Here is a 288358-nt window from a genome sequence, read left to right as displayed (position 1 = left end):
TCTATGAAGTTGGCTTGAGGCTTGAGAGCTACCCTGGATCTGGCAGGCAAAATCATTTTCAGTTCTAAATGGAAATGTAATCAAAAGATAATGAAAGCATCAGAAGACTATGAATGAATCAATCTGCATTTCAATCCTATGCTCATGCTGTATTGGTTTAACTATGCCATACAAATAAAAAGGGTGGTATTTTTGCAAGTTTTTCCACTTCTTCTCCATAAACTGCCACAATTGAAGCACTGGGTGTTAAATAACTGTGTTACAATTTGAAGTGCAGATCCCAGAGTGGAAATTAATGCCTCATATCAGTGCTTAAATACATCTTTACCCAGATAGCCCTTGGATTGTCCTTGCAAATGCCAAGGACCAAATCTGCCACAATAGCCCTTATCAAGTGTGTGAAGCAAGGGCTGCATGCAGAAGTTGACTGCCACGATAAATGAAAGGAAGGGACAAGAGCAGTCAAATCCTCTCCTGTGATCCCTCTGATGTTTAAGCTTAACACTAATTGAGGAGGTGCTCACTCTGCAGCTCATGAGTCCCTCCCATATTACCCACTTAAACAGCTCTCCTTGAGCTGGAAAAGATGTCCTTTACTCCCTAGTGTCCTGCAGTCAACTTTTAAAAGATCAATTGTAATTTAGCCTGAATAACCTCAACGACTTCTGATGGATTGCTCACATGGGCTCACGGGGATCAAGGGATCGATACATTTTAGAAAATGAAATAGGTGAATTATTGTTCCATGTTTACTACTTTCCAAGTGAAACCCATACTGTATTTAGAGAGATCCCAATTGAGCCTGGCACCGAGTCACACACGAATACGCTCGCTAATAAAATATTGGCATGAAGGCACGTCTTTGTCATGTGAGACTGAGTGAGTTTGCGCTGCAGTTTGATGAGCTGATTCAGCCTGCTGACACTGATGATGATTTGGTTACAGGGGGAGAGGATGCGGTGCTTGAAGGAGTTTTGATGCAGTTTGACTTTCATGATTGTGAGTTAAAATTTATGATTGATTGATGTTAAGTCAAATAGAGAAAGAGGCTGTTGTTTTTTATGCTAATGCTCCTGGTGGGGAAGCAGAATGAGTCTTGTTCACTTGATAAGATGGCTGTAGCAAACAATTAACCCAGTGTTTTTCAACCTTGGGGTCGGGACCCTACATGGGGTTGCCTGGAATTCAAATGGGGGGGAATTTCTAGTGACTGATAAAAAAAATTATTTAAAAAAAATTACTAAAAAAATATATGGTAAATTGACAGAGACAGTCTTAATCCATAAAAGACATGACAAACTATGAAGCTGAAACTGAAGCACTGTGGTTCTGTTTATCTTTCAAATGTTCATTGTGGTCAGTTTCAGATGCTGCAGCTCTTTCATAATTCATAGTTTGAGTTCTTGTTTGTTCAGTATTAATTGTCAGCCTTGTAAATCCAAGCTGGACTGACTGTACATATCCTGACCAAGGAAAATAAAATTCTCACTTTGTGAGAATTACATTATGTAATTAATTATGTAATAATTATTATATATGTATGTATGTATGTATATAATTATTATTATGTAATTATTATCTACACCTGGCTTTTCTGCCTCTGTCCATAATAATATACATTATATGGACTAAATGTTGTCTAAAATTAACATTTATTAGCAACATAGTATAGCAAACTATTGCATGATCAAAACAAATTAATTTTAGCAAAAAAACAGTCTCAGTGTTGAATGTCTGGGGTCGCCAGAAATTTGTGATGTTAAAATGGGGTCACGAGCCAAAAAAGTTTGGGAACCACTGGATTAACCCATAAAGACCCAAACATTGACTCTCAACCAAAACTGTGTACTGATCTAAACTGTTTAATAACTATTGATCCACTAATCCTATCAAAAACATGTCAGTAATTGGTGTAAAATACAGTTTGTCATCTTTTCATGGTCATCAGATATGACCCATTTGGATGTTCAGTGTAGTTACCGTGGAAACACTGTCAGCTTCTATAACATTGATTCACCAGTAAAACCCATGGAGTTGGAGACACTTGTTTTTATATTCAGTTAATGATAGATTTTGTTGAAAAAGTTCCTTTTTCTTCAGTTTACTGTTTCTGATATAATAACTCTCACCTTTAACGTGAGTTGTGAGCTGTCAGTAAATTAAATAGAGGAAAATACCTGATTTTCACAGAAAAAAGCCCAAAATACAGAAGTTAATATTATCATAAGTAGTGATAAATCACTTAAGAAAGGTTAGAAATGGAGGAAAATTTAATTGATTTGTGAACTGCCATAAAAGTAGCACTGGGTCCTTATGGGTTAAACATTGTGTGAAAAGGATCTTTTTAAAAATGATTTCACAATCGTTTACCTCTTAATTTATCCAGTGAACAACAAGCTAAGTATTTGGAGACCTTTCAGAAATCCAGAAATGAGGAGAAAATGCAATTGTTTTAAGCCTGCAGCAGTTGTTTGAGACAGCCCGATTAATACGCTAAAAAATGTGATCATGTTATGCAGGTTCAGATGTCTTTCACACATACTCAAAATGAAACATCCAAATTAAAATGCTCCTTTGTTTTTTCAACCAAGCATGTATATGCAACATCTAATTCTCACAGTAAAGACATGACTTCTTCACACATACTGTATATAAATGACACTTCATTTTCATGTCTCATCACCTGCAACTGATGTTCATTGTAGCCCCCCAGTTGGAAAAACACTCATTTACACAGTGTACAAAAACACAGAGTTAATCAGAGAGAGTAGATTAGTGGAATATGGAGTGAGTGTGTGCTGCTAGCACAGCCAACACCAGAGAGGAGGATAAAGGATGTTGTATTCCTCTCTTAGAGCCTGTGGGCAACTGATCCTTCAAAGGGAAAAGCACAGATGCAATCATGAGCTTTCCTATTTTGAGATAAAGTTGCAGTAATAGGGTACACATCCGCTGAAACATAAAATGACACGTGGCACAAACCAAGAGCTAGTCCGGTAAACCAAAGTTGAACTCATTCCCGGATTAAGAGCTTATGGGATCAAAGGTTGTGTGCACATCAAAGATATGCTCTCTATATGTGTTCCTGCATTATGTGTGTGTCGGTTTCACAGTAGAGAGGCTAACATCCTCTTAATATGTACCCACCACACCACAGGATGAAAGTTGCAGTAAGTACGGGCTCCTCCAGAGGCTGCAGAACAACGATAACCCCACTTTATTCCTCTGCAGCCGGTAAAGTATCTGAGATCCTTTCCATCTACGGCCACTGACGCTAGACTTGTGGTCCAACACATCTATTATTCAGAACAAAACATGTGTGAGCAGCTGTTTCTGGGCTCATTAAACAAAGAGCATATGAGGCTGATGTTTCAGCTGTGAGCAAACATGTGCTCTTCAGGGAGACAGGATCGATTCCTCATCACCACCGTAAAACCGAGACTTAAACAGATGTAACTGTTTGCAGAGGAAACAACAGTCGTCTGGTGTGCACTGTTACTGTAGATCTGAAGAGTGATCTTTGGAACAGTAGGGTGATGTCTTCTCAGCAGACACGCATTTTGATTTAAAGCAGTGGTTTTCAACCGTGGGGTCACCTGGAATTCAAATGGGGTTGCCTGAAATTTCTTGATTGATAAAAATTAAAAAAAAAACAAAAAAAAAACTTACTGATATAAAAATATATGGTGAGTTTAGCGAGACAATTCCAATCCATAAAAGGCATGACAAACTGTGAAGCTGAAACTGAAGCACTGTGGTTCTGTTTATCTTTCAAATGTCCATTGTGGTCAGTTTCAGATGCTGCAGCTCTTTCATAATTCATAGTTTGAGTTATTGTTTGTTCAGTATTAATTGTCAGCCTTGTAAATCCAGGCTGGACTGACTGTACATATTCTGACCAAGGAAAAGAAAATTCTTACTTTGTGCAGTAATCTACACCTGGCTTTTCTGTCTCCGTCAATAATAATATACATTATATAGACTGAATGTCTAAAATTAATGTTTATTTTCAACATAGTACAGCAGACTATTACATGATCAAAAACAAATTAATTTTAGCAACAAAAAAAAAGTGTCTCCGTTTTGAATGTCTGGGGTCGCCAGAAATTTGTGATGTTAAAATGGGGTCGCAAGACAAAAAAGTTTGGGAACCACTGATTTAAAGTGAAGATTTAAACCAGTGGTTCCTAAATTTTTCCACTTGAGAACCTAAAAAATTCAGAATCATTTTTTGCTGAGAGTGTTATGTTTAACAGTAGACTTTGGAAATTGACAGCATGCCATTTAGTGTGAAAACCCCTCAGTAGGAGTCTGTCATTTGTGTGTATTGTTCCATCCTGTGTTTTTTTTCTTTACGTGTATGTGTGTTTTCTTTCTCTTGTATCCGTCATTGTAGCTTTCCTCCCAAATCAAACCTTTCTTCCTATACATAATCAAGTTGGTTTTATGCCAGAACCCAACAGACACACCATAACATTGATATTGTGTAAATGTCTGTCAAACTAGTCTCACACTGGAAAATTACACTTACCCCACGCACCGGAAAATTCTCTGTAGGATACATCGAAATGTGACACTGACCAAGGGTGAAAATGAATATGTTGTATGTGAGGGGGCAGTGACTTCTTTCTTTCTTTCTTTCTTCTTTCTTTCTTTCTTTCTTTCTTTCTTTCTTTCTTTCTTTCTTTCTTTCTTTCTTTCTTTCTTTCTTTCTTTCTTCTTTCTTTCTTTCTTCCTTCCTTCCTTCCTTCCTTCCTTCCTTCCTTCCTTCCTTCCTTCATCTCACAAACAAACACACACATGCTGTTACAACAGGAAATGAGTAGCCAAAGAAAATGTGCTACAATCTCATATCATGAGAAAATACTGTCCATGTTTTTAGGTTATATTTCAGCAAGCCGCTACCACAGCCCAGAAGACATGTACCTCTGGACCTTAAGTGGCTGCCAACTGCAGAGTGTGATATTAATGAAGCCAGCCTTCACGCCTCCAGAAGACAGCAGCTCTGCACGCCAGTCTGCCTCAGAGCTGAATTCAGATGTGAATTTCATGTAGAATACATCTGCAGTTTTGGATCTGAATCAGACTTTTGACTTGCTGCTATTTGTTGTTTTTCATACCAGTGCTAGTGCCACCCCAAATATCATTATAAGTGAAAGTGCATGGAGTAAATGGGAAAACACTGTAGTATCGATCTGGGTTGCTTGCCATCATGGGACATAAAAATTATGGAAATTAGCATAGACAAAGTACTGCTGGTAGAGGGTTCAGCGCAGAGTCAAACATTAACTTGACCTTAATTTTCACAGGGAACAGCGTAAAATAAAAGTTTCAAAAGTTTATATTATGTGCCTACTGTGACTGTGAAGAAGAGCTGATAAGGAGATTTAAGAGACCTTACTGTCAAGTAAAGCTGTGGTGAGATCGGTGTTGCATAAGAAATATTGAATCTCTTCTTTTTTTCTTAACTTTTTTTTTGGTATATATTAAAATCCTGTATTTTTTCTGATTTATGTCAAAGTGAAAATGATGGTTTGAGGGATTTGTTTGTAAGAGAAAAGAAAAATAACTACAACAGCACTCAGAGAGCACAGACCTCCACCAAGGCAGATCAACCCCCCCCCACACACACACATATCGATCACCACCAGAATTAATCATTTGTTCCTTGTGCCAATATCAACATTTCCTGAAAATATCATCCAAACCCATCCATAACTTTTTGAGTTATTTTGCTAACAGACAAACCCCGATGAAAACAAAACCTCCGCCATTCCTTAGCATCAGTTCCTGCTTCTGAATAGTCATTGCAAATGTATTGTGGCTTATAGGAAAAACAGGAAAAAGCTAATCGAAAGGCTAAAACGGACCAAAACTGGTTCTGTGATATGTTTACTGGGCTACCAGTTGGCTTGCATGTCTGTTTAGAAATCCAAAACAGGTAGGAAATCTGGCAAAAAAAAATATGTGTAATGGTGTGGTATAAACATGTTTATATGAAAAATACACCCAAGAATGGAAAAAGGCTGTAAAATTACCAGTTTCTTGAAAAATTGCACATTGGAATAAGCGTGAAATGATATGTCTGACCATCTACCAACAGTATGAGATCAAATCTAGTTTAAAAAATCCATTCCATTAAGTTTTGAAGCCAAACTGTGAAGAAAAAAAAAGAGAAAGAAAAAAAAAGGGCACTGTCTAGATTTGTCTTTTCCTCTGTTTGATTGAATTGCAGAATTGTGGATCCTAGGTGGGTGTATTGATGGTATGCAGGTATTCATGTGAGGTGCCAGATCTTCAGCAGCATGGTAGATGGAGAAAAGATAAAGATGAGGTTTTAGCTTTCTGCTTGCTGTTGGAGCTGTGTGTGAGCGTGTGGACTTTTATTATACATGCTGTTTGATGCCCCCTCTGTCTCCTCAGACACAGAAGTTAGGATGGTAATTAAGAGAAAAGCCCCATCCCCCCTCTAGTCGTTTCTGCTGTGCCCCGCCCTGCCACTTACTCCTATCCAGCTGCTAATTAATGAAGTGCTATGGAAGGGTTACCCAATCAAATCACAGAATACATAAATCAAAGCCTGTTTCTATTTCCATCGGGATGCTAGCAGTATCATCAGAGCAACTGTTCAGCAAAGAGATAAATAATGCTGAATGCTGAGTGTGCTTGGACAGTTTGTGTAGTCTGCAAAGCTGTTTCGAATACAATCTGTGCACATGCATGCGAGTGGGAGAATGCAGGTTTGTGCTGTTCGTATACATTTTCGTGGGACCTGTTCTGCTCGGTTGCACAAAGGCTGAGCCCATTAACCAGATTAATTTGGGAGATGGGATGAACATGGAGCGATGGAGGATGGGAGAGAGATGACAACGGCAAAGAGGCAGAGGGCAGATGAGACAAGCTCAGAGAATGATAGACAGCGCAGTGAGACGGTTAAGAGACCCAAGAAGAAGAGGACTACGAAAGACAAAAGGAGAGGAGAAAAATAAAGAGAGATAAGGGGAAATGGTGAAAGAGGATAGGCTGGAGGAAGAGAGAGGGACAGAGCCAGAGAGAGAGGGAAAACAGGTAGGCGGCAGAGGAAGATTAAAAAGTGAGACAGACGGAGGGAAAGGGATATGGATGTGGAATCTTCTGGTGGAGGATAATGGCTCCCCTCTCCTCTCTCCTCTATTGCTCACTGAAGGACACATAAGTGTCTGTGGGCAAATGTGTATCAGAGTCTGGGCAGCTTAGGCAATTTCATGGAGCTAAAGGAGATGATGATAATCCAGTTAAATTGAAAAATGGGAATGTCTATGGATCCTCATTCATCCTGTAATTAATCCTTTCTTACATTCATGCACCCAGATAGTTTATATGATTAGGATTGACTGAGGATAATACTCCCCTTGGTGCTGCCCTAGTGAAATACTCCTCACTGCCATGTGATGTACAAATGAATGATTTTTATCAGTTGTACATTCATTGAAATTGGCCTGTATTTATACAGCGGTGCTTGAAATGTGCTCCTCTAAATAAGTCAGTTGTATTATTCACAGCCCTTCTAGTGTTTAATGGAACAGTTAAATGGAGTGTCACCAGGACAGATAGAAGAGCTACTGAGGTTTTGTACTGTGTCTATGTAGCTCTGTTATGTGTCTCGTTTAGGGACCAATTTTGGACTTGTAACCAGTAAATTGTAGTAGTGGAACTAGGGACCAAACTAGAGCTGCCTGTGTCTGTGCACTTCACTTGAATCCAGCAAAAAAACCAGGTAAAATAGTTGGTATTTTACTGGATTTAGAATAGGGCTGGGCGATAGAACAATAATGATATATATTGCGATATAACTTTTTCTCGAAATATGAGACATAAGCGATACAATTTCAATAGAATTCATTGGTCCATGTTTTGACAGACATAAGAACAGCCAATCATAATTAAGTAGCACCGCAGCGAGTGCAGTGAAAGTGAAACTTAAGACACTTTACTAATTCCTGCTGCATGTCCACTACGTGGAACCAGTTCGACTCAGCTCAGCTCGTCTCCCATTGTTGTGCACCTCATTTCCTTTCCCCTACCTTCGAAAACTTGTGTTTGAGGGGGTACGACGTTTGATCCCCGCACCGGAACTGGAACTGGGCCCAGCGTTCACTCTGCTGCTACATTCACTAGCGTCGCTAAGTAGAGTATCAAATATGTGACATTCCTGTAAATGATTCACATGCTGTGGACAAATGTTTGAGCATATTGGAGGGATTCCACCCTTTTGAAGACATGGAAGCTTTGACAGTCTTACAAGTGGACCTGGTGTCATTTTTTAAAAACCATTTCTGCTTCAACACCATGTTGGCTACATTATAACCAAAACAATGCAGCGTATGCATGATGTCATCATGCATGTGTACCGTAGGCAGAACTGATGAGCAGAATTGTTAAGCAGGCAGGTAAATGATTCCAAGGAATCGAGCTACTGGGATCCGGTTCTCTAAAAGAACCGGTTCTCGATTCCCATCCCTTTCCCGTCTCTCTCTCTCTCTCTCGCTCTCTCTCTCTCTCTCTCTCTCTCTCTCTCTCTCTCTCTCTCTCTCTTTCTCTTTCCCCTGATGTCGTCACAATTAATTCATGAGTAACGGAAAATTTAAGCTGGAAAAAAAAATGGTGATTTGGTTTATATTGTGATACATATCGATATTGTCTGATATCAAAAAAATTATTGTGATATGATTTTTTTCTATATTGCCCAGCCCTAATTTAGAATATTAGGTTTGAAATAAACAAAATATCTCCAAAAATACTAAAGGTTATTGTTCAGTTTGTGCTAAAACTTGCACAATGTTAAAATATAAGTGTCTGTAAACAACACGTTATTTATCTATTTACTTACTTACTTATTTGCTGTCTTACTAACTTATCTATCCTTTATTTATCCAGGAAGGCCCTGTTGAGATATAAGATCTCCTCCTCCAGAGAGTCTCAGTGAAAATGCAACAAAGAGTTTCACCTTGAAAACACGTTCACACATAAAACACACTGAGAACATAAAAGCAACATAGAAAGATAGTAAAAAAACAAAACAAAACAGAGGAACAAAGAAAGCAAGAAAGAGGCAAATAGACCATGCCAGTCATACCCATAACTCACACTCCTCTACAGAGGTTTATGTAAACCAGCAACACATCTCTTTCATAGCGCTGTGTGAAATGTCTTTAAAGGTATTTAAAGAAGGCAGTGTTTCAAAAGGGAGGGTGTTTTGCAGTTCATGCCATGCCCATGGTGCATAAATAGAAAGCAGTTTTAGTGACTTTACCTCAGAAACGTACAGAAGAATTCAAGCAGTCAATCTAGTGTTGTAGTCGCTAGAATGATGGGACAAGAAGCTTGAGATAGATGTAAGTAGTTTACCTAACAATAGCATTGCAGTAAAAAGAAACACATGCATTATTCTATTTGTTTTTGAGACAATTCTACAGATTTGGATAAAATAAAATGATGGGGAGGACTCTCGCTTCCAGTCAAATGGAGTGAGCGGCAAGCAGAGGCAGAGTAAAAAGAGCAGGAACTGAACACAGAACATCCTTGTATGCAGATGACCTGTTAATATATTTCAAACATGCCCTATTCTGTATACAAGTGGAATTAGCTACAGTTTTTCTTTTACCTATTAGTCTTTTATGAAAATAGAGAGCAGACTAGATCCTAAAACATATCCTTTCAGAACACCTTAGTTAAATGAGACCCTGTCATTTTCCACATGTCGATATGAGCACTATATGTTATTGTCTCATAAGCATCTTTGTGTTCTCTTAGTGATAGCAGCATCTACATCAGAACTGCTAGTTAAAGACATGAATTTGTTGCTGTTGTTTGAGGACTTTTACATCAGTAGATTTTACTTTCTCAGTGACTAAATAATCCTTGACGTGTGTATTTCACACAGCGCCACAGTTTAGTCATTTAATCCTTGTGTCGTGAACCTCAGTGAAGGGTTGTAAATGTAACCCAGGTAGTCTCCTCCCTTAGCTCCTCCTGCTGCCCCAGGTGCAGTATAAAAGGATGTATGTGGCTCTGGTCATCCTCTTAACTTTTCTTTATTAAACCATATGTTGGGGTGGCAGTTGTAGAAAAGATGAGACAATACTCACAAGAGTCACATTAGGACAAACTGGATTAAACAAGACACTATTCATAATAGGTAAACAGGTAAACATGAGACTGGAAAATATGACTGCTGTAATATTTTTGAGATGGTAGAACACGTACTTATGAATTGCACAAAGTATAAAAGGGAAAGAATCTATCATCCCGCAGGCCAATAGAAAATTATATTAATATTCATCTACTATAAAACTATAATAAATCAGGACAGTGGATGTTTTTTTTCAACTTTTGCTCAAAGTTTAGACCCTAATGTTAATAAAAGTACATCAAAAGTGTATTTTAGTGCAAACTTTAATGTTCAAACATGATTTTTAATCTTTGTGGGGTGAAATATACGCTATTAAAAATCTCCGACACGAACAATTAATTTATGCATATCATTGTCAATCCAGCCAAAAAAAAACAGGCGAGGATAAAAATTAATCTAATTAAAAAACTAATTTCTCTTTTTAGTTTGTTACAGTTTACTCAGGCATAGTAATAGATACAATATTTTAGACAATGGGAATAGATTCTGTGAGGTCTCTAAATGTCTATAGACACCAAGAACATTCATATGAACCTTATTATTGTGAAATAATTCTTCATTTACTTTGGGTATGTCTTTTTAGGCGTTTTCCCCTGAAAGTAGGGTCAGGGTCAAACAGGTTAAAAGATATTCTAAGTAAATCATCAGAACAGAGTTATTAAGTATGTTTTTGAGTATTCAAAAGCTACTAATATTAATAATAGAACATAAGTGGGGTTTTTTCTTACAGTACAGTGTCATTTGTAGTGTTAAAGCCTGTGAGTCATAGAGATCAATGACATCCGGAGGGTGGAGGTAATGCACTAATAAAGTTCGCAACCGCTGTTAAAAAAAAAAAAAGTTCAGCTTCTTGCTGGTCCCTGGTGGTGGTTGCCTCTGAAGGTGGTGAGTAGGGTCCCCATGTTGTTCCTGGTTAATTTAAAGTTGTTTTTACCCTCCTTAACATGTGCTTTCTTTGTGTGTTTTAGGCTCACCTGCTGCTGTTCTCTTCTTGTTTTTTGTTACTTTTATCATTTTTCCTTTGTCTATTTCCTTTCTTTTTGGACCAGCTTTTCCTTTGTTTTGGCCTTATTGGCGCTCTTTGGTTCATTTGGACTGCTTCTGCTTTACTTTTGCTTATTTGCTTATTTCTTGTTTTGATTTGTTCCTTTGCCCCAGGTTTATTAAATTTGTTTAGTTTAAGTATTACTCTGTTTGATTCCTTGTTGTTAAGTCATATGTTCATTGGAGATATTGTTTAATTATCAGTTGAGTTGTTGTTAACTTTTTCTTTTTTTTTTTTTTTTTTTGGAAGTTCTTTTTTTTCATTGAGTTTCTTTTTTTGTTCCTTTCTTTGATTTTCTGTGTTGCCTGGGTGTCGTCAAATGGGAGTCTAGGCACTGTGGTGAGGACCTCACTCCCGTTGCATGCAAGTAAGCACTGGGGCACTTTTTAGTGCATGTTTTGTTGTGACTTTTGTTGTGTTGCACCCCAGACTAGTGGGAAGGGGCACATATCCAGTAGTCTGCCTCCCATTGAGGCCCCAGTCCACTGACCTTAGTTTTCTGTTATAGTTATTGGAGTTTTAGGTGTGTGATAGCCAGCCTTTTAAAATATTTCTGTTAATAAAATAATTTTTCTCATACCGAACTTCTTTTCTCTTTTCTTTCCTTTAGCAGTTCCAGTTTTCTCTTTGGTTCATCCTTGACTCATTTACATGATTTCAATCAAAATGTTTGCTTTACCTATTGCCTCTGCCTCCTCAGTCACGACCCTGTGCCCTTATATATATTTTTTTTCATCAAACTGGTTTATTTTTGTGCTTTGTCGGTCCCTCCTTAGTTAACTCAACTCCCCCCGTATTTAACGCTGAAAACACCACTCCTTGCCACACTTGTTTTGTGCATTGACTGTCAGCAGTACAGATAGAAGGTTGCTAGTTCCATCCCTGACTCTTGTCTACATGTCACAATATCCTTAAGCATATCACACCTATGGTAGCTGAAGTGCCTCTGTGAGTGGGAATAGGTGAATGTGACTTACTGTAAAGTACTGTGGGTGTCATGAAGTTCGAACATTATGACATAAATGCAGACCATCTTAGCACATTGAACATATCAGTGTCATCAGAATGGCATGTCCTTGTGTTACTGTCACAAACAGGAGAGTCTATGTTCTCAGTATAACAGTGTGCTCTAATATTCTCTAAGGCTAAGCTTTGGATGATTGAAAATGCTGAATTCTACACCTTTTTGTTGAACTTCTCAGGATCATTGTTTTGATTTCAATGGTACACAGTTACATGTTACTGTACTATACGAAGGAGACTAATAAAAAAAAAACTAATATTGTGACATAGGCGACAGTAATGTCACAGTACAAAAATCTTGTGTAATACCGGTAATGAAAGATTCAATATGTAGGATTGAGATCTGCTTCTGTGCATTTATGAAGTTTGTGTTGGAACTGGTTAGTCATAACTGAGTGTTACACACTGTTACAGCAGAGAAGAAAAGAATTAGTACTGAAGGACTTGGAAGGAGACATAACAAAACCAACCAGTGTGCATAGAAATGAAGTTATCCAGCATTAATGAACAACTGGCTCTGAGCACACGCTTTACATAAACAGACGAGCATGAACAAACCATCCATATTTAACCTTTAAAGTGATGTGAAATGGAGAGCAAGGAAAATATAGTGACTGAAATAGAAAATTAAAAAAAAAAAAAGGACAGAGCATCCGCTCAAGAATTATACCTCCCCCATCCCCACTGGGAGGAACACAATGGCTCTGGGGACACAGGGTCTCTAAGTCTTTCCATTGAGCAGCTCTGTGACAGCAGTCTGCCACTGAACCAGCCCCTCACTTCATTATGGGGGCTATTTTTCATGATAGACAGCAGTTCGAGTTCCTGAGTCGACCACAGATCTAGTTTATTTAGCCAACTTGTCCAGCTGCAGAGCGCCACTATCTTCTTAGTTGTACATTCCAAACACACCACAGCATAAAAACAGAACACTGGCAGCCACACACAGGTGAAACATCTGCAGGAGTTACAGATGTTGAAGGATCTCAGACTCCTTAAAAACAGCCTGCTTTGCCTTTTCCTGTATTGAATGTCCATGTTCTCTGTTCTGATCCATTTGTTATCCAGCTGCAGCCCAAGATACCTATCTACTTCCACGTCAATCCCCTCAATGGAGAGTGGTTACAGGACTGGCCCAGACTTTAAAATACCCACCACTGTCTTCTTATCCTTAGATGCATCACCAGTAGTCTTATAAAGTTTCTGCACTTTTCCTTCTGACCCACATCACAAAAGCCAGGCATCTGGTGCCTGGTGGCAAATCTCAGAAAGATTTATTTCCCATTTGGGATATTTTTTCTATGATGTCTTAATTTTCAACAAGTTAAATGTCATTATTTTTAACAGGATATGTGTATATTTGAAGGCATTTGTGTTTACAGACTGTACTTGTGACATGGCAACTTCCATGTCCTCAAGTATAGCAGGAGTAAGTTAAGTGTGCGATCTCCAGAGTATCCACACTAATGTTTAGGAAACTGCTATGAAGTATATGTGTCTATAAAACGTATATATTTGACATTTCATGTGTGTTTAGGGCCGGATCCACTAAGATCCCAATCCGTGTGCACTAATTTAGGTGCGCAATCTAGAATTTCATGTGTGAGGTTGAACCGCGGTCTGCGCAAATGACAACAGGTGCAAAGTCTTGGAGACCATCTTATTTAAATAAGGATTTTGCGTGTGCTACTGGTTGTCGTCATGGAGACAATACGCTGGAAAAACTGCTGTAGGATATGCCAGCACTAATGGTAATAGTGCACTGGAATGTATTGAATTTAATTGTACAGCTGCTTTATGTCTTTAATCTATTCTTGTATTTTATTTTATTTTTTATTTATTTTTTTAAATTTTGGTTTTCCCCTGTAAGTCGCTTTGGAAAAAAGCATCTGCCAAATGCAGAAATGGAAATGGAATGATCCAGATGCAAGGAAATGGTTGCAAGGAGTTTTGTCACCGAAGGTATTGCATCACTCCTCCTTGTGACTGTTCCCAAATCATGCACTACTTCATCTAGAAGTTTTAAAATGTCATTGCTGGGCAGGGGCACCAGATTCATTTTAGAGGTGGGAGGTCCGTGGGGGTAGTTGGATTGAATGACTGTCAGGTGTACATAATTTTGTCACACTGTAGCCTAATGTCAGTGCGTATTTTTAATCACAATCATCAGATCAAATGGAAAAGTAACCTTTGGCACAAGAGTCCCATAAAGTGTGTGTGTGTGGGTGTGTCTGTGTGTGTGTTCTCTGCACCTTTTTTCATTGTTTCGATGTCTCCTTGCAACAATGACCACTTCCATGTGTGCACAATTACACATCCAAACCGTTTGCACCTCCTTTTGAGACATGTTAAATATAGACTCAGTTACTATGAGCAAAATTTCTTTTGGATTTGATAAATCACTTTGTGTGTGCTAAATTAATATATTTACATTTTCTCCTCCCAGCACACGCACAATTGCGTATAAATGCCCCACATTGCATATTTATTGTGTCAAACGTACTATTTGAATACAGACTCTACATTTTGCACCTTTTGAAAGACGCAACCCTTAGTGTGCACTGTTAGTAAATCAGTTTGTACATTTTTTTTGCATGTGCAATGAGTTTGTACATATTTTTATACATGTAAATCTGATGTAGATCCGGCCCACTGTGAGCTATTGGTGAAGTTTGGCTGTTTCTTTGTTTTGCTCCTGTGTGTATCCAGAGCTCACTGCCATATTTTCTGTATTACTTCTTTCAGAGTATTTCTGGGAGAACTGTTGATTTACACTTTATTTCTTTGTAATTCATTTTGTTTCATGTATTTTTTTTTTATGTTAACAGTTGCCAAGACAGGTGGAACCATGTAAAATAAGTGATGACATCCACTGTTCAGAAGTGTCATTAGTGACAATGAAATTTTACTACAAGAACCACAATAATTGTGTCCTTTCTTAGCTGCATGTCTATAAATCTATTTTACTATTACATGGAAGAATTTGAATAAGCTTCCTCAAAAACCTGAGTTGATGTTAATAGTGGAAAATGTGTTGTACCTTAGTTAAAAGCAATATTTCACTGACATGACTGATCACAGACGTCTTCCATGATATTCAGATAAATCACTAAAACATAGCTGATGTATGCGGGAGGTAGTGTGGACTGATGCTTATTCTCTTATCCATAAAAAAAGACTTGACATCCATTTTAGATGGAAGTTTGTGACTGTGTGCTCCACTTCTTCTACTCTGTTTAATATAGTCATTTGTATTGTAGCCCATACTGTCACTATTCACAACACTAAGCAGCCAAGTGCTACAATGGAAATGCACATTATTAGCATTTTCTTTTTTTTTTTTTTTTCTTTTCTTTAAATTTAATACACAGGGGTGATATGGATGGGCATAGTTCCATATGGTGCTCCTGAGCTGCTAACTACTAAATATCAGTGTTTCTGTTTTATTGTGGCTTTCTGTGCGTTACATTGGTGATATGATGTGAGTTTCAAATGGATCTCCTGCATAAATAATTCTAAAATAAATAAAAAAAGGAAACATTTCAGTATATTTCACTAGTTATTCAGAGGCTGTTGTTACAAAGTGCCAGACTATTTTTCTCTGGAACCACAGTACCCTTGAGAAGTTTCAGGCCTCCATCTTGCAGTTTTTGTTTCCTCAGTGTCTTCATGTGGCTCCTGCATTACAGTTGAGTTGGTGGACTCAAAACCGTGATGAAATGTCACACAATACAAAAAAAAAAAAAAAGCATAATTTCTGTTTGTTGAGAGTGCATTTGGCTTATAAGGGCTGGCAGAAGGTATTTTATCTGCCTAAACTGTACTGGTGATATATACACTAAGTTGATAAACACTCACAGATGGATAAAAAAAAGATGCAAAATCTTTCTTGAAAGTGAGAGAGGAGGAAAAATTCATGAATCCTTATGTGGTAAATAACTTGAGATTACCATCTTATGCTTTCAGAAATGAAGAATTTGAAAATGACATTTGCATTTGATGTGAATATACATTATAGAGTGAATTGATTTAAAAAATCCAACAGAAAAAAAAGTTGCAGGTGCTTTCTTATAAAATCATTATGCATTCTCCTCATGAATAGACTGAATCATCTAAAAGAGGAAAAAGTCTTAAAGCTTTTTTAAAAGCCTAACTGATTTGGGCAACATTTCTTTTGCTCCTTAAAAGAGGGCATGAAAGCTAGAGGTGATGAGCTGTATCGCAACTAAAACTCCTTTACAGATTCACTCTTGCTCCTCTCATTTTCCCCTCAAAGAAAGCACAGAGGGCATTTTCTAGATTTATGGGGAACAACAACTTCGTAGATTACCTGCTTAAAGATTGCCAGTGGGTTATACTTTACTAAATCTGAGAACTGACATTTGAAGGTCTGACCCCTCTGAAGGGTACATTTATCTTCCCAAAAGCTTCACATGCTATTCGCAGGGGCCATTGTACATTATATCTCAAGTCAGGTTATAATGGGAACTCATGAAAAGTCAGCATCTCTACATGATGGATATGAGGCATTTTCCAAGATGAATTTGCCATTTAATTTGAGGAACATGTAATTCATACTTACCATACCATCATACGCTTTCAAATCCTGAAATTTTCCTGCAGTTTGGTATGCTTTAGCTATAATCAAAATGCTTTTCTGCACAGAATACATATGCCAGCAACCTTTTATATCCCCCTGAGACCCAGCAATGCATTTTTGTCCTCTGTAGGGGACAAAAGTTTCACAGTTTTACTTAAAAAATGCTGTCCAATGCGAAGGACATTCCATTAAATAAATAAATAAATAAATAAATAAATAAAAATAATTTTGAAAATGTATCTGAAAGAAACTGTTTCATTATGCAGTTTCCAATCAAGACAATTGTTTAAAGGTGAGGGAGACTTTCATGACCAATTTTTCATCAAATCTGTAAAACTTCAGTCATATCCTCAGTATCACGAATCTGTAAGTCTTTCTGCGATTACTCACCTGAATCTCTTGCATTACGGTGAACAATTTCAAAGTGCCAGCCACCATAAACAAACCCATGTGTTTACAAACAGAGTCGGGAGGTAACTCAGGCATCTTCGGAATTTTGTCCTGACATGCGTTGTGGGAAGCGAAGGCTCGTGCCGCTGCCTGACAGCAGTAGCGGCAGCATGAATATATGATATTATATGGATGAAACACGACGCAGAAACGGCTGGAGGAATATGCATAGAAGGAAGGAAGCTCCTGCCGTTTCCGTGTCGTCTGTAGCAGCTGCCACTGCCAGACAACAGTGCCCACAATCCACGTCGTGACAAAATTCCGAAGATGCCCAAGTGACCTACTGGCTCTGAATGTAAACACACGGTTTGTTTATGGTGGATGGCACGTCGAATTTGTTCACCGTAACGCAAGAGATTCAGGTGAGTAATCACAGAAAGACTTACAGATTCGTGATACTTAGGCTATGACTGAGGTTTTACAGATTTGATGAAAAATTGGTCACGAAAGTCTCCAGCACCTTTAATGTAGAAAAGCTAAAACTTTCACTTTTTACTATGAAGTACTATGAAGTAGTAGTTTATTCAGTTGTTAATTACTTTAAGGGTCAAAACACAATAATGTCCCTTCAGACAGCGAACTTTAATTGATTGCCATTCCAATATTTATTTCAATATAAAGTAGCTCCTTGTTTTGGATAATCCCTTATGGTCCAACAAAAGCAAAAATGAATTTTAAAGTCAAAATGTGCATCATTTAGCAACACTAATCTGTCAAATTGTCTCTAAAATGTCCTGTCAGAGAGATTTTGAATACCGTGTTTTGACCCTTAAACAACAAACAAAAACAACATATCTATTGTTCCATATACAATGCGACCTAAAGGGTTTGGGCTGAAGTTAAGACTTATTTTGCCTAACCCTATTTACAATTAACACAATGTTTCCATATGAAAACAAACAAACAAATAAAAAAATATACAAACAGAAGAGAATACATATTTAATTTAATTCAGGTAAATCATGTCCTTATTCCAACTACCAGTACTGATTCTAGTCTTTTAAACGAGTATTTTCTTTGGTCAATCTTGTGCTCTATATTTTTGAATAATAGTTAATTTGTACATCTTTTTAGAAGTTTTAATTGTTTTAGACTGTTTGAATCGATCTTCCAGGCCATTCCAAATATATAATAATACTTTCCCGGGTCTCAGGAGGATATGCATTTTTGACATATTTTTCATATAATCTAATTCAGATAATATGCACTGTAGGGTATTAAATTCACTGGATATGATTGAAAAAAGCTTCAATCCTACTGCAAAGTATTAGTTCTCAGTCCAGTCACCTACAAGTGTTAATCATGCTTCGGACTCTTTTTGTCTAAGCAGAGATCGTAACAAAGGAAAAGATAAGAAGCCCTTGGCAGTGCATTGGTCTTCTTTATAGTGAGAGTGTGAGAAAGAATGAGAAATGGCTGCCTGCCCCAGAACCTCCACATATATCCCAATGGTCCGCTTCAAAAGGCAGCACAGATCCTCAGCTGGAGTTAGTGAACACACCAGTATCTCTATTACACTCTCTCAATCGAGCATTTGTGGTAGAGTGGCATGATGGAAAACATTGCGGAGTAAATGGCACATGACAGCCACCTGGGAGTTGTACAGTACTCAGACAGCATGAGGAAAATCATTTCTTGCCTGAAAGCTCTACATTGAGATAAAATCAGGGACTGTGCATCACTGAACTGTATAGTCCCTATGGTGGGTGGAAATACAGTACTTGGGATGATGTAATGGAAACAGGTCTGTTGGTTTTCACTTTAACCACACTGCCACTACTACTGACTTAAAATGAGTCGAAATCCTGCAGCAGAGATGTCGCAACTACTGTATAAGAAAGAAAAAAAAAAACAAAAAAAAAACAAAAAACAGTGGAGCAGCTTAGGGACGAGTCTGTGAACATACTTAAGTAGAACTCTTAAAGCTTGGACTTGTCTTTACAGACTCTGTGACACAAGCAAAGACAAAAGAAGAATGGAGGACTTCCAAAATCCGGATAAACAAATCTGTCAGCCTGTGCATTCTGCAGTATTTTGGCTGCCATGAAACTCTACATAATGTGCATTAAATGGAGTTATGTTACACTCTGGAGATACACAACATACACATCACAAGCAGTTATTTATTTTTTACTGTAGATGAGAGAGTTTAACTTAAATGAAATATGAAAAAAGACAAAACACAAGCAAATTATAAAGACATCCTCATCAATTAGACCCCACACATACTGTAAATACAAACACCTATCCCTGTGACAGTCCAGTATACAGTACAAGCTGATGCTTGATCCACATGGTCTGAGTGTCATATATTCATGTACTTATGATCTGTTCACACAAGACTAGTATTACCCGTGGGCCATCTATGGTCATAATCCAGTGCGAATTTCCCATTATGTAGAATTAATTACTTTTTTTTTCTATCTGATTCCTGTTTGATTATTATGGTCAGTGACAGATCTAGAAAACTGGGTGGTATGTGATAATATGGCGTAACAAGCCATTGATAAGAGATCTTCACAGGGTGGGATAGGAGGATATGTGAATCCTACATAACCTCCTAAGACCCAGGAAATGTCAGCAAAGTACAAGCTTTTTTTTTTGGTTTTTATTAACCCTTTCATGCATAGTGGTCACTACAGTGGACAGCTGTTCAAAGCTGTTCTCTTGTATATTCATGGATTTTGTTGTTTTAGTTCCATATCAGCCAACACAGTGGACGCTTATGCATCATCTCATACACTGCAATTCATACCATTACTATAATTTTGCTGTTCTTGATAAACCTGATCTACAGTAACATGTTTGAATGTAAATCAATTGCTGGTTGTTATTAGACTGTATTTAACAATTTTCTTTCTTTTTTTCTTTTTGCATACTATCTCCATGAAGTGAGTAATAACTAGTGTTAGAGTATGTTAAAATGTGAGAAAACATCAGATTAGCCGCATTAAAAATATTTTTATTTCATAGTTTTCACACAGTGAATCACTTTCTGATATTGTGTTTTAAATGCATGTTTCTTTGCTTCAGAAATTATATCAGCTGAGCTAACATTTTTGTGACTCCATGAAAAATAGGTTCATTAAAAAAATTTTCAATTACATTGGGTTTTTTTTGTTTTGTTTTGTTTTTTCATGTCAAAAGAGGGATAAAAACATTCAGGAAAAAAATATTGACTAAGGTTCTCATAATTCATGCATCAAAGGGTTAAATAAGTGCCTTTATTGGAAACATCATGATGCAACAGTTTTTTCAAATGCAGTTTTTAAATTTTTATGGAATGTCCTTTGTGGTGGACAGTTTTCTTTTCTTTTTTTTGTATAAAGTTGTGAAACTCGTGTCCACAAATGTGGACAGAAAACCCATAGCTGGGTCTTAGGAGGTTAAAAGTAAACGGATTCAAGTGAACATATTAATCAAAAATGCTTAATTGTTGTTATCATGTCTCATGTCAACACACTAAGTGGGTTGCCAGAAATTTGTGATGCTAAAATGGGGTCACGAACCAAAAATGTTTGGGAACCACTGGTCTAAAGGCCGATGATCCCCACTACCTGTTCAGTGCCTTTTAAAGTCATTGAAGCTGACTACTCATCAACGGTTTGAGGAACAGAACCAAATGTAAACATTAGGTTTAAACATTTCCATTACCATCTGTGCTACTTGCAGAACATTTGTGTATTTACTTGTGAGGTTTTATCTGTGTATTTAAGTGTTTGCTTGTGTTGTGAAACTTTGTACTGCATGTGTTATCAGAGTAATTCATATATTTTCTTAATTTTTTTTTTTTTTTTTGTCTTAAGTTGTAGTGTAAGGAGCTCCCCTGAGCTCTGTAGTTTTTATATTTTGGAAACAAATAATTCATATCAAACAGTTTATCCTTGGTGTGATCTCACATAAATAACTTTGAACTCTGAAACTTTGAACTAGATAAACTGTAAAGGAAAAAAAGTACTATTTGAAGTTGCCGCAGATGTGGTTGATGTTAAAATCTATAAATATTCTCTTTAGAATTCAGGACATATTCTTTCTTGCTGCAGCTGTTTGAATGTGGAAATGATTCAGAGCTGCTGAGTAGCATAAAACAAACATTTAAAACACACATAAACGCATAAATAACCACAATTCAAAGGCAAAACCTGCAGAGAAATGAGGAATGGGTAGAGAATAGCATTATTTATTTATCACGCCAAATGGAATTTTAAACTGAGGAGCAGAGTGGACAGCTGGTCAGCACTGCCTCTGTCCAAAAAAAACCCAACATCTAGACATTCTCATCAAGCGAAGTCAGTTGTTTAAAGCATTAAAAATACCCCGGATAGTAAAAGATGTTGGATAAACAGCAGACAGAGCAGGACAGAGCTGTGTTCACTCAGGCAGCACAGAATCGCTGGGCTCTGTTTACTTGCACTCTGATGATTCCATTAATGTTAATTTAAGAGAGGAATCAAAAGAGGAAATGGAATATTTTAAAAAGCCCAGAGCAGGGCACATTTATCTGAACTGTGTTCATATGAATAAGTAATAAGAGAAAAGGTTACATTAGGTTAATATTCAGCTCATGGGATGAATCTCAAACATCAAACTGACAGACTTTAAAACTGACAACATGTCAATGATAAAAAACATTGTTAGGAGATGTGTCTTCTAGTACCTGTTGATTTTGTTAAAATATTTTTTCTTATTATTAATTAATTAAGAACAAGGTTGAAATAAGATTCTCATTAATTCATTAGGTTGATTTTTGCCAACTTTATCAGCTATCAGATAAATATCTTAGATAAATCTGCAATAATTGTTAAAGTCCCAAAGAATATGAGATTTCATGCAAAAATTGAGATTCGTAAATATTTTTTTTAAATGCAAAAAAAAAAAAAAAAAGCATTTGGATTTAAGTGAAGCCATTTGCAAATATTGTGTAATGGAACAAACAGTGACGTCTCATTTTCAGACACTGACTTAACATTGGAAAACAAAACTGTCAGTGATCTGTAATCAGGTTTCAAAAATGGTCAAAGATGTATAAAATACTGTGATTCATTGCTGACATTTTTACTTTTACATCTATGTTTATTCAAGCATTGGACAGTAGGGGAAGTACTGTAGTTGATCATCCCTGAAAGGTAAACATGGAGGGTTCAAGGGGTACATTTTCCAACTGCCATGTAGTATTTTTCACAGACTTTTTCTAGGTGTGGATAACTGCTAACACCGTTTTTTTTCTTTTATCTGTTTTATGTGAATGTTGTGGATATTGGTGGAAATGTTGTCCATCACACCTGTAATTTTGTGAGACGTGAGCAGGAAAGAGCATATATGGGATGGTAATTTTGCACATGACTAATTGTACAGGATAATGTTGTGTTATTATGTGACCTACCACAGTTTTTTTTTTGTGTTGTTTTGATTTTGTTGTTTAGTTGTTGATTTGCCGCTGTCATTTTTCTTTGTTAAATATATATAAGCATTTACTTTTGTTATTTTATGGACTGAAATGTCTCTAAGTGCGGAAACTTATTTTATTTTTTTCCGTAATTTCTTGTGCCAATCTCCCTGGCTTCACCTTTATTTCAGATATGAGGTAAATATAACTAGATCATGAGGCTTCAGCATCTCACAAATACCTGCATTTTTATATTTCTTTATTGCATCATCTGGACAAATTTGTATTTTTTCACAAAAAGCTGAGAATATAACCACCAACACTAACAGATGTGAGCACAGTGGTATTTCTTGTAAACCTATGGACCCTGTGGTGGATACGCTGCAGCTGTAAAATTAGCTCTGTCCTGGCAGCAGTAAAAACCGGCTCTGGAAAACTGTACATATTGTAGGTTCATAATGTGGCTCAAACCACATGAATACATTGTGCCGTGTGATGGTTCAGGATGCTTTCCTGGCACACACTGAACTCCATAGCAGCTGGTGAGCATCATTTAAATCCCACAGAGTACCTCTGCATTGTTGAGAAGACTTATCCTTTCACAGCCAAAATAAAGCTTGTTGGATGCTTTTAAAGGAATGATGCACTGTGTCACAAAATATCCACCATTTCAGGATGCTGCGGTGGCCCACACAGCCTTCAGGTCTGAAACATCACAGCACCTTCAGATTTAAGAGGAAGAAAAGCTTTGTGGCATGAACACAAAACTAGAAGAGTAAACCTTAGTCAAGGCCACTCTTCTTGTAGCACATATTAAACCACAAATTATAACATGTACATGTTTTTCTCCTCTTTGTCAGCTGCATCTTCTGGTTAGTGAAACTGACTGTTACCATGATAACACAGGTGTTAGTTATGAAAGTGCTTTATTCTAGTCATAGATTTTATATGACAATGAAATGCATAAAACAAATGGACATCACAGTAACTGAACATGGTGAATATTTGTAGTCAATTTTTTATGAAAAATGATGCCAAAATGGTAAAGAAAATGAAGTGAAGTGTGACGGTCTGAGTACAAAGCCTGAACCCAAATGCAAGACCAGTACGCAGAATAAGAATTGAGAGTGTTTATTAAACACAATCACAGGAGGAAAAACACAGCACAAAATTATTAACACGTCTGTGAAGGCATGTGATTCAGGACTCAACGTCCGGGCTGTGAGCGGGGACAGCGGGCGGTCAGCACAGCTGAGCCGGAGAAATCCCGACAGCAACCCGACTAGGGCAAAACAGAGGATAGTCAAAAAACAGGCCAGGTCATACACAGGAGAGCAAATCAGGTGGCAACGGGACATGAGGGAAAGGCTTACTCACGGTCAAAGTCCAGGCAAGGGTCAAAACACACAGGTAAAACGTCGGAGGCTGAGGTAATCAGGGGAAAGGCAGAATCGGAAGTCGGATGAATGAACCAGGTCAGAACCAGAGGAGCAGGCAGATGAGGAACAGGCAGAATTGGTGGTCGGAAGACAAAACGGGTCACAACGGGCAGACAGACTGACAGGATCCAAGAAACGCTGGTGAGTACGCACAACGAGTATAGCAAACAAACTGGCAGAGAAACAGGGGAAGACACAGGGTTTAAATACACAAGAGGGCGGGAAGACAATTGGACACAGGTGGAGACAATCAGGGAGGAGTCAGGTAATCAGGAGCAGGTGAAACAATCAAGGAGGGGAAGTAAAGACACCAGACACGACACATGAGGGAAACTTAACAAAATATAACAGGAAATGACAAACAACATAAAAGACAGACAAAAATCCAGACACTGTCTGGGAGCCGACATGACAGTGAAGGACAACATGTGGAGCAGCCTCGACAGGCAGACTGGAACACACACTCTGCACCAGGGGTGCCCAGCCCTGGTCCTCGAGGGCTACTATCCTGCATGTTTTAGATGTATCCCTCTTCCAACCCACCTGATTCAAATGATAGGCCTATCATCAGGCTCTGCAGAAGCCTGATAATGACCGTCAGGTGTGCTGGGAGAGGGATACATCTAAAACATGCAGGATAGTAGCCCTCGAGGACCAGGGTTGGGTACCCCTGCTCTACACTCTGCATTTTAGAAAGAGCTCAAAATCCTGTTTAATCCAAAGAGCGAGCTGGTGCAAATACATGGAGCATTTGTAAAACAGGTGTCGCACAAATTTGTATCACCTCTGATATAAATGTTTTTGATGTGGAATATTCACAGATGAATGTTTGCCCCTTTTGTGTTATTTATTTGTCATGCCTCCAGTGTGTAAAGACCACAGGGGTTATGTGAAGTATTGATCTTACAAACTCTCAACAGCCGAAGGAAGTCGTGTACCAGAACACACTTAGGACTACCAAAACCACCATCATATCAACACTATGTATCCACAGAACCCATTCATTGAGTAAAGTATAAAGCTCACTGTTTACACTCATTACATTACACAATATTGTATCAAGTTTTCTTCTTCAAACAAAAACTCAAAGCTGTGTCTTCTAATCTTCATGTGCTGCATCAGCTGATAGTTTACATTATAATTCTGTTAGCTTAGCTCTGTTTTTACACGGAAAACAACCACAGTAAAACCCCAAATCTGTGTTCTATGTAGTTTGTGTCTAAGATTTGTCTGGAACAGTCCAAACAAAGTCAGAACTATCTGTGAGTTTAGCTAATATCATAATAATAATAATTACATAAAAACATCACAATAATAACTTTACACACTCATAAGCCTCATCGTCAAACTCCCCCATGTAGAGGAAACACTGTGATTTCAACATCAAACTCCATTGTTTCCAGTGCTTTGGTCAAAGGCTCTGTGGCATTACACCACACTAAGGATGTCATGAGAACCAATACTCATGATACCATTTAATACTATGATGAAAAAAAAAAAAATTCTTTATGAAACTGAAAAAACGATGCTTGCGTAAGAATCGGTACCATCGCTAGGCTATTACTCTTCCAGAATTGATAGAGTCAGTACGTGCCGACAGTACACATGCAACAGGTACAGCAACTGGTGAAAAAATGGACATAGCTGCAGGTAATGCCCTGCCTCATCTAATGGACAAAAAGGGTCCAAAAGTTGTGTGTGGAAGTATTTCAGGTAGACGACCACGATGTGATTATTGACACACATAAGCCACTGTGTAAACGCCGCCACCGCGGAATTCAAACAAAAGGGGGATACCACAAACCTAGCAAAGCACCTTCAAGACAGGCACCCAGATTGCTTTAAAGAATTCAAGGTGAGTTCCATTATTCAGCATTAAACATTTGACGTGCGATACCATAAGGGCTCGACATTGGCGCTGGTCCGATGGCCCAACGCAGTTTTTACAGCCTGGTCCATTCGGGCCACTGCCAATACGAAATGTTGACAACAAGAAATCATACCAACGGTCACTAACAGGTGGGCTGCGAAGCCGTCCCATATGGACCCGGACCTACAGCGGGTGGTGCAGCACTTCTGTTTTAACCAGCGCAGCTTAAAGTAGAGTAGACGAGGAAACACAGGCCAAGTGCATGCATGTAGAGCCATCCCATGTCATACCACTCAGCCAATCACATCTGTGCATCCAAAGCAGTAAACAGTGACTGACAGTGCAACAGATGTTAGAGGCAACAGCAATATTCATTTATATGCAAATACTTAAGGTATTTTTTGTTCAAGTTTATGGGTTCTTAAGATTCTTTTTTTTTTTTTTTACCGTAGTATCAACTTTGGTATCGAGAATCTTGTAATTTTAGTGGTATCGGTATTGATTCCTGCATTTTTGATATCGCGACATCCCTACACCACACCATAAGGCCCGACATTCTGAAGAACAAACTGGAGTTTTCAGGGGTGGACCATCACCTCACATACTGGGCTGTGGACTACTTCACCAACCGCCCACAGTTTGTGAGGACCCAGGACTGTGTGTCACAGACTGTTCGCTGCAGTGTAGGGCCCCCCCAGGGAACGGTGCTGGCTCCGTTCCTCTTCACCCTCTACACTGCTGACTTTTCCCACCTGTCACCCACCTGCCACCTGCAGAAGTTCTATGACGACTCTGCCATTGTTGGCCTCATCACAAATGGGGACGACTGGTTGTACTGGACTTATCCAGGACTTATGGACTGGTGCCAGTGAAACTACCTCCAGACTAATGCCAGTAAGACCAAGGAACTGGTTGTGGACTGTTGTTCTGTCCTCTCCTGGGATGCCCTCTGGAACCTGTGGAGGAGGTGGGGGAGAGGAGGGTGACAGCCAAGCTGTCCTCCATAATGGACAAAGACTCCCACCCCGTCCAACACACACTCACTGCACTAAGGAGCTCCATTAGTGACAGGATGATACACCCCAAGTGTGTGAAGGAGAGGTATCGCAGGTCTGTCCTTCCTGCAGCTGTCAGGCTCCACAACAGAAACTAGTCCAAACAATTCTGTGGAAATTCTGTACCCATATGTATAATCTGTATATATGCCCATGTTTTTAATTATGTGTGTAGATATGTGTGTATAGGTGTACGTATGAGTATCTCCCCTAGCTCCCCTATCCAACCTGTGGCATGATCAGCATGTGCACAGCTGTAAACAGTATTTAAAGCTTTTTTGATTTGTCTTTATTTTTGATTTTGTTCTTTTTTGCTCTTGTGTGCCTTGTTTGTGCTCCACTATTGCTGCTGTAAATCTGGAATATCCTCTTGTGGGACTAATAAAGGAACATTTTATCTCATTTCTTAGTTTTCCTCACCATTGGAGATCTGCAGAGTGACTCACTACTCCCTCTAGTGGTCACATTAATCTGCTTGACCATCGGTATGATTAAATTCCATTCATATCATTTTAATCCAATACATCGCTACATCTTTTCCAGAATTTCATCGCTCTTTATTCTCAACACTCTCATGATCACTGAAGCTCATTTTATAATATTTGAAGGTAGAAATAAAACATATAGCCCTTTAAAGTCATCAGTTGGTGTAAGGTGGCAGGTTTTTATTATCTTGTTATTCAACCCCTGTCCATGTCCTATCCAAAAAACGCCATTAAATTCAATCCAGTAGTCGCTGCATAATCCTGCTGACTGATGAACAGATGGACAGACAGACAAACCTGAGTCCTCACATAACCTCATTTGCAGAGGTATATGGAAAAAAGTATAGACCAAACTCACCAACTAAATTTTGTATTTCACAACATCAGTTACTCTGAGCATGTGCACCTCATGTAGAGAAAGATGCCGTCTGTGCAGGTTTGACTTAATCAACTCCTGGACCTTTCTCTACTGCTTAGTTTTCAAAGCCAAGAACCAACAGATTGCAAACTAACATGTGATTACTACATTATTAGTCACTGGCTGTCTCTCAATTACTTAGTAATTATCTGATAATTCAGGAGGGAGCAGGTTACAACAGGTCTAATCTTCACTGATCACTAATATGAGAGTTTCCAATTACACTCAACATTATGATTGTTCTAAATCATACAAGTTGCTTGAGCTTGTTTCGTTGGTTGCTAGGGTCTATGCCTGGATGCCTATTTTCACTAATGTTTGTTTGGCTATAAAGTAAAAAAGAAAACAAGTGGAAGAAAACAAGAGTACAACATTTCATTTCATTGATTTACTTTAGTTTTGTAGCATCTGATATTGGCCTCCACACAAAAACAGCCTTTTCAACAGTTTCCTGAACAATTTTATCATATACGTAAAGTACTGATTTAGCAAGAGTGTCAGTCTTCCAGCGCTCACTATAACCAGATATAGACAAGCATTGGCAGTGGCTCCACTTTGTTTTCTGTTGTCAGCATCTGCTAAAGAGCTGGAGGACGAGTTAAGCCTTTAACACAGCCTGCAAAACTGTCAAAGCCAAAACATTTGGCATAGTAAAGTTCACTAAGTAATGGGCAATGGCTTACGGGCACTCTTAAAACAATCTTTACTCTATCCTGTTTTCTCTCTCTCTCTCTCTTTTTTTTTTCTTGTTGTATCTCATGTTATCCAAATAAAGAGAACCATTTGGAGAGTTACTATAATGAAACTCGACCACATCTGCTTTTACCTCCTCATACCAACATGAAACACACTTTGCAGGATCACGAGCCTTTGAGCATGAAGCTGTGCAAAGCAGGGCACAGTAGGACTGGCACGAAGCTGCAGGCTGGTAATTAAGCCGGATAACTAAATAGCTATTAACCCCACTGTTTTTACTGTTAGTTGCTAATATTAGAGCCTTTAATTGGACTCCTAGGGGTGTTTCCACGGCCTAATTCTGTCTCTTCCATAGAAACTGAGGAAGCACTTTGGCATAGAGAGCCATGATAAATCAGAAGAAAGCATTTTAGTAGAACCATGTAATAGAAAACAGGAGATTTTATTTAACTTTACATGCATATTTTCCCTCTAGCTTAAAGCTCTTCTCTTAAGTCACCTGGACAAAAGAATTATTCCGCATCTCCACACTTGTACTTTTCAGGGCAGCAGAACTCTTCGAATGTAGACGATGATGTAACCTTGTAGCACTTAGACGCAGCTTAGCAAACACAGATATGCAAATGAAGTTGGATTGATCTTTTCTTAGAACTGCTCTACTTGCTAAACACAGTTGCTGATGTTTCTTATTATCTTGCAGGCGAGACATAGCGGGCCTTCAAAAGCAAGCAGCTCATTCTGACAAATACAAATTATGGGGATGACATAGGATGTGTGAAGAGCAGATGAAAGGGGAATCTAGAGAGGAAAACGACTGCTGAATGAATAGAACATTGCTGCCATGAGGAATAGCTTTGCTGATACGCACATGGAGCTGCTCTTTGTTATCTGTCAGGGTCACAGCACCGTTGAACCGGGATAGAACGTGCACTACTAAGTAACCCACCTTCTGCTGGCATTTAAGGAACATTAATTAAATATATACACGAAGCGGCAACCAGTCTGCAGTGGTATACGTTGTGCACAACATCAGTTTAACACACCTTTCAGTATCTAAACAAAAAAGGGATGTATTGCAGCTGGACAAATATGATGTAATATGATGTAATATAGCAGGAAACTGACCTGTTTTGGTTTCCACACACACAGTCTGAAACTACAACCCAGGTAAAACTCAAACATGCACACCTTTGATCTGATAATGACTCCAGTGATTAATATGTTTCAGCTGCAATGAGTTCTTTAACCGATGGTAACGCATTCTTCAAACACCCACAGTTTGATAGAGAGTATAAAGATACAACTGTGAAGCAATGGAAGAAGGTCATGTGGTTTTGATGAGTCCAGATCCAGAGTGATGGTTGCATCAGGGTGAAAAGAGAGGCAGATTAAAGGCCAGATCTATTGAAGGTTTACGTGTATAAAAACGTGTGCAAACTCATTGCACACAAAAAATGTATAAACTGATTTACTGACAGTGCACACTAAGGGTCATGTCTTTCAAAGGTGCAAAATAGCACGTCTGCATCCAGCTAGTACATTTGGCACAATAAATATGGAATACGGGGCGTTTACATGCAGTTGTGTGTGTGCTGGGAGGAGAAAATGTAAATATATTAATTTAGCACACGCAAAGTGATTTATCAAACCCAAAAGAACTTTTGCTCATAGAAACTGCGTCTATATTTAACACATCTCAAAGAGAGGCGCAAATGGTTTGTATGTGTAATTGTGCACACATGGCAGCAGTTATTGTCACAAGAAGGAGACATCAAAACAATGAAATAAGATGCAGAGGACACATTTTTCACCCTCATGTGAACATTTTTGGAATGATGGGGGGAAAAAAATTGAGACATATGCCCCCCACACACACACACTTTATGGGACTCTTTTCCACTTGATCTGATGATTGTGATTAAAAATACGCACCGACATTAGGCTACAGTGTGACAAAATTATGTGCGCTTGACAGTCATTCAATTCAACAATCCCCACGGCCCCCCCACCTCTAAAATGAATCTGGTGCCCCTCCCCAGCAATGTCATTTTAGAACTGCTAGATGAACTAGTGGGTGATTTGGGGCCAGTCACAAGGAGGAGTCATACAATACCTTCTATGACACAACTCCGTGTTACATTTCCATGCTCTGGATCATTCCAGCGCACTGTTGCCATTAGTGCTGGCGTATCCCAGAGCGTACCATCTCCATGACAACAACCAGCAGTGCACGCAGCATCCTCATTTAAATAGGGCGGTCTCAAAGACTTTGCACCTGTTGTCATTTGCACAGTTAATCTTAGTAACTCATCCACAAACCTAAGTTCAACCCCACACACAAAATTCTAGATTGTGCACGCAAATTAGTATACTGGGATAGTAAACTGGGATCTTAGTAGATCCAGCCCTAAGTGAATACCCATCATGCCTACCTTATAAGCCTGTGAGGCCAGTGTTGTGGTTGCTTCAGTTGGTCAGGTCTTGAGTGAGGTCAGCTGACTACCTGAATAGACAAGGGTTCATTTTTCCATCAGTGGATTTTTTTTTTTTTTTTTTTTTTTTTGCTTCTCTGATAATACAGGTATATTTCAAGATGATGACGTCAGCATTCATCAGGCTCAAATTGTGGAAGATGTGAGCATGTGACATAATTTTCACACATGGATTGGTCACCATAGAGTCCAGATCTGAAACAGATCAGAACATTTGGAATGTGCTGAGGAAAACATTACACAGCGGTCCATCTCTTCCACTGTCAATGCAAAATCTTGATAAGAAATTAATGCAATTGTGAACGTAAATTAATGTTTTGGTATTTACTGTGACACTAAATAACTATAGCATAGCCAATATGTCCTGTAATCAAAGCTAAAAGGGGTCCAGCAAAACATTGTGTGTGACTTTTTGTCCAGGCAAGTGTCTAATCTCAACATAATTTGACAGTGAAGGATCTGCTGCTTTTTGCTTTTCCGCAGCAGGGCAGAAGTTGCCAAGATGGATGATAAATGTACAAAATGCCAGACTTCACATCAGAGTTCACATCAGGACTCCCTTAAGGTTAGAAAAGATTGTGGTTTTGGCTATTGTCAGGACATTCTTATCACTTCTTTACAGACTTTTTCTGTATTAAAGCAATTCCTGGTATTTTTCCCAAACCAAGCACTCCATAAAAAAAGTTTAGTAATACTGTCATCACAACCACTTTTGTATATTACTTATGTGTATTGTGTATAAAGTTAGTGGTTCTACACATGTCTTTAAATAATTACCTCCGCCAAGGAGGTTATGTTTTTGCCAGGGTTTGTTTGTTTGTCTGTTTGTCTGTCCGTTAGTGTGCAACATAACTCAAAAAGTTATGGACAGATTTTGATGAAATTTTCAGGGTTTGTTGGAAATGGGATAAGGAAGAAATGATGAACTTTTGGGGGTGATCCGGAAGAAATCCTGGATTCTGGATCACTTTGAAATTTTCGTTAACATTGTGGTAAATGGGGCCAAAATTTTCGTTTCCCTATATCTCACTTAATTATTGACCAAAACTCATGAAATTTAACTCAGGAATTGACAATGGGGTCCTCTATCACATTTCAAAGGCTGATCCGGATCTGATCCAGAAGGCGGATTTTATCTCAATTTATATAAAAAATGGGGGTGCCCTTACTTTTTGGCCTACTGTGCCTTTAATATTAAAGGTAGAAATTTCTGACAAGCGCCATCGTGTAGCTCAGTCAGTTCCGCATCGGGAGTATGCCACCGGATTTCATGTAGCTTTAATACTTGAGGAGCTAGATCCAGAAGAAAACCGCCATTACGAGAAATGTGATTTTCATGAATAACTACTGAACTAATAAGGATATAATTATGAATCCAGTTGCTAATGGTATGTTTTCATGGTCAAGGAATCTTAAAATATAGGTAAAATAAATATGGGACTAATATTTATGGTGGAAATCACAATATGGGGGAATTGTGCAAATCTCATGCAATTTGACTCAGGGATTTACAATGGGGTGTTCTATCAAATGGCAAAGACTGATCCGGATCTTTCAAAAAGTTATGGACAGATTTGGATGAAAATTTCAGGAAATATTGATACTGGCACAAGGAACAAATGATTAAATTTTGGTGGTGATCGGGGGGGGGGGGGGGGGGCACTGATCTGCCTTGGCGGAGGTCTGCGCTCTCAGAGTGCTTTCTAGTTTACATTACATTTACATTGTGCCAAAAACTACATGAGCAAAAAAAAAAAAGATTAATATACATATTAATCTGAAAATGTTACAAAATACCAAAATCTACTTTACAGATAATCTTAGGCTGTGCTAGACATATAACTGCAAAGAGAATATTAAGATGAGTAATGATAAAGACACCTTGTGAAAGCTAATTTGTTAATTATATTAGAAACAACACTGAAGTAAAAACTATGGTTACAATAGTCTGAATAATATGGAAAGGCAGACAGTATCTACAGCTTGTTGATCTAAAATCACTTAACCTCTGTCACTGAAGTGTCACATTTCTGCCACCATTCCTTTAGAAACAGTAGGGGAGGAGATGTTACCCGCTGAACTATGGACATTCATCTTTTTTACAGCAGCAGCAGTGTCTGTGTGCTTCCCCCGAACAGCCAGGATGTCAGATTTCATTACACAGTACTGCAACTGGGCACCAGCCACAGATTTAATCAAGCACGTAATCATGCTATTGCCACTAACCGCAAATGGAAATGCACCCTGTGATCAATATGCATGTGGTATTACAAAATCAAATAGGTGCACATCGTAAAATTAGTTCTGTAATCACAACTCAGCTCCAAATATCAGGGCAAGCTACATGCCAACCATCTTTCCAAAATGTACCAATTTGTCAAATATATACCAAATGAAAATGATGAATGATGGTTTTGAACTATACCTTCTAAAAAACTACTCACAGGCCATATCGATACCTTATTAACAAAAATGTTAGTTTTGTGTGTTGCACAGATGCTTAAAGGCAAAAAAAAATTAAAGATAAAAATTGATGCCTAAAGGCAAAAAACATCATACAAATGGAAAGTCCTGCCTACATTGCTAAAAGCTCAGATATACTTAATTCAACATTTTCATTCAGAGTTAATAGTGACTTGTGTGTAAATGTGTTTTATTTTCAGTTTATGCACTTTATTTCAAAGATAGCGTGAAGAACATGAAATTCTGATAATCTGTTCTGAGGTTATATCCGCACTAATATATCAAAAATAATATCTGAACTTAACACAAGTACAGACTACTTGAACATCCATTTACATGGTGTGAATGTGATTAGTAACATCACGTAAAACAACTGAATTTAACAGCACAACAGCTGCAAACACAGAGAACAACAGAATCACCCGGGATTCAGTATCAGTGTAAGTTAACAGCTGGTAGTCAAGGGTGAAGTCTTGTTTTCTTCCACAAAGGGTCCAAAGGGATGCACACAGTGACTGACTGAGCCCAATCAGGTAGAGATCCCAGGTGTGCATGTCCTTGTTTTTGTCCATCCACAGTACAACACAACCCTAGAGTTTCTAAGATAAGGTGAGCAGCATTCCCAGAAGTCTCAGTTTTCAGAGCATGAAGTGGAACACTAATTGACTTTGTTTTACAGAGACATTAGTATCATGTTTATGAGACTTATCAGGGATTTGGTCAGATCCTGGACGGAAATCTGGATACATCTTGTTATGATGGTTACTCACTCCTGCTGTTTGGCTGTGATGTTTACAACGCACCGTGGTCATTTTATCTGACGTTTCAGTATCTTCTGCCCAACTTCAAACTTACTGTGTTTATAGAAAATGAGGCTGCTTTGCTTTACAGCACACTTAACACTGTTAAATGCAAACATTGTGGACAAATGTGGCTTTGTCTAACTGGTATCCATCCACTGTCAACAATGGGAGAAAAGATCAACAGATTAACATGTCCTCCAGCTGTTATTCTGTCATTGTCGGCAGAGGACAAGGATGAGGATGAAGATATGCAGATATGACTGATGGCAGAGGGTCACCAGGATGGAGTTCAAGGACTGGTTTGAATGTTTGGGGAGTGTTTTCCACTGTGACCTGATTTGTAGGACTGTTTGTTTTGGGTAAACTCTTGGTTATTTTACTTACGGTCATGTTTCCAAAGCTGTGATCTTGTAAGTTTGTCTCCTTGTCTCTGTACCACCAGAAGTATCTGCGTAGTAATCCACATCTATGAGTAACTGGAATACACGTAATATGTAATCAGTGTTGTGGCAGTGTTGTGGCTAAGTGCTCAACATCACTGGGAAGTTCCCAGTGATGTTGACCACTGGTTGGCCATCTGTGGTCCATCTCATGTCATTTAAATGACAAGGTGGGTCCAAACTTTTGACTGGTAGTGTACATCCATGTGGCCAATGTACTGTCTTCTGCCATCTTCACCCATTGGCTGAACACCAACAGGAAGTAGAACTTTCCTGCAGCATTTTTTATTCCTTAAAGCAGTGGTTCCCAAACTTTTTTGGCTTGTGACCCCATTTTAACATTACAAATTTCTGGCAACCCCAGACATTCAAAACAGAGACTTTATTTATTTATTTATTTATTGGCTCAAATTAATTTGTTTTTGATCATATAATAGTTTGCTATACGATGTTGCAAATAAACATTAATTTTAGATGACATTTAGTCTATATAATGTATATTATTATGGACGGAGGCAGAAAAGCCAGGTGTAGATTACTGCACAAAGTGAGAATTTTATTTTCCTTGGTCAGGATATGTACAGTCAGTCCAGCTTGGATTTACAAGGCTGACAATTAATACTGAACAAACAACACCTCAAACTATGAATTATAAAAGAGCTGCAGCATCTGAAACCGACCACAATGAACATTTGAAAGATAAACAGAACCACAGTGCTTCAGTTTCAGCTTCACAGTTTGTCATGTCTTTTATGGATTGGGATTGTCTGTCTAAACTCACCATATATTTTTTTATTAGTAAGGGTTTTTTTTTTGGGTTTTTTACATTTTTATCAATTACTACAAATTTCAGATGACCCCATTTGAATTTCAGGCGACCCCATGTGGGGTCCTGACCCCAATGTTGAAAAACACGGCCTTAAGGTCTCATGGTCTTGCTGTTTGTTTGATGTTGTTGTTTTTTCATTTGAGCAATTAAATTATGGGCAAAAAGTGTGTTGTAATGCAAGCACTATCGAACATGTAACAAGTACAATATTACTGAAAATTGATTTGTAATGCCTTACACTACTGTGTTAAAGCAAAAAGTAATCTGTTACTGTAATGCATTACTTTTGTAACACGTTACTCCCAACACTGCATGTAATGGTATCTAAAATACTGTTGGAGTACTTCTGCTTGAATATCTAGGTTTCTCAACAGGATGAGGTCATTTCAGAACATGAAAGACTACATTCAGACTGCAGGCAAATGTGGTCCTAAATCCAATACCAATCTGATATTTTGCAATGCGACTTCAGTGTGAAGGGCCAGGTCACATTTATCCGACCTTTTAGTCATTGAAATGCGACAAATGTCCCAATTCTGCGTCCTCGGAGGAGGAGTGGTGGGAAAAACATATTTACTTTCGTAAACACGGTGTGTGCGTGCATAGTCACGTATTATGTCAGAACCTCTTTTTTGAATGCGGGTCACTTCAGGGTCACAGTTCATATGCAAAACTGATAGAAGTCGCATTTAGGGCCAGATCTAAGATTCCAATTTGTGTGTACTAGTTTACTTGCAAAATGTAGAATTTTGCGTGTGGGGTTGAAACGCAGTTTGTGGGTGATTTATTAAGACTGGTTGCACTACTGGCGACAAAACGCTGTAAAAACTGCTCTGGAATACGCCAGTACTAATGGTAACAGTGCACTGAAATGATCCAGATGCACGGAAATGTAACGTGAAATGTAATGAGGAGTTTAGTCATAGAAGGTATTGCATGACTCATTCATTCCTATATTTTTCATTTTAGAGGTGGGAGGGTTGTGGGGGTTGTTGGATTGACTGTCAGGAGCACATAGTTTTGTCACACTGTAGCCTAATGTTGGTGTGTATTTTTAATCACAATCATCAGATCAAGTGGTAAAGAGTCCCGTAAAGTGTGTGTGTGTGTGTGTGTGTGTGGGGGGGGGGGGGGGGGGGGGTCAGTTATTTTTTCTTCTTTTATCTTATTCTTATTCTCATTCTCATTTATACATACAAACCTTTAGTAGATCCAGCCCTGAATGTGTGCTATGAACAAGCACAGAAAAAAAAAAATCACATTTCACCAAAAAATCTGGATTGTGCATTAAGACCTGCTGTCTGAATGCAGCCTAAAAGCAGATATTAGATTAGAGCCTTTAGACACAAGGACTGTGTTTTTGTGGAATGCTACCAGTCTGATAAATATGGAAAGATGAGAAACCACAATTGAAAACACACTGTGTAATCAATATGCATGTGATATTACAAAATAATAATACAGGATCACATTGTAACATTAGTTCTATGATTATATCTCAGCTCCAAATATTAAATAGTTGACATGTTGAGAACCAGATGAGGTACTGAGATGAGATACACTTTATTTATCCCCTAAGGGAAATCATAGTTATTATCAGAAAATTCCTGGGTGCAGCCAAAAAAGTGTTCCAAACTCTCATTATTTCTTCCAATTTAGCACCAAAACAATTTTCACACTGAAATTGCTTGTGTCATGAATCATTAACTTTTATTGATGATACCAGCAGGTGAAATCTGTACAAAACCCATTGAGTATGTGAGGTACCATGAGGCTGATTCCTCTTCTGGGCTTCATTCGGACCTGCCAGCCAGGTGGAAGTCCTGATTTGGAAGATGCACAACAGGGCCCATTGGTAATTGCACCCCTGTTAGTTCTGCAAGAGTACTGATAACCTTCCCCCACAAATCACTAACTTCTGGATGTTTGCATTCAGCATGTATTGAAGAGGCAGCCATTCAGAGGGAGCACAGTGAACAATATGGATCAGGAACCAGCCTCGTTTGATGTCTAATTCTCTGTGATAGATATGCTCCGTGACAGAATTTCAAGTAGGATCGTCTGTCAAAATAGGAGTGTTCCATGAAGAGGAAAAAAAATATATAATTAGTTCTATTATTAATTACTTATCTCAAAGCACAGTTTTGCAGATAGTGACTATGATTGATAAAAAGACATTACACATTGTTAGCACAGCAGAGAAAGAGTGAAAGACTGCCGCCTGTAGTGCCACTGTAGGAAACTGGAGGAGAATTGATAATGTTTCAGTGATGAACGATGTTGCCAGCACACCTGCGGATCCTGTTAAGAGGCACGGAGAGTGCTGTTGATCTAAATCATTGAAGACTCTCACTGATGGCTCACACTGAGGTCCTACCGATGGGATGAACAAGTTCTTAACACAGAGCACGTTTTCTATTAGAGCCGTCACTGTAACAAGGCAGCAGCAGGTGTGGGGTTGTTGTTGCTGCTTGGACCACTGTAACCCTGACTGGGATAGGCACCATGTTTAGAGGATGAGGGGGGGAAAGGTTCTGCACACACAGTTGGTTTTAAAAGCATGGATACTCTATGGCAGTGTTTTTCAACCTTGGGGTTGCCTGAAATTTCTAGTAATTGATAAAAATTAACCCTTTCATGGATAGTGGGCACTACATTCATTCATTCATTCATTTTCTGAACCCGTTTTATCCTCACTAGGGTCACAGGAGTTGCTTGGAGTCTATCCCAGCTACATAGGGGCGAAGGCGGGGTACACCCTGGACAAGTCGCCAGTTCATCGCAGGGCTGAACATATAGAGACAAACAATCACTCTCACATTCACACCTATGGGCAATTTAGATTAACCAATTAACCTATCAGTGCATGTCTTTGGATGGTGGGAGGAAGCCAGAGTACCCGGAGAGAACCCACGCAGACATGCGGAGAACGTGCAAACTCCACACAGAAAGGTCCCACCCCCTGCTGACTGGTGTTGGAATCGAACCCAGGACCTTCTTGCTGTGAGGCACAAGTGCTAACCACTGCACCACCAGTGGTCACTACAGTGGACAGGTATTCAAAGCCTCTCGTACAGTGATGGGACTTTTGGCTCTTTGAAGGGAGCCGTTCAATCAGGCTCGTTCACTGAAAAGAGCCGTTCAAAAGACTGGCTCTTTTATGTTTTTTGCATTATTTTGAAACACCAATGTTTTAATGACTAAATAGGCTATATGTGATAATTGACATTACATTTTAAAGGGGTTTAATTGGCGCGGCAGTAAATATTATCTTACTGTAAAAAAGAATAGTTAGTTCAAATGTGTGGGCTAAATACATGACATGAGAGGTGACATTAGGCAAATGCTGGAATTTGACCAAAAACATCATGGTACATTATGTGGACTAGTCTGTAGCCTAAAAATGAAGAGAAAATAAAACATTTTCTTATGAAATAACATTTTATTCTCCTCAAAACAGGTACAATAGATGTGTGTAAACAAATGGAAAAAATTGCACAAAACACAACAGTGATTAATCACTGCAATTACTTAAATACCTGAACTGTAGTGCAATTCTCAGAACAAGAACAGTATGTTGGTAAATTGACAGGCAATCGCACACTCCCTCCTCAAAAAAAAAAAAAAAAAAAAGAACATTTCTTTACAAAGACTCAGTTCCCATCGTTCATTTCAAAGAGCCGTTTAAAAGATTCGATTCGTTCATGAACGTCACATCACTACTCTCGTATATTCATGGATTTTGTTGTTTTAGTTCCGTATCAGCAAACACAGTGGACACTTACACATCATCCCATACACTGCAGTTCATACCATTTCTGTAACTTTGCTGTTATTGAGAAACCTCATCTGCAGTAACATGTTTAGTGTAAATCAACTGGTAATTTTTAGACTGTAATTAATAGTTTGGGTTTTTTTGGTTATTTGTGTTTTTTTAAACAAAAAGTTTTTTTTTTAATATATTATCTCTGTGAAGTCAGTAATAACTAGTATTAAAATACGTTAAAATGTGAGAAAACATCTGATTAGCAGCTTTAAAAATGTTTTTATTTCATTGTATTAATATCCCTTTCTGATAATGAGTTTTAAATGCATGTGTTTTTTTGCTTCAAAAGTTAAATGCACGGTGTAGCTGAGTGGACATTTTTGTAACTCCATGAAAAAAAAAAAAAAAAAATCCTCAATCACATTGTTTTTTCAGGAGGAATAGAAACACTCAAGAAAAAATTTTGAATAAGGTTCACATAATTCATGCATGAAAGGGTTAAATAAAAACTTACTAATAAAAAGTATATGGTGAGTTGACAGAGACAATCCCAATCCATAAAAGACATGACAAACTGTGAAACTGAAACTGAAGCACTGTGGTACTGTTTATCTGTCAAATGTTCACTGTGGTCAGTTTCAGATGCTGCAGCTCTTTCATAATTCATAGTTTGAGTAGTTGTTTGTTCAGTATTAATTGTCAGCCTTGTAAATCCAAGCTGGACTGACTGTACATATCCTGACCAAGGAAAATAAAATTCTCACTTTGTGCAGTAATATACACCTGGCTTTTCTGCCTCCATCCACAATAATATACATTATATACACTAAATGTCGTCTAAAATTAATGTTTACTTGCAACATCGTATAGCAAACTATTACATGATCAAAAACAAATTAATTTTAGCAAAAAACAAAAGGTCACTGTTTTGAATGTCTGGGGTCGCCAGAAATTTGTGATGTTAAAATGGGGTCATGAGCCAAAAAAGGTTGGAAACCACTGGTCTATAGCCTCCTCCGTAGCTCCTCCAACTCAATCACATCCTGTCTAACATTAAATCTATACACAATCTGTTTTACACTGGAACTTGTCTATAAAGGGACAAGTGTTGCAAATTAGCATTCATGAAAAACATGATATTTACATGGGATTGCTCTTCTCACTTTATCTATGCACATATATCTGTCCTTATATGTATAAAATAAATTAAGAAATAAACTTATTATTGTGTGTTAGCTTTGTATATTTATTAAGTACATCTGTTTGGTTTGAAAAATGGCAAGATTTCTAAAAATGTAAATATATGTAGATGTAAAAACACTAACACAAAATATATAATATTATATAATATTCCTGCATTTATGCATTTAATACATTCCTGTTGCACCTAATATAACTGAATTCCAAAGGTTGCTGTAGATCTGTGGTATTGATTTTTCTCTTATACTTTAGAGTAATAATTTCAATGCACCAGTACTGTGAAAACAAATTTAAAAAGATAAAAACATAAGTGTCTTCTTTTTGTGTTAGCTGAATCTATATCTCTGAAACAGAGAAGGCATTAATGAAATGTGCATACTCTATTCCCTATCCCCTCTGGCTCTACATGCTGAATGGTTCTCATCTTATTCTTTTTGTCACACATTAGCTCTACACAAAACATATTTTATGGATTAGCTCCTCTATTGTTATGGGTCAGTGTACCTTTGGTAATTGGATTTTCTTTTTAGGTACAAAAGATAAACTAGTGGCTAATTGATTTTAATTTTAAAACAGAAGAACTAAAATTGAATTTCATGGCGTTTTTCTTTTTCAGTGTCAAAACAGATAAACCAAATTTTAAAAATGGATTGATTTTAGTCTCTAATAATAAAAATAAAGGCACTACCTGACAAAAATGGACCAAAAATGCCCTTTTTTTGAGTGAAACCAGATGTAATCATTTTCAAGGAAGAGTGCTAATGCCTTGGTCACAAAGATTCTTACGAATGATGGGTTACGAACCGGGAGATTTGTACAAAATCTGGAGCTCGTAGACATGTTTGGAGGGAGCATTAGTTTGCTACGGCCGTCGTATGACACACTTGAGAGTGCTGTGAGTAGCACATAGGGGTGCCGTACAGCCATAAGAAACTAATGCTCCCTCCAAACATGTCTACGAACTCCAGATTTTGTATGAACTGGGGGATTCATAGGAACCCATTGTTCGTAAGAATTTTTGTGACCTAGGCATTAGTGTTCTTTCCTTGAAGATGAGAACATCTGGTCTCAGAAAATGGAAAAAAAAAAAAAAAGGTGTTTGGTCCGTTTTTCCATTTCTGTCAGGTGGTAATTTTATTTTTTCTTATTAGGCAGAGAAAACGAAAATCAGTCAGTTTTTTTTATTTTTTTTTAATTTCGTTTATCAGTTTTGACAATGAAAAAGAAAAATGCCTTAAAATTCAATTTTAATTCTTCTATTTTAAAACTAAAATCAATTAACCACTAGTTTTTCTTTTGTTTCGGAAAAGAAAATCAAATTACCAAAAGATACACTAACTGTTATATGTCAGTTTTGTACAATTTTTAAAAAAATAAATTCATGTTTTTAAAAAAAAAAAATGTAAATGAACACTTTTTATATCTATGCGTTTCATGCATTAAATGCACTCCTCTTGTACCTAATATTTATAAATCCACATAACAGTGTCTGTCCATCCTGGAGGAGGACTCTTCCTGATGTTTCTGTGATGTTTCTACTGGTGACCAAAAACATCTACTGATCTAAAATGTTAAATAACTTCTGAACCACTAATCTTGTCAATGCATGTAAATAATTCAGGTAAAGTGCAGTTTCTCTGCTTTTCAGTAGCATCATATATGACCCATGTGGATGTTCAAAGGCTCTGTAGTGAGCATGGAAACACTGTTAAACACACTGATTCATTAATAAAACTCATGCAGTTTGACAAGTGACAGCAGTTGTAGAAACTTGTTTTTACTTTCAGTTCATGACATGTTTTCCTGAAAACTATCACTATTTCTTTCATTTTCGTTGTTTTGATGTAACAGCCTTTGAAATAGCTTCAGCTTTTATGAACATGTACATAATCAGTAAATTATATATTGGAAAACATGTGGAAAATATGTGGACGCAAATAAATTCGTATGTCACAACAAAAATAGTTCCTGGTCTGTAAGGGTTCACTTTTTTCACTTGAACTGATCTGAACTGAATTGATATGTGAATTGAGATAATACAAATCATTTCTGATTGTGTGAAAACATGTTAAAAACCCACCTCCTCATTTTCTCTGCCTTGCAGCAGTGCAGATTGTTACGTGATATCCCTTCAACACACTTTTTTTCTAAAGGTTTTCTCTAAGCCTATGGTATTGATTTCTCTTTTATACCTTAGGGTATGAATTTGATATTCAATGAAGCACATTGTGAAAGCAAACACAAAACCGCCTAAAAACCAAATCAGTGTTTTCTTTTGGAATTAGGGGTCCAGAAGGAAACACGGTTCTGTCTGAAGTCTGTTCTGTCTCTTTGAAACAGAAGAAGCTGTTAATGAAATGTTCTTTGTGTCATAGTGATGAGGAAACCTGCCCCCAATAAAAACTTGCATGAACCTTATCGATCGGACAAGGGGGTATTTACAAAATGACCCTCACATGGGGTTTGAGTGTTTTTCCTAGGGCAGGGATGTAGATGGATCAGAGGAATACATGCCAAACTAACAGTTTTCAGTAGTGGATGTAGGACAAATATAGAACATGCAACCTTATCCCTTAAACATGTTAAACAATCAAGAGGAGCAAAGAGGCTCTAAAGGGGTTTGTAATGGAGGCTCTCACTGCAGGAGGAATAACATACTCTGCATGCTCAAGTGGCACTTCACTACACTTCTGTTACCTCTTTGTGTTCCCATGTTGTGCTTTGAAGTGGAGCTTTATTCATATGTCTGTTCAGTGTGTTTTTCTGATTTTCTAGTAGAACAGTGCAATTGTTTTGCATGTACTTACCAGTTCTGACAAAGCATATACACAGGAGATTATTAATACAGCCGTACAGTAAAAGTCATCAACTGATATAAATAATTCTTTCACCTTTCGTTGTGAAACACTGAGTCTGTTTACATGACCATAAAAATACAACGAACTGGGAGTAGTCTGATAATTGCCATAATCAGATGCAATGCTTTTACATGCACTTCAGAAATGCAATAATGGAAAAACTCTGGTTTCCATGTTTCAGTCCATATGTACGCTTCCTTTTATTTTCAAAACATCTGATCTTTGGAATGTGTTGCCATTCCTGTATTTACTCCTATCAACCAAATGGAGGAGGTTGAGAGTTTTCATTCAATGTAGCATGAAATTTGTTTCTTCTTCACTCCAGAAGTGAGTCTTTACCGACTTTTCGCACTATGTGCCACCTTTAACTTAGGCTCACATTGTTGCTGCGTAACATCCATTTATATAGACTTTTTTTTACATAGATGTAAAAGAACGAAAGAAATTAGATTGAAGGTGGGGTACGACATCTTAGAAAAATGGTTCGAGCAAGCTACATTTTGAAAATACTCAATTCAAAAGTCCAAACTCCTTTCTTCAGACATCCTCCCGAAGCCACGCCTCCAGAGTACTGGCACGCTCAATGCTTGTTCCCGAGGGTTCACAAGCGCGCAGCAACAATTTGCCAGCCCCGGCCCCGGCTCAAGTTCCAACCCTGGTTCCGTCTCCGGCTCTGGCTCTGGACCCAGCTCCTGCTGCGGTTCATGCATACCTCATTCAGTCTCCTCCAACACCCCCACTCTTACAGAACAGCCCCAGTTGGTACCTATCTAACTAGCGTTACATTCCCTAATGATTTATGTTAGTGACAAAACAGTTTACCGGTAAACTTTCCATCTTAATATAGCTAATATAGCCAGGCACTGGTTCTGGCTTCGCTTCCAGTACAAGTGCTCCAAGCCTCTGAGAACCCACGATTCATGCATGAAGAGGGGTATGTGCAGAGGGAGGAAGGACAAATGGCAGTTGAGTTTGATAGTCATGTAACCATTCAGTCATTTCGAGTGGGCGCTCAAAATGGTTGGATGGCGTTTTTTCAGTCCTGTGCATTCCACAGGTGACTAATTTTTTTTTTTTTTTTTTTTTTTTATGTTAGAGCATTAAATTAATTAGTTGTAATTGGGGTGTAAAGGAGATTTTAAGCAATATAGTAAAAAATGCTCCAGGAAAACATCTTGCACCCCACCTTTAACCTGTATACATCTATAAAGACATCAGAGTATTGGGGAGAAATCTAGGTGTGTTAATCTGAATTCTCCTAATCAGATAACTGCCCTTATTGGATAAAGCCTATCAGATTATCCTGTTTACAGAAATCGGATAATGATCAGAGTATTGGTGTGCATGGCTCACTGATGAATAAGAAGTAAAATCCCCAAAGTTGATGATGTAGGACTAAGATTGTCAGGTTCTTCTGCCTTCTTCAGTGCATGCTGCTGTGACTAGAGTGTTTTGTTTTGTTTCCACTGCTACTGCTGTAAAGGGCAGTAAAGACATGAAATAAGTTTTAAACAGCCTCTAAAGTCTGCAACTGCGCTGTTTTTCTTCTTTTTTTTGTTTGTTTGTTGCAAAACAGTCTGTGTGAACAGAGCAGTACAAAGGTGACAGATAGTACAGTGTTTAGAAAAACCAACTTAAGACAATATGATATGGTCTCTACACATCTGAGACGAAGCCTTTTCCAATCCTCATGAATACAAAAAAAAACAACAACCAAGAGGATTATTTTTGGAGTTGCCGAACTGACATGACTGACACAGTGTTTTATGTCAGGAGATTGAAGGTAAGTTTCCGGTGGATTGTTCAGTTTAGAAAACTCTGTGAATGGCATGTCTTGAAGGAAGAGATGCTCTGAAAACTGGACCAGCGTGCCAGCATGCGTTTATGTAATATTCTGTTTTGAGACAAGAAAACTGGAGACCAAAGACCCTTTTCTAACTCTCAGTCATGTTACACAGTTCTATTTTTACCTCCACCATGGAGGTTATGTTTTCATTACTTGGTTTGTTTGTATGTCTGTCTGGCAGTAGCATTATACAAACACCACCAGATTTTCACAAAGTTTGGTGGAGGGATAAAGAATCAGCAAAGGAAGGATCCATTTAATTTAGAGGCAGATCTTGGACTTTTGTTATTCTTTTTTTTAATAATATTATGCATACCCTGAGTTCATTCTTTGATAGACATTTCACACGTTTCCGTAGACCACATCACGTCCTGCTACAACAGGCTTACATTCTTTGACTACTTGGATTGTTTTGATGTAATAACTAGAAAAGTACTCAGACAGTGCAGACCTCCACCAAGACAGCTCTGTGTCTCTCCCCCGATCACCACCAAAATTGAATCATTTGTTTGTTCCTTGTGTCAGTATCAACATTTCCTGTAAATTTAATGAAAATCCGTCCATAACTTTTTGAGTTATCTTGCTAACTAACCAACCAACCAACAAACCAACCAACCAACAAACAAACCCTGGCAAAAACTTAACCTCCTTGGCGGAGGTAACCAGATAGAAACATACATAAACCAGCCAACCAGCAGTAAACCACATAGAAACATATATAAACCAGATAGAAACATATGTAAATGAAAAACGTGTCTTAAATGGGATTTTCAATGTTAAATTGAAATGTCCACAGAGTCCACATTCCACAGTGGATGTGAACAATTTTGTACCAGATACAAGATATTGTTATAAGCTACGGCTGCATCAAATTGGAGGCTAATCGGAGTTGTTTTTGAATTTTTTATGAATTTTCAAAAATTGCTCAATGATGAGAGATAGGAAAATTGGAGATTTTGTGACCTTGCTGTGACCTTGAACTTTGGCCTACTCGGCCCAAAATGTAATGGGTTCGTCCCAGGGCCTAGGCCTATCTGTGGGTCAAATTTGGCAAAGATGGTTTTAATAGTTTTCCCGTAAAGTTGCTTACAAACAAACACACAAACAAACAAACAAACAAACACACTAAGCAAAGTGATCACAATACCTCCTGACGGAGGTAATAGCTAATTTTAAAATGAGGCGCCATAACCATTACATCGCAAATACAACACACAATATTATACAACTATTGTTTTTTAATTGCTGTGACCTCAACTAATTTTTGCACTATAAAAACTGTCTAACTCTTCTGTTATTACTATTTTATTGTTTGTTTTAATTTATTGTTATTACCTGTCTGTAAAACCTAGATTCTTTCATGGTGTGTGCTACTGACATCTTGGCCAGGCCATCCTTGTAAAAGAGATCCGGATCTCAATGGGACCTTATCTGGTTAAATAAAGTTTACGACGGTCAAAATTAACGCAGATTAATCCATCATAATAATTAATCTGATTAAAAATTTTGACACAATTAACCCATCTGCCGCACAGAATGACTCTGAAGATCTCTGCCAAGACATTTGGGTCAGTTTGTCCAAGTTAGCATCAACACATGAACAAATGGTCAGTTGATCCGGTAGTGACAGGAAGCAGAAACAACCCATAAAGATGGAAGACACTGAACAGCACATTGGCCCTCTGGATGGAAATATGAGGACAAAAAAACCAAGACGGAACAGTCGACCAACATTAAGTATTATACACACTCTTCAGGAAGGAGTTTTTTTTTTCTTTCTACTGAAGCACTTCCAACTTAAAATACCACATTAATGCAAAGCATACGTTCGTCAGGTGTTCTGTTAGCACTTCGGCTAACACGTCACCCATCTTACGACAAACACATTAATTGGTCATGCAAAATGAAACGCTATTAATATAGATTAAAAATGAATGATATTTAATTGTGATTTATCAAAATTAATCCACAGCAACCCTGTGATTAATCTGATTAAGAATTTTAATCGTTTGACTGCTCTGATAAAGTTCTTATAAAAAATAAATAAATAATCCTCTTTTAAGTTTTAATGCTTTTAAGTTTGAATACATATACATCTATGTGTATCTACAGTAAAGCCAGTATCATCCTGACAGATTTGTCTGTGATAACGTCTTGTAGTTCCCAAAACACAGAGCCCATTTACAGTTTGAGCCTCTAATCTCTGTGTGACACAAAGCCAAATCGCAGATCTTATAAGACAAATCACTTTTCTGTTAAATCCTGTGTAAACTCCCTCATTTGTGTTCACATCTGGTAAACAGTTGGTTTGATTGTGTATGGTTTGTCAGGTCCTTCCAGGTCAGTTTCCTCCTTGCACTAGTTGGTCATGGTTGCAAATAACTCATATTTATGAATGTCTGAATGTGATCGGATTGAAGCCCTTTTTGCTTTGGGCTAGTATAACCTACTTACCTGAATGGATTGGGAAATTAACCCTCCACAGTTGTGTTTCAATGCATTTGCACAAGGAGTGAATTCTGTTTTTTACTTGATTTTTTTTTTTTTTTTTTTACAATATTCTCTGATTCTGATGTCAAGGGCAGGTTCACTTACACATACCTGCTGAGAGATTAAAAGGCTGTCATGCACGTCATCCATCTCATCACCTTCTGAGACGTGGCTTCTCAGGAAGATTTAACTTTGCTCTTTCAATGAATATCCATGTTGTGTCAAGACATAAACCTCCTGAATTTCAACCCGAAACACTTTTAAAACTTTAATTTATCATCACCCACACAGCCTCCATAGCCTTCAACCAGGATTTAGGCAGAATAAATGCATGGCGGAAACAAAAAAATGTTGCAGATCCCACCAAAACACAGGGATGCTGATACTCATGGGACTAATGTTATCATAAGGCTATGTTCGCTGAAACAGTAGGCAACATGCAGTAGAAATTTTATTTTAAAAATTACAGACAGCAAATTTGCGCCAGATAAAGTTCACAGACAACAAACCCTGTGTGAATAGGGCTCTAACTGCAGTCACAGCCCAAATCACACTTTGTTTTCTGTTTCCTTTTCATGCTTTTTTATTTTGCGTATCTTGTTTTATGTCATTTTACTACAGCGTTATATGTAAACAATTCCTGTTTTTATGATAATACCACAATTGTTCTGTTGTTATTCTCAGAAATCACTTTATCAAGCAAGTTTCTTTTAACCCATAAAGACCCAAACATCCACCATGTACCAAAATCATCTACTGATATCAACTGTTTAATCCCGGTTGATCCACTAATCCATGTAAATAATTGTTGTAAAATACAGTTTGTCATCTTTTCATAATCATCAGATATGACCCATTTGGATGTTCAGAGGCTCTGTAGTTACCATGGAAACACTGTCATCTTCTACAACATTGATTCACCAGTAAAAACCATGGAGTTGGATCAATGACAGTGGATGGAGATGGTTTATGTTCAGTTAATGATATATTTTGCCGAAACAGTCCCTTTTTCTTCAGTTTTCTCGATTTTTGATATTATAATCCTCAACTTTACTCTGAGCTTTTATGAAAATGTCCATGATTGGTAAGTTAAATGCTGGAAAATACTTGTTTTTCACTGGAAAAAACACAAAATATAGAAGATAATATTACAATAAATGGTGATAAACCACTTAAGGATGGTTAAATATAGAGGAAAAATTCATTTGGGAACTGCCACAAATGTCACACTGGGTCCTTATGGGTTAAGATGTTTCCATTCATTTGTGAACAAGATCAGATTGGATGTGATCATAACCAGAGAAGAAATTTACCCATAAAGACCCAGTGTTACTTTTGTGTCAGTTCAAGTGAATTTTTTTTTCTATATTTAACCTTTCTTAAGTGATTTATCACCATTTATTGTAACATGATCATCTGTATTTTATGGGTTTTTTTGTGAATGAAAATCATTTATTTTCCTATATTTAATTTACTGATCGTATTGATGTTCCAAAAGAGTAAGTTCAATGGTTATTATATGAAAACAAGGAAAACTGGAGTAAAAAGTGTAATTTTCAGCAATATATATCATTAACTGAACATAAACCCTGTGTCTGTCTGTAATATTATCTTCTGTATTTTGTGTTTTTTTCAGTGCAAGACAAGTATTTTCCAACATTTAATTTACTAATCATGTATATTTTCATAAAAGCTCAGGGTAAAGTTGAGGAATATTCCATCAAAAATTGAGAAAACTGGAGAAAAAGTCACTTTTCCAGCAAAGATATAAATAACTGAACATAAACCAAGTGTCATCTCCATGGGTTTTACTGGAGAATCAATGTTGTAGAAGATGACAGTGTTTCCACGGTAACTACAGAGCCTCTGAATGTCCAAATGGGTCATATCTGATGACCATGAAAAGATGACAAACTGTATTTTACACCAATTATTTACATGCATGGATAGGATTAATGGATCAAAAGGTATTGAATATTTTAGATCAGTAGATGCTTTTGGTTGACGGCGGATGTTTGGGTCTTTATGGGTTCAATGAAATACACTCAACACTATGTTAAATGACACTTTCCATCTGCAGCTCAATCCTTCCAGTGCAAAATATCATTTATAAAGATATGACCTGATACTGTTTCATGCAGTTTATGGAAAAGTGAAGTTGCTTTAACCCCTTACCAGTGATAAACCAAAATCTGCATCATGAGGTAGATTTTCTAAAGCTTAAAAAACAGAACCAAGGAGTGGACGCAGAAATCTAAGGACCTCTCACTAACAAGTATGTAAGTGAGGTACAATGTGCTGAATTACAATATACTAAAGGTAATTATGGAATTTTTGCACAATGACGCTAACAAGTCGTCAAGCGCTGTAGTTTTAGTAGCTCTCACTCAAATGCTCCACTTATTTTCAATTTGGTAAGAAAACATCCTGCATGTGAACATCCAATTGCATTTTATTAAAAAATACTTCCATGTAATATGAGCCAGTGTAAACGTGGATGTTTTGATCTTCCTGTAATAAAAACTTCAAGTCACTTTGATATGTGGTAAGTGTTAACGCAAGCATGAATTACAGCTAAATCACAACTAAAAGTTCAACACAAATCAGCAATAAACACAGATGTACCAAAAGAGATTAATGAATGCTATGTTAGTTCGTAACACCACAATGGTAACTTGACTAATGGAAAGGCCATTAAGTAGAGCTGACAGTGTGAATGCTAAATACATTATGAATTATGTTATTAACAATTACAACCCAACACTGTCGCTACAATTAAACAACATCCTGCAAAGACACACAAAAAACAGCATTTATCCACTGTGACACTACAAGTGATTTGATAGTGGAGACGATTATCTGCCAATATGTAATTTATCCTCTGGGAAGACAAAATATTCAAAGATTATTAGTTTTAGGAGTCAATAGACTCATGCTCTTCCGCGTTCACACTGTGCAAAGGGTTTTGCCGTAATTAGGTAATTTGACTAAAAATGTGCTCTCTTTTTGATTATGGTGATACATTTAAGGAAAATGTTAATAGCTGAGTAGCATGAGCGATCAGATCCTTTATCCCTCTGTTTATTTATTTATTTATTTATTTATTTAGTTATTTATCTCATTGACATTAAGAACCTGTTTTACAAGGGAGTCTTGGCCAAGATAGACACCAGCAAATACAACATACAGTTACAAGATTACAGTTAAAACAATAACAACACAAGGCAAGGCAGGTTTATTTATATAGCACATTTCATGTACAAGACAATTCAAAGTGCTTTACATAAAACATTAAAAGCATTACAGCAGGCTGCACAAGAAGCAATAAAAGCTATAGGCATGAAAAGAAAAGAAAAAAAAAACAGATAAAGACTAAAGAAATAGTGCAGATCTGAACTTCTCAGACAGACACATTTAACAATAAATAGTTAGTAAAAAAAAAAAAAAAAAAAAATTACAAGTAGATTAAGAAAAACAAGTGCACGTTTTGGAATGTGCCTCAAGAACTCTCAGTTTGGACTTAAAAGCACTCAAAGAAATTAACTCTGTTTCCAGTCTTTCTGCAGCTGATTCCATGCATGAGGTGTAGAGTAAACAAAGGCCCTTTGACCCAGTTCTGTTAGAGTGAACGGAACAGAAAGCAATATATGATCATTTGTATGGAGAGAGAATCAGAATTTATCTTCACAATTTATGTACAAGTGTTTACAAAAAACATCAGAAAAATCAGATGACTGGAGTCTCTTTTTTTGCAGCAAATCAAAATCAAATCAAATTTTATTTAAATCGCCCCAAATCAAAACAAAAGTTAACTCATGACACTTTACATAAAGAGTCGGTTGAAACCAGACTCTAAGCCAATTTACAGAAACCCAACAGAATCCTCCAGGAGCAAACACTTGTGAGTGGTGACAGTGGAGAGGAAAAACTTCCTTTTAATAGGCAGAAACCTGGAGCAGACCCTGACTTCTGGAGGATAAACGTCTGCCTTAAGCAGGTGGGCTAAAAGAGAGAGGGTGAAGGAGGAGAGAGAAAGAGAGAGAGAGAGACTGGGGGAGAAGGGGGGGGGGGGGGGGAGACGCTTGGATGCAATTGATGCACAGATAAGTGAACTAGAACTGTCAAAAGTAGATCAGCTGGTGTTAGTACAATTACTAAAAACCAGAATAAAAGTCCATGACTGTTAATACTACTGCTGCATAACAAATATCACCAGTGGATGTATGTACTCCTACAACAACAGTTAGTACAAATAATAGATGTGTTTTAAATGCAGATGTGTTTTGAATATAATATGCTGCTATTTTTGTCGTGGGTAAGGTAAGTCTGACTGGTGTTGTAAAGCAGAATTAATGAATGAAAAACACAGAACGTTACACATTTTCCATGTCTTTCCCCTTAAGACCAGTTAAGTAAGGCATGCTCTAATGAATCTGGATAAAAAATGAGCGAAGCAGGGAGGATGTGTGTGACTTTTTCTGAACCTGAATCTTTTGTCTGATCATTAAAATGTTTCTGGATGTTAATGATTGTTGCACAAAACTGCAGTGATGTACATTTATGTCAAATAAAGCATAGTTTGGGCTAATGGGGCTGGATTACATGGCCTGATAATGAATTCCTTATTATAATGTTTGTGAGCAGATTACGTCTGCATTTCAGCAATTTTTGCCCTTACCATAAACTTAACATACTGTAGAAGTGCAATGAGAGGTTATATATTTTTTTTTTTACATTTCAGAGACATATGCACTTCACTTTAGGAAATTGTCCTGTATCTGCATTTGTATTTAATTGCGTGTCAATTCACCCCCAGTGCGTCTCAGCTCATACTGGGGATTTTGGGCTTAAACAGCATAAACAGCCAAATCATGTAGCTGTCTAGTCCTGCCGGTGGGAAATAATGATATATTTATTATATGGTACACTGAAGACTATTTGAAATGGAAATGTAATAGTTTCAGCAGAAGATCAACTGGATAAGTGTAATTTGTGTCTGTGGGTGCTCGTGCCTCTGCACACATTGTATGTTTATTTGCAATTGAGTCATAAGGCTGTGGTAGGATGGGGCCGGGCTGTGAATCATTAGTGACAGTGCACCAAGGTTAAAGAGACTGTCTGTCAGAGTTGACAAAGAATAATTAAGATGCTTCTGCATTTGTGGCTGCACGTGGGCAGGCACTGAGGTGTGTCCATGCATCTGTGCTGTGATTCAAGCTTTTTTAACAGATGATTCACTGTGATGTTGTGAAGGCAGTTACCATAAGTGCCAACAACCATTTAAATTTCCTGCTGGTAAATGTTGTTTCCGTTCACAACCTCTGAGTGCAGTGGGCTGGGGTCATCCTCAGGTCAGCACCGCTACATCTAATAAGGATTCAGACACTTGCTCGAGGACATTTTAGAGGGATGGATAATTGCCTTATTGGGGTCTTGAACTTGGTTCCTATGCTAAAGAGTATTTGCTCGTTTCAAGTTTCAGACTGATAAGATAAAATCTAATTACTTATTGCTGATGTAGGTACTTGTATTTAACATTTGCATCTAATTTACACATTTGGCTTCATATGGTTTAAATAAGGATTTTTGCACATGAATATCCAGTGAACAACCAGGACATAAAGTACTATAATTTTCTGGCTTTTAATAGTGCACAGCAGGCCCATTTAACCAATCAGTTAGATAATTATAAATGCAACTTGACTTCTTCTTCAGCGAAATGCATCACAATATAAATGTATAAACAGAGTTTAATTAGATACTTTAGAAGATTAAGAACTTCACTTAGATGAATAATGACGACATTCAATATATTCAATAAAAGGTGCCTCAAAGCCTCATGTAAATTCTCTCACAGCTGTTGAAATAAAGTCAGAAGAAATCCTAACAATATTCTCCTGGAAGTAAGTGAACTGAACTTCAAAATAAAAGCACTGACAATGTTGTTACAAAAGTAAGAACCTGAATAAATGAGTGGAGACATATGATGTATGCAGATGCCTCAATACAGGTGCAAGCAATTAACATCCCATCATGCTTTGTGGCATGTAAAAAAAACAAAAAAAAACAATTCCAGCTGATTCTGATTTTGGATCAAGATGGTAAGACGAAAACAACTGAGCGACTTTGAAAGAGAGTTTATTGTCGAGGAATGGATGGCAGGAGCTCAACTGGCTGGTGTTTCTGGCAGCCAGAAACCATCTCAAGAATAACAGTTTTGAAAGCAAATTAGCAAAATATGTAAAAAGAAACAGTTTTTCAGGTGATTGATCAGATTGTCAGCAGAACCATCCATCAATATCTATAGACGGGGGGATTTTACAGTAGAGTTGCAGTGTATAAACCCATCATTACACAGATGAATGCACAATTAAGAGTTTAATGGTGTCTAAACCGGTCTACAGAGATGTGGGGAAAAAGTCACCTGGTCAAATAAGTTATTCATATGGACAAGTGGGTGAATGCAGATGAGTTTACAGACAGGAATACATGACCCAGGCAGCCAGGGGATCCAGTGACTCTGTTCAGCCTGATGCTATGTTGTTGTTTTTATTTGCCTGCCATCTGAACCGCATGTGCAAAATTCTGGAACTTTTCTAAATATGAGAAGACATTGTTTGCAAATAGATTTATGGATAAACCACTGCAGAACTCAGGCTAATTATGAGTTACACAGGATTATGTCTGCAGAGTGACGCTTTCTGGCAAAACCTCACCAAACTCTGAAGTAAACAAATGTCTGAAGAATTTAAAACTTCAGAAACACTGGGGTATGAAGAAAAATTTTATGGTCAAACAACATTATATTTCAACATATTCACAGGGTTTTTTGTACGTATAGAATGTATTTTAAATGTACAGAAGAAGATTAGGGCCAGGAGCAAAAAATTGAGGTCCATATTTTTTCTTACTCTTATTCTTATAATAATAATAATAATAATAATAATAATAATAATAATAATAATAATAAAAACAGTGGAGCGTATTTTTATTTATTTATTTATTTTTATTTTTCCAGTGGCTCTAATCCTCTTCCGTACAATTGTGGTATTATGTTATTCAGAAAAAAATCATGACAGGCTCTAAAACTACATAACTTTTTCCAACTAAACTCATATAAAAAATAATAATAACCAAACACAAAATGAGATCTTTTTATCATTAAAAAATGTGTTTCATTTATTGTGACAGAATTACTTTTTTCCTCATCACAGTATGATGTCTGCTAATCGTAAAGAACAAATTGGAAAAATTCACCCAGAGGGCCTGAACCGTCTTCGGTGTCTATAACAAGTAAAGAAAACTCAAGAAAAACTCCAAATAAAAAGGCAGCAGTATCTTTTCTCCCAGTTGCCATTCAGTGGCAGTATGTGTGATATGCTGAGAAGGTATCACAGTGTTCAAGGAATACAACATCAAGAGAAATTTTCCAATTTACGGTTCTAACTGCTCTACAAAGTTGCTGTCACTGAAAAGAGAAGGAGAGGCTCTGAAAATTTTTTTCAACTTAATTTCCAGGCAAAATATTCAGTCAAACATCCAAGAATCAGTTTGGTAAAGTTAGCAATATGCTGCCTCACAAACTCATCAAAAAGAGGTTTTGTGACTTTTCTGTTACTTTAACTTCAGAGAACAGCAGACTGACACACAGAGCTGTAAAACATCAACATCTTCCAACAGCAGAGTCCAGACCCAGGCCTTAGGAGCTGACGTATCCTGCTGTGAACCAATCTGCTGTGTGGTTTTACATAAATCACAACATGTCTCAGTTCACTTATCCAATGTGTGGACCTTCACTTCTTCTATCGAAGTCAGCTAGGAAAAATGAGACTGCACTGACTATGTTCACATGTGCAAAATATACAGGTTTTTGCCCTTATTCACGTTTGTAGACATGCATCAAAATGTGTTTTTCAGAGTTTTTCTTTTGTTCCCTCAAACACCTTGTGGAAAAAGCTGTTACCCTCTTTGATTGTGTTTCACAGTAGGTGTCAAACCATCAAACCAGATATGTGGACGTGTCTTTGGAGTGTCCTCTGCCACAGAGGGTCTGTGTCTTTACTCCAGTGGACCGTGGTCTGCAGAAAACCACCAAAATTAGGTTAAAGCTGAAGAAGGGACAAAAAATTCCAGAAAATACATACTGTCTGAGGTCTCAGGTCATAAATCCATTTTCACTTCAGTGTCATTTTGCACATTCCTGGCTTGGATATTTCAACTGGTTTTGCACTTTACAGTTCCATTTCAACACACTATAGTTACTTTTCAGCACATTACAGTTATTATCCAGATTCTACCCAGATCTTTTTATATTTCTAATTTATAGTGTATAGTGTTTGCTCTTATATTTCTCTTTACTCATGTTTGCTGTGGTATGATATTGTTATTGAATGTGTGTCATGATGCTGCTACACTGTAATTTCCCTGATTGGAATGAATAAAGTACATCTATCTATCTATCTATCTATCTATCTATCTATCTATCTATCTATCTATCTATCTATCTATCTATCTATCTATCTATCTATCTATCTATCTATCTATCTATCTGTCTGTCTGTCTGTCTGTCTGTCTGTCTGTCTGTCTGTCTGTCTGTCTGTCTGTCTATCTATCTATCTATCTATCTATCTATCTATCTCTCCGTCCGTCCGTCCGTCCATCCGTCCATCCGTCCGTCCGTCCATCTGTCTATCAGCCTGTCTGTCCTTTAACAGCTTTCTTCTCTCATTCCAAACCAAATGATTAATTATAAATACAAATGTGTTTCATACTGTTATGTAAAAGTGAGCCTTCTATTCCAGACTTTATAAATATGCCACAGAGCTCTATCATGGGGTTATGGTTAGGATAAACAAAGGTCGCACACATGATGTTGATGCGGTTGTTGTTGCATGCTGTGATGGTCAGGATCCTAAAACTCAGTTTCCATAAGCATGAAGCATGAGTTTCACAAAATCTCCACTTTGGCCAGAGTTTTCAGAAATAACTGTTGTCAGTGAGCTTACCTGGGGTTTTAATGTGGATGAAAGGCAAAAACACATGAGAAAATATCAGTTTTTACAGACTCTGGGCTAAGTGTATATATGGCATCAGCCCACTTGAATTAAAAAAAAGGTAATCCTGGATTTTTTTCCCTCAATGAGCTACTGAGAATGTAATATTATGGCAATTTTAATTTTCTAAACATCCTGTGCACAAAGAATCCAGAATAATATCAACATATCCCACGTGTTTTATTCAGAAATTGCTCTGTTTGGAAAAATTCCAAATATCTAAGTAGAATATGTAGTTAACATGAAATATTACACTCAATGAAATAATAGTATGTATGTAACAATATGAAACAGCAAAAATCCATAAATTGTATTAACTTTAATAATCAAGATCAATTGTAAATAATGTTGAATCCACGCAGAGGAAACAACATGTCATTTATTTTGGGATTGCACCTACTCCCATGTATTTTCGATTGATTTAAATAATTTCATAAACACCAAAATTGACCCTTCATGTAAATTGAACTTTCAACAGGTTTTATTTGGCCTTTCAAAAACTGATAAAATAAATCCAGAAAAAAAAGATATATCATCAACCTTTTAATAATATATTCCAAATTTCACATTCATTACACTAAATTTGCACACCAGCATCCAAACATTATTGTTTTTAAAACACTTTTTTCCAGCTATTTAGATAATTTGAAGAACATTATAAACTCTAAAGCAAATAAAATAAAATAAAACTATGTCAAGTATATAACACTGGGTTACAAAAAATGTTTTTTGCAAGTTGTCTAGGTTTGTTCAACTGAATTAGGACCATTTTGCACCGCTAAATCCAAAAACGACATCTGTTTTTCTCAATCAGGTCAGGTTTTTTTGCTAATTTGATTTTGAAAAATTTGATCTTCTCACAAAATTGATAAAAATTTTTTGTGACTTTATCAGTTGATTTTTCATATAGTTCTCACCTAAAATAGGTTTTAAGAGAAAAAAAAAAAAAAAATCATTTTCTAACAGGATTCCTGTTAAGTACAATGGTGTATTCACCGCAGATGTAGCAGAATATGTCAGGCTTATTTTTGCAAGATCTTCTAGTTGAAGCCATTTCATTCACCTGTAATATTAAAAAAAACATCAATCATAAATTGGCAAAAGTAAAATCTTCAGAACTTGTTTATTGCAAGAGATATGAAAGAATTTTTTGTCATATGATGTGAAAATGCCCATAAATGTAAGCAAAAATGTTAAAAAGCCAATATGTAGCATAGTTCAGAAAGTTGACCTGATTGAGCAAAATTAATGTGATTTTTGGATTCAGCACACCAAAATTATCCTAAATCAGCTCAAAAAACTTAAACAATAAATTTGTTGTTGACCAGTGTAATCTTATTTAATTTAGATAAATTCTATTTTATACCTTGAGCTTATTAATTTACTTTTTTTAATTACATTTTTTTTTTTACTCACATTTGTTTTTATATATTGGGCATGTAAAATATATTGTGAAATGTGACATTTTTTTTTTTTTTTTATCCTACTTTGATGTATACTATTATAGATATACTGTTCAATTGTTCATTGATCAATAAAAATAAATAAATAAATAAATAAATAAATAAATACATAAATAAATACATCTTAAAAACGTACAAAAATATTAGCAGTAATAAATAATGCGCGGTAATGTATTGGGATTAATAATCAGCAAAAACAAACAAACAAACAAAAACTTAGATGAGTCTTGTAAGGTTTTATTTTGATTGTTTTATTTTATGTACGTCTACCGGAAGTGTGGTGCGTGACTGTGTGCGTCTTGACGCAGTGGCTGCTGCTCGTGCACAGGCGGACACAGCTGCTTTCATTTCAGAGGGTGAGGAGCTGAGGGGAGTCTGCGCTTCTCACTCCAGGGATCAGCTATTATCTCTGATGGACTTGATCCAGCACAAGAAAACCCAGTTGGTCTGTGATTATGACCACTTAGACAGAGTTCCAAGTGCAGTTTGCGGACGTTAAACTGCTCTAACAGGCTCAGCTGTTTTACCAGCACCGGCTTTCATGTGTTTTATGTGGCTGCGCTCAACAGTGAGGTAGACTTTTGTTTTTAGTATTATTATTATTCTGGCAAATTTTTACCGGAGTGTCGTGGGTGATTTACCCCGTGGATGCGGCTTCCGGGGTCGGCATCTGAGCCCTGCAGGACCAGCCTGTCTTAGGGCATGATGATGATGATGATGATGATGATGATGAAGATGATGATGAATTCTCTGGGTCTTTTTAAGTGCATGAGGGATATTTGTCCGGAGATGTTGCTCCTGTTGCCACTGTTGTGGTTTTTTCCTGTGACTGGAGCGGCTCCGTCTCAGCCAACAGAGCAGCTGGACATGGGGGTGGTAAGTTTCCTACCTTTGCTTCATACTTAACAGATGCAGGAAGTTTATTTTTACTTGATAACAGCAGCAGAGCAGGGGCTGTTCTCTTTGAACTGGTGTTTTTTTTTTTGTTTTTTTTTGGATGCCTCCCTTTTGCTCCTTGTACTTAGATCACTCCTGAACGCTCAGTTGCAAGTGCTGTCCTCTCCAAATACTTGCACTGAATTTTAACACCTCTCTGCAGTCCATCCAGAGCATGGGGTAGAGTGAAAGTAGCCCACAGGCTGCATGATGCAAAAAATAAAAATAAAAAAAAAAACAAGCAGGAGTTCAGAAGAGTATTCCTCAGAGCAGGAATATCTTCACTAATAAAAAATTCAATTCATTCCCTATAGCCTGTCATAGTGATAAATAAATACAAGTGAATAGATTCCCCTTGCCATAATATCGACTCTCTCTACAGAATGCTGACATTGAACAGATCCTGTGTAAATAGGACGACAGGAGCTCACTTCCAGGCAGTGACAGACTAAACCCAAAAGGCATTTAAAATTTCTCTGAGGTTTTCTCAGCCGTGCCTCTACAAAGACCAGATGCCAAGTTCAGAGAATGCTGTATTTACGATAAAAGATCCAGTAGTGTGTGCAGGGCTGATAGAAATAACCTGATTATTTGAAGAATACCAAGGGATTTGTTTGTGGATTCACTGAAAGCATATGATCCTGATATGAATGCTAAATTAGTCAAATCAAAAATTGAATTAATGTGCAGAAAATTCGCAGGATATTTCATTCCCTTTTAAATATTAACGTCTGAGACAACAAGTAAATTTCCATGCATCTGCTGTCGATGCATGAGCAGTAAAGAAAAGCTGTGGGAAACATGCAGACTGTAAAGCACACGACAGCCACACATCATGCATCATCATCAGCACCACAGACTCACAATAAGTGGAACATACAGTCTGGAGTGAGCAGAAGTGAACAAAACACCTGCAACAATAAAAGCTGAGACTGAGCTGATGTGTGTTTTTACACTCACTCTACATTGTACTGTTGTGATTCACCTCCTCACCAAAAAAACATTACAGTAAGCAACTCATTTTCTGATTCTGAAAGTTTACCATTTTTGCTTGCGAATGCTGATTGTAGTCTTCTGTTCTGATCTTCCCTGTTAAGACTGCAGTTTTGCAGCCTTTCTCCTCAGGCACCATCAGATTATGCTCCTTTTCATCCCAACTTTGCTCTCTCATCTTCTTTCAGCCCTCAAATTCTTCTTTGTGAAACTTACTCATGGGGATGAAGTTTCTCTCAACAAAGAACAGTACACGCGCACTAGAATATATCACTTTTTGCTTCTGCACTAAGGTTTATTCCACTGGGATGTGTCGTACGTTTTTTTTTTTTTTTTTTTCAGTTTGCTATTCGGTGACACATCTGACATGTAGCACACACTGTCACTGTGACACCAGAAAGGATGTTTTTAATCCTGTCGATGGTCAAAAAAGACACGAAACCTACTAAACCTTAGGCTAAGGAAAGCACCAAGCTACCTAAACCTATACAGAAACTGCTGAATAATATAAGAAAAAAAGAATTAGACATAACCAGTGCTCCTATTAGACTGGCATTTTCGTGTTTTTTTCTTCGTGTGAAATCCTTTGACTTGGTACTGAGGTGGATGCCAGAACCCTGACATCCAGACATGGTCTGTTGCACCTCAGAGGTCAGTTTAGACATGTCTGACAGTTCATCAGGACTTCATAGGTAGAGAGGTCTTGCTGTGAAGCTTTGACCACAAATAACCACAAGCCTTTGTCTTTTATTTTCATGATTTATATCTATATCTGTATTTTATGAAAAAAGTTTTAAAGTACTTGACCATTGTATGTCATAACAGTTGTGTACTGATGGCGGTATGTGGGCACAGTCAGGGGACTTTTAACATGTTGGGTGACAAAAAATTTTAAGATAGACTTATTTTGTCATTTGTAGCTGATGCATAACTGTTTGGGAGTCTTAAAACCAGCTTTACTGTATCTAAATGATGTCTACAAAAAAAAAAAAAAAAAAGAGAGAGAGAGAGCAGATTGATTTTCTTTGTTTTAAAAAACTATATTTGACGTCCACATTTAAATTTTTGGTCTCATACTTTACTTGCCCAAGAGAATACTGGTTTACATCTCAGCCTTAATGATTATAAGTTTTAATAAACATTATTACCTCTGCCAAGGAGGTTATGTTTTTGCCAGGGTTTGTTTGTCTGTCTGTTTGTTTGTCTGTCCGTTAGTGTGCAACATAACTCAAAAAGTTATGGACAGATTTTGATGAAATTTTCAGGGTTTGTTGGAAATGGGATAAGGAAGAAATTATTAACTTTTGGGGGTGATCCGGAAGAAATCCTGGATTCTGGATCACTTTGAAATTTTCGTTAACATTGTGGTAAATGGGGCCAAAATTTTCGTTTCCCAATATCTCGCTTAATTATTGACCAAAACTCATGAAATTTAACTCAGGAATTGACAATGGGGTCCTCTATCACATTTCAAAGGCTGATCCGGATCTGATCCAGAAGGCGGATTTTATTTTAAAAAATAAATGTAGGATTTGTATCACCGATTATGTGGGGAATTTTTGCGCTTGGCGGAGGTCTGCGCTCTCCGAGTGCTTTTCTAGTTTATACTTATTCACTCCAAGCAGGATATTAGGATAATATTAAATCACTTGTGCTTGACAGATCATTTTAATTACCAGCCTCGAGGACTTGAAAATTTACCCTATGTAACCACAATCACTTTACCCTACATAACCAGACTTTCCTTCTTATTGATATCCCCCAGTCCTAGACCCATTAAGTTTTTTTCACCAAAACTGCAGGAGTTGTAGTCAACAATATCCCTGACACTATGGTAATGTTAATTTTGACAACTTCAAGTGAAAACAGTAGCTTTTGATATGGTGAAAAATTTGCCAATTTTTGAGGTAGTTGGTTTTACCCTACGTAACCGAGAAGTTTTTCAATGAGATTTCAGTGAAAATGGCTGAAATTGACAAATGTCTTTGTATGGCCTCAAAGTACTAGAAATGCCCTTTCCATCCATGTGTTACACTTAAATGCCAGGTAGTAAATGTAGGCCGCTCATTATCATTTTAACAATTTTTTTACCCTACATAATAGGACTGCACAATATTGGAAAAAACTGACATTGCAATTTTTTTTAAACCCTGTCATATATATTGCGATATGAAAAAATACTCAGGAGGATATAATAGCTGCATGGTGCTGACGTAAATGGTCAAACAAATTAGTTGTGTTTTTTCTCGTTATGGCACCGGGTGCAAGACACTATCGACACAGAACACGTGTTTCAGTTTCATCCTTTTTGGAGCTGAAATAATTCCAGATAAGTAACGTTGCTTTTCTTTTTGGCACCAAATCTTCGTTTTCGGTGATTTTTTCTTCTTCGTTGCTCATTTTTCAATGTTGTTACCGGTGACTCACTGCATGTGCAGGGGCGTGGTCTGCTTCGGTACACTGATTAAGAATGATTGTGATTGGTGGATCGCTGTGTGCAGTGTGTGTCAGGTACCCAGGCTGAAATTAGATGAGAACACATTGAGTCCACATTTGCATCCTACATTGCAGGGCCTGCGATGTGACTATTGTACGTACATTGTGATGACGATGCTCAAATGATATATTTTGCAGCTCTACTATGTAACCACTTGACCATGCCCATATATGGTATTTCTGTCCAAATCCTACATCAGTTGAGGTTTACGGTCGTCCAGGCTGGTGTTGCAGCCTTCACACCAGGCCATCACTCTGGCTGGGACAACTGAGATGCCTATTGCATCGCTTCATGTACCAGTAAATGCAAAGCAACAGCCGGCACAGTGATGGATGGAGACTTGAAAGTCCACAGTACTTCTTTGCAGTTGCACCCCATATGCTCCTTGGTAGTGTAACTTTCTGCAGCCTTGCAGTGAAGATTTTATTGCCTCGACATTAAGTCAGACTCTTTCAAACTTATTTCCAAACTGTATTTAAGTGTCAAAACAGGTATAAAACTGACTTGCTTATTTTCATAAAAACCACAAATCAGCGGAATATCTTTTCTTCTGGAGTGCAAGGAGGATATTGAATGTTTAGTATATTTAGTACAAACAATATATTTTTAAACACATTTAGCGCAAAGCAACTTGTGTAAGAATTCTAAGAAAGACAGTGTGACCTACACTATGATTTCTGTTGTGATAATGACCACCTCAGTGTCCAAAGGCTTCGAAAGAGAAAGTTTCTGCAAAGTAACTTCCTGCTATGCTCTTATAAGATCAACTCTCTTGGAAGCACAAAGACATTAAAGTCCATTTCATGTTTATTGTTGTGATCCAGTCCTCCAGCCTCACCATATCCTTAGGAGTAACCAAACAGCTTTGTACTTTACTCACAGGTCCAGGACTGGTCTCATATTTCCAGGTTTTATTTGAGTATTCTGCAAAAAGGCTGGAAAACAGACTCTCTCAGACTCTCCCCTCTGTGCTTAAGCAGAAATAAGATCAAACCTCCTTGTTTTTCACAGGCTAAATGTGGCTTTTTCGCTCTAAAAACAGGGGCGTAGAAAAAGTTCAAAAGTTCGTCACCTTAATTACTTCACCAGAGTAGTATCATCACACCGCTGCGAGACTCCTGTCCTACACGATGGCAGTCACTGCTGCGATCTGTTTCCCGGCAGGAACAAGAACAGTTCAAACATACCTTTATCAGTCAGCAAAGAAAGATGACAGTGATATAATGAAGCAGACGAGCAGCCTCACTATTGTTGGCATCTTTTGAAAAAAAAAAATAAAATAAGGAGACAGACAGTCTTACAGTTCCTAAAGTTACATCTTGATTGGGTGAAGATGTAAAAGAAAACGACAGTGCACTGTTATACAAAGACACCTGTAAAGCATTGTGAAAGGTGAAAGTGACTGAAGTAGCACATAGCAGCAGCGTTTTGAAACAGAATCAAGTAAAAAAACAACTCTAATACAGACATACACTTCCCTCAGTTAGTTCAGAGATAAAAGAGTTACTCGGCTTCATCACAGGAGCAGAAATTCTTTTGTTTGATCACTGATACTGAGGACGATTCATTTAGACAATATAATCCAAGTACAGCTCCTAGTTCATAATGAAAGATAGTGAAAGAGTATGAGAGTAGACAACTCCTGTAATGATTTGTTGGCTGCTGATTGATGCCCTGCCACAAAGGTGCAGTGGGAGCAGGGACACACAGAGAGTGTCATTTTGCTCCACTGGTAAGGGTGTAAAGTAGAGATATGAACAGATGATTGTACCCATAATTCTTTCTCCTGAGGCGATGTGTATGTGCATGTGTGGCTGTCATTGCATCTGATCCTAACTGCTATTCACCCAGGACTTGAAAACAACAATCAAACCAGAAAACAATCCTCTGATCTCGATCGTCGCTCCTTTCCAGTTCCATTACGGCACATAGACTGGATGCTCCATCACTTTAGTGCAGATTGTGAACCTTATGTACGGTGTGGCTTTGTAACAACCACACACTGAGTTCTTAAGCAACTAAGCCTCATGCTCAGCCACAGATCACAGGTATTCATTTTATGGCTCTGCTGCTATCCAGCTTGATATATCGCCGTGCAGTGCCGATTTATAATTTCTGCACTTGAGGGAACTCGGTCGAATAAAGTGGAATATGCTCTATGTTTTCTGCTCATCATATTACATTCCTCATGAGGAGTATTTTCTCTACTGAAACAGAACCACTAAGCTCCCCAAAGGTGCTATTCACTTGAACACACAGAGCTCTCTTTTTGATAAGCGAGTGTGAGATGACCGGTTTAAGAGCTGATAAATTAGTGAAATTACAGTATATTCAGCCACCTGTAGAGTTTCACCCACTGAAGAAACGCAGCCGCATTACACGTCTGAGTAATGATCCCCCAAACCCTAAGACTCCTTTGTGCATGCCTGGGAGGAAAACCACACCCTGCCGGCCCATTTCTATTCTCATTTTGCAGTTTAATTTTTTCAATGAGAACACCATCTGGCTTCAATTACTCTAGAACAGGAGGCAAACCCCCCTCTTCTGCTTCTGCGCCCACATCCCTCACTCTCTCTCCTTCTGTTTTAAAGGTGCTATGTGGAACAATATGAACAAGTTCACATGCATTAATCGCTTTTTATTTCTAAACGTGTGAAAACATCATAACGTAGCTTAAAAAAAATGACACCTTTCCAGTCGTACTCAGTTGGCTACATCAGCCTACAGTGTGATTTCTATTGAGAACTGGCCCTACATTCCTTTAAACAGCACAAAAACCAGGTACTATTTACTTAGAAATGGAGTCTGCTAATGTCTGAAAATGACCTGCTCCCAGCAAGACACAAACTCCACAAAAGCACAAAATATCGCAGTTTTCTGAAGGTTTTAATTCAGAATCTTTAAGGAAAAAATGTTTTTCTTTTTCAGGGGGAATTTAAATAAGGCATTCTGTGAAACATTCATTGCAGTTTGTCCCCACAGTCTTATTGTATATGATATGGGGGGCTATTATGCTTTTTATTGTTTTTGTTGTTGTTGAATTAAAATAGGAGGCTCGCAGGCTCTTGGTTGTTTGTATGATATTTATTACATAATTTTGCACAGGAAAAGAGATATTCAGTGCAAGAGTTTCTGCAGTGTATACTGTATTTAATTGGAATCTATATGAACACTGACCAGTTTCTGTCAGTGTAATAAATACATGGACTCATGCACAACACCTGTTGGCTTCATAACTTGTGTTCTTGTGTTACATAACTTTTACATCGTTCAAAAGACAAGCTTTATACTCAGGGGCACTGCTACCGATTGTAGGCCCCATGAAAGGTAAATGTTGTGGACCCTTTCATAAAATTCAGTATCTTGTCAATCTGCCAGAACAGGGGGGGTGGTAATGTATGTGGGGGTGTGGTCCATACATAACATCACTTACGCTAGCATGAAAACAAAACTGAAACTTAACATGCTTTCATCGTCTGACTCCAGACTTCTATGCCTCTGTTATACAGCGGATCTTACATGTTCTTAACTTCTAGCCTGTATCCACTGGACCCCCTACACTGCTCTATGGGCCCCCAACAAATTTGTCATGTTTACCCCCCCTTATCGGCGCCCCAGATTATACTTCACATTTACAGCCTGTAATGGGGTTGTGCTCGGTTCAATATAGAAATAAATGTGACATAATGACAAACAGTAATAGATGAATAAATAACATGAACATTTATCCTCATCTCATTGAGTTGGGTTCATTTCTCTGTTGCAGCTGTGGTTATGGTTTCATAGGGTGCTGGTTCAGGTTCTGGTTCAGCTGTGTGATTTGTGCACAGGTGTACACACAAATGTATTCAGATTTATTTTATTATGACTTGTCATTTTAATGTGTAATGTTTGCTGCGCATTGCAACATAAATATGGCACTCAAGATTCAGCCCAAAATGATGTTGTCAACAACATGTTAAATAAGACTCCACTCATTACAATATCTTTGGTTAAGTTTTAGAAAATGGTGTAAAATGACACCTTGAGTGATAATGGCCCAAATTGCACTGACTCTTCTGAAATCAAAACAATGCACCTAAAAATCTATTATTTTTTTTTTTACATCTTTTATACCTTGTTGCATGTTTGTTTTTGTCTTGTTTTTTCTTTTGTCATTTTCATATTAATATATCACTGCACATGTAAACATGTCAACATTTATAAACTCTTTCAAATGTTCTATTCTTTTATAATATTTAAACTCAGAAAATAATCCACATGCAATGTAACTGTTATGACAGCCTCACTTTTAGTAGTGTTTCTTATGATGACCGATCCGGCGCTGTGAAGCTGAGTCTGTTCCAGCCTGGTTCAGGCTGTGTTTACAGTGATACAGAGTGTGAAGTGTAAATATTGTAGTCTTAACTATTAAGAACCAGTCATTGACAATTATTCTCACCAACATTTTTTAAAAACATGCTCAATATTTGTGATTGATAACATCCCTGTTTCCTTGGACTTGGTAAAGAAACAAAAAGGTTTATGGTGTGAGTTCAATAGTAAATTATGACAGAAATATAGCAGAAGATGAATGTCTACAACATTATACTGATGATGCACTGCACTTACTCATTTATTTCAGATGTTTTGTGCATTTTTAATACTTATTTATTTTTTATTTTCAGCTCATATTGTGTTGCTGATGAATGTCCATGCTTGGTTTGGTACAAGAACTCACAGTGTTTGACAAGTAATTTGTTAAAGTAAGGGTAGCCACAGCTCAGCAGGTAAAGCAGGTTGTTGGTCGCTGTCCTTGGGCAAGGCACTGAACCCAGAGTTACTCCCAGGGGTTGATCCTCTGGTGTGTGAAATGACACACTGTAAAGTACCTTGGGTCCCAGAAAAGAGCTGAAGTCCTTGTCCTTCCAGCGTGCCCATGGGACACCTTAGAAAAAATATGTATGATGGACAAATACTTTTTTTTATTCTGTTTGAATTGTGCCTCCATTCACACATATGATTTTTGTCACTTTAAAAATTATTTTATGAGCCAAGATAGTCCTGAACTGTAGAAAAATAGTAAAGAAACATCTAGGCCCAATCCCAATTCACCCCTTAACCCTACCCCTTGGCCCTTGCACTGGGTACTACCCTTGGCAAGGGTTAGGGGTTGAAACATTCTCCTATGAAATGGGACAACCCTTCGAGACCTGTTACATCATCAGCAGTCATTAATGCCACTATAAACAGATGCAACAACTTTGTGAAAGAATTCACCATGATGTCAGCAGCTGTAACCGACTTTTTTTGCTTGGGCTTTGGGCATGGTTTTGCAGCCATCAACCGCAAACTGCAGAAATGCGATCTATAACACATTGAAACCGCATTAAATGGTCGATGAAAATATTAAGTTATTTATGAAGAAAATATGTACATTTGTGTGTTTCTTTCATCACACTGCTGCAATTTTTTGGTGTGTTTACCTCCATCTTGCCAACGATTTGAACAGAATTATGGGAAATTTCTCATACCCCTCTATTTATAGTGGGGTTCAGACAAATCTTCCCCTCCGACTCATCGAGAACCGGGACAACCCTACCCTTTTATGTGAACGTGCAGAATGGAGGGGTAGGGGTAGGGGTCAAAGGGTGAATTGGAACTGGGCCCTAGTTTTATATTTAACAGCTCCATAGACTACATCTCTGGCACATGTGAAATGTCACCAACACCAAAATGGCTGCTGCCTCAGCACATTTTACATCAGTCTTGGAAAGTGAGGTGAAAAAGTATTAAAGGAAGTGAAAATCACTACAAATCTTGTCATGTTGAAGGTACAGACACATCTTCAGGGACTATGAGCAGGTTGTGGAGTTACAGTGACATCTCCTCTATGACTCCGTGGTCCGGTCTTTCTATTTAGTATCTTCACAGTCTGATAGTTCAGCAGTTTTTTCCATTAAAGGGCATTGGTACACATAGTGGGGTATTTATAGAAACAGATATTTCCCCACCTCTGTTTTCAATGGTAATATCATACACACCAGATGATTTTCAGAAAAATTTTAATCCATACTAACAGCATAAATACACTTCTAGAGTGCTGTCATGGGGTTATGGTTAGGATAAACAAAAGTCGCACAAATGATGTTGATGCATTTTGTTGTTTTATACTGAGACGTCCCCTCTGTACTCAGGCAAGGATGCAAAAATGGAGTTTTCCAAGAAACAATTATTGACATTGACCTAAATGAGGGTTTCTCCACTATTGATTGTAATACCATTTTTTTTCCCAAACTGAGGCCCTATAGGGCACAACCACAAGGAGCGCGACTTTGGCTCTGTATGCAATGCAAGCTGTATCCCAAAACTATCACAAGACCTGATTGGCCTCTTGGTATCACTGACCAGTCATTGTGTTGTAGGTAGGTTTGGTTTGAGCTCCCAGCAGTTGAAACAGTCTCTTATGTGTGTCATCCCATTATGTATCTGTACAGATTTACTTCTGTAGGTGCTCACAGTCTGAGTTGGGTTATTGGAATCAGGTCAGAAGCAACCATACAGTATAATGAAACCTAAACAGAAAAAGTTTTCTGAGCTTCTTATTAGAATATCGCTGTTTGAACTAATTTACCTCAAGTACCATTAATCCACAATACTCTATTCTACAGTGATTCAACAAGCTCAGGGAGCCTTAGCATAATGCCAAAACACAAGACACAAAAATGTTCTTATTATTAAATCACTTCTTATTCAGAAGGGAATATTAGCAAACATTTCATTCTCCACTTGTGCTGCTACTCTCATTAGCAATATGAAATTTGTGTGCATTCAGCAGTAGTACATCTCTCATTTTCTCACTGCTTGCGCTCACTATCTCCTACCATTTTCTCCTGCACTTCATGTAGAAGGCTTTCCTCATTTTCCTGCACATCGCGGTTCTACTGATTACACCCAGAGGCCCAGAGAAACCTTGTTCTCATAGTGAAAACTGAATGTGGTGACAGTTAAGAGAAGACACAATGAACATTTGGTTTGCTGCACTGAAAGTAATCTGCCACACAACATCAAGAAAGAAGGAATGCATTTAAGACGTAAAGGAGTATCAAGTATGGAGGTTTCTTTATTTTGAATGATATACATTTCAGCTTGTTGCCTCTATGTAGAGATAATGTTATACCACATCATAAATCACTTTGGATGCTACTTTCCATGTACATCTGTTATCACACTCACAGCCTGGATCATTAGGACACTTTTAGTACCGCTGTCCCACTTCCATCAAACACTGTGACCTCCCGTCTGTAGAAATGCAGTGTGGGACTCATATTCAGGGCGAGGAGATTATTTCAGGAACAATGTCATGGGGGAAACAAGTTGAATACTGGAGAGAGTAACACTGTAAAAAGATTGACAGAGCACATGTAAAATACAGCACATTCACAGTTTCTCAGGAGGAGAAAAATACCAGGAAACCCACCAGTCCTTCAACCCTTTTCTTTCCAATCTGTCACCTCAGTCTTGTTAAATGTAAAAGTTCTCCGGAGACTTGCAAGTTTCCCGAGAGATTGTCAGCATTGCCGAAGAATTTATTTATGATGTCCGCTGAAACTGATTCAACAAAGGTCTCATGAGCCCTGACACCTCATTGGCTGCTGCTGTAGCATGGCAGTAGGAGAGTGATTTGTGGCAGCTGCATGTTGTTCTCCGTCAATGATAACACACGCATTTACAGATAAAGTTTGACAGCTTGAATGCAGAATCTGATTTAGTGTTGCAGATTTTTATGTTACCTCTAAAATGGATAAGACTTGCCAAGATATTTGGCTGCAGTAATAGTAGTGTATGTTGAAAAAGTAAAAAAAAAACACACAAAAGAAAACCATGAGAAGTCTGTCAGCTATAGTGCGTGGGTTATGTATTTATTTTATATTGAATAAGAGGGACTATGGCATTCCATGCATATAGGAATTTCCTTGTTCCCATTATAGCTGCTGCTCCATAGTTTCTGGCGTTACTGAGCAAAAATTCTATAATGACCTGTGAGGATATTGTAATTCAAGAGGCTTGAGTAGACACTGCTGTGGTTGTAGAAAATCTGCTTCATGAAGCAGAGTTTGACAAATCACAGGTGTTTTCAGACCAGTAAGGAGATTAAATCTGTGATTGACAGCTGTAATTACTGATCACTCTTCAGATTCAGTGAGACCTGACTCTCTGAGGTTCAACATAGAAGCTTAGGACAGAGCTGTATATCCTCTGTTTTCAAGAGCAACGTGACACAACGTCAGGCCATATTTAATTGATTTTATTTTTGTAGTCAGTGTTTTTGATTTTGGACTTTTGGGTGGAGGAAGATGTACATGGAAGGTGTGTGTTTCCAAATTCTGGATGTTTTCCTCCCTAATTGGCTCCTACCGCTTGAAATATAAAGATGTTTCAGGCCACACACAACAGATAAGTACATTTTTAAGACCAAATCCAAATCTGATATGCATAGTTATACTTTTGGGCTTTCATTTTCATTTTTGAGAATTTGAATTTCAGAGGTTCATTATAAAGTCAGTTGAATGACCTGTATTCATTACCCTTTATTCATTTTATTTTAATGATTACTGCTCTTTTTAAGTTCATATCATAGACGAGTTTATAATCAATGGATGTAGGAACCATGAAGTCACCCACTGGTGTCTGATTGGCCATTTTGAAAGCAGTAGTTTGCTTTTTGTTGCCATGCTAGCTTTTTAAAATGACCATATTTGGACAAAAAGGGACAGAGCTATAGGAGACTTGGGGGTCTGAGGTGAGATAAGGCTTAGTGAATAAGTCAAATGGTAAATTTTATCAAGCGCTGTATTACACATTGTGCATTGGAGCCTATTATCCACAACTACAGTAGAGCTAGATCCGATTTCAGGAGAAAAACTTGGAGATGGACCACTGGAATACTCATTACAAAGTTCTAGTAAAATGGATGAGACCAGAATGACTCCTGGAAAAAAAACCCAAAAACACTCACTATTTTAAGAGAGAGATCCAGTGTGTTTTGATGGGAGTCGGAGCTTTTTGGAGCCAGCCCCAGCAGGAGTCAGTTGTATTATAACTTAAAGACATGTCTGCACTGACGTTGGTACCGTCGCCTCGCAGCAAATAGGACCTGAATTGATTCGCCTTTCTGTGTGGAGTTTGCATGTTCTCCTTGTATCTGCGTGGGTTCTCCCCAGCATCCTCCCACCATCCAAAGACAAGCATGTTAATGGTTTAACTCAGGGGTGTCAAACTCATTTTAGTTCAGGGGCCACACTCTGCTAACTTTGATCTGCAGTGGGCCGAAGCAGTAAAATAATAACATAATAATATATAAATAATGTCAACTCCAAACTTTCCTCTATGTTTTAGAGCGAAAAAAGTAAAAATTACATGATGAAAATGTTTACATCTACAAACAATCCTTTCAAACATTGTGAATAACATGAACAAACTGAAAAAAATAAGTGTAATTTTAACAATATCATCCTTCAGTTGTTTACACACATACATTATATATAACTTACAGATCACAGTGGATCTACAAACACACAAAATATTTAGTAACAGGTGGAATATTGTTAAAATTGTACTTACTTCTCTGAAGACATTTCAGGTTGTTCATATTTTTTTGCAAAATTATACTTTGTTTTAGTGTAAATACATGAAAATATTTAAGAAAAATTTGGAGTTATGAGTATTTATAGGTTATTGAGTAGTATTTTACTGATCTGACCCATTTGAGATTGAATTGGTTCGAATGTGGAACCTGAACTAAAAGGATTGTTAATATCTTAGTGGAATTTTTGCATTTCACAGATTCATCCTAAAGGCTGGATTGGACCCTTTGGTGGGCTGGATTTGGCCCCCGGGCCGCATGTTTGCCACCTGTGGGTTAACTGGTCAGTCTAAATTGCCTGGAGTTGTGAATGTGAAAATGAATAGTCAACATGTCCATGGTGCATTTGTACACTATAAAAATTCTTCCTATTCCAGCATCTGTCGAGACACTGTAGAGTAACCACCAATCATTCACAAGTTGATTTGTGATGATGAATGAATGAATGACACATGAGCTAAAATTATCCACAGCTTTCTATAGGAGTCAAAGCTGCAATAATATGAAGAGGCATTACTGTAATGTGTCTTTTCTACCTAGTTAGAGGAAATGGAGTCCTTTCTGCATCAACAGTTGATGTAAAACTCTGCCCACATTCATTTAGGTCACAGTTGTAGATGAAATAAGACTCATTGTGTGCACCCAATTTCCCAATGAGATTTATTATGCAGAACCAGAACAGACATCACTTCTGAATAGAGCTAAGGACGACTGCACATGTTCCACTTCTAGCTTCATGCACAAAAATGTTCTTGTGACATCAGCCAATATTAATAGTTATTACAATACAAAGTTAAGTTAAAGTCTGATTGTAGAAAACTTTAGAAAACTACAAGAACATATGCAGAACTAGAAAAATTGAAGCGAACACTGGTTTTAATATTTACGTGTTTGAGTAAACTGAATATTTACTACTGACAGTTTTCTCCTGAATGTTTATTTGTACACTGAACAAAAATATAAACGCACCACTTTTGTTTTTGCTCCCATTTTTCATGAGCTGAACTCAAAGATCTAAAACTTTTTCTGTGTACACACAAGGTTTATTTCTCTCAAATATTGTTCACAAATCTGTCTAAATTTGTGTGAGTGAACTCTTCTTCTTTGCTGAGATAATCCATCCACCTCACAGGTGTGGCATATCAAGATGCTGATTAGACAGCAGGATTTTTGCACAGGTGTGCCTTAGGCTGGCCACATTAAAAGGCCACTCTAAAATGTGCAGTTTTATCACACAGCACAATACCACAGATGTCACAAATTTTGAGGGAATATGCAATTAGCATGCTGACTTCAGGAATCTCCACCAGAGCTTTTGCCTGTGAATTGAATGTTCATTTCTCTACCATAAGCCATCTCCAAAGCTGTTTCAGAGAATTCATGAAGAAGACTGTGCGAGGAAAATGGTGGTCACACCAAATACTGACTGGTTTTCTGACCCCCCTGGACCACCCAATACAATAAAAGTGCACATTTTAGAGTGGCCTTTTATTGTGGCCAGCCTAAGTCACACCTGTGCAATAATCCTGCTGTCTAATCAGCATCTTGATATGCCACACCTGTGAGGTGGATGGAGTATCTCAGCAAAGGACAAAGGAGAAGTATTCACTAACACAGATTTAGACAAATTTATGAACAATATTTGAGAGAAATAGGCCTTTTGTGTACATAGAAAAAGTTTTAGATCTGTGAATTCAGCTCATGAAAAATGGGAGCAAAAACAAAAGTGGTGCATTTATATTTTTGTTCAGTGTATAAAATGGTAGCTGAATAGAATAACAGTATATGCAGAGTAGTCAAACCTAACACAAGACAAAAAAGTCACTTTTAAAAGACACATTGCTAAAGTTTTGACATAGAAAGAGTTTATAGATCAATATTTGGCAGAATATTCCCGATTTTCCATCTTCGTTTTCATGTTTCTTGTCATGCTCTCCATCTATTTTTCAGTTTGCTGTTGGGTGTTTTATGCCACTGCTGCTAAAAAATGCAAGGAGCTTGGATTTGGTTGATGGCTTGTGACAATCCTTCTTCTTCTTGATCACATTTCAGAAGTTTTCTAAGAGGTTCAGGTCTGGAAATGTGGAGTGGTCAGCTTAATTTTTTCCAGCGGTATATATTTCTGCTATTCTGCGTTGAAGTTTAATGTTACGCATCTGGCTCTGGGTTTTCTGTCATAACCACTTATCAGAGTTGTTGAGTTTACAGTAGTGCTGGACTTATGTTTGAAAGCTGTTGAGTAGGAAAATACCCCTCTCCTCATCTCCGTATGGTCTCCGCCTTCCATTTCATTGGCTCTTACTTTGTTTCATGAGTGAACACTGAGTTAGAAGCAAACTGGCTCCATCTCAGGCTCCCCATGTAGAAAACCCCAAATCAACTCCATGTGGCCAGTCTTATTTTAACCAAGGAATCCCGCCTCCTTCCTTCCACTCACCAGATCAAGGTTTTGGATGCCAATGCTATTCAAAGGACTGACCAGATCTTGTAATTACAGTGGTTTCTGAAGTTGTGCTGCCTGCATGTTAAAGTTAAAATAATCCTGGGCCCCATCATCCAAACTGGAGGAAACCCCACAGCAACAACAGCGCTTCTCTGAAGTTTGGCCTTTTAAAATGGATAGAATTGTAATAAATGCAGCATGCAGGATGCGTGTTTGTATGCATGCGATGATTTTCATCTCTGGCATTGGCACAGGAGTGATGAGCGCTGCTGGGTTTTAATTCACTTCCTAGCAAAATTGAAGGACAGTTTGTGCAAAAAAAAGGGAATGGAAGGAAAAGAAAAAAAAAAAACATTTGAGGGAGTGTTTGATGTGTGCTTTGGCATTAGCTTTCAGTGTGCTCCTAAAATGAGGGCAAAGTGGTTTATGTATAACTGAAATGAAGACAGAGCGAGACACAGAGACAGACGGTACAACTGGGAGACATTGGGTGTTTAGCCAATGTTTGCAAGCAATGTGTTTATTAGACATGTTACAAAAGCCTGGATGCTGTTGAGCTTTGAGGCTACCGAACGCAGAACGACTGCGTCCCAAAGCACAATACAAAGCTATATTAATTTGGAGTTTGACTGTCATATTCAAGATTGTATCTTGAGGTGCCTATTAGCTCCTCAATTATTTATTGGCTAATTAGGTATTACATCTTTTTTTCTCCAAGCCCACAGGAGACAAACTGAAAGAGTTATTTTTCAGTTTGCCTCTTCCAAAGTGACAGTTAAACAAATGACTGGTTTTGTTTAATGCTCAGAATATGTCTTTCATGCTGTAAACTGTGCTTGATTGAGCAAGAGTTACAAAGTTTGATGTCATGGCTGAGAAAAATAATTTTGTGTTTTGTGTTTTGTGTGGCATGTATCAGCATGTACCGCCTCCAGATGTACTGAAGGTAAGACTCAACCTTTGTCTTTAATTTGATTATAACATTGAAATATGACAGCATCAGTGGAGGTCATCTGAGATTATGGTACATTGCTCACAGAATATGAATTTAGCTGTGCTGTCGGTTCTTTGTAAAAATTGTTTTAAAAGAATCCTTTAGAAAATGGCTTGATATTTTGTGAATGTGATTTATTTCAAATAGGCTTGTGACAGGATGTTCAATGGTAACATAACTGAAAGGTGAGAAACCTTGATTCAGACCAGTACAAACATTACATCTGAACAGAGGAATATTGCACATGTTCCACTTACAACCTCAAAAAATGCTGTGACAAAAAAGTTTATCATCCACTATCAATAGTTATTATAATACATTGTAAATTTTTATTTGTGCTGCTGTTTAGAGCTGCAACCGATTAATCAGCTAGGTGCTTGAAATCAATGCAAAAAGTCCCAATTCAATTAATTGACTCGAATTGATTGAAGGGAGATATTCTATTGCAGTTTTCCTGAATTGAAGCTTCTTTGTGCGTCACAATAAGCGTCCGTGTGAAACACAACAGTGGAACCAATGTTTAACAGCAGAGAAATGAAGGAAACAAAGCTTTGATTCAGGAGAATTGTGGTTGAATGATTTTTTTGTTTCACTTTGAGTCGATTAATCGGTTGCAGCTCTACTGCTGTTGAGTGAAAGTTGAAGGATATGACAATCATAATTAAAAGGAGAAACAGTCTGCTCAGTCCTGTGCTTCTTGTCACTATCTGATCCATAATGGAAACCAATTTGTTCCACATGTGCATGAGAATTCTGCTTCTTGTCATTCATATCTCTGAAAAGTTTAAGAATTTATGGCAATTTTGAGGATGTAAGATGATTAACATGAATATGCTAACTTTGTTTTTGTAGTTACGAAGTATGTTGAATCTTTTTAATCACATACATTCAGGCTTTTCACAAAATAATCAAAAATCTATCAGTAGTGAATGAGCTAACAGCAGCTAATGGCTGTTTTCTAGTTAACCCTTAAACCCTTAGAACGATTATTGTGTTCACTACCAAATACATTTTTCTCCACATTTAACCTTACCTAAGTAATTTATTCTAATATTATCCTTTGGATGTTGCATTTTTTTCTGTGGAAATTGGGTATTTTCCTACATGTTCATAAAAGCTCGAAGTAAATTCAAAGTTTATTATATCAGAACAGAAAAAAATGGAAGAAAAAAAAAGTTTTTCCCCAACATAATATATCATTAACTGAACATAAAAACAAGTGTCTACAACCACTGTCATTTTTTGAAATACATGGGTTTTACTGGTGAATGAGTGTAGCAGAAGATGACAGTGTTTTCATATTCACTATGGAGCCTTTGAACATACATATGGCTCATATCTGATGACCATGAAAAGCAGAGGTAGACCAGCTGATATATCTTGCTGATATATTGATTTTTCTTTTTCAATATTGGGCATCTGTCTTAATTTTTTTTTTAAAGCTGATATTTGATCAGTAGTAAAAATGTTATAAGATATTTGATCAGGCACTTGTGTGGGCACTTGAAGTTCAGTAAATGTTAAAAGAGTAGCTGCTATGTGTACGTGTATTAATAGTTTCATTTATGTTGCTGCATAAAAATCTTAATTGTCTTTCAGTTGTATTTTACGGTCAATGTGCTGTAAAAAAAAATCGGCCTTAAATATCAGCCTCAAAAATCAGCTGTAGATATTGAGCATCAGCTGACCAAATTTGTTAAAAATCGGTATCGGCCTTAGAAAAACCTCTAACAAAAAGTTGAGAAACTTCATTTCACCTGAATTATTTACTGTATTGATAGGTTTAGTGGTTCCGAAGGTATTAAACATTTTAAAACAGGTGATGCTCTCAGTTCGGGTGGATGTTTAGCTCTTTGAAGGTTAAGTCAGACTGAAAGGAAATTATGAAATAAATTTATGTGATTAGAAAAATTTAGAAGATTCAGACATTTGAAAAAGTCATCGGTGTGCACAGCCCCATATCATTGTGTGTATTATTAATATTATTCTAATTATCAATATTAATTTTATATGGGTCTGTTTTTATTAGTATATTTCACTGAAGGAGCCACATAACACTCATACTATGTTGTGAATGTTGTATGCGCTATGTGACAAAGTTGGATTGAATTAATAAAGAAAATGTAGCAAAACTTCTCTTTCATAAGCATCATGTATTAGATATATTGTACAAAAAAACCCCTAAATGTCCAATCACCACCAAAATTTTATCGTTAGTTCCTTGTGCCAGTATCAACATTTCCTGAAAAGTTCTTCAAAATCCTTCCTTAACTTCTTGAGTTATCTTGCTAACAGACAGACAGACAGACAGACAAACCCCACGATGAAAGCATAACCTCCTTGGCGGAGGTAAATATAAGTGATAAGACCAAGTATTCTGGCACATGTATAGAACAAACTGAGGTATCTGCCAATGGATTAGGCAGTGACAGACTTTGACCCAATTTATAACAAAAACATCAAAAAAACAAGAAAAGCACTCAGAGAGCGCAGACCTCTGCCAGGTCAGATCAGTCCCCCCCGATCACTACCAAAATTTAATCACTTGTTCCTTGTGCCAGTATCAACAATTCCTGAAAATTTCATCAAAATCTGTCAGTAACTCTTTGAGTTATCTTGCTAACAGACAAACAAACAAACAGACAAACCCCGATGAAAACATAACTTCCTTGGCGGAGGTAAAAACTCACCCATTCTCCATCTATCTGCTGACTACTTACTTTAGTTTGTCAAACTTTTTTCTAATGCTGCGATGAAAGTACATTTTTAACGAAGGAGGAATAAAAATTTTAAAAATCTATTAATTGATCATAATAAACATAATCAGGGAGAGCGATTCTGCCACTTCATGTTGCCTAGTTTGACCAAATTTAATTAACAGATCCAGATAGATATGCCACATGCTCTTCAAAAGTCTATTATTCTTGGTGACAGTAAGGGAAATTAGCATAATGAATATACATAGATAAATTGTCTTGATAAATGAACACTTTAACAATTGTTAATTGTCTTGTTGTCATTCTTGGTCAGACTAAGCCCTCCAGAGTCACCCCATCTCACAGCTAAAATGAAGTTTTCTCCAACTCAGGCTTAGTACTTATTCCACAGTTGATTATTTCACTCTCAAACCCGGCTGTCTTCTTGAATTTTCCACCTATCCAAATTGACACCCTTGGATTTTAGGCGTAAGAATGAAAAAAGGGACTTGGATCAAAGCCATACAGTGTGCAAACTGGGTCATAGAAAGATCAAATATTTCAGCAATACAACTTACATCCACATTACAAGTTTCCAGTCAGAGTTGGAGGGGGTGTTGATGCCAAGCAGAAACCCCTCAAGCTAGTGTCAAAGCGGCACACATTTCTTTGTCTTGTTGAATATTCACAGTTACAGAGAATGTGCTGACTTCTTGACACGGCTTTTCTCAGCCTGAACTTCCCTGTTGGTCGAGTGAATTTATATGATGTTTTAACATTTGATTCGGTCTGTAATTGTGTTCAGACTTCATTTTAAGTGCTGACATCTATTTAACCTAAAGTGGATGCTTTTCACCACTTGACCACTGGTTTGTCTTTGTTAAACCTGAACCTACTTCACATCTTTAGATCTAGATGTCTGTTACCTTCACATTCACCAATATGAATGCATAGAGAAGTATTATTATGCTCAGATGTATGTGCACAGCTGTATTTGCATGAGCTGAAAGGCAGTAGAGATGCAATGTATGGATTTTTAGCATCTGTGAGTTTTGGTTTCTGAATGGAAAATAAAAAACCCAGCAAGTATCATCTGCAATATATTTTTTTACATCGCAATAAATATCATTTTCATGCTGCACATTTTGATTTTGTCTTTAGGGTGTATTTTGTGGATAAAAAAAAAAAAGAACTTGGCAAACATTTTAACATCGCAAAAAAAACTTATGTCTTCATAAACCTCATCAAACTCACCCATGTAGAAGAAACACTGTGATGTCTTTTCATTTAGAGCTGTGTCCAATGTTGAAAACAACAACAGTGCTTCTAGCTTGTATCACTTTGTCACTTTCTTTAGCCCCTTTTACACAGGACTTCTGTAACGGGAATATTTCGCCTTTATTCCAGAACGATGTCTATGTAAATGAAATAGTGGGATCATTTGGTCCCACCTTTATCTGTAACTCCTCTGGAGGTAGTAACAGAGCTGTGGTAAAGGTGGAATCATGATTCTGGAACGCTGTGTAAAAGGAACACCTCTCGTTACGCAACCAAGGTGTGACGTTTTGATGACGGCGACCCCTAACATGGGAGAGACAGCCGGTGCATATGGCAGCACTGACTGGCATGACTCTCTGGCCATGTGCCATTTTCAGCCGGGGCATGAAACCAGCCACACCAGGCTGCTGAATCCATGCTAGTGCCTCCATATGTGCCCGCTGTCTCTCCCACACCGGGGGGATTTAAAAATGAGTGCTGCGTCACCGCCCCTTTGATTCCGGAACGCAGGTCTGCTGTGTAAAAGTGCAGCCTGTCTCACCTCTGTTACGCCTTTGGCTTAGCTGTGGAAATCATTCATTCATTCATTTTCTGAACCCGCTTTATCCTCACTAGAGTCACGGGGGTCGCTTGGAGCCTATCCCAGCTACTTATGGGCAAAGGCGGGGTACACCCTGGACATGTCTCCAATTCATCGCAGGGCTGACATACAGAGACAAACAATCACTCTCACATTCACACCTATGGGCAATTTAGATTAACAAATTAACCTATCAGTGCATGTGTTTGGATGATGGGAGGAAGAGAACCCACGCAGACATGGGGAGAACATGCAAACTCCACACAGAAAGGTCCCACCCCCATGGACTGATGTTGGAATTGAACCCAGGACCTTCTTGTTGTGAGGCACGAGTGCTATCCACTGCACCACTGTGTCAAAAGGTGGAAAAAGGCGAGATGGTGATTAGGGCTGAACGATATGGACAAAATTTCATATCTCGATATTCATGCCAGATATCTCGATATTGATACAAAACGATATGACTACAGGTTCGGTGAAAACCAAGCATTTTTCAGAATTATACAAACATCATAATACAAAAGAATGTGGAAAGTGCAGTTTTATTTATAAGAACTCACTGCCAGTCATCAACATTAACATAAAGTACGAATAAATGAAATTTGTTGTGACTTCCAGAGCTGTACATGCAGGGCGAGCATGGGGGAAATCTTATATCATTTTATATTGTTGCTTTTTCGATATTAATATCTTGAATGTTCATTTCTAGATGTCGATATGATAATGATATATCTTTCAGCCCTAATGGTGATCCCACCTTTTTTCCGGGATCTCAGTGGAAAAGTGGCTTTTGACTCTATAAGTTGTTTCTTAATGGTGCTCATCCCATCTCGTCACTTTCTGATGCTTTGGTCAAAGGTAGTGTTAGTTTTTGTCACTTGCAGAGTGACTCACTACTCCCTCTAGTGGTCACATAAATCCAAAGGTCAGTTGGTGTTTATTTTTTTCTGTTCATATCTCTACAGTCCAAGACACTGATGCCTTCAGAGCTGTTTATTCAAACATTCTAATGATAATTTTACATCACGTTAAATATTTTAAAGCAGTGGTTCTTAACCTTGTTGGAGGTACTGAACCCCACCAGTTTCATATGCACATTCACTGAACCCTTCTTTATTAAAAAATAAAATATGATTTTTTTCAAATTCAAGACACAGGTATATGTTTTACTGGTGCACAAAATGAACCATGCATTAACATCACTGTGTTTTAAAGAACAAAACCAATACAGTGCATGAACTCACAACAAATTACATACCTTTTCACAAAGACATGACCTTTTTTAATACTACCACACTGAAATGGTTTAAATTTTTAACCCTATGTATTCCAATAAAGAACTTATTGTATTTATGCTATTTATCATTTTTAACATTTTAACACACACCCATCACCTAATTTCCATCAGGCTACAATAATAATGAATATTTACTGCAAATCAGTGTGACTGACGGCTTTAGCGTAATACGATTTTTCCATCTGCAACAGTGCGTCGGTCATCACATGATTGTAACTGACCAGTGTGGTGACCGAAAAATGTAAACAAACGCTACACATGGCTGCCTCCGTGGTTAACAGGAAGTAGCAAAAGTCATAACAACGATGTGGAAAATACTCAAATAATTCATCGTCAGATGAGTGGAAGAGATTATAAACACTTCCGACTTGTGTTGTAGTGCTTTAAGCAACAACAATGCACCGCGTATATTGGATGTCAATCAGAGAAAGAGTCTCCGAAGCCGTTTGTTTACATACACGGACCTAGCCCGACACACACATCCGACTAATGAGTCGAGTGTGTGTCTTGACCTCCGCCGAACCCCTGAGACTGACTCACCGAACCCCTAGGGTTCGATCGAACCCAGGTTAAGAACCACTGTTTTAAAGTGTATATTTTACATGTATTCCCTGTAAGAAAGCCTAAAGATGGATTTTCGCTTCACTGTGCAGAGCCAACAAGTCCTTCTCATAACTGTTTGCAGATTGTCTGAAGTTCTGCTGAGGTAAAATCCTGTGGCTCCGCAAACTTTGTAGGCTTCTGTGTTTCTGTAGACTTGTAACATCTTATCAGATTAAATCAGCATGGCACAAAACAGATTTATTATATTCCAGGACTATAGGACTTTCTCTATTCTTTATCTGAATCTCATTTCCATGAACGTGTGCTGAGTTTGAACCCTTTTTTTTAACTTTCTTTTCTTATCTTATCAACTGTCATTACAAAGCAGATCTGAATAGATGTGACATTTCTGTATGAGCACCAGTTTTGTAATTATACAGTAGTTTGTATGCATTCAGTGCATGTTCATGTACTTGTTTATGCATGTACTCAAGTGTGAAATGCTCTGTTCTATTTGTTCATTGACTACTTTGTTGATTTATTATACAGTTGCATGCATTTGTTTTATACAACTTATTGTTCAGTTGCTTCCACACAAGCAGCATGAATGTCCCAACCAGAAACAATGACTTTTTGAGTTTTAATACTGGATTAGCTTTAATTTGACCCCTGAAACCAATAAGAAGGCCAAAACTAATTTACAGTAATGGGGTCAGATCAAGTCACATTTATGCTGGTGTATCTTATTCTCTATTTTACTGTTACTTTAGCTTGTGTTATTTCAGTTGTGCATTTTAGTGCTGTTTGGCAGTCTGCAGACACTGCAAAAAAAACAAAAAAAAACAATTATGGATATAGTGTTCCCCTGTTTGCTGTTACAACCACACGACTGTCATGAGTGTAACCAGAGCTTTATTTGGTTTCCAGTTCTATTCTGACTGGGATTGTCCTGGTGTACAGTTTTGCACTTAACTAGACAAACATCTTCCATATTAAACTGTAGATTTATCCACTGGACTGCAGCTCATAGAAGAAAAAATATATAAAACTCCTCTGTTAATGCCTCGACTAGCAGGAGAAAGAGACATAGAAGATCAACAGATACTATAGGCCTCTAAATTGGTTCATCCACATGCCAGAGAATTCACTCACATATGGACAGGCTGCATGTGTCAGTTTAAAGGAGTGGCTGTGTGCATTCCCAGTCCAGAAGCACTGCCAGTGTTTGAACTTTGACCCCATTTCCCAGTCTATAGCCGTGTCAAATAGCAAAGCGAGCTAACTCCCTCTGGTCTTCATTTTGTCCAATTTAACTCTCCATTCTTCAGTTTTGAGGTTTGACTTTCTTGTGATACTGCAGGATTTCATGGCTGAGTGTGGACGAGGCAGATGATCCACAGTGGGGCTGTCATTTTTCTTTGCAGGTTTTTTTTTTTTTGTTGTTTTTGCTGTTGTTTGGTTGTTGGTTTTTTTTCATGCTTTAAGACCAGTACTGCTCCCCTCAGCTTTTCTTCCTAATGAAACAGCAGATATCCAGACAGCTCTTGTCTTTCAGCAGGTGCAGCATGCAGACGTAAACACACACACCACCAGCTCACCTTCTTTTCCCTTCTGATACTACTCTTTTTTTTTTGTTTTGTTTTCACATAACCCTTCACTTGTGTCACAATGACTCCTCATCACCAGGTGCTACGTGTCGTACTGTTCACAGCTGGTAGCTGTGGGGGGCTCTAAATAAAATCATGACTTCAGCTGGTTTGATGACCTTTCTTTTAGGGGGAAAGCTGTACTTTATCAGGTGATGAAGTTTCCAAATGCTGGAGGGTGAAACATCTTATATGTGAAAATGAACCAGCAAGTTTGGCGCCTTGTAGGGGTAAAAGTTTGACACATAGGAAGTTGTGTTGTTTTTGGTGTCACAGATAGTTTGCACACTGCATTTCAAGCAAACATACTTTTGAAACCAAACTGAATCCATGGAGTTAAGGAAGCACAGCTCTGTGGCTCATCTGCTGCTGCTTTTTCCACAACCAGGCTCCAACAAATTTTACCGACCAATCTACTTTATAGTAGCAAAATTGGGGCTTTTAGTCTGTTTACAACACAAGCATTATGAGTAGGAAGACAATTACTTGTGACGTATTTCCTGAGTTGTAAAATTATGTTTTTGTGTGATAGCAAAGTCTTTCCGATAACTATGCACATTGTATACTTTTAAGAGGGAAACCTGGCATTAGAAGATGTCTGGATACCAGTTGCCATCAGTTCTCAGTGTGAGTTGGCATTCACTGGCCCCATAGCTAAACCCCTGAGCATATAAATTACATGCATGTTCCATAAATACACTCATATATATTCCTACGGCTTGTTTGAACTTGGGAGTGACAAAGGTGCTATGTTTCATACCTTCTCACGTACGGTACGAGCCAATGCAGGTTGGAAATAAAACACAAATGGAAATCACATAAATTTGTCTTAATTTATAGGCTTTCATTGGACTATCAAACAGAATATTGTGTGCATAGTGATACCTCATTAAATTCACTCAGGTGGAGTTTGGTAACTGGCAGTATGTTCATCACCTGTGTGTGTTTGTGGGTTTGTCTGTCAACAGGATTACACAAAATGACACCCACAGTCCTGTATCCGTGCACCCCTGTCAAATGCAAATCTATCTAAAGTGATAAAAACAAATCCAGCCTGCACCCCTATTTATGGACGTGCTCCAAAACCTAATGAGTTCGTCCTTGGCTCATGCCCTACTCTTCACCAAGTTTCATTAATATCGATGCAGTAGTTTTGTATAATCTTGCCAGCGGGCAGATAGACCAACAAAGCATGAGATGACTGTGAGTCCATGTCGGTGTGCGCTCTCTGAACAGTTCTACTCACACATGTGACAGCTGAGCAGAGGTGTCGGCAAGCACACATTTGCGTGTGCGTCCGTATGCGTCTTCTGCATATCTTAATGTGTGTGACTTTGCATATTTCGTCTTTATAGTGGTGTATGGATGAATGCCACAGCAGGGACACTGGGCAGGCGTTATTCAATCCCTGTGTTTGTGGGCTTTGGCTGGGTGCCATGCCACATTACCGCCCACAGAGAGGGGAACTTCAAAGAAGGTTTGGGGGCTTTTTCCCTGAGCGGAGCCACCGAATCGTCGGCCTGTTAAAATAAACTCCAGTTACACGAGCACGTTCTAATTGACTCCAAAAGCCATCAGTTTGTTTAGCTTTAAACGTAGCCTGACTTATTTTTACTGCATGCACTCTGTGTGAATTCCCTCTGGAACTAAGATAAAATATGCCATTTGGAGGATAATTTTGTCCAATGATCCTCAGAAGTTCACAACAGGCTGACAGCTACGGAAAGACAGACACCTTTGTAGTGTTAAAGCTATTCCCTACACGGTGATGGAACGATTCAGAAATCCACAAATAGGATCCTTGTTCTAATTTGGTCCTTTAATTACTGCTCAATACTCCTCGCAATGCAATATACGGAGAGTTTTATTTTGTACCAAGCATACAAATCTATTATTTCACACAATTAATTTCACTTGTACTCTTAAATAACCTCACAGAAATGAATCACCGCAGTCAGATGGCACTTGTTACCTTCTTCAACCTCAATACAAGCACAGATGTCAAGCAGGATTTCAAAGAGCAAACAGGGACATGTGACATGTGAAATGTGGATTTGGTTAGAAATAAAAGCCAAATGTAGTACTTTTTTAGTAAAATGTTTGTGAGACTGAATGTACACTGCACAAGAGAAACAACACCAGACCTCAGATTTCTAATAAAACATGCTTGGTGTTAACCGCAGCCTCATGGAAACATATCATTAGTCTTTGGCATTAGTGAAAGTACTTTATAGCGGGTTAAAAAACAGTTTTTTTTCTTTTTACAGGACACATTTGATAGCCACATTCACCTGGCATCAACACACCATTTTGTTTTGTGTTGTTTCATTGAAGCTAATGTGTTTTCCATCTCATACATTTATGTTCATTTTTTGTGGCTTTTAGTGCTGTTTAGAAAGGTTCTGCCAACCCACACCTCTGTGTCTCAGTCAACATGAGTCAAAGCAGCAGTTGTGGAGCTGAAAAGAAATGACTGTCTGCTGTTGATCATAGACTGAGGTTTCTGCTGTTGAATAGGTCTGTCAGCATCAATGTGTCTAAATGCACAGGTTAATAAATGGCCTTGTGAAGTACTTTGTTCTGCTCAACTTTCAATCTTTTTGGCTTTTAAATTTGTCAAATAAAGAATAAACAGCAGTGTGTAGTCAGAGTAACACTTCACATGTTTGAGTTATTAACAGCTCCGCCGAATAGTGATTTTTCTCTCGAAACTTCTCACATGGTCTCATTTCAATACACATTCAAATATCTCATCAAAAGATAAAGATTATTTTGTTCTTTTGTTCTGTCCTCTTCCATTACTCATGAGATGAGCCCTCAGATTTTTCTGGTGTCCCTGTTAAGAAAACTAGATATTGTGTAGTTCAAAGTGGCTTCTCCTCCAGTAGAAATGGCAGTACCTGCAACAAAACAGATGACAGATTACACGTCTCTGTTGAATACTTAGTCAATACCATTCTGTGTTGTATTTTTCTCTTTTCTGTACAGCAGGCTGTTGTTATGGATACAGTTGTGATTATAAACGTCAATCAATGAAATCAGTTTTTTCAGTGTCGACTTTTGTAGTAAGCAGCCTTGTAATGCATGGAATAATGTCCTAACCTACATCGTGACTGGCTTAGTGTATGTATCTTTCAGAAGGACCAAATCAATGCTTATATTTCAGTACTTTTGAAATTACATTCTGCTACATTTTTTATTAATATGTACTTGTACATGATTGTTTTGTTCCACATTTTCATTAACAAGGCACAGTTTTACATTGTGGTATTAGTACTTTTACTAAAGTGTAATGTTTTGAGTCCAACTCCATCCACTGCATGACTCTGAAAACCGTTACAAGGTCAGAAACAGGCTGAGAGTGAGCTGATCAGAGTCTGAATGTGCAGGTGTGAATGTGAGACAGGAGTGTTTCAGCGACATTCATATGATGGAGAATCATAAGACACTTAGGCAGAACCATGTAAGGGTTACTTTGACTTTTTGTACTAGCTTTGCCATCTCATAAAGGCCTCCCTCCCTTCCTGTTCATTATCCTCCTGAGACCCAGCAATGTATTTGATCCTCTGTAGGGGACAAGAATCCAGCTTTAAAATGTTGTAAATGTAGGCGAAAATACCAGTGTATCATATTGTTTCCAATCAAAGCAATTGTTTAATGTGAAAAAGCCAGAACTGTCACTTTCCTGGGTCTCAGGAGGTTGTAGTCTATTTCTCATATTTCTGTTGCGTTGTCTCACCATCATACCATCCGTTGCCACAGGAAACCAAAGCCCTGAGGTGCTCTTAAACCTACTAAGATGCCACAAAAAGAGCAGTTCCACAGCCTGTATTATTGTATCACTGTGATGTTTTAATGTTATTTCGGAATCAAACCAACAAACCTAGGGCTGCAAGATTTTGGCCAAAAATAAAATCCCGATTTTTTTTTTTTTTTTTTTCCCCTCTAAAAACTTGATTTTCGATTTCAGTTTTTGGGTAAAACTACAAAAGACAATAGAAGTCAGCATGTCGTTTTCATGATCAGCCTGCAATGCAAGGCACTGCTCCCTACCTCAAACACTGCACAAATCAAAATCTTACCAAGTGTATTTTTCTCATCTCTAGTCAGAATATCTCATCACACTTAAAATAAGACATAATCACCTAAAGAGTAACTTTTCAGTGAGATTTAAGAACTTATTTGCAGACACTAGATCTAAGCAAATTTAAGCCAAAAAATATTGGATAAAGCAAAAAAAACCAAAACTCTGCCAATGGAACAAGTGAAAATTATCTTGGTAAGATTTCTTGAAATAAGATTTTCAATATCTATTGTCTGAAAATAAGTTCTTAAATCTCATATTGTTCAAATTGTACTTGTTTTTCTTAGGAAATTTTAGGTTGCTCATGTTATTCACATTTTTTCAAAGACAGTTTGTAGATTTAACCCTTTCATGCATAGTGGTCACTACAGTAGACAGTTATTCTAAAGCTGTTCTCTTGTATATTCATGGGTTTGGTTGTTTTAGTTCCATATCAGCCAACACAGTGGATGCTTATGCACCATCCCAAACACTGCAATTCATACCATTACTGTAACTTTGCTGTTCTAGATAAACCAGATCTGCACTAACATGTTTTGGCATAAATCAATTGCTAATTGTTGTTAGACTGTAATTAACAGTTTTCTTGAACAAAAAGGGTTTTTTTTTGCATGTTGTCTTCATGAATTGAGAGCAACTAGTATTAGAGTATGTTAAAATGTGAGAAAACAGCATTAAAAATGTTTGTTTTTTTCATAGTTTTCACACAGTATATCACTTTCTGATGATGGGTTTTAAATACATGTTTCTTTACTTAAAAAATTAACCCGTAAAGACCCAAACATCCACCGTGGACCAAAAGCATCTACTGATCTAAACTGCTGATCCACTAATCCTATCAAAGCATGTAAATAATTGGTGTAAAATACAGTTTGTCATCTTTTCATGATCATCAGATATGACCCATTTGGACGTTCAGAGGCTCTGTAGTGAACATGGAAACATCGGAATCTTCTACAACATTGATTCACCAGTAAAACCCATGCAGTTGGATTGAAGAAAGTGGATGGAGGTGCTTGGTTTATGTCCAGTTAATGCTACAGGGTGGGGAAGCAAAATTTACAATATTTTGAGGCAGGGATTGAAAGACAGTGTATGACCAATTAGTTTATTGAAAGTCATGAGAATTTATTTGCCACAAGAAAATTGACATAATAGAAAATGTTTTTATTCTATGTGTCCTCCTTCTTTCTCAATAACTGCCTTCACACGCTTCCTGAAACTTGCGCAAGTGTTCCTCAAATATTCGGGCGAGAACTTCTCCCATTCTTCTTTAATAGTATCTTCCAGACTTTCTTGTAATAGTTTTGCTCATAGTCATTCTCTTCTTTCCATTATAAACAGTCTTTATGGACACTCCAACTATTTTTGAAATCTCCTTTGGTGTGACGAGTGCATTCAGCAAATCACACACTCTTTGACGTTTGCTTTCCTGATTACTCATATGGGCAAAAGTTTCTGAAAAGGTATGGATAATAGTGTTAGGTATGATTGTGACATCAGTATATGTTTGGTTTCAAAACAACTGACGTAGTGCCTGCTGAGAAAAAACAACTAAATGTTCATTGTAAATTTTGCTTCCCCACCCTGTATATTTTACTGAAAAAGTCACCTTTTCTTCATTTTTTTTTCTGTTTTGATACAATAACCTTTGACTTTACTCTGAGATGTTACGAACATCTACATCATCAATCAATTAAACATAAAAAAAATCATGATTTTCACTGGGAAAAAATGCAAAATTCAGAGGATAATGATAACAAAGCGTTATAAATCACATAGAAAAGGTTAAATAGAGGGGAAAATTCATTTGGGAACTGCCACAAAAGTCACACTGGGTCCTTATGGGTTAAACGCGTGGTGTCCAGCTGAGTGGACCTTTTTGTAACTCCATGAAAAATAGGGTCATACAATTTTTTTTAAATTGCATTGTTTTTTTCATGCCTTAAGAGGAATAAAATCCCTCAAGAAAAAAATATTGACTAAGGTTCTCATAATTCATGAATGAAAGGGTTAAACATTTTTATGGTAAATTTTTACTGGTCTGGCCCGTTGGAGAACATATTGGACTGTATGTGGCCCCAGAACACTCTTGATCTAAATATTTCTGACACCCCTGACTATTTTAACAGTTACATTTTATGACTTTGTGGAATCAATTTGACAATTTTACAGTGATGCCTCTATGAGAATTTACAAGTGATGCTTAACAGAACACATCCCGTCGGTGCAGGACAGTTTCTGCTGCCACTAGGTCACTCTGCCCTATGAGCACAGCTAGGGAGTCATTACATTCCCCGCATTACGTTGGTGTCTCTCCCATTTACCCCTAGCAGTGCTTCCCTTCAGATCAATTCCCTCTATTACCAACTGGCCTTCCATCTCTCCATCCTTCTCCCTCTCGCTGCCCCATATTTAACAGGATTGAACAAATGGCAGCTTCCATTAACAAGGCATGTCCAGGTCATTTAGCGTTGAAGACCTGGGAGAGAGAGGACCTTGTTTGTTAACCTCCCTCTCTCTCTTTTCCCCCTACTCACTATTTGTCTCTTCCTCTCTCCTCCACTCCACGATCCACAGAAAGGAGTTGTGTCTCAGCTCTGTGTAGAAGCAGCTGTCTCTAAGCCTGGGATTAAATGATTCACTTACCAGCCACATTTTAATCCTCGCCGTCACACTCTCACTCTCAGACACACACTCACTCTGTTGCTTCACGTGGGTTGCCTAAATTGAATTATATTTGAATAATATCGGGGAGCTAGATATATGTAATTAAACAATGACATTCTGCTCTTAGTGGAAACGGGCTGTTAAAGCAAGCACATCCAGCAGAACATATCCTTACAACAACTCAGCCATGTGTTCCATTATAAGCACATTAGATAGAGTACTTGTCTAATGAGGTGATTGAGTGCTTCAGAAGGATGGGGTGTGTGCCATCTGCTAGTAGCATAGTGGGTTTGAATCCAGCAGATGACAGCTTTTCAGTCTTTCCTGCCTCAGCCCAGTGTATTTTTATTTAAGTAAATTATTACACAAAACTTTGAGGATTTTCATAGAGTCACAAATTGTATAGATGTGGGTTCGACTGATGGTAAGAAAAAGCAAGTCATTTGCAGACCCACTGTTTTGGGACTTGTACTCATTCATCATTTAGAATATTTCTGTGTATTTTAAGTCTGTACCGTAGGCTTTTTACTCATTTAATATTAGAGGCTTTTCAATGTGTCAGCTTGCATGAATGGTTGCGTGATATGACTGTATACAAGGAGAGTTGGTGGGTAGAGTTAAGAATTAGTGTGTTATGTCTTAAAGGGGTCATATTTTGCTAAACCCACTTTTATTAGTCTTTGGTACATTTATTTGCAGATGTGGGGACCCTAACAGTTCAAAAAGTTTAAATTTGAACCCTCCAGGTGCTGCAAAGCTATCTTTATATTCATTCCGGCAAAAATCTTGTGGATTTCTACAACTCATTTCAATTCCTTCTTCATTAGTTACTTTTTATAACTAGTTACGTCACAACATTTGCATATATAAGGTAGGGGTATGCCATCTAAGGTACCTTACTATTTGATTTACCATTCAGAGTGCTACAATTTGATTAATCAGCAATTATCACAATTATTATGATTATAACGATTTTCGATGGAATTTTTTTCCCTATTCAGGATTTTTTTCTCCATCTGTGGCTACTTCATACTTTTAAACAAGACATATTTGTCAGTATCTATAAATTCAAGAAATCAAACAAATTTGCCTTCATTATCTTTTATTTGTGTCAAACCACAGTCTGATCCAACATAGGGCTGCACAATTTTGGCAAAAAAAAAAAATCCCAATTTTTTTCCTTTTTTTTTTTTTTTTTCCTCTAAAAACTCAATTTTCGATTTTGATTTTTGGGTAAAACTACAAAAGACAACAGAAGTCAGCATGTCGTTTTCGTGAGCAGCCCACAATGCAAGGCACTGCTCCGACCTCAAATCTATGATGGTATCATGTGATGAACCCACAGAAGTTTTTTTTTTTAATTCTTCATTAAATCTTTATTGAATGAAGTAGAGTATACAAACAATGTATACAACAAGAAAATAACATAAGTTTGCCAGGGGGAATACACTATAATACAATGTCCAAATCAGAGCAAATACTGATGGTTTTTATAGCCTTTTTGTTTCCAGATTTATTGAACAGCTTTGAATAAAGTTCAACATCTTTCAAAAAATAAATAATATTTGGTTTTGTGTTACAGAACTTATATTTGTGAATGAAAAATTTAGCAAGTAAGAGGACTGAATTAATTACAAAAAAATAATAATTTTTTTTTTTCCCCTTTTTGGGGTGTCTGGGCCCACAGAAGTGATACCACTGTAAGACAGGCATCAGTCGTGCATGTGTGGACCACGTAATATGAGTGATCCTCATGCAGTTCTATTTAAACTGGGGGATCTGTACGTGGAACAGACCGACCCAGGACACACTGGAGGGATTCTATCTGTGGAGCTGGTGGATGTGTCTGGGCAGAGGCTGTCTGAGCTCCTCTGCTGAGGCTGCTGACCCCGCGACCCAGACCCAGATCAGTAGAAGACAGTACGGTACGGATCCAGGACAACGTAATATGAGTGATCCGCATGCAGTTCTATTTCAGTTGCAGGATCCGTGCGTGAAGCCACGGCTTACATTGCTATAAGTACTGCGGGCTCATTAACACATTTAAAGTCCGGTCATTACACGGACTTCTTTGACAGACCGCTGTCACAGATAGGAGGAGGAGCCTACCGTAGCCCGTAGGCGCACGGCCTGGAGGTACGAGAAAGATGAAATTAATTTTACGATTTCCCTTTTTTAAAAATAATCCTAATTAAAAAATCCGATTTTGATTTAAAATTGATTAATCGTCCAGCCCTAATCCAACATATTTTCCACCAGGGAACCAACAGGAAAAAGGTAGCAGTGGCATATACAGCAAAAGCTGCTCTTGTTCACAAATACAGATTTACAGTTACCTGCAAAACATTTGCTGTATCAAAAGCAATACTTTTCAGAATACTGTATTGTTGTACTGTTATATACCTACTGTATTAACAGTATAAAAAAAAACTTTGGTGGAATGAAGTCCACATGTTTTTAGGAAAACAAATAAAGTGTCTTTAGAAATAAATAAGACTTATTTCAATCAAAAGTAGTTGCTTATTTAGTTTTTCTGGCCCCTCAAAAGCTCCCCAGGAACCCACTCAAACTCTCAGATCCTCCCCACACACATGCTTCTGTAGAAAACTGTAGAAAACAGCTCATTCAATCTGAACCAACACAAGCACTAGTTTATTCAGTCATAATAAATGACATCCAGACAAAATCCTCAATGAGCAGCATAAATCCCACAACAAGCTAAACATTTCACTATCCACAATCAAAGCATGCATCACATGTCGGAGTTTTCCGACATGTTTACCTGATTCCACTACTTTGGTTTTGGTCTCATTGTACAGTTCAGGAACTGCTTTCTGGGCAAAATACTTCAGAAGTTTGTATCTGTGCTCCGGCGTCCACATCAGAGCACGACAGCCCGGCTTCCAAACGCTAGCTTTTAAACCCGTTGGGTGAATCTGACACTCTGTATCTGTATTCAAACAGTTAGAGTTGGTTTTACTGTGTTCCCACTGGTCCGTTCTTTAAGGCGTCTGGGTGGCTTTTATTTTCCTGCCACGCGCTGTGGTTGTGTTCCTGTCATTTAGTAATTATGAAAAATAATTGTTTTTGAACATTTATGAATTGTTATCGAATCATCACGTGTCGCATCATGATGATTCTAATAATCAAACATAAGGTTAAGACTTCCGATGAACATTCCTCCGGTTACACCATAATTGTTTATCAGCAGCAGTGGTTGTAGTCCATATTGAAAATAAGTCCAAACTTCGAGCCGATTACCTAAAATGTTCAGTTGTTGGTTGTATTAACAAACTCAAATGGCTAAATGGAACAGAGCAGCACAGTCAACAACCTGGAGGGGGTGGATTCATTTGCATTTAAAGGGCCAGCGCTCAAAATGACCTTCCTGGTGTCATTACTCAGAAATAGGGTTGAAGATGGACCTGTGGAGTTGAATTAATGAAGAACTCAGACCCAAGCATAGCATTTACAATTTATAGACCACAGGGGAAAAAGACAAAATATCACTCCTTTACGCATCATCACTGGGACTCGTAGAAGGTTCTGGGTTTGATTCTCAGTTGGATTAGAACCTTTCTGCATTGAGTTTGTACAGGTTTTGTCCATATAGGTCAGGGGTCAGCAACACTGGTCCTTGAGAGCCACTATCCTGGACGTTTTAGATGTATCCCTCTTCCAAAGTGTCTTTTCAGAACCAGGGTTGCGGACCCCTGATAGGTGAATTCTCCTCCTGATGCAGATCTGGAGTTGGTCCCTGGGCACCTTCGATGTCAGCCCACAGCTCCTAATATGTGCTATTTGCTAATGCTAAATGTGATACTGAGAGTGTGTGTGTGTGTTAGGAAGGTGAAATGCAGAGACTGTATTTCCCTACAGGGATAATAAAGCAAGTTAACCTTTTTATCATGCCGTGATTGTCTTGTAATTTTAATGAATCCAGCTGCATCAGTTAGGTGATAAGAGTTGTGAAGAAGCACTGTTTTTTGTGACTCAGACAATTTGTTTTTTAGCATTTTAGCCAGTTTGACATTGAAAAGCGTAATACTAAAACATGAAGGAAATTGTGTCTGTGACAAGCAAGAGACAGCAAAATGAGCACATTGTTTTCAGCTTTGTTAAAATGCACCTTTTGTGTTTATGATGGTTTCATGTCTTTCAGAATGACAATTGTACCATTCCATGATTGAATGCTTCTGAAAATGTCGTTGAACGGTGAAGCGGCAAATTAATATTTAATATTACATCACCTCCAAACTGACTTCATTTAGTTTCATTCACTATTAAACAGTTCTAATGGAGGATTGTGAATGGTGTTTTAGATTGAGAATCTCACCTCTGTTTAAGTGACAATGTTGAACATTTCTGTTTTGTCTCCTTTTATGATTGATGATAAGTCATAATATAACAAACCTGCAGTTTTCCCGTCGGTAACTGGGATGGTCTCTGGTAACTAAGCAGTTTAGAAAATGAATGAATGAATAAATGTGGGGGGTTGGGAGACTTAATGGGGAGTTAATGTTGAACCATCGTCATGATAAATGCTTCAATTTAAGCAAACAGAGTAAACTTCCCAGCCTCTGTACCACTACCTCCCTCTCCTCCAGTAGCATTATTACACAGAGGATGAATTAACATTGCAGTCAGGACTCCTTTGTTTTTAAAACCACGCTATAAGTACGTTCTATATTAATAGCATGGCAGCAGCCGCCTACTGGTGTATGAATGTGTGTGTGAATGGGTGAATATGAGGCACTGTAAAGTGCTTTGAGCACCATGAAGGTGTAGAAAATGCACTATATAAGTTCAGTCCATTTACCATTAATAGAATAAAAATGTCTTCGGTTGGTACAGTTTGATAGAGACTGTGTTAATGTAAAAACTTGAGTGTTAACTGAGCAAACACAGTGGCTAAAGCAGTGTTTTTTCCTCCATTTCTGTTTGACTTTAGGTGAGTATGGACTGTAAGGCTGGCCTTGGCTTGTTCTTTTGGTAGTTGAAGCAGATAGGACAGAATTATGGGAATTATTTGCAGATAATGCTAGTTATGCCATTGACGTTTTGACAGAGTTTTGTTTACAAGGCAAGCCTGCAAGAAACTTCTGAGGTTTTTTATAGCACTTTTTTAATTGAAAGGATGGTTCTCATGTGAAAACTTGAGACTTACATTTTGGAATGAAACGTTGTTTTATACCTTTTGTTGGCAGTTTTTTATTCCAGGAAATAGAAGAAATTAGATGTGGTGAAGTATGGCATGATTGTTCTAAAACACTTCTTAATATGTTTCCTAGAATAGAATAGACTTTGTTCACCATTTGCGCAGATACATCACAGTATAGGTGCATTGGAATTCTTGTGCGTTTCCCTGAGTCACAGAATCCAAAAAAAGACATGAACTAAAGCAGAAACAAAACATAAACAGCTAAAACAAATTAAAAAAACAGTTATTGCACAGACAGACACAAATACTCACTTGTGAAATAGAGTACTGTATCAGGAAAAAAAAAAGTAATAATAAAAGTACTGCGAGGTAAAACAAGTTATTGCACCACTATTTCTGCACTGTGTTATGGACCATCACCATGATATAAAATTCTACATCATGATAAAAGATTTTGGACATATTGTATACACATGTATTAACATAACTTTATCCTGAGGATATGAATAGAGAAGAAATCCTTTGCATTACCACATCACAAACTCTAGATATTATGTATCTCTGCTACATATTTTTATGAACCCAGATCAGTGCAGGTAGTTCTTATTTTCTTTTTTACTGGGTAAACTTCTTAGATTATGCTAGCAGCACTAGCAGTAACAGAAAATCCTCTTAATGTTGAGGTTAGGTGAGCTTTTTAAAAACACGTTAGTGCCCCTTGTTCCTAATAACTCCAGCTGAGGAGTGGCTTTTACACAAAAATCACACCTCATCTTATTGTCTAAAAAACTCAGGGAGACCCGACCACCATCATTGAACAAGTCTTTTCTGGCTTTCCCACTGATGTGAATGTCCTCATGTGCAATATCACAGGGCGGTTTCTCATTACCAGCACAAATTACTACATTGTACATGGCAATCTGTCCACAAACTGCCCTTAACTGAGATTCTACATGCGGGTAGAGCCAAGAAAGAGCAGTGCTGACCCTTCTTAACCAAGAAACCATCTGTTTGTCAAATCCCCAAAAGGAAAATGATACTGTTTTGTCTCAGCCAACAATATCTTCCACATCAACAGCTCCTTATCTGATGTAGTCTTTATCTAAGAGTAAATGTCATTTTAATCAAAATGCTATGTTGCTAGAGTAAGTGTATACATGTGTAAAGCTGACAAAAAGCCAGCATTTGATGTGAAGATTAGACAGTATTAATTCCAGCTCTAATAATAGAATGGAGCAGATGATATTTGAAGATGCGTCGTAATTGCTTCTTGGAAAATATCGTTCTCAAATGAGTCCCAAAATGCTTTGACGCTTTTTGATTGCACAGCATAAATGTGCTGCTGTTGCACTGATCTTAAACCAGTTGGCACAAATATATGTTAGGCCAATATTACAATTGTTCATATTTTCCAAAATCTAGGTTTAATTAAAGTTACTTCCGATGTGCCCATAGCTGGTGTGCATGGCCAGACTCACAAACACATAATTGCATCCCTCGTCTGTTTTTCCATTTCAGTCACCGGAAAGCGTTGAGGGAAATGCACTGTGCATTCCTCCTGAGTGATTGTGAATATTTGCTCTTTTGTGTCTGCTTGTTAAGGGACATAAGGGCCTCTACGTGCCATTGCTACATTTTATTAGATAATGACTGCGATATATCAGATTGAGACAGTGTGAGTGCTGTGGGTTTTGGAGGGATAAAGATGTGGGTGCATGTGTGCATTCACCCTGTGTAATGTGTTCTTCATGTGGCCAAGCACAGTCAGTGAACATATTTTTTTCAACCTACGTTCTTTTTTTGTGTTCCAGCAAACACATCACTGGGGTATTTTTTTTAAATGTAGAAGGTTATAGGTTGGTGTTTTTTTGCATTCCACCTACATGAGGGGGGAAATCTGAAGTTGTTTTTATGGTCTGTGTGCATTTAAAGGAGTGATATTTTGCTTTTTTAAATGGAATTATGCATTTTAGAACATTTCCCTGTGGTCTACTTATGCCGCATTTCCACTCCGTGGTACCGGCTGGACTCGACTCGGCCTTTTTGCATTTCCATTAAGAAAAAGGACCTGGAATCTGGTACCTGGTACTAGTTTTTTGGGATCATCTCCGCTGAGGTTCCAAGACTGGGGAACGGATACTAAAACGCAACGTGTAAACACTGCAGACCACTGATTGGTCATAGAGTTATCTCTGTGACCCGCTGTTTTACAAAATACAGATGCGGAAATTGACAGTAAATATAGCGGTAGGTTAATCCACATGATGACAGCCCGCAAAACTTCACCATGGTTGGTTAGGTGGCCGACGTAAAAATTCAGCATGAGCTTGACGAGACAACACGCAACAAGGGAGTTTATCAGCAACTCTGAGCAGATGATATGGAAGTAACACACCACATCGCTCTAACGTGCAGGTACTCTAAAGTCGGTAGTAGCCTGTAATGGAATCAGTCTCCAGGAATAGAACCTGGTACCCGAGTCAAGTCGAGCTGGTTCCATGTAGTGGAAACACAGCAATAAACTGTAAATGCTATGCTTGGGTCTGAATTCTTCATTAATTCAACTCCACAGGTCCATCTTCAACCCTATTTCTGAATTATGACACCAGAAAGGTTGTTTTGAGCACTGGCCCTTTAAATGCAAATGAGCCACTTCATGCCCCCCCCCCCACCCCCCCACCCCCCCTCCAGGTTGTTGATTGTGCTGCTGTCCCATTCAACTAACAACTGAACATTTTAGGTAATCGGCTTGAAGTCTGGACATATTTTCAGTATGGACTACAGCCGCTGCTGCTGACAAACAATTATGGCATACTTGGAGAAATGTTCGTTGGAAGTCTTGACCTTATATGTGCAAATTTTGTGACATAACTAGTTATAGACATAGCAAATTAAGAAGGAATTGAAACGCGTTGTAGAAATCCACTCGATTTTTGCCAATAATTTTTTAATATAAAATAGCTTTGCAGCACCTGGAGGGTTCAAATTCAAACTTTTGGAACTATTAGGGTCCAAATATACAAATAAATGTACCAAAGACTAATAAATGTGGGTTTAGCAAAATATGACCCCTTTAAGGGACAATGAATGCATGCGTTGTACTCATATATCATATTCTCTCTATAAACAGTATATTGATAAGCAGATTCAGTGTCCCTGCAAAAGGATATCTCCTCTGGGCAAGTAAAAGCAAACAAATTAATTAAAAGTGCACTTGTAATGGTAAGATCATCTAAAGTTTGGGTCAGAAAAAAAGTTTGGAGTATCCATGTGAAAATCCCAAATTTATTGTTTAGCTTTAAAATAAATAGCTGTGCAGTTGTACTAAAGATGTCTATTTATTGGATTGTAGTTTATCCACACTAACAGTATCTGACCACTAGAGGTTTAATTACCTGTTTTTTTAAACCTGTATTTATGAATGGAATAGGCTGCTGATGTCTTGGCCAGGTCGCCCTCGTAAAAGACATCTGGATCTCAATGGGACCCTATTTGGATAAATAAAGGTTTAAAAAAAAAAAAAGAAAAGAAGAGAGAGTAGTGAGTCAAATTTTAGTCAAAGAAAGTGACAAATTGATAAAAGCTAGAAGCCTTGATGTTGCTTTCACCACTGGACACAGCTCTAAATGTTGCCATTTGTTGATCCAAGGTTCAGACTAAACTGTGACCCTGTTTGGATGATTCCAAACAGATCTTTAGTGCAACTGTTTACAACATAAACTGTACAGAAAACAGGTGATTAGTGGTTTTACTGTGGCTGTTTTCTGAGGTATAATATAAACTATCAGCTGACAGATTAGTAGACCAACAAAATAACTAGCTACGAGTTTTTGTTTGAAGAATAAAACTTGATGATGTCATAATAAAGACATGATACACATCTAACGAATGAGCTTTATACTTTATTCAGTGAGTAGTCTAATACATAGTGTTGTTTTGTTGGTGGTTTTGGTAGTTCTAAGTGTGTTCTGGTACACGATGTTCCCCTGCTGGTGAGAGTATAGAGTATCAATACGACATGTATGCCCGTTAAATAAAAGCAAAACCTTGAAACTTATATAAAATATCATTCAATACTGCAGTCTTTAAGAATGAATATTAATGGTGCCATAGCCCAGGTATACTTTTGAATAAAAAAGACTTCATAAAAAAGACTATGTCAAGTAGAGTTTGCACTTAAATTTCCATTGCTGTTATTTGAATGTAGAAGCGATCACCTTATCAAGAAAATAGATAAGTATGAAATAAAGAATGATGGTTAAATCGGGTCATATTTCAGATCCTTCACTGAATGAATGCCTCACATTGCAGACTTTCCAATAATACCCTCATTGTATTATCCTTTTCAGAACTATAAGTGCTTTGCCCCCAATATATGGCCTTCAAACTTTGTCACATCTTTGCATTTCTTTTCTTTCCTCCTATTTTATATCCAGCTGTTTGTATTCCATTTTATCTTCGGTGGGGGGGCTTTGCTGATACTACTTTCCCTTCATATCAAAAATCCCTGCTAGGCCTTATTTTTCTTTAAACACTTGAAAAATGTGTTTCTTTTTGAATTAACTTCTGCATTAAAATGTCAGTTGTACTGAAGACGTGGAAGTTTGGGTGCTTTTTTTCAGGATTGCCTGGAGGTTAACATGATTCAGTTACATTAAAAGGAATGTTTTTGGTGCAGTTTTTACTAATTAAACTTCTCATACTGCACTTAAAATCTGGCTTTTAATTTTAATAAGTAACATCAGGCTCTTGCTGACACACATAGATAAAAAAAAACACCTCAAAAGGATACAATACATTTTACAAGAGGGTTACAAAATTCATGATAAAGTGTGAAAAGTGTTTGCAATTGGTGGAGCAAGCACTATTTTTTTGTCTGCTGTAACCCTTGTGACCTTAAAACTGGAAACGTGAGAATGAGGGTGGGTGGGTAGATGGATGGATCTATCATTGAGTAGATTTGGATGGGTGATTGAACTTTCCATCACTGACTGAAGTGTTTCTTAAACTATTTTTAATCTAGTACATCAGCCACGTACAGTTGTGAGACATCAAGAGACACAGACCCGCTATTTTTGAGCAAAGGAAGATGGAAAGGTGTAAACAGACAGATAATGTCTCAACAGACATTAACACGTTTTGTTGCCTGCTCCAGTTTTATGAGTTTGAATTTAATGTGCCTCCCAGGCAGCACTCACATTACCATTTCAGATGTCAGATGATGACACTTTTTCCCATTTTATTTTAAGCAGATGTTTGTGTTGATGTGTGACATGGAATGACAGAGCATAGAACACAAAAATGCAGTATGAAAAAAGTTCAGACAAATTTGAGCTTTTGACAGAGCGCTGGCCAAACTTATCCATTTCTATAATTCATTGTGAGTCAGTGAAATTTAGAGAGACAGGTTGAAAAAATGATGTTTTGTCTGTAATTGCACAGCTGGTGGTGTTTCTATAAATGTGACCGATAGAGGACAAACAACCACATTGACCATAAGTGAAATGTGCAAAATTAGTTATCAGAGGTCAGTCAACATGTGACGGCAATGCAGATAAAATGACACATATGAATCTGTTCATATAGTTATTTATTTTATTTATTTATTTTACAAAAGTATGAGAAATGTGGTGCAGTACATCCATTTTACAGTACTATGCAAAATTCTCAGGTCACCTGTAAGTTTGTTCTTTTTGCAGAGTTGAAAATAACAAGATATATATAACAAGAAAATACAGGAAGTCTGTGCAAAGCCTTAAAAGACAAACAAAAAACAGAATTTAATGGGTTATAAAGTTTAATGGTTATAAATTTAATGGGCTATTTAGCGTGACCCCTGACCTCATAACAAGAAGCAGCACAAATAGAAACATCTGACGTGTTGAGTGAAACCTGGTGTAAAACATCAGAAAATTAATGTAATTCATCTCCAATGGTCTGAATATACAGATTGTGTCTTTATACAGAGGCTGAGAAATGCATGTGATCAGTACAACTTTATTAAATCAGCAAACCTAATGTTGTCCTAGGAGTTTTGTACAGTATTGCACATGGTTTTAGATAAGTACAGTAATTATTACCTCTGTAAGAGCACTTGTATTTTGGTGTTAAAAGTTAGTGTTAGGGTCTGTGAATCTTTAACTTTCAAGGTGTTTTCACACAGTGCACCCTAGTCCATGTCCGAGTACGTTGGACCCCAAGTCCACTTAATTTTATCAGTGTGAATGCAAACATTTCGTGGTCGAGTACCGTACCCGAGTCCAGCTGAGAAGCTAGTCCTGGGTATGGGCTGTGTGGACTCCAGTACGGTACGCTGCTGTATAAAAGCAATCCATACCCGAGACCAGAAGTGACCTAATCACCACACCGACAACGGAAGTGACTTAATCACCTTGAGACCATAGATGGCGCTCCTGTTGTCTCCTGAAAAAGCCTCAAATCCGCGCAGCACGGACTCGCCTTATCGATCGAACCACTCAGTGATATATCAGAGACAGTGAGGGTCGCTCTTCTTCACTTTGCCTCAAACAGGCTAACAGAAAAGTATTACCTGTTTAGACAAATGAACAGAACAGTCACTCAGCTGATGACATAAGGGTTTGTCTTCTTCTGACTTCTGCGTTTGTTGGATTGCAACAGAATTCCTTCCACACTGCCACCTACTGTTTTGACCCTGTAACACCCACTCGTACCGTGCCCATGAACGTAACATCTGTGGGAAAGGTGTGAACATATCCAAGTACGGTACGGACTCAGGTACGCTGTGTGAAAGCGCCCTCAGAATACATCTGATGGACACTTACTGTTGGTGATGAACAAAGTCACTTTGCATTACTGTATTTATTTATTACTGGTTGCTTTGAGTTACTTTTTGTAGTTTTAAGATTTTTCAGTAGAGAATGCTGTTGTTTAAACCTTAAATCTGTGGTTGATTCATCATGATAATGTTTAATAAAATGATTTTGGAGATTTACTTCCAGCTAGACAAAGAACATGCAAGTTGATTGTTCATAGAAGTATTCATCTAGTTCCCTGTAGCAGCGAAGAGCTTAGTTCATGTGATTGAATCGGATTGTGTTAAATCCAATTCTACATCAGTGAAGTGGATAAATGTCCTGTTCACGCAGTAAAGTTTCCAAAACACGATGGATGTTGAGGAGTTTCCTAAGTTAATGCTATAGTGTTAGCTCATATTTAACTAGGTTGTCAGTGAGTTTCTCCTCCGTCATTGATGAGAGTATTGATTGAAGTCCTGCCTCTTCTTGATTTTGATTGGTTGGTGACAGAAGCGAAACTGACAAGTGTATCACTGTTGTTAAAGTAGAACTGCACCACAGAGGCTGTAAACACATAGGAACACATAGGATTTAGAAATAAAACAGTCACTGTCAGCACATAAAACAGCCTGTGGATTAAAGCTCTATCTGTTTTTAATTTGTGGAATATGATCAAAAAGGTGTTTGTTTTTTTTGTGTTGGTTTTGTGTATTCTTAGGGAAAACTTTGATTAAAATGATGATTTCTGGAAGTCGGAAACAAGAAACTTAATGCATCCTGGGAATATAAAATTTGTATTGTTGAATTGATTTAAAGACACAACAAAACACAGAGCCATGCATGAAATAACACATCAGTGAATGATATTTAGTTTTCAAACAACTTCTGTATTAGTAGGATTATGGATAAAGACTTTTATTGTTGTTTTAGATCTTAGCTTTAACCTCATCACCTCATAGTAACAGACTGAAGATTGGGGTCTCTTTTATTGAATAATCTTTGGAAGTAAATTTGTCAGAAGTCTGATTTCAAAGTGTGAGAATGGCAGAAGAGATTAGAGTCAGTGAAAAACAACATCAAACAGCTTAAATGATATTATTTGAACTCAGATAATAAGTTCAAATAATATCTACCTGATGAAACTAAAATGTCTGAAATCCCACACAGGATATTAATCTGTTGGGTGTGTACTGTTTTCCTATTGAATAATATGGAAGAGATGGGATTTCTGACCTGTGCTGCAGGCAGCCACCAGGGGGAGGTGTTTTGGCTTAACTTTTGGAGTGCTATCACGGTGTGCATCTTTTATATCTTTATCCAAAACTAAAATATGCACTATCTCAGTTATCTGCTGTATCCTGACATTCACTACTTCATCCATATAATCCTTCTGAAATATCACAATTAATCAGGCTAAAATGGCATAAAAAAGGTTTGTGACATTTTTGTTCAAATCATATAATGTTTTGATTTATTATACACTGTATACAGAGTCTAAATAATGTCAGTATTTAGCCTTTTAACTCCTTATAAGGCACTCAAAGAAATACTCTGAATTCAAAATGTCAACTTTAGTGTTGGAGGACATAGCAACATATTAGTTTTGTGAAATTTTTCAGTATTTTCTATTGTTATGTAGAAAATCAAGGTTATTAAACCCAACTCCACCAACAATAGAAGACTGGTACGAGATCATCTTGCAAATATTCAAAATGGAAAAAAAAAATTACTTAATCTATCAGAATCCAGAGGGATCTGTTTTATCATATTTAGGACAAATGGATCAAGTTTGTATCCTCTAGCCATGCAGAATTTGTATCAATCCTCTAAAAATGTCCTCTTTTTATAATCTCCCTGTATTTATTCTTCGTTTTATGTTTTTCTGCATAAACATGTGTAATGTTTAAACAATCCAGAGGTATTGTAACGCTATGATTGTTTTTAAATGAGAAATACCAAAACTGTAAGCACCCAGTTCATATGTTACTTTTTTTTTTTTTTAAACACTATTGTACGCATAAAATAAGAAATACAAAAAGGGCTCTAATAGATAATATCTGTATGAATGGTAATGTTGGAGATATTTTATCACCTTTTTCAATAAAAACAAAATGAGAAAAAAAAAAAAAGAAAATCAAGGTTAATAAAGTTAGATTTGGTTCCTTACTCGCAAGTGCCAAAAAAAAAAAAAAATCCAAGAAGTAAATCTAAAAAATACAAGAAACATGTAAGGTGAAAGGAACATGTATTTTAGAACTGTTGCTGTCACTATCTTGTAATGTATGTGGAAATTACCAAAAAATAGTCACTTGCCCGATAAAGGGTTAAAACACACATGCCATTAAATGAAGCTACATATCCACCAGCTTCCACTCCTCTAGTCCGTCTCACTTTCTCTGACATCGCGTTTGTAAGTGTGGATGTCACACACACTCTTGCACATTCTGTAGGAACATCTCGGATTAAGTGTGACCTCCGGGGTCAACATATGCTGTGGGTGTACTGCGCACACAGCACTACTGTTTCAGTTTCTCACTCAACACACTCTATCACCCATTCTAAGCAGCTACACACCAGGCATTCAGGAACCTCCTTGGCTCAGCAGGCTTCAGATTAATTATACTCTTAATTGAACTTTACATTAATAATATTGTGTCAAAAATCGAGGGTGTTTTTGCTATTGTGAGACGGAGGAAATAACTGTAAAGATCATTATAGTGGGCTACATTTTTAAAATAATAACACTGTAATCTGTGCAGCCCTCCTGTATACTTTGACTTATGGACCTTCGTTAGCCATTGACCTTTCCTTTTTTAGACTTGGCCGTGAAGTAAAGGGTCCACAGTCCAGAGCAGGCAAGTAAGTGTGAGAGAAATGGAGAATAGAGGTTTTAAGTTCAAGTTTAGGTGATTTATCATCGCCTGATTTAGCAGTTCATTTTAACTGAGATAAAATGTGCTTTGGCTATCCTCAAGGACAGACATGCAAGTCATATCTGAATGTGAAATGTACAGAATGTTATGTATGATATAGTATGTGTGTTTGCATGTATTTATATTTGTTTTTAGTAAGGGCACTAAGCACTTTCTGTAGACTTTTTATAGGAATGATATTTTGTGCTTGTTTGCACTGATGGGACCTCATACATTTTTGTGGTACATGTGTAAATCCAATAAAGACATTCTAATTATAACTGTAACTCTAGGTCTTACATTTTCTGGTAACCATAAACATACAGCCTATGTAATACTGCAGATGCAGAAACCACAGGGTCCACCCATAGCTGTGTGAGATTTTTGATCAAAGCTGTAATAACATAAACATTAGGGAAATAAAAAAAGGCTCAACTTGTATTGTTTTGCTTTAGAACAGGGGTCTCAAACATGTGGCCCGAGGGCCAAATGCGGCCCGCCAATGGTTCCAATACGGCCCATGGGATGAATTTGCATAGTGCAAAAATTCCACAGTCAAGGCTGTTGAACTCATTTTAGTTCTGGTTCCACATACAGACCAATATGATCTACTGTCAAATAACAGCAAAATAACCTACAAAAAAAGTGACTCCATATTTTCTTCTCGGTTTGATGTGAAAAAAATATTACATTATGTCTAAATAATGACAACTTCAAATGTGTTTCTTTGTTTTAGTGCAAAAAATATTATTAAATTATGAAAATATATTACATTTACAAACTATCCTGTAGCAATAAAATGTGAATAACCTGAACAAATATGAACAACCTGAAATGTCTAAGGAAAATTAAGCACAATTTTAACAATTTTCTGCCTGTTACTTAGTGTTTAACGTCTTTGTAGTTCGGTTCCATATTGCACATGTAAAAATGATAAGTTGAGGAATAATATGTTAGAATTGCACTTATTTTTCGTAAGAAATTTCAGTTTTTTCAAGTTATTTACATCTTTTTATGTTTGAATAGTTTATAAAAGTAAGTATTTTCATAAATTAATGGGGTGTTTTGCATTTAAAAAAGACAAAAATTTGGAGTTGTCATTATTTACAGGTTATTATGCTTTTATTTTACTGGTCTGGCCCACTTTAGATCAAATCGGGCTGAATGTGGCCCCTGAAAGAAAATGAGTTTGAGACCCCTGGTTTATAAGATTTAAGATGTAAGAGTCTTTATTTGTCAGTATATAATTTACATGTGGATATGAAGCACACCCCCAAACTGACCCTCTGCACTGAACCCATCACCAGCTGAACATACAGGAACACACCACACACTGCAGACTGGGAGCAGTGGCAGGCACCCAGGGAGGAACTGGACTGGGGAATCTTTCTGTCAGCCTTTTGGTCACAAGCTGATTCTTCAACCTTCTAGGCCGCAGATGCCCAAAATATGTAGAAATGTGTGTGTTGGAGCAAAAACATAGTCAAGTGTGACAGATGCATGATAGTAAACTTGTTTTGTACTTCTGTTTATTACCTTGTGGTTATCCCAGCACTGCCTTTAAAAAGCATACATATGTTTATATCATGCATCCTTCTCAGACCAGATCCCAATAACAAGTCAAGACAAAAAAAAAAAAAAAAATCTGCCCACACAACCTTCACAGGAAATGCAGTACTTCAGTGATTTATATTATTTGTTACAGCCCTTGGAAGTAATTCAGGTAGATGTTTTGTACAATGTAGTAACTTCCCTAAAGTGGCTGTACCTTTTTTTGGTTTCACACAGACATCCAGTCTATCCACTGGTTTAACACTACACTATACATCAAACTGGAATTATACCATTAGTTAAAAATGAAAGGTCATCTCCTGCTTCAAAGCACTTCTCAACAGTTGAATGTGGAGCTAATAAACAACTAATTGATGAGTTTTTATACCAACCTTATATATTTTGTGCTTCTTCAAATCATGCCATGTAAATTTAATCAAGTTTTTGAAGAGGCACCAAGTTTTTTACTTCACTAAATTATTTGTTGAGCCATTTCTTCAGTGTAGTTGGCATATGCAGACTTTGTTAAGTACATTTTTAGGCTTTAATTAGAGGAATCTAGTAGACGTTTTATTTACAGTCTGATGTAATCTATAGGGGGTTGCCAACGCATAGAAAAATAACATCTTGGCAACACAGAAACAGCTCTTTTATATCATCAGGTAAGTGTCTTCGTTGCTGTAGACCAGATATTATGTCACCTGTGATGTGTCAAGTGTTCCCATTCATTCCGTTCAGGTAGAAGTACTAGGGATACTAGGGTTTAAACAGACTTCTGCAGAGGTTGAAGTATCAACTCAAGCTTTTTACTCAAGTAAAAGTATAAAAGTACTGGTTTCTAAACTACTTAAAGTATAAAAGTAAATGTAAGGGGAAAAAATTGCCATTAGGACAAAAGCTTAGGTGGTGTCACAGGGGCCTATAGTGCACTAGCCCACTTCCACAAAAATAATGAATATAATATTATATTAAAATGTTAATGTTGAAAGCTTTGGGATGCACTAGTCTACCTGTTTCAGCTGCATATATGCCCATTGAAAAGGAATACATTTTAGTCCAATGGAAATGTATTAAAGAACCATATATATGTCCTACTGAGCGTTAACATGTGTTTCATGGAGTGAAAGATATGAGGACTAGTTGAATATAAGTATTATAATGGTGCAAAAAGTCAGGTGTGGTGGATCCCGTACAAACCAATAGGGTGTCTGAATGGTATTTGTTTATACTTCTCATCCAATCACAATCAAATTCACTCTATCAGGATGGCTCAATTTATCTGGATAGTTTTGTTTTTTTTTTTAATTTAAAGGATGACAAGCCAAAATGAAAGCAAGTCGAAATGAAATAGGAGTAACGAGGCTATTTTTAGAATGTAAGGAGTAGAAGTACAAAGTTGGCTAAAAAAATAATTCCTCCAGTAAAGTACAGATAACCAAAATTTCTACATAAGTAAAGTAACCAAGTATTAGTACTTCGTTACTTGACACCTCTGCCTGTGACCGCTAAAATCTGGTTGGTAAAGTCTGATTTTAACTAAAGAAGTCATTTTTCTAGTCAAAATGAAGCGAGAGGCCAGGTACAGATAATGCATCATAGAAGATTACTCATATCTCAGATTATTTTAATTCAGTCCAGCTCCACTTATGTCTGTGAACATGTATGTTTAATGAAAGTTGTTTTTAAGGCTGTACACCCATTCCTGTGTTCCATCTGCAATTTCTCTTCCCTGCAATTTCTTATATCCTGCTTCTTTTCACCTCATCTATTTGTACAGGTGAGACTAAATCCCTCATTTCGTCAGGAAATGGTGTTTGCCTTAAAAGTCTGCCATTGGCTCAGTTTGTATGAGCTGCTTAGTCAGACACACAAGCAGTCATTACTGGCCTGTTATATCATTCCACTGTAATTCTTTAAACGATTTCTCAGAATAAGCCGATGATATAAAATGGAAAGCTTCTCAAACTGCTTTGCAGAATGATAGCATCACTGCAGTGGTTCCATACATTCTCTGCATGATATGGATAGAAGCGGTTTAGCAAAGTCTTCCTGCCGAGAGCTGAGATTTGGTGGTGGTTGATGTACGAGTGGATTTTTTTTTCCATAGACTATATTTTTTTTGGCGGACTGCGTTATGTATTTTAAAGACAAGAGTCTTTTACGTGTAAATATCTGAAGGTAGTTGTTTGGTTATGCTTTTATCTGTCGTAGGCCAGTTTAGAGTAAAACATTGCTTTTATGATTTTCATCTGTACTTGCAAAAAGGCCATTTTTTGGATGGATATTTCTTTATAAAAGCTTTCATGCATTATGATGATTACAGCCATTGTCTGCAACAGTCTCTGTGGTTTATAGAGGCAGGGTTTTAGTTTTGAAGGTAAATGGACTGTACTCGCTGTACTTAGCGCTCCTTTCTACCTTAATGATCCTTGAATGCTCCCCAATCACTCATTTGTGCACACAAACACTTACACACCAGTGAGAGGCACTGGGGGATACTGAGGCTGAACGTCTTGCTCGGGGACACTTCAGCATGGACATGGGGTCAGGGATCGAACCACCAGCCTTTCAGTTTGTTGTCAGCCTGCTTTACCGACTGAGCCACAGCTGCTGCACAGGCTGTAGCTGCTGCTTTATGGGAGCCTTACACACACAAACACAGCATTCTTTTTTTTTTTTTTTTTTTTTTTTTTTTTTTTTGTTACCAGTTTTACCTTCTCAAACAAGTACTACTTTAACCCAGAAAGACCCAGTGATACTTTTGTGGCAGTCCCCAAAAGAATTTTCTCTAAATTGAACCTTTCTTATGGGATTTATCACCATTTATTGTAATATTATCCTATTTATTTTGTGTTTTTTGCAGTGAAAATCAGGTATTTTCTGATATACACTACCAGTCAAAAGTTTGGATTCACCTGGTTTTTCTTTATTTCCATGACTATTTACATTGTAGATTCTCACTGAAGGCATCAAAATTATGAATGAACACACATGGAATTATGTAGTTAAAAAAAAGTGTGACATAACTCAAAGCATATTTTATATTTTAGATTCTTTAAAATAGACACATTTTGCTTTTATTACTGCTTTGCACATTCTTGTTCATTCTCTTGAGGAGCTTCATGAGGTAGTCACCTGAAATGTTTTCCAACAGTCTTGAAGGAGTTCCCAGTGATGCAGAGTACTTGTTGTCTATCTGTGGTCCATCTCATGCCATTTAAATGAGAAGGTGTGTCCAAACTTTTGACTGGTAGTGTATAATTCACTGATCATGTAGGTGTTTATAAAATGTCAGATTAAAGTTGAGGGTTATTATATTAGAAATACAGAAAACTGGAGAAAAAGTCACTTTTCCAGCAAAGATATAAATAACTGAACATAAACCAAGTGTCATCTTCATGGGTTTTACTGGTGAATCAATGTTGTAGAAGATGATGGTGTTTCCTCGATAACTACAGAGCATCTGCACGTCCAAATGGGTCATATCTGATAACCATGAAAAGATGACAAACTGTATTTTACACCAATTGTTTACATATATTGATAGGATTAGTGGATCAACAGTTATTAAATAGTTTATATCAGTAGATGGTTTTAGTCGACAGTGGGCATTTGGGTCTGTGGGTTAAGAAAAAGACAACAATCTAGAGATATTTAGTAGCAGAAATAGGATCAATAGACACAGTAATAAATTGATACGCAGCACTTATATCATGCTAAACTACATACGGACTGAACTGTCCAGTAAAGTGCATTAGTGAGGATGTACAAACTCCACCAGTGGGAGTAGTATCCACAGGCTAACAGTTACCTAGTGATCCACAAAACTGGATGTTTTCAGGGACAGTGAGTGTACGAGGCTGATATCTGCAGCAGACAAGTCATGTCAGGACTAACACCACTTATAAACTATCAGCTAGTGATTAAAAAAATAAATTATTAGAGGCTGTTATAACTGTTTTATAGAATGGCCGCATTACTGCTATTCCATAAAGTCTGAGCATGTTATGGATAGAAGTGTTAGTGTTGATTTAGTGTTGCTTTAGGGTCTGCAGGATTTTTTTTTCATAGACTACAACTTCTCGATGGTTTGAGTTTTGTCTTTTATACATAAATGCCTGGAGGTAGCTGTTTGGATATACTTTTAGCTGTTTAAGAATCGAAACTTTACTTTTCACTAATATGAACACATTGCACTTGTTTTAGCTTCTTTACACTGGCTTCCAGATTTATTTTAAAATTTTATTGATTACTTTTAAAGCTCTGTATGGCCAGACTCCAGATGATATTATAATCCTTTTAACTCCTCGGGCAGTGGTTTATTATCTGTACCAGTATCCAAGATGAAAACTAAAGGGGGCTGAGTCTTTGCAGTTTTGGGCCCAAAGCTGTGGAATGGCCTGCCTGAGGAAATAAGGTCGTCTGAATCAGTGAGCCCATTTACATTCACACTAAAACAATCATTATCCAATTTCTGTAGTTATCTTATTATTCAAGTGTTCATGTAAACAGCATAATCGGATATACTTTATCAGATAACAGCAGTAATCTGATTATGAGAAATTGGATTAACATACCTGGATTTCTCCCCAGTACTCCGATGTGCTCATGCATATATACCCGTTAATCAGATTTATTTTGTTCTTTTACATCTGCACACATGTAAAGAAAAAAAAGAAAAAAGTAATCTTGAAAATGGAAGTGAAGTAGTCAAACTTGAGCAGAAGACAGTAATAGTAACTTTTAGTCTACATGAGTATGTATATACATACTCCGAAATCCAATAATGGGCCAAAACATCTAAACAACAGTTTTTTGATTATTGCATTTCTGAAGTGCATGGAAATGTATCATATACACTACCAGTCAAAAGTTTCTCATTTAAATGGCATGAGATGGACCACAGATGGCCAACAAGTGCTCAGCATCACTGGGAACTCCTTCAAGACTGTTGGAAAACATTTCAGGTGACTACCTGATGAAGCTCCTAAAGAGAATGCCAAGAATGTACAAAGCAGTAATAAAAGCAAAATGTGTCTATTTTAAAGAATCTAAAATATAAAACATGCTTTGAGTTATGTCCCACTTTTTTTAACTACATAATTCCATGTGTGCTCATTCATAGTTTTGATGCCTTCAGTGAGAATCTACAATGTAAATAGTCATGGAAATAAAGAAAAACCAGGTGAGTCCAAACTTTTGACTGGTAGAGTACTATTATTACAATTATCTGATTACTCCCAGTTATCAGTTTTTTATGGTCATAAATGGGCTTAGTGTCTACTTTTAAGTCTCTTCTTAAAATGTATTTTAACTGTAGGGCATATCCAGTTTTGTGTGAGCTGCTACCTTGTTATTTACTTGATTTTTAGAACCTTTTTTTTCACATCCTTTGTTTTATCATTCATTCATACATTCATTCATAGAATAGAATAGAATAGAATGCCTTTGTTGTCATTATACGTATGTACAACGAAATTGTAAGAGACAATTCTCTAGTGGTGCGTAGTGCAAACAGTTTAAAGAAGAAGAAAGAAAAGAGTAAATATATATACAGAATAAAAACAGGCATGTCACCAACCAAGAAACAGTAGAGACTACTTAGTCCTCAAGACAATAGCAGTTGTGCCGGTGTCTATCCCAGCTACCTGGTACCCAGGTACATCTGGGACATGTTGTCAGTACATCACAGGGCTGACCTACGTATAGAGATTCATTCTCACATTCACACCTATGGGTGATTTAGGCTATGTTCAGACTGCAGGCAAATATGGCCCAAATCTGATTTTTTTGCCCATATATGACTTGTATCTGATCTGTTAAAGACAGTTTGAACAGCACAAATCTGATTTTTTCAAATCCAACTCAGGCCACTTTCATATGTGGTCCTAAATGCGATATGTATCTGATATTTTGCAATGTGACATCAGTCTGAACAGCCAGGTCACATGTATCCAACCTTTACGTCATTGAAATGTGACAAACATCACAATTCTGCATCCAATTACGTTTACTTGCATAAACACGCTGTGTGCCTGCGTAGTCACGTATTCCATCAGGACCTCTTTTTGTGCATGCAGGTCACTTCAGGGTCACATTCAGTTCACACTCAAAACTGATAGAAGTCACATTTAATGTGTAATATGAACAAGCACACAACAAAATCGGATATCACCAAAAAATCTGCATAGTGCATCATGACCTGCTGTCTGAACATAGCCTTCGATTCACCAGTGAACATATTAAAATGCATGTCTTTGGACAGTGGGAGGAAGCAAGAGAGCCCACACAGACATGGGGAGATTATTATTATTATTAAGATCTGGAACTGTACTTATCAAACTGCCAATTTGAAAAAATACAATAAATCTATTTTGTCATTAAATAAGCTATAATATACCATTTGTCCAAATGACCAAACCCAGTGTCTCCAACTGTCTGTATGTTTTATTTTTCAACAGGTAGTGACTGCTGTGTCAGAGGCTGTTACCCTCAAACAAATGAAAAAGGTGTTCTAATACTGTATCCAAAGGAGTGCTAATTTAAGAAATAAATTTAAAAAAGCATTAAGCAGCAGAAATAAGATCAATAGACACAATTAAAGCCCTTGAATTAATAGGCAGCACATTTAGTAATACTAATTTGGACTGTCAGTAATCAAACTGTCCAGTGAGTTAATACAAACTCCACCAGTGGGAGTAGTGTCCACAGGCTAACAGTCAGCCACAGATGCCCAGAGTGGGATGTTTTTGAAGACATGCATGAGGCTGGAATCCACAGCAGCCAAGTTAAGCCAAGAAAGGCCAGTGGTGTAAAGTCCAATAATGGAACTAGTAATGGAAACACAAAACATGTACAATGGGTGGAAAAGATATTAATTTACTGTTACCAGTTCTTCAAATCATGACATATTATAAGAGCTAAAATGCTGCACATGTATTGGAGGTTTTGAAATCATGCCAAGTTGTTAAATTCCCCAGATTCTTTGAACATCAGTGTAGCTTGAATATTTAGACATCAAGCATATGCATTTTTTAGGTTTTAATTTTAAAGCTTCAAGAAGAAAGTTGATATCCTATCCTAATTTCCCTAATGAACTTTTGACTATCAAGTTAATCGACAGCTACACTATAATACTAAAAACTCAATAATCTAGTCTTTTTCTTTTCTTTTTCTTTTAAGAAATAAAGGTCTTGAATCTTCTTAAATACGAATATTTTCTACATTCTTTCCTCTGTAACATTCAACTGAATATCTTTGAAAGTGAACATAACAGGACATTTAAGGACAACATCTTAGGCTGAAGTGGGCTTTGAGAAAAGCTTTCACCATTCTCTGACATTTCTTAGACCAAACAATTAATTGAGAAAATAATCAACAATGGAAAACACCATTAGCCCTAATCTTTGCACCACAGAAACGGCTCCTTCCCATCTGCTCTGTTGTGGCTGTAGATCAGATATGGTTTACTGAAATCTGATTCATGTTCCTTAACTGGAGAGTTTGTTTCTGTGTTTGTGAAGAAGCAGCTCGACCAGTGGGAGTCATATCCACATACTAACAAGCACTGACACTGATACACCGATGAATCTGGTGATCCTCAAAGTGGGATGTTTGTTGGCTGGTATCAGCAGCAGCCAAGTATAGCACTAACATTTCTCATTTTGTGTTTGTAAACAGATCTGTTGAAACTTCGCCCTTCCTCTCCCAGCAGGGAGCGGTAAGCCGGTGAAGTCCCACCCCTTATGGTTATGCCCCATGGGACCTCATTTCAGAAAAAAAACCAAAAACAAATTACAAGTTATAGTGAGAGATGAGTAATTTGTGTTGTAAAACTGTTTCACACTGTGAAAATACATAAATGCTCAGACTTCACATTAGGAAGTTGTGGAGGTGACACCATCATAACTGTCTCCACGATCTGTTCAGAGTGGCTGAACATGTCTCTGCATCGTCAACATGACCAGACTGTAGGGCTTTTCGCATCTTTCTCAAATGCATCAGGGTAATGACTGTGTTGGTGTTGGTGACATGTATCACATGCAACGAGAGATGCAGTCCTTTAAGCTGTTTAAGGCTAAACTACAGTAGTTGTATTTTTACAACAAACTGTGACTTCCCTGAACATTTACATTTCACATCAACAAATATCATGTGGTGGCACAATTTAAATGGGATTAAAAAAATAATTTGTCTCTCACCGTTGACTGCCATTCTTTTTTTTTTCCATTGTTAGATCCCAACAATGGGCAACAATGAATGGGGATAGCGAGCTGCTCGAGCAAGAAAAAAGCTGTGAAATATTTGAAAGAAGTCACACATAAACATACTCACACCATCACAACTGCATAATCTATATCCAGTAAAATGGAAAATGTTGTGTGTTTTGCCTTTAAGTTTTTACCATCCATATACCACCATCTTTCAAGATCTTTCAACCTGGACTTTTGAAGCACAACTTCATTAAGTTTTTTTTTTTTTTTCAGTCAAGTGTTTCCAAATCCTTGCTGCTACTATGTATTACCACTTTCTTATAACCTTTTGAAAGGAAGGAAAGTAAAGGTTGCCCTGGTCCTTGAGGTATTAAAGAACAATGTAAACACCAAAGTGGCTGCTGCTTCTTTCTTTGCTGAACTTTTAGAGACAGTGAGGTCGGTGGGTTAAACGTCTCCTTGTAGCTGCTCTCTTGTCAATAAGTCTGAGGTTGAAGGGACTCAGCAGCTGTTCATCACAGAAAAACAGAGGGAGGTTTTGTGAGACAGAGGAGCCTACAAGCACAGAAGACAAAATAGGGTTTTATCTAGTGGCTTGAAGGGTTGACCGGGTGAACTGTGACCCTTTGGAGGATTGGGAACCAAATTTGTCCCATCTGACAGGATGTGCTCTATGAAATTGGGATGACTTCAGTCTCTAATGGGAGGATTTATTGAGTTGCTTGTAGCTTTTCTTTTCTTTTTCCGGAAAGCATTATAGCAAATGAAGCTTGGCCCAGGAAACAGCTTCTGTAGGTGTAGAAAAACAGTGAATGAAGAGGTAAAGCTGAAATGATGTGCAGCGTTTACCTGCTGTAGTCCTTACTGTTTAATAGGATTACAGTGACCAGGACTCAGGATTTGGGAGAAACCAAATTTTATTTCACAGATAATGTAGCATGAAATAGAACAAACAAAACCTTGGATGATTTAATAACCATTGACAATTGGTGTATCTGACAGAGGCTAAGAAGCATGGAGAACACTGTATATGCATGTCTATGTGTGAACCATTCAATAATAGCACGAAAGAGTTGAGAATATTCTATGAATTGATTTTCAACTCCTGTTATCCAAAGTGGATTTGCTGTTTACTGGAGTGTAGAGCTCTGGAGCAAAACTGGTGAGTGAGAGGTAATACTCATCTGATTACTGAGGTGGAAATATTCTCATTGGTGCTTTTCCTAAACTTGTCTGGTCTCTACAGAGTCAAATTAACAGTCAGAGTTGATCTCAACACTTGAAGACTAAGCATTCATTTTTACTTAGTGTCATTTTAACACTCCTCAATACTAACCAGTGTTAGTTGTTCTTAACAATAATCTACAGTGTTACATATGAACTCTCCCATATAGTTCATAGTAAATCCAGAGGTATTCATCTATTAAATCTGTACAGCATCACCATGGCTGTACGTATGTAGTGTTAAAATACCGAAAAAGAAATATGAGGTGAATTTGCCTTAATTTCAGATATATAGATTTATAAGAGTAAAGGTTTTAGCAACATTTTATATTAAGTTATAATCTACTACATGTATATAAGCTTTACATGATTATAATCTAACTTTACATGTGTAAAAACATCACAATGTAATAAGTGGTGCCAGGCACAGCAAACCCCGCCCGTCGCACGTATTGTAGCTTATTTTGTAATCGATCCAGCTGATGTCATCATGTCTATGCATGTGCTGATGTCAACATACCATGTGCCTCTATATGTGCCAAGTTTGAAGTAACTTGAAAGAAAATTGCTCTTTTTATAAACATTTGGAAAATTTGCCCATTATTAGTAAATGGGAGAAAAAAAACAATTTTAAAAATTCATAAAAAATTTAAACTTTGACCTACCTTTCCTAAAATGTAACCATTTGTAGTCTGGGTCACTGGCAATTTATAATCCTAATTTGGTATGAATTCAACCAATAGTTTTGCTGCTACAGACATGTGAAATTTTGCCTATTATAAGTAAATGGGGGGGGTGTTTAAAAATTCATAAGAAATGTAAACTTTGACCTAGTTTTCCCAAAATGTAATGACATCTATTCTGGGTCACTGGCAATCTATAACCCCAGTTTGGTATGAATTCAACCAATAGTTTTGCTGCTACAGACATTTAAAATTTAACCCATTATAGGAAAATTGGGAAAAAAGATTTTGAAAATTCATTAAAAAAAATTTAACTTTGACCTACTTTTCCCAAACTGTAATCAGATCTATTCTGGGTCACTGACAGTCTATAAACCCAATTTTGGTATGAATTCAACCAACAGTTTTCCTGCTAGAGTGTTAACAAACAAACAAACCAAACCAAAAACAATACCCCTTGTTGCCCCTTCGGGGGGCGAGGTAAAAATACAAGGTACTAGGTAAATGCGGTAAACTTTAAGAATTATTAGAATTAAAATTAATGCCATCTTAAAATATTGTCAAAATACAGAAGACATAATGAATTAAAAAGCATAATATGTGCTTCAGAAACACTGTAAAGTAGGAACATAAGGTTGCTCAGTGTGGTAAAAGTGATACTTCAGTAAATGTTGCTTTCAACTGTTGAGCCTGTGTCGTCTCTAGTGAATCCAAAACACTGAATAACTGCGAAATGTGTGCAGCATATATCCCATCAGACATAACTTACCGCAGATTTAGCAACTGAAAAGCAACACAGTTTCCATTGTACAAATTAACCTGAAAAAGCAGATACACACACATGCACACACACACAGATGGATGCTACATTACCTCTATTTTTCTTTTAACAAAACTTTCCAAGCGTGACTGGGTTTTTCATGCAATTTCTTTTAAGTCTGGTGCTGCAGAAGTGTGTCTGTGGCTGAATATCACTCAGCTCTGAGGTCTCAGACGGGTCAGGAGTTCAGAAATGAAATGAAAGGAGTACAAATATTAACACTGACAAGGTTAGCACGATCAGAGTAAATTCTCAGGAAACATTTAACTCTTTCGTATCACACCAAGTCTTTGGTGACAGAAATAGAAACCCATCTCACTATGACCTGACTTACATTCACCAAATTTAACTATGAATTTACTGTGGAGGATGGATTATTTTCAGTTAATTTCATAATACATATTTAGGAATAGATGTCAGGATTATGAGGTACATTAGTTAATATGCCCTCATTACTGATCACAGACACACTGGTCACATCAGATTGATCCACTTATCCTTTCTAGTAGTGAATAACTCTGCTTGAACCTTAACACTGCAGATCTCCATGTGAAGATGTGAAGTGTCATAAATGGATTTATTGGACTAATTTTTAGAGGCGAAAATAGATGAAGCTGTATAACATTTCACAGTAAAAACATTACCATTACAGGTTTTTTCTCCCTCTTATATAACCTTCTTGATAATCATCTAATAACCATAAAAACTTGAATAAAATGTAAGAGTTTAATTGAAATGAGTCTTTAATATTGCATGAGTGACACCTCCACATTGTGACTTGAAGTCTTCATTTGGGTTCTGAAGTAAAATAAGCTCAGGCACAAAAGGTACAAAAGAGATGAGAAGCACAGCAGGAACATTAAGATAAAACCAGTTTCACGCACCACAGAAGAAGATTATGAATTATGTATCTCAGTTACTTCTACATAGTAATAATATATTTGATTGATAATGGGGTTTTTTTGTTTTGTTTTTTTTACTGGACAGTAATGCTGAAGATTCCCAAAAGCATTTAACAATATTTTACTTTCCTTAGGACCAAAATTCACAAAACCACACCTTGAATTGCCTTTTATATTGTTTTTATCGTCACCTCTTTTAAACCATTTCCCTCTTGTTGGATCTTTAAAGGGGTCATGTTTAGCTAAACCCACTTTTATTAGTCTTTGGTACATTTATTTATGTATTTGGATCCTAATAGTTCGAAAAGTTTGAATTTGAAACCTCCAGGTGCTGCAAAGCTATCTTTATATTAATTCCCGCAAAAATCGAGTGGATTTCTACAACTCTTTTTAATTCCTGCTTAATTTTTTACATTTTATAACTAGTTACATCACGACATTTGCACATATAAGGTCAAGACTTCTGACGAACATTTCTCCGAGTACGCCATAATTGTTTGTCAGCAGCAGCGGTTGTAGTCCATACTGAAAATATGTCTAAACTTCGAGCCGATTACCTAAAATGTTCAGTTGTTGGTTGTATTAACAAAGACAAGTGGCTGAACAGGATAGAAAGCTCAGTCAACAACCTGAGGGGGTGGGGCGTGAAGTGGCTCATTTGCATTTAAAGGGCCAGCGCTTAAAATGACCTTTCTGGTGTCATTACTCAGAAATAGGGTTGAAGATGGACCTGTGGAGTTGAATTAATGAAGAATTCAGGCCCAAGTATAGCATTTACAGTTTATGTAGACCACAGGGAAATGTTTTAAAATGCCTAATTCCAATTAAAAAAAGCAAAATATCACTCCATTAATGTTGACATTTTCTTTTTGTTACATCTTACTTCCTCTTTTCCATCTTTTATGTCATGTTCATCTTGTCACGTCTTTTGTCTCATCAATGCATTTCACATCGGTCAACATTTGTACACTTTTCCAGACAGTCTTCACATATATCAGTGCAGAAAATAATTTGTATTATATCATTGGGTTATTGTGTATTTTACTCAATACAGGTGGAGACCCAATAAAACTAGCTCCGTGGTCCATTTTGAGTCTCAACTGTAACTTTACAAAAGGCAGCAATACAATAATATCAGCACTGTTCTGATTTCAGAAGCAAAATCCTGATGCCCAACCATATGCCCACCTGCCTTTGTGTGGTTGGCTGTTATTTTCTACATAAACACATCAAGCTTTTTGCTGGAAGGAATATCTTCAGATTAGATTAGGACACTGTATGTCTTATATGCATTAGTATTGACATACGTACGTTAGTGCCAAAAGTGGTCAATTCTTATTATGTGTCTAACCGTTTTTGTGTGTCTGTGTTTGGAACAGTCTGGATATCCAATACAAGCAACACCAAAACATCCACAGATTTAAACTGTTATATAAACATATGGTTTGGGCACGGTCTAAAGATAGAGGGTCTTAATACTTATGTTACATCAGTATTCTGTCTTACAATGTTGATATGTGCTTGTTGTTCCACACCGAGTTAGTATGTGTTATATATTACCTTCTGGTATTGTAGTTTTCTTACCATTGTTGGTATGTAATTATTATGATGTAAGTTAACGGTTAACTGTTACCCGTGGAAACACCACCATGAATATACTTTGTGTCTATTTTTCACACACATTTTGGTTATATAATGTAAATACTGTTGAATGAGTTTATTATCATATGGTATAGGTCTATTTGTTCATTGTTCTGGCTTGAAGTCTAAAGACAGGAGTGAGTATTTAAAATTTGACTATATTAAGTTATTGATGATAAGAAATCAGGGTGGAATTCAATAAGTTTTCTTCTTCCCACTCCTTTTTGAGTGTAAATGAAAAAATTGGAAATTTTAAACTTGCATGTATTCTGTTGAATGCTTGAAATAAGTGAATGAATGAGCTGGAAATACTGCCCTTGAAGGAAAATAATAAGTCTAAAGATAATAAATAAAATGCACCTACATTTTAAATGTTATTTTGATGTTAGTATCAATTTGAGCTTTTTTTAATTTTGGTATTTAACACTTGAACTTGGATGTGTTCACTCCAACGGTTATTTAGTTTCTAATAAAGACGAAGATAGTAGTTAAAGATAGTTTCCGACATACATAATGTGTTTTATGTGTAAGTTCTTGTTATGTAATAATTATCACTATTATATTTGCATTTGAAAAACCACTGGCAACCTGTAATTTATATGCATCTCCATTGCAATAATTGTAATTTTATAATTTAATTACATATTTGATCATGACTGACTCTGATATGATTCTGGTTTTGTTTATTTATCTGTAATTTCACCCACGGCATTGGCTATAGAATAAGTTACAAACCAATCCTCCTGTTGTTTAATAGATGGATGGATGGATGGATGGACTTTATTTATCCCAAACTGGGAAATTACAGTGTAGCAGCAGCATGACACCCATACAAAAACAATAGAATACCACAGAAAACAAATACAACACAAGCGCAAACACTATACATTATAAATTAGAAGCATAAAAAGGTCTGGGTAGAATCTGGATAACTGTATGGTGCAAAACAAGTTAAAATAATCTAAATGGAAAGGTGCAAATGACATTTAAGTGCAAATGGATTAATGACCAGAGACATCACACAGAGGTGAGTTCTTATAGAGTGACATGGAATGTGTGAAAGTGTAAATATAACAAGACTCATGTTTTGTTGCAATGCAGTATCTGTATTAACCCTGTTTAATGTGGGTAAAACTTCTCTTGTTATGGAGGATGACAGTCTCACCAGCATACTGGTGCATTTTCAAAATATAAGTAATTACATGCTGAGCATCAGCGTCTTCACCTCTTAAAGCCTTCACATGTGTGTGTGGTTGTGTGTTCAGTTCGCCCCTGCAGTCTAGTGCTGCCCTGTAATTTAGTGCACGTACTGTAGTGTACCTCGGTGCTGTAGAGGAGAATACAGGATGCACTGCAGCTGGCAACGGTATTCTAGTCGGGTAGTTTACAGCTACCCAACGAAGAGACAGCATATAATTAAAAGTGTAGCGTCTTAAAGAAGCTGTGAACAGTATGCCCAGAGATGAGAAAAATGTTGGATAATCCCCATCATTATCACTGAACAATTCTCAATACACACTATGAAAAAAGAGCTGTTTACATTACCTGCTATTACTAATCTTTCTATAATATGTATATTATTACATATCTGTCCTTTTAATCTGAGAACTAACTGTTATGGCAGGTTGAATGTTGCCACATAAGTCAGTCAATTTTACAAATGAAAACTATAATAGAATGACTTTGATAAATTATATTACCATATCAAGAGGTGTCTAGGAATGCACTGCAACACTAGGAGTAAGCTATTTCTATTCATTGTTATCATCATCATCGTTTTTTTTTTTTTTTTTTCTTGTACATTTATGTAGTCCCCAGTCTTTAATCCAGTGTTTTTCAAACTTGGGGTTGAGACCCTACATGGGGTCACCTGGAATTCAAATGGGGTCACCTGAAATTTCTAGTAATTGATAAAAATAAAAAACTTACTAATGAAAATATATGGTGAGGTGAGAGAGACAATCACAAAACATAAAAGACATGACAAACTCCTTAGCTGAAACTGAAGCACTGTGGTACTGTTTTTTTTTTTTTCAAATGTTCATTGTGGTCAGTTTCAGATGCTGCAGCTCTTTCCCATAATTCATAGTTTGAGTTATAGTTTGTTCAGTATTAATTGTCAGCCTTGTAAATACAAGCTGGACTGACTGTACATATCCTGACCAAGGAAAATAAAATTCTCACTTTGTGCAGTAATCTACACCTGGCTTTTCTGCCTCCATTCATAATAATATACATTATGTAGACTAAATGTCATCTAAAATTAACATTTATTTGCAACATACTAGGGATGTAATGGTATGAAAATTTCATATCATGGTTATTGTGACCAAAATTATCACGGCTATCATTATTATCATGGTATTGTTGAAACTGTGCTCAAAATGTTCAAAAAGTACTAATACACACACAAACCAAGTTGTATTTTTTTTAAAAAAATAAATAAGATAAAATAATTGGCACAATGCACTCTCTCTTGGAAGAACATTCAAATATTAACCCTTAGTGATCTGAGCCTGTTTTGTCTGTTTTCCAGTCCTTTTGATTTTGCCTTTATATACTATATAAACAAATGTTTACTATACCCATGTTTGGGATCGGTTTTTTCAGCACAACTTCATTTATATCATCTGCCTATTATTTTTTTCACTTTAACCTACTATAAAAACATAAAAGGCCAGAAAACACAAAAAAAATATGAAATCCGATTTGAAAAATGTATATACTTTATTGCATAAATAACACAAAGATGCTTAATGAACCTTTTCAAAGACTTTAAAAGTGAATATTGGTTCCAAATATTAGGTATATAAAATTAAAATTGTAATAAATTAAAACTATACTCAAATATTTGACATAAAAGCAGATCTTTACATAGGCGTTTTCTCCCCTAAAAGTATGGTAATCAAACACGGTTATCATAATAATTAGAATTTAAACAGTAATACTAACCATCTGCAATTTTACAGCGGTTCATCATTATACCGGTAATCGTTACATCCATACAACATACATAGTATGGCAAACTATTACATGATCAAAAACACATTTTAGCAAAAAAAAAAAAAAAAAGTCTCTGTTTTGAATGTCTGGGGTCGCTAGAAATTTGTGACGTTAAAATGGGGTCATGAGCCAAAAAAGGTTGGAAACCACTGCTTTAATCATAGCTCTGTCATTGTAAAAGTTTCTCTACAGTTCATTTTTAAAAACAACTGTGAAAGATCAGAGTGTCTCAATTAAAAGCAGCAAAAAAAGATAATGTTGAGCCACTTGAAATGACACAGTAAGAAGACTGATTTCATTAATATGTAATGAATAATTAAAGACAGAACATTATAAACTCAGACATGTTGGCTCCGGTCAGAATCAGATCAGTTTCTTCTTACCCAATGTGGAGATGCTCTTGTGTCAGTTATCTTTATATCACATCACACTGCTATCTTTAGAAATACACTCAGGCCACATCTGTCTGCCTCAAAGTCCTTGTACTTGTCCATCTGACTTCTTGACCTGGGAGTGATAAGAAAGAGCAGCTGACAGGATCTGCTTCATGTTTCTGTCACCCAAGTTCTGTCCTTTACACGCTGCTGTCTTCTTTCTGCCATCAACTCCTCCTTCTACACCTTTACTTTTTGATGTGTCTCTCTTTTGAAGGAGACTCTTTCATACCAGCCAGTTTGATTGTATTTCATTACCATCATCATACAGAAGTGACCCAACTAAAGCATCAGTGATCGATAGCATTGACTCTGCTTCCACTTACATAGAACACAAGTACATTTAATACTTTAAAACTAACACCCTTTTGAGCTTTTATTCATAGTGTTTGTCAACTATTTATGACCGAGGTGAAAGAGAGACAAGGTTTTTTTTTTTTTTTTTTGAAGGGGCTAAATGTAGTATTTCTACTTTTAAATTTTAAAAATGGCCTCAAATTACTATTAGAGTGTTTTGAACAAATAGCTATGTAAGTTTTAACCTCCTGAGATTCAGGAAATAAAAAGTTTGGCCTTTCATATTAAATAACTGGCCTGATTTTAAACAGTATGACATAGCAGCTTTTTTTCCAGATTTTTTTATGGAATATCCTGTATCCAGTGAACAGGTTTTATTTTTTGGTGTGTTTCCATTTTCTTTTTTTTTTTGTTTTTTTTTTTGTTTCATTGTGAAACTCTTGTTCCCTACAGAGGACATAAATGTATCCCTGGGTCTCAGGAGGATATCAAAGATACCAGTGTATTTATTTTGAATATATCCACATCAACAGACCATTGGATTTATGTGACCACTAGAGGGAGTAGTGAGTCACTCTGCTGGACTCCCATGATGAGGAAAAGTAACGCCAGCAGATCTTCAACCAAATTGTTAGAAAGTGATAAGATGTGATGAGAACCACTAAGAAACAGCTTCTAGATTCAATGAAAGTGACAAAGTGATAAAAGCTGAAGCACTGTTGTTTTCACCACTGGACACAGCTGTAAATGAAAGGAGTGGAGTTTGATGATGAAATGGCAGCATTTCTTCTACACAGGTCAGTTTGCTTATGCCGTTTAAGACAATGTAAAGTTATTATCTTTCCTAAGTTTTCCGTTTATTGATCCATAGTTCAGACTAAACTGTGACCGTGTTCTGACCCTGTTTGGATGATTCCAAACAGATCTTTTGTGCATGTATTGATAATAGAGCTGCACAATATATACTCTGCGCATCGTTGTTGCAATGTACGTATACGCAATAGTTCACATTGCAGGTCCTGCAATGTAGGAGGCAAATGAACTCAATGTGTTCTCATCTAATTTCATCCTGGGTGCCTGACACACATTGTGTGCAGCGATCTACCAATCACAATCATTCTTGATTCTTGATCAAGCAGACCACACCCCTGCACATGGAGTGAGTCACTGGTAGCAACATTGAAAAATGAGCAACGAACAAGAGAAAATCACTGAAAACAAAGACTTGATGCCAAAAAGAAAAGCAACGTCAGTTATCTGGAATTATTTTGGCTATAAGGAGGATGACATTGAAACATGTGTTCTGTGTTGACAGTGTCTTGCACCTGTTGACACAATGAGAGGTAACACAACTAATTTTTTTAATCATTTACGTCGGCACCACACAGCTGTTATATCTTCCTGAGTATTTTTTCAAATCGCAATATATATTGCTGGGTAAAAAAAATCACAATGTCAGTTTTTTCAGGAAACGACTGGAGCTCTGCTTCCCTCCAGCCGTTTCCCGCGTTTCAGCCGTTTCCGCATCATGTTTGTTGCATCCATATAATATCATATGGTTGCACTGCCGCTGCCAGGTGGCTGCATGACCCTCCACTTCCCACAGTGCACGTCGCGACAAAATTCCGAAAATCCCTGAGCTATCTACTGGCTGTGTTTGTAAACAAATGGTTTGTTTATGGTGGATGACACTTCGAAATTGTTCACCGTGAGGGAAGAGATTCAGGTGAGTAATCACGGAAAGACTTATGGATTCATGATACTTAACCTGTGACTGGGGTTTTACAGATCTGATGAAAAATTGGTGACGAAAGTCTCCCGCAGTTTTAAATTCTAGCAACAGTGCATTTTTGAGACTGATGTTATTCACATACATATGATTCACATTTACACTCTGTCTCTTGTGGTGTGTGAAATATTAGTCAGTGTTTTGGTTTGATGTTTATAAGGCTGTACAACAAAAGGATCCCTTGAGGATAAGTAGATCTAAGCCTTCATCTCATCAGAGGTCCCCTTCCCTCCTTCTGTCTCATCTTTTCCTATTTCTCTGCTCACCTTTTTCTCACTTGTGTGTCTCTTCTGAATGAAGTGTTTTGTGAGGTTAAGCTCTGTCTTCTCTCTCTCTCTCTCTCTCTCTCTCTCTTTCTCTCTCTCTCTCTCTCTCTCTCTCTCTCTCTCTCTCTTTCACACACACACACACACACACACACACACACACATGCATTGATGCTGACAGTCACACTCACAACCAGTTGCAGTCACTCTGCAGTCACCTTTGCAAACAGTGAGTAGTCCTGACAGCTAGATAGATGATAAAGTTTGTGGTTTTTGACAGTGCAGAACAATGACCTTGCTCTGTGTCTGCAAACACACAACACAATGAGGTAACACTTTCTATAAACAATCCTTGCGGGGTAAAAAGCTGATGTTGGGAGATTTTATACAAACCCTTTTCTAAAATATAAATTTTTTATTATTCTACACATGCTAAAGGTATGGGTAAGGTTAGGCATCAAAAAAATCTAATACTTGGAGAAAGCCGTAAGATTTAGTGGTGATTGTTTAACTGTGAAAAAGAAAGAAAAAAGGTCCTCCAAACTTGACATGTACTTTAACGAATAAATATCATAGCAAACCGACTTCATACATTGGCACGCTACATTAGCACTATACAACATTGTCCATTTTAAACCTATTTTACAGGCAAAATGAACAGATATAAATTAAATAAAAGAATAAATAGGCCAACAACTGGCAAGTAATTTGTCGGCTAACTTTGGTTATAGATGGACACAAGACTAGTTAATATTTACCCACTGATTTTATCTACTTCATCCTGGAGGAAAACTATCCAGATCAGAAAAATTCCTGACCAATAAGGATGTCAGTATGAGGTTTGCTGTGGCTATGGGTGTACCTTCAAAAGCTCTGTAGATACAGCAGTTGTCATATCTTTAATAATCATAGTTGTATTTAGCAGTATTGTAGTACTCAAGTCTCAAGACCATTTTCTGCTTTCTTGGTCTTATCTCAGACTTCACCCTTCAAGGACTCGGTTTTGACTCAGTCTTGAACCACACCGGGAGGAGAAGGACTCGTAACTTCAGAACGAGTCCTCGACGCCAACAGATTTTTTTTATGTCATGTAAACAAAAAACTCTTGTCAGACTAACTATAAATCTGAGTAGAAGCCGGACCCACAGCTGGCAGATTTACAGTAATTCATCATTTGGATTTCTTCAACAGTAGCAAAATAACATGATACACAACATCCGTAAGAGACTGAAACAGACCATTTTAGCAAGGAAAGATTAGTAAGTATTAACTAGAAAAGGACTTTAATAAAGGCACCGACCTCATGACCTGTGGTTGCAACAGTAATAAAACAAACCCATGAGAATCTTTGCCAGGTTAGTACAGTGCTCTCTGTAATATACTCTAATTACACTGATGAAACAGCTATTTAAGATGAAGGTTAGCTGAGAAGAGAAGCTATGACATGATCTTTACAATTCCTCTGAAAGTAGATCTTATGACTACTTAAGATCGATCATGATGTAAGGGCCTACCTGTAGAACACCAGCTGCCAGAAAAAGGTAGAGGAGCTATTTTTAGGATTATAGTTATTTGTTTTGTTATATATATTCATTAGAAATGGCTTAATCTTCTGCCTACTCACCTGGTTTTTACCCCTCGGCTGAGGAGTATTGTAATCATTTTGTCATCTGTCTCTCTGTCCATTCAACGACATAATCACATTATCTGAAGAATGCATTGAGATATCTGCCCCAAATTTATACTGTGGATGCATCTTGGTATGGAGCAGATGAATATTGGAAATAGGTGACTTGGACCTACTTTTTCAAGGTCAAATTGCCTTGTGCAGTTATAATATCTGAGTACTTTCAAATATAAATATGTATGTAATATGTTTGACACAAAGACAATTTAATTTAAATTACAGGGCAGTAACTTTCAGCAGAATCTTACACTATATTTGGCTGAGGGGGTTTAAAAGTGGGCAGCACATTATGTTATCCTCTTGTATAAAGAGTCCTGTAGCTCCTCCAGATAGCTATTGACCCACTCAACAAAATCATCTAAGTTTTAGTCACACATCCTTGTGTTATCTTCTGTTCCTGCCACCCAGCTCTGTGCTGTCATATTTTCTATTCCACTTGTTTTGAGTATTTAAAAAGGAGTTGTTTGAGAATAACCTCTCCTCTATAAGTATACCTTAAAGGAGCCTCCTTGGGTTGGACATTTTATGGACAGTTGCATTTCAGTTTGTTCCTTAGTGATGCATCTGACTTAAGTTCACATTCAGGCTACACAAACCTTCTGGATAACATGTGACCACCTGTTCCATTAACACCTACACTGATGAATGTGTTTTATTAAAGGAAAGACTGAAACGATTGAAGGTGAGTGTTTACAATAAGTGGTGAATGTGAATATAAGATAAATAGTCATGTGTGGACTATGAGAAGTTCACTTTAAGAATTAAGATTCTTTATTTTGCCACATGCCTTCTGCATTTAACAGGTCACTAGAGTCAGATTCAGAAAACTTTATTTATGGGCAATTCATCAGCAGCTTACCACAGACATAAGCCCACATCCAAAGTGCAACGTGACAAACATAAATATAAATAAATCAGTGTACAAATACAAGATCACTTAAAGCAACTACAGATAAATTCATTTAAATAATCAACAATAAATAATCAATAATTGCCAATGCGGACTAAAAGACCCTTTTGGGTCTAGATCATGCACTGCATACTACGAGCAGCGGGCGTGCCATATCAGGCACCCGGGGAGCAAATTGGGGGTTAAGTGTCTTGCTCGAGGGCACATCAGCTCACAACTGATCGAAGTGGTGACCTTTCTGTCACCAGCCAACTCTCCAGCCTTCTAAACCTCAGCTGCCCCAAAGCAGATCTAAAGGACATTGGGCACAACATCCTAAAGGAGGAGTCCCAATGTGAGACTCAAACCCACGACCCTGAGATTAAAAGTCTCATACACTACTAACTGAGCTAACAGGGTTATTTAACTTATTTATTAGGCCTTTAGCGGTACACAAAATTTTCGGTTCGGTATGTTTTCAGTTTTGAAAGCCACGGTTCAGTTTTTTTCAGTTCGGTACAGGAAGAAAGAAAACCCCTAAAATGTCATTAATGCATTTATGAATTTTTGATCATTTTTCCCCCAATTTTTTGAGACAATAGAATATAGAAAAACAGGAATAATGTAATTCTGCTGCTATAAATCAAATAGAAAATAAAATAAATAATATCTTACTAAATGTATTTTAAACCTTAGCATTGCACTTTTCCCTGAAAGGTAGATTTGAACAAACAACAAAAATCTAATCACAGTTCTGTCAGTTCACATTCTGCAAAAAAGTAACATCAAAAAAATTCCACATGAAGTGGAACATTAACAAGAGAGCAAACTGGTATTCTCTTTTAACAAAGTGAAGAGCAGCATTGACAACAAAATTAACCAAATTATTTATTTTAGGACAGCTAACAAGCTGTTTAGGACACTTTGTATACTTGTGTCTTGTAACTAACGTAACGCTGGCGTGAAACGAAAGTGAAACTATACATACTTTAATTGTCCAACTCCCGGGTTGTATTCCTCTATTGTACAGTGTGCGAGAAAGAGAGAGAGAGAGAGACGGAGAGGGAGAGAGAGAGAGAGAGAGAGAGAGAGGGAGAGAGAGAGTGTTTTAGAACTACCGTAGTTCATAGGCGGTGAACAACATTCGTCTTATTAACGTCTCTTTCCTAGTTGTTGTCTTTCACCGGGACCTGATGATGGTGGAGGGTCTTCAATTTCTTCCTTCCAGGTTGACATCATATTTTTTTTTTTACCTTATAAGAGCTGCTATTTCGTATTTCGGGTCAATGTGCACTCCTTCAATATGTCCGTGTGGAACTTGCATGGATTTAAAGTTCCGCATGCAATGACGCATTTCGTTCCTTTTTCTTTTACTCAACATACTGTGTCGTTTTGGTACAGCTGTGTACCAAACTGAACAGGTGCGTACAAAAACGGTTCGGTTCAGTATGTGTACCATTACAGGCTTATTATTTAATATTATATTTTTTAATACCAGAAACAAACAGGAATGAATATTATATCGGAATTGGCAGCGATCGCCACCATGAATGAAGAGCTACAGAAACAAGTGTTAGACAAAAACTCCATTTGCATGATCTAGTATGACCCTACAAATTATTTATAATTGCAGAAGTAATCTATGATTTTAATCTGAGACAAATGTACCATGACAAATGACCTACACTATTTTAGCAAACAAAGGTGATAATATAATATTAGTCCCATGTGAATCAGGATCAGTGATTTAGTGGTGATTTGCAGTGTTTTTGGTTCTTTGCATTTATTCAGCCAGTTTCCGAGTTGATATGGAGGCTGTGCTGGTGATGATAACTGAAAGTGTTCAAAGTGTTTTTGGGTGGGTTTGTGAGGCAAAAACATACTTTTCTTATATGATGCAAATGCAGTGCATAAAACACAAACTTGTGTGAATTTCCCAATCACAGGTTATAATTCTGCTGTTGAAATAGGGCTTAAGGTTTTGGTAAACAATGACAAGTGGAAACATTTGAAATAGTGCGATATGATGAAGAGCAGTGGGTCAGTTCAAGAAGAAAAACTCAAGCCAGGTTTTTGGTCTGCAGATGCTAGCCTAAATCCTGCAGGGTCTATTTTGACTCAGAATATCCCTAGTGATTCGTCTGTTGCATCAAAATCTTGATAACTTAAATTGTTTAATTTGTTGTTGTTGCAGACTTCGTAGTCCCTAAGGACACTCTTCTTCTCAGCTTCTTGCTCTTCTCAATACAATCACTAACATGCACTTGTGAGCAGAGGGCACATTTGCTTGGCAACAATGCAAGTTGTAGAAATTTGTTAAGATTCACAGACTTGTTTTCCAAGTTCTGTGCAGCCTCTTGTCTGTGCTTTTTTACTGATAACTTAAACTCCATCAAGCATGCGTTCAATGGCCTCTGTCTTCTTTCTGACATGCTCTTGTTGAAGTGACATGTGCTTATCACTCAGAAAAGTACAGATGTCCGCTTTGCTAGCTCTGAGGAAAAAGCCTTTTGAACTTTGTCTCATGTTGCTGTATTCTCTCATGGGCCTCCATGTCATCTCTGACAAATGCACCGTCACTGGCTGAAAGGTTTGTGAATGCAAGTCATAGTGAGCGGAATAAGGAGAGAGTTGCTTCATTTTATGTCAGCCATCTTCTGTTTGTGCCAACTTTGGGAGTGTAATACACTGGGGTAATACACTTCAAGGGTTTGTTTTTTGTGGTACTAAAATTTTCATTTCTGACAATGGACAGAATAATCAAATGGATTTCCGGTGTATTTGCTGTCCATTTCATTTTTCCCTGTACTGGGCTCTGAAACTCCCTCTCCCTCTCTCTGCCGTCACCGGGCAGGATTTATATTCAGCTTATTCACAAACAATTCAAGTATAGGACAAAAATGTGAAATATAGAAGGGATTTGTGAAATGGGACAACATGATGAGTTATCCTGAGCTTGAGAATATGGGCTCAGACACTGAGAAGATGACATAAAAATATACAGTCACCAACACAGGTAGGTTTGAAAAACAAATATGATGATCAGTAAGAACATTTTGGTCCCACAGAACACCGATAAGTAAAAAAAAAAAAAAAAACAAAGTCTGTAAACTAAACCTTAAACTACACCTAATCTACGCTAAAGACTTGAATTATTAAATAGTCTAGAGAAATGTTTTTCATCAGTTTATACTTTGATTAAATAAGCACAAAATAATACATGAATAAATGGACATAATACCCTTTACATTAGGGATGCACATATATCTGCACATATTGACTAGTGGTAAATAGGATGACATATCCCTGATTGATGGCAGTGACCTGTTCATCTGTTTTGTTATTTTAAAAGAGTTTCATGATTTGTATGATTGAATTTTATGGCCATTCGAAGAATGAATGAGTGAAAGATGTCAAAATCTTCCAGAATACTATAGTTATTTTAAAGAGTTAAATCTGAGTAAATAAGATTTTGTAATAGGGGTGTAATGGTACAGAGCATCTTCGGTTTGGTACATCCTTGGTACAGTGGTCTTTGGTTCAATACATTTTCGATATTCTTGATATGTTTTTTGTACAGTGAAGGAGACCAAGGGGGGGGGATGCGCTCCGTAACTACCGAAAACCAGAAGTGATACGTCCAATCTGACTTCTGTTATACTCTCTGTTGTCATGTTTACCTCCTTTAATCGGCACCCCAGCCTCAGAATAAAGTGCACCGTTCCACCCCTACTTTGTAAATGACCTAAACTTAGCTGAAGTCTGTGCATTCTATTGATCATAAATAATAATATAACAGTGTGGTGGTGCTGCCATCAGCACTGTACCAACGAGACAGTCCTGTGTGTGAACTCTGTGTGGAGTTTGCATGTTGTCCCGGTGTGTCGGTGGGTTTTCTCTGGATGCTCCAGCTTCCTCCCACTGTTTAAATACATGCACCTTCATGGGTTCATTGGTCAATCTCAATCACCCATAGGTATGAAAGTAAAAATGAATGGTTGTTCATCGGCCCTGTAATGGTCTGGTGACACAGCCAGGGTGTACCTCACCTTCACCCCAGCATCCCCATGACCCTCCAGAGCATTTAGCAGTTTGGAAAATGAATGAGTAATTGAATGAATGAATGAATTGACATAACAACATAGCACAAACATATTAATGAAAGCAGCTTGAATAGTCAGAGGTTACCATTATCAAAATAGCTGTATTTATAAGGCAGTCAAGGATAATCAAATATCTGGTTTATATATAAAGAGCTTTTACATTTCTTAGCTGGTAAATATCAATTATTCATAGTGTAAATCCACCTGCAAGGCCAAATTTGAATCTGTTTGTAAGCTCTTCATCCATCCCCTGTCACCTCATAAGCTTTTTGACTTATTTTTTCGGTGAAACTCCATCTATCCTTTCAGCATTTACAGGATTTTGCTGATGCTGACATGGTGCTGCTCAGTGTCAAACAAAACAATGACAGATAAAGTTAAGGACTTTCTGGTGCTTCTACCTTTTGTTTGTCACAGATAGTTTAAATTTCAATGATGCTGAAATCAGTGCACAGCTGCTGTTACATAAAACAGATTATTTTGTCATGTTACTTGTGTAATAATAATAATGGATTAGATTTATATAGCACTTTTCTATGAACGCATACTCAAAGTGTGTACAGTGGATCCATTATTCATTCACTCTCACACTGGTGGTGGTAAACTACAGTTGTATCCACAGCTGCCCTGGGGGCAGACTGACAGAAGCGTGGCTGCCAATCCGTGCCTACAGCCCCTCCAACCACCACTGAACATTCATAGACATTCATACATCACTGGAGGCAAGGAGGGTGAAGTGTCTCGCCCAAGGGGCATGGACAGAGTGGGATTCGAACTGCCAACCCTTCGGTTATTGGACGACCTGCTCTACCATCTGACCCATGGCCGCCCTATGAACTTGTGTTCATAAAATACTTTTCTAGCACTGCGGCAGATCACTGAAAATGTGTTTGTACATACAGAATAATAAACTCCATACTTGTTCAGTTGTCTGACAACAGAAGCAGGTAAAAATGTCAATAGTCGCTTTTCCATTGACCCTCAAATTGCGCAAATATAACTTGTGCATAAAAATTTACCTAATGGAAAAACAACAATTTTGCCAAAAGTCTCATTTTTCAATTAAAAGTTTTTGCACTGGCAAGAGGTGGTTTTTCAGGCATAGCACAAATGGTATATCATGCAAAACTGCAATGGAAAGACCTTTTTTCACAACCAGAGTCAAGTGAATTAAAAACTGGATGTTGACGTATTTTACAACAAGTGAAGAAGAAGAAGAAAAATGTCGCGGTATGTGTGGACGCACCAGGAAACCCGATCATTTTTTAATTTAGTACGAGATAGAGGGGTAATATTTAATGATAATGAATATACCTGTAAATCAACACCATATTTACATTCGTTGCCATGTTTATGGAATGACTTCTCGTGTCATCTCGCGATAATAAATAAACAAATCATCGCATTTGTGATTTAATGGAAAAACCAACATTACATACTTCTGTTTTTTTGACATTTAATAAATATCGGTAAATTTTTGCGCAGATGTCCAATGGAAAAGCAACTAGTGACAACAAGATACTTAACATACTAAGGTCATAATAGTACAGAAAGAATTCCAACTAATTTCTGAGAGCAACTAGCAACAACAGGAAGAAAAAACTCCCTTTAGTGGAAGAAACCTCTAACTAAACTAGGCTAAGGGTGGGCAGTGGAGAGACAAAAGAAAAAGCAGTGAGAAACAACAAACACACAGTGGGCCAGATGATTGAGTCAGAGATACCTGCAGAAAAGTACAGGGAATGAGACGACAAAGGGAAAAACAACATGAGGGAGAAGAAAGTTAAAGAAATGCAACGTTGGCATATGAATGCAGAGAGTGAAAGAAAGAGGAGAGGTGAGGTGCATCATGGGAGGTCTCTGAGAATCCTAGGCTTATAGCAGCAGAACTAATGGCTTGTTCAGGGTCACCTGAGCCAGCCCTATAACCATAGGCATGATCAAAAAGGAAAGTTTTAACTCTGAGGGTGTCTTGATCTGATGCATTGAAACTTAGTGTTGCTGTCTTGAAAAAGTATGTAGTTGTAGAGTTTCTTACAAAAAAAAACTATTATGCTCCGAGGGCCGTTATTTGTCGTTTCGCTCCAGTGTTTCTCTCGTAGTGTCTTTTGATTAAAGGAGACAGTCGACCCAGTTGTTTACTCCTAATTTATGGTTGGTTACAGGAATATGGGAATGCAGGATTGTCATTGTGTGCTGCTGTTTTCTGCCTCTGCGTGTCTTAATAATGCATGATTAAAGAAGAGTGAGGTCTGAGCCATCTGCGTCGGTGCCCTCATGCTGCAGTTAATCACAGATTTAGAGCGAGTGAACACATACAGGCAGCTTCGGTTCTTTCATCATATAGAGGCCTGTTTTTTTTTCTGGGTTTTTTTCGCTTTGTATGGGAGCAAGATGTCTTTTTAAAGCTGTATGCCCTCTGCACATTCTCCACACTAACTTTTCCTTTCTCCATTTTTTCATTTTCTTGGCGAATCTGGTTGAAATAGCCTACATGTGGCCTTCAGTGTCAAGTCAATTTTATTTATATAACCCTCAGATCACAAATACATGTCAAGGAGCTTTTCAGTGTGTGCATCTGCAATCTATGCCGTATGTCAAGAGTTTTACTATGTAGCATCATCCAACATTAACAAATGCTGATGAAACCTGAAAAATATCACAGCATTCAACTGTGATTGTATGTTTTTTTTTTTTTTTTTTTGTATGACGGTGAATCTATAGCAGCTGCAGGAGTGTTAGTCATTCTTTCGCTGACCCTCTCAGCTTTAACTTCCGTGCAGATGGAAGGAGCTGACATGAAAATTTACAACAGGGATCAATATTGGCTTATATCATTCCTTTTTTTTCTGTACATCCTGCTAAAACTTTCAGTGTGCTGACATATCACTCAGTCAGTAGAAGGTGGACTCGGTGACGACTGAACTTCGCTTCACTTCAAAGTGAGTGGGTCCAGCTCAGCTAAACCCGAAACACAGTGCTTTTACCTTGAACTCTACCGAACTGAATCATCTATTTAATTCTCAAGTCAAAATTTTCACGCAGTAACATTCTGATTAGGCAGCTTCGGTCTCATTTTATTATCTTCTCTTCTTTCATTTATTACTTATTTACCCCAGAATTTGCTGTCATCCATAAACATGATGATAACTGTATTTAAGTGGAGACAAAAATACATTTAACCACCTGAGCAACAACTGTGAGAACACACAATCACACACACAGCTGCTCCAGTTATTTATTAGTCAATGAAAAAAGGCTTCTCTGACAGACTAGATATTCTATTTAGATATGAAAATACAGGTAGTGAACGCAAACATTATGTTATAGCTAGATAAGATAGGATATTGCTTTCAGTTTACAAAGAGTCTTAATCTTTTCTTGCACACACTGATATTCAGTATAGATTTTTAGACCTTCTCCTCCAGCGACAACTGGACTTGAACATCTTCACACAATATAAATTCTCTGCAGATGTACACACTTTCACGCTGCGGAAACCAGGTTTGTAATACATCAGTGTTTTACATTTAAAGCTGCAATGATATAATCGCAATTTAAAGGTCCAGTGTGTGTTTACTGAAAGTTTGGTTTCAGTAACACTGTGTAAAAGAATCCAAAAGGGACGTAGCTACATTTTTATCACTTTTAGTCATTTTCTTATATTAACAATCTACCCGAAATTTGTACATCACCTACCAACCAAGCAACCAAACTAAAATCAGAAGTGGCAGTATTGTATTCACAATATCACCTTTGCACCTAATCATGTAGTGTGACTGGGGTATTTATTATGTTACAGAATAAACAATTAGGTAACCTTGAAAATAGAATCTAACAATAACTGTAGTTGCAGTGTAATGTTATAAACCAGATTTCCAGCCTTTTTCCTCTGAGACGTAATGCAACAAAATGAAAACTATATGTTTTATATTATTAGGAACCTTTATTCACATAACTGATCTCAAACCCAGTGGATGACCTTTGTTTGTCTGAACATTTACAAAATGCTAATACAGCACTTATATTTAGAGTGTATTTTGTGTTGTCTTTTTTCCCATCTCCTATGTGAAATAACATTACTGTAATATACTTTTAAGTTTTATTGGCATGGAAACTTTCTGTTTAACTTTTTATTATCACATCTGGAAGGCACTACTTGCTGAACTTGTTGACATGACATCATATAACTTATTTATTGATCACTGGTTGGCATTATTAATCATTTTGCGTCAGAATATGCTGGATTTCTAAATTCAACTGGATAAAAATGATGGACGCATGGATTTGTTACTGATATTAGATATTTGTCTGATTGTAACCCTACAACAGGTTATTATGAGCATGACTTCACTCTTTAGTCAATCAACAATACATTTCATTTTATGCAAACTTTGGAGGTATTTAACATTGTTATGCTAACAGTGGTTTTTAACAAGTTGCTGATGAATGATTAGTACATTTATATACACAGCCTGACCAAGAAAATCTACTACCTTCAACTTTAATTACCTCCAAGGAACGATGGAGGTTGTGTTTTCATTAGGGTTTGTTTGTTTGTTGGTTAGTTAGCAAGATAGCTCAAAAAGTTATGGATGGATTTTGACGAAATTATCAGCAAATACTGATACTGGCACAAGGAACAAATGATTAAATTTTGGTGGTGATCGGGGGGGGGGGGGGGGGGGGGGGGCTGATCTGCCTTGGCGGAGGTCTGCACTCTTCTTCTTTTCTAGAAGTGGCAAGCATCACTTCAATAAGCTTATGCAATGTCACATTTATTTCTGACATTTGTTGGACACACAACATTACTGAGCCTAGACCTGACCAACTGAATCAACCCCAGGTCATTACACTGTCCCCACAGGCTTGTACTGTAGGCACTAGGCATGATGGGTAATCACTTCATCAGCCTCTCTTTCAGACTCCTCAAACCACATCATCTTTTTTTCCCATTGAAACACAGTCCAATCTTTATCCTCTATATCAAACTGATGGTTGTTGAAGAAATGATCAGTTTAAGTTAATGCATAAAGACCCAAAGATCCACCACCGACCAAAAGCATCTACTGAACTAAACTGTTTAATGCCTGTGGATCCATTAATCCTATCAATGCATGTAAATAATTGGCATAAAATGCAGTTTGTCGTCTTCTTATCGTCATTAGATATGACCCATTTGGACATTCAGAGGCTCTGCAGTTACCGTGGAAACACCATCATCTTCTACAACATTTATTCACCAGTAAAACCCATGGAGTTGGATCACTGACAGTGAATGGAGACACTGGGTTTATGTTCAGTTAATGATACATTTGCTGAGAAAATTACTTTTTCTTAAGTTTTCTCTGTTTCTGATATAATAACCCTTAACTTTACTTAACTTTAATAAACTTCTACATTAAAATATGTGATTTTCACTGAAAAAACACAAAGAACAGAGGATAATATTATAATAGATGGTGATAAATCACTTTAAAAAGGTGAAATTTAGAGAGACATTTATTTGGGAACTACCACAAAAGTAACACAGGGTCTTTATTAAACTTTTTAATTACTGCAGTAATCATCCAATGGAGGGATCTTATGTCTAGAAAGGCGCTATATAAATCCAATCCATTATTATTATTATTATTATTATTATTATTATTATTATTATTATTATTATTATTATTATTATTATTATTATTATTATTATTATTATTATTATCTATTTCTATAGTTCAGTCCAGGTGGGGGCTGTTTTTTGGCTGGTCATTTTCATTCTTTTACAAGATATAACATAACAAAATGACCCCAGTCTCTTCCATGCAGTGCAGTCTATTAATTAAACTCTGATCTTGGATCAGTATTTGGTATCAGATGATGCACAAAGTCTGGGTGTCAGTATCTGTATTTGATCTGAAAAAGTCAGATCAGTTCATCACTCAGTGTATCAGTACAGTTACCAAGTGACTGTGTCTTCAAATGGACATATTCTGTGAACCGCTATAAACATACGTTTTGGAGACCCTTGTTACATTTGCACACTTTGTCTTCTGTTTTCAGTCGTCAGTAAAAATTATTATTCTTCATGACCATCTGTGGGAATACTTACTGTCACTTGTTTGTAATATGTAAAGCTCTCCTGCCTGTTGAGGAAACTTAAAGAAGAGAAGGAGGAGTAAACAGACATCTCCGTAAATCAAACTCATTTATTCAGTTCAGGGAATTTTCCTAGGATTGGCGGTTGGGAACGGTTGCTTTGATATCGATCTGTGTCGGTCAACTCTGTTGAATGCTGATCAAAACCCCATTAATATAAGACGTTTCTGAGAATCTATCAGATCATGAAGGACTCGGCTGAGACAGAAGCCGAGCAGAGAAAAGAGCACAAGAGAGAAAGTGGGATACAAAGACAAAGAATCAATTAGGACAAGAGATGAGGATGGGTTTGGCTATAATTGAAGCCAATGATAATTAACGTGAAATGAAAATTCATCACCAAGCAGCAATTAGGTTTTATTTTATCAAATTGACACAGCTTGTATGAATACAGTATTACCTTAATATTATTTAAAAAGCATATTTGTCCCTGTGTGTGAGGCCATTTCATGCTAAATTCAAAGTTATAAAGTTTAGAATATGACAAATTCTGCAAAAACCAGGTTGACATGGATCAAAGAGAAGAGATGTCACACATATAATAGCTGTTGCAAAGTGCACACTGGTAATTTGCTTTTTGTGCACTTTATTAGTACATTATAATATACTATGCAATTAAAAAAAAGGCCTTTGTCCACAGGTACATCCTGTCTTTCAGAGTGCTTCTGACAAGCTTTTATTGTTGCTAAGTCACTTCCATTATTTCATTATTCATTAGTGGCTGCTCTAAATAAAGTAGTTTGTAGATTGTAAAAGTGAACATTTTTTACCCCAAATTGCCCACAGGGGTATTGTCTTACGTTGTGTTGTCTGTTCATTATAATCTTCAACGTTGGTCTTGTTCAAGATAGAGACGACATGAAAATTAACTCCAGTGATTTTGGACATTTGCTGTTAGTCAGTATGGATCACTAAAAAACACGAATGAACGTTCAGGACTCAGAGCATCACACAGAGAAAAGCCTTAGAAAATGTTTTTTTTAAAGTAAATGAAATCTAATTAGATGACTGACAAATTCACCTACTTGCTAGGAACATGGAGCAGGTCATGTGATTGCAGCAGAGCTAATGATGGGGATTGGTAAGAATTTAGTTATTCCAGTTCCATTAGCAAGATCACTTATTGATTCGATTCCCTATTGATTCTCTTATCGATTCTCAGTAGATTAGGGAATAAACTACTAATGGCTTTATTTGCATTAACCTTTTAATGTCAAATATGCCCTAATATTTTGCATTCGATTCAAACAAAACTCATAAAGGGTTGTAAAGGACTAGTTAGAGGAGCGTTGAATCAGAATACTTTATTAATCCCTGGGGAAATTATTGTGTGTTACAGTTGCTCCATTCAAGTATAATTAGTAGCAGAAAAGAAAAGATCAATACAACAAATATACATATTAAAACATTCAATGCAATTTGTACAATATGTACTAGACAATATATTATCAGTATGATAATTAAAGAAATTAGACGTGATAATATCCCAGAATCGATAAGCAGAATTGTTAAGCAAACAGACTAACAATTCTAGAGTTGAGCTACTGGGAACTGGTTCTCTACAAGAACTGGTTCTCGGTTCCTATCTTTAATCAGAGCTGTGTGGTGGTATGAGGCTGCATCAGAGCAACATGTACCATGTTCACACAGTATGGTTTGGATGTTGAACGCACTCGGTTCTTTCATAAGATCATGTTAATCCTTCAGGGTTAAATCACAAATAACCATGTTGTCAGCGAGTGTCCCCTCCATCACTGTGTTGACAGTGTTGATATCCTAAGTCCCACCTCATCATTCAGACTGGTTTGGTGAGAGAGAAGTGACATTGATGAATGTAACACTATTCTAAAAGTTGAACTGTTTGAGTGCAAATGCTGAGTCAAAACACTGTGAGTGCAGGGAAAAGATGCATTTTTGCACTGAGGATGGTGATTACTGTAAATGCTGAACTACATAGGATTTATATGTAAAATAGGCACCGCCAGCACAAAAACAGCTGCATGTGGACACAGGCCATTAGTTGTGTGTTGTTTTGAGGCTGATGGCTGCAGATTTGTGGGTGAGTTTGTGCCACTTAACAGCATATTACATTTACACCCATCTACATTTTCGTGATATGACATCTTGACTCATCATAGCAATAAGAACCACAATTGTCCTGTTAAGATTGTATTGTAATATGGTTATGTGTGTCACTGACATGTTAAAATATCTACTGTGAAGAAGGCCTTTTGTGAGTTGTATCTTGTTTTGTGTTGAAATACGATGAGGTTTTACATTGATTTGCATTGAAGGAGATCATTTTGGGAAATATGTGTCAAAACCATTACACACAGACCAAAGGTATGATATGCATGACATGTGCAGAGACACACAGTATCCACAGACGGTAAACATGAACAGGTGGCAGACCTTCTCAGCAGCTTTGGGATTGTTGGAGTTCTTCAAATGCCTGACATGACCCTTGAACTCTGTGTCTACTGTTTCTCTTCCAGGACTGGCTGAGTAAGTTCGGTTATCTCCCTCCCCCTGACCCAGTGACTGGTCAGCTTCAGACCAAGGAGGCCCTGACGAAGGCCATCAAAGCCATGCAGAAGTTTGGAGGGCTGAAGGAGACCGGGGTCTTGGGTATGTGAGTGTGATTGATTGTGTTGAGTAGTGAGTGGGTGTGTGGTCTCATTACTGCTGTGCTGAACTACACAGGTAGAAATGTTGACATCAGTCATTTGATCAGTCATGTTATGATTTCAGCATGAAAACCACTATCCTGTGTTGGCAACGCTTTTCTTTGATTAAAAACATCCATCTGAAAGATCATATGATGGTATTACAATCATGTCGCATCAATGTTTAATCATAAGGGATGACATTCTTACACTAAAACTGTAATGTGGATTGGACACCAATGCAGAATGTGTGAAAAACAATTACATGCATTTTATGTGGATGTCAGAGAGTGCTGTATTATGAGTTGTGTGAAGCATTAATGCTGTAAGGAAAAAGTATACAGTATATGCCAGTTTAGGGATTTGTTTAGTGTCTGTGTTAATTTAGTCCACTTTAACTTAAAGGAATTTGTCCAATATAATGTTGTAATACTGTCACTGAGGAAATACTGTCTTTAGACAGAAGCAGCAGTGCAAAACTCAAAAAGAGAAGTATTTTATTTTAATCAATCTTTATTTATGTAGCACTTTTTCATACAGTGAGGACGTAGCACAAGGTGCTTTACATTTAAATTTAAAAATTAGTACCCCCCCCCACACACACACACACCCACACCCACACACACACACATACACACAAGCATACACACACATAAAAAGACTGACTGAGCACAGGAGGACCAGAAAGTAAAATTAAAAAGGAGGTGCTGTCTCAGGGAGCCATCTGCACCAGGGGCAGCCACTGACCCCAGCAACTCAGCACCACCAGCACAGAGCCACATCCTGACCAGTGTGAGAGGGCCAAAACTAGGGACCCCCACCCACCAGGGAGGAACAGACCCCAGGGAAGGAAAGCGCCACAGCTACCGGAGCCCACAGCCGCCCCCCAGTGCGGAGGGCCCCTTCTGATGAAACACTGGAGAATATAAATAAAAAACATTAAAAAGATAAAAAACAAAAGCATTATTTAAAAGAATATAAATACAAGACATTCACACACACACACACATATATGTGTATATATATATGTATATACATATATATATATGTATATATATATATATATATATATATATATATATATATATATATATGTGTGTGTAAAAGTCAAATTAAAAACGAAGAGAAGTGGGAAGTTAAGATATAAGGCAAAAAGGGATATTAGTTAAAAGCCAAATTAAAAAGGTGGGTCTTGAGCCTGGTTTTGAAGATGTCTACCTTCTCTGCGGCCCTGAGGTTCCCTGGCAGGCTGTTCTATAGGCGAGGAGCATAATGCTGAAAAGCTGCCTCACCGTAAGTTTTTGTGTTAGCTTTTGGAACTGTTAAAAGGCCGGTGCCAGAGGACCTCAGGGTCTGCGAGGGTTCATATGGTAAAAGCAGACCTAAAAGATAAGAAGGAGCAAGACCATTAAGACATTTAAAAACTATTAAAAGGACCTTAAAATCAATCCTGAAACACTCAGGGAGCCAGTGTAGTGATTTTAAAACCAGTGTAATGTGAGCCTGCCTTCTGGTCTTTGTCAGCACTCGAGCAGCTGAGTTCTGAAGAAGTCGGACCTGTGAAATTCTGTCTTTGGGAAGACCAGAAAGCAGGGCATTACAGTAGTGGATTCTACTGGAGATAAAAGCATGCATCAGCATCTCCATGTTGGCTCGAGAGAGAACTGGACGGACTCTGGCTATATTCTGAAGATGAGAAAAACCTGTTTTTACAGTGGCTCTAATATGCGGAATAAAAGTGAGCTAAGAATCAAAGATAATGCCCAGGTTTTTTACTTGTTAACATGAGGAAAAGAAAAATACACTTGCCCATAAAGTTGGGATAAAATATTTTTTTTACCTTATCTCATGAAATGACTGTGACAAGGTAATTTATTGTTGATAAAGTGTGACTGGGTCTCAGAATGTAATCATTGCACTTGGTCAAAGGTGATTACTGATGTGTATAAATAGGAATAAAACAGGGAATGTGTCTGAAAACTAATTTTTTCCAACTTTATGGGCAACAGTGTATTTTTAGTTCATTTTGAAATTGCAATCGGATAAAACAAATGATGACCACTGTAGTCTAGGTCAGGGGTCTGCAGCCTGTGGTTCCAGAACCAGGTGAAGCTTTGTCAGAAAACCACAGGGAACATAGGGAAATGAAAACTGACGCATTTACAACATATGAACATTTTGCTATCATTACTGTAGATCTGAAGTCATTCTTACATTCTCCATCTGTAAAACTGTGGAGTCTTTACACAGAAGACAAATATTTTAAGATTTCATCAACCGAAATGAGCATCTGTGCTCCATATGAGTGCCATTATTTATTTATTTATTTATTTTTTATTTTTTATTTTTTTCCAAAGTCAAATTGTATGCCCTCATATTTAGTGTGTTTCTGACTATGCCTACACGTTTCAGTGGATTTTTTTCGTCACACAGTGAGTCAGTTATGTGTTTTGGAAATAGTGCCTGCCAGTATAAATATCAGATATCTCAACTAGTGGTTTTATTATTTTGTAAATTCATCAACTATCACATTAACAGAAATGCAAAAGAATAAGTTACCACAGAGTGGCCAAAACCTAGATGATAAATATATATATATTTTTAAGGCCCAAACCTGATTTTCTTTTTTGTCCTTTGGAACAAAAATGACTGTAGTTTGTAAAAGTTGCTGACCCCTGGCCTACGTATTTGCACCTGGAACATATATGGATTGCAAAACGGCTGGGCTAGTAATATTTTAGTGTGTGTCTGCAGTAAAGTATCAGTTCTGGTTAACTTGCAGAGTTGGTGTAATGTGTTGTTTTTGCTGCTGCTGTAGAAATAATGTTTTGAACTCCTCTGAACTCTGATGTGCAGTGAGTCTGATTTACACATATACTTTATAATTGTACCAGAATGTGAAAATATGTGTGATTCATTAGAAAATTCCTGCCAGATAAATTAGTCTACCATAGTCTATATGATTTAAAAAAAAAAAAGATTGCAGCTGCCGTAGATGTATGTACAGAAAAATATCAACTCATGTTTATCTAGATATTGTAAAAGTATTATAACAATCAGGGTGCGATTTGTTGGGGGAGATGGGAGGGATCAACCCCCCCCTCTGGTTTTTACATCCCTACTTCTGCTCAATGAATTTCATCCTTGGGGGGACAACCAACCAATAGAAATAACAGACAGGTTGTGACAGGTATCTTACACCTATATCCTACATTACTGGCACTAACGTTCACCTGAACCGAACGGTTGGCAGTCTCAGAATTTGCGAACATCCCCATGCACTGGGGTGCTGTAAAGGGGGAGGTAAACATGACAAATTCATGGGGCCCAGCATTTGTGTGTCCAGTGGATACAGGTTAGAAGTTGTGAATATTTTGTGTAAGATCCACTATATAGTAGAGGAACTGAACCCGAGAGCAGGACGTTGAAAGTATGTAAAGTTTGACTATTGTTTCACGCCAGCATTAGTTAGTTATGGACATGTATATACATGTATATATCTGCCCCCCCCCCCCCCCCCCCCCCCGCACACACACACACACACTCCGACCTAAAAACAAAAAACAAATCACACACACCCAATTTTTTCTTTCTTTTTTTTTTTTTTTTTTTTGCAAATCACACCCTGATAATAGTGTCTGTCCAAAATTATGTTGAAATGTTGAGTTTCTAGTAAGGAAACAACAAAAAGCCACACAACCATTCTAAGCCTCCAGAAGGTAGAGAAAGGGTGAGGAAGTTGTGTTTCAGATGGTGGATCATGATTCTCCCTCAAAATAGCATCATATGATCTTTTGGTAAAATTTCCCAGCCTTAGGTGAAGCTGGTATCTTCACAGAGGATCAGGCAGAGCCGGTAGGTCGAGGAGTCGAAACAGAACCCACCAGGAAAGTATCAGGTGAGGAAGAACTCCAGTGAGCAGAGGTCAGTAGCTGAGGGCCACTCAGAGTATTGTCAGAACAAGGTGGGATTGGCCACAATCAGGTCAGGAACAACACAGGTAATAAATAATTCAAGCAGACAGGTGAAGGCCCTGTAAACAGACAGGGGTACATGTAGAAAAACAAGGCTGGGAAGTTTGAACACACTGGTACAAAACACAATCAAGTAAAGGTGAATAGTGTAGAACTGGTTTTATGAGGACTGGAGGCAGGAGAAGTGAGAGAGACATTGGGTAACTTCAAGCAAGGAATGGGGGTGAATAACAGCAAACATGCTGTTAAGGATTTTACACTTTTTAATTATGTTCTTTTGGAGGTTTAAGGAGCAATGTCAAAATGCATCAGCGTCATAGAAAATGAGACACACTGGCCTACACTCATCCAGCCAAACACAAGGTCACTGCTGTGTACAGATACTGACCTTAAAGGTGCGAGGGACTTTTGTGACCAGTTCTTCACCAAATCTGTCAAACCCCGTTCATATCCTCAGTATCACGAATCTGTAAGTCTTTCTATGATTACTCACCTGAATCTCTTCCCTCACGGTGAACAATTTCAAACTGCCATCCGCCATAAACAAACCATGTGTTTACATACAGAGCCGGGAGGTCACGTGGGCATCTTCAGAATTTTGTCGCAATGTGCATTGTGGGAAAGGGAGGTTCGTGCAGCCACCTGACAGCGGCAGTGGCTGTACAACCATATGATATTATATGGATGAAACATACACGACGCAGAAATGGCTGGAGGAATATGCATAGAGGGAAGGGAGCTCCTGCCGTTTCCGTGGCATGTCTGTAGCAGCTGCCGCTGCCAGGTGGCTGTGCAAGCCTCTGTTTCAAACAATGCACATCACAACAAAATTCTGAAGATGCCCGAGTTACCTCCCAGCTCTGTTTGTAAACACATGGTTTGTTTATGGTGGATGGCACTTCGAAATTGTTTACTGTGGGGGAAGAGATTCAGGTGAGTAATCACAGAAAGACTAACGGATTCATGATACTTAGGCTATGACTGGGGTTTTACAGATTTGATGAAAAATTGGTCACGAAAGTCTCCCCCACCTTTAAAGCAACACCACAGAACTTTTGCTCACAGGGTCCCCCTAAAGTCAAGAATCAGTGTTGTCTGTAACAGCTGTTGTTAAATCTCTGTCTCAGTAATACTCGCACATTTGTTGATAAGCCATTAATGCCGGCAAACTTCCTGAGGTAAGACAGAAGACATACTGATAGAAATTTGCTAGGGTCTTCCTCAGTGAAACATGATTTAAATCACCCAATGTAAAGTTCGGAGCCTCTGGTGAGATAGTCTGCGATCTCAGTATAACATGAAATACAGTGTGGGAGGTAGAATCGGCATTTCCCTTTGCAAAGTGATACTTAAAACGCGTTACTAATTCCGCTAAGTCTCCCACTGTTGTGAAGCTCATTTACCTTTTTTCTACCTCCTGAAACTTTGCAAACTTTCATTTGATGGGGCAGGACGTTTGTTTTTTCCAGCCCCGGAGGGACCTCCAGGGGCAGGTAAAATGGGAGAAACCACACCGACAATGTCTGGTGTCCAGATTTGTTCTCTGATAATAACAGAGCTGCAGTATTGTTCATTAACATACAGACAAACCCCACCTCTCTGTGTTTTACCCGTTATTTCAGTATTTCGGTTCAGTTGGAAGGGGGTCTCAAAGCCATCAGTGGTAAGATCGGGGTTGTGGTCCTGTTCGGTGAACCATGTCTCAGTGAAAGCCATGACACAACAATCCTTAAAATCCTTTTGAAAGCCAACGTTCCCCTGGAGCTCGACTCCTTTATTCCTTAAAAACAAACGTAAAACCTCAAAAGTCAAACTCCTACTACCGGTCACTGCGTGTGCATGCGCCCATCAATTACGTGACGTATCAGTGACGTATATAGTAAAGCAGTCAAATTGTGTAGTTCTTTTTGTGTAGGGGTACGGACCTGAACCCAGAAGTTGCATTGTGTCAGTGCAGGAAAGACAGATGCTCTCGAATGATGACCAAAGTGTAATTCAGGGGTGTCCAATCCTGGTCCTCAAGAGCTACTCTGCTGCATGTTTTAGATGTTTCCCTCTTCCAGCACACCTGACTGTCATTATCAGGCTTCTACAGAGCTTGATGATAGGCTTATAATTTGAATCAGGTGTGTTGGAAGAGGGATACAATTAAAACATGCAGGATAGTGGCTCTCGAGGGCCAGGATTGGACACCCCTGGTGTAGCTGGACAAATTGTGAGTTGTTGTACCACCAAAATGACCTGGAAAATATAGTTTGATGGCTGAAAAAGTAAGTTGGTTTAAAACAGCAATGAGTAGCTTTGACCAGAGTTAATGATTGTGTAGGAAAGTAAAGGAAAATAGAAGAGTATTGGTTTAAATGTATCTTGTTATATAAGCACATGTCCTGTGCATAACAACAAACTTTAATTCATGCTCAACCAAAACCATACTATTATTATTCTTATTTCAGTCACAAAAGTTTTTTTTTTTTTTTTAAATCAATAAAATGTAATTTTGTCACTCATTTTCTAACTATTCTCCTCTGCTCTTGACCTGACCATGATCTCCCAGTAAATGTCTCCTTTTATGTTTATCTCAGTTTTAGTACATGATCGCAAGTGTGATCACATACTTTATAAAATGTCCTGTAACAATGCATCCTAGCTGCTTCTACACACAAAGCAGCATGAAATAAGATATATATTATTCTTCCTGAGGGGAAATTTAGTCTCAGGTGTAAGTGTTTGAGAAGAGCACAATCCTACATGCTACAGTAATTGCCATTCTTTATGATGTATTACCTTGGTCCAGTGTTGCTTAGCTCAATGTGTGCATGAAAATTATAGTGTACATAATAATAGTGCAGGTATGTATATAATAGCGTTAAGATACAGTGAGGTGTGTAAGCATGTTTAATTTATGGCGTGTAGGAGAGTGGGATGCATGTGAGAGTATGATTTATGACCCAAAAGACCCTTCATAACCGTCTGCACAAATGGTTTGTATGCATATGGGCACATACTACATATGTGTTGGATCCTCTGAAGCTACTAGAGTCAACTGCACACATTTCTTACACATATATGCTGTCGTATTTTCAGTCGCTTTAATTTTGCAAGAGCCGTCGTAAAATCCAAATGTTGCTCTGAGTAAGTTCATTCTAATTATGTTCTGTTACTTTCTCCCATCATTATTTCAGTCTGCAATAGGGTGTGAAAACATCTTGTGTCCTCCTTCTCGTCCTTAGATCAAGCCACCCTGGGACTCATGAAAACACCCAGATGTTCCTTGCCAGATGTGTCTGAGGCAGAGGTGACAATGGGCCGCAGGAAACGAAGCCTGAATCCTCAAAACAAATGGAATAAGAGGCATCTGTCTTGGAGGTAGGGAACATTCCAAATCAATATACTGTTTCATACTGGCTGCAGTACTCTGAGAGAAAGCATCTGAATGTTAATGATCTGGTGGGTCCAGAGAAGACCACAGTACCAGTAGAAACATTAAAAACAGACCTGTGATTGCAGTTGGTGGATAATGTTTTTTTTTTTGTTGTTGTTTTTTGTTTTTTTGGGGGTGGGGGGGTGTCACTGTTGCTCACCAAACACGTAATGGCAGGCGTGTGTATGTGAGTCAAGACGACCAACAGTAGGTACTTCAGGACACTGGAAACAAACACAATAATTAGGGCTGTCAAAATTAATGCATTAATCCATCATCATGATTAATCTGATTAAAAATGTTAATGCAATTAACCCATCTGCAGCGCAGAATGAGTCTGAACGTCTCTGCCAATGCATTTTAGGCAGTTTGTCCAAGTAGAGTTACCGGCGTGCATGTGCAAATGGTCAGTTGATCCGGTAGTGACAGGCAGCAGAACCAACCCATAAAGATGGAAGACACTAAAGAGCACATTGGCCCTCTGGATGGAAATACAAGGACAAAAAAACCCAAGACGAAACAGTCGACCAATATAAAGTATTTTACACACTCTGCAGGCTTTCTTTCTTTCTTTCAGGAGTTTTCCTTAAACTGAAGCACTTTCAGCTTAAAATATCACATTAATGCGAAGCATACGTTAGTCGGGGATTCTGCTAGCACTTCAGCTACCGCGTCGCCCAGCTTGCGACAGACTTGTTAAGTGCATATTTATTCCCTTCTTTCTTGAGTCTGTTTGCTAATTTGAAAAATGACTGAAAAATTCCTACATCCAGTAGGAATGTCATAGAGGCATGAAACCAAAGCCACATTTTTTTTCTCTCATTCACTTCCATGTTAAATTTGTCACTAACATCTTTGATAAACTCCAAGTTCCAGTAATCACTGCTTACTCAGGTTTGACTTTTTTCCACAAATTATACATCAATACGTTCACAAGACTCACCACAAGACTCACCTGCAAGAATTTTTGAGATAGAATGTACAGTTATGGATTAATATCAGTTTGTTATAGAGGTGGTCTCTTGGTAAATTGAACATGGACACCGTTGTCTACTCGATAAGCTGGAGCTAATTGTTTGCCTGTCACCACTGGGGCTGTTTATCTCAGTAGGTAAGGCATCGGACTCCAATGTGGTAGTCCTAGGTTCAATTCCCAGTTGAAGTGGTCATTTTCAGCTGACTCAAATTCTTATTTGAAGAATTTGTTTCTACTTGTTACTCTTATTTTAAGACTTAAATTCTTATAGCCAGGTCAGCCAACTTATATTTAATATAGTTCACTTATTTTGAGGCTGTAAAACGTTCAATTTTAAGAAATCTTATCTTAAAATCAGCATAAAATAAGCCTTCTAAATACATTCGAAGACATTCTTGTTTCTAGATTAAACAATCTTAATTCAAGAAATCTTGTCAAATGAAATTATCTTGCTGCATGGACAGATAATTTCACTTGATTTGAGTACCTTTTTCCTTAGATTCAGTGTTTTTATCTTGTTTTTAGACACCCTTTTTTTGCAGTGTAGCTAAATATTATTTGCTCTCAGTGCATTTTCCCAACATGATGTTTAGGGATTCTTCTGATATAGAATATGTCTTTTATGAAGTGTTTCACATCTTCACTCTTTGTGTGTTTCCTTTGTCAACCCTTTATCTGTGTGTCCAGTTCAGGGAAAGGTAAATAAAATAACAATTTATAGTGTTTAAGAGTATGAAATGAGGTGATACACGGCCAAGGAGCTGAAACCGTATCTAAGACATTTAAAATCACACCCCACTGCAGGTACTGACCATGGAAAAGAGCACTAATCACTGTATTACAGTTAAATAAATTAATTTACCTCCTCCTGATTCCTAGTTTGTGACTCACAATAGAGAGAAGTTAAAGTAAATGAGCACAAAGGCTCCACTCTTGTTGACCTGGAAATGTGTTTTACAGTTATTTACATGTTTACATATTTACATTCAAATTTTGTACTTTTTATTTATCACTTTAATTGATTTATTCTTATTGTCATTCTATATTTCACTTTCCAGCTCCTCTACCATCCTGTCATATACTCTGAAATCTTTTTTTTTCTTAGTTTATATTTTTTCTTAAACTCCATCTTGCTTTGGTTTGACCTCACAGTTTTACGTTTGTACTCTCTTTTTTACATTACTTCAGAGCTGCAGTATGCTGTGGTGTCACATGTGCAAAATAATTGTTTAATTGTGACCTGGTATGTTGAAAATATGTCTAATACATCTTTTCTACTGCTTGAAGGATCAAAGCACCACAGTTCAAACTATTTTCACAGATTCTGTATTGTCGATGTTTCAGTGCCAGTTTCTTTTTTAGATTAGTTGAGATTCTAAAAACCAATACAGTTTTATTAAACCTGGCTGTATTCAGTCCAACTCAGCACTCTATATCACATCATACAGTATTCAGGAAGCTAAAAGTTATAAACTACCACAATTCTGCGGGTTTCATTTTTCATCTGCCCATATTTTCATCATCTTACGAGATTCCTGGACCCTTCCTTCTTTGCTTTTGGTTTCTGGATCGTGGTAAGCTGATCAATAAAGAAACAAGAAGTAAATTCCTGGCATTGCTGTAAATATTATAAATTAGTATTATACAATTTGTTCTCTAGATCTATGCATTTCCTCTCAGACGTATGCTGTCATTTGTTTCATTGCTATAGCCTTGTTGCAGAGTCATCCTGTAGTTTCAACAGCTCATGATAAAATAATACGTAACTCTAGTCAGACCATCTGTTGGGGATATCACAGCTTAATGTTAGACAGCAGAGGATATGCAGTGAAACATATGGCTGGTCAGTGCTGATTCACATGCCCTATCAGGGATGATTCAACAAGATGATGATTTAAGCAGGAGTGACAGCCACTGTGTGTCTGAGTCTGTACCCACGCAGCATCAAACAACAACATTCTACCAAATCATTCAGAACACGCAACACATGTACACAAACAGAAAAAAGGATGTGAACGGAATATGCCTCTTATACCCACACGCTACCAATCCACACGTGCAGTTTTTTTTTTCTCTTTTCTTTCATTTGAGAAATGTTTATGAAGGATCAGTGCTTCTCAGCCACTCATATCCATCAGACACACAGTCACGACATTCCTGCATAAACCTTTTATAAAACTTCTTTGTCGCTGAGATTTCACTTTGAAGCAGTGGTGTACTCCAGGGTATACGGCGTATACCTAATTATTTTTCAGTCAGCATTGCGTATACCCACTTCAAAATCCCCCAATGTGCACCTGACCCGCCCTTACTCTGCCTGTAATTGGCTAGTACTTGGTACCTTCACTGATTAGATTGGTTAACTTAAGGAATGAGGACTGATAAGCCAATCAGAGGAAGAGTAGGGCGAGTCATTCTGAGGAAAATATTGCTAACTAGCGCCGGCCAGTGTCATCCCAGTTGATTGACAGCTCTCTCGTTCAAAGATGCACAATTATTGGAAATGTGAAAGAGAAAGGCAGAATAAATGTCTTTCAAGTGAGTGACACATATTGAGAGAACTTACAGTATTTTCATGGAATATATAATTCTAAGGTAAGTTTTAAGGTGGTTTTAGGATGAGTCACTGTTAAACTACTGGCCATATGACTGCACATTTAGAGGAAAAGAGATTTTGTCACCATTAGTTAAACTGTGTGAGTAGGCTAACAGTATGAAAGGCCAACATTATCCTATGTTTGCCTCATGTTGAATACATTTACATTCATGCAGCTGCTTATGTAACCAGTAATACCTAAAAAGTGCTCCTGATCAAGTTGTGATGATTTTATAATAGTGAGCAAATAGACTACTACTGACAGATTTTTGGGTAAACTAAATAGAACAGTCTTACGTGTCACTGTTTCTAAAACAGGGCGTTTTTCTGGACTGCTTAAAAAAAAGGCAAAAATTGACAGTATACCCACTTCTCCACGGACCACTACACCACTGCTTTGAAGGTGTGTCATGTTATCAAATTTGTGAGTATTTACTGTTGAGCATGTATAGTCATCTTCTATATATTTCCACTCAAGTGATCCACACACATGTAATTCACTTCCAGTGAGAAGAAAGTCTATAAACGTTATATTACAGAGAAGAGGGAATCCATTCACTTCCAGCTTTCGCAACATTTGCCTCAGCATCTGTGACAGCCATGACACTAATGCTGGGTGCCCACTGTGAAATTGTGGTGATTGTATAGGTTTTTTTGTGTTGCTGGGTTGAAGAAGTGTGTGAAATACCCGTGCTTTAGAATTTGTAGCATCATAAAATGCAACGTGACCAGTTTACAGAGGCATTTGACCATGAGGCGGTAATGATTTATATGTATTATTTGAGCTGGGTCCAAAAACAGCTGCATGCTCTCAACTCTGAACAGAAACAAAACAACCAGAACTGATTCTTTTTTTCTGTTTCTACTGCTATAGTCATTTTCAATATCCTCATTTTAAAACGCATATCTGTTCTCATTTGTCACTTATGCCGACATTTAATTTACAAAGGATTCCATTTTCTCATACACAGATTAACGTATTTCGAGAGGTGTAACTGCACATGTATACACTTTGACTTGAATTATTCTTCGGAAAACACAACCTTATTGTTTTAGTGGATTATGAGCATCATTGGATCCGGCTGTGGTTTGCAGAATTTTTACACACATTCTTAATATTTCGCAGTTGCTCCTTCCTAGTTTATTTCACTGACAACTATGACTGATTCACCTTGTATTTAGTGTAGACTCCTTAGTCAGTGTGAGGCTTTTGAGCTGCAAAGTTTGCAATTGCCTCTAACAAGAAGCTTATGCAATCATTTTGCCTGTCGCTCTGTCTTTTTAGCAGGATTACATAAAATCTTCAGCACAGATATTCTCAATGGTAGGTAAAAGAGGAGAGTGCAGACCAAGGATAAACCTATTCAGTTTTGGAGCAGATCATGTAAAGTCAGAATCTGTTTTTTTTTTTTGGCTCTTGTTTTTTGTTTTTTCAGACAGACCATCTCAACATTAGGAGGCTGTGGTCCCATCACGGAGGTTTGCAGTCTCTGTGTGCAGCTGTAGCCATGCATAAAAAGCAGGAAAATACTATAATTAAACCTTATGAGAGCTAACAGCTGCAGAAGGCATTGCACTTTGGAATGCTAATGAGACATTTTGGATAAATAGAAAAAATGACATTAGAGGGCAAGAAATGTAAAGACAAATTCATCAGTGTTTCATGACATATAATGCAGTGTATCAGATCAGTCACGCTGATTTTTTCCAGGATTGTGGTAACCACAGCAACGTTTGATGCTGCGCTGCGGGACACAGTAGGACTGTTGGATTGCATATGCTTATATGGATTCTCCTTTTATTGTACCGTCCATTGTGGAGCCATTTTCCTAGTGGAAGCATCTAGTTGAGATGAGGAGCAGGTTGTTTACAACTGTCAGGTCGTTACAGCATCTCAGTTTAGCGGGATGTTGCTCTGTCACAGGCTGCAGTGTGTTCCTGACAGCAGGAACACTCTGCAGCAGACAGGTGGGTTGTGAAAATCTTGGCTATGCTTTCAGAATATGCGATGATGTGATACTGTTTATAAAAAAGTAAGTTTGCTTAGCAGGTTTACGCACTTTGTTGCAGTTGGAGAGAAAAAGATGCCAGTACTGTAAACAAATAATGCAACAACCTGCTTCTATGTTTGAGCAGGATTTGTGTCTGGATTACCGAGATGAACTCGTTTCTCATTTCAGGACACATCAAGTGTGCCGCTGTAGGACAGGATCAAAAATGTGAGTGTGTTGAGTAAGGTTTGCCAATTTGCTCCGGAACATGAAACATGATGGAAAAACCAGGTTTCTCAAATTAGTTGGCAGATTCACAGCCTCTTTAGACAGAATCTACCTGCTTTTTGCACCCTGGTGATGATGTGATGTGACGCAGGGCATTAAATAATACACTATTTTGGAAGATGCTTTAAGCTTCCTCAGCAGCTGCCTGAAAGATAGACAGACAAGGGAGACGGAGCAGCAACCACCCCACCCCCACCCCACCCTTTTTGTCTGTGCTTCTCTGAGCAGGAAATATGGAGTCTTGCTTTAGTTAAAAATTATATTTAGAGTCATTATACCACATTATATATATCCAGAAAAAGTAAAGGGAACCAGTAAAAGTAGCGGGGAAAAGAGGAACTTCCATTTGCTATCATGATCAAATTTGACATATTAGTGCATTATTAATTATGACAACAAATAACAAATAATTATTTGAGCCAACACTGAAGATACCAGATTTAGTCTTAAAATTCAGAACATGACCTAAATGGACCAAGGAAACTTAGAACAAGAGCATTTGAAACAATTCTAAGAGTAAAATCAACATATGGATGGGTACAGTTAAGAAAGTACAACAAAAAAGTGTAGCTGATAGTGTAAACAAAATAAAGGATAATATATGTCATCACAATTATTGTCATTTTTATCACCTAGCCCAGCTTCCAGTTTTAAAACATGTACTAGTTGTGCTAGAATGGACTATTATACACTATACTATGCTGCTTTTTCACGCATATTTTTGAGTTTGATTCTTGTGCAGTTTTGCCATATTTAGACAAACATCCATTGAAACAAAAAGAACACATAATGGCTGCTCCAAACATGAAATGTCCTTGTTGAAGCCAGAGTTTAGTTTGTCCTTTCTGGGCTTTTTATTTGAGAACAAAAGAAAGGAAGAAGTCGAAGTCTTTTTTCGAGCTACTGCAGGAGCACAGCAGGAAACAGTTTTCTTTGTAGCGTCTCAATGTAAAGTAATAGGAACAGAATGACTCATATTTTTTTTGTGATTATACACTATTATAAAAAAAAAAAACGGAATTATGAACATTTATTCCATTTCTGCAACTAGATGCTTTTAAATCCCCCTAAATCCTCCACATCAAAATCTTGAAACATGTTGTTACAGAGTTCACAAGAGCCAAAGCAACCTGTAGAGAAGTATGAACCACTGAGGCCAACAGATCTAAGGTAGGACAGTACGAAAACAAAATGAAGCTAGATGTGAAAGGAAAGCAGGACATCAAGGCACCAGAGGATTAAAGAAACAGGTCGATAAGCAAGGAGAACTCTCCACTGATAGGGAGTCTGTGGGCGCAAGAGGGAGTGAGGGGGCTGTTGTAGTTGAAGGCAAAACAGAAAATACAGCGAGGTAGAGCTCTGGTGGTGAAGACGATGACACAGCAGGATGGAGGTGGTTTGGACTGGGTTCTTTTCTTACAGACTTTTAATGCTTCTCTCTGCTCTGTCCTGATTCAAAGAAATGTTTGAATGGCTGAAAGTTACACCGTTTGGTTTAGAAATGGACATTCTTGAAATACAGAGTAGAACAAACACTGCAAATCTTTGAACTCACACAGCCTCAATGAGAAGCTTAGAGGAAAAACTTGAATGTAGTGAAGGTAGGATTAGGTTGAGGCAACAAAAACACATGGATAAATCACCTGTAGATGTAACCCACCAGTTCTTTCCATCTATAAATGGCACATTATTTTCTGTATTAGCACAGACTGATGGTATTTGACATTAATTTTGCATAGCTGAAGCATCCAATATGAACATATTTCCCATGGGTATGCCGCGCTGGTTCATCCTACCTGGATCAGCGGGGGAAAATAAGCCTCTTCGGAATGGGTTTGGGGAGATTTTTCAGCTCTGCCTCGATTTGCAGCAGCAGAAGTAACGGCTCAGGCTGGAAGGATGAGTTCAGAGGGATGAATCACTTGTCACTGAGGGCATGGTAGTTATTGTGGGCTCATTGATAACAAATTACCTGGTGACTTTGTCCCCCGTGGCATCACCTTGTTGAAATAATCCAACACATCCACCCACTGGAGGCCTTCAACCAGAGATAAAGGAAAAAAGAGGGGATTTTGGGGCAGGAATATTATTGCAGAGGGGGCTTTCTCATCTTTGAGAGCAGTTAGGTCTCTGCTGACCTGGAAAAGCTGGTGGCAGCAGTCCAAAGCCAGGCTGCACAGAAACTGTTGCACAGTCAATGCTGCTGTGAGGACCTGCTGTTTTATGAGTGGAACACTTTGCCTTTCCTCACTCGCTTTGTCTTTTTCTCACCTCTCCATCTGACTACCACCAGCCTACTACTGCCAATCATACGCCTTCAGCTTGGCCTCTCTTGGCTTTCTGGAGTACGGCAGCCTGTCTTTTCAGTCCAGTGCCACCTATCTGTGCACAGCTCTCACATTTGTGTAACAGTGCGAAGCAGCCAAGTCTGACTGGAATTAATATATATATAGTACAGACCCTTTGTCTTTTGTGGATGTTTCAGCCCAGGGCTCCTGCCAAGAAACAGATGGTACATTTATTGTCCTTTTATTATAAACACTTGTGGACTATTGGTAGATTTCAGAGGCAGTCAGATTTGAAGTGGATTCCATATGGCATCATTTGTCAATACAGCTATAACAGAGCACTGATATTATACTAGAGAACAGCTGTCTCAGGAGTGTTGGGGAGTAATTCACTGAAAGCTTTTTTATTAAGCTATATTGAAAAACCATGTATGCATTTGTGGTTATTTGTGTGATAATTCATTGACTCGCTTGCTGAATGTTCTGAGTAAAGGACAATGTACAACAAACTGGTATTATTGCAAAATAAACCCCGACAGAGTGAAAGTGGATGGATCTTGAATCATCCTGTAGGGGTTATTACACAGCTACTTATTAAAGAAATCTTATCCCTGACTCATTTGAGATCAGAAAGAAGAACAAAGGCTGTATTGCAACAGTTCTGTGTTTTGAATACATTTTACACAGCAGTTTGAACAAACTTAGAACCTAATTTAGTGAACGACTAAAGCCTAGCTTGTACGACTGAACATCTTTTGTCGCAGCAGTAGATTTTTTTTTTTTTCATTTTAATGACATTTATATACATGATCGATTCAACACCTTGATGTTACTGTCGTTCCCTTATTGTCTGTAAAGTCTACATGATCTATACGGTCTTTTTCTTTGTGGAGTGATAGGAATTTCTGCACAATATAGAAAAGAAAAAGTTCTAAATCATTTTTCATGGTAAGGTTAACTTGAAGGACTCAGTCAGACAAGCAAGCAGATCTGGACAAAACCATTACTCTACTCAAAAGAGACAAACTTTTACGGCTCTTGTTCCTGTGAGTGGGTGAACAAATCATTATCAAAGAAGTGAATTTTCTTGCCTTTGAAATGAAAAAAAAGCTCTTGACAGTGTTGTTTGTCAATACACTGAAAACGACAAACCTTACAGTCACAGGAATTTCAGAGCTTTGGGTTCATCTTATCACAGTGTTAGATGGTCAGATTATCTTACCAGTTTGGACCTGGGATCTCACGCAGGTCATGTTTGTGATGGCAAAAAATACATGAAAGGACAGCTATTGAACTAAACATTTAAGGCAAAGTAATATGTATGTTCCTTAATAAATGTGTTAAAGTTGTTTATTGTTAATCATTGAACAAACATGAAACTTAAATGACCCAAACACTAAAATATGTTTTTGAGCTTGTTAAGCATGCAGTAACAATAAATCACAAAAACCACAATTAATTTTGGTTAATGGATTTACCGCCCCAGACACCTTTATATTTTATACACCGGGCAGCTATTTTCGCTACGCCCTGAGCTAAACTGCTTGCCTACGAAGTGCATGGTCGCTGGTGTTCTCCAAACTACTCCATTACCCCGTAAAAACAGGGTCCGGTCAAAGCCGGAGCTGCTCGATAATTTAAATTATCAACTTACCACTTATGTTTTCAGATGGAAGAACCAACACAGGAGAAAATGAAGAATTCACCAAAATGAAGCGTTGAGGTTTAAAAAGTTAAAACAAAGCTTGATTTATTGCTTCAGGCAAAAAATTGAAAAAATTACAAAAATGTCAACATCAAAAAAAAGTTAGTTATCAACTAGTATCTCTTACAACAAACTCCCTAAATCTGCTTCCTCTTTTAAGAGTCTCCTTCATTACTTTTTATAGTCTTTTGTCACTTTGAAGACTCCCATATTTGGTGCATAAGTTCAACATACACATATGATTGGTTGACAGTTGTTGCCGGGTAATACACATCAGACATACGTCAATCACTCCATGTGAGGTGATTCTAAGAATGCACACATTTGAAAGTTCACCTAAGTTTAACAAGTGCATTGGACATCTGTCAATCACACCTGGGTTTGACACCTGCACAAAGAGTTCAGCTTAGATAGCATAGCTTAACCACAAAGAGCTTCAGGAGGTACACCTTGGTCTAACACTTAGACAAGGAGGCTAGCATTTCTTGACTACAGAAAGTTTCTAAAGTTCATAATGTAGTTTTTTCTGCTTGGTTCACTTTACCACAAAAACTTTCCAAAGCTGCAAAACAGGCACTTTTATGTAGAACCCGACCTTTTCTCCACCGTTCAGCACACACAGGTGAGAGTTTCAACTTATCCACGAACCTAACCTTTCACTGTTCAGTACAAAGGGGAAAATACAGATATAAAAGATAAATCAGAATAAAACAACTTAAATTTACAAAATAAAACACTCATCAAGCAAAACAACTTACAATATTTCATTTCTTCTTTTCCTTTTTGGTTCACACATTTTCTCTTTTGTTTTTTTTATATTGAAATTAATTTAAATTAATTAAAATAATTAAAATAAGCCTTATTGTATGTTTTAGATGGTCATCTGACATCTTAGGGCAAGACAAGCTTCTCTCAAGCTGTAAACTGAATTATAGGACTTACTGTGGTGAAGGAGCAGGATAGTGGTTCAGTGGTTAGTACTGTCACCTCTGTGTTATCCCTCTTAACTCTTTATTGGGCAAGTGACTATTTTTGGTCATTTCCAAATACGTTACAAGACAGCAACAGTTACAGTGATGACAATGAGGCAACAATCTCAGGTCAATTGTGATCTACAGGGTCTGCAAGGTCCACCCTGTGTAACTGCTTTGTTAGGTACCATGCAGTAACAGTACTAATGTAATTAATGATGTTCACAGTGTGTGTGTTGACAGGTGTGTGGATCAGCATTGTTGTTGTTGTAATCAGGGTACAATTTGTCCTAAAAATAGAGGGTAGGGGGTTGTTTGTTTTTGGGTCTTTTTGTGTCAGAGGAGAGGGGGAAGCAGCAGTTACACATGTGGGGGTTCAGTCCATAACTAACGTAACTAACGCCGGCGTGAAACGAAAGTGAAACTTTACATACTTTCAACGTCAAACTCCCAGGTTCTATTCCTCTATTAAACAGCGGATCTTACACAAAATTTTCATAACTTGTTTCCTGTATCCACTGGACCCCCTCCACTGTGCTATGGGCCCCCCACAGATGCTGGGCCCCATGAATTTGTCACGTTAACACCCCGTCCACCCCCTTTTACGGCACCCCAGTGCATGGGGACATTTACTAATTCTGAGACTACCGACAGTTTGGTTCAGGTGAACATTAGTGCCAGTAATGTAGGATATAGGTGTAAGAAAACTCAGTCACAACCTGCCTGCTATTTACATTGGTTGGTTGTCCCACCCCAAGGATGAAATTCATTGAGCGGGACTAGGGATGTAAAAACCAGAGGGGGGGTTGATCCCACCCCAGCCCAACAAATCTCACCCAGGTTGTAATCTTCTAAAAGTGATACTCTAATGTTCTAAAATACATGTTCCTTTCACCTTGCATTTTTTTTTTTTTTTTTTGCCACTTATTGGTAAGGAACCACATATGGTAATGTCACTGACCTTGATTTTCTATACTGAACAAAAATATAAACGCACCACTTTTGTTTTTGCTCCCATTTGTCATGAGCTGAACTCAAAGATCTAAAACTTTTTCTGTGTACACATGAGGTTTATTTCTCTCAAATATTGTTCACAAATCTGTCTAAATTTGTGTTAGTGAACACTTCTTCTTTGCTGAGATAATCCATCCACCTCACAGGTGTGGCATATCAAGATGCTGATTAGACAGCAGGATTTTTGCACAGGTGTGCCTTAGGCTGGCCACAATAAAAGGCCACTCCAAAATGTGCAGTTTTATCACACAGCACAATACCACAGATGTCACAAGTTTTGAGGGAATATGCAATTGGCATGCTGACTTCAGGAATCTCCACCAGAGCTTTTGCCTGTGAATTGAATGTTCATTTCTCTACCATAAGCCATCTCCAAAGCTGTTTCAGAGAATTCATGAAGAAGACTGTGCGAGGAAAATGGTGGTCACACCAAATACTGACTGGTTTTCTGACCCCCCTGGACCACCCAATACAGTAAAAGTGCACATTTTAGAGTGGCCTTTTATTGTGGCCAGCCTAAGTCACACCTGTGCAATAATCCTGCTGTCTAATCAGCATCTTGATATGCCACACCTGTGAGGTGGATGGATTATCTCAGCAAAGGACAAAGGAGAAGTATTCACTAACACAGATTTAGACAAATTTATGAACAATATTTGAGAGAAATAGGCCTTTTGTGGTCGTAGAAAAAGTTTTAGATCTTTGAGTTCAGCTCATGAAAAATGGGAGCAAAAAACAAAAGTGGTGCGTTTATATTTTTGTTTAGTGTACATAACAATAACAAATTTCGAAAAATTTCACAAAAGTAACTAGAAAAGCACACGGAGAGCACAGACCTCCGCCAATGCAGATCATCCCCCCCCCCATCACCACCAAAATTTAATCATTTGTTCCTTGTGCCAGTATCAACATTTCCTGAAAATTTCATGAAAATCCATAATATTTTGAGTTATCTTGCTAATAAACAAACAGACAAACCCCGATGAAAACATAACCTCCACCATTCCTTGGCAGAGGTAATAAAGTCTGGTTAGGTCCTCCAATAACACACTAAGGTTGAAAGTTTAAGTGAGTATTTCTATGAGTGCCCTATAAAGGGTTAAGCATCTTTTCCTTGTATCTGTGTGGATTTTCTCCAGATACCTCAGCTTCCTCCTACTGCCCAAAGACATGCACCTTAATAGGTTATTTGGCCAGTCGGTCTAAATGCTGTTAGGACTGTGGTAAGAGTGAATCATTGTTGATCTGTGCACGTCAGCCCTGTGAGGAACTGGTGACACATCCATGGTGGACTCTGCCTTCACCCACTGGTAGCTGGGTTGGGGTCCAGCACCCCCACAAATTGCTAAAGGGCCAAGTGGTTAGGAAATCAATGAATCAGTGAATTGTGCTGAGACACATTAATACTGACACACATAAATAAAAAAAATGTTAATTTTGGGCCAGCACTTTGAATAACTTTGTCCTGACATTTCTACCTAAAACAAATCAACATTAAGCCATAAATACCCAAACAGCAACTTCCGATCAAAATCACCGACTGATCTAAAATGTTTAATGACTTCTGAAATGGTAAAGCTTTCAAAACATGTAAATAATTGGTGTAAAATGCAGTTTGTCATCTTTTCGTGGTCATCAGATATGAACCATTTGGAGGTTCAGAGGCTCTGTAGTGACCATGGAAACACGGTCATCTTCTACAACATTGATTCACCAGTAAAACCCATGGAGTTTGACAAACACAGTTGATGGAGACACTTGGTTTAATGCTCAGCTATATATGTTCATATATTTGCTTAAAAAGTCACTTTTTATTCAGATTTCTCTTTTTTTTTTTTACTTTAATCTAAAATTTCATTAGCATCTACATGATCAGTAAATTAAATATAGGAAAATACATGATTTTCATTGAAAAAATGCAAAATACAGAGGATTATGTTCTTATAAATGGTGATAAATCATTTAAGAAAGCTAAAATATAGAGAAAAATTCATCGGGTCTTTTGGGTTAATGCCTCTAATCAGAGGTGCTCAGACCACCTCTTGTCCAGAGTATGTCCGACAAACCTCATTCCTTAATTTCAACTCATTTTTTATATATTTGGGGCATTTTGTCTTTTTATTAGCAACATGAAGGATGTAGAGAGAGTGGATGGCATGCACCGACGGACCTGGGCTAAGAATCCAACCCAGGTTGCTGTGATAAGGTGTGAGCCAGTGTGGTATAGATCCTATCAGGTGATCCACCAGGTTCCCCAAGCCTCCTTAGTTTTTCTGAGGAACTGAAGCCATTGTATTAATCTCTATATAAATCTGCCTCCATTGGTTAGTTTGGGCGTTGGTTTGAATTTGACATAACATATTCAAACATCACAGTGACACAGCAACACATTTTGCAGACTTGTTCTTTTTGTCTGGGAACTCCACTATGATCAAGCACCGTCCAGGGCTTCAGTTTCTTGGGGGAAAGGATCGTATGACAGCAAGAAGAAGAGGTGAAAATATTCTAAATATAGCACACAAACAGATATTGGTTTGCAGAGGATTTTTTGATGAGGATTCTGAACCTCATGTGGTTCTGCAATCACACAGATGAACCTGAACTGCTCGTGTTAAACACATCTACACCTCCACATTCAGACACTAATAACCACACTTGACTAATTTTGTGTTTGGAAACACCGAGTCTTTCATCATTTTTGAGAGACACATGCATGCTCTTTTTTTAACAGTCAGTAAATTAGAGTAAATATTTGATTAAATACATGCAGCTATATCACATTCTGTAGGTTTGTAGAACACGCTAACGCAAATACACTACAGTCTATAGCCCTTTTTACACAGCACTTCTGTTCCAGGAATATTTCACCTTTGTTCCAGAACGACGTTTGTGTAAACGGAATGGTGGGATCATTTGGTCCTACCTTTATTGCGGCTCTGTAACACCTCTGGAGGTAGTAACAGAGTCTTGATAAAGGTGGAATCATGATTCCAGAACACTGTGTAAAAGGAACACCTCTCGCTTCGCAACCAAGGTGTGACACTTTGACAACATATTGTATGTGCGACCCCCGTGCCAGGGAGATTTAAAAATGATTGCAGGCTGTGTACAGTAAACAAACATATCAATGCAACCAGAAAGATGTCAGATTGGGGGGATGCAGAGATCCGTGACCTGTTGTCACTTTGGGCGGAGGACTCTATCCATGCTAACATTTGTGGAACGGTGAAAGATGGGCAACACTGCTATCCTCAGGGTATTTCCGACACGCAAGTTATACGCTACACCAGTGGTCCCCAACCCCCAGTCCCCGCACCGGTACTGGTCTGTGGATCATTTGGTACTGGGCCGCAAAGAAATAAAAATTGTGGTTAATATTAAAGCAATTTTTTCCATTAGTCTTGCGGAGATTTTATTTTGAAAAGTGACCGTTTCTGCCCTCGCCTCACAACCGTTCACTTATGGCATTTCATGAATCAGTAGTAACACAAGCTAAAGAAATTAGCCAAAAACAAAATTCACTGGAGAACTTTTTTGGGAAGAAACAAGGAAACGATGAGGCTGCAGAAGGGTCACAGACTGCCTGCAAACAGAAAGCTGCATTTAGAAGGAAATATCAGCATTCCTGCCTAAGTTACAGGTTCATCGCAACAGTTGTCACACAAGCACCTCAAAACAAAACTGCTCTGGCACATCAATCCATGTTTGAGACAACTTCAAACCTCTGTGCATTCTGGATTAAAGTCAAAGCAAAATATGTGGATATCGCCACAAAAGCCCTGAAAGTCCTTCTTTCGTTTCCAACCTCATATCTTTGTGTGGCTGGTTTTTCTGCGATGAGTAGACTGGATTTATGGAGCACAGTTGGACTGTGTGTCCCATCAGCCCCAGATGGGACCGTCTAGTTGCAGGGAAACAAGTCCAGAGTTCTGACTGATTCTGCATTAGGGTTAGTTGATATTCTACTGTAGAATAATTGTAACTGCCTGATATACAGTGTAAGTGTTTCAGATCACATGCTCTGAACTGACAAAGGTTTTTGTTATTGGAACCCACACACCTCTACTCGGACCTCAGAGAATTTTCATGCATGAAAGTGGTCCATAGTACAAAAAAGGTTGGGGGCCACTGTGTTACACTACACGCTGTGCTGCATCACCGCCCCTTTGATTCCATAACGCAGGTTCACTGTGTAAAAATCCAGCCTGTCTCACCTCTGTTATTCCTTTGGCTTGGCTGTGGGAATTAGTCAATGGTGGAAAAAAGGTGGGATCACCATCTAACCTTTGTAAAAGTCTGTGTAAAAGTGGCTTATGATTGAGTGCAGTGATGCAGGAAAAGCAATGAAAAATGTTTTGATGGTTCAGTGTTGATACAGGTCAGTATTTAAGGAATGGCTATAATTCCACACATCAACACCACCTTCACCTTCCACAAAACAATGACCTGAAGCATGCATCCAAGCTGTGTAAGGGTTATATAGAGAGAAAACAGTGGCAGGAGTGTTATCTGTCATGGAATGGCCTGACCAGTCACCTGACCTCATTACTATCGAGCTGTGCTGGGATGAACTGGATCACAAGGTCAGAAAGAAACATGATGAAACAAGCCAAGAACACTTTTGGCAAGATTTACAAGAATCATAGCAAGGTGTTTCAGCTGAATTTTGGAGAAATTAAGTGTCCAGATTCCACATGTGACATTAATCAAATATATTTTCTCTATGGACTGTAATTATTTACATGTCTGATACAAATAAATAAATTCATTCATTCATTTTCTGAACCCGCTTTATCCTCACTAGGGTCACGGGGGTCGCTTGGAGCCTACCCCAGCTACATAGGGGCGAAGGCGGGGTACACCCTGGACAAGTCTCCAGTTCATCACAGGGCTGACATATAGAGACAAACAATCACTCTCACATTCACACCTATGGGCAATTTAGATTAACCAATTAACCTATCAGTGCATGTGTTTGGATGGTGGGAGGAAGCCGGAGTACCCGGAGAGAACCCACGCAGACACGGGGAGAACATGCAAACTCCACACAGAAAGGTCCCACCTCCTGTCGACTGGTGTTGGAATCGAGCCCAGGACCTTCTTGCTGTGAGGCACGAGTGCTAACCACTGCACCACCGTGTCGCCCACAAATAAATAAATGAAAAATGAAAAAAAAAAAATTTCTAACCTGCCTGATTAACCTTAACAGCTGGAGTCTACTGTTATTGGGTATGTCAGTACATTATGTTATAGATGTAAAGTACTATAGAAGCATCAGCGCTGTGTACAGATCTTTTGCCATTTTTAATTATGAACCAATCTATAGCAGAAATGTGGGGAAAAACACCTGTAATACTACAAACCTCAATGCAAAACAAGAGCAAATTGCACTCAAGTGGATAGGTTTATAGTTGTGTTAGTGTCTGTATATCATAACTACAAAATCTTCTGTGAATAGGTGCAAAGAAATTACAAATGCTACACCATTAGCAGATGCAATCCATTCTTTGTGGATCCAGCCCCAAGATTCTGTTGTATGACTTACTAAGATTTGTTAGGTCTTAAATTCTAGAATGAACAGACTTAGACAGCTCATATAATAGTCTGTTATCACAACAATCCTGTATTACAGAACTGACTAGAAGACCTTGTATGGTTGTACTAAAAGATGTTTTTTGCCTGTGGGGTAAGATGTATGCAAAGACATTCAGCTGTGAAAAAAAACATTCCTCCCTTCACCCTTTTTCCCTTTTATTTGCCAGCTTACTGGCAATTTTAGCTTTTTATGTAGCCTACTTCTTCTTTTTTTTTTTTTATACTTTTATCTACTCATCTGGCATTATACCCATGTTATTGACTTGAGGAAGAAATGTCACTCCATGAAATGCATTATATTGAAAGAGTATGTGACACAAGGGTGGAAAGGAGAGGACTCAAATGCACGGTGCTGAAGGGAAATAAACAGGTTTATTCAACACAAATGAGAAATTAAAACTTAAACATAGAAAGAACAAAACCCTGAGTCAGAGTCCGAGGGTGAGTGGAATGTCCGGGTTACGGAGCGGGTGGAGATGATACAATGGACCAGCGCCACACGACTGCAGCACCAAGCCTTAAATAGGCTAAATGATGATGTGGTGCAGCCGCGCGGTGCACAGCAGGTGAATATGATCATAGTTAAAGCGGAGAGGGAGGAGCCAGCAGTCACACCGGCGCAGACCGTAACAGGATGCTGTATATTGTGCGGTGCATGCATGCATTTGATGATGTATTCACCATCGTTCCTGCTCCTCTTTGAACTAATTATATAAGTGATGATTGGAAGGACATAAGATGTTAAAATAGTTTGTCTGATGGTGGGCAGATGTTTTTTTCCTTGGTAAATGCTTGTCAAAATACCTTCCTACTGATTTGTAAGTAAATGATTCAACACCTTTGAGGCGATCCTTTTAGTGCCATTTACCTTCTGACAGGCTGGTGAATGAAGGGTCTCTGTTAAATAAGGGAAATGAAAAAAAGACTAGGCTTTACACATTAATTTGACAGAGTCATCTTAAAAACAATCTTTTTAGATGGTGTGTGTTTTTTTTGTTTTTTTTTACATCAAATTAAGATCAAACTGATTAACCTTAATGAAATCATACTTCCAAACACTGAGAAAGTGACCACGTTCTGGGGTCTCTGTCTGTCAGCATGTTTGTTATTTAAACCCTCAGTGATGCTACTACTCTGTTAGTCACATTATTACTAACTCATTCTTTGAGTATATTTACCTTTGACAGTAAGTTCAAGGAAGAAAAGCACTTGCAGAACTAGGTTCTTTGAAAATGTCTTTCAATTCAGCAAAGTAGATTAGGTGAAATAAATGCTGCAAACATGAAACTGCCACCACAATTTCAACAGTGATTTCAGTCTGTTCATAACCAAGGACATAGTAAATAGTTTGGTTTAAATAATCTCATCAAATTTTCAATGAGTTCACGAATAGGTGAAACATCAGCAGTGCTGTAACACTGACTTGCATATTCTTTCTTTCCACTTGTTTGCTCTCTTTTATCCTTCTTTTATTCTCATCAGCCTCCAACAATGCCTTTTTTTTCTCCTCCTCCTGCTGTTCCCTCCTCTTCCATCCTGCGTTTGTCAGTTAAGCACTGCAGTGTAAGATTCACAGTCTGTCCAGGACCGCCTGCTCAGTGGTGGATGTTCTTTGATGTAAGCATTTCTTTATGTAGGTATTATATTTGATTGATGTGCAAACATCTGACAGTACACTCTGTTCTCATATATTTATTTGTGAGTCAGTGATGCACACTCAGGGGCTCTGTTGCTGCTAAACAGCCCTTCAGCCACTGAGCTGTCGATGACTCCAGCTTTATGCTGCAGCCCAAAACTCTTACATCTGCGCTTTGCTCTGGAGTCTGCGGGATCATGTGCTTATCATTCTCTAACTGCTCATCAGTCATGCTGGAGAAGTTTCACAAAATAAATGTTAGTGCCACTGTATGACCACTGTGTTGCCCAGTTGATCAGCTTGTCATGATGAGTTTAAGGTAAAATCTTAAGATGTTATAACCTGAAGTTGGTGCATTGCAGGATATATACACAACATTTAACTGTCAGTTAAAAAAATCACCACCTGGATGTAACCAAGCAAATGGTTAAGAACCTTCCACCGGATAATTACTGTGGTTATTAACATAATTAAGCTGCAACACATTCTTTAACTTTAACTGATGCGTGAGCAGCTTTTCATTTGTTAAACAACGTTCAGTTTGAGCATAAAGATTGGACTGCGTTTCCATGGAAAAGGTTCATGTGGTCTGATGAGTCCAGATTGACCCTGTTCCAGAGTGAAGAGAGTCAGATGAAGTGATTACCCATCATGCCTGGTGCCTACAGTACAAGCCTGTGGGGGCAGTGTTATGATCTGGGTTTGCTTCGGGTGGTGAGGTCTAGAATTGGCATGAATCATCATCATGTTATGATGGAAAAATTCTGGAAATAAATGTTTGGTATTACATACGTTTAGCAGATGCATGTTGTAATAAAAGCAAAAAGCAACATATGAGAATGCAAGACTCTTTTTTTGGATGGGCATTGTATTAGGCCACAAACAGAGCCCAATTCATTAAAAAAGAGCAGCCTTATTTATCTCGACAGATAGGCGACTGGACATGTTTATATAGTAGAGAGCAACATGTGTATTATGACAGTATATATCATGTCACAGTGTGTGTGTGTGAGGGTGTGTGTGTGTGTATGTGTGTATGTGTGTGTGTGTGTGTGTGTGTGTGTCAGTATGAAGATTTTCTACATCCAGACTTTTTAGTACAACTATCTTTTCATAACATATAAGATGGTACTGTACCTCTAAACTGCTTTAACAACTAGTGTAGAAGTGATTGACAAAAACTGAAGAATTAAACTATAAACTCAGAGCTCAAGGCAGCCTCACCTGCATACACTATATGGACAAAAGTATTGGGACACCTTGAATTCAAGGGTTTCATTGCTAAAAGTTGCTGTCATTGCAATAAATGGTTATAGGGTTAATTGTGTTTATTTTGTTGTCTACGCTTACAAAATAGGATTTAAAAGAGGTTGTTTTTACTTAATTTTAGGCTACTTATTTTTCATTGTAATTGTTTTAAATGTCCTACAATTCTGAAATACGTGTCACATTCTGAGTACAAATAATAATTTTAAACCACAAGTCAATCTGATGTATTCAACTCACAAAGAAGTGCCATAGACACCATGGACCTAGAAACTATGAAAGTATAGCCACAGTTTCCTCTATTAGCAATTAAGTCAACATGGCAATTTTTGAATGACATTGTCTTTTTTTATCAGTTGTTTTTCAAGTATAAAATACAATGACATGGATAATCTTAAAAATAAAGTAAAGAAAGACATCTATCTATTTGAAATCACATATTAGTCTCCTAATATTTCTTTCCGTATAAAGATGGACAACAGTGTGGCTCTAAACACATAAAGCCAAACCGTCCCAGTTTCCCCCCTGGATGGCAATAAACCATAAGCCCCGCCCACTTATTGTTAGTGAGTGAGATGTGGGAAACTAAGCATGCAAACTAAACACTCAAAGTAGGCTATATGTTTAGTAAAGGTTTCCCAAAAGCCAATTTTAGGTATATTTTATTAGGTCATCTTTGTAACTAAATTATATTTGACTTATTTGATGACAGTTGTGTTGAAACCAATGATCAGAGAAGAAATACAGGAGCTCCCATAACAATAGTCGCATTTCCATTGAATATCTGTGCAAAACTTTACAGATATTTTCTAAATGTCGAAAAAACAGAAGTGCGTCATGTCAGTTTTTCCATTAAATCACAAATGCGATGATTTGTTTATTTATTATCACGAGATGAGACGAGAAGTCATTCCATAGACATGGAGATGAATGTAAATATCGTGTTGATTTACAGATATATTCATTATTATTATATATTACCCCTCTACCCCATCCTACATTAGAAAATTATTCGTATCCTGGTGTCTCCACACATACCGCGCCATATTTCTTTTAAAACTGGTCTGGTTTGCTTGTTGTAACATCCGTCAACATCTGTTTGTTTTTTTTTTTAATTCATGTTACTCTAGTTGCGGAAAAGGTCTTTCCATTGCAGTTTTGCATGATATACCAATTGCCCTACACCCAAAAAAAACACCTCCTGCCAGCGCAAAAACTTTTAATCGAAAAACAAGAGTTTGAGAGTTTGAGAATTGTTGCTTTTCCATTTGGTAAATTTTTATGTGCAAGGTTTAATCACGCAATTTGAGGGTCAATGGAAAAGCGACTAGTGATAAGATTATACAAACAAAAGAGTAAAACATATTATAAAAAGGCAAAATTATTAAAATTTTTAGCTACAAATAAAAAATAATTTCAGTGGTGATGATGTAATGAGATACTGTAACAGAACAAATGAAAAACATGCTGTATGTTGCTGCTTGCTTAATAAGAACGAAACAGGACGTGAAAAATGTGTGGATTTAAAGCGGGCAACTGAGATCTGACTGAGATCTAAACATAATCAATAAGGTTGTATAAATCAAGGTCTTAGATTGACAAACTGACAGGATCCCACTACGGTCTGTGAAGTTAATCAGATTAAAAGGAGGCTCTACAGGGAGATGACACCTGGTTCATTTTTCACACACCTATAGTCTGTGCATGTAAACACCAGCGGCTCTTGGGACTCGGAGTTCATCTGAGATGCAGGGCAGGGATGGTCTGACCTTGGCAGACTCACCTACAATTACAGACACACACAGTGACACACTCAATCTGGATGCACGTTTGTATTTACACACTGACAAAGCCATGAACTCTGCCGCTTGATCTTACTCCCTCATCAACATTCCTCTGAACACACACTCACAAACACAGTAACACATCCAGCCACCCACTGTCCTCCGTCTGAATTAGGACTAATAAGCAGGTGAATTGTCTGTGGAGGTTTAGCCATTTGTTGTGACCTTGGCTAACTGTGGTTAGCAGCCAGGGTCAGACACTCCTGCCATTTGAATAAGCAGACTGCGTAGGAGCATTTTGTTAATACCTAATTCATGCTTACAGTAGACGACAAAGCACTGAATAGGTGATCTGATCGGATTTTCAAGTTACTTGTTGCGTAAATTTCCATATAAATTAAGTCATTTTAAAACTACTGCCACCTTATTGCTTCAAGCAAGACTTGCTAAACCACCCATGTGTTCTGTGACAACATGTTGACATAGACACATTTGGTAATTAATGCATTAATTAGCTCCACTAATGAACCCATTTGCATCACTGGATAGAGTAAAGATGCTGTGGCAACAGGCGGCTCAAGTGTTTAGTAGAGGAAATGAATCGGACCAAGCTCTAGTGATACTAACAAGTTTTGTTTAGTTTGTTTGTTTTTTACTGTTTAATTGGTGAAGCACAACATAACAGTTAATTTAATGTAGATAGATGTTACTAGACTTTGTTGTTTGGTAAATTCTTACCAATTTTCCGTGTAAATATTGCATTTATTTTTTAATGAAAACAACTGAATTACAAGGACAATAACATTTTTCAAAACTTCTTCTTCTTCTTTTTTTTCTTCTTCTTCTTCTTTTTCTTTTTCTTCTTCTTCTTCTTCTTCTTCTTCTTCTTCTTCTTCTTCTTCTTCTTCTTATTATTATTATTATTATTATTATTATTATTATTATTATTATTATTATTATTATTATTATTATTATTATTATTATTAATGTTAGAGGTGGTGGGGGTGATTTGATGATGGTAATCATAGTAATGTCATTAATTAGAATATGACTTGTTTTACTACTGTGATAGTATTCCTACTATCATCATCACCATCATTTTCCTCTTCTTATTATTTTTATTTATTAATATTTTTATTAAATTTTACTGTTATTGTCATGTTCATACTATCTATTACTGTTTTTATATGTCTTTTTTCTGTTTTCTCTTTTTGTTCCTTTCGTTCTTTTACTTACTTAATTGTTTTACCTGTTTGTTGCATCTGTTGTTACTACTTGTTCACATTTAAAAAAAGAAGGGTGTTACATGAACTAAACTATTGGGCCACATGACACCTACAGTGTATTGAACTTCCCATTCCCACTGACTTGTAATATTATTGTGATAAACATGTTCACGTCAGCTGCTAATGTCAGCTTTCAATAAATATAACAATAAATGTCTAGTCTGTATTTCTAGTCTGTACCTAGTCTGTATTTTTCTTCCTGAGTGGAAAAAAACAGATGGTTACCTGTGTTTTAAAATGGTTATTTATACAGATACAAATATATAGATTTCAGATATACAGATTTCTACAAATAAATCCAATACAATCCAAAAACCATAAACTCCAATTATAATGATGAAAAAACAAAGACAATGTTGTGTCAAAGTGAGTAAAAACAAACTGTCAAACTCATCAAATGTTCTGAAAACAATGTTAATATAATTAACGATAATGACAAAATTAAAAAAAACAAAACATTTATTGTAATTACATTTGTGGCAAAACAACATTATATTATGACATTTGTCATTATCATTTCACAGCCCAATGTGTCCCAATACTTTTGTCTATATCCTCTGTAATCATTAGTGCCCCTTACTCTTAAAATATATTCTCAGGAACAGCTGGACTGAAAGTTCCAAAATTTGGTGCAAACATCCCCTTGGATGCATGAAAGAGCTGAAGATATTTTGGTGGCCAATTGTCACAGTTAGTGGGACACTTAATCATAGATGTTGTGTGCAGGTTCATTCTTTTAAAACATTCAATACAGTCATGTCAGTACAAGCTATGAATATATTACAACTTGACAAAAATGTACTTTATTCGGTCTATAATAAAATTTAAAGAAATTATGAGGATTACAAATGAATTATTTATTTTAAAGGGGGTTGGTACCAGTATTATGCAATTCAGCGTGTTGTGTTTCTGTAGGTGTTACTATCATGCCTCTGAGGCATAGTTCATGTTAAGGTCACATAGTTAGCCGGAGGGTCTGGCAAAAAGTCTCCAGTTTTTATTATGTATGTATACATATTTATTTGACATCAGCTGAAAAATAATCACACATTTTATTTGTAAATCCAGGTCAGACCCATGTATTGGTCCATTTGTTTGTTTGACCTTGTACTGTAGAATCTCATGGGGGGGTTGAGTTGAACTGGTGTCAGAAGCAGAGGCAGATTGCTCAGAGCTGTTTTTCATTTGATGTAGGAACTCCACCTCTTTGCAGTGAAAGCTAGTCCCTGCTGGCATTTTTCATTTGTTCCGTATTTTTAAATGGTTTTGGTGGCTGGGAATAAGACTTTTTCTTTCTTTTTTACCTCTCTGAAAGCCACAATAAACCAATCACAGAGTTGAGTTGGATTCCTGTCTTGAAGTTTCTCTTAAATTCAGAGTATTATTATTAAATGTGATGTGAAAGACCACAAAGGATGGACATACATAAAATAGTCATCTGCCTTTAGTTCTACTGTCTTGTCTCTGTTCTTATCATATCCAACTTTCCAAACCATGACTGTGATAAATTAAAAGAATAGTGTTGTGATCTAATACACTGGCTGTATATAACAAATCAGATAAATATACAATAAAGAGCGGATGAAAAATTAAGCGCTGATAAATGAGAATAAAAGTGAGATAAAGCAAGATAGAGGCTGCATATCAGCACAAGTATGCTCTGGAGAAGTGATTGAGGGGATTAAAGTGATCTTGCTGGCATGAGCTCCTCTGGCAGGTGTTCAGGAGTCTGACTTTGACAGCGAAGGTTCGGTCACCTTCAGTTTAGAGCTGAGTGGTTGGAGCAGCTGCTGATCTGGGGATGAAAGGTCTGAAATGTCGCTGGTGCTGACTAAAGTTGTTGCGACTCAATAAAACACATTTTTGGCATTAAAGACATCATCAGGTCACCAGAATGATACAGGCTTTATAGGGGATCTGTTTCTTCAATCGTAAGACAAACTGAATTTGTACTGCAAGAAGCTGGATGAGTTATAGCCTTTTGAGACCCAGGAAAGTTCCAGTTTTACATTAAATCATTGTCTTGATTGGAAACAGCTTTTCAGACAGGAATATAACGATTAGAGATTTTGGTGCTACAATTGTCATCAGAGAAATAATCATGGTTTCATGATTATTACGATTATTTTGCGGGGGTTTATATATGGGGGTGTGGTTCACGCTGTACCCCCATGAAAGTGAAACTTAACATGTGTTTCTAATCTCTTTACGTCTCCCGCTAGGGCTGCACGATATTAGAAAAAACTGACATTGCCATTTTTTTTTAACCCTGTGATATATATTGCGATATAAAAAACTACTCAGGAGGATATAATAGCTGTGTGGTGCTGACAAAAATGGTCAAACAAATTAGTTGTGTTTCATTGTGGCGACAGGTGGAAGGCACTGTCGACACAGAACACATGTTTCAGTATCATCCTTCTTGTAGCTGAAATAATTCCAGGTAACTGAAGTTGCTTTTCTTTTTGGCACAAAGTCTTTTTTTTCTGTGATTTTCTCTTGTTCGTTCCTCATGTTTTCATGTTTGTTTGTTTGTCTGTCTGTTAGCAAGATAACTCAAAAACTTCTGAAAGAATTTTGAAGAAATTTTCAGGAAATGTTGATACTGGCACAAGGAACAACTGATAAAATTTTGGTGGTGATCAATGGGGGGGGGGGGGGGTCCCAATCTGCTTTGGCGGAGGTCTGCGCTCTCCGAGTGCTTTTCTAGTTTTTCAGTGTTGTTACCAGTGACTCACTCCATGTGCAGGGGCATCGTCTGCTTTGACATACTGATTAAGAACGATTGTGATTGGTGGATTGCTGCGTGCAGTGTGTGTCAGGTACCCAGGTTGAAATTAGATGAGAACACGTCGAGTTCATTTGCCTCCTACGTTGCAGGACCTGCGATGTGACTATTGCACACACGTATATTGCGATGAAGATGCTCAAACGATATATTGTGCAGCTCTGTCTCCCGTTGTTGTGAAGCCTCAGACTATTTTTTGCAGTTTGCCTTGTGATCAAACAGAGCGTGTTTACGGCATCAATTCACAAGTTATCCCTCCCAAACCTTGTATGACAGTCTGAGCTGCTGGAGAAGAATGGCCTTACTGTATGAAAGCTATGCAGCCAGATTGTTGTGAATGGGTTGCGCAATGGTCGCCTAAAGCTGCGTAGATGACGGTAGTGAACGCAAACTGTATGGAAACAAAAGTGAGCCCGCATCAAAAATATATGTACGGTCTGAATTTCAGCTTGTTCCTTCCTTGTCATTTTCACTCATGGAATGTTGAATGTTGCTTCTGTAACATTGCTGTCGTTCCGTGCAGGAAGCGCATATTGGAGTGTCTTTGGTTCAGCTCTGAATCTGTACTTTATGGGATAGTGTTTGGCAGCCTTGACGATTAATTAACAATTAAAATGGTGATTAAACGTAACACCATGACATCGTTACAACCCTATTTTCAGATACTATTTTTTTTTTTTTTAAGTAAATCTTTGAAACTTGCCCCTACAGAGGACAAAATGCATTGCTGGGTCTCAGGTGGGTAAGAGGCCAACTGCATACCACAGTCACTCACTTCAAAACTAAAGCTGACTATATAACACATCCACATTCCTAAACCTCGCTTCTAAAATTACACACATGCATGAATTTTGCAAGCTCAAAAACTGATAATGTCAAAAAAACCTTGCAAAATTGTTGCATTCAGGTTACAGCGATGCCACAATTAGCAGCTCAGTGCAATGGTTATTGCTATTGCCTCACAGCAAGAAGGTTCTGGGTTCAAGTCGTGAGTCTTTCTCTGTAAAATACTCTCCAAGTTCTCTGGCTTCCTCCAAGAACATGCACCTGAGTATTTTACATAGCCAATGTAAATCGACTGTAGGTGTGCCTATGAGAGCGGTTGTTGGTCTGTATATGCCAGCTGCAATGAACTGATGAAATATCCAGGGTGTACACTGACTTTGCCCTTTGGGATGAATGAATGAATGAATGAATGGATGGATGGATAGATTTGAGTTTGTTTTTGTTTACACACAAATGGTTAGATTGTAGTAAGGGCTAAAATAGCTCAAATGAGAACATGATGAACATTGTTAGAGAAATTCAACAGCTCCTGGTTTTAGCCTTCCTTTAACCCTGAGTTCATGCTGCAGGTCATGGTGAAATGCTGTCACAACACTTTGCCCTACTCCGTCATCCATCTGGATCTGTAGACAATGGCCCAAACTTCATAATCACATTTTGCCTAAACTGTCTGCTTCTGTCTCTTTTAGGATATTGCAAAAGTGTGTTATTTGCTGTGTTGTCCTTAAGATTTGGCACACAAGTAGATTGTAGGTGTATTCATACTGAGGAGCCAAACATGGTGCGACATACTCTCTCCATCTGGTCTTTGTGTGATATAACTTTGTACAATGGGAAGTGCATTCAGGGGTAGATTCTTCAATCTCTTGCATTGAGCAGTCTGTCCTCATGAGCTTGTTCCAGTTAATGTCTCCTGTATGACACATCCACAGAGTTGTCTGAGTGTTCCTCAGTCTTCAGTATCTTTATACACCACTTAACAGAAAACATCCTCCATTACGAAACAGAAAACAGTCACTTCTAACATCCAATTGGAAGTGGAATATGAAATATGAAGAATAGATCAGTGTTTCTCCATCTTGCAACTTTTTTTATCATAATAGTTTACTCACATAACAGAATAACTTCAGAAACCTAAACATTAGTTGTTTTAACCTCCTACAAAAATCATGTGTGATATGCAGGGGTGTGCTATAAATAGTACTGACTGAGAAAGCTCCAAGATTTATTCACTTCAAACATATAATGACTTGGAATAATATAGTATTATATCATTTTTGTTTCACTCCAGGTACAAATTTTGCTTACGTCTACAGACCACCGACGTACAGAACTATCAGCGTTGTGTGTGTGTGTGTGTGTGTGTGTGTGTGCGTGTGTGTGTGTATATATATATATATATATATATATATATATATATATATACACACAGAGAGAGAGAGAGCTGCAATGATTTCAACTATTTTGATAATCAATTTGTTTGTTTTTTTTTAAGAAATAAAAAATATGTCAAAATTGATTCTGGTTTTACAGTGGTGGATACTTAGTTATTTTTCACATCTCAATAACAATAAACTGAATATCTTTGGGTTGAATGCCAAGCAAGACCATTTTCACTATTGTCTAACATTTTCTAGACCAATAATCATCTGATTAAATGGCAATGAAAGTAATTGTAGTAGTGGTCACCATGGGACAAAGATGAGCTCAGCTCCAAGATGAAGCCAATGAGGAAGTATCTTGAAGCTGTAATACCACTGACGGCCACTGAGTGGTGACTCCAAAAGCCCTGCCTCCCACAGACACTGAACATTTCTGTAAAATGAAGTCAGTTATTTTTTCCAGGAGTAGTTCTAGTCTCATCCTTTTTATTTGGAACCTCTAACAAATGATTTGGTAGTCTATCTATAAAATTTTCCTCAATTTATCAGCTCTCTGAGAAAGCATAAGCTTTGACATCAGCCATATCGGACTTTGATTTACAGGTCTCTGAAAGCTCACTCACCTGCTGAGCTGGACTTTTCAAGTTTCACTTTATTTAGTGAAAGACATTTTTTCCCACCTTCGGTGCAGTTATGATTAACAGGTTAATAGGTTCCACTGCTTGATGATGTTTATTTATTACCCCACCCCCCCTGAAGGGGAGGCAAGGGGTATTGTTTTTGGTTCAGTTTGTTTGTTTCTTTGTTAACACTCTAGCAGCAAAACCATTGATTGAATTCATACCAAATTGGGTTTACAGATTGCCAGTGACCCAGAATAGATGTGATTACATTTTGGGAACAGTAGGTCAAAGTTTAATTTTTTTTTTTTTTAATCTCCCCCCCCATTTACTTTTAATGGGTGAAATTTCACATGTGTGTAGTAGCAAAACTATTGGTTGAATTCATACCAAATTGGGTTTATAGATTGCCGGTGAACGACAATATATGTGGTTACATTTTGGGAAAAGTAGGTCAAAGTTCTAATTTTTTGTGAATTTTTAAATAATTTTTTCTTCTCCCATTTACTTATAATGGGGAAAATGTCAAATGTCTGTAAAAACATAAATTCTGTTTGAATTTACTTCAAACTTTGCACATATATAGAAGCAATTGACATGCTGACATCAGCACACGCATAGACATGATGACATCAGCTGGATTAAGGCCAAAATAAACTACAATATGTGTGAGGGGCGGGGTTTGTTGTGCCTGGAACCACTTGTTACCTCTGCCAGGAGGTATTGTGATCGCTTTGCTTTGTGTGTTTGCGTGCATGCGTGTTTGTTTGTGTGTTTGTTTGTTTGTTAGCAAGATAACTCAAAAAGTTATGGATGGATTTTCATGAAATTTTCAGGAAATGTTGATACTGGCACAAGGAAGAAATGATTAAATTTTGGTGGTGATTTGGGGGGGGACGGCCACTGATGTGCCTTGGTGGAGGTCTGCGCTCTCCGAGTGCTTTTCTTGTTATTTTACTGTTTCTGAAAGTTAGTGCTAAGCATCTGCTCACCTCTGACCCCTCAGGTTCTGCCCCTTTTTCTTTGAATATGGCCACTTCTGGCTCCATAAAGCCAACATAACACCCCACCCCCCCACCCCACCCAGGGAAAAATAAGCAGTTCAGAAACCAATGGATGATGTTACGATTACATTTAACTAAGGTTATGACCCTGTGTTAAGGCCTGGGCTGTTGGTTTGATCCCTGTGAAGGTGCATCTCCCCTGTAAACATCATTAGCTGCTGATGATACACTTCAGAATTTATGCAGCTCAAAGACCGTTATGTGTCAGGCTCCGAGAAAATAAAGACATTATGCCACCATCATAATAAACTAAACTAAAAAACTCAAACTAACCAGAACTCTCTGTTATCAACATCTGTTCCATGTCAGAGGTTAGATTCAGCTTGGACCTGCTGAACTGTACCTCACAGTGCAGTCTGTGTTCTCAGTGTAATCAAATGCATCAACAGCTGCAGATTATGTCCAGTCTGATTGAAAGGACAGGAAAAGTCTCTTTCCAACTCTGTTTGTACAGTTTTAGCAAAAGCGCTAAATCCCCAATGATAATGCTAAAAAAGATATTATCAGAAAAAGACTGTTTGGATTGTTGGCAAAACTTTCTGTTTCACAATGAAGAATAAGGGATTATTTTTGTTCCAGTAAACAAACCAGACCAGAAAATAGAAATCTGCCACCTGTCACCCCTCTTCTTTTCCTCCTAGAGTGAGGACTTTCCCCAAGGATTCGGCCTTATTGGGGAGGGACACTGTTCGAGCCCTGATGTACTACGCCTTAAAGGTCTGGAGTGACATCGCGCCTCTTAACTTTCACGAGGTGGCCGGCAGTGATGCAGACATTCAGATCGACTTCACCAAAGCCGACCACAATGATGGATATCCTTTCGACGGCCCAGGGGGCACTGTGGCTCATGCATTTTTCCCTGGTGAAAGGTTCACAGCCGGAGATACGCACTTTGATGATGACGAAGCCTGGACCTTTAGATCACCAGGTAGGAAATACTGGCTGTTGTCACTGTGTGTTATGTATAATGTGTTTCTTTTCCACATACACACATATTGAAATATTAATGTTTTTTATACTGTTGGTATTAATTAATGAAGGCTGAATCAGAAGATGGTATAAGATGAAAGTTTGGGAGGAGGGAAATGGAAAGGGATTGGTTCTCTATGAAAAAGACTCCCAGAGTACTATGAAATGAGACCACCGGAGCCGTCACTATCTAGAAACTCTTAAAAAATTAAAAATAGGCTGAAATCCGTTTTGAACTTCTCCGTTCACCAAGACTTCGACTGTATCTCCAAAATAGGAACGTTGACTGTATTTTGGACTAAAGCTTCGCTGCTATCCTTTGTTCATGTTCCAGATTTTACAATTCATATTTAATTTGTCAGAACTATAAATGTAACATACAATAGACTCAGATACAGGACTGAAGAGTAGTGATTGTTTTCAACAGCTCATCATTATACATAAAAGACTTCCTGATATTCTCTCCATTACTCATAAACAATTAGCCATAATACTCCCTTTGAGTTTTGAAGTGCTTTTATTTTTCTGCTATGACGTTTTCACAGTGGACCACTACATTAACCCATTAGCCATGGTTTTATTTGCACTGAGACTTTTCATATCACTTTTAATTACAACCTACATTTAAATGCTGTGTATGCATCTATATAACATGTAGTATGATGTAACCTGTTAAAGGGGCTCTTCATTCAGTTTTTCATGTAGTTTCAGACTTTTGCTTTTCCTTTTGTACAAAACATGTCTATGCATCATTTATGTAACCAGTCTCTTATGACTCACACTTTCTAATTATATTTTGACTAAATCAGCATAGGGAGGAGGTTGAGGTAAATGGCTGGGTCCACGAAACACCACTGTTTGTGTCCTTTTTATCTCAAAATGCTTTTTTATCCTCCACCGTCATTTTTACTTAAAAATTACCAACTTTAAAATGCCTAAACTTATACTAAAACTCATAACCACATCATTGTCAAAGCCTAAATGCAACAGATTTATGAAAATTTTAATATTATGTGTTGCATTTAGTGGTATTTCTCAACTGTTAATTAAATAAATGCTCCTGTGTTACATCAGAGAGTAAGAACTAGTGACTTGTACAGAACTTTTCACTTCAGAAGACTTATTTTTATCGGTAAAGTCTTTGGGATTCAAACTTTTTTTTTTTGCACCGACCAGACTCATCCTCTAATCTAAAATGTTAAATGACTCTTAAACAACTAATCTATCAATAAATGTAAATAATTAAGGTAAAATACAGTTTCTCAGCTTTTCATCAGCGTCATGTGCTGCAACACTTATTCATCAGTAAAATCTAAGGCTGTGATTACAGACACTGTTTTTTATGTTCAATTAATGTATTTTGCTGAAAAAAGTGGTTTTTCATCAAGGTCTTCTATTCTGGTATAATAACCTTTAAATTGACTCTCAGCTTTCATGAACATCTGCATGATCACTAAATTAAATAGAGGAAAATACCATTTTCATTAAAAAAAAAAAAAAGTTAAAATAATTGGTGATAGATCATTTAGGAAAGATTAATGTGGAGAAAAAAATTCATTTGGAAGTTGCCACAAAAAATAGTTCTATGTCTTTGAAGTGGCTCAATGTAGTAGAAGGTTTAAGGCTCCGTGGTGTTACTTTTCCTCACCATGGGAGACTGGCAGAGTGACACATTACCAAGGTTATTATCGTAACAAAAACTGATGAAACAAAAATGACGAAACAAATGAAACAAAATGACGAAAACTAGCGAAACTGAAAAAACATTTTCGTCAACTGAAATAAACACTGTAATTAAAAGAAAAAACTAGACGCACTCGGAGAGCGCAGACCTCTGCCAAGGCAGATCAGTGGCCCAACAAAAACATAATCTTCTTGGCGGAGGTAATAATAGCTAAATGAAACTGTATTGTGTGCTTACAAAACTAACTAAAATGCATAAAAATTATGGATAAAATTCCCTTCATTTTCATCTTTGTCAGTGTCGGATTGATATGAAATTGATTTATTTTGCTTGTGCAATTTTCCGCACCAAGGGCAGATGAAGTGCTTGATGAAGCAGAGGCCGGGACCTCGCATTGATCACTATCTACTAAGAGAAAGGTCAAGTCAGGCGAGTGAAGCTCAGCGGCAGGATTTAACCCACAGTCCACCGAGCATCAGTACCCCAATGGCTGAAAGTAATTCAAGATCAACATCTGAGAACCTGGAACCAAGTCAATCGCAGCACCTGGAGAAGAACATCCAAGGCCACAGACCTCAAGTGAAGTGGCCCAAGTCCAACAACAAGAAAGGGTGGGCAGCAATCGATGCGGACCTAATCAAAATCCTGGAAGGAATCAAAGGAACAATGGCAAAGAAAATGGAAAAAATGGGCGATCTGATCTATTTCTTACGTAGCAGAAAGGTTTGGCACTAAAAAGATGCGAGAGAAACATGCAACAACAACAGCCCTTCCCAAGTCCAGAAGGCAGCAACAAATTGAACACCTTGTCAGAGAAAGAAGGAACTTGAGGAAGCAGTGGAAGAGAGCCTCACAGGAGGAAAGAGCAGGCATCGACCTCCCGCAAGCAGACCTGAAAGAACGCCTGGGAAGTTTACGGAGAGCAGAAAACATCAGGCACCAACACAAAAGGAAAGAAAGGGCAAGAACATCCTTCTACAAGGATCCCTTTAGATTTGTGAAAGAAATCTTCACAAAGGAAAAGAGTGGATCTCTTAAAATGCCAAAGAGGGAATTAGAAGACCACCTGAAATGACTCACACAGACTGCCACAGACTGGAACAGAGGAAATTACCACCAGACATGCCATCACTGCCTCAACCAGAACATCAGCTGGATGACAGTCCCCCAAGATGGAGTGAGGTAGAGAAAGTGGTAAGGAAGGCAAGGACAGCTTCAGCTCCAGGTCCAAATGGAGTACCATACCGGCTGTATAAAAATTCCCCAAACGTCTTGCAGTTTTTGTGGAGGCAAATGAAGGTGGCATGGAAGACACAAACCATCCCAAAAGTGTGGCAGAGAGCTGGGGGAGTGATAATCCCCAAGGAGAAGGATGCCTCAAGAATCGATCAATTCTGACAGATTAATCTGTTGAATGTCGAAGGGAAGGTCTTCTTTAGCATTGTTGCTTAAAGGATGACAATCTACCTAAAACAAAACAACTTGATTGACACGTCGGTCCAGAAAGCTGGCATACCCAAGTGGGTGGTTGGAGGAGAACGTCTGCAGTGTGGACAGTGTCTACCTCCCATTCGCGCCTACATGGATGACATGACGACCGTAACATCTACCGTTGCATGTACAAAATGGCTGCTTGAGAAACTTCAGGACAACATCACATGGGCAAGGATGACACTGAAACCTAGCAATTCCAGGAGCATATCCATCAGCAAAGGGAAACTTGTGGACCAGAGGTTCTACATCAAGGATACACCCATCCCTCTGGTGTCAGAGCTACCCATTAAGAGCTTAGGGCGCTGGTACAACGAGAGCCTCAAAGACTCAGACCGGATTGATCAGCTGAGGGCAGAAACCATCAAAGGTCTTACCAGCATAGACAAGACCCTGCTTCCTGGCAAGTTGAAACTGTGGTGCCAGCAGTTTGGATTGCTACCCCGCCTGATGTGGCCTTTAACAATCTATGAGATCCCCATGACCAAAGTTGAGAAGCTACAGAGAACAGTCAGCTCTTACATCAAGAAGTGGCTTGGTCTTCCCCATTGCCTCAGCACCATTGGCTTGTATGGGCACGGGGCCCTGAAACTGCCTGTCTCTAGCCTCACAGACGAATATAAATGTGCCAAAGTGAGGTTGAACATGACCCTGAACGAGGCTCAGGATGACACGATCCGAGCAGCTGCCCCCATATTGGCAACTGGCAGGAAATGGATCCCATCAGAGGCCATACAGCAAGCAAAATCAGTGCTCAGACATGGAGACATTGTAGGGCAGGTGCAGCATGGAAGAAGTGGGTTTGGACTTGGAACAAGCCGACCCACATGGCACAAGGCCACAGTTACCCAGAGGAGAAAGCTGGTCGTGGTTGAGGTTCAACAGCAGGAAGAGGCAGCAAGATGGGCAAAGGCAGTCTCACAGTCCAAACAGGGCCAGTGGACTAGCTGGGAAAACCTGGAGCATCATAAGCTCACGTGGAGGGACCTGTGGGAGATGGAAGGAAGCTGGATCAGCTTCATTATCAGAGCCACCTACGATGTTCTTCCTTCACCCAAGAACCTACACCAGTGGCTAGGAGAGGATCCATCATGTGCTCTCTGCAAAACCCCTGCAACTCTTAGGCACATTCTCACTGGATGCAAAACCAGTTTGTCCCAAGGCCGGTACACCTGGAGAGACAACCAGGTCCTATGACAACTGGCGATCATCCTGGAAGGAAGAAGAACAACTAACAACGCCCTTCCTCCCCAGTGCCTGGACAGCCGAACACCATCCCGTTCATAAGGGCAGGGCAACTCTCAGCAACAACAGCTGCGAGAGTGGAAACAACCTTCCTGGCCAATGTCCGGGATTGGAAAATGCAGGTTGATCTAGACCAGAAGCTCATCTTTCCACTTGAGATAATTACAACTAATCTCAGACCAGACCTGGTCTTATGGTCAACATCGCAGAAGTCACTGCTCATCATAGAACTGACTGTACCATGGGAGGCTGCAGTCAGTGAAGCATACGAACGCAAACGCCTGAAATACTCCGACATAACAGCAGAGGTAGAACAACGTGGCTGGCGTGCCCATGTGCTTCCCATGGAGGTCGGATGCAGAAGCTTTGTCGCTGGATCCACAACCAAGCTTCTAAAGGGGATGGGAGTGCGAGGACAGGCCCTTCAGCAAGCCAACAGATCACTGTCGGAAGCCGCCGAGCGCTGCAGCAGCTGGCTATGGATAAAGAGGAAGGACCCCATCTGGGCTGCAAAGTGACCACTGGAGGTAAAAGCCGAGGGGGACACACCAGGGACGCTCGGTGTCACCGTTGAGCCCTGTGGAGATGTAGTGGGCCCATCAACGAAACATCAATGAAGCAGGGTGCCCACCTGAAGACCCCAGTGAAGCTTTTACCCCTACCCTCTCATCACCAAGTGCCATTCAATCAGAGGTTGTAATACCAAGTCCTATGGGCTCAACAGATCTACGCATGTCAAACTGCCGGCGTACCTCTTTTTTTTTTTTTTCTTTACAGTGCCATCAACCCAAACCACCATCAAGGAAGGTAAGTATTCTCCATCAACCCAAACTGCCATCAAGCCAGGTAAGTAGTCGCCATCGATCCAAACCGCCATTGTGGGCCTATCAACGAAACATCAACAAAGCAGGGTGCCCACCTGAAGACCCCAGTGAAGCTTTTACCCCAACCCCACTCATCGCCAAGTGCTGATCAATTAGGGATTGTAATACCAAGTCCTATTAGCTCAACTGGCGGTATTATACAGCACTTCCCGTCACTTATCATTCAGAGTCACCTTCTCGTCCCCACTCTACCTGGCAACATGCAGACTAAAGTTGGGAGAAAGCAGCAGAGTCCTGTATGGGATTTATTTGAATACGATGGCAAGGAAGATAAAAGATATGAAAAAACTAAAACTAAACTAAAACTAAGCATTCAGAGAAAAAAAAATTAAACTAATAAAAACCAGCAAACCTGCTCTAAAAACTAATTGAAACTAACTGAATTAGAGAAAAAAAAGTCAAAACTAAATAAAACTAAACTATAATGAAAAATCCAAAACTATTATAGCTTTGCTCACTACTCCCTCTAGTGGCTGCATATATCCACAGGCTCATCACTATAAATATATTCAGTTCATATCTCTTCAATCCAATACACTGGCATCTTCAGCAGAGCTTCAGAGCTCTTTATCTAGTACATGCAGCTCCTTTGAGACTTAAATAGGCACCATCACTGTTCTGTGACGTCCATGTACAGTACCTCTAAAGTCAAGTTTTCACAGGCTCAGAAAAAACAGCTTTGGGCTGATCCATTTCCAGTTACTTTAAGCAGGGTTGTAAGAGTTTATTTTTCTTAAGTTTTCTCAGTCCATTAAGGAACACTTCATCCTTCACATAATCATAAAATGCATGATTTTCTTTGGATTGTCAGGATAGGATAAACTGTACCCTGGGAAAGCAACTAGATGAATTTCAGTCTCTAAGGAGACTGTGTGTGGTTACTAAAAGATGAAGCTTTGCTAGAACATTGCTGTACCACTGCTGAATCCTGACAGAATTTACCTGGAATAATTCAAATGACAAAATACTGTTAAAATGGAGAAATAAGTTGAAGAAGCTGAAATACGTAGCTTAATTCACAGATCATTGTCAAAGAAGAAAAAACATTGAAGAAAAAGCTGAAATAGCTGAAGTAGAAAAGTTTGTCAAAGTCAACAAAGTTGGAGAAACTGAAAAGTCTGAAGTAGAAAACTTTCTCAGTGTTAAAAGTTAAAAGCTGAAGAAAAGTGCCATAATTATTAAACAGAGAGTGTTGTGAAAGTTACAAAATAATAAAGCTGAAGTTGCTGAAAGGCTGTCAAGTAGAAAATGAAATGAAAAGAGAGAAAGGAAGGTGAAATAGATTAAAGCTACAAACATTGTCTCAAGTATGAAAAGTCTGTATTATTCTGAAAAACAACTAATGTAAAACGTTTTGGAAACTGCACTGTGTATAAGACCTTAACATAATCTCAAAGAAATAAATACTGAAAAATACATTAAAACACATTGCATTTTGCAGGCTTTTTTAGAAATTTTAACTGTTTCCCTAGTCTTATTAACTTTCTTATAGTTGCTTTTATTTTGAAAGTCTGACCTTACTTGAAATGCAGGTCAGCTTTTGTTTCCTCATGAAGGCTTTTATTTTAAAATCCAGTCACATACTGTGACCATATTAAAGCTTATTGTAGCTACAGTTACATATTGTAAGCTTTTATTTTGAAAATGATCTGGTTCCACAGTGAATCTCCCTGTATGTGTATAATATTGGGACTTTTATTTTGAAAATGATCTGGTTCCACAGTTAATCTCCTGGCATGTGTTTAATATTTGGGATTTTATTTGGAAAATTTGTCTCTTTCTCAAATGTCTCTCAGGTTTGTTACTTCCTGGAGACTTTTATTTTGAGAGAAAGAGCCAATGGTGGAGTGACTAATTGGGAGCATCAGGAGGATTCCCAATGGGCCAGCTTATGTCAATCAGGACTTTGGGCCGGTTGGATGAGAAAAATAATTTATACACTTATCTGTCACTTCTCTAATCTTCTTGCATTCATTCTCCTTTCCTCTGACAGTGCAGCCCCTACATCGCAGTAGATTTGATGGGTTCTACCACCTGAGGGAATTCTTCCGTCCCAAATGTTTAAGTTGGTTTAGCCCACGAGTCATCTTTTCTAGAGCACGAGTCAGTCTGTGGTGATGGAGGGCAGGAAGAGGCCAGGTGGAACCGAAAAGGCCAGGTTAAAGAAAATGAAGCTACTGAAGAGTTGAGGGTGTATTCACACCAGGAAAGTCCGATAGTTCACTTGCTTTGGTCCGGACCAAATTTTTTTTTTTTTTTTTTTTAATTTGGTGCAGTTCGCATTCACACTGTACATTTTTGTAAGTGGACCAAAGTCTGTAAACAAAACCACGTGTGCTGAGGTTGGTCATCCATTGGACAGAAATGAACTGTCGATTAAAGCGCTCAATCCAAAGTGAAAGGAGAGAATCATGGAAATTTTGCGTGCTGTTTTTATCGTCATAGCGTTTTTTACAGATGCAGATGTTTGCACAAGTGTTTGAGCAACAAGAGCGTTTGATGCAACGTCAGGTTTACAATATTGCAGAATTCATTTCTCAACGATGCAGACACAGGGCAAAACGGCTATGGAGGACAGCGCTCATGTGCACATCATGTTGTGAGTGTTGATCTTATTCACACAAGACAGAACAAGTATGAAGCTGGAATTCTGCTACTATATGAAAAGACTGTTATCAAAAAGCATTAGTTCTCCGTACTGCTGACCTGTGTGTATCTATCCTATATCACCGTTCTGTTTAACCAGGGACAGAATTCCTTAACGCTGGTAAAGTTTGCTGGGGGTGATGAAGTCGTTTATTATTTTTTCTTTTCAAGCACAACAGACAATCTAACCGTCATCCTAATCATTCTCTCGCTGAACAAGCTGAAAACGTCGGAGTTTTTATGTGTCCTTTCTAGCAGTTGTGTTACATGCACATCTGCCCAGATGTTCTAAAGGCAGCATGTCTCTTCCGAGCTCCAAGTTTGACCACGGCTCATTTTCAGCTCCGTAGCCTATCCTCACTCTGAGCGCTTCTCTGGTAAAACTCTATTGTCCACAATGCTCGACACACGACGGGAGCTCGTTAGGTACAAAAACCCCAACTGTGTCGAATCAGGTCCGGGCTGCTTTCACACCTCAAACGAACTGCACCAGGGTTTGTATGGAACCGCACCGAGACCACCTCTTCAGCTGGGTCTCGGTTCGCTTGTTTGGTCCGGAACAGAGTTCGGTGGTTTTTATTCACACCAGCCCAAAAGGTCCGAACCAAGGGAGCAAACGAACTCTGGTCCGTTTTAAACGGACCAAACAAGGCAGGTGTGAATACACCCTTAGTGTAAACCTGGTGGATTTACCTACCGGTACCCTCGGTGCTGCAGCCCCCATTTGAAAATCTGCAAAAAATATTGCAGGGATTCAAACCCAGGTCTCCTACATTATAGTCTGAACCTGCTAGGTGTTGAGCTAAATCTCCACTGACTAGAGGCAGATCTATCTGATTGTCTTGGTACTTTTCGGGCTCTGACATTTATATTTAAGCTTCCAGGTTAAAACATATTGACGTGTATACAGTGTTGTGAAATCTGACCATAGTGCACAGTATGTTCTGTAAACAAAGCAAGCAGGAAAATGACAATTCAGAGACGGATATCATACATGTATGTATATTTAGCGCCCCCCTCTTTCATTTTTTCTGGATCTGCCACTACCTAACAATAGAGCACCTCTCTGTTGGGAAGAAAAATGCAATTTTAGATTATTTTAATTTCAATTTATTGCTCCTGTACAAAGGTAAATAAGTTTTCATCTTTATCGCATTTTTTTACCTTATAAATCTTTATTTGATTTAGATTTGAATTAAACATATTGTTAAAGTGAAGTGTTTTTGTTAACTTACAAACATACACTACCAGTCAAAAGTTTGGACTCACCTTGTCATTTAAATGGCATGAGATGGACCACAGAGGGCCAACATCACTGGGAACTCCTTCAAGATTGTTGGAAAACATTTTAGGTGCCTACCTCATGAAGCTTATCGAGAGAATGCTAAGAATGTGCAAAGCAGTAATAAAAGCAAAATGTAGATATTTCGAAGAATCTAAAATATAAAACACGCTTTGAGTTATGTCACACTTTTTTTAACTACATACTTCCATGTGTGTTCATTCATAGTTTTGATGCCTTCAGTGAGAATCTACACTGTTAATAGTCATGAAAATAAAGAAAAAACAGGTGAGTCCAAACTTTTGACTTGTAGTGTATACCTGAACTTATAACCAATAAAAAGGCATTGCTTGTTTAATTTATTCAAATTGCTCCTCCATGGAAAAACTGGACCGGTTTGGGCAGGAAACTCCCAGGCTGAAAAATGGACCCTCTCTGCCCCTGGAAAGAGTACACATAATACAGCATATAACTTATAACTAAAATAACTAAAGCTTTCAGATAAATTAAGTGTTGTATAAAGTGCAATATTTGCATCTGAAATACACTGGAATAAAAATAAAAATGTGACATTTGCATAAAATAAAAATACTCAAGTACAAGTGCTTCAGACACTTAACTCACTATAGTATCCTGTTCCCCAGAGATCCATCTGAAATCTGGTACAGAGGGTGTGGATGGAGCTGCTGAGTCTATATTATGGCCTGGACTATGATCGTATCTGTTCTCTGTTCCCGTTAACACCATGAACTGTATATTTCAGGACAGTAGCTCAGTCTGCTCCCGTTAGAGCCTCCAGAGCAGGGGTGTCAAACTCATTTTAGTTCAGGGGCCACATTCACCCCAATATGATCTGAGGAGGTCCGGACCAGTAAAATAATATCAGTGAAAAAAGACAAATGACATTATGATAATGTTTACATCTACAACATTTCCTTAAAAATCTGAATAACACAAACAACTTGAAATATCTTAAGAAAAACAAACGCAATTTTAACAATATTCTGCCTCAGTTTATCAGTTTATCATTTACACGTGCATCACAACTTATATTACAATTACAAATGCACAAAACATTTAATAACAGGCAGAATATTGATAAAAGTGCATGTACTTCTCTTAAGACATATCAGGTTGTTCTTTTTTTTTTTTTTTTTTTTGTAAAAGGATACTTCATTAATATAAACGTTTTCATGTAATTTTACTTTTTTACACTAAAACAAAGATGAACTCTGCAGTTGTCATTATTTATAGGTTGTTATGATAGTATTTTACTGGTCTGACCCAACTGAGATCTAATTGGTCTGTATGTGGAACCTGAATTAAAATGATTTAACATCGATTGTTAATATCTTAAGTATAATTTTTGCATCCCAGGGGCTGGACTGGACCCTCTAGCGGGCCGGATTTGGCCCCCGGGCCGCATGTTTGACACCTGTGCTCCAGAGGGTCCACAACACTGGCAACAGAGGCAGAAGTAACTTTATAGCATCATCTCCACAGGATGTGACTTTAGATAATGGGAGTTGAGTCGGGGAAGGAGGGGGTCAGAACTATTCTCTGGTCTTTCTGAACCTGATCCATTTCTTATTTAATCATTTAACTTTGCCTCTAGGGTGGCAGTTTAATTTTGCCACATTTACAAGTATATTTGCATTGTCTCAGTGAAAACCTGAGCCAGTACTTACATTTTCAGGTATATATTTATCAGAAATGACAGGCTGATAGGAGTCTGCAATGTGGAGACGAGTGAAAAGATGGACTGTTAAGACCGTGAATCATCAGATCGTGTTAGATGTCCCTGTCCCTGCTTTCAAGGGTATTCCATTCACTCGCAAAAAAACACATCTGAAAAATGTGTTAATCAGGCATCTGCCTCAGTGTCAAAGGTTCACTGTCAAATGCCAAAGGTTCCAAACTGACCTGTGGGATGAATTTGCAAAGTACAAAAATTACACTAAAAACTAGAGCTGCAGCTGTCAATTATTTTTGTAATCAATTCATTTATCGATTATTTTTTTCCGATTCAATTCAAATAAGTTATTTGAATCAGAAAAAAAAGGTAAAAATGTGAAAAATACCTGTCTGTAAGTACTGTTATATTTTAAGATGTTAAATTACTGTACATAGTCAGCTGAGGCTCCTTGTGTCGCTTAATACTTTTATTTTTGTGCATTAATGGAAGTCGCTAATAGTGTTAGCATACATATGGGATTTTCCGTGTATTTTAGCATCATGCTAATCACTATCATTAACTGACGTTTTTTTTAGTATTTTTAGAACTGTAGCTCACTATAAGTGAATGTTGTGTATGATTTACATATACAAAGCAATGATAGATTGTCTTTTGATGTTCTACACATTTATTTGCTCATAAAAAAATGAAATTACACATTTTGTTTTTGTATGTACAGTTTTACAGTCATCAAGTAAACATCCAAAACAGCAAGAAGCTTCCTGGGTGTTTTTTTTGAAGAACTGTTAGCTATCTGCACAGCTAGTTGACAAACACTAGTGAAGACAGAATAGGCCATGTACAGCCCAAATTTGACCTCATGTCAGTCAGACCAATAAAATCTATATTAGAATACTAGAAGGTCTCAAAACGTGTGTGTGTGTGTGTGTGTCAGCACGATTCTGACAAATTGAGATGTTTTCAACTGGCCAATTTGGTACCTACAGTTGAGGAATAGTCCCATCTCCACATTCAATATCTCGACAAGTTGATATAGGACCAATATTTTTTGTAGATATTAGTCATTTTTGGATACAATAGCCTTACAATCATGGAAGCGCAGTACCACGCTGCATGACAGGGAAATGAAATTAAAAACAGGAACATCGCATTTACCCCTGCAGTCTCGACATATCGCCTGCTGCCATACAGCCTGTGCGTACTGAGTGACATTTGAGAGAGAGAGAGACACAGACTTATATTTATATAGAGAGAGGTAGGTACAGCCTTACAGTCACGTTGACTCAGCTGATGAGAAGCACAGTACCACACTGCATGATGGGAAATTAAGTTAAAAACAGGAATGACGGATTTACTAACTTCGGTCCCTAGATATTGGTATTAATATGGCCCGGCCTGTGGCTCCCCACAGATCAATACGGAAGCATATTGCATTCACACAAAAAAATAAATTCGGCTCTGTTTTTCCAAATTAACAAGATAATTATGTTGTAATTATAAGAAAAAATAAGTTTAAAAAAAATTCAGAAAAACAGAGCTGATTTTAAATTTTTTCAGAAAACAATATCTCGTTGATTTGGAAAAACGGAGCCAAATTAAAAAATTTTCAGGAAACTATCTCATTAATTCGGAAAAACAGAGCCCATTTTTTAAAAAATCTTATTTTGTACTGTTTTATGAAAAAATAAAAATTTAGCTCTGATTTTCTCAGTCAATGGGATGGTAGCGCCTGATCCAGGCAGGAGCTGCTTCTACCTGTGCTGCTGAAAACCCTTCGGGGGAGCGTGAAGTTGGTTCCGTTCTCGTAATGGGTTCCGTTTGCGGAACCAATTCCGTTTAAGGATCATGGAACTAGTTTCATTTACAGAACTCAGAACCAAGCTGTGCTCCGACCTCCAACCCCTGCTTTGTGCCCTCAAAGCCCCGGCTCCTGTGGGGCTTAGAGGGGCTCTAAACGGCAGTGAATCAGGAGACTAAGCCTCTCCTCCATGGATTTAGTTCTGAGTAATGCTCAGGTCCGACAAATAAATTAATACACATTTACTCTCCTCTGCTGTTTATATTTTCTTTGATGCTGGCGAATGTCATTTTATTTGACTTCATTAATGCCAACTCCACCTCCCACATCGCTGCGTCGTGCCCTGCAGGAAGCCGGGCTACAGGCTTCGAGCGCTGGCTCCTGTGGGCTGGGCTGTATATGGCCGCTGAACTAAAATGAGTTGGTCTCCCTGGTCTAAATGATCCAATCCACCTATTTCTAAAGAATAATCAATGACGGTAAACACAATCCACACTTGCAGCTACTCCTTTTGATTTTGTAGCTTTCTTTTAGTACTGAATTAGAGTTTATGGGATTATAAATAGAGATAATATAAAGGGGACACTGGTATTTGTGCAATGTAAGGAGGATATTGAACGTTTTGCTTGTATTTTTGCCTTTGTGCTCATCTGTCTGTATTTGCCAAGAGTAGTTTGGGACTTACTTCCAGGACAAGGTCTGTAATAATTACAGAACTTAAAATCTTTCTATTTTTTTCTAAAGAGCTGGAAAGTCTAATAACCAGCCAATTAAGTGACAACTCCATAAAAGCGTGGTATTAAGATGTTGCAGGCTTCCGTTAAGGTTATTTCACAGCTCTAATAATATACTTTAACGATAGTAAATGGTGTCTGCTGTCCTCTCGGCTGCGTCTGACTTTAACTTCTGTTTAGTTTCAGTGAGGCCTGTGAAACTTTCTCCATATACTCCTGCTTGTTTGAGGCGAAGATTATTTAAGGGTCTATTCTGCAAACATACAGTATATTTTCAGTTAATTACTTCATAACACAGCACCGTGACAAACAACTGATTGATGTTAAATAAAAATATCCCCTAAAATTATATGTTTTTTTTCACACGAGAGGCACTGTGTTCTCTTTTTATGCCTTTGGTGTAGCTTTTCTCTTAATGAGAACACTCTCTACCTCTCAGGCATGTTTCCAGAGTCTCTTGGTCAAGAAAAGCAACAGGTTGCATCCTTTCTTCTTCCTGAGTGTTCATTTATTGATGCTGTTGTGCCAGATGCGCCTGTGTTTTGATTGTTGCTCATTATTGCAAACTGAAAATATATTAATTAACTTTACACTATTGAAGTGATGGGCCCATAATTCCTGTTTTGTGTAGCAGCCGTCCAATCTGTTCAGTAGCTTCAAGGATTATTTTTGCAAAAACTGCCAACGTACCCAAGTTCACACATTAGCTATTATGCAAAGGCGATGAGAGATTTTCGTTCTGCAAAATAATTTTTTAACATGACATAATAGCTGTTGTGTCTTTGCCTTGGACAAGTTCCAGTCAAAGAAAGGGAAAGTGTCTCCAGAATTCTGAGAGGTTGTAAATGAAAGCAGTTTCTTTACTAGAGCAGAGGGGCAGGTATTTAGAAAAAGACTCATTCCACTTCTTTATTTAAGGATAAATGAAAAGTACTAGCTCTGAAATGTGCTCAGAAAGTACAAAGAATCCCCTTGAAGACTTGTTTATTAGTTGATTCTGTTCAAAGTAAAATCACCTTGAAAGAACTTTAAAACAAATCTAACATCCTATCAAAAAAATGTGAAAAAAAAAAAAAAAAAAAAAAAAAATCACTTTAGCTAAACTGATGATTGATAAGTCCACCACAATGTGCAGATCAGGGTCAGTAACACACCTTATTTTGGTTTAGTTCATCTTAAACCTTATGCATTGTGTTTTTTCTTGTTATATTTATAGTGTATAATGTACATCAATGTGTACAACATAGGAACAACAATTTAAGGAATGAAAAGTTCAGATATTTGTACTAAAATGTAGGAAGTATCATCATCATCATCATTGTCATGTAAATTTAGGGCCGTTGGTGTTAGATGTCTTTAGTCTCTAAGGGATCCTTCCAACCTATATTCTGAAAACCAAAATTTAGTACCTATAGCTCTGTCTAAGTTGTGGAGCATCATTGATCAACTGCACACGGAGTCAAGACCAAAGTCGGAGATCAGGCAGAATCTTGAGTCACAAAAAGCGTTTAATCACATAAAATGAACACTGAGTTGACGTCTGCAGAAGCAACTGACTTTTTCGCCCTGGGAGACCACTTTTATACCATCAAAAGTAGGTTGGGTTTAGCTGCAAACCATACCCATTTTTATTTTGAACATTAATCTAGTCATGTCGGAAACCCCCCTTTTCAGCTTGTCCCTGATAGGGTGAGGTTTCTTTGGTGTCGGTTAGGATTGGTCAGTACAATACATATATACACATTCAACTGATTCCCAGTATTTGATTACCCTATATAAATATGTAACTTTTTCTCGGAAAATGTTTGGTACTTCCCAGAATGTTCAAGAATTTCCATTCACGTGTACTTCTTTTGCACACCACGTTTTCCGGAACTCTCCATGAGCTCACATGTTCTTTCTGCCCACCCCGTTTTGTAACTTTGCATAAATTCACGTGTTCCTTCAATGGCTGCACGTTTCATTCTTTTTGTGGGTCTCCCAGGAAAAAAGTCAACCACTCTGTTACAACCGTCACATTGTACTGAAATTTAACTTTTGGCATGCAAATGAATACTGTTTGAAAATAAAATGAATACTCTTGATCATGTGTGTATAGAAATGAATACTTTTGATTGTATGGATATAAAAATGCACACTTTTGATTATAATACTGATTTTTTGATACCACATCATCATCATCATCGTCCTCATGAACCAAGAAAAAATGAGTCGATGAACAGTGTCAAGATGAGCTATTGACCACTAGAGGGCAGTGAAGTTACTTTTTAATGTACTGTGCGTGTTTTGGCCGTGATTCTTCATTAAGTTGAAGAGTTCATCGAAAGCCTTTTGTTTTACTTTAAATATTTGAATGTGTTAATTTAGATAATAACTACACAGAAATGTTCCAGAATCAGGTGTGGTTACATCCTCTCCATACATAAAATAAATAAAATTCAGTTTCACTTCTCTGAGCATCAATGGACTTTAATAAACTTGAATATTAAAAAAGTGCAGAGTTCTATTTTCATTCCTCTGGATGCTTTCTAAATATTCAAGGCTATTCCTTTTAGAAATATCAATATCATCCACTTTCCTCCTGAGTTTTATAAGTATCAAATACAATTTAGGGCCTTTACTCTATTTTCCAAGAATGTAAAAAATAGTGTTTGGGTCATAGTATCTTTTGTCATAAATATCTGTATAAGAGCCGATTTAGAATTCATGATATTATTTATTAAATTGATGTTTGTTTGAGGTTAAATGAGTTTTTCTTGAACCTGGAATCTCACGGCACTGTACTGTGAAATGGAAAGTGTTACAATTCTTGACTGTCCCATAAATGTGTTCCAAGCAGCTTCATTCACATTAAGCCTCGCTATTGGCTCCAGCTTTTAATCTGAAAATCCAGCATGTCTCCAGTCCTTTAATGTAAACTGGGAAGGAAGCCGACTGACTCGATATCATCATCTGTGTTTAATTTTATCTTCTAATTTCATCCATATGTGCATGAGTTAACTGCGTATAAAACAGCTATTAGGCTGAAATACTCTGGTAAAAATGTTGACTCCAGAGTCATTTTGACACAAGGCAATGCAAGGTCGCATATTGAAGGAACTCAGATCAAATGAAAAGAATAGCCTTCAGCAAGCTGCGCTCCTTCTTTCCATCCACTGTATGGTACATCATCCTTATTAAACTTTAAACCAGATGCTACAGGCTACGTTCTGCAGCACTAGATACACCATGCTCTAGTCAAGGTACTGTAGACATAACACCTTAATATATTGTATGCTACCATGCAAGTAATGAGATTTTTTAATATAATTCCTTATACCCTGAATGTGTTTGCTGAATGTATGTTACTGATGTTTCCCTCTACCAGATGATTTTGTTTGTTTCTGTTTACTCTAAACCTTCCCACTCTCTGTTTCTCTGTTACGGGTGTCTAACTCGATGAATCTCGTTCATCCACCCAAATCTTTCAGCTCTGACTTTGCCCGCAGGAACTGGGTATTTTCTGTCAACCTAAGATGGACTGTAAATACGATGACATGGTACTTACTTTGTTCTGAATCCCTGCTCTCTCCCCTCTGGATCCCTCTTTTTAGCCACTCTTCCTCCCTGCACTGTGTGCTTCAGTAGATTAGAGTTGGCATTTGGATTCATCCCATCCCAGGTGTTGTAGACACAATGTCTCGGCATGTCCTTTGTCTTTTGACAGAGCATGGTGCTGAGATTCTACCAACTCGGGGCCAACATGAGGTTAACCGAAGGCAGACTTGAGCCTAGCCACCAAGGAACTCTAAGCTAGCTTGGCTCGACACACTAGCACTCACATTTTTGCAAATCTAAATCTCTAAACCCCAGGTTTTGTCTTGCTTAGCAGAGCCAGAGAAGAGGACTTGGAGTTTTTTCTTCTTTCTCTTTCTACTTGAACATCGAGGGAAATGTGCTTTAATAGCCTGCAGCCTCTTTAGGTGTCTTTCCACACTCAGGTTTTGATTGGCAGCCCAAGGGCTTAGGCAGTATTACCATAGTTATCTCACTACACCACATGCCTAACAGCACTCAAAGCCACCAGAGCTGTCTGTCACGCTTCTTAACTTGCAACCTATGGAGTTCACTCATGAAAGGGATAAACATGCAAACAGAGGTTTTACAAAAGTCACAAACTTTAAGTAGCAAACAGATCTGCATCGTAGCTGCTGCTGAGATCTGGGAGTTTACACTAAAATTAAGTGTTGATTTATGAAAATTACTCATGCTGACAAACTAACCCAGTGAGAACCTGCCTCATTGTGCCTGCTGGGACGATATCTGAATCTATCACTTCCTCTGTTGTTTCCTCATATTGTAGGTTGCTTTCTAAAGGTTGCATGCAAGGAAGTGGGTAGCTTTGTGACCTGAATTTTACATCTTTAGTCATTTAAAATTACGATGGACAGCAGTGACTTACAAAGAAAAATATCCATTTTTTAGTTATGTTTGTCATGAAATTTGTTACTGAAATAAATCCACTGAAAATATTAACGAACTGCCATTTTAAAAGTGAAGCATTTTAATTCAGATACAAGAGAATATGAACACAGCATTTTAGTGTTTTTAAAAAAGGGGGAAAAAAATCTCATATCCCATATGAGCAGCCCACAACCTCATACTCCGCTAAACCTAAATCCTTGTGTAAAAGGATCCAACTTAACAGAAAAGTATCAGGCTGAACAGACCAAATGTCATTACCTTAGACATCTGGAACCAGTTAATTGTCTGCTTTATGTTTGTTTCTAAAAGCATCTGTATAAACACTTGAGGCAACTTGGCAAACCAGCGAAACTCATCCACATGACATATGGACAAGAAAAAAAAAATCTGACTTACTGAAGATTCTTTAATCCTCCAATGTTCCAATGAGAGTACAGCCTAATGCCACCTGATCAGCCAAAGTTTTTGGAATCACATACACACTCATTCTACCAGCACCCCACAACCAGGAAGTGAACATATTCACACAGAAATCGACTAAAAAACAGTTAAAAACAACTCCAGTAGCTATTGACATGGACTATAGGACATGGGAAAATTATTATGTCATAATAATCTAAAAACTTTTTTTTATTATAAAGACATTTTTGCGTTTAAACAACTCTTCTACAAGCACATTTTAAGTGATGGCGCCCCCCTATGGACCATCCATCACTGTTTCTGATGTACATTATTTTCCTGGTTGGAACTTATGGTAACACTGTTCATCAGGACAAAATTCAAAACAATGCAAAGGCATAAATAACACAGTTAACATATACAGTATCTATATAAATAATTGTATCTTCCTGTTTCCCTCAGACTCTCATGGGATGGATCTGTTTGCAGTCGCCGTCCACGAGTTTGGTCACGCCATTGGCCTGGTCCATACCTCAGCCATGGAGTCCATTATGAGACCGTACTACCAGGGTCCTGTGGGAGACCCCCTGAAATACGACCTGCCCTATGAGGACAAAGTCAGAGTGTGGCAGCTTTACGGTGAGGGCCCATCCATCCACACGACTCTTTGTATGTGAGACAGAGCCAGAACCATTGATGAGCTTTGCAGAACAAGATTATTGATTAAGGGAAACATGGATGGAGTTAATTGGAGCGCTTTATGTTATATGACCTTATCACGCCATTGGCTGACGCAGACAGCAGCAGAGTGCAGAGGAGTGAGTAATGATCATGAAGGTGAGAATAAAGTGCAGGGAAGATTAGTGAGGGATGCAACTGTGAGGGAGTTCAGCTGAATCAAACAAACCCGGTCAAAAAAGTTTCTGCAAACCATGACTGTATGATCTCTGAAGGATCTGATGTATTTTTGACACTATTTCCACAAGCTGGAAGGTAGTCATGGTGGATGATGAATATAAACAAAACAGGACTTTGCTACCAGAAAGTGAAGTTCATATCCCAGTTTCTATAGTTTTTTAAGCTTATGCCATGAAATCACTTTGGTTAGTGTTAGGAAAAGATTGCAATTCAGTTGAACTGCTAATAAATACTTTGAGAGTCATTGTTTTTCTCATTGTTATAGATTTCCCACTGAATTAAATGAAGCGCTGTTGTTTTACTCTAATCGTAAGTGCTGTCAATGGACTAAATCTAACAATAAATGTCAGTAAATAGTTATATGAAAGCACATTTCTGAGAGTTAAGGTTAAAAAGAATCAAGATGCCAGGATATTACATCCATGTATCTCTGTTGATATGAAATGTCTTTTAGTTTAAAAAAAAAAAAAAAAAAATCAGCTTTATTGTTATAGAATACTTTACTCTATATCAAGCAACCTTAGTCAGATGACCCATAAACTGATGATTGCTTGTTTATTATTAATTCTGTTTTGGGATTTGGTTCTTTCTTTCTTTTGCTTGAACTGAAGAAAAATTGTGAATATCCCCCCAGGGAATTAGTAAAGTTTATCTGTGTCTGTATTTGTATTCTAGTTACAGTGTTAGAATTAGAAAAGAACTGGGATCAAACAAGTAAAAGGTAGAGGGTACTGTATATTTTATATCCCACGATACAGTGAAACAAAAAGAAATGCAAACAATATAGAATATAATATTGGAAGAAAGGAGGTTATTGTGTTTCAAGATCAGATATAAAAGAGTATTGATTTTCAGCATTACAAAAGTTCAGGTCATATCAGTAATGCTGTTAGAAAATGTGAATTGAAATTCAGTCCTACACTTGAACTACCAGTCTGTTGGGCTTTTTCTTCTTTATCACTAACTCTTAAATTAATCAAGTGAGCATCAATTTTGTATAGTCATTTGTCCTTCACTGTTGTTTTCTGAAGGGGTCAGAGACTCTGTGTCTCATACAAATCGACCCGGCAGTCCTTCCCAGACGGCTGAACCCCCCGTCCTGCTGGACCTTCCGGAAAACAGATCCACTGTCCTGTAAGTGCAGCATCCCATGTCTTTAAAAATACACCAGGAAACTCTCAGGTATGAAGTCATCTACCTGAGCCTCTTCCTCACTGCTGCTTATTCCTGTATCTTTTTGCTATGTCTCAGACACACACATTCATGGTTTATCTTTTTCCCTCTCAGAGCTCTATTCACCCTGTTCCCTGCCGTTGTAAAGATAGTGAGGAAAAATGTCCCCACTGACCTGAAACACACATGCTGCTTCTTGTGGTCATTCATCATAAGATATCTGCACTGCTGACCCAAAGGACCAGGTTTTATGGCTACACTATCCCATCCCCCACTAGGAAATATCCTTTAAATATAACCCGTTGTTTCACTGTACCTCAACTAATAATGAAAGAAAAAAACTAATCAATTTCTGCCCAGAAGTAAAGAATTGTTTATCATTTTCGCAACAGCAACTCATTATGTATTCTTGTTAACTTGCCATAGTGCTATTCTCATAGATTTCCCATGTTAGGAATTATTTACAAGCATCAGCTGACACTTGTTGCTCTCAAAGTGATTTAACAATACCATGACTGTTCAAATTAATTGGGATCAAGAGAGGCCGCCTTCTGCAGGGAGTGATCAGATTGTTGTTGTTTCGATCCACACTGATAACAAAGCCCAGTACTCCTTGATCCTCTGTGCACAGATACACACCAGCAACACAAAGATTAAACAGCACTTCTTACAGCAGGCGTTTTAAACCCTTTTTCACAGCACAGTTAGCCTTTTGCCACCTCAATGAATCATTTTTCACCAACTCCATCAGGTCACGACATGTGAAAAAGCTGGATTATGCTAAACAGGGGTCACAAACGCTGACCACTAGGCAGCAGTGTCGTGTTAATAGGGATCTGAATGGAGATCTTTGTTGATATTATGAGAGCTGAAGGCCCCCCACTCACAGTAGAAGCCCTGTGTGCTAATCGCTTCATCATTGGCAGTCGGGTCACGTCACCGGTTTAAATCACTTATTAGCCCCAGGGACAAATGCACTGTGGGACCTCAGCATGTCAGCATGGTAGTGATTCACCTCATGTTTAGCCAGTTTAATTGAACATATGTATGCATGCTTTCGAACTCTCTATCTGGGTGATGGCAAACATCATGTGGGTTGTGTTTTTGAACATCAGTGAAGTTAACTAGGTTGGGATTTTTTTTGATGAAAATGCACTTTAAGGTCCGGTGTATAAGATTAAGGTGGATTTAGAAGGATTATAGATGCTGAAATGGAATATGAGATTCATAATTAGGTTTTCTGGAGTGTATAACCAGACAAAAATGAGAACCACTTTCCTTTAGACTATATGTGTTTATATCTGCAAGTCGCTTCCACAAAATCCATTATATTGCGTTGACATGTTTCTACAGTATCTCCAGCATTAATGTGCATTACTGTTACCTACTATGTTTATTTATGGACCAGCTCAGAACAGACAAACCGAATACTGGCTCCGTCAAAGGGCTTTTGAATTTTTTGCAGCAAACCTAGGAGGTGGAGAGGGCTTATTCAGCAGGTTGCAATTTGCCACTTGATGTAATTAACATCTACAAATTGAGTCTTTAAGTGAGTTGTATCTTTACTTATATTGAAACCCACTAAATACATCTCAGAATTAGTGTCCTATAATGGAAACAGTCATCTTAGGTGCACTAATAAACTTTTATTATCCATACTGAGGGCTGAACTAAAGCTATAATGGATTCGTGCCTGTGCAGTCTGGGCTTTGGATATTAAATTCTAAGAGAGTCTTCCTTAAACCTACACTTACATAGTGGCATTTTTGTTAAAAAAAAAAATTAGGTTCCATGTGTTAATGATCATGCACTTTGGCGTGAGTTGTTTATAAAGGTGAAACTTTGTGCAAAAATAAATTTTTGTTGTATTAGTTTTGTCATTAATCTTTTATTGTTTTTTAATCTTCACTTTGGCTTTAGTCCTTTTTATTGATAATTATTACTATGCAAATAGTTTGTTTTTATTGTAGAATTGGATTCTTGTAGTGTAAAGTGCTTTGTGATCTCTGTGATCTCTGTAATTACTTACTTTATAACTGTGTTATTTAGTAACTAATTACTTTTCTTTCCTTCTCATCTTATCTTTCAGTCTTGCACGAGATGCCCCAGACAGATGCACCAGCCACTTTGACGCAGTAGCTCAGATACGAGGGGAGGCTTTCTTTTTCAAAGGTATTTAAACTTAGCAGAGAAAGTGGAGAGGAGATGCTGACCGATAGAGAGTGACAATGAGAGTGAAAAGGAAAAAAGAGGTGAATGGAGGGAAGATAAAATGAAAGAACAGGAGACAGGGTGTTGGGCATAGGACGGAATGGTTGCTCCAGCGATCAATAGAAAACCAAGTCGTGTGTGGCTCCCAGGGCTCGTATCAGGGGCTCACACACCATCCCACACTTTTCCGTCTAAACAAATTGGTTCTATAAGACAGAGGCATGCTGTGTGCATCTTATCAGCTCAGCTTGAAATGATCTCTGTAGCTAATTAGTCACCATCAATGGTATATGTGCAAAGCAAGATAATATTAAGGCAACAGTATCAAGCCGTAACCCTTGATTATACTGCATTTAATTCATTACACCAATTAGAAACAATATTATACTAAACATGAATAAAATATGATTTGAAGAGAATGTTATGTATGAAGATTTAATTTGTCTTTTAGTCTTGTTGAAATAACTGAGCTGTAGAATTTGCAGTAGGATTATTAAAGGTATTGTATGAAAGGTGCAAACTAATATGTATGTACTCATGCTCCTTTTTAGGGAAGTACTTTTGGCGACTCACTCGAGAGAAGCACCTGGTTTCTCTTCGTCCGGCTCAGATTCATCGTTTCTGGAGGGGCTTGCCACCAAACCTGGACAGTGTGGATGCTGTGTACGAGAGGCCTGGGGATCACAAAATAGTCTTTTTAAAGGTAAAGTTAAAGAAATTTGTTTGTTTTCTGTAAATGTATTTACACTGAATATCTTTGCTTCCTCACTAATCCATGTCCAATTAAATATGGACAAAACCAAGGGATAGCATCAGCAAACACCTTATGTCGTAACCTTGCTGTGTTAATAGACTCAGATTTGACCTTTAGGAGCCTTATCAAATCTGTCACTAAAACAGCTTTATACCACCTTAAAAATACAGAGTTCAGAGTTTTGTGTCTCTAAAACACCAGGAGGTGCTCATCCACGCCTTCATCTCCAGTAGAGTTGTAGTAGTGCGTGTAGTAGTAGACACAATAGATTTAAGTACTACTACTTGTCAACAAATCACTAGTGGCTTTTCCATTAGATATATGCACAAACCTTTACCAGTATTTACTAAATGTCGAAAAAACAGTACTACGTAATGTCGTTTTTTCCATTAAATCACAAATGCGATGATTTCTTTATTATTATGAAATGACACAAGAAGTCGTTCCATAAACATGGCGACGAACGTAATATCATGTTGATTTACAGTATATTCATTATTATTATACATTACCCCTCTATCTTGTACTAACTTCAAAAATTATTGTTTCCTGGTGTGTCCACACATAACACACCATGTTTCTTTTAAAACTCTTCTTTGGTTGTTGTAACGTCTGTCAACATCTGTTTTTTTTTTTTTTTTTTTTTTTTTTTTTTTTTTTTTAATTCAAGTGACGAGTTGCAGAGGAAGGTCTTTCCATGCAGTTTTGCGTGATATACCAATTGTGCTGTGCCTGAAAAACCACCTCTTGCCAGCGCAAAAACTTTTAATTGAAAAATGAGACCTTTGGCGAAATTGTCATTTTTCCAGTAGGTACATTTTTATGTGCAAGTTATATTCGCGCAAATTGAGGGTCAATGGAAAAGTGACTAGTGAATGGTTTACGTCCAGAATACATTAGTGATATGTTTAAGGAATAAAAAAATGAGTAAGACTCCTATGGTCAGCTAGTCAAGCCCAGACTAAAATGGAGAAGCTGCATTTATTTATGCTATGGTGCAAAGAACTGGAACAAAAAGAAGGTAGATTAGATTAGATTAGATTAGATTAGATTAGATTAGATTAGATTAGAAAACATTTCTGTTTTCATATGCTTACGAATGAACTCTATAAGTTTTACTCTTATCTCACGGTAAGTCTTACTGTGTAAATCTGGAGGGCTGAATCTTTTCTGTACAGTCTTTGCTTATCTTGTCATTTTATTCTTTTATTTTATTGTTTTATGTATTCTACTCTCTTCTAATTATATTTTTTATGTTTTGATCTTTTGTTGTTTAAAGACTGTATTTATTTCTGGCTTTTCTTTTTATTTAAGTATGAACTGTCTTTTTTGTATGAAATACGCTACATTAATTTGCCTCATTTTGTTCTGATTTTAATATACTTGTAAAGCCTCTCTTATAACTGAATATATAGACTACAAACTATTAACCTCTGTGTCCATCTTTTAAGGTCTTAAGTACTGGGTGTTTAAGGACAACAATGTAGAGGAGGGTTACCCCCGTCCAATCAGTGACTTCGGTCTACCCTCGGAGGGTGTGGACGCTGCGTTCGTTTGGTTGCACAACGACAAAACCTACTTCTTCAAGGACAGCCACTACTGGCGTTATGATGACCATCTGAGGCGAATGGACCTGGGTTACCCTAAAGACAGCACGCTTTGGAAGGGGCTGCCACCGCAACTCGACGACGCCATGAGGTGGTCTGATGGTGAGAAGTTTTAAAGATCTCCTTTATTCATACTATAAAATGTATTTAAATGCTCTGTATTAAATAATAATTTCAGGTTCATGGATTTTTCAAGAAAAAACATCAAGACTGTGCATGAAAAATGTTCAACTGCTCAACATTTCTTCTCCCTCAGTGACAGCTTGACTTTTGTAAAAATGCTGATATTTCTGATTTCCTAGGTAATAGATGTTTCCTGCTCCAACAAAAGCCCACTTTCAGTTTGCAGGTTTCACACTAGATCACCACTGGCTTCAAAATTTTTGTTTTCACCAATGTTGCTGGTAGGGTTGCCATTTAGATTCAGATTTTAGATGAGGAAAGAGAAGCTTTCTCTTTTGAGCACATGAATGTAAAAAAATTTTTAAAAAAACCTGTCAAACTGCAGACATCACTCTCCACAGTGAAAGCCAATGAACAAACATTGAAATACACTTGAGTGGAGGGTTACAAAATATCTCAGTCTTTATTTGACTGACAGAAAGAAAGATGCATAGAATTGAATGTCAACGAATAATGAGAGTTTGTTTCCTCAACTTTCAGAAGTCACTCAGCATGTTTAATATAAGGAGCTGTATAAATTCACTCATGTAATCCTAACTTGAAATTGGATACTATAGCTTTTATATAGAAACCAGCTTCAAGAAACAGGCACTTTATTGGCAAGTGTGGAGGTCATTCAGGCCTGCAGCAGTGATGACAGTGCACCGCATCTACAGCCACATGAACCTCATATAAATGTGTAGCGTCTGTACAAACATGATGTTTTCATACACAATAATACATTATCAGTGACCCACAAAGAGAGAAATGTGGTTAAAGAAAATGAACTGCACAGCAGTGTTATTGCCTTTAGGGACCTTTCAGAGGCAAGCTGCTCAAGTTTCCAGACAACGAACTTTTAGATTACAGACGCTGAGTCAGTCTACCAGAAAGAGGTTGTAACACCGGCTTCCTGGCTTGCCAACAACAGCCTTGACCTTTACACTGCAAACACAGTGGAGAACCATATTTGGTGTTATGAATGCACAAGCCTATCTCCCCTTATTAATCCATACTGCCACTGCGAGCTTAGTGGAGGCAGCGAGATTGGTGGGGAGCACCATTTGAGAAACACAAAGATCGGATGACAAGATCTCTAATCTAATCAAGCGGATCCGGCCGAGAGTTTTCCTCCTGCATTAACCTCGGTGCAATCCATGTCTCACAGTCAATACTGATCCGTTTGTACAGATCCAGTCTGATACATCTCCCTTTTCTGAAATGCAACCATAGTTATGCCATCCGAATACTCTGTCCTCCATAAAAGACCTAGATGTTACCAGGGCAAGGGAAGAGCAATAGTGCTGCTGATTTTGTCCTTTATTGCAACCATGCATTTTACAGAATGCCCTCTGGTGTACAGCTACAGAGCATAAGTCATCACACTATCTGCCTCAACATCAGTTTATTTCCTGCAGCCATCCTCCTCCTCAGCCATCCCTTCTATCTCCAGTGGAATTCACACCCGCACACAAACTATAAAAAAAACCCTCACACTGCACACTTCAGATCTGCAACTATGTAAATGAACACTAATTAAAGTTACAAGGACCAATAACATATTAGTATGCAGCATTTCACTTTAGTATTTATCAGCTCAATGTACTCTGAACATTATTATTTACATCTTCACTTGGTCGCAGGTTGACATGCATGTTTGTACTTTGAATGACTTACTTTGAATTCCATTACTTTGAGTTGTGTGCCTTATTATGCTATATTACTTGTGTTGTACTCTGCTCTTCAAATGTAACATGAGTCATCATGTGACAGGGCAGAAATTCATGTTCTGCTTCCAAAGTCTTCCCCACTTCATGCCTAATGCTTTGCACCTCTGTGTGGGCAATTAATTCTATTTTAATTGTTCATAACTCTGGCAAACAAATTATTTCAGTCACAGCAGATGTCTGGGATGTTTCTCTGTAGGCTCATGTCTTTTAATACTGAAATAAATCAACTAAGAAGCAGAGGTGATCATTAACATAAGTTAATAATTCATTAAACGCCCCCACAATCATTAAAAGATAAAACATGAACAGTGTATTCACAGGCGCAGATAAAGTACAAGTACAAGCATTAAGATATATATATTTTTAATATATTTTAGCAGCTGCTTTTGTTGTTGTCATCAATATTCTGCACTCAGCTTGGGCATTTACTCCACAGTAACTACAGGGGATTTATCAGCCTCCCAAGTTGTCTCTGCTCATTGCTGCTCTCCCTCTGAATTGTTAAGTTAATCTTAAATGCGTGAGTCGCATTCTCAAACCGTCTGCAGATCACGCATTATTTCAAACGACTGTTGCACTCAGTGACCACCGCTGTTGCCGAGACTCGATTCATGCACAGAGTCTAACTCATCTGTTGCCACTGGTGGTCACACATCAAAAAATGCATTGTGGCAGCTCTCTTCTGTCATAATTGTCCCAAACGCAGCAAGGGAGGAAAAGCGTTAGTGGCAGATGACACACACTTTACTTTAACACTCTGCTGTCACATATTTATCAAAGTTTTGATGGCATGTGTTCAATCATTGTCCGGGCAACTACAGATACATTTTTTCATTGCACAGCATCACATAAATCAACCTTAGATTGATAAACCAGTACACAATCACAGGCCACCTTAAACTTAAATGATTGTTGTCACTCTTTTTTAACATGCAGATGAGAGCTGCAAGATATTATCAGGTGTCAATACTATGAAAACATGACCCTGCTTTTGTTGGATGTTGTAATTGACCTCCTGCAGTGATTTGAAGGAAGGTTTCTACAAGAACATTCCTGTCGCCGCTGTTTGTTTCAGATTTGTTCCTATACCACAGTGCCTCATTCACAGATTCATAGTTTCAGTTTTCATGGACCTCTCGTTGCTATGCACAACTTAGCAACCAGACAGTAAAGTCTGTCTGAGTATTCCTCAAACAGAGGTACTTGATGTGGATGCGGTACCTTGCATCACAAAATTCTTGACGATGAGGGAGAGAGGAGACTTAATTTTATGTAGTTGTAGTGGAAATTGTGGTAAAGAGTGTAAAAATTTGAGTTTTTCTGGATTCAGGCAAAAATGTCTGCTGTGACTCATTACGGAGCAGTTTGATGGAGCTGCTGTCACTTTGAGGCTCATATTTCAAGCTGTTAAAATCATAGGGTTTTGGTTGCCAAACTGTATAAAGGACGACAAATCCAGTTTGGTAAATATGATGCACTGGTTTTAACAGGAGTAATGTAATTTTTAATAGAAATATTCTGAATACTTCCAAGAACTCTCCACTTCAATGATGACATCATCCATATTGATTATTCTGTGTAAAAATCATGAGAAAAAAACACACATACAAGATTGTTATTTGATAAACCTTTGTCTAGTTAGCATTGTAACGGTTGAGTCTTGTGAACAGTTTAATGCTTGTGCCATGTTTCCATAGTGAAGTCATGTGGCTCTAAAGAAGGTGTGGACTTCATCATTTTTGCTGTTTTTTTGGAGAGAAATTGATATTTTTACATTTTTGTGTTTTGGTTTTTTTTTGTGTGTTTTTTTTGTTACCGTAGTTACTTGAATTCTTAAGAAAGTCATAGTACACTATTCCCAACTTTTCACAGATTTTGATGTGTGATTCATGTTTCCTTGAGGTTGTGGGACGAATGTAACCAGCACTGGAAACCTTTTGGCTGTCGCACATAGCAGGCACATACACTCCAAGGCCACTTTATTAAGTACGCCTTGCTAGTACCAGGTTGGGCCCTCTTTGCCCTCAGAACTGCCTTAATTCGCCGTCACTTAGATTCAGCAAAGTTCTGGAAACATTCCTGAGAGGCTTTGGTCCATATAGACATGATAGCATCATATGGTTGCGGAGATTTTCCAGCTATACATCAATGAGGCAAATCTCCCATTTCACCACATCCTGAAGTCACTCTTTTAGATCAGGATCTGATGATTGTGGAGGCATTTGAGTACAGTGAACTCACTGTCACCTTTAAGAAACCATGTGAGATGATGTGAGCTTTATGACATGGTGTGTTTTCTTGCTGTAAGTAGGCATCAGAAGATGAGTGCACTGTGGTCATAAAGGGATGGACATGGTCAGCAACAACACTCAGGCTGTGACAGTGAAGCACACTCATTGGGTACTAAGATGCCCCAGGTTCTCCAAACCATTGCACCACCACCCTGAACTACTGGTATAAGTCAGGATAGATCCATGCTTCCATGTTTTTTACACCTAATTCTGACCCTTTCATGCAAATGTTGCAGCAGAAATCAAGACTTTTCCGCAGTGGTGTAGTGGTCCCTGGAGAAGTTGGTATACTCTCAATTTTTGCCTTTTTTTTTTTTTAGTCCAGAAAAATGCCATTTTAGAAACATTGACATGTAAGACTACTCTATTTAGTTTACCCAAAAATCTGTCAGTAGTATTTGTTCACTATTATAAAATAATCATGACTTGATCAGGAGCAGTTTGTAGGTATTAGTGGTCACACAAGGAGCTGCATGAATGTAAATGTATTCAGCATGAGGCAAACATAGGCTAATGTTAGCCTTTCATAACATTAGCCTTTTATAACACTAGCCTTTCTTTCTTTTTTTTTTTTTTTTGTAACTTGTCTTGTCCAGCATCCTCACAGCAGAATGGTAGTCTAGCTGCCTTTTGGTGCTGAACAAATTTGCTTTGCCAAGGGTAACTTCATAAAGTATATGAAGCTCCCCTTGATATTCTACTGTCTTTATTATGAGTTTTGTTGAACAACATTTTGATGCCGGACCTGACATGGGGGGGTGACATTAGCCTTTCATAACGTTAGTCTACTCACATAGTTGAACTATTGGTGACAAAATCTCTTCTCCTCTATGTGTGCAGTCATATGGCCAGTAGTTTAAAACAGTGACTCATTCTGAAACCACCTTAAAGCTTACCTCAGAATTTTGTATTCCATGAAAATAGGTTCTCTCGATATGTGTCACTCATTTGAAAGACGTTTATTCTGCCATATTTCCAATACTCGCGCATCTTTCAATGAGATGTGCAGTGACCTGTCAATCGACTGGGGTAGAACTGTCACCTGAGGTGTCCAGTCAGGTTCCAGAGGTGGCCAGCACTAGTTAGCAATTTTTTCCCTTGAGTGACCTGCCCTACTGTGCCTGTGATTGGCTCATCAGTCCTCATGCCTAAAGTTAACCAATCTAATCAGTGAAGGCAGTGAGTACTAGCCAATTAGAGGCAGAGTGGGGCGGGTCATGGCTTCACCATCCTAGGGGAAAAAAATGGGCAATTTGGCCCAGATACCACTGAATGGTGCGCATCAGGGGGATTTAGAAGTGGGTATATGCAATGATGACTGAAAAATAAGTGGGTATACTCCCTATACCCTGGACTACACCACTGCTTTTCCATCAGTGGAATGTTTTTCCATCTTTCCATTGTCTTCTATTGTCCAACTTTGTTTTGCCCTGGCAACTTGTAGCCACAGTTTCCTGTTCTTAACTGACTGGAGTGGCACCCAGTGTGATGTTCTGCTTAAAGGTTTGACGTGTGTTCAGAGATGCTCCTCTGCATACCTTAATTCTTATGAGTTGTTCTTTGAGTTACTGTTGTTCTTCTATCTGGTCGAACCAGTCTGGTCCTTCTCCTCTGACCTCTGATCCAGATCCATCCATCCAGAGAACTGCTGCTCTCTAGATATTTTTAGTGCATTTTCTGTAAACTATAGTGTTGATTGTGTGTAAAAATTCCAGTAGAGTAGGAGTTTATGAAATCCTCAGACCGGCCCATCTGGGGTTCGTTTCTGGGTTAAATAGTGAACTCAGCCGTTTGTGCGCCCCTCAGCGCAAATAGAGAGTGAACGATGGGTCGGCAAACGCAGAGGCTTAATGAACCCAAAATCCATTTCTGCGCTCGCTGTGTTCGCTAAGCCATCGTTCACTCACTATTTGCATTGAAGGGTGCACTAAACAGATGTGTTCACTATTTAACCCAGGATGAACGCCTCTGCTCCCGCTGTTTCCAGTCAGCTGATCTGACAGCATTATGGGTAGAATGAAGAAGTATTAGAGGATATCTGTGAGCCCAGATCTGTGACCTCCTCCCTTACCCTCACCTGTCTGGATGGACCTCCTCACCCTCATCTGACTATAGATGGACCCCCTCAGCTGTCTGCACCCCCCCCCACACACACACACACACACACACACACACACTCTGAACTGAATTATTTACACATATATATCGTGCGTCTAAGGATAACCCCAGTTATTCTGCACTGGTGACTTTATAAACAGAAGTCACTGTTGGTCGTAACCACGCTGAACAACAGGACAAACAGACTGTATAGAAAAACTGAATGCTGTTCCGTTCCTCTCATCCACGCGCTCATATCTCATTAGGCGCACGCACAGACACACACACACCCGCTGGTGTGTGTGTCACCAGTTCACTGGCTCTGTCCCCATACAGTTCTCATTCATTCATTCATTCATCTCTCAAAGCCATACACACTTTGTCCTGAACTAATCTATATTTACCTCCGCCAAGAAGGTTATGTTTTTGTCGGGGTTGGTTTATCTCTCTGTCAGTCTGTCTGTCTGTCCGTGTGCAAGATAAACCAAAAAAGTTATGGACAGATTTGGATGAAAATTTCAGGAAATGTTGATACTAGCACAAGGAACAAATGATAAAATTTTGGTGGTGATGGGGGGGGCCACTGATCTGCCTTGGCGGAGGTCTGCGCTCTCCGAGTGCTTTTCTAGTTATCCATAAATCCATAGAAAATAGAATTCAGTGAGTGGATCAGTCCTCACTCGGTAAATTTGTTTTTATCAGTGCAAAATGTCCATGGGAAAAATCTGATATCCTTAAACATATTGTCAAACTTGTGTTAAAAATCTTCTTCTACAAATGTAAATAATATTTCAAAGGAAATACATGACAGAAACGAAGTGAAATGAAGCTACAAGAATACATCCTCCTTCTAACGCAGACCTCCAAGGTCCGCTTTAAAATCAACTCTTTAACAAGGAACTGGGCAAGCACTCACTTTTAACCAACTAGCCCAGAAACGGGATAGCACATTTTGCACTGCATTGGGGTTAACGAACTAACGCACGAAAAGCATTTTGCATTGCGCTAGTTGTTAACGAACAAAGAGGGAGCCCAGAGACGGGATAGCACAAAATGCATTAAATAGACGCATTTTGCGTTGCACTGGGCTTAACGATTCAACAAACTAGTGCAGAAATGAGCCCCTGGTGTCAACAGCCATGCCACATTCAAAGTCACTTAAATCCTCTTTCTCCCCCATTCTGATGCTTGGTTTGAACTTTAGCAGGTTGTCTTGACCACATCCACATGCCTATAACTGATTCACTGCCATATAATGGGTCTAATAGATATTTGCATTTACAAGCAGTTGTACAGGTGTACCTATTAAAGTGGCAAGGAGTGTAAATATTCCTTTATGTCAATACTTGGATAAGGGAACACTGACAACAACCAAGTTCTAAAATGCAACACAGTGTTTTGGCAATAGTACTAAGACAAATAAAATCAGATGCTGAGATAGAAATGTTTGCCAGTTTTAAAAGATTGATAACAAAGTGGAAAACAACTTGGCAATTATTTTTCTTTACTAACTCATCACTAATCCACTGAAAAGGATGGATAATGCAGTGGATTATTGTCCGAAAGATGATTAGATGGACATTCTCAGTGGCAGTAATTGAAAAACTGGCACTTTTTCCCTCATAATTAAAAAAATAAACCCAAGCTACTTTGAATATTGCTTTGGCAATTATTTTCAACATGCATATAAGTATAATATTATCCGTTGTTTACTGTGACTTTTGGCGTGTCCAATTCAGTGAAACAGATTTATCAATATGAAATAGACCAGTCATTAAAGGAAACCCAAACATAATTTTAATGAAGTATTTTAGCACACAAATGAAATGTAACTAATGCCATGCTTTGTTTATATTATTCAATTACTGCATGTGTTGATGAATGTGTGTTCCTCCCCTCTTATCTCTCTCCTTCACCTTCCCATTAAACCGTCTCTAACCTCCTTCTCTCTTTTTAACACTTCTTCATTCTCTGAATGGTTCGGGTTTATTGGAGGAGGTGGGATAATGTGGTCATTACCGGAGCATGTCACACTTAAATCTGCCATGTCAGTAATCTTTACGGACTGTGTACATCTGTGCCAGTAAAACATACTGGTCTTTTACTTCCTATAAAAAGTCTAGTGCCTCCCATAAAACCCACATTTATATGCGAGTGTGCAAACGTATGTGTGTTTGTGAGCTCACACCTGGTCTGGTGTAATTATGTGTGGCACAAGCATGACATTATCCATTATGAGGAATCATTATCACTGTGTACGGGGAAAGAAATTATAATAATTAGAAAGATTCATTAAAATGTTCCTCTTAGAAATATCCCTTAATTCAATAGCTTTGCAAAAAAAAAAAAAAAAGCTGCATTGATGTATTATGACATGCTTGGATAGGTTTCATTTAATAATTCTGTCATTTTTTGTGCCAGAATGGTTGATGAATCTAGTTGTGCTATGTTTTACTGTTTTTACCACTAGAGCAGACATGAATTACTCACATGTGTTGTCGCCTCAGATCTGAGTTGTCACCACGTGCTTAAGTTGTCTACTTCAACCAATCAGTTTGGGCCAGATCCTGAAGACAGACTTTGTCATAATGATGTTAACTTTTATCTGTATTGTTCAAGCAGCCTTTTAACACAGCTCATATCATTGCTTCCACCAGATGGCTATGCCGATTAAGCTTTGATTAAGCTCCTGTAGATGGTCAAATGTGGCAGAAAGACAAGTAATTATCAGGAGGACTTGAGGTGGTTTTTCAGGCTCCTCTCTGAGAACAAACAGCATCACCTCTCTCCCCTGCAGCAGCTCCCGACTGAATGAGCGGAAGCTTTTTTTCCTGTCAAGTGTTTAGAGGTCTGTGTTGTGCTGTGTTGTTTTCTGTGAGCTTTTGCCAGCTTCAGAAGTCATGGTCCAAGCTCTGTGATGTGTGTGTGAACAGGCCATAAGCAAAAAAAAGAGGAGACACTACACTAAAAAGGAAAAAAAACAGTCCTATGAAAAACATAAGAGGACAACTAAATGTAGATATTCTTGTGTGGCGACAGAGAGATGAGAGAAATAACAGAAATATTGATTATATTATGTGTTATATTATTATTCCTGGTATATAGATATACCAGGTATTCTGCCCTTCCTTCTGTCCATCCTTCCATTTGTTTGTCTGTCCAAGATTTTTGTCCATGCCATTTCTCAGGCACTATCCACCTGATTCTTTTCAAATTTCACATACATGTTCTTTATCACTAGGAGAGGTGCAGTACACAGCTTGATGGCTGAGTTTTTGGATTTTTTTTTATTACAAATTTTTTAAAATCTCAATTTAGAAAATTTGTCCATCTGATTTCTCAAACATTATTCACCCAATTCTTTTCAAATTTCACACACGTTCTTTACACGTACCTTTTCCCTTTTTTTTTTTTTTATTTAAAATTTTTGAAAAGTTTTTTAAAAAGATTGAATGTTAAGGCTTATCTAATCCCTAGGTAGACAGGGTATCAATGAGCAGGAGGGGCAAAGTGTAATGCAACCGGGTGGGGAAATTAGTGAGCTCTGCTTACTTTTACACTTGTTTATTTACTTAACATGAAATATGTAAAAGAATTACATACAATATAAATGTGAGAAAGAAGAGTAAAGTAGACTCAGACAGAGTTTTAAGTTGCATTTCATGATGAACACTGAGTGAGAGATGCGTTATGTAAAAACAGAAGTGAAGTAATTATGGAGTTATGAGCTAATGTGAGTTTTGTATTGTATGTAATGTAAATGTTCTATATCGTGTGTGCATCTACGTGGGGACAGCAGATGGAGAGAAACTTGTTGCTAACTCTGGTGCAAAGCATTTCTTCTCTTTGACATTAATGTATTTGTACATTGTCCCTGACAAATAAACAATAAACTAAACTACGTAGAATCCAAAAGTCAGAAAAGTGCTGAGAAAAAGCGAAGTGATGACAGCATTGCTGAAGGGGAAGCAAAAATACATTTTCGTATGCAGCAAAAGAATATTGTGTGCTCATATATCCCATAGTAATCCTCCCAGTACATAAATGTATACTGGATGGTTCTGTTTTCATGCTTTATTTATACCTCTATGTGCATCTTTTCATCCTTTAGGGCAAAGACAGTTTGTGATGTTGTATTAGTATATTACTCTAAATCAGGGGTGTCAATCTCATTTTAGTTCAGGGGTCACATTCAGCCTAATATGATATAAACTGGGCCGGACCAGTAAAGTAACACAAATAATAGGATAAGAACTGACAAATAATATCAACTCCAAAGTTTTCTGTATGTTTTTGAGTGAAAAAAGTAAAATTCTGTACTGAAAATGTTTACATCTATGAACTGTACTTGAACATAACATGAACAAATATGAACCTGAAAATTCTTACAAAACATAAGTGCAATGTTAACAATATCGCGCCTTAATTTATCATTTATACATGTGCATCACAAGTTACAGAACACAGTGGATCTACAAATATACAAAACATTTAGTAAAAGGCAGAATATTGTTAAAATTCCACATTTCAGACATTTTTGTGAAAGGCCAGTCTGTAAATGTAACGATTTTTTTGTAATTTTACTTTTTTTACACTAAAACAAAGAGGAATATTTGCAGTTTTCATGATTTATTATTTATATGTTATTATGATAGTATTTTACTGGTCTGATCCACTTTAGATTGAATTGACCTAAAATGATTTTAACACCATTGATTGTTAATATTGTCAGTGTATTTTTTGCATTTTACAAATTCATCCCATGGGCTGGATTGGACCCTTTGGTGGGCCGGTTTTGGCCCCCAGACTGCATGTTTGACACCTGTGCTCTAAATATTTGCACTCTGTCCTGTTCTACTGTGCAGTATTTAATAAGTATCATGTTGTACCCTCTGTTCTGCCCCTCTTTGTCAAGGCTCGTCCTATTTCTTCAAGGGGAAGGAATACTGGCGAGTGCCGGGCAGCGACATGGAGGTGGAGGCGGGTTACCCCCGGCTCATCGCTAAGGACTGGCTCCTGTGCACCGAGATGCAGTCAGACTCTCCAGACACAGAGCCCAAAAGCACAGAGACCAGAGTCAACGTGCACCATCACCCAGACCACGCAGAGAATGGATACGAGGTGTGCTCCTGCACCTCGGACACCGCCTCACCTTTAGGCGTCCGTCTCTCCCCATCTCCCGTCTGGCTGCTGCCACCTCTCTGGACGTTATCGCTGGCCCTCCGCTCTGAACTGCTATGATGCCAAAGCACTGGACAAAGCTGTCGAGCTATGTGTAACGAAAGGAACTCACTGGTGGAGGGCCAGTCTAAATACAAACTGGAAAATTTTGTTCATAAATATAATTGGTATCAATTGGTATGTTTTGCTATTATTTTGCTGTTATTTATTTTATGGGCCATTCTAACAAATTGGTGGAAACTGCTTTCTGGGAACCAAAAAACAAATTTTTTTAAAGCATTCATGCAGATTTTAGATGCTTACTAAGATATTTCAATTGTCTATTCAAACATAGAATAATATTTGAGGTAGGTAAACACTAAATATACAATTAACATTTTCAGAATAGTCTCACATCCCATTCCCACACTTTTTTAGCACTGAGGCTGAAACCGTTATTCTTGAATAGATAAGAAATTATCTGTCTTGTTTATATTTCATTAAACCAATTACATTAGTTTTGGGAATAACTAAGCCAAGGATGCAGAAACAGTGCCTTTGCAAACAGTGTCGGGGATAGACTTGCTTTGGTGGAATATTTTCCTGTGGATGGTGAACCCAGGTATTGATAATGTGTGAAAAGACAAGACCACAGAGATAAAGGCAGAGCTGGTTTATTGCATTATCCAGATCTTCCTCAAAAGTTGTCTTTTTCAGCATGTAGTTGCTGGCTCTGTGTTTTGTTTTTTTCATGTAGAGATTGAAAATGCCAGTTGAAATAGTGTGTTCATCGCAAGACTCCTTCCTTCAAATCAGATTATTCACAGCTTTAGAAAATAATTATTAGCTACCTCTGACAATACTGTGAAAAGTCTGCATATATCATTAATCAGGGTTTAGTTTGTATAAAAGTGAGGCAAAAATTTGGTTTATTAAAAAAAAAAAAAAAACTTATGGACAAATTAACAAATAAATGACTTGTGTTTAAATCAATGGTAAATGACAAATTTTCTCAATAAAAAGGAACATAAATTATGAATGGCAGTATTGGAAAAATAATGTAGAAACCAAGGAATGACAACCTGAGCTCCAAAACTAAGCCAGTGTGGAAGTATTGCTGAATTATTTATCTAAAAATATGTCAGCATTTTTTTTCTGACTCATTCTGGTCTCATTCATTATATTTGGTGGTCTGCCTATAAATATTCCCTCTGTTAATTCAGTCTGGAACAGAAGCTTTGATATCCACCATGTTGAGCTTTGACAACTCTGTCTGACAGCTGAGTCACAGGTTTGGTTTATTTAATAAAGGACATTTTTTGCCTGACAGACGGCTCCACTATAGTTGTGGTTAACAGGTTCCACTAAAGGTTTTGCAATGTTCAGTGAAGTTTAACATATTAATGAGTCAGTAAGTCACTTGACCCCTTGGGCTCCAGAGATCTGACCCTTGTGTCCAAATATGGTCTCTTCTGGCTCCTAAAACCCAACATGGCAACAGCCAAATAGCAAACTACCAGCTTCAAAATGGCAGCTTAGAAACCAATAGGTGATGTTACATTTCCTCCATTCAGTATTATATACAGTCTATGGTAGTAACAACTAATATTCGAAGTATAGGGTGTTCAAAAGTCATGTTGAAGGGTTGTTCTACTAAGGTACAAAAAATCCCAAGTGCTCAAATAATTCATCACCTGTATAGGAGTTTTCAGTTGGAAGGTGGCTGTCCTGACCTGTAATGTTCTAAAGGCTTAAAAAAATTGTTTCTTCAAAGAGAACCTAGATTCTGACCTGCATTCTTGAGATCAGCTTAAAATGATGTAAAAATACTCACTATGCTGAAGCAGTCTAGCATAATCGTATCTTATTTCATCTTCAATGGATAAGAGAAGTCTCATATAACATCTAAAATTTGCATACTTATGCATGCTTTTATAGATTAGGTTTTTTTTCTTACTGGCATTGGGACAGCAGTTCACATCAGTTTAGCTGAATGGCCCTTATCAAAGCGCCTTGCAGTATGAGTAGTGCATACATTTATCATAACATCATCTCTGCCTAGTGAGCATCGGTTCACTGACAACAACAATCCTCGTAACATGATTTACAGAACAGAAATGTGTATGTCTTATGTTCTTCTTGAATGGTTGAATGGCCTCATCTTTGTAAGGACAGCTAACTGAGTGGGACTGATTGTAATTATGTTCACATGAATTACAACATCATGCACTTTTTTCAGTATCTTGTACTTCATGTACAACAATATTACAGCAATAATGAATGACATCTTTGGATGTAGATGAAATAACAGGTACAAATATGTAGACAGATGAAGGTTAATAGGTGGATAAAGTTCTTTTCCAACTAAAAAAGATGAGGCTGGTTTTATTCTATGTTGTGGTTTTTTGTTTTGTTTTTTTTAAGCAGCTCCTTGTTGACAATAAGAGAGTCAGTGATGGTGTGGTTTATAACTACATCCATTCCTGGATTGCAGGTACATTAGTCATAGAGGAAGAGAGTTAATTTTTATATAGGTGGATGGGAAAAGCTGCCTGAAGGACCTTAATTAGGGCAAATAATGACAGGTGAGTATTATGACGGGTTGTATCAGGGGAACAGTATCATGGAATGTACTGTAGATAGTTAGTTTACAGATGAACAGATCCCTGGGGTCAGGGTTGACAGGAAGACACACGAGTGTCATGCTGGGATGTCGACAGGGAGATAAATGGCATCTACTGTTGTAAACATGTAGAGAAAACCACCCGTTGCAGCTACATAAGGAAAACAGGACCCAAGGATGTAGTCAGTGAATGATAAATTAATGGCTTCTTGTGAGGTAGACAGATGTAAAATCCAAGACTTTCTCAATGTTGCTTAGCGCCATTATCCTTTTTAAATCCTTTACCCATACTCCCACGCTCTTTAAAGAACTGCTGCTCTTGCGTCTCAAAGAGTTCATTGTCATCACCCCTGGTGCAGAAGCATTCCCCAGCAGCAGTACTGGTCTTGTTGTATTTTTGTAATGATTATGAATAGATTGTAATTCCATCATGATTTTATCAGGTTAGAGATCACTGAGCATTTTTTTCTCACCACCGGACTTCATGAATCTTTCTGAAGGACCACACAACATAGCAACTGGATTTATTCTCGCTCATATATTTACCTACAATTTAAACATAGACACAGATATATTTGAGTTGAGATGTTCCATGGTTACTGCAAAACCAAGTGGACTGTGTATATTTCAAGCTGTGTTTTCTAATGTAAAATATTTTTGTAGAAAAAATAAAATTCTCTGTCTATGATTTTGTTGGCTAAGTGTGTGGTCACTTGAATTTTTAATTGTAAAACAGATTATTTTGAGTAGTCAGTCTTGCGACTGAGTGGGACGAATGTGTAATTATTTAGTGTCATTGAAAAGGAGCCCAGGCTTGAAGCCAGATGAAGGTAACATGACAGCTTGCAGACACCAACTGGGAGCCGCTCTCAATTTCTCTCATTTTCTTGAGCCTGTTTTGGTAATGTAATGGTCACTGCTGTCGAGCATGAATGCAAACCACATTGTGTCAGCCATACACTTTACACACTCAAAATCTTCTGCATGAACAAGTATTTTGTCAAAGCATCATAATTCAGAGAAGAAACGACACCTAAACCAAAGATATTCAGTCTCTTCAATTAGATAGGGATCATAGTGAACAGTAGGTTGCAAGTATACCTTACAAATTGGAGCAGTTAGACTGATTAACAAAGCAAAGATGAGCTCTGAAACACACAATTACTCTTCATTCTGTTCCAAGTTAAAACCACTTTTAAAAAAGCAGCCATTATTTCCGCCACAATAATAGCTTGATTATTATCTCCCAATTTATTCTGTTTACTTCTACAATTTCTGCTCTGTGTCCCAGATTGCATGCATAAACACAATAGCCATTGTGTTTTGCTGTAATAGGTTGAACTTTTGATGCAACTTTCAATAGATGTTTTTTTTTCCCAAATTCTTGTTATTCACTGTCATGTTAGTTTTAAATGAAATCATTGTTATTCTGGCTGCATGTCCCTTTTGTCACGCCTTGCAGGCTGGGGTGTGACACCACTAAGAACAGCAATTTTTCTTCCCTCCCTCTTGACACACTTGAGTGGTGTTAATTAACTGGCGTGGCTTGGTGGCCACCGGGAGAGCACCTGCTCTCTGGGGGAACCACTGCAAGATGGGTCACTTTCCAGGAGTTTAGTGAAATCATCCCACTATTTTAATTATAATAATTAAAAATTTAACAGCATAGATGTATTCTAGGTGTATGAATAAGAATAGTGACAAACGCTGTTCTGAATTAACTGTTTCATTGGAAGTTCAGTTTCAATCCTTTCATTTATTGTCAGCACTGTCAAATTGATTATATGTAATTAATACATCACTATCTGACTTGGTCCTGATTGTTACTGCTCTCTAACAAGTAATTTAAAATGTTTCCACACAGAAAGGTCTAAGTCATTAAAGTCATTAATTAATCACTGAAATGATTTTTCTGATAGACAGGAGTGTTTTATTTACAAGGACCTACGTATAGCAGATGTAATGCGTCACCTTTTTGGAGTCTCTTTTAAGACCCCACACACTATGCACCACTGTTCCCATATTCACAGCACTGTGAAGAAGTGATGCTGTCAGGAGTCCTGCTCCCGGGTGATGCATGGCACTAAGGCTGAGGGGAGGGTCCATAGAAAGAGCTGGTTTAAGCTTGCATGGGAGAGAGTCATTTGGCAGACTTGGCAGACAGGGCTCTGGCACTCCTCTTCAGTCATATTACAGAAAAGGTCATATTGAATTCAACTCTTGCCCACACAAGCCGGAGGATAAGGCCAGGAAAGTAGAGGCAGGAAGGAGGGAAGGATGTAGCCCCTATGTTTCCACACACTTGAAAGTTTGAGAGGACTCATAACCTCGCTCTCCCTTTTTTTAAGTCTGCAGTGACAAAGTATCTGTGCAGGGCATTGGAACATCAGCTTGATGCATGACTGCAGAGGGAGAAAGCTCTAGTATGCAATGTGTGAAGCCAGTGCCAGGTTGGCATGAGAACAACAATAAGGTACCTCAGAATGGGCAACATTGCAAATAAAACTGTCAAAATACATAATCTTGTAAGTTTTTCTGGCTTTGATTTTCAAAATTTTGTTATGTGATACAATTTAATTATTTTTTCTGCAGCCGTGATGCCAAAAATGTGTGCACAGCAACAAAGCAGATTGATGTTTTTATGATACACATCAGCGAGAGTGAGCAATAGAACTTTTGAAAAAGCTCAGCAAGGGGTAGTTTGAGAAAAGATGAGCTCCTGAGCTCTGAACTATCAGTCTGGCCGTACTGTGGTGAACAGAATGAAGCATTTTATCAGGTGATGACCGTGAACTACCCATAAGGCCCTTTATCAAGACCACTTAAAACAGCAGAACAGCTTTCTTAACCTTACTCTGCAGCGAGTAATAAAAGCAACGGGATTCTTAAATGTACTCAAAACAAAGTGCATTAGGTGTCAAGCCTTCAGAGGTGTGTGTTTGTGTGTGTTTGTGTTCTAGATACCTGTTGCTGTGCAGGTATAATAACTGAGCATCACCTTTATGCAAATATGTATCTTGCACATTGCAGATTGTCCTTTAAAACTAATGCACTGAATTTATGGCAGTGGCACTGATGATAAATATAGAGTTCAAACTTAAGTTGACAAGAATTCTAATAATAGTATGATTTAAAAATGTTACTCATTCAAACTGAGGCATTAACTAGAAAAGCACTCAGAGAGCGCAGACCTCCGCCAAGGCAGATCAGTTGCCCCCCCACTGATCACAACCAAAATTTAATCATTTGTTCCTTGTGCCAGTATCAACATTTCCTGAAATTTTCATCCAAATCCGTCCATAACTTTTTGAGTTATCTTGCACACGAACAGACAGACAGACAAACCAACGCCAGCAAAAACATAACCTCCTTGGGGAGGTAAAAATAAATTTTAGGTTGTGTTTTTTTAACATCAGATTAATGGACCTTACTATGCTCCTGTCAGACCCCTGATGACTTCAGACTCATACTCATTAACTCAAAAAAGACCTGCAGCAACATCTCATGACTTTACTTAGACTTTGACTTAGAATGGCTTGATATCTTCACCATTTTCCAAGCAACAGTAAGGACAGGAGGAAGTGTCCATACCCATACAAGAACTTTAGGACTTGTAACACCTAAGGTTCATAGTCAAAACATGCAGGAACATTGAGTTTGAGAATAACTGTACATAACACTCATCTCCTTGATGCTGTTTTACTTGTACCTCACCATAACTCTGACTCTCAAAGAATCCTCTCACCATTCTATATTTGTTGAAAGACAGAAAAAATTAAAAACACTCACTTGTTGCAGCAGGTTAAGGCTGATGATAAAAGTAGGAAAGCATTTCCTGTACTTATTCAGTTAATATTTTCACCTGAAATGTTATACCACCAACATGAAAACTGGAACAGTTAACATTTTGTAATTCCACTAGGAGGTGGAGCTACTTGATGTTTTAGAAAAGCTTTGCATCCTGGCTATGAATACCAAAGTCTCCCCTGAGTCCAAGGCCCCCTCACTTGTAATGGAGTGTATTGAATTTCCCTCAGCTTCTCAGTTTAATTATCTGGCATGACCTATTGGCAGGGATCACACGCTTGAGCATAGCAATGCTGCATGCAGACAAAACTATTATGCTGATCAAGTCTTAAAAGTCCATTTCAGTGTGGAGATGGATTTGAAAATGCAGTGACCTTCATAGCAAGATACATAGCTATCTATATTAAAAGTTGGCGATCCGTCACCTGTGCAGCTTTTCCACTGAATGGGTTGTATAAACCTTGATGATAGGCTAATGGAAGGAGCAAAGAGGAGTGTCAAAACACGTAATGTCACATTAATATCAGACTTTACCATGATACAGCACTTATTCAAGGTGTTTGTAATCGTAAAAATAAAAGAATGACAAAAAAATAAATGCAAGAACAAATAAAAATTAAAAGAACATACGCAAGAACAAAGAAACTGACCAAAGGTGAATGTACACTGGGTTACCTGGAGGAGCTAAAACTGCTGTTGATTCTCCAAAATCAGTCAGTCGCATCAAAATTATTTCTTGCTGCTCGATTTAAGAGTGTTTCAGCTAAACTTGGGCTTTTGTTGAGTAAAACAGAAATTTTACATGAGCCAAAAATGATCACAAATCTTTGTTAATATGGACTTCTGTACTTTATCAGTATAATACAGTGGTTTCCAACCTTTTTTGGCTTGTGACCCCATTTTAACATCACAAATTTCTGGCGACCCCAGAAATTCAAAATGGAGATTTTTTTACCTCCGCCAAGGAGGTTATGTTTTTGCCAGGGTTTGTTTGTCTGTTTGTCTGTCCGTTACTGTGTGCAACATAACTCAAAAAGTTATGAACAGATTTTGATGAAATTTTCAGGGTTTGTTGGAAATGGGATAAGGAAGAAATGATTAACTTTGGGGGGTGATCGGGGGTGGGGGGGCCCACTGATCAGCCTTGGCAGAGGTCTGCGCTCTCCGAGTGCTTCTAGTTTTTTTTTTTTTGGCCAAAATCAATTTGTTTTTGATCATTTAATACTTTGCTATACTATGTTGCAAATAAATGTTAATTTTAGACGACATTTAGTCTATAAAATGTATATTATTATGGATGGAGGCAGACACACACACCAGGTGTAGATTACTGCACAAAGTGAGAATTTGATTTTCCTTGGTCAGGATATGTACAGTCAGTCCAGCTTGGATTTACAAGGCTGACAATTAATACTGAACAAACAATAACTCAAACTATGAATTATGAAAGAGCTGCAGCATCTGAAACCGACCACAATGAACATTTGAAAGATAAACAGTACCACAGTGTTTCAGTTTCAGCTTCACACTTTGTTGTGCCTTTTATGTATTGGGATTGTCTCTGTCAACTCACCATATATTTTTCATTAGTAAGTTTTATAAGTAAGGGTTTTTTTTTTTTTGTTTTTTTTTAATCAATTACTAGAAATTTCAGGCGACCCCATTTGAATTCCAGGTGACCCCACGTGGGGTCCCAATGTCAAGGTTGAAAAACACTGGTATAATAGTTTATTAGTGCTTGAATCTATGACACACACACAGTGCTGCCTGGTCACATCAGTGTGAGCATAAATGTCAGTGTGATTAGAGAAGCTAAAATTTACAGAAGTGTTATGTAGATGTTCCATTTAAACTTACATTAGGTTATATGCAGGTACACTGCTGGCCATACAGTCCCTTCTTTAACCGTAATGAAAACCTGAAGGCCTTTGCACCAACTGTCACCAACAGAGCCTTAATGTGGGCTGGAGAGAACTAATCAATCATTCTGTAGGAACCACAGAGCAGCTAAAATATTCAAAACCAGAGCTCTCCCCTGCAGAGTGGACACCTGTGATGGTGGCTGGTGGGCCGTTTACAGCTAAATCCACCAACTGTCCTGTCCAACTTTCCACTATGTCGAACCGCACTGAAGAGCACTAAAAAGAAAGCAGAGTGAACTTTTTCTGAGTGTAACTGCGTAACAGCAGCAGCCTGTGTTTGCTTTCAGCAGAGCGTCATACAGACCTCTGCTGCACTGTGAATGATTCTGAGCTCAGAAAAACCACCATGACTAATTCATAATAGCATACACCAGTATTGTTAGACAATGCTGCATCAGTACTAACTTGAAGCCACGTATAATAATACAATAATGCTCTCAGATTCACAGTGGTATTCAGAATGGACTATTTTGGGGGCAATATATGTTGGGTTTTTTATGTAAGCATGTTAAGATAATAAGACAACCTAATAGTTAAGTATGAAATGTGTGTCCTCCTTTAAAACATATTTTTCAATTGCCAAACTATTTTTGATATAATAAGACACTTCATTCAACTTTTAATGATGACACTGTTTCTAATTACATGGAATTTTATTGGTGAAATAGAAATAGATTTTTCAAAGTTTTCACAAAATGACTGCTCTCAAAAATGAAATAAAGCCATCCAATTAACAAGGAAGGTTTTTAATTTTTCACCAATGTGTTGTTCCACTATTTGAAAATGGTTAATAATGGGACCGCCTGACCTTGGACTCCTTGGTAGTCCTCTACTGCCCTCATCTGGTACCTTCACATACATTGAATGCTGCATACATTTGGATAATTAATGAAGCTGCAAGTGCAGAGCTGTCGATGTTCAAGAATTCTGTTGGGTCCATCAGGATCTGCATGTACTCTAATATCCATATTCTGCAACACTAGGAGAAGATGTACTGCACAGGGAATTTGGAAATAACACCTCTTCCATACATGAACAGAAGAATTAATTTGGGTGTTACATATGCATCTGTTAAGTAATAAAGTCGGGTATGGTTAAATCGATTGATATATTTTTGAATATACTTGTTCAGCCTTTTCTTAGGTGCAGAAAGTGGAGTGCCTTGCATCAGAGAGGAAAAACAGAGGTGGATTTCAAACATAAAAACATATCGAACCACCACTTTCTTCTTTTTTTGCTCTCATTTAACAGCCTCTATTTGCCTCACATTATTCAGTGTTCATTAAAACTTGGAGACTCCAGGAGAGTTGTCCATATTAAGGATAATTCAGATAAATGTCATACATAATGTAATCGCTGACCACTGTCTACTCATACAAGCTCTATTGATGTTGTTGGCATCTCTCCCCTGGTTCCTCTTGGTTTTTATTGTCAAAGGAGCATCTCAACAACGATTTCTTACAGTCTGTCCTTCAAGCTATTTCTTAGAGGCTCAGTTGGTGCTTGTTGGATCTTCAGTCCCTGGGAGATCCGGGCCAGCTGCTTTTGAAATCTGATATTTTTGTCAGCCTTCTCACTTTTTGACTCACATGTCATTTCTGCTCTTTGTTAGTAGTTTTGGTCTACAAAAGATTTTTAGAACTTTTTCTTAATTTTTTGACTATGCTTTCTCTACGGTTCTTTGATGGAGTTTTTCTTGTCTTTGATGTTCTTCCATGCGTCTCTTTCATTCATTCATTATCTGAACCTGCTTTATCCTCACTAGGGTCACAGGAGCCTATCCCAAAGTTCAGTTCGCCAGTTTATCGCAGGGCTGACATATAGAGACAAACAACCACTCTCACATTCACACCTATGGGCAATTTAGATTAACCAATGAACCTATCAGTGCATGTCTTTGAATGGTGGGAGGAAGCCTGAGTACCTGGAGAGAACCCACGCAGACACAGGGAGAACATGCAAACTCCACACAGACTGGTGTTGGAATTGAACCCAGGACCGTCTTGCTGTGAGGCACCAGTGCTAACCACTCCACCACCCTGTCGCATTTCTGCTCTATATTAGTAGTTTTTGGTTGTCAGTCTACAAAAGATTCTTAAAACTTTTTTCCAGTTTTTTTTTTTAACTCTCAGGTTTCATCTACTATGCTTCTCTACAGTTCTTTGATGGAGTTTTTCTTGTCTTTAATGTTCTTCCATGCATATTCAATTTTTGGTTGTTTATCAGATACTGCATCAATTTTCTCATACCTTATTATTTTTTATACTGTATAATCATCTTACTTTGTTTTCCTCATTTAGATAATCAACAGTTTCTCTTCATTTCTTTTCATTTAAATCCTGCATACTCCATACAAATGTTTATCTGTCTTCTACTTCTCGGTCTTTGTCTCTTTTTTAGTCGTTCTCTCAAAATTAATGTAATATAACATACTTTTTTGCCAAAGTGTGCACACTTTACTCAAACACTGTCAAGATTACATACAGATAAAATGAAGAGAGATGGGAGGAAAGATTTTCATGTGCTCTACACTAAATTTTCCCAGTTGTGACCTTAAATCCGAACAGAAAATAATGTTATACAAGAAAAAAAACCCAACTGAAGATGAGGATCATGGTCATAACACTCATCAGTATAATGGACTATGCATCTTTTTAAAATGTTTTTCTTTCAAGGACATTTTAAGGAGCAAAGTAAATGTCTGAATAATATTAAATTCATACTGGAAAAGGTTACTGTAACATTGCGTTCACTCACCTTTTTTGCCATTTAAAAATCCAATCATTATAAATTTAGTTTAGTTAGATGCTTCTAATGAGTGTAAACAGTTCTATAAAAGAAGCAAAAGTAATATCAATTTCATCCAAAGCTTTACTTTAGATAATAAATTGTTAATGATCCCTCTATAATTGTTAATGCTGTCAACCAGCATTGCTTCTGTGGTTCAGCTAATGGCTGTATCATCTGGCTTATTTTTGATATTTCATTAAATAAATCTAATGTCATATCTCCTTCTCCTTTAGAACAATCAGTCCAATTCATATTCCAACAGGTCATCGGTGATAAACTCAGCAGCGTCAGGTGGAGATGAGATTAAGTTTATCAGTCGTACCTCTCATGTTCTGGGTAATCTTCTGTCTGACTGACTCATCTTATCTTCATTTACATGAATAGATCGATTAATTTAGAAATATGCTAGTCACACAGTCACATAAAGATGGTGACCCTCTCCATCTCATTAACTATAAACTCATTTCCATGTATTAATAGAATGGCAACTTTGTTTGAAAAGTTAATTATTAACCAGCTATTAGCTCATCAATATGTTAATGGCTCGCATCTCGTAGCCATCTGGATCGAGACTGACTGAACTTTTCTGTAAAATATTCACTGGTATGTTGATTCCTCAGCCTATAGCTTGACTTGTCATATTTGGTGAAACAGTCATATTGCAATTATTGTAGACAACACTGTGAGTGAATTTGGTTGGTTATCAAGGATAAATGCAGAATTGCTGATTCCTTTTTGTCTGCTAAAGGATACAAACTGTAACTAGTACCTAATTTAAAAAAAAAAAAAATCCAAAAACTTTCATTTTATGTATTTTTCACAAGACTGCTCTGTGTCACCAAATCTAAAATATTACTATAATTACACTGGACCTAGGAACTGTAGACTTTTGAGATTACAAATCAGAATATCTGATTATAAATATAATCTAGATACCACATTTTGCTCTAAATAAGGTGCAAAATATATTACAAAATATGCTGTATGCTAAATTTATTTTAATCTACTGAAGGAAAAAACTAGTAGTAGGGACTTCACTGAGTGAAATAAATCACAAAATGTAAATAGGTCTAAAAGAGTCAGGTGCTCATTAAGGATAGGGGGAAAGATCCATGAAAAACAAAAAGCCAGAACGGACTGTTGCAATCAAAAGTAACCATCAACACAAGCAGTGCACTAGTGGTACTACACTGATACAAAAATACAAGCACTTTCGTACCTATAGGGTCCTTTTGCACTACTTACTTTTTTAACATTGATGATTAATTTTGCCTGCAACAGTCGTATTTGCCTTTTTGATCTAAAAAGTGAAGTATGACTTTAGTTTTGCATTGTTATAACAGTTGCGTCACCATGTCTTCACCTTTTGTCATGTTGGTTATCCTGCATTACAGTGAACACATCGGCGCTGTCTCACAGCCTTTTACACTTGAACACATTGTTGATGACGTGCCTTCCTATAATACTAATTCTGATGACGTTCTTGTGCAGATCCAGTGTCTGAGGAGCCTGGGCCTTACTGACGTCAGGCATACACAGCTGTAATTGATTTGCGCATGCGCGCATCGAAGGAGACGGACGCCGTCTGCTTTGTTGGGACCATCGATGCTGTGTGTTTTCGGCTAGTGAGCTGTCTGTTGTGGGAGATTACGGCGCTATTCGTAGTGTTTGCTACCCGGCACGCATAGTAAATGTATTAAAGTTCGCATACGGTGCTGGTTTTATCGTGCGGACGCTTTAGGAGACAAAAGTGGAGCTCTCCTGTACGTAAACAAACGCAGCTAGCTACTTTTTAAGGTGGCACCGTAGGACAGCTGCAACAGCCAAACTCGACCTATTTCCGTTTAAGTTGGCTGACTTCGCCTTGAAACACTGCCTGCGATGGAAACCACCATACATCTGTGTTAGGAGGTAATCTCCAAAATCTATGCGTTCGAACATGAGAGAAGAGGACAGTTTGTTGTCTGGAAGGCAGCCCATGGCCAGTGGAAGAGGGGGTGAACATCCCTGCTGCTGCCGCTACTTGACAGAGGAGAAAGGAGCACTTGCTAACAAGAAGAAGCTCGACCTGAGGCCTCCTGGTCATCTGTCCAAGTCTAAGTAGTGCTAAGTCAGACTTTGGCTCATTATGGAGACGGTGGGGAAATTTGAGTTCAGTCGGAAGGACTTGATCGGACATGGCGCATTTGCTGTGGTTTTCAAAGGCAGACACCGAGAGGTGAGTGGTTTGGGTGTTTATTATATATGCTACCTCATTAAAGACATATAAAGGCAAACATAAGTAAAACAGAAGGCTGTTAAAATAATTTTGTTGAATTTTTAGCCGTGTGTCACCCGTCAGTAGACATCTGGTGTATTTGTTTTCATTGTACGGCCTTAAGAGGCCTGAGACCTCAAACAGGATGGGTCCTAAAATACTGCATAGTAAATGGACACAAATATAAAACACCCTTAAGTACTTCACAAACGTGCTGTACTTTTGCACTAGTATGCACTTTGTAAAGTCTCTGTTTGTGATACACTCTGTCTTCATTTAGATGATGCACGTACTGTATGTACACAGATAGGCTACAGCTGCAGACACATATTGTTTGCATTAGAAAGGCAGTGAGCATGTTGAAACATGTCCTCCACCAGGAAAGAAAATACAATTATTTACCGAATATACTACAACTCACAGGTAATTCAATGTAAGGTACCTGCTTTGACTAATGGAAAACAACAGTAAATAGACTTGTTTATAGGCAAATTGAAACCTATGGTATACTGTGTCATGAGCATAATGGCCCACATCCTTGTTGTGTATACCAGTACAAATATAACCTACATATTTCACAGATGGAGACAGGTCATTATGTCAATCTGAATCTGGGTCACTGCCGCCAGATTTAATATCATACTGCCAGAACCACAGAATATAGTATAGAATATAAGTTGATATACTGTAAGAGTCCATTTTAAGAAACAGGCCTGTGGACTTCATGAGCTAATGCCAGTGCTGAATGTCATTGGGGAGCTTAAAAACCAACTGTTCAGCATTGTGCTATGGTGTTGCGTTTTTAGATGTCTAAAAATAGTAAATTTATTAATCTTAGGAACTGGGGGCATAGATAGAATATCAATACATGAATATATTGTATTACTTTGTCTGCCTTCCTCTCCTGTACTGTGCTGTTGATACACTGCCAACAAATATTAATATTTTTTATCATAACACATGCCACAAGTGGACATATAGGCTATGTTTCTTTCAGTGTGTATTAAAGCCTATGCTCTTTTTTGTCCATCATCTCATAACAGTCATTAGAACACAATGTAATACATAATTACAATAATAAATAATTCTGGCTTTCATTAGTTCTAAGAGCCTTTGGTTTTTTTGAAGAGATATTGTGGTGTTTTTTAAGTATTTGCTTTGCAGTGTCTCGGTTATTACAGAAACACTGTGATACTGTCATGGGGTAGAATATCATCATATCATGAATCCCATCCTTATTACTGACATGTGGTGTAGTGTCTCTTGTATTTGTGTATTCAGCCAAAAATCATGACTTTGGATTTGACATGCTCTTCTAGAAACATGACTGGGAGGTGGCTGTAAAATGCATAAACAAGAAAAACCTGGCCAAATCCCAGACACTGTTGGGTAAAGAGATCAAAATACTTAAGGTAAGTCAGAAACACTCACTGTTGTTCTCACTATTGGTTTATTTCTAATTATTACGTCAGTAGAGTGAGTTACAGTAATATGAAGCTGTTACACAAAGGGTTGGATATTTGTGAAGGTGGTCTAATGGTAACCAACATATTTCTGATCCCCACTGATAGTTGTATGTGAACCTCATAGAGACTATGCTGTATTTGATATTCATAGTCCTTTTCACATGGATGTGTTTGCAGGGAAAATGTTGATAAGACCATTTGTCTGGCAGTGTAATGACCTCTTGTTCTAGTGAATGATCAAGTATCTACAAATCAAGAAGGAGCATGACTAGTTTCACCTGACATTTAGATTTCATAGAAAAGTAAATATTTTGAACAAGAACAGTAATAGACTAAAGAAGTCACATTATGTATTTTTTGAAGGTTGAGTATCACAGTGGTTACTTAACATAAACTCTCAAGCACATGTAAATCTTTTATATTGGACCTTGAAGGTGAGTCTTGTAACACATCAGGGAGAAATAATGACTTTGTCATTTTTACAGGAACTAAAACATGAGAACATTGTTGCATTACTGGACTTTCAGGTATGTGAACCTGCATTTACCTGTTGAGCTTGTTCTAATGCATTTCCCTCTAATCATCCAATCTATAGCAAACACTTCAACCTGTTAAATCAGTGTTCACATTCTGTCTGCAGTCACATGGCTTCTTCCTTCTGACCTCACTGACTGTGGTTTTATGGTTGCAGAAGTGTGCTTGTGTTTTAACTGTCTCTTTTGTTCTCTTCAACATAGAGATTTTTTAAACTACTTAGGGCCAAAGTAGCAGCAAATGTCATGACATTTTTTTTCATTGACCTCTTAACTTTGTGTTCCAAACCAGTGGTGCTACATTCTAATAGATTTAATAAGAATCAGCAGTCATGGTGATGTTCTTAACTGTATCTTAGAAACCAGGCTTAATCTTTGGAAGCACATGGCAGGTCATTTGAACAGTGTGACCCCCTTCCCCCATACAAATGTGTACCTTAACTCAGCAGGTGTTTCTTTTGTGTTTTCATCTCTGAATAACACACTGTTTGGGCTGCCACCTGTTAGAAAACATTTAATGCATAGAATGTGGTGACTGTGACATCTGGTAAGAGTAAAATGTGGCAAAATAAAGGCGGTAAATACATTTAAAGTTTTGAACTTTAATGGCCAAATGTAAAAGAAACATTTAAATAGAGTCAATGCAACAACATTCACAACACAGAGCTCTTTCTTTTGATACCTACAGCTACTACATATATAACAGCTGAAGTATGTATGCTGTGAAGTATTAAAGTAAATTAAATGGAGAACTGCAAAATAATTGCCTATCAAGGCAGATTGTTAGGAGTTCATTACCAGCTCTTGGAGTCTTACAGTATTAGTGTATTGTTTGTTTGCTTTTTTTTAGTAGAATAACATTCACACTTATATATTTTTTTGTGTGTATAAGAGTCAGATTACCACTCAAAGATTACATATTTATTACCACTAACATATATAAATACATGACAAATATAATAAAAATACTTTCATCAGTGTATTAGGCAGAAATGGAGGAACAGGATGTCTAAAAAAAATAAATAAAACGGAGTGTGTAATATTCCGATGGGCATATAAGCCACATGCGTCATGGAATGTATTGTCAGATCCTGTTCATTACACAAACAACATTTTAAGAGCATAGAACATTTATTCAACTCTGTACAAATGTGCAAAAATAATTTAGAAATAATTAAATAATGAAAATAATAAAATAATACAAGTGTAGTCACTTTTCAGTGACTAGAGTTACATATTAAGTCGAAATCAATATAAGATGGAGATGACTAGGTATAAAAGTTATATTAGTTAGATTACGCACAACACAATATGGACATCTCTGATTGATCCATGTGATGCACTTTTCCACCAATAGAAACACAGTGATATGTTTTCTGTCTTGTAAGCAGTAAGTGCTTGCATTCATTTAGAACTCAGCCCGTTTTGACCGTCTCTCCATGCACCGAATGCGCACCAAACGTAATGACACTATTGCCAAAAAAATTATGTTTTATTGTCTTACAACTTTGGTTTTATATGTGCTTTCAACACGATTGACTTGACAGTATTAGTGTGACAATGGCGGTTTCCACACAAATTGAAATAGTTTCAGTGAGGCTCCATCTAGCCGCCACGTCATCTTAAATCGTGCATGCCATCAGGCGTGTCCAGGGACCCTCTAGAGTTAATGGATGATTTGCTTCATTTTTGCAAAAAAAAAAAAAAAAACAGATGGATTTAGCCAAAATTAGGCCATGACAGAGTAAGAGAACAATATATTGATAATTAGCATGGCTTTGAGCAAGCAGTGCACCATTTTTTTTTGGCTGTGCTTTTTGGAAATTAACAGTGCAAATCATGGGTGCACAGCTCGCTACCGAATACACGGACTCTCATTCCATATCTTTATTGCTACTCACAGTGGTACCTCTCTGTAGGCATCAAGGATAGCCTGAGCTGGGCTCTTAGATTACAGGTTTGTTGTTGCACAGCAGTAGACAGTGTGGATGTTCTGAACAGTGATCCTACGTCTGCTATCTAATTAGGTCAGAAAGAAACTGAAAACCAAACCAAACACTGGACACCACAGTAAATGAATGTACCTTTTTCTTTTTTTTTTATTCCTATTTTCAAATGGACATAAATTAGTTTAAAAGCAGAGTAATGATCCAGTCTTCTTTTAAGAGTTTTCTAATCAAACATTGGTGCAATAGCCTGGGATAGTGTTACCAATTCAATGCCTGTTTAATGGTTTGAGCCATTGCAAAGGGTACATACTGTAGATATAGGGGCTGTCAGTGGTGTACCCTAGTATTAGCTATAATTTCATATTTTTAATTTGGTGCAAATTGAAGCTTGGGTCATACTTGTTCTGGCTGTTTTTTTTTCTGAAAGATGTGAACTACTGCTGCTTGTGTAATAAATGCAGCATACAAACAGCCTGTGGAAATCAGATTCTTTGCTCCATTGCTAAAACCTGACAGACTGTCTGCTTTGTTCCTTTCCATCTTTGCTAAGGACAAAGACAACCAACTTCAGAATCACTGACTCAGCTGCACTTTAGAAAACACTCCGGCCTCTCACTTGTTGTTTCAAAGAGATACTGGGATGAGGCCAGAGTGAGAGTACATTCATCTGTTGCCATGTGATAAGAAAAACTGTGTGCCACAGACAGCCTGTCTCAGAGAGAAAGGAGAACGTTAACAACATGTTGAAAGAGTTGCAGGAATTCAGAAGGCTAAATGTAAAAAAATGATCACTTCTGATCAATAAATAGGTATTTTAATTGGTATTGTACCTCTATCTCATTTGTTCCCTCTATGAACTCAACATTTCTTCTCATTAAACTGTTTGGAGCTTAGTCAGCCACTCCCAAATTCCTCAATTGCCTTTGGCTCACAAAATAATGTAGAAAATGTAAGAAAGCAGGTTTTCATTTGTCAGTGAATGTAGGCATGTTTTTATACTTAAATTTTCCTTCTTGTAAATGTATTCAAGACTGCCCCAAGCAAAGAAAAGGACACATTACTTTGCCTTTCAGAGTTGCGGTTTCACAAAATGAGTTTTAACTTGATAGCAGTCTCATGCATTTGTTAAATGTTGCATATTCCTCCAGTCTAAAATCACCCATTTAGTTTGCCTGATCACGATCCGTAAGCACAAGCACCACCTGTTCCTTCCTTTGTCTGCTTCTGACATGTTTGTTTACCCCCGCTCTTATCTCTTCCCTCTTTAGGAAACTGCCAGCTCAGTGTACCTGGTGATGGAGGTAAGCTCAATGTGATGTTGGGCTTTGTTTGCTCAGCATTGTATTGTCTCAGCTTTTACAGGCATTTCTGACAGGCCCTGGGCTATAATTAGCCATGTCCTCAAGCATCAAGGGGCTAAATGACTGGCAGTCAAAATGTAAATAGGTTTTTTCTGCAGCTTAATTTGATGAGTTACCCGATGGTAAAGAGGGAAAACAATGTTTGTGAATCTTCTAACTACTTTGGCATTTAGGGAAAAAAGGGAACATAGCTTTATTTTTTGCCAAATAACATTAAACACAGGTGGCATTAGGGTTTTTGAGTCCACTTCAAAATTAGTGTAAGCTTTGTCTACCCAGTTTAACTGCTCATGTTGTATACTTACAAGGTTGGGCGATAAAGCAATTATGATATATATCGCGATATAACTTTCCTTGAAAGAAATATGAGACATGCTTGATACAATTTCGATACAATTAATTTGTCCATGTTTTAACAGACATAAGTACAGCCAATCATATTTAAGTAGCACCGCACTGAACTAATCACGCCAGAGCCACAGCAAGTTAGGTTGATGCACACAGCACAGGCATCAGAGCAGCCGTAGCACACATGCTAATGTTTGGGCTGCAGCAGGAGATGAGTGTTCCCTCAGGAAAAAAGGAGACTGAGAAATTGGGCGACCGGGTTACTTAAAAGTAGGGTGTGAACTGTTTGGGTTCAAGACCTTCAATACAATACAGAGATACATGTAGCCTGTGTGAAGAACGCAAACACTCACCGCAGTAAAGTTGGCAAGAAATTCACAGATTCGCACTTCACGGCTCAATAGATCATCAGTCAGTAATCATTGAGACACAAATGATGGCTCTATGCAGCTTTGGTAACACAGAGAGGAAATTACAACTCTGTTTTCATCCAAACAAATGGTCCTTAACAATCAGTAGATGGCATTACCTCACATGTGGACCCAGTTAGTGAGAGCGAGTTTAGGGACCGTCTGCAAAGTGCTAACCAGAAAATGTCTACATATTTAAAATTCAATAACTTTGCTTCTACTCAGTGAAATGGCACCAGATTTATCTCACACACCTGTGAACCCCTTCTGCACACAGGGTAGATAGATAGATAGATAGATAGATAGATAGATAGATAGATAGATAGATAGATAGATAGATAGATAGATAGATAGATAGATAGATAGATAGATAGATAGATAGATAGATAGATAGATAGATAGATAGATAGATAGAGATACACACACACACACACACACACTTAGCCATTTTATTCCTTTTCCACAAGAACCATGTAGAGGAACACACACAATATGTACCTGAAGCAGTTGTATAATGTTCTTCAGCACATCTGTCATGTTCAACCTCTGACAGATAATAAATTATATTTAAATAAAAAAAACCCTTCTGATGTCTTCACAACTAACTTCTGAGTAACAGAAAATTTAAGCTAGACAAAAATTGTCATTTAATTTATATCGTGATACATATCGATATCCTCTGATATGAAAAAAAATATCGTAATATGATTATATTCCGGGGTGACACAGTGGGGCAGTGGTTAGCACTCGTGCCTCACAGCAAGAAGGTCCTGGGTTCGATTCCAACACCAGTCGACGGGGGGTGGGGCCTTTCTGTGTGGAGTTTGCATGTTCTCCCCGTGTCTGCGTGGGTTCTCTCCAGGTACTACAGCTTCCTCCCACCATCCAAAGACATGCACTGATAGGTTAATTGGTTAATCTAAATTGCCCATAGGTGCGAATGTGAGAGTGATTGTTTGTCTCTATATGTTCAGCCCTGCGATGTACTGGCAACTTGTCCGGGGTGTACCCCGCCTTCACCCCTATGTAGCTGGGATAGGCTCCAAGCGACCCCCGTGACCCTAGTGAGGATAAAGCGGGTTCAGATAATGAATGAATGAATGATTATATTCCATATTGCCCAGCCCTAATACTTATGGATCTTTCCAGCTCAGCTTTGGGTTATTTTGGTCCCTCTTGCTTCTGCTCTTCCAACCGCATAATTATCCATTAGTAAATTTAAATGAATTAATTTTGATTATGTGATGGTGAGGAGCTCTGTTGAGCTCTGTTGTGCTTTGTTGGTCCGTTCGATCTTGTAGCTGAAGAAAAACCTGTCCAGAACTATTCACGCACAACAAAAGAGATGACTATGGTTGATTAGCTGTCATAGATGTCTGCACCAGGCCATCATTACAGGCAGAGTTCAATACACAGTGCATGTAATACTGTGTACAGAAAAAAAAACATTAGCAAAATGGTTCTGAATGTGATTATTTGAGAAAAAAAATAAAAAATTTAAGGTACTTGCTCCCAAAAGTACATTTAAAATCACCCACAGAAATCCCAGCAAAATGTTAACTGTATATTTTATGCATTTTTAAGTACTGAAACTTCCAATTGAGGAGTTATAAATGTAACTGCTGCCAGTTAATGATTATCTTCACTGTTGCGTGATGATCTTTATATAAGAGTAAATGGTGTATTCAGAAGCTTTTCAAGGTTTTCTCCTATACAAACACAGCCACTTCCTCACAACATTAATAAAAGCATCAGGGTATTTATAACCACATCACTCTTAAGCAAATCACTGCTCTGATCTTTTATTATTTCGTCACATAAGAGGCCTCGTGTTTCTGAGACCTCAGATCTCAGACACTTAAAGGCTGCACATCAGCCTCTATGTAAATCAGGTTTCCTAATGCATTGCTTTTAATCTTTTTCTTTTTTTTCCTTTACCTCTGTTTTCATCTCTGTAACCCCAGTACTGCAATGGTGGCGACCTTGCTGACTACTTACACTGTAAGTGAAACATTTCATTTTCTTGAAGCTCCAGGTCCTCCTAGAACACAAAAATCAAAGGATGGTAACAAGCCTTTTGAATCTCTGTGGGCAGTAATGTAAACCAGTGGTTCCCCACCTTTTTTGGCTTGTGACCCCATTTTAACATCACAAATTTCTGGCGACCCCAGACATTCAAAACAGAAACATGTTTTTTTGCTAAAATTAATTTATTTTTGATCATGTAATAGTTTGCTATACTATGTTGCAAATAAACATTAATTTTAGATGACATTTAGGCTACATAATGTGTATTATTATGGATGGAGGCAGAAAAGCCAGGTGTAGATTGCTGCACAAAGTGAGACTTTTATTTTCCTTGGTCAGGATATGTACAGTCAGTCCAGCTTGTATTTACAAGGCTGATAATTAATACTGAACAAACAATAACTCAAACTATAAATTATGAAAGAGCTGCAGCATCTTAAACCGACCACAATGAACATTTACAAGATAACATAACAAGACTAGAAGCACTCGGAGAGCGCAGACCTCCACCAAGGCTGATCAGTGACCCCCCCTGTGGGCCCCCCCACCCCCGATCACCACCAAAATTTAATCATTTCTTCCTTATCCCATTTCCAATAAACCCTGAAAATTTCATCCAAATCTGTCCATAACTTTTTGAGTTATGTTGCACACTAACAGACAGACAAACGTGGCCCCCCCCGTGGGCCCCCCCACCCCCAATCACCACCAAAATTTAATCATTTCTTCCTTATCCCATTTCCAACAAACCCTGAAAATTTCATCCAAATCTGTCCATAACTTTTTGAGTTATGCTGCACACTATCGGACAGACAAACAAACAGACAAACAAACAAACAAACCCTGGCAAAAACATAACCTCCTTGGCGGAGGTAATAACAGTACCACAGTGCTTCAGTTTCAGCTTCACAGTTTGTTATGTCTTTTATGTATTGGGATTATCTCTGTCAACTCACCATATGTTTTTATTAGTAAGTTTTTAATTGTTAGTTTTATCAGTTACTAGAAATTCCAGGCGACCCCATGTGGGGTCCCAACCCTAAGGTTGAAAAATATTGATGTAAACACTATGCAGTAGTGTCATCAGTGTAAATGAATGTCCCTCTGAATAGTCAAAGCAAAGAATGCATGTTTATTGCTTGAAAAGCTCAAAATACAGCATTGTAATATAAATGAGGGCTAGAAGACTGTTTTGTTGTTAGTTTATTGTAGCAGCAGCCACAACAGTTCTTTGCCATGCAGATGTTTCATATTACTACTCCAATTAAGAGCTACAGGAGAATTTCTCTCATGCCTTCACCTTGAGGTTCACATGCAGGGTTTAATAGAATAAATAATTGTAGTGAATGCACATAAAGAACTTCTACGTACAAAGAAATGTGTCAAAACTGAGTCCAAAATGGGTTAAGTAAATATTTTTGTATTCTTAAAAAATAGTATTAATCATTTGTAGGAAATTGCTTTTTTAAGTAATCCAAGTTGTGCAAGAGGAAGAATACTTTTTCAGTTCAGTGTTGGCTCTGACTGCAAGGTTGAGAGACAGTGCAAATAAAAGGGAACAACACCCCAGAGCTGCAGTTCAGGTCACAGCTCTGTTTTATAAAGCTTCCTGTATAAAAGTAGGAAGCAGCTTTTTATCTGAAGCCCTAAAGACAGAATCATATTTGGCTCAACAATAACAGCAGACTCTTTGGAGGACTTATGGCTTAAAATAGACTTTGAAATACAGTGTAATAAAACCACAGCAGTATTTATGATGTTTACTCTGTTTTGATTATACAATATGTGAGAGAGACGTCAGACACAGTGGTCCACCACATCTCAAATAAACATTTATGAGTCTGCAGTTTTGGATACACTGTCTACTGTGGTCAACAGACCAAGCATATTTATGCTGCTATGATACCTTTTTTTTTTAATTTTGAGGAATCTAATGCCAAAATGACTGTTGATGGCTGTCTTCGAATTTGAAATGGGAATTGAAGGAAGGAAGGAAGAGAATGGAAGCAGCATATAAAGAGAAAGAGAAATAAAGCACATTTTTTTCAGTTTTTTTATGAAAAAAAGTGAGATAATGTGTCTACATGATATCTCAAAAACTCAAAACTGACCAACAGATAAAAAAAAAAACAGTATGCCTAGTATAAATTTGACTACTCCCTGTTTATTTCATGTGTCCATGTCCTTTGTCTAATATCAGTAGTTGGAGTGTTTTCCTGCATACAGTAAAACATACAGGTTAATGTATAACTAGTCACACTTTTATGCAAATTTGTGGACAACCTACTCTTTACTCCTTTACCTCTGCAGCCAAAGGCACACTGAGTGAGGACACCATTCGAGTTTTCCTGCAGCAGATTGCAGGGGCCATGAGGGTCCTTCAGGCCAAAGGCATAATCCACAGGGACCTGAAACCTCAGAACATTCTGCTGTCTTACCCACCAGGACGCAAGTCGCACTCAAACAACACCTGCATCAAAATTGGTAGGTTCCATTTATAAAAGTGTCTGTATTATCAATTCAGTGCCCAATATTTGAGCATCACTGCCCTCCATCAGAATTTATTAAGGATCCAAAATACAACATTTTTTCAAGTCATGTCTCTATGAGGTCTTCACTCATAGAAGTCACTCACCAAGTGAAACTCTGTACTACATAATTGAGCTCTTGTTTTATTGCATTTTTAATCATAGACAACCTAATGATCTTCCCCGCATAATTATTTTATTATAGGGTGGGTGGGGTATAATAAAATAATAGATATGCCAGAAATTCTGTCCATCTGTCTGAGATTTTTTGTTGAACCCATTTCTCAGACACTATTCACCCGATTCTTTTCAAATTTGACACGTTCTTTTACATGTTCTTTCTTATCTTTTTTTTTTTTCTGTTTTTTTTTTTTGTTTTACTTTTTTTGCAAATTTTTTAAAAGGTGTTGAAAAGATTGAAAGTTAAGACTCAAAATTAAACCGCGGGTAGGCAGGGTATCGGTGAGCAGGAGGGGCAAAGTGTTGTGAGATCAGACCAGGGTATTAGTTAGCTCCACTTACTTTTACACTTGTTTTAAAGAAGTAACATTAAACTACTCAGACGGAACTTTGAATAGACTTTCACATTTTAGAATAATGACAAATGCTGTCATCTGTCTTACACATTGTAAAAAGTCTGTTTCATTATCCAGAAACCAAACATGTTCGTAAATGCAAATCAGAAATCAGTGATTTGATGTTAGAGGTTAATAATCAGCATTATAAATCGTACCTGGGCTGAATATAAGGAGTGAATCTATGTTTAGCTCTTTGGAAACTCTGCTAATCCTTAAACCTTATAATTATTTTTTTTTCCTCTGGAGAGAACTTTTCTCCCTGTGGAAGAGGGAAGTCTGAAACTTGACAGTCCCAGTCACAGGAGAATGTTATAATCCTCATGGGTCTGTAAAGACCTGCTAAGTCTCACACACACCGACTGACAACCAGTGTGATCATTTAGAATTTCCACTGTATCTGTAATCCCAGTGAAGATCCACCCCACAACTATTATTGCTGGAGTATTAAAATGTATGACTTTTATTAGTTTTGAAAATAAAAATGCATTTCAACCAGGAACCAGTAGCAGACAAAAGTGAGTTATTCACAACAATATGGATTTTTATTGCAACCGTCTGCAGTATTTTCTCTTAGTTTCTCTATTTTTCTTCTCAAATCAAATTGTGATTGACCACAATATCTGTGTATTTTTCTCTGTGAAGGCAAAACTGCATTCCTCTGTTTTGCCAAATGTTAATTAATCCTTCATTGTTCTCATTTTCTTACCATTTTGGATCACTATCGCCTTTCATCTGCCTCTGCACAGCCGACTTTGGCTTTGCCAGGTACCTTCAGAACAATATGATGGCGGCAACACTTTGTGGGTCTCCTATGTACATGGTATGCATTTTTTCAGCTGTGTTTGAAAATAATGGCCTGTTTCTGTAATCTTTCGGTAATTAAAAGTCAGTTGTCTCTACTTGCTGTAAGGTTAAAGGACTTTATCTTCATTTTCAGGCTCCCGAAGTCATTATGTCCCAAAACTATGATGCCAAGGCCGACTTGTGGAGCATAGGAACCATAGTGTTTCAGTGCTTGACTGGGAAAGCTCCTTTCCAGGTGAGTAGTCTTTGTTAATAGGCTGCATGCTGAAAATAGGGCAGTTCTGCACTATGAAACTCCTTCACAGAAATACCTACACATCAATTCAATATTTTAATTCGCAGTAAACAGATTCCTTCACAATAAAGAAGCCCTCGCTGTTAATGGACTTTACAGGAATAGTCATTGTTCAGACTATTTAACTCCAAACCATTAACACTCTGGTATTTGGTTTGACTTCTTCCCTTTCATCTGGGAATATTCCCAGGTTTTAAAAAGCCCTTGTAGACCATTTGCTCAGACTGTAAGTAGCCTGTAAGTGCAGCTTACAAAATAAGTGATCTGCATTTTCCTCAATAACCCTGAAAGTATTGTTTCACCTAATAGTGCATCCCTAGTTAACATAACACGTAGTATATTGCAGTTCAGAAACACCAGTTTAGGAGTACTCAGACAGGCTGTTTCATCTCTCCAGATTATGTGAGAGATGGCTAGAGCCCACTCTTTGTTTTGGATGACATGAATAATGCTAAGGAAGATGAAACACATAACTATGTTGTCTAAAATGGTGTAGCAGTATTTCTGTAGTGCCTAGAGTCGTTCACTGTTCACTTCCCTAACGGTGTGTGTTTGTGTTGACTGGGTGTCAGTAATGCCTGGTCTAGGGTTCAGTCCTTCAGTGTGCTGTATTTTCATTCTTCTAATATACAGTATATTCTCTATGCGTATGCGCTTGTCATGTTTGGCTGATGTGTCCATCTGCCTCACATTTCTGTCTGTTATCTTTAGGCCAGCAGTCCACAGGATCTCCGGCTGTTCTATGAAAAAAATAAGAATCTCAGCCCCAAGTAAGATGTTACAGTTACACAGAGATTATGCCATGGGCTGAAAGTTGTGCTGTGTCTGTAGCAACAATATTGTGTGGTGTTATTTGACATTTGGACATTAATCAAGTTTCTTTCTGTCTGTATTGCAACCCCAACTGACTGTATTATTTGTTGCAGCATCCCCAGAGAGACGTCCTGTCATTTGAGGCACCTGCTGCTGGGTCTGCTGCAGCGCAACCACAAGGACCGTATGGACTTTGGTTAGTCAACAATCACATGTTACTCAGTGAACTAAAAAGCCAGTTGCTGGGTTTTGATACCAATTTTCGATTCTAAATTAAAACAGAATTCTGTGGTATGCGTGTGTAGTAAAAAACAAAAGAAGGATATCAACATCTGGAGAGTAGAGCATTTATTTTTAGAGAAGACTTCATATCATAGATAAATGAATAACTGAGTCCTGTTACTATAATGCAGGTCCAATCCAGGTCCTTGAGGGCCGGTATCCTGCATGTTTTAGATGTATCCCTCTTCCAACACACCTGATTCAAATATTAAGCCTATCATCAAGCTCAGCAGAAGCCTGATAATGACTATCAGGTGAGCTGGAAGAGGGAAATATCAAAAACATGCAGGATACCAGCCCTCGAGGACCAAGATTGGACACCCCTGCTATAACACAACAATAAATTGTAGCACTTATTCAAGATTATATAATATTCAGGAAATATATAAATGACAAAACATAGAGTTGAATCCAACCCATCCACTGTATCTGTTACTTAATACTGTTACTTGTAATATTGTGGATATAATATATGGGACAATTTTATGTAGAAGATGAAACCGTTCTTATTAATCCCACATTTTTCTGATGCTGGCAGATGAGTTTTTTTGTCATCCTTTCCTGGAGGCCAGCTCATCCATGAAAAAGAGTAAGTGTGAATAATTAATACATATCTTGTGTTGACACCTTTTGAGTATGTTTAGGACTGTGTAGTGTATTGTCTAGTCATCCAAGGATACGGACAAGAAGTGAATAAAGGATACGTTATGTATACATTTTATGACACTGCAGCACATTTTAAACAAACATTCTGCAAAAGAAAGGCCCGTTATAGAGCTGCTTATACAACTTATACTGTTTCAGTAGCTCCACAGTGAAATGAGAAGGGGAAAAAAGTGAAGTGCCATTTTTTCATTGACTTTAGGCAGTAGATGTCTGATGTTAAACTTCAGTTTAAATGTGTTAAATCTGCTTTCAACAGATGAGAGCAGTGAAGGACTGTCAAGATATATGATATATTTGTGGCTTTTTTTGCAGTACTGCACTACCTGGCATCTATGCATTTTTTTTGTTTTTTTACAGCAACTCCAACTGTAACGATGACCTGTTTCCCAAGTTCTGCATCAGCCAGCTCCTGTAGCAGCTCCTCCACCTCTCACCTTGCATCTCCACCGGTTGGTTTCTGTTATTTCTGTAGAATGTTTCCATTTTTATAGTTTCTAATTCTAAACAGAGAGTTGCTATGTTTTCTTCTTCCCTCATACTTTGTGTCATTTTCTTCCTTCCTGTCTTCTGTCTCTGTAGCAGTCTCTTGCTGAGGTTCAGCATTTGCGTGCCAAAGCTCTGGCCTCCCCTACCCAGGAGGCCACTGGTTTTCTCCTCAAGGACTCATCAGGAGGGGGCGGCAGCAGCAAGAACTCCTCCTCTTGTGACACAGATGACTTTGTTATGGTGCCTGCTCACTTCACCAGTAAGGAAACATTTTCCTTCAGGGGATTCCTCCCAGTGTCGAATGCAGATTGGCACATCTGATGTTTATTTTTATGCACTCATTTTATGTCCTTAAGATGAAAATATGCAGTTAGTAGACATACTTTGTCTGACATTCTTTTTTATTTTTATGCAAAGATCTTAATTGTTAACATAGTATGAAAGTAATATCCTCTTCTTTTCTTTCTTTTCAAATTAACTTTATTTCATTTTATTGGTTTTCTAGCAGGTGAGCTGACATGTGAGAGTAAAGTGCTGCAGGACAGCCTCATGAACAGCGGGTAATAACAATTTACAGAATTTCCTTGATTAATTTTATAATTGTCACATATAATAGTGTTACCACATTGTATCTTAAATTTTTATATTCCATATTTCCATCTATGTTGCTTTCATCAGTTCTCTTCTAGCCTCTGCTGGCCTGTGTAGTCAAGCCAAAACACCACCACACTCACCATCGTACAGCGGGTCTCCAAGTCCTACCAGGTAATGATGCAAAGCTGGTTATCTGGATGTTGTAGTCTGTGATGTGTAGCTCAGAGAGGAGGTGATGGAAGACATCGAAAATATGACAGTAACAAGGGGAAAAGGTCAGCATATTTGTAATTTGCTAATACTTTTGCATATTAAACTTCACTTTTGAGTTAAAATAAGAAGTAGTGAGTCCATTAACCCCACACAGGCTAAGACAGACATCAGTGTGCATTAATATATCATTGTACTGAATTTTAAGTGGGTGGCACAGTGGTGCAGTGGATAGCACTTGTGCCTCACAGCAAGAAGGTCCTGGGTTCGATTCCAACACCAGTCAATGGGGGTGGGACCTTTCTGCGTGGAGTTTGCATGTTCTCCCCATGTCTGCTTGGGTTCTTTCCGGGTACCCCAGCTTCCTCCCACCATCCAAAGACATGCACTGATAGGTTAACTGCTTAATCTAAATTGCCCATAGGTGTGAATGAGAGAGTGATTGTTAGCTGGGATAGGTGGGTTCAGAAAATGAATGAATGAATTTTAAGTGGGGCTTAGTTTTTGAAGGACTTTGGTGCTGAGGTTGCAGCTGGTGTCATGGGTCATGTTATTTGATTAAACACTTAACTATTGTTATTACAGTATTTATTAAACAAAGACCCACTAATTGTGGAGTTTCACATTACACTTGGACATTGGACGGAAAACGTTAAACCAATATGCTCCTGGATGAGGCATGGCCTGCAGTAGTCGTTCACATTCTTTTTGCCAGTCAAAATTTTGGGATTTGAAAAGTAAAGAAGTGCAGCTGTAATTGTGAGCAGGACTCTCAGCATACTGTTTCCCTTTTATTTGGGTATTGTGAAGAAATCCTTACACACTGCACCAAAGTATGATAATAGTAGGAAAAACACTGGTATTTGTAACATTGTGTGTCAACTGTTAATTTTATGCATTTATGATTAGAATTGATTCATAGAATATTTTCAGGTTCTCCTTCAAGTTTGCAAAGAGTTTGGATAACATTGTAATGTTTACGCAGAAGGCTCTGTACAAGTTTGGCAGATCTCTCAGTGATACTGAATTTCATGTCTTCAAAATACATCATGTACTCATTGCTTCTTACCATCTTTGTCTACACACAAAAACTCTGTCACCTCACGTCTAACACTTTTTCCTTTGGCACTGTCTGTTCTTCTCACTGTTGTTGGCAGGCCCAGTGAGTTCTCGGGAAGTAGCTATGGAAACCACGGTCACTCACTTCCTATCCCAGTCCCTACTCAGGTCCTGAACTACCAGCGTATGGAGCAGAACCTCCAGTGTGTCAAACAAGATGGCTCGCCACGGTTTGTATCCACAGACACACACATGCAACACAAACAGAAAAACCTGTAGGACTCTGTAAAGTTTTAAATGTTTTTACACATTCTACTTGACTGCAGTGATTACATTCCTTTTAGAGAATCTGATGAATATGTGTTTATGGATTTTGTTGTCATAGGGTGTCAACACCAGTGCGGCGGTGCAGCAGTGGTAGCTCGTTAGGCTTTGCTCGGCCTGGACCTTCACCTCCCTACGGGCAGGGAGCAGTCACTACTACCCGCAGGCTCTCCCTAGGAGGTGCGAGACCTTTCCAGCTCTCCCCTCAAGGTAATTGTTTGTAGTCACTAACTGGACAAGCTGATTGTCTTCCATTCCATGACATTAAATTTGTTTTGTCATTCATCAGACAGATTTCTGCATCTTACAGTTTTCTGCATTCATTGCTTTTCTTGTTTTAAAATGAATGTCAAATTAATATTTTTGTATCTGAGATTGTTCAATTAACAAAACAAGTCACTTCAGTTCTTTTTTTTCCAGAATGCATTAAGCTGATTTGATCAAATGTGGTCAATTAATCACTCACTGTTCATGAGTTTTAGCCCTATGAATGCAAATGAATGGAGTTAATTGGAGACAGTTAAGTTTCTCAGAGTTTCTTTGAATTATCCTTTTCACAAGTTAAAAAGCTACTGTATCAGCTCAACAAATAAACCAGCCTCCTTCAGACACTCTCTCACACTCTGATTCTCAGCACCAGTTGCTCTTGACTCCTCTGTGTCTCCAACTGGCACCGTTCCTAGCTGTCTGAAAACATTTGCCAGCAGAGTAGAGGTGGAATTATGTGGGACCTGTCCTTACTCCGCTCTCCCTCTGGAGATGTGTTGATATGCTGTCCTAGCTGACATTTCCTTTTTCTACACCACCTTTGCATAAAAATATTAATATCATAAACAACTCTGTGCGACTTTCCTTTGCAGCTCCTCATCACACTGAACTACGGCCAACCTCTCAACAGCAAACAGGACTGGGCACACGGCTCCACAGTGCCCCCTGTCTGTTGGAGTGTGCCAGTGGCACTGGCAGGCAGAAAATCAGAAAGCAGCACTCAGACCCGGTGGTGGCCCCTTCAGCGGGTCTGATGACCATCCGACCTCTTCACTCTTCTCCCAGACTCAGTGAGCTGATGCAGCGCAGCCCCCTCCCCACCATCCTGGGCTCTCCTTCCAGGGTCAGTCAGCTGTGTGTCTGTGAAGGACAGAGAACAGCTATATGTACAATTTTGTTTTTGAAAACCATACAGATTTTTAAAAACCACTCCATTTGATCTGTCTCCTTAGACTATCCCTCCTTTTGAGTTCCCCAAGCCTCCCAGCTCTCCAAACCTTGTGACGTTCCTGGCACAGCAGGGTTTGGTCATCGGCTCACCTTGTAGCAGGACCGCCCCGCCAGAATCCAGAGACCCAGGCCAGCAGCCCGCTCACTGCATCCACAGACTGAATGATGATACAAAGGGTTTTGGAAGGTAGGAAATTGGGTAACGTGCAGATCTTTTTTTTTTTTTTTTCCTGTTGTTTTCTATTTTGGTTCCTGAACTGATGGCATACTAGAATTATATTTATACAAATACAGATGCATCTGACTACAACAGCACTGCAGCTTAAAAGACAGCTTAGCAGAGAAAAAGTGGCAAATTTATGCACAAAGCCAGAATACCTCAGACATTATAATGTATTAAATTGGTGAGAAAATGTTGTTAGGTGTTAGGGGGGAGGCTTAACATTTTTTTTTTTGTTGACTGTATTCATACTTTTTAATTTAGAGCAGTTTTTTTTTTTTTGTTTTGTTTTTAACCAAACTCTTAAAGCCCAGTTCAGATCAAAGATTTACAACAAGATGGAACTATTTTAGAATGTCACAGGTAAAGGCTGCTGCGATGTGAACTTGACCATTTTAGGTTTTCTCAAACCAGCTGGTGGCATTACCACAATTTTAATTTGTCAAATTGCCTGTGGCTGGTTTTAGAACATTGCATATGGTGGTGGTGGGGAAGACCCCTCTTGCAAGTAATATGGAGTGGCCTCTTGTACATTGAACTACATCTTGACTGGCTGCCCAAATGCATTGGCAGAGGTGTTATAGGTGGAGGCATGGTAAGATCCTTGCTGAAATTGCCAAATGGGTGGAACAGCAGAGAATCAGAGCCAACAACAAGCAGACCCAACTGCAAGAACCCATAAACTTTGTGAGGGAAGGAGACAAGGCTCCAAAGAACAGCATGGCTGTCAAGAACCCACCGTCCATCTTGCAACACACCCCCGTCTGGGAGGTGAGTGTGGACCTGAAGAGGAGGCTTGTCTTCCCACAGGACATGGCAGTGACCTCCCGTCGGCCAGACATGGTTCTCTTATCCAGGAGGCACGAAAACCATCGTAGTCACTGAATTCACAGTGCCCTGGGAAGAGAGGCTAGCCATGTCCCACCAACTGGAAAAAGCCAAGTACCAAGACTTGATTGACAAAGATGTCTTAAAAGGGTGGCATGCAACCATTTTCCCCATCCAGGTTTACTGCCACAGTTTACCAGCAAAATCAGTGCGCTACTTCGTCCAGACGGTGCCTAAAGAGTTGAAGTAAGTCACCAGGGACATAGCAGCCGAGATCAGCTCTAGATGGCTGTGGCTGAAGAGAGCCCACAGTTGGAACCCTTCTGCAGGTGAAGCCTAACCAGTCTTTGCTGCCCCACTCAGGCAAAGTGCACAGGTTGACGGGCGAAACACCTGTGACCCTGAAATCCCTGCTGACGACCCTGGTGGGTCTCCACCAGTGTGGATGCACTAAATAGCTCTGTCTTTTTAAGAAGATCTGCAAAGTTTGCATAGTTCCTGCAATTGCTGCTTGTAGCAAAGCATCTTTAATGTTTGCCTCACCCAGTGTGTATTTTTCTCAGTATCAGTGAATTGTAGCTCACCTGTTACCATAAGGCACAGTGTTACTATTGACTTTTCCCTGGTAAATCCTGTCTTGATAGTACATGTTGTCCTCTCCTTATTAGAGATAACACCAACCCCTCTAAACAACACAACTGCTCAGGGAATTGCTTTTTCATTTCAATAAACACCAGTAGTGCAGCTATAGTAAGTAGGTCTCTATCACTGCCCTTATTCATATTTTAAGACACAAATAATACCCAGCTACACAAAAGCTTGAATAGTTACAATACAACTACAGTGTGTGCAAGGAGTTTTGGCCTTTGTAACAAAACAGCATCTTATTGCATGTTTAGACTATAGACCAGATCAGACCATTGCAAGTCAAAGGCTGTTTTGTCACAGAGCTTTGGTCAGAATAGAGTTTGAAGTATGAGTTTGGTACCATTTTAGGATTTCTATTTTGTCGTTAGTCTCCATAAACAAGGCATGGTAACTAGACTGTTGAATACAAAGGGAACAAGAAAAGCACTTGGAGAGCGTAGACCTCCACCAAGGCAGATAAGTGCCCCCCCCCCTTCCCCCAATCACCACTAAAATGTAATCATTTCTTCCTTGTTCCAGTGTCAACATTTCCGGAAAATTTCCTGAATATCCATCCATAACTTTTTGAGTTAATCTTGTTAACAAACACGCACGCATGCATGCACACAAAGCAAAGCAATCACAATACCTCCTGGCGGAGGTAATAAACAATGAAGAACATCATGTTAATGTGTCCCTTTCTCTGTGTGTTGGGTGCAGGTCTCAGAGTGCTGGTCGCCTGTCTGACATGCTGCTGATGGCTGCGTTTGGCCCGGGTGCACCTGCAGGCGATAGAGGCAGCACAGAGAACCTCACCTCTGAAAAAGCCATAGACATAACAGGTAGGCATACAGTATGTTTTGGACAGATATATTTGTTTATAGTGTCATTGTAACACAGTCTAATACTAATCAAATAGTTTTGGTCAGATATGACAAAAATAAACTATAGAACACATGTTTACACACAAATATAGTTGAGCTTTTACATGTTGAGAAATTGAGGCATCAGAATGTGCTACCATAACTGATAATAGCTTTTTCTGTTGATTGTTATAATACAGATTGATTTGGCTTATTCTTGATAGCATTTCAATTGTTCTTGAAGCGCTGTTCAATTGAGTGTTTTTTGGGTACAGTCCCTCTGCGGAGTGTGGACAGGATTTTTGTACAACAAAGGAGAAAAAGCTTTTTTGTTCTTAATTTTCTCGTTTGAAAAATACCTGTTGACCATGTCTGGATTTAAAGTAACACACAACAGTGATTAAAATAATAATAATAATTGTGAGTCATTCAAAGAAGGCACATGCATATTTTCAGTGAAATTTCAGCTATCATAGCTATATTTGGTCAGCTGACCAAATGTACTTTTTTCTAGTGCCCCCAGGCAGCGGGGGAGGCTTTGCCCCTGGCTCCTGCAGCCCAGCGCAAGTGGTTTTTACAGTGGGCTCTCCTCCCACTGGCAGCACCCCACCTCATACCTCCCGACAGAGAAAATACTCAGGTAGCGTATGCTCTTTCTAACACAACAACGTATAGAGAAGTCGTCTCCACATCCCCTCAACCAACAGGTGGGAGTCATACTCCACTTTGTCAGCAGCATTAGTGTTATGCTTCATGTCATACATCAGTCAACCTTGGAAGCTATTATTTTCAATTTCCATTATGTGGAAATTTAATGACGAACAGTGAATGTAAGCATAAAAGTTTTATTTTCTACTAGTAAAGACTGTGGAGAGATGTCATTTTATTTAATTTCATTTCAAGTAATAAACCAGTCAAGCATTTTTAGACTTACAATTCCCCAATTGGGTAAGTAACAGAGTATCTATAAAAAGAATGATAACCGTAGCTGCTGGCAGTTGTTAATTATTAACCGGAATGCTTCGTGACTCCACATGGTATTGGGCATCATATACACCAAAACAACAAACAGCATAGAACTGCAACCCAGACACACACAACTTTATTTGTTATTTGATTTTATTCATCTGCCATTCATATATCTTTTATTTAAATACAAACATTGCACCCTTGTAGGCTCATTCACTTCAGTCAGCCCAGCAGGCTCCTTCACCAGCCGCTACCAGACCGGCACCTATCTGGATGGCTTTGAGGCTCCCTCTAGCCCTCGCTACAGTTTCACAGATCCCATCTCAGCCAACATGGGGGGTCCTGTAACCTTTGAGGCTCCTGAGCTCCCTGAGGAGACACTAATGGAGGTAAGAAACTGGGCTTCTACACACCTCTGGAAAGTTCAGAAAGTTCTGAAACAGCAGGCGCTTTTAGACAGTGGGTCATGTTCTTGCAACCTACTTTTAAATTATAGTTTCAACCAGCTGGTCAGAAGTGTAAAGTAGAAGACATATTGAAATAGAAAGTAACTGGCCTCTGTCTAGAAGGTGTGTGATATCCACAGGATCCTTGAAATTATTGTAGCAAAATAGCCTCGGGTGGGTTTTGCATCGTTGCAGACTGATGTGTCCCCTGCTTAAAATTCTACCACTCAACCTTCTTGCTGTCTCTATCCGCCTTTCTTCCTTTCTCTGTCGGAGTGCAGCAGGAGCATACAGACACTGTGCAAAGCCTGCGTTTCACACTGGATTTCGCCCGCTGTCTGATGGAGGTTGCTGGAGCTCGTGGGTCTGTGGTGGTGGGAGAGCTGGCCGACACCTCTCATCCCTCCCTCCTTCAGCAGCAGAGCCTGGTAGCAGATCAGATAAGCTCGCTGAGCAGAGAGTGGAGGTGAGGCCCCATCAAATATGACTGAGTCTGTTCTAAGGGCAAAGATAGTGTATATGTAATGTTGGAAGTGAAGTGGAATGGTGGATCTATTGGACATCTAACATGTTTAAGTGGAAAAAAAATAGAAAATGCCCTTTAAGGTCTCTTCTCTTTATGTTATAGCTAGCAGGTTTGTAGTAAAACAAGATTCATCATTGCACTTTATACAGAGATGGAAAAAATTATTAGACTATCAAAAGTCATCAAAAACAATGGTTATGCAATCAAGTACTAACTCTTGTGTGTATCATGTCACTAAAACAGACAGAAAAGAAAACATGGAATGTCTTTAAGCTCTGTTTTTGGCAGTACAATGCCATAGATATTAATGTAAGAACTGAAGTGAAAACAAAGGAACATGGCTAGATATCAGCTCTTAAATTAAACTCTTATGAGCTATTTTTGTTGGTATTATATTTGTCCAAACAAATGTACCTTTAGTGGCACCAGGCATTAAAATTCACAAGAAATTGAAGAAAACAAGGGTGGTCTAATAATTTTTTCCATGACTGTATATCATAATAAACAGTTAGAGATTGAAGTGTATAAGATTTTTTTCAGGACTAGTACACAATGATTGGTAATGAAAGAGACCATTAACTGATATGTGGAACCAATATGCATTTGCTGTAAAAAGGCAAATCTTAATGTCAACATTCAGAATAACTTCAACATAAAACTTTTCTTTAAAGCTGCAAGAGCTCTAATCATGTGAAAAACACCCGAATTGGGAAAACCTTCCAGCTGGCCCCTCTCTATCCAATGTAGAAGACTAAATATAAAGATAGATGACCTGACACTATTTAATGCTTCTGTAGAAAAGTGATGCCAAAACGTCTCAGTTATAGGAAGTTTTATATTGCCTTGTGAAGAGCCACAAAGTAGAGCAGCAAAGCCACATCCGTTATAACTTTACAGTGCTTATTACAGTTGTCAATCATATAATTTGCTTCCATCGCCCCCAAACACCTGTGAGCACCTGGGATAGGTTTTCTACAGATCAAAACCACAGTCAAAAAATAAATGCTTCAGACTTGTTTCCTTGTGGGTGACATGAATTACAATATTGTGAACGTAATTTAGGAATGTTTACCCAGTGTCATCCAAAACCACATTGCGCTGCAGCTTTAGGCATATGTTTAATCGAAAGAGAGCTATGTCTTCAAACAGAAAGGCTGATAGATTCCAGCAGCGTTTGAAAAAATAAATAAGCCAAGTAACTCTCAGAAATGGAATAGAGTAGAAACTAAATAAAAAAAATTAATCAAACTTTAATTTGTACTGAAATTATCCACCGTTTGTGGTCTCGGCTGAACAGCAGTAAATAGAATTGCTCGGCATAGTGACTACAAACAGGGAACAATGGCTGCGTCAAAGTAGCAAAGTTGTTAGGTTATATGTTAATTACTACTTATTTTTCAGTATGTTGAGAGTGTTTGTGTCTCTCCTCAGTTATGCAGAACAGCTGGTTCTCTACCTTAAGACTGCAGACCTTTTGTCGACTGCCTTACACACAGCCATGGAGCGAGTTAAACAGGGCAAACTCTATCCATCTGCAACAGTCAAACAAGGTACACAAGCTACTTTACATCAGCATGTTTGATCCTTGTATTCATCTGGTGTATTAAACTATGCCTTTGTTCAAATATGTTTCAGTTGTGAGGAGGCTGAACGAGCTGTACAAGGCCAGCGTGGCATCATGTCGCTCACTCAGCACCCGTCTGGAGCACTTCTTTTCCAGGAAGCATCGTCTAATGGACCAAATCACCTCCATCACAGCTGAGCGGCTGCTGTTCAGCCACACTGTGCAGATGGTGAGCCAGAAGTTAAAACAGTTGGAAAGCTGAAAGGGACACATGGGTGTACCAGTAGGCACCAACAGGATTGCTTAGCTATTTGTAGGCATCCAGTGAATGATTAAAATGCCTTTAATTTAGCCTAAGGATTTGTTTGCAACTTTAGTGCTAAGGGAATAGGGTAAATACTACCCCGGGGCTCTTTATTGCTGTATTTTATATGTATTTTGAAACCCCTGCCCTTATGATTTTTAGATTTTTTATAGACAAACTGATTAGTTTATTAGATTAGCCAATTAATATTTAATTTCATACACCATGAACCATTAACAGTGGGGTAAATAAAAACAAGGCTAATTTTTGTAGTTTTTATGAAAACCGTTAAGTCAGTGTTGCTGTTGATCACACAGGAGATTTAAGAATGATTCTTTAAGTCTGATTTCAGCGTTTCTGCTGGTAAGGTTTTTGCCACGGCAAAATCCATGCTGCCACACCAAACATTTCATACAAAAAGAATCATCACTGTCGCATTAGACTTATTATACATATGTATAATATACAATAGGCCAGGACAAATGTTCTGCCCCCTCAAATAAAAGTTTGCGAAGCTGTAGGAGGTAGGGAAAAGATAAATGAGCATAAAGTTTCACTTTCACTTCTGCGGGGGCATGAACCATGCGCACCCCCCACCCCCCACCAATTACACACCAGCACACCAACAGATCAATTTCAGAGGAAACACTGGATTTTGTAATGCAAGTAAAAACTACTCTTTTGTTATCATCCTTCCTAACACAAGATGAAATGTAGATGTGTTGTGGTAATTTGGATTTTGGCATCATTACAGGTTCAAACTGCTGCACTGGATGAAATGTTCCACCAGGGGGAAGCATCAGCCCTGCGCTACCATAAAGCTCTTCTGCTGATGGAGGGCTTATCTCTGCTGCTCACAGAACAGGATGACATCCTCAGTGTTAGCAAATGTAAGTGTTTGTCTTGGCTCGTCTCATGTAAACGGGTGAATGTCTCAAATGAGCATCTCCATCCATAGACTGTTTCAGCAGTAGTAGTAAAGATAAAAATGAATTCATGAGATATTTTAGATATTTTCTGTAATTGATATTGATAGATTTGATTGATAAACCACAATAAGGTTGGGACCAATCAAACAAAAATGAACATCAACATGAAAAAGTAAATTTGCACACATCATTTATCAAGTGGGCTCATTTTTTAGCTAAAGATCTCTATTTTATGGAACTGTTATCCTTTTAAAATACCACTTGTAGAAAAAAAGTTACAACCAATTTTATCAATTGTACGTTTTACACCATAGCCATGCCTCAGACATAAAAATATAGCTCAAATTTGAAGTTAACAATTTTATCTAAGAAATGTGAAAATATATTATATCTGTCACATTTAAAAAGATTATCTGTGAACTGTTAGAGAGAAATTACTCTTTATTTGTAATTTACCCATATCAGTACGGACCACCACAAGTTGTAAATAACACTTTGTTAGTATTAAATACATTAAATAAAGCATTGTGATTATATTTGGGTTGTTGTTTTAAAATTAAGTCAGCATTTTGGGTGATGCGTACAACAGTAAAGAGTCGTCCATGTGTTACTATGGCAGCCTGTCCACGTGTTACCACATTCTCACGTCAATAAAACAGACACTTTTCAATATTTTACTCCAAAATTTATTTTCAGCATAGCTAAACATAATATCTAAAAGGTTTTGTCCTACTTGATATCAATTTCTGTTGAGAACCGCATGTTTGCATAAAGCTTAAAAAATTGATGTCCGTTTCAAGTCCACGTGTTCCCGAGCAGTAATTTGACATTTTTCACCTAAAAATTTTATGCCCCCAAATTTTGTTATACATAATGTTAAAGTGCTTATAAATACCTACTCAAATATGTATAATACATGCACATAAGTTGCTCTTCTTAAATGACAGAGACTGTTGAACACAAGATGTGTCCATGTGTTAGCGCTTGATCGATCCCGGTAGTATGTTTTTCTTGGTGTGTAAACCCAAAGTACATGAAAGAACCAGCATTAACAGTGATAAAAGTTGTTAAGATTGTGAAAATGACTCATATATGACCCCCCCACAATCTTTTTCTGTCTTTGTTTCACTTTGTGACTGCAGGTAAGGAGTGCATTGAACGTCGACTCACAGCTTTACAGTCAGGACTCTGTGTTTGAGAGTGACCCGTATGACTCCGCCTCCTGGAGCGTGGATATGATGTCAGTCATTTGCACCCTGCACATAACAAACATACCAAATCTCCACCCACACCTCATGGTTATCAGTAGAAATGCTTTCGTTTTGATTTCGTAAAAGTTCCAGGGTCTGTGCTCTCTGGATGGCTTGCAGTTCATCTCAAGTTTTGGACAGTCGCAGTGACTTCCCCAACACTAAACATGGACCAGTGTTGGGCATGAAGCACTAATGCTGTAGAAGAATGTCTGCATTCAGGTCTGTGTGAGAGGACTTTGCTCTTGGCACCAAAAGTTGTATTTTTTGCCAAGGAGAAGATTCCGCCTCAGTAGGGATAACACAAACAGGAGCAAATATTGCCAAGTAGTCACATACCCACATACAGTACTTATCTAAACAAACAGAAAGTCTTTTATAGGCTGCAAATATACATGCTACAGATTTGCTCTAGGCAACTCAATAGACAAAATGTTATCTTTTACCATGATCAGTAGCTGGAGAGAATGTACTGTATGCTGATTACATTCTCATCAAATGTTTGTTTTTCTTACCACTTGTTGCTTTCCTCTGTCTGTTTTTACTGATTTAAATCTACTTGCTCAGTTAAAGGGAAATATATCTATCCCATTTGTTCATTGGTAGGTGACTGCAAGCTTTTTATAAGCACTGACATAAAACTGTTGCCAAAATGACCAAAAAAAAAAAGCTTTTGTTTTTGTTTTGTGTTATGTTTTTATATTAGGTTTGATGATAAATGCTGGTCTGGAAGGAAATCCAGAACATGTGTCTCTGTGTTTGACACTTTACTTACTCTATACTTCCTTTTAATTTTAATTTAACTCCCCTCATCAAAACAATTCAATGGAGGTTTTGCATTCAATCTGGAGCTACTAAAGTGTAAATGTAGCTTTTAATTCAAGGACTGATGTTTTTTCTCTTACCATCTGTGTCACAATCCTTTTAAGATGCTGCAATGACCAGGGATCTGTTTTCCAAGTATACAGAGGTTTAGGTGCTGCTGTCGCTGGTAATCTCTCCACAAATTTCCATTTTATGTCTTTTTGTGTTTGTTTTATCCGACATGTTGGAGTTGAGCAAGTATAATCAAATTTGAATGTAAGGCTGACAGGAGAAAAGCAGCAGAAACATTGGCCTAAATGTTAGTAATGCAACATTTAGACTGATCCCAGAGCTAATGTCTGAATGTTTTTGCACTGTTCAAGTACTGTATAGGATGATGTTGAGTGCAACATGCTAAACATGTTAGAGAGATTTTAAGATTTATACTTTGATACATTTTAGTGCAGTTTTAGTTGTACTATAGTTGCTGTTTAAAGGTAATGTTAGAAAAGAGACCGCTGATAAGGAGATGGTATAAGCTATGTTGTTTCATTTCAGAGTAGGAAGTGGGTGACAATTTTGAAACGTGATGTGTTGATTTGGAGTGCTGATTGTTCTATTTTTGTCTGAAACATTATGTGTAGTCTTGATATTGACCTTAGCCATAAATTCCAATAGGATCCCTTTACTCCTCTAGATTATGAGCCAACAGGAAAAGGGTCAAATTTTGTTCAGATGGCTTTCAAAGAGAGGTGTGTGTGCATGCATGCATGTGTGAAGTGGTGTTGTTTGAGGTATTAGTGAACTGTGGGGTTTGTTTATTGGTTTGACACGATGTGTGAGTTACTTGATTTGGACTCCAGTTTACTCTGGGTTGGATCCCATCTTTACATATCAAACTGAAAACATCCACTGAAAGTACTACTTTCTTTTCCCTGAGGTGTAGTCTTTCTTTGCCTTTTTAGTTGACGGAACATGGTGGATACGTTCCATATTTCTAGTAGAAAGCATTGATGTGTGGTAAGGCCTTGAGATAATTTACAGAGAAAAAGAAGCCAGTGAAGTAGCACTGTCAGCTGAAGAGAATGAAGTGAGGCTTATGTTTGAAGTGAATATTTATCTAATATACTTTTGTGTATTTGCTTTGTGGCCTTTAGTCTTTTGTCAGATAATTTCCTTGAAATTGTTTTTGTGTACATTCCTAGTATCACCCACTGGCTCTCTGTTTGATATACATACTGTTCAGTCAGTATATAGTTGCAATATCTCATAAGATACAGGTAGTAGAAAGTGAAGACCTCTTAACTTTATAAAACTGATGCATGTGTCACTTTTTATTGTCCCCTACAATCATTGCTATCAGTTATCCTAACGTAGGTTACCTTGATTAGGAGTCACAAGCACCATAAAGGTAATTTGTGATGCAGTTGAATTAACTAGTGTAATGTTCGCGCTGGGATGCTATAAGAAACTGAGTGGCATTGCCCTCTGACACCTTGCTAAAGTGTCCTTTAACAAGATACTGAATTCCCATCAGCTCCAGGGCTGTGGGACCAACTAAAGACAAAATGAAGTCAAATCCCCATAAAGATTCAGCCAACCATATATGCACTCCCACAATAATCTGTCATTGATTTATTTGTATTTCTATGTTTGCCAAGAACATACCTGAATGTTTTCACCTTATATTTTCACTTTTACTAACTCTGTATCACTTGTAAATATTGTAAATTAACTTATTGCTGTTATTGTACATATGAAACTACAGGCATGGAGAGAACCATACTGTACCACCTATACATTTCCAAAGAATTGGCCCTACGATTTTCCTTTATTGTCTCTTACTGTTGCAAAAGCATTTTCATTTTGTCACATATGGCAGACACACTATTTTAATGTCTTTGTGTGTGATGTAACATTTACTGTGTGAGAGTTGCAATAAATCAATAAAGTCAAAGGAAAGATCAGTTGTCTTCAGATGATGCCAATTTCTTTTTCTCATTTATTCAGATTTTCATATATTCTCTTCCTGTTGCTTTTTTAGGTTGAATACTATATATGATCTTACAGACACTTTAACATACTCACAGTCCCTAGAAGAAACAGCTGCAAATTGGTCTCCCTTATTTTGTCCTTGCTGTGTATTTTGTATGTTTTCAAACTGTTCCTCTGAGTGACATACAAGAAACTTATAAGGGAATAAAGTTAATATAAGATTCCATTAGGGGTGAAACTTAACCATATTTAAACTCTATTTTAGTTTCTTATACTTGGATTTACTTGTATGTAACTAGAGTGGGGCAAAAAAAAGTATTTAGTCAGCCACTGATTTTGCAAGTTCTCCTACTAAGAAAGTTGAGAGAGGTCTGTAATTTTCATCAGAGGTACACTTCAACTATGAGAGACAAAATGAGGGAAAAAAAATCCAGGAAATCACATTGTAGGATTTTTAAAGAATTTATTTGTAAATTATGGTGGAAAATAAGCAGTTGGTCAATAACAAAAGTTCAACTCAATACTCTGGAACATAACCTTTGTAGGCAATGACAGAGGTCAAACGTTTCCTGTAAGTCTTCAGCAGGTTTGCACACACTGTAGCTGGTATTTTGGCCCATTCCTCCATGCAGATCTCCTCTAGAGCAGTGATGTTTTGGGGCTGTCGCTGGGCAACACGGACTTTCAACTCCCTCCACAAATTTTCTATGGGGTTGAGGTCTGGAGACTGGCTAGGCCACTCCAGGACCTTGAAATGCTTTTTACGGAGCCACGCCTTCGTTGCCTGAGCGGTGTATTTGGGATCACTGTCAGGCTGGAAGACCCAGCCACGTTCCATCTTCAATGCTCTCACTGATGGAAGGAGATTATGGCTTAAAATCTCACAATACATGGCCCCGTTCATTCTTCCCTTAACACGGATCAGTCATCCTGTCCCCTTTGCAGAAAAACAGCCCCAAAAGCATGAGGTTTCCACCCCCATGCTTCACAGTAAGTATGGTGTTCTTGGGATGCAACTCAGCATTCTTCTTCCTTCAAACACGACAAGCTGAGTTTTGACCAAAAAGTTCTATTTTGGTTTCATCTGACCACATGATATTCTCCCAATCCTCTTCTGGATCATCCATATGCTCTCTGGCAAACTTCAGATGGGTCTGGACATGTACTGGCTTAAGCAGGGGGACACTCCTGGCACTGCAGGATTTGAGTCCCTCTCGGCGTAGTGTGTTACTGATGGTAGCTTTTGTTACTTTGGTTCCAGCTCTCTGCAGGTCATTCATCAGGTCCCTCCGTGTAGTTCTGGGATTTTTGCTCACTGTTCTCATGATCATTTTGACCCCACGGGATGAGATATTGCGTGGGGCCCCAGGTCGAGGGAGATTATTAATGGTCATGTTTGTCTTCTATTTTCTTACAATTGCTCCCACAGTTGATTTCTTCACACCAACCTGCTTGCCTATTGTAGATTCACTCTTCCCAGCCTGGTGCAGGTCTACAATTTTCTTCCTGGTGTCCTTGGACAGCTCTTTGGTCTTGGCCATGGTTGAGTTTGGAGTCTGACTGTTTGATAGTGATGTTACGCTCGAAGCAGACACTCGACTCCGTGTCGGGGTTTCACACAGCAGAAGTATCGTTTCACCAGGTGAAAAATCACATGACTCCCCAAATGAAGCTTCATTGTGTCACACGCGTATCGGCAATGTGTCACTCCAGCTTTGAATGAAGGGCAGGTTGTCAAACTCCAAATGCTTATAAATGAGCACAATCCCTCAGAAGGTTGTAGGTTTTTGAGAGGAGGAATTTTGCTTGTGTTACACAGTTTCAGTGATTTAGAACGAGGGAGGGTGAGGTTTACGGTAAGATTAGTAGAACATCAGATTAACTTGCATTGGCACATGGTTACTGACACACACTATACATTGATTTATATACCTGCATACACATACATACACACACACACACATACATACATACATACATACATACATACACACACATACATGCACACATACATACACACACACACATACATACATACACACATACATACACACACATGCACACATACATGCATACACACATACGTACACACATACATACACACACACACACACACACACAGATACATACACACACACACACATACATACATACATACACACACACACACACACATACATACATACATACACACACACACACATACATACACACATACATACATACACACATACATATTAGACACACATACAAACAATTAGTTAGTTAGTTTGTGTGTTTGTTTGTGTGTGTATTTGTTTGTTTGTTTGTGTGTGTATGTGTGTTTGTTTGTGAAAGTGTGAAAGTGAGTGTAAAGTGAGTGTGTGAGCATTAACTGTTTGTCTAATTGTTTGAGGGTGAGGAAAGGACAGATAGTGAGAATGGAGGAAAGGCCACCCAAAGGAGCGAGGTCATATGTGTAGGGGCACTTTGACCTCATCACCCCTAAAAAGGTCAAGTGTCTGATGTGTGCTCAAGAGTTGGCCTTTAGTAATAACACCTCTTCTATGCTGAGGCACCTGCGCTCAAGGCACCCAGAAACTACACCCAGTCCAGTTGCTCCTGCTGCTCCAGCTGCTCCTGGAGTAACTGGACAAGGTAAGCCTACGCAACAACCGACACAACAGTGGAGGTTCAGCGATATTTATCTGAGCCCTACCTCTCCACCGGAGAAGACCCCTTAAAATACTGGCAGGAGGGCGGCAGTTTATCCAAATCCCTTCAAGCTTGCTCAACAGTATTTACATATGCCTGCAAGTTCAGTGGCATGTGAAAGGGTCTTCTCCAAAGCTGGAGAAGTCATCTCAAAGAAGAGGAACAGACTGAAACCAAACACAGCTGAAATGATTTTGTTTTTAAATAAAAATCTTTGAAACACCCAAATCCCCGTCCTAATGTCACAAGCATTTCATACAACTACTGTCATCACAGTCCCTTATTGCACAAGCATTTCACTCTTTTTTATTTTGTAAACATATTTCTGTATTTCTATCACTCTTTCAAAAACATATATCTAAAACATACAGTATTATATGATGGCACAATCACGCAAGTATATTATTATTTTCTATAAAAGAAAAAAAAAATCACTCATTTCAAGCTGCACGTTCTGTGGATCCTTTATTGCTAAACAAACACAACAGTGCCTTACTGTTTCACGACCCTTTGCCCTTTGTTTAATGTGAATGCAGTGTATAATTTTATCCAGCAGATGTCACTACACTTAATTGTATCAAATGCTTCGAAACACTGAACCATTTCAACACAATTGCTTCAGATTGATTCAGTGGTTCAGAAAGCTTCAGTTTCTCCATCACTGCTGTTTGAGGCTGTGGACAGGTGTCTTTTATACAGATAACCAGTTCAAACAGGTGCCATTAAAACAGGTAACGAGTGGAGGACAGAAGAGCTTCTTAAACAAGAAGTTACAGGTCTGTGAGAGCCACAAATCTTGCTTGTTTGTGGGCGACCAAATACTTATTTTCCACCATAATTTACAAATAAATTCTTTAAAAAATCCTACAATGTGATTTCCTGGATTTTTTTTTTTTTTTCTCATTTTGTCTCTCATAGCTGAAGTGTACCTCTGATGGAAATTACAGACCTCTCTCATATTTCTAAGTAGGAGAACTTGCAAAATCAGTGGCTGACTAAATACTTTTTTTGCCCCACTGTAGTTACTTTTACTACCTGAGCATTTCCATGTTTTTTATGCTTCTATTCAATTACATCTCAGAGGCAAATACAGAATGCAGATATACTTCTTACACCCCTGCATTTCTGACATCTCTACTTTACAGATAACAATTTACAATTTTTCATCTCATTCCTGTCCAGTGAAAAACACTTCTATCTGTAAATTATGCTGTGATGTTACCTATTGTGCAGATTAAATGTTTGTTCTGGGCTGACAATAACATCCCATTGAATTAAATATTGACAAGTAAAAACCCTTGGATTAGCCATAAAATGCATTGTCACAAACCTTGTAACATGGTTATTTTTCCAGTCTTGTGAAAAAAAGCCTTCTCAAATTCTCTAATTTTGCAGCCTCTGTTTGTGTATGTGGTAATTTGATGATTTTTTGAGACCTATTCATTTTCGTTTTATTATGATTATTAGATTATTTAATTACATTCATTGATTTTTTTGCAGGAATTTCATTACATACACACACATCATAAACTTCCATATAATACTGTCGCAGGTCACATGCTCAAGCATCACAGTTTTAACCAATTTGATGTGAGAGAAAGCCATCATAAACATCTATGAAAATCTTTGAGACCTATGGTTCTGATATGACAATGATGCTACAAACATATGATGACCTCATTAATATGATGTATTTCTACAGTGAAAATAAACAGTGGAAGGAGTTAAAATGAGCTCTACCTAAAACATCTACAGTGCTCAAATACCCATGTAGAGACCAACATTCTAGAGCTAAAAATGAACATGGACAATAAACTGCTATAAAATCCTCATATATCAATATATTTTCTGATGCATTAGTAGTTTTGTGTGGTGTACATAGGTCCATCATTGCAAAAAACAAAAAAACATTGACTTTCATTGAAAACACATTTTTAATCTCACATAAAAAATACTACTGCAATGAAATCTGTGGTGTTGTTCATCTTTGACATGTCCAAGACCTGACATAAAACATTGACACATTTTGATTTGATTTTTTCTGTTTTGAATAAAACAAGTGGCATCAAGTATTCAAACTAGAATTTAAGGGATTAAAATCATAGCTATGATTGAACATTTTTGTAGTTTTGAGCAAATCTGAAGTGGTTTAAGGAGATTTGTGCTGAAAAAAATATTGATATAGCATTTTTTTTTTTTTTTTGCCTCTATAATGTTGGCCCAAGAGGGTGCAAATGTCAGTTTTGTATAATACACCTGTAAAAGTTATAGACATTAGATTCAATAAATATCTGAAATATAACATTCTTGCAGAAAACCATGCCATAAGCAGCTGTAACAGCCATAACAATCTACAAATCAAAAAAAAAAAAAAAAAGTTACAAAAATGGTCTGAGGGGTCCCTAGGGGTTAATGCAGCAGTTATATGACATCAAATACATTACATTTAAAAGTAAAACATTGACAGAATGCTTTTGTTGCTAGATACATTGAAAAAGATTTCAAGTTGTTTTGGAGAGATGTGCTTTTTGGCCTCTTTGATATTAAAAGAAATAAGACCAGTTCTGATGAAACATTCATTATTAACCTTATCATTTCTTCTGGCAAAATTCCACATTCACAAATGCAAGTTCTCTCATCAAAAAACTTCTTTTATTGTTTTTCACAATGAGATCAAACAGTACATTGACTCAATTAAGTTTTCTTTTAATTAAAAGGCTACAAGAACTGTGAACATCTGTAAACATTTTGGCATTTTTTTGTAAACCCCTTCACCCCCTGGCAAGTTATGTGATGTGATTTTCATGTTCTATGTTAATACTGGTAATTTTGCATACCTTGCACAGTTTGTTATTATTTGCTGAAGGTCTTCATCTTTGTAAAACTGGCAAATGACAAATAAACTATATATAAAAAAAAACAAGACATTGACAGAATGCAGAGACACTATTACTGTATGTCTAGTGTTTGAGTTGTCATTTAGTTTTTGGTCTCATAATTGTTTTTCAGCCCCTTCTTAATAACTTTCATCCATATTACTCTCATATTCATGCTCTAAACCTTATTCACTCTAAAATGGTTAAAATTCTTTTCAGTGAAATACAGACTCACACTGCTCATTATGTTATTAACAGCTATTTCTGTATAAGCCCCGCCTCCAAATACTCCACCAATCAAATGGATAGTTTTGAATGTTTCGACGCGGAAGATTGGTAGTCAGTTCTGTCAATCTCCACAAAGAAGGCGGGACGTGTAATTCAGGTGGTTGTCACGGCAACAGTATGAGTGAAGCGGAGCGCATGTCAGCGGAAGAGAAACGTAGCTAGGTTAATTCAGTCTAACAAAGTGTTTACGAGTAGCGTTAACATACTTCAACTTAGTTTTAGCGAGGTTTTATCGCCTAGAGTAATGATTAACCTTTTCCCTGAGAATAAACGTTAACTAATAGTGTCGGTCATGTAGCTAAAATAGGTAGTGGGAGAACTTGGTGCCACCTTGCTAGCAAACAAGAGACGCTATTAGCATGTTTTGTCAACCGAATATGGTTTAACGCTAACTAAAATAATGTCAAGCAATAATTTTCCACCAGTGCACCATTTACCACACTGGACCCGCATTGGGAGTTTAAGCAGGACTTGTTCTCCACTACGTTTACCTGCCAGCCAACTAAAGCAGCTGCCTGTTCTCCCACCGCCGGTTGACAGAGACAGGGGACAGGTGAGGGTAGAGGAGGCGACCTGCCGCGGAGGCACCGACCCCCGCATCGCTTCACTGGAGAGAAATATCCAGTTCCTTCAGCAACAGCACAAGGACACTCTTGGGAAGCTTCACACAGAAATAGAATACCTCAGACGGGAGAATAAAGGTGAAGAAATGGAAGTAATGTTAAATATAATAAGAGCTATGGGCCTAATATTAAGTTAAAGGCTCTGAATTAGGCATGAAACAAAAGTATTGTATAAAAATTTATAGTTATTGTAGTTCAGTTTCTGTTCAGTTAAAAGCCAAAAAAATAATAGTCAATTAATTTATGTTGGAAAACAAAACTGCTTTTTTACACCTGAAAGTATTTATATTTCAGGAGAGTAAATGGTTGAAGTAAAATACTTCATGTCCGTCCATGCAGTTTCCTAGTACTTTACAGGAAATGACTGCAGGCTTCAGAAAAGGAAACAGCTCAAAATAGATGATATTTCTGTTAAAAATACTTTGTGAAATGATTTGGCTGTCACAGTGATTTGACACAATCTCTCACTTCACAGCAAGAGACAAAGTCCATGGGTGAAATAATAATTAGCAAAACCATTTCTTGTGTGTGTTGATCAATATTGCCTTTCATTAAAATAAATGAACTACTCTGCTAAGAAACACAATCCATATCATTTTCATTTACCAGGGTGAGTATCCTGCTATGCTGTCCACACGTTGTTTTTAATGAAATCAGGCAAATGGCTCTGTCTTACTCCCAGTAAGGTGCTGAAAAACGTGAGACATTCAATCTAGGTACGGTGGTCGCATAGCAACTGCAGGGTTTTGACTTGAGGAAAATGAAAGGTGAGTGGTTTCTCAGTGGGAGGTGGACAGAGACCTGGTGTCACTTTACCGAGCGGTCCTCATACTGTTCCATATGACCACATTTCACCACCCACCAGGAGTTTCCTCAGTCATCTGTCTCTGCGCTGTCACTTCAGTCAGGCCCATGTGGATACATGGGCAATTTGCCTGGACTGTATTACAGGACTGTGTCTTTTATGAGCCTCTGTACACTCTAACATGCACTAAGACTCTCCATATGGATGTTCCAGAGTTGCAGTATAAGCTGATAATGGAGTCACCAAAGTCAAGTAGAAAAGGTAAGATGTAACTCTGATTTACTGTTGTTTTTGTTGTCAGTTTCTTCATATGGAATGTTGTCATTCATATATAATGTATATTTTAAGGTACTTTTATCAACTGTTAATTGAAAAAAATATGTAGGGTAATGTTTTGTATGAATTTATTAAGTAACAATGAATTATGAATGAAAAAATACTACCAAACACAGTTATTAACAATATTGACAAGAGTCTCTCAATACTTCCGTATAGACTGAATCATACCATTATAGTGTATTATCTATATTTGGTAGTATTCCATGGCGGGACTGAAATGCCCATTATGTAAAATAATAACACGATTCCTTAAGTTTACCACAAATTATAATAATAATAATAATAATAATAATAATAATAATAATAATAATAATAAACTGGCTATGGTTATTTTGGGTTCTGTTTCTCTCAGGTTTGACAAACAGTCAACGAGGCATTAGGCCGCCCACCCAGGGAAGTGAAGCTCGTATGGGCATCTATCTGGAGGAGCAGCTCCAAGATACACGACCACTGCAGGATCAGGCGGTCAGGTGAGTCTCTGTCCAGCTGCATCTGATCCAGACTCAGTACCCAGACTCCTCCTGCCTACTTGCATCAATATTGTTCAATATATTTTAATCAACACATTCATGCAAGAAAGAAAAAAAAAAAATCCAGATCATCTCTTGCATAGAGATAACTTCTTGCATTATGGTAATGTTTTCAGCAGTTACAGTCACAGTGAGAACATTAAGGATGCTCTTAAAGTTATCAGGTCCTTATTGCAGAGTCAATTTAATATACATAATTTATTCTTCATGTAATTCTTATATGAATAAATCTATTTTGGTGATTTTTAATCTCACATATGTTGGGTGTAACTGTTTACTTCTTGCTGTCAACTGATATGGATTGTTATTGAATGGATGATGTTGAGTATTGAGAGAGCACAGTGGATTTTTTTCCATCAGATAGAAGAAAAGAATTTGGTAATAATTACAAATGAGGTAGAAATTTTTTGAACTTACATGACCATTTACTTATCACCATGTATTTGCTTTGTCTCTGCTTCAAGTAAATCTACTATTTGCTCTGTCTGCAGTGCTGGTTGACATAGTTCCACAGCAGCATAAGACTGTCTGCCACAGTCTGCAGCAGACTGATGTGTCTGCATTCACTTTATCTTTACTGCCTTTGTGGAATAAGTTGTATCAAATGCATGTTACCTCCAAAGAGCATTTAATCAGTGTTTAGTCTGTCATTTTCTTTCACAGCTGATTTTAACAGTGTGTATACTTATTTTCTAAATGGCATTATTTCACCGATGATGGGAAAGAAGCATTGGAGAACTGAGTGAAACTCTAGGTTCATCTAGGCATGATCATGGTCCAGAGCTGAAGGGAGGCCTCATCACTTCATTACAGCCTCTACGAATCCACAGCAGCCCCTCCCACCCACCACGAGCTCCCACACTACAGGAGTGTGAGGTCATCATTCGTCAGCTGTACAATGCAAACAGTTTACAGTCTCAGGAAGTGAGTGCATTTCAAATGACAGCAGTGGCCAGAATTGAACTATGAAAATAACTTGTGAGTTACACGTTTTGCTCTATTTGTAGATTATACGTGTGAAGGCCGTGCTAAGAGATATTGTTTTGAGCAAAAAAATTACTCCTGAAAACTACATTCTCACCAAGACCTACCTTGCTGATGGCACTCGGTAAGTTAACACAGTGCATTATTTTATCATCATTTGACTGTCAGATTACTAACTGAAAAAGTATCTCAGCTCTCTTAAAATTTGTGTATTTTGTACTTTTACAGCAAATATTCAGAAGTGGAGAGATTGCCAAAGCTCGGTCTTCAAACGTTTCCTGACAAACTGTATGTACACATAGTTTGACACAGATTGTGATTTAATTTAATGTGACACTTACTCTTTATCTCTGAATTTATCCAACAGACTGTATAAAAGTTCTGTGATTTATCTTTGTTTGCTTATAATCTTGAAATATTCTAAGATGCCTCCCTGATCTAAGACAGACACTTTCCATGGGCTCAGCTGCCCTAGTCCTGTAGTTTTCATTGCCGTATGACTTCCTCCCCAGGTCTGGACCCTCTCAGTCTGGGGTGATTTTACCAGCTCTCAAACAGACATTCAGCACCAACATTGCTGAGAGGCAGAGGAGGACACGTGCTGTTCAGAGGAACCGTTTTAAGAGGACAGTGCACTGAATACAGAACGAACTCTATCTTATCAACACATCCAGTTAAAGTATTCATGTTCTCTAGTTCCTTATGCAGGACAGTATGAAAGAACAAGGAAAAGGAAAAAAATGTGAATTTTGCACATACAGAGAATGTCTTATATTTAGCTTTGTGCTGGGTGTAATGTAAAGCACTTGTACTACAAAGTTGCTCTTCAACATAACACTAGCCATTCATTTTAGTTAGTGGAAGTCAGTGGGAAATGGGTTTAGGAGGCATAGTACTAATGTTTTGCAGCTCTGCCAAATCCTGGGCATTGTTGTAATTATCTATTTACAACAAAACCTATTGTGGACTAAATTGTTTGGAGGATTCTGGCCGTACACTTGTGTAAAATAAACACTAAAAATCCAGTAAAAGATTTAAACACAAAAGAACACTGTGAGAGTTTGTGTTTTATATTCCCTTTCATTGATTCAGGACAGAATATGTGAATGCACCTTTTAACATCACAGACTAGTCAGGTTATGATACAGCAACTATTATTAGCTTAGATTTTATAGATTGAAAAAAAAAAAAAAACATTAATACCAAAACATGAAGTACATAGTGAATTTAAACTTCTATTTTTATATATTTTTGGATGACAAAAGTGAGTTTAAATGTCATTTGGGTGAATTTGATACACTGTGATCAACGGTTGTTACACGTGAAACCTTGTCTCATTAATTTAAGGCCCATAAACGTGTAAAAAAAAAAATGAAACCTTTAGTGGAAATCTCATATTTAAAATACGTTTAAAAGGGTGGTTCTGGAGTTGTGTCTACACACAGACTTCAAAGAAATGGCACCATTTCACAAACATAGTTTAATCTGCAAGAGGTTTAGTTAAATTATGAGGAAGTGGTTACTTTCAAAAGTTGACATACAAACTGAAGACAAACCCTTAACTATGAGGAAGGCATCTAGTGGGTTTGTGCATTACTGTTTTTGTTTTTTGTTTTACTTTTTTTTTTTTTACTTTTGTGAAATGAAAACAAAAAACAAATGATGACTGTTATGTTTGCTAAGAATAAGCCCATTTCAATCAGTTTCTTCTTTATAACCGCTTTCCCAAAAGTGGCCAAAAGGTAAATTTTCTTGATAATCACATGTGACTAAATTTACCAACATTTACATATATTTCACACTTGAATGCATCATTATAGTCTCATCATCAGTAAATGTATACATGACAAAATGTGTTTAAAAAATGTATTAATCACTTTTATTGGAAAATTTAATTACTTAAAGAATTAAAATGGACCTATGATTGGTTGGACAATGATTTTAAAAAACTATTTTCAGTGAGATGCACTACGCCAAAATCAACAAACAGCCAAACAGCAGAGCACTGCAGAATAATTTCATAACAGGAATCAAAACTAAGCTCCCAGTTGCGCAACAGTTTAGGGCAGGTTAAGAACTGCATCGAGCCAGGTGGGGCAAACAAACGCTGCATGAATTTGGCCTAACATACTCCGCCTCCATAACCTTTAAATACACAGCAGTTGTGTACTCAGATCAGTTTATGCTGTTCATCCAGATAAGGTTTTCAAATTTACAGTTGATCTGATACAACTGTCTTTTATGCTGTTAATTCTGAGCAAATTTTAACCCTGCCTTGAGGCTAGCATAATTTACTACAGAACTAACTGAATCTGCACTCAAATGAAGGTCCTGCTGTAATGAAAATATTCCAAACAGCCTCCCATTCCCTGCTGTCGTACACTTCTCTATGTAGTACCTTTTCTGCGCTCCCCTTAGTGTTCACATTTTACCAACAACATGTCATGTAATTTCTAGAGGTGGGACTTGATAGTACTGTGCTTAAGTACAGTTTTGTGGAATTTGTACTTCACCTGAGTATTTATTTTTCTGACAACTCTTCACTTTTAGTGCTTAAATTTTAACATAAATGTCTGGACTTTGTGTTTTCTACATTTTCTAAACAGACTGCCAATTTCAACCTAATAGGATGGAACAGTAACACATATTGCATATCACACTAAACTAGATGAAAGATAAAAGGAAAATAACATAAAAGACATGACAAATGTAATAATTGGTAAGGACTTAACATGATATAATTGGAAGAAACAAATAAGATAAAGATGATATAAAGCATTTGACAGGATTAAAACTAATCATATCCTGGCATTCATAACATTAAATCAAAGTCAAGAAAATGAGTATAACTTGAGTCCAAATTTTACAAAAAAAAATTATGTAAAAGAAAATTTTACTGAGTATATCTCATAGCCAGTACTTCTTGTGGAGTGAACGAAGTGTGTACTTTTGCCACCTCTGCTTCATTTAAAGGAGTGATATTTTGCATTTTTTTAATGGAATTATGTATTTTAAAACATTTCCCTGTGGTCTACATAAACTGTAAATGCTATGCTTGGGTCTGAATTCTTCATTTATTCACTCCACAGGTCCATCTTCAACCCTATTTTCTGAGTAATGACACCAGAAAGGTTGTTTTAAGCATTGGCTCTTTAAATGCACAAGAGCCACTTCACGCCCCACCCCCTCCAGGTTGTTGACTGTGCTGCTCTGTCCAGTTCAGCCACTTGTGTTCATTAATACAACCAACAACTGAACATTTTAGGTAATTGGCTTGAAGTTTGGACATATCTTCCGTATGGACTACAACCACTGCTGCTGACAAACAATTATGGCATGCTCAGAGAAATGTTTGTCGGAAGTCTTGACCTTACATGTGCAAATGTCGTGACGTAACTAGTTATAGACACAACAAAATAAAAGGGAATTAAAAACAGTTGTAGAAATCCACTCAATTTTTGCCAACATGAATATAAAGATAGCTTTGCGGCACCTGGAGGGTTCAAATTCAAATTGTTTGAACTATTAGGGTCCAAATACACAAATAAATGTACCAAAGACTAATAAAAGTGGGTTTAGCAAAATATGACCTCTTTAAGAAGTTCAGCAGCAGTAGATTAATGGGGTGCCTGATCTTACAGGCCAAAAATGAGTATTTTGAAACTTTCACAATTCAGTTTCCACATATTCCACTCCAGCTGGCGCTGTCTCAGAAGTGGAGTTGTCAGAGCTGTTGCCAGCCTCTGTTAGCTTTGTAGTGGTCTGTTTCATCACCATGGCACTAACTGACTTCACCATACAGCTTTGGTTATCATTTGGACATCTTGATGATTCTGAAGCAGTGAGGTATTAAGTGTTTTTAGTCAACTCAATCTGCTATTACTCAGTGTTTTTTAATGTTTTATTTTCAAACCTGGCAGCTAACTGGAAAGCACAATGTTACGACACCATACTTGCGACTGTCAGATGAGTGAGCATGTATGCATCTAAGTTCACAATGGGAAGAGTAAGTGAGGATGAAAGATAAAACTGAGTTCCCTTTTCTCACAGTATATCAAACATTTGTTTCATTATGTCTCAAATGCTACTGTCCTTCTGTAGCAGTGCTAGTTTGATGGCCACTGCACCACTGGTTTGGCTCCAAAATGAGTCAATACATCACTGACAGAGTGAATTAAATATCTCCTTCTGTGTCTTAGCATTGACTGCACTGCTTTATTTTCTGTCCTTAGACAACAACTGCCTCTAGAGTTACTTAGCAGCTCTCATTTATGTACATTAGCAATTTTTTTTTTATCTTCATGACGTTAAATGCTATATGTGTAAAGCTGTAAATTAAAGACATGCATGTGAATGAAACTACTTGGTGGTTTTTCAAGAAACATTTGACTGAGAACATCAGCTGTCATTCAAACATAGCCCCTGCCCTCTTACATCCCTCAATTCCCTCTAGAGAATGTCTATTTTAGTGAAATGTAACACAATTTGAATATATGTGTAAATAATATGAGAGCAAACAGGGTTAAAATGATCCTTACTTTGTGAATATATGTTTGGCTTGTTTTCACCCTAACTTGAGAGGAGTTTTTTTTAAGTGCCACTTTGTTTTGGTTGTGTAACTCCTAGTTAAATTATTCTATTCCAATTTTTAAAAATACTTTTCTTAAATTCTTGTGGCACTCAGTGTGGATGGCAAAGTAAGATTTTCATTGTACAGGGAAACCTGTTTCTTTACTGTACACACGACAATAAACACTTTGCATCTTTGAATCTTGAAAGAAGAAGCAGCCCCATTTGATTTTTTTTTTTCTTTCCAATTTGTTGCATCACTGCGCCTTTGTGGAAATGTGGGAATTGGCAGGCGTTGGCTATTAAGACCCAATGGGTCCAAATGTATTAACATTCAGATGGTGTTGCAGTGATGAGAACTGCCAGCTGCAGCCTCATGAGGCACAGCCACTGAAACCTCAACAGCCAGATGAACAGAGCTACCTTTTTTATATTTTACTTTCATCAGTGAGCAGAAGTTGTCAAACCACATAGGATGACTTATCATCCTTGGTCAGTGTTTGTGTACAGGTTCTTTCTTTTACATTGCTCTTTTTTGGAGGCACTGTCTCCTGCATTTAGATCTATCCCTCTCAGCAGATTGTTTTGTGTGTTGGATAGGTTGGGGGATACAGATCGATGTGTCACCTATTCTGTGCCAGATAATACTTATTATGAGATTGAACGAAGAGGAAGTTGGAGACGAACCGGAATAGAAAATGGGGAAATATGTAAAACTATTTTACTAATGGCGTGAAATAACTGTAGACTGAACAAATACTGTATTTCCAAGTTACTGACACTATTGACTTCTTCATAATTTACACTTTAAAAATCAGTGATGCCATACTGGGTTTGTGAAATACAGACATTTGAACAGATTCACATCAATATTAATCCATTTTGTATATGGTCAACACAAGCAGCATAATATTTCAAACCTCTAGAGGTAGAACATTCAAAACACAATGATAAAATATTTGTTCAATATCAAAACATTCATACATAAAACAAAACAATAATGTTGTAATGTAAACAATGTAAACTAACCTAAAAAAAAATGTATATTGTGAAAATAAACTGCATATACAGCTATATAATACTATATATATATATAATACACTAGATTACACTAGTTTTATTTACTTATTTAATCCCTTGTTTTATGTTTGGTGTACGGCACTTTGGCCTGCTGTAAAGTTCTTCAAGTGCTTTATAAATAAAGTTGGTATGGTATGGTATATATTATACAAATTATTATTATTGCAATATACGGTATATTTCAATAATAATTTTCAATATCAATGTCATTAAACCACTTAGGTCTGCACAATGTGGTGAAAAAGTTGTACTGCTACTATTGTGAGTAAGGTTTTGATGATAGTTACCTATCAAGGAAAGTTGTTCTCAGCTGGTTTCATGTTGGAATTCCACATCTTCTCATAGTTCTTCAGTTTTGACCCACTTTTATAGAAATCAAACCAACCACTTTTTTCACATTATGCAACAGTGACAAGGCAAACAGTGATTGCACACAAGGCTGTAAAACTGTATTTTTCTGTGCTTTGATTTGTGGTTTTGGTTCTAAATGACATTTGAGCTTTGGTATTTCAGTTCTGTCTTTCCATATATAACATATTTGGTGTCATATTTTCACTGCATTTTGCCTGAAAACTCACTGTTCAATCAAATGTGTGACAAGTTCTTAATGTTTGATGTTTAAAATTAAAATCTGATGATAGAAAGCTAACCACAGGCTGTATATAATTAGTTACATGAAATGATATGAAATAAAATAATTAATAATTAAAGACGTTACCCATTGGTGACCCATTCCATCCATTCTCAAGCCAGACCACTGACAAGCTGTTTTTTTTTTTTTTTTTTTTTTTTGGTACAACATTCAAAACAAATACAGTGACAAAAGAGGTGACCATATTTGGATAAAAGGGGTGGAAACCCAAAACCCTGAGGGGTCAGAGGAGAGCTAATGCAAAGTGCTATCTTACTGACTTGGTATGATAATAAACTTTGTCAACCATCGTGTTACAAAGTTATTTTACAGTCTTGTGAGTGGAACCGTAACCACAACTACAGTTGAGCTGTCTGTCAAGAAAACTGCATCTTACAAAATAAACTGAAACCCATCATATCTCATTTAGCAGGTGAATGAGGTGTCAAACAGGCCTTCTGTTTGACATAAAATCTGATTAAGGGAGGAGAAATTTATACACAGACCACCAGATCATTTAGTAGAGGTTGCAAATAAAACAGATGAAACCAGGAATGAAAAAATGAACAAAAGGTTACCTTGATACTTTTAGCCTAGCGAGAAGGTAAATGTAAGGCCACGTTCACACTGCAGGTCTGCTGCTCAGTTCTGAGTTTTTGCTGAAATCTGATTTTTTTATTTTATTTAATTTTTTTTGCATGGCTGTTCATCTGTGAACGGTCTACGGTCTTGAAGTGACCCACGTGCACAGAAGCAGACATGACATCACACACAGCATGTGTAGTGAACACAGTTAAAGAGGCCTCAGTCTGATTTGTGCTGCTCAGACTGTCCTAAAAAATCAGATGTGGGTCATATATGGGTTAAAAAAAAAGGTCAGTTTTGGGTCACTATAGCCTGCAGTGTGAACATACTGTACAAAACCTAGAACCCATGGCTTTTCAGAACCACCCCTCAGTAGCCATTTTACAACTACAAGACTGGTCATAACCAGAATCATCTGTATTTGCCAAGTATGTGAACACATACAAGGACTTCTTTACTAGTAGATTTTGTCTGTCTAGTAAATTCTAAATACAACATACAATAAAAAAAAAAAAAAAAAAAAAAAAAAAAAAAAGACATGTAAAATAAGAAAAAGAGTTCCGCATTATGTTCATTTTGGAGCTGATGTCCTGGTAGCTAACTATTTACAACTTATTTGTATTTATTTATGTTTATTATTTATCATTTCTTTATTTATTTGAAATATGCAGCCAGTTTGAGGTTATGAAACCGCCTAGATATTTTTTCTTCATTATGTATTAATGGTTTATTTGGAATATGCACCCACTTTGGGGTTTTGGAACTACTGGATGTGTGTAGTTAGTAATATTTCTGTTTGGTGCATGTTCCTTTGCATCAACAACAAAAATAAATTAAATAAAATAGTAAAGTAAAAAAAAAAAAAAAAAAAAAAAAAAAAAAAAAAAATATATATATATATATATATATATATATATATATATATATATATATATATATTATCTTGTCATTTATAAATGTTGTGATGAGCTGTAACTAGTCCTCATTATACGACAACATCACAGGCAGCCGGAAGTACTAGCATGTTGCTGCAGTTATAAATAGTGCTGTAATGTCTTTTGATTCATACTGGTGAATATGGTCGGTGCTTTATCATTAGTAAAAGGCTCTGTGTCATGGAAACTTGACAGACACCTCCAGCCCTGTGTTCGGAGGTGGGGGGGTTGGAGGTTTTTTTGGAGGGGGGGGCTGTCCGTGTCATCGTCACCCGCCCACCCCCTTCTTCCTCCCACTTCCCCCTCCAGGCGTCGGTGACGTGCAGTCAGATAGAAAGCGGGACCTGCCCTCCCGTCGCCATTTTTCGGTCTCGTACTCGCACTTTTGGTGGCTCCGGTGAGGGGGGGGACGAGCTGAAATAAGGGAAAGTATTAAACGTGGATTTTTCGAGCCGGTAACCCACGCGTGGCCGTGGACAATGCACGATAGAGCTTCGGTGTAACGGTCCAGCTCCTGAGATGCACGCGCTGGAGACACGCCGCTGCTGTGAAATAATTTTTTGTGTGAAGACGTGTTGCGGGCCGCCATTTTTTTCGCTGTGCTGCCTCAAAAGTCTGCTCAGACTCGAGAAAGGGGATTCTTAAACGCATTTCCATGACGGGTGCCTTACGAAAAGATCACCAAGATACTAACTAATCATTTGACTTCCTACCCACGGCTCCTGGTGACCTATTACAGGCATGAGGATTTATCAGATGTAAAACTGAGGCCACCTTTTCCGTTCTCATAACTGACACTGACTGGTGGAGATAAATTATTTGAAGAGAGAGCTTGGTGCTTTCTCGGAAGGCGGAACGAAAAGGGGAAGCTTCATTGATCATTTGTTGCTTCGGCCTTCATCGATGTTCGTAAGTTTTCTCCTTTTTCCTCCTTTTACGATCACCCTGCCGTTGACTGCTGAGCACAGGAACCACATTATGCTCCAAAGTTGGATCAAGCCAGTCGCAGCCTCTCCCTGAAAACGTCAGGTTGTTTTCTTTCTGTCTTTTTTTTTTTTTTTTTTTTTTTTTTGGTTTATGCTTCTTTAAACCTGCGATCTCCGGAGCCTGCAGTGTTCGTGCAGAAATCACTCGAAAACCTCACAGGGCGACGAATGCCCTGCCCTACATCTTCCAATTTGCTGTGACTGGCCAATCCCAACCACGCATACACGTTTTAATTTATTGTCTAGACTGTGTTGTGATTCTTTTTTTCATATTTGAGGACTGATATTAACTTATTTTTGGATCAGAAATGTCAACTGCGCGGTTTGATTCATCTGATCGGTCCGCCTGGTATTTTGGACCTGTGTCACGACAAGAGGCACAGAATAGATTACAAGGACAGAGACATGGGATGTTTCTTGTTCGAGACTCGTCCACCTGCCCTGGTGACTATGTGCTGTCAGTGTCTGAGAACTCCAAAGTGTCCCACTATATCATCAACTCTTTGCCTAGCAAAAGGTTTAAGATAGGCGACCAGGAATTTGAACATCTCCCTGCTCTCCTGGAGTTCTACAAAATCCACTACTTGGATACTACCACACTGATAGAACCGGCTCCCAGGTAAGACAGCCATCCATCCAACACCTCTGCTGTGTTAGACACAATGATTAAGTAACCAGAGCTTCATTGACACACATTTGTAAGGCACTCAGTTTCACTTGCAAGCTCTAACTTGATGTTGCATTTTACTACTTCACCTCAGGACTACAGAGTACTGGCTGTACTTTGTATATTAGATTGTTTTTCATGTGCGTCTATATTGGATTTTTCAACATTTCACCATTGCCATTTGTTTATATACACATTAGTTCTGGGATAGTAATAGCACTGGGTCATATTGTGACCCAGGATACACATATAGGAGCATTCACAAGAATTGCAGTTCTTAAAGAAACCCACACACACACGCAAAATACCATTATTAATAAGCATTGTGATATGACAGAGATGCCCTACTAATCATTGTAAAAGGAAACATGTTCATAACTACAGGACTGGAAGTATCATTCATAATAGTTGCAGTGTAACTTGTTTTTACCAATTGTTCTGCCTAATTTGTGTTATACATTGAGAAGCATTCATGTGGTAGTTCTCTTTGGCACAGCACATGTAAATGATCACAATTTTCACAAATGTGTATGCATGATTGAACCTACACTGTTTTTTTATATTGAAGCTACTGAATAACACCATCTTCTAAACACTTGACTATAGTGTCTGTTGTTTCTGCATTTAAGCCTCATTTTCTTATCTCCAAAGGTACCCAAGCACAGTGACTGGACCCATCCAGCCCATGGGTGGCTCAGAGGAGAACCTGGAGTATGTGCGGACTCTATATGACTTCACTGGAAGTGATGCAGAGGATCTTCCCTTCAAAAAGGGCGAGATCCTCATCATTCTAGAGAAGCCGGAGGAGCAGTGGTGGAGTGCCAAGAGCAAAGAGGGCCGTATTGGGATGATTCCTGTGCCCTATGTGGAGAAATTGGTACGACCTTCACCCCACCCTGGCCAGCCCTCCCATGGATCTCGCAATTCAAACAGCTATGGGATCCCTGAGCCCTCCCATGCCCTCGTCCATGCCTATGCCCAGCCTCAGACACCATCGCCATTGCCCCCTGGCACGCCTGGGGCGGTTATCACCCCTCTACCATCCATGCAGAATGGCCCAGTGATGGCAAAGGCCATCCAGAAACGAGTGCCCTGTGCCTATGACAAAACAGCACTTGCTCTAGAGGTACTGTAAAATGACATTTCGCTTTATCTGTTTTTTTATTCCACAATCTATCCTGTGCTCCTCCTCCCATCATTGAGGGTGTTCACTGGTTGCAAAAAATTACACATTTTTACAATCATGAGCAAAAATAGTTCAGGGTCATACCCTTCTCAGATTATCACATGGTGCCTCTAGTTAGGATGATTCCCAGGTCTCCAGGGTAAAATAACATTCAGTTGATGGGGGTATATATTGTAGCAAGGGTCAGTCGAGCACAAATGTGTCAACTTTTATTTATGCTGAAGAGATCATTGAGGAATTGACATTGTCAGTTTGAAAGCAAAAAAAAACAGGAAAAAAACATGCATTAATAAGTGAAGGTTAGCTTATAAAAACAATTAGATTATAAGAAACTAAATGTAATGACCACTGCATAAATTCTTTTTCTGCTGTAACTGAGGTTTGCATTATAATTGCACCAGCCTAAAAAAGTGTCACATTGCCGATGACAAATAAATAAACTATCTTATCTTTTAGGAGAGCTTTGAGTAATATTCCAACTTTAAGGGTTGCCCTTTTGCTATGCGATAACTGATTCATTTTCAAACAGTGGTTGATCCGGTTGCATGACAGAAGATGGGGTATCAGGCAGGGTACCATCTTAAATATTCCTGTGTCAGTCAACACATTTTGATACAACTTTAAGAACAGTATAATACTGTTTTGCCTCCACTTATTGGCTGAAATTGTGCTAGATTGTAAAGGAAAATGAATGCAGTCAATAGAGCACTTTTTCCCTATAATTATATCTTAAAATGTGTAGGGGACTGATATTTACTGATCATTGTTAATCTGTATTACTAAATCTTTAGCTTTTGATTGGACAAGTTATATGGGGTAGGAGTGTAAATGTTCAGCATTTAAGTAATATGTAGTATGAGGATTGTGACTAGTTTAAAAGCACAATAATACTAGGGCAGCTGGTAGTATTGTTAGAGATGTATGTTGTTTATCAGAAAACACTGAATCAAATTGCTCTATTATGTAGTTTGAATTGTTAGGCAAGTGTAGCTCCAGTTTTGTTAGTTGTCAGCCTTCCTGCTAGCAAGTTAGCTGCTTAAAAAACACTCCCTTAAGCAGCACCTTGATCCTCTGTTGCATTTCTTAGTGGTGCAGCCTGACTACAGTCGTCTTTGACTGTGGTAACAAGTTGAAGCATGTGAAGTAATGTAAAGGGTGTATTTCATGCATATACTGGGCCCTGCTCAGCTGTGACGGCAGACTGAGCCATGTGTTATTGGAAGCTGGAAGTAAACCAGGCTGCCACATGTAGATACAGTGATAGAGCATCATACTAATTATTTTGAAGTAGAGATGCATGTGTAAATGAACACAAAGCAGTGAGCTCTGTAATAATGTTAGGCCTGACTTCTCTATTCGTTCTGGCCTCATGAAATGCATCATTCGTTGTTCAGGGTGACACTGTTGAAACACATCAGCTGACCTGGGTCTCTTCCCTTCCTCCTGACCTATTTTGAATGCCTTCTGTCACTGACGGCCTCTTTTCATTAACTGTTTCCAGTAAAGATGTAAACTTCATTTCATGGTAATGCTAATCAAATGTTCTGTAACTGTTTGCTCTGAGAGACTGAGAGGGTAGAGGAGAAGAATACTTAACATTCACACATGGATTACAAAGAGTGAATGTTTCAGGAGCACTTAAAATTAAATTTTAAACTTTATTAGGTACTTGTTCAATTCTGTAAAATCATGTTTTAGTAGTTAAACCTAATTGCTGATAACCAGAACCAGATAGAATCAACCTGACAAACTGCCTTCATGCAGTATAAATATAGAGTATGCTTTGTAGACCCATATAATACTTGACATGTGCCCTGTGAAGAGCGGCAGTTACTTTCTTTCATAAACAAGTCAATAGCTGTCTGTAAAACATTTCCCCTCTCAAGCAGGGACATCTCCGACTGGGTTAAAGGAATGTGTACTGGAGTGAGTACAAATTAGTTTTACCATTACATTGGTAAACTGGCCTAAATATCCTGCTGTGCTGTATTCTTGCAGTCTTGTGAGCAAAACTCAAAACGATAATCTAGATGTAAATACCAAGTATGTGTATCAACAACTGCATCTCACACTTTAGCCGTGCGACTGTTGTGAACACACATCCTAAACTTCTTCAGGTTGAGGGATTAAGAGGGGCTGTACCAAACCCTCAGGAAAGCTGCTGCTGCAGCACTATCAAACCTAAGCACCACTGTAAGAGTAAACTGTCATTATTGTTTAATATTATTGCTCAAGAATTATATCTTGTACTTAGAGCACCACTGGCGAAAGGTACTAAAGTCACAAAAATATTAGACTGTAGTGTTTCTTAACGCATTTCTGATTTGGTTCTCTAAAACATGCCTAGCATCAAAAACATACCTGTCCCAAATCTTCTTTTTGCCTCTGTCTGTAACTCAGTCAGCCATAGCCTGCAGCACCAACCATTCAGTTTTGCATTGTGGCTATTTTTGTGCCTCAAGGGTTCAAGAAGCAGAAGCTATGAGTCATTATTTATTCACCTCAGAAATAAGCAGCTCTCAACAAATCAAACCCAATAATATCCTCAACATTTTAAGTTTTGGTACTTATACACTTTCTCACACTGGGCCTGCCTGCATTTGCGTCAAACATTTTTCATGGTTATTTGTTAGTTTCATGTGATCTGGCAAAATACTTCCTCTGGAGTTTTATGATAGGATGTCCTTTAATGCTTGTTTGGAAAAAGTAGAAGTGAAAGCTTGTGGGGATTAGTCAGTTTTTCCACCTTTAGTCATGAATGAATGAAATAATGAAAATGTGAATTAAATTTTTTTTTCAGCATTTACAGATGGCAGATTTCTCAAGGGCTTTTTATGACTAGGATTCCTGCCATTCCAAAGTGTGCTAAAGGATTAATGTTATAGACAGCCTCTCCAGAAAGATGTCCTTGAAGCCCCATTTTGAGGATGAAGCTACATGCAGTGTGCTTTAAAATGCATGTTTCAGTCATTCAATCATGACTTTTCCCTTCTAATCCTGATAAAGAACATATGGCTTAAACAGATTGGGGTCACATCCAGTGTCACAAAACCATCTGAGCGACAGCTCTATGCCTTTCTGTTCTCAAAAGGATAAGATGAGATCTGACAGACAGGGTTTACTTTAAAAAGTATTAGATGTGATAAGTGTAAACCCACATGAATTGTAACTGTAGATTTAAGTTTTAATAAATTCCCACCATATTAAATATAGTTGTTAAAGTTGGGTTAGTGTTGAATACAAATCTGCTTTAGCAGTATTCTGGTCTGACCACAATGCTCAGTTTACCCTTTGTAGATGTAGGTAAAGGAACTCTGGAGATAAAAAAAAAAAAAAATATCCCAATAGCCCACGTCTCTGGAATTAAGCTCTTTAAATGACATCTATTATGGAACTGTATGCTGATCTCATCAATGAGCTGGTTTGCTTTCCATTTGTTTGAGCTGTTCTCTAAATATTGTAATAATACAGGTTAAAAATACAATAGAGTAATTCTCAGATTAAATCCTGCCTCAGGGCATGAAGTTTAAAGCATCTTTAATTCAGATTACAAGATCATCTCTTTGCATGTGTTAACCTTGTTATCGTTTGCTGTTAATCCCCCTCAGTTAATAATTTAAGAGTTGCATTCCTGTTACATTTTTCTATATCTCAGCTGTTCTGTGGGTAAAGCCTTTGAAAGTCTCCTTGTTAAGATCCTCTTGTGACCCCCTGTTTCTCTTTCTTTCTCCTCAGGTTGGTGACATTGTTAAGGTTACAAGAATGAACATCAGCGGTCAGTGGGAGGGAGAAGTGAACGGACGAAGGGGTCTCTTCCCATTCACCCATGTCAAAATCATAGACCCCCAGAATCCGGATGAGAGTGACTGACCTTAGAGTTCACCTGGACCCTCCCGCCAGTATCGACCTGTACCCGACTCTGCTGGCCGTCTCCACCTTTCCCGCCAGTGTCACCATGGTTACGTGCTTGCCTGCTTGGGGCTGTACCATGACAGCAACCCTTCTGTTGTTGCCAACCGTTGCAAGGCTTTCTGACTGTTTACAGCTTTGGGCATTGGATCCAAACTAAAACCTGGCCCCACTTTGTCCTGTCCCCTCTCCCATGTCTTGGTAGTAGGCCGGGCAGTGTTTTTGCATTAGTGTCCTATTCATTTCCAAATCACTGGGCATCCGTGTGAGAGTGTGTATGTATGTATAAGTGCGTGTGTATGTCAGTTCACAATGGATATTTAGCACATTGCATCACAACTTGTCTATTTTTATTTGATTTTTCAGAATATTTGTTACATTTGAAGATTTTTAGAAAGCATTGAGTGTTTGTTTTGTTGATGTGAGGACATTTGTACGAAATAGGGAAAAGCAATATCCCTATGGACTTGGGAGAGCACTGAGGCAATGAGGAGCTAACCAGCCAGTCAAATGTTATTTCTCCAAACAATCAAGTCACTGTTGTACCTTAACCATTTACGCAAGCACACATGTATACACATGCTCAGTGGCCACAAGTTCAGTTTGACAGGTTCTAGATGTGCAAGTGGTGTGTGACTGGGGTCAGGAGCAAGAAAAGAAGAGATGGGTTTTTGTGAAGAGTGTGTGTGTTTTCATTCGCCATCAGAAATCTCATGGTCTCATTGTCTCTGCGACCTGGTGCAAGTGGCTAATGAGAATTAAGTATGTTAGTACATGACAGCCAATTATGATTATGTTTTTGTTGTGCCACATGATCAACAGTACGTTTTTTTTTTTTTTTGACATGGAGAAGATCTATGGTAAATTTGGGTTTGGGTGTAAGTTTGCATGTCCACTGGGTACCTCTCTTTACTTTATTTTGATCAGGAAAGGACATTGCTTAGAGATTAGCAGGTTTTAGTGCCAACAGCTCCTAGCACTAGCGGATAATATTCAAATTTGTTGAATAGGAGTGCCAAGCTTTCGACAGATTTCTAAAGTCAAATAGCTGAGGCAGTAGCCCAGGCCAGCTCACCCCACAAGCATCTAACCTTAAGGCTAGCTAAAAATGCAGTGCTGCTGTGTGGGCATCAAGACTGAGGGCTTTCCACTGAGGTGAGAAATGTCACTTTAGGTGGCATCAGTCAGGGAGGGAGAAAAAAATTTCCGCAAGCCAATGAGATCTCATCAAAATACAACTTTTAGCGCATGCATTCCCCCTTCTCTAACCTCATTTTCAGTGTGATGTTACTCCTTAGGATCTCAATTAGCTTTATTCCCTAAATATTTGGTCTGCAGAATTTCTCTCTTTATGCAAGCGGACTCTGTTGGAGGACAGGAAGGCCTCTTTGTTCATACCGCTCCATAAACCACTTCTTGATCTGTCAGAGCTGAGGATTAAACAAATGTGCAAACTGTGCAGACTCCTTGATTTCTGCTGTAAAACAATATCTAAGAAATTAACTATTTCACCCACAAGTTTCTCCTCCTAGGGCTTTCTGTTCAGATCATAGTTCAGCCTTTCACTCAGTGATATTGTGCAGCTTTTAGTTGTATCACGATTTTGTTTTTAGTTTGACAGTGGGTAGTCAGCTGTTAAATCGAGCATTTCTGTTAAAATGAGTGATGATATTAAACAAAAAGTACCTAAAGTGACATTTACAAAAGGGAAAATGCCTGCTGGTTGCCTCTGTGCATGACCTCTTGGCTGGGGAGATGGTTCCTCTTGGCCAAATGCTGCTTAATGTCATTTTATTCCTTATTAAATATTTCTTTTCTCATTTTAATGCCTCCAGATCTGTAAAATCACATCAGTATGGATTTTACTCATTACAATTAATGACATCTACTAATTAAGCAATACGCCCTGATTATGTTTCTTTCTTGAGATGAACTTGCTTTCGTCATGCTTCTGAGTTGTTTTGTAATGGCATTAACAGTATTACTGTGCTCTCATATTCTAGGAAAGCCTGTCTTTTACTTAAGAATTGAAAATTGTGCCTTTTTATTTTCTTATACCATTTACATGTGTTAATATTTCCCATGGTTAACACCTGTGCTGGTATTGACCCTTTATGTACAGAACAAGTAAATAAAATTTATGTCTTCTACTTTAAGTTGGTCTGTCTTCTTTGCCCTCTATAAACTTGTTGTCTTTTCACCACAGATGGTTGGGTGGGTGTGTTTGCGGCAGTGTGGCGTCATAGGTTGTGTATCTGGAGCACAGGACAGTTGCTCTTGCTCTAATTTTTGACAGTTCCACTTCTGATTCTGACTACGCCCAAGAGAAAGGAAGCAATTAATGAATTTTAATGAAGTGCTAATAAAAGAATGTCAGCTGACCTAGAGATGGAGAGCAGAAAACTTTTCAAGGACAATGTTTCAAATGGGCACTGCGTGACTGCTGTTTGTTCAGCACTTTTAAAACAAAGTAAACAGGTTGTATACACTAATCAGCAATATGCATGTTTTATGTGCAAACTTCCAGCTAATATGCTAGTGAGTTAGCATTCAGGTATACTGAGATGAGCAGCAGAGGCAGAGCTTCCAGAAGTGGCACATGTACTCAGATCATTTACTGGTACTTCAAAGTAACAGTACAAGGACCTCTACATGTTTTGAAAGTGTTATTTTAGAAAATTTTTATTATTGTGTCCAACAGTAATGAAACATGTAAGTGCATTTGAATGTTTTAGTTTGGGACTAATATTAACCCTTTATCGGGCAAGTGACTGTTTTTGGTAATTTCTACCCACATTACAAAATAGTGACAACAACCGTCACAGTGAGGACAGTGAGTCAACAATCTCTTGTCTAATGTGGTCTACAGGGTCTGTGAGGTCCACCTTTGCATGAACAGTGAATGTACCTGCTTTGTTAGGTACCGTGAAGTAATGGTACTAATGTAAGGAATGATGTTCAAAGGGATCATGTGGATGTGGACAGGTGTCTGGGTCAGCACTAATGTTGGTCTAATGTTCTAAAATACATGTTCCTTTCACCTTACATGTGTTTTTCATGTATTTTTATATTGTTGGATTTTTTTTTTTTAGCTACTTAGAGGTAAGGAATCAAATATGGTAACTCCACTGACCTTGATATTCACATGAAATTAAAAAATAGTGAAAAAAAATTCACAAAAGTAATAGTCTTCTTAGGTCCCCCAAAAATGGACTAAGTTTGAAATTTTGAATTTCAAAGTATGTTTGAATGCCCTGTAACAGGTTAACTACTTTGTATAATGCTGAATAAATGAGTAACACAGAACTACATATTCAATGTCTTGCCAAAAAAGTCCCCACATGGATTTAACCAAGCAAACAGATCCTTCCATTGGAAATTTACTGCAGTGATTAGTATATTTCAGCTGCAACTATTTATTTAACCATAAATGTTGCAGTGAGTAGCTTCTCATTTCTTAAACAACTGTCAGTTGAATAGAGAGCATAAAGAATGGTTCAGGGAACATGAGACATCCTTTTAGACATGGATTACCGACCATCGAGTACACATCTGAACCCCTTTGAGAATATGGTGCATGTTGCTGGAGAAGACTTTACACAGTGACCTGACTCTCCCATCATCAGTACAAAATCTTGGCCAAAAATGAATGCAGTTATGGAGGTAAAAAGGTTGTGACATTCATTGTATCAATGCATAATAATTGCATGTTGTAAAGCATGGGTGTCAAACTCATTTTGGTTCAGGGGCCACGTTCACCCCAATTTAGTCTCAAGTGGGCGGGACCAGTAAAATAATAACAGTGAAAAAAGTAAAATTAAATTACGATAATGTTAACATCTACAAAAATCAGAATAACATGAACAACTGGAAACGCCTTATGAAAAACAACTGCAATTTTAACAATATTATGCCTCAGATTATCAGTTTATCATGCATACATGTGCATTACAACTTTCAATAAATGGGCTCTCTGCACAGCCCCACTACTTCCTGGACTTCAGGCGGCTCCTTTATTTCCTGTCTGCCATTATTGGACACACAGATTAATCCAGGTGTGTCTGCTACTTCTTGTTGTGACTCCTGATTAATTAAACACACCTGGATTAATCAGTGTGTCCAATAGTGAAAGACAGGAAATAAAGGAGCCACCTGAAGTTCAGGAAGTAGTGGGGCAGTGCATAGAGTCCATTACAAATACACAAAACATTTAATAACAGGCAGAATACTGCTAAAATTGCATTTACTTACCTTAAGACATTTCAGGTTTTTCCACATTTTTTGTAAAATAACACTTTTTTTAATATAAACATTTTTATGTAATTTTACTTTTTTACACTAAAACAAAGGGAAAATTTGCTTGTTTTCATTATTTATAAGTTTAATATGATGACCTACTTGATATCTAATTGGTCTGTATGTGGAATCTGAATTAAAATGATTTTGACATCCTCGATTGTTAATATCTTCAGTGTAATTTTTGTATTTCACAAATCCATCCTCCGGGCCAGGTTGGATCCTTTGGTGGGCCGGATTTGGCCCCCGGGCCACATTTTTGGCACCTGTGTTGTAAAGGATGCCCTGCTGACTGTGTCCTGTAACCAAAGCTAATGGCAGTTCAATGAAATATGGCATGTGGCACCTTTGGTCTTTGGCCAGGCTGTGTAGATAGATCTCTACAAAAAAATAGCTAGAGCCATGAGTGCAGTTACCACAAAATGGTTGTTTTCCCATTGAGTACTTGAGTAAATGAAAATTTTAGCTGCTGAGAAAACCACAGTATGATATAGATCGCTTTAACCCTTTCATGCATGAATTATGAGACCCCCAATCAAGATTTTTTTTTTTTTCCTGTGTGTTTTTATTCCTCTTTAGGCATGAAAAAAACTTGCCTAAAGAAAATTTTCTTATGAAAGTTTTTTTCATGGAGTTGCAAAAATGTCCAGTCAGCTGGACACCACACATTTATTTTTTGGAGCAAAGAAACATATTTACTGATATATTGTGTGAAAACTATGAAATAAAAACATTTTAATGCTTATTATAGGTAATTCATTTATCAGACAGGGGTAGTTGTTTGTTTACTTGCTTTACTAGTTTATCTGATAAATGAATTATCTACAAAAATTATATGTGGAAGACAGTATGAACCTTTACCAGACATTTTTAATGCCACTAATCTAATGTTTTCTCACATTTTACCATTCTAATACCAGTCATTACTCAATTCATAGAGATATAATGCAAAAAACAACAACTTTTGTTTAAAAAAAACTGTTAAATACAGACTAATAACAATAAAAGCAATTGATTTACACTTAAACATGTTACTCTAGATCAGGTTTATCAAGAACAGCATAGTCACAGTGATGGTATGAATGTCAG

The 288358-nt window shown here is 37.9% G+C and overlaps 4 protein-coding genes and 1 long non-coding RNA gene across 6 annotated transcripts; 4 read left to right on the top strand and 1 right to left on the bottom strand.

The window, feature by feature from the left end:
* Positions 1–58708: 58708 nt before the first annotated feature.
* Positions 58709–219896, top strand: mmp17a (matrix metallopeptidase 17a). Its single transcript, XM_030150753.1, has 11 exons — positions 58709–59217; positions 141614–141746; positions 148989–149124; positions 179857–180143; positions 198970–199146; positions 200457–200559; positions 202688–202770; positions 203361–203512; position 204415; positions 205015–205272; positions 216366–219896. Exons 1-11 carry the CDS (start codon positions 59044–59046, stop codon positions 216689–216691), a joined length of 1830 nt encoding a protein of 609 aa, XP_030006613.1. The 5' UTR covers positions 58709–59043; the 3' UTR covers positions 216692–219896.
* LOC115430634 (uncharacterized) lies at positions 124386–147694 on the bottom strand. The gene is made up of 3 exons (XR_003936968.1): positions 147631–147694; positions 135469–135475; positions 124386–124396 (listed from the first exon to the last, which is right to left on the bottom strand). It is a non-coding gene; the product is annotated as an uncharacterized LOC115430634 (long non-coding RNA).
* Positions 219897–229317: 9421 nt separating the features above from the next.
* Positions 229318–259258, top strand: ulk1b (unc-51 like autophagy activating kinase 1). 2 transcript variants are annotated; one of them, XM_030149055.1, is made up of 27 exons: positions 229318–229970; positions 231329–231421; positions 231961–232002; positions 235226–235258; positions 238041–238077; positions 240415–240588; positions 241957–242030; positions 242148–242249; positions 243021–243079; positions 243236–243318; positions 243943–243993; positions 244428–244519; positions 244653–244815; positions 245062–245116; positions 245235–245321; positions 246518–246649; positions 246805–246953; positions 247604–247854; positions 247964–248148; positions 250357–250478; positions 251014–251139; positions 251676–251857; positions 252196–252380; positions 253872–253990; positions 254076–254233; positions 255063–255198; positions 256380–259258. In XM_030149055.1, the coding sequence occupies exons 1-27, from the start codon at positions 229881–229883 to the stop codon at positions 256433–256435; spliced, it is 3036 nt and encodes a 1011-aa protein (XP_030004915.1). In that variant the 5' UTR covers positions 229318–229880; the 3' UTR covers positions 256436–259258. The 2 variants fall into 2 exon arrangements, with proteins under 2 accessions (XP_030004915.1, XP_030004913.1); XM_030149053.1 differs by having other exon boundaries at positions 244650–244815.
* A 6029-nt stretch (positions 259259–265287) lies between these two features.
* Positions 265288–269603, top strand: ccdc74b (coiled-coil domain containing 74B). The gene is made up of 7 exons (XM_030150811.1): positions 265288–265845; positions 266786–266833; positions 267264–267381; positions 268170–268365; positions 268449–268549; positions 268654–268713; positions 268938–269603. Exons 1-7 carry the CDS (start codon positions 265545–265547, stop codon positions 269062–269064), a joined length of 951 nt encoding a protein of 316 aa, XP_030006671.1. The 5' UTR covers positions 265288–265544; the 3' UTR covers positions 269065–269603.
* Positions 269604–276550: 6947 nt separating this feature from the next.
* crkl (v-crk avian sarcoma virus CT10 oncogene homolog-like) lies at positions 276551–285123 on the top strand. Its single transcript, XM_030149446.1, has 3 exons — positions 276551–277830; positions 278530–279004; positions 282800–285123. The coding sequence occupies exons 1-3, from the start codon at positions 277520–277522 to the stop codon at positions 282932–282934; spliced, it is 921 nt and encodes a 306-aa protein (XP_030005306.1). The 5' UTR covers positions 276551–277519; the 3' UTR covers positions 282935–285123.
* Positions 285124–288358: the final 3235 nt, after the last annotated feature.

Source organism: Sphaeramia orbicularis, chromosome 12, assembly GCF_902148855.1.
Source record: "Sphaeramia orbicularis chromosome 12, fSphaOr1.1, whole genome shotgun sequence".
NCBI lineage: Eukaryota > Metazoa > Chordata > Actinopteri > Kurtiformes > Apogonidae > Sphaeramia > Sphaeramia orbicularis.
The sequence above is the reverse complement of the archived record's forward strand: the minus strand, read 5'-3'. Positions and strand labels throughout refer to the sequence as shown.

Coding starts and splice junctions, on each gene's coding strand:
- mmp17a (XM_030150753.1), top strand. CDS start 59,044: ATGATGATGATGATGATGATGATGATGATGAAGATGATGATGAATTCT. Junction 141,747..148,988: donor GAAGGAGACCGGGGTCTTGG/GTATGTGAGTGT, acceptor TCTCGTCCTTAG/ATCAAGCCACCCTGGGACTC. Junction 200,560..202,687: donor GAAAACAGATCCACTGTCCT/GTAAGTGCAGCA, acceptor CTTATCTTTCAG/TCTTGCACGAGATGCCCCAG.
- ulk1b (XM_030149053.1), top strand. CDS start 229,881: ATGGAGACGGTGGGGAAATTTGAGTTCAGTCGGAAGGACTTGATCGGA. Junction 229,971..231,328: donor TCAAAGGCAGACACCGAGAG/GTGAGTGGTTTG, acceptor ATGCTCTTCTAG/AAACATGACTGGGAGGTGGC. Junction 240,589..241,956: donor CAACACCTGCATCAAAATTG/GTAGGTTCCATT, acceptor GCCTCTGCACAG/CCGACTTTGGCTTTGCCAGG.
- ccdc74b (XM_030150811.1), top strand. CDS start 265,545: ATGTCAAGCAATAATTTTCCACCAGTGCACCATTTACCACACTGGACC. Junction 268,366..268,448: donor ACAGTTTACAGTCTCAGGAA/GTGAGTGCATTT, acceptor CTCTATTTGTAG/ATTATACGTGTGAAGGCCGT. Junction 268,550..268,653: donor TACCTTGCTGATGGCACTCG/GTAAGTTAACAC, acceptor GTACTTTTACAG/CAAATATTCAGAAGTGGAGA.
- crkl (XM_030149446.1), top strand. CDS start 277,520: ATGTCAACTGCGCGGTTTGATTCATCTGATCGGTCCGCCTGGTATTTT. Junction 277,831..278,529: donor CTGATAGAACCGGCTCCCAG/GTAAGACAGCCA, acceptor TTATCTCCAAAG/GTACCCAAGCACAGTGACTG. Junction 279,005..282,799: donor AAACAGCACTTGCTCTAGAG/GTACTGTAAAAT, acceptor CTTTCTCCTCAG/GTTGGTGACATTGTTAAGGT.